The sequence below is a fragment of the Meleagris gallopavo genome, chromosome Z, assembly GCF_905368555.1.
Source record: "Meleagris gallopavo chromosome Z, MGAL_WU_HG_1.1, whole genome shotgun sequence".
Classification (NCBI taxonomy): Eukaryota; Metazoa; Chordata; class Aves; order Galliformes; family Phasianidae; genus Meleagris; species Meleagris gallopavo.
Genome location: NC_139435.1, coordinates 19,633,373 through 19,921,730, shown reverse-complemented (window position 1 = coordinate 19,921,730; position 288,358 = coordinate 19,633,373). Strand labels below are relative to the sequence as shown.

At 37.9% G+C, this 288,358-nt stretch overlaps 4 protein-coding genes, 1 long non-coding RNA gene and 1 other non-coding gene across 15 annotated transcripts; 2 read left to right on the top strand and 4 right to left on the bottom strand.

Moving 5' to 3' along the window:
- Positions 1 to 125,273: 125,273 nt before the first annotated feature.
- IPO11 (importin 11) lies at positions 125,274 to 200,256 on the bottom strand. Of its 5 annotated transcripts, XM_085213971.1 has the most exons (33): positions 199,956 to 200,101; positions 199,331 to 199,534; positions 195,664 to 195,833; positions 193,174 to 193,248; positions 192,741 to 192,884; positions 190,387 to 190,487; positions 187,318 to 187,390; positions 186,108 to 186,311; positions 183,176 to 183,308; positions 182,188 to 182,246; positions 180,080 to 180,128; positions 178,501 to 178,571; positions 177,806 to 177,998; positions 176,151 to 176,303; positions 175,798 to 175,841; positions 174,873 to 174,963; positions 173,405 to 173,452; positions 172,828 to 172,933; positions 169,463 to 169,589; positions 168,336 to 168,369; positions 168,102 to 168,142; positions 167,167 to 167,283; positions 166,251 to 166,364; positions 163,211 to 163,326; positions 161,452 to 161,528; positions 158,748 to 158,827; positions 158,276 to 158,356; positions 155,920 to 156,015; positions 154,363 to 154,476; positions 153,477 to 153,598; positions 135,202 to 135,297; positions 131,801 to 131,885; positions 125,274 to 125,627 (listed from the first exon to the last, which is right to left on the bottom strand). In XM_085213971.1, the coding sequence occupies exons 3-33, from the start codon at positions 195,718 to 195,720 to the stop codon at positions 125,463 to 125,465; spliced, it is 3,066 nt and encodes a 1,021-aa protein (XP_085070097.1). In that variant the 5' UTR covers positions 195,721 to 195,833; positions 199,331 to 199,534; positions 199,956 to 200,101; the 3' UTR covers positions 125,274 to 125,462. The 5 variants fall into 5 exon arrangements, 3 of the variants coding, with proteins under 3 accessions (XP_085070097.1, XP_085070096.1, XP_085070098.1); XM_085213970.1 differs by lacking the exons at positions 195,664 to 195,833; positions 199,956 to 200,101 and adding an exon at positions 200,118 to 200,256; XM_085213972.1 differs by lacking the exon at positions 195,664 to 195,833.
- On the bottom strand, positions 140,772 to 144,203 carry LRRC70 (leucine rich repeat containing 70). The gene is made up of 2 exons (XM_010725462.4): positions 143,672 to 144,203; positions 140,772 to 143,160 (listed from the first exon to the last, which is right to left on the bottom strand). The coding sequence occupies exon 2, from the start codon at positions 143,147 to 143,149 to the stop codon at positions 141,221 to 141,223; it is 1,929 nt and encodes a 642-aa protein (XP_010723764.1). The 5' UTR covers positions 143,150 to 143,160; positions 143,672 to 144,203; the 3' UTR covers positions 140,772 to 141,220.
- Positions 170,993 to 171,094, bottom strand: LOC146542154 (U4atac minor spliceosomal RNA). Its single transcript, XR_014880703.1, has one exon. It is a non-coding gene; the product is annotated as a U4atac minor spliceosomal RNA (small nuclear RNA).
- A 119-nt stretch (positions 200,257 to 200,375) lies between the features above and the next one.
- DIMT1 (DIM1 rRNA methyltransferase and ribosome maturation factor) lies at positions 200,376 to 209,611 on the top strand. 2 transcript variants are annotated; one of them, XM_010725465.3, is made up of 12 exons: positions 200,376 to 200,817; positions 200,954 to 201,027; positions 201,840 to 201,926; positions 202,614 to 202,675; positions 202,785 to 202,878; positions 202,958 to 203,007; positions 203,729 to 203,852; positions 203,949 to 204,041; positions 205,415 to 205,479; positions 205,781 to 205,844; positions 206,334 to 206,440; positions 207,167 to 209,611. In XM_010725465.3, exons 1-12 carry the CDS (start codon positions 200,757 to 200,759, stop codon positions 207,207 to 207,209), a joined length of 924 nt encoding a protein of 307 aa, XP_010723767.1. In that variant the 5' UTR covers positions 200,376 to 200,756; the 3' UTR covers positions 207,210 to 209,611. The 2 variants fall into 2 exon arrangements, with proteins under 2 accessions (XP_010723767.1, XP_085070103.1); XM_085213977.1 differs by lacking the exon at positions 200,376 to 200,817 and adding an exon at positions 201,159 to 201,332.
- On the bottom strand, positions 209,555 to 263,100 carry KIF2A (kinesin family member 2A). Of its 3 annotated transcripts, XM_085213975.1 has the most exons (21): positions 262,958 to 263,100; positions 242,499 to 242,593; positions 241,140 to 241,259; positions 240,706 to 240,760; positions 238,388 to 238,510; positions 237,729 to 237,829; positions 235,671 to 235,766; positions 234,964 to 235,018; positions 231,720 to 231,882; positions 228,327 to 228,417; positions 228,041 to 228,104; positions 227,542 to 227,633; positions 227,208 to 227,350; positions 225,670 to 225,874; positions 223,220 to 223,330; positions 220,088 to 220,155; positions 218,297 to 218,410; positions 217,314 to 217,464; positions 215,697 to 215,798; positions 211,744 to 211,879; positions 209,555 to 211,384 (listed from the first exon to the last, which is right to left on the bottom strand). In XM_085213975.1, the coding sequence occupies exons 1-21, from the start codon at positions 263,019 to 263,021 to the stop codon at positions 211,299 to 211,301; spliced, it is 2,235 nt and encodes a 744-aa protein (XP_085070101.1). In that variant the 5' UTR covers positions 263,022 to 263,100; the 3' UTR covers positions 209,555 to 211,298. The 3 variants fall into 3 exon arrangements, with proteins under 3 accessions (XP_085070101.1, XP_085070099.1, XP_085070100.1); XM_085213973.1 differs by lacking the exon at positions 218,297 to 218,410; XM_085213974.1 differs by lacking the exon at positions 218,297 to 218,410 and having other exon boundaries at positions 238,445 to 238,510.
- A 256-nt stretch (positions 263,101 to 263,356) lies between these two features.
- LOC146542153 (uncharacterized) lies at positions 263,357 to 274,825 on the top strand. Of its 3 annotated transcripts, none has more exons than XR_014880615.1 (3): positions 263,357 to 264,787; positions 267,974 to 268,119; positions 274,198 to 274,825. It is a non-coding gene; the product is annotated as an uncharacterized LOC146542153 (long non-coding RNA). The 3 variants fall into 3 exon arrangements; XR_014880613.1 differs by having other exon boundaries at positions 267,970 to 268,119; XR_014880614.1 differs by having other exon boundaries at positions 267,239 to 268,119.
- Positions 274,826 to 288,358: the final 13,533 nt, after the last annotated feature.

The following is a 288,358-nucleotide window of genomic DNA, read 5'->3' as shown; positions in this document are numbered from 1 at the left end:
TTATTCTGTTTGCATGAAGATATCAATTATTTACTGCACACTAACAACATGGTTGGGGAGTATAAACCACAAAGGTTAAGCTATTTACATATCTTTGCTCAATAACAATACAATCAGCTCAGAGATCTAATGGCATGAACAAGGTTTCTTTATGGGGTTTCAGCTCTGCAGAGCAAGGTCTCTGGCCAAGGCATCTCAAGGGAGCTATGTGTGGCCTCCAAGCTCAGAAATGAGCTCACTCCAGTCAGCCACTGAAGCCCCAGCTTCATGGCAATGGCAGACAGAGTTTCATGGATGAGGTGTCCAGGAAACTGCAACAAAATAACAGTATAATAAAACCCATATTTTTTGGAAACTTCAGCATCATTTCTTGAAATTCACTTTCGTTTTCTGCATTCTTCTCTGTTAATCTTCAAACTCTTTTTGAGGTATCCTCACGTTAAGTGGAAAAAGTTAGTTTCCAGCATCAATAAAAGTCCCTCTCTTGCTAAAATAACTTGCTAAAACCTTTTAATTCAGTCTACCCAACCATGCTGTGTCCAATATCTCGGTCATTTTGTCCTCTGTTCAAACTCATTTTATAGCCTACTCTCATAACAGTGTTGTAATTTTGACAGAACTTATCTCACAGAATAGAAAATACCGAGGAACTTGAAGAGTTTTCCTGTCAATAATAAATAACACTTACAAAACATTTGTTTGGACAAAAAAAAAAAAAAAAAAAAAAAAAAGGTTTGTACAATCTGTCTGATAAAAAGCAGACTAATAAAGGATCTTTGTCCATTTTTGACAATTTTTATAAAGAATATGGCTTTATAGGACATTCAATATAATAATTCTTTTTCCATCATCTGCAGTTATCTACACATTTAGCTGTTTCTTCAACTACATTTAAAGAATTCAGTAGGAAATGTGCCCATAAGTTACAATCTGGCCAATATGATTTGATACATGTGTCTTCATCTCCCTGGTGGGATGCAGGAGTGGGAATGGAAGAGCTAAGGGAAGGTAAGAGCTGACGAGAAGGTCCTCTGTTCCTTCTACCCTCCACCTCCTCCCTCTGTTTTTTTTTCTAACACTAGACAATGTTTCATGATTGGAAATAGCAAGATTGTTTGAAAAAAAAAAAGGAAAAGCCTGGAAGTTATTTCAATCACAGAGTGCCCAACATATTTACGCAGTTGGTGGCAGGAGCTTGGGAGGCTTAGTCCATATTTAAATAGAACAGAGACTGTGGGACACAAAAGGAACATTGGTTTCTATTCTGCCTGTGCTTTTTAATTTAGTACAAAAGACACAAAGCTACTCAACCCTGCTATGCTGTCTTACAGCCCCACCAATACAGTGCTAATGGTGTCCCCTCCAGATGCTGCCTGAGACTCTAGACTGCTCACCCAGGCCACCAGCAGCTTCAGCTCTCTGCTGCTAGAACCATTCGTCCTTTCTTTGTAGAACGACAATGCTCCCCAGGGCCACAGAGGTTGTGTTTTTCCACCATGACTTGGAAAATTATAGCCCCAGTGAGTGAGTTTTATATTCCTTTAATATATTCTGGATTTCACAGTACTGTGCAATATTTATATCATTCTTGTGTGGAGGTGAGTGTAGAGGCTCTGCTGGGCATGCTGTCACAGCCTGCTTGTTTTCCGTATTTTCCTGACACTGGGTCTTTTATTTACACCCTTCATTCATCTGGGATGGAATAAAGCAATATTGAATATCCAGTCTAAAACACAACGAAAACAGTACAAGTGCAGCATAAATAGTAAGGATTTACATGAACAGCATAAATGCGTAGCAGGTGAGGAAGGGAATAAACCAGTCTAGACCCGTGTTTAGCGGTGCTGTGAGCATAGCATTATCTTCCCTTTGGTAGACAAAGGGGGAGGCTGTCATCAATGTCTCTTTAGCAAATAGTGTAAGCAGAACACTGCATAATGTAGGACGTGTGAGGATTGGACTGAAATATCCTCTAGTGCCCTAGAATAAAATTTAATTTTGTCTTAATGTAGATCCTAAATAATGAAATCTAATGGTTCTTTTGTGGAAGGGAGACCCTAAGTGTCTATTATTGTGGCAGACCAGCTTGGCTTACTATCACACCTGTCCCTTTCCATGGTAAAGTTCATCTTCAGAATGCAAAAGTCACAACTGGTCTTAAACACTAGTTGCATCTTTTCAGTCAACTATTTTGCTTTTAATCAGTAGGTTTTACATCCTTCCTGCAAGCAGTGAGAGGATTCCAGAATGTACCTATAAAGCAAATTTATGATCCCATTATTTTTGGTGCCTTGAGGTTCCCTATTAAATAACACTTACTTGAGGACTTATTAATTTAAGAATTGAGCTACTTGCTACTCTTTTAATGTATATTATATGATTAGTGACATTGCAGACCTGTCACTCTCCTTGGGCTTACAGCGCAGCTTCAACTTTCAGTGACACTGGCATATCAGCTGTACTACAACTGGATGCATTCAAAGGGGAATTAAAACCTCCTAATGATGTCTTAATGCATGGATCTCCCATGGAATTTGTATGTGACCTTGGGCATAGTAAAAATCAAAGCTTACTGATGGAATCAGCAGTATCTGATGCAACGTTGCAAAGGTGTTCTGTGAGCAAATTAACCATATTAGGAAATCATTCAAATTAATATATTTTTTAAGCACAGATAATGTCTTACGTAGCCTTCAGTACAAACAACAATCAGTCAGCAAGAACTACTGATCATGATACTTCTGATAGTACTTAATATGTAGTCTTAGGGTGACAAAATTTTAAAAATTAAAAATTAAAAAAATTAAAAATAACTTCTAGTGCTCGTTCTTGAATGGAATGTGCTAAGGAGTATCACATATGAAGTTTATTGTTTAGTTACATAGATTTGTAGGCTTCATAAGTTTTGAACATATTCTTTTCATTTCCAATATCTTTGGATATTGGAAAAATGTTTATGTGGATATATTCTATTTCCAAGGGGACAATGTGCATACATGCATTAGAAAAACCTCATGTCTCTGGTGTAGGGTTGATTCTTATTTGGAACTGTACAATATTCTCATGCAATTTATTTTTAATATTTTCAAATTTAGAAATAACCAGCGTTCTTTTTATTATTTTTCCCTGAGCAAATCAGATATGTAATTTTCGTATAAATCATTCACTGCATATGAAAACATTTACACCTTTCACGTTTCCTCATTCATGAGACAGTGTACTTTAATTGGAAGTATTACATATAGGTTGCCATGGTGTGTGCAATTGAAAGGAAGATTTAAAAAGAAAATATCACACAAAGTTGTCTCATCTGAATTTCTGTCTCCAAGTGTATTTCCAACAACTCCTCCTAGACTAATAAGCTCAGAACTCCCATTCTGACAAACTCTTTGTTCTAACTGGCAATACCCTGCAAGATACTTTCCAGTTAAACTTCATTTTCATGTTGCAAAAGAAAATGAAGTGAGACCCAGCAGAAACTGGGACAAGTTACTCTTTATTGAAAAGGCCAGAACCTTCTTGGAAGTGAATAAAACGAAGAAATTCAGACATTTAAATAGATAGAAAGTATAATAATTGACGCTGGTAAGATTGGTCTGTCAAGATGACTCACTGAGTCTCCTGCTGAACAATCCCACTATCTCTCCTTGTCATGTCTCAGATCTGCCTTTTTTATTCCTCTTCAAGTGGAGCTCTGCATTTGACCCTGCCTTCTGTCTGGCTCATCAAACTTCTGACCAGAGCTTGGACAACCATGTTCCCCAGTCTGGCTGTGGCAGATTTCCTGCACTCATAGACCTCTCAGGAACTATGAACATTGTGAAGGTATAGAGACACCAAAGGTGGATCTTTATGCAGTTACATAGAAATGTTGCTATGATACACCCTGCCATGCTGTAAAAAGTTAATGATTTTTACTCATCCACATACTTTCTCCTGACCTCTGTCTCCTAGAGAACAAGCTTTTCCATTTCTTTTCTATTTTGATTTTCTCCCACTGCTGCACAGTGATCCACTAGCCAGATGGGCAGGGCAACAGGAAAAATTAAATGGATGATCTGTTAGTTCTGTGTCTTGCCAAGAGCTGAGTACTGTTCTAGCTACAATCATCAGCTCCAGTTATGGCAGATCAACAAAAAGAAACCGGGGCTGAACTTACTAACCACTTCCATAGCAACAATATGACATTAACTACTCAGGCAGGGGTATATATAGTATTTACATAATATTAGCTACAAAAGAATTGGTGTTCTTTTAGTGTTATTTTCCATTTTTCCTCATCTTTGGCATGGGAAAACTTGCAAGAATACTTGGATTCTAATTTGCAACTTGTCAGTGGCACTCTTCTGTGTCATTTTCAGTGGCACTTTTCTGCTGTTTTTCTTTTTGTCTCTCTCAAAAAATCTTGGTATATTTTATACATAAATTAGTCATAAACCTATTGTCACAGTTGCTGCTGTCATCTTTTAATAGCACATAGATGCTGGTATCAGTCTGATCCCAAAGATCTCGAAGGTGGCACATCTGCTCTGCAGAACTTCCAGTGCTGAGGTTTTCTCATAGAGCATGTCTCTTTGATGACAATCTCTGATGTGTAAGGCAGACACAAACAGATTTATTTAAACAGTGTATTAATAGGCCAGTGCTCATGAAGAACCTTTGTCCAAAATTCATGTTACTTTTACACGCACTGAGTTGACATAGGTTTTGATATCCCTACTACACCTATATTTACATAAAGATGTTTGTATTCCATCCCTATCAGAGACCAACAGATCACCCTGTATTCATGAAACAGATCTTCTTCACTCCGTTTCTGCAGGATTTTTTTATTTCTTACTATTTTCTCAAATTGACTAACACATTCTCATACAGAGTGTACATGAAACCTTCTTTACTTAATGCTTTCAGAAGTCTCTTGCATGATTATATCCACTAATCAACTCCATCAAATCCCACAGTACCCAATGGATGAAATACATATAGAGAGCTATAAAAAGATATTGTTGATAATATTTGAATAAGCCCAACCACCCCCCCAAAAAAACAAAAACAAAACAAAACAAACAAACAAACAAAAAAAAAACAGGCAGGTGTCCTGCCCACAGTTAGCACAGCTGCAGCACTTTATTAAAACAGTGGATCATGTGTTCAGAATGCTGCTGAGCTCTGGGTAGGATCCAGCCCTCAAGTGAACTCAATTGTAGCACTGCTGAACTTTAGATCGGCTTCTTGCTGAGTACTAGACCAATCCAATGAGTCTGATGGAAATTGCGAATGTTTAGTGCCTGAGAGAATTTGGCCCAAAGGAAATAAAATGAGACAGAAAACAAGACATGAATGAATGAATGAAAGAAATGGAGAGGAACAACCTACTGCTGAAAAACAAGCATATAAAGCAATTGAAATGAATAAAAATATTTTCTTAGCTTCTTCTTTTAATATTGTTGCAGTGAGCAAGGTGTTCAGAAGAGATTAGAAATTAATCTTTATTTCTGATTTAGCTTGTCTTATATTTTCCCTGCCAATGCATTTTTTGTTCTCTTTAAGTTTTTACAAAATTTCTTTCATTTTGATTTGGGCCCCTCACTACAAGAAAGACATTAAGGCCATGGAGCATGTCCAGAGAAGATCAGCGAAGCTGGTGAAGGTTCTGGAACACGAGTCTTATGAGGAGTGGATGGAGGAACTGGGATTGTTTAATCTGGAGGAGCAGAGGCTCAGGGAAGACCTTACATTACATTTCCATGAAAGGAGGTTGTGGACAGCCTCCGGTTGTGGAGGTTGTAGTCAGCCTCTTCTCCTGCATAACTAGCAATAGGATGAGAGAGAATGGCCTCAAGTTACTGCAGGAGAGGTTCAGGTTGAATATTAAGGAAAAGTTATTTTCTGAAAGAATGGTCAGGCACTGAAACAGGCTGCCCGGAGAGTCACCATCTGTGAAGGTGTTCAAGAAACATTTAGATGCTGCAAGGGACATGGTTTAGTGAGGAAATATTGGTTGTATGTGGACAGCTTAACTGGATGATGTTAGAGGTCTCTTCCAACCTTGGTGATTCTGTGATTCTATGATTTTCTTATTTCAAAACTGATTTCCTACTAACTTTTCACAGGCCTGTCTCCCTTGATTACCAGGAAGAATCTCTGAGCCCAAAGCCAATACGTTAGAAATTCTCCTTGTCTTTTATAATATTTCAATATTCCTAAACTGATTTTAAAGTATTTGTGACTGACCTAAAAACAAAGCAGGAATATAAAGGAGTGAGAAAAAGGAGTGATGCTTTCAGCACAGGAGGTATCAGCATCCCTCATTCAAGAAATGTCATCGCTTAACTTCACCACTTGTTCAGCTGATCTATGAAGTTTTATGATTCACAACTGAGTGTCTGGCATAAACGACAGCTGTAACAGAGATCCAATGTGACTGGCAGGACTGATCCTCAGGCCTTGCTCAGCAAGAGCAATTTGACGTATGAGTTTCTTGAAAAAGTCTTTGATTCGTATTATTAACTCTCCATCTGACGCTACTTGGAAAAGAGACTTTCCTCTATCTTCTGGGGCAATGGTATCAGTGGGAGGGGGGGAAGAAGGAAACGAGGTAAGCAGTGCAAAGCAAGCACAGAACCAGAATGATTAAAAAAAAGATGCCAGCAGCTGGGCTTGAAGTCATCTGCTCAGCTTGTTTCAAGTGAAATGAGGAACTTCTGTCTTTGACTCAGTTTATTTCTGTGTAGAATAAAACTATTGCAATCTGCAGCAGGTGCCAGGCACAGTATGAGGTAACAGTATTGCAGAACCTTTTATGTCTCAGCATAACAAAAACAAGGAATTTATACCAAATGGTGGTGGACTGTTAAAGACATTAAAAGCTTCTCTTGGAAGACAGGCATTGAGTTTGCAACTGTGAATCAAATCCACTTCTCAGCTGCTAACAAAGGAATTCTCTTAGACAGAACTTTCATTTATTTTATAGTGATGTGCACAAATTTGCTCTATATCACATACTGCTGGTAGATTACTGTGGGACAGTGATGGTCCTCACTAATGAGCTGAAATCTGGCTTCTACCACATCATTGGCTTAATGGCATTTTGTATCACATCTCTGAAATTTTTTATTATCTTTTTTTCACAATGTGTGATACAACCCATCGTGCCTTTATTGTACAGTCACAGTACTAAAGTCCCAGTACTAATTGCTGGGATTTATTTTGAAAATTAGGTAAATAACTGAGGAAGTAAAGCAAAGAAGCATAGAAGGAATTCAAGTTGTACTAAACACTGAACATTCACAGCAGTAAGGACTGAGATTGGTTAATTTTGTAATACACTGGCCTTATAGTCACAACTATATTTTATCTATTTAAATATATTTTATATATTTTAAACTACCTGTTTATTATGTGGATATTGACTTCAGATATGGGATTAACATTTATTCAGAGTTAATAGTGAGCATCAGCAGATGGTATAGTTTGCATATACACACTCTTCTTCCCTGACATATGAACAGACCTGCAACTTATAGATGGAATTCATCCATAACAAACATTATAGACCAGTTTTCTGCAGTGCTCTTCTGGCAGAACCAGGTGAACCTATGAAAAAAAAGCAGCTGTGGTTGGCTCATCTCCTACCCCTAAGTGCAAAGACATATCAATGTGAGCTATACCTACACAGTCAAGTTTAATACTTTCCTTTTAGGAGGTCCTCACAAGTAACAGAACAGCTGCAAATAAAACAGTTCTTTCCACTTGCTTTAAAACTTAGTGATTTATGACACATATGTTGTCTTTAAACCAGTATTAACATATCTTGATGATTCCCTTTTATGATAAGAAAAACAAAAATTATAAAGGTAGTAAAAAGTAAGTGAAACTGTTTAATGGGAACACTACATAGCAGCTACAGGCAATTTGCCCTGGATCCCACCAGCTCCCCCGAGTATGGTTGGAGGAGCAGGACATGGGTGCACTTCCAGAAGTGCAGCAAGAAGTAATTCCCAGCTTCTAGATGGTGCTAATTCCAGGTTACTGCTAATATTGATTTATGAGTTAGCAAGATTTCTGTTCCTTTTTTTTTTTTTTTTTTTTTAATTAATTTCTGTGAAAAGGAAAAGATAGAAAAGAGTTCCTCTCACCATTTGCCTCAAATATGAGTCATAAGAAAGCAGCAATTATTTAAAGCAAAAACCTTTACTGTTATGGCAAGTATCCCTCAATTTTTATTCTTATGTTTTTACTTTTTGACAAATTTAATGAAAATAGACTGATGATTCTTTAAAATATGGGCACGAAAGTGCTGCTGCTTTGGGGAGGCAGCTACACAAAAAAGAAGCTGATACCATTTTGGCCTGAAAATGAAGAAGATGAGGGTAGAGCCCAAAATAGTATCTTCAATCTTACTTTTCACTGTTAAAATATATACGTACTTGGGGTCTCAGATGTAATCTTTTTCTTTAATTACAAGATGTTCTAAAACACTTTAGAACCTTAACAAGCCATATGACATTCATAAATATGCACAGAATTGCATAAAAACAAAATTTTCAGAGCTCTGAGATTCAAAAGTCTTTGTTTTGTTCTTTATATGTCGATACGAAGGATAAGTGTACTTCAGAAAAGTAAAAGTTTATTTAAATTTGTCTTCCCCCTGAATACATACCTTGGAAAATATTCAGTAATATTCTCTGATCTTTGATGGGTTTCTGAGAGGCAAGAACAAGCAAAAGATATTAGGGTTTAAAGCCAAGCAAAGGACAGGAGCAGTGAACACAGAAGATCTTTACAATGAAGGACAGAACCAGTTATTGGCGTCTGCTTTTCTCAGATCCCCTTGTATCACATTATAATTCAAGTGATAAAGGTTTTTTTCCCATTTGTCACCCTTCCAAGCCTACAGAAAGAGTGAAATATGATTTCTATGCTCAGATTTGTATAAATTTCCTATTAATAAAGAGTCAGGTATTCCACATTGTTACATTATAAATATTCAAATTTTTAGGAAAATATGTAATCAGCATTAGAAAAAGCAGTCTGAATCACACATAAATCATGTAAAAACATGCTCTCCTTTTCTACTACAGATCTCCATCATTCTCCGCTTAAGAATGGAAACTTCCGATATAAAATGTAAGATAAAGCTGTAGAGTGCAAAATAACTACAGAATAAGTATACAAAAAGTTACTCTACAGAGTAAATTTACAAAAAGATACTGCAAAGAGGATTAAATTTCTTGAGCCTGATTTATTGAATCAGCTGAATTCTGTCTTTTGGATATGAAGAATATCTTGACAGATTTCCAACTTTATTTTCCTAGAATTCAAACTTCTAAACTTCTAATCTATACAGTATTCGTATTTATTGTAGTATCTCATCTTCAAATACAACCTAAATGTGAAAAATGGCACAACAGAATAGCATATATGTCTGAGTACTTCCAACTGTCCTAATAATCATCATAGATTTTTTTCTCTAAAATTTTATTACCAGAGCAATTTGAATGAATAACTGCTAATTGGGTGTTTGAAGATTCTATGTTCACTTTACATGTCTTCAGTGCTACAAAGTGAGCATCTTTAAACCCTAAACTTGATAACTCTGCATGAGTTTTTTGTTTGTTTGTTTGTTTTTTTCTCCTCAGTACAACTATTGAGCCAGTACAACCAACTTGTCAGTAGTTCTTAAAAGGAGGTCTCTGGATTTGGAATCCTCTTTCCCCAGTGGCCCACGATGGCAGTTGATTATCTCCAAGAAAAGCTGCAGCACACAAAGCCTTAATCCTGGCAACTGGCCTCAAATGTTATTACTTGTTACTAACCTTATGCTTGGCTGCGATAGTTTAGTTAACTGGTATAATCTCATTCCCTGACAGCAACAGATATATTTGACTATTCAGTGGATTTTGTATTCAAGGTAATTTATAGTTCATTTAACTGGAAAATCAGCTTCCTAAACTCATATTGCTTTTGAGATCTCAACAAATTCTACTAAAGGAGAAAATCAGAAGTAGTTGAAGTGATTTTCTCCAGCTCTGGTAGTTGACTTTGATTGTGATGAGATATTTTCATGTCCAAAGCACGCTGAAAGTTTGTCAAAACTAAGTTTATTTTCATTCTTGAGTGCTGTATTATTAACGGAAAATAACCTTGTTAATTTTAAATGGAACTACCAAGACAGAAATTATGTGGGTGGAGGAATGGAAGAATTTATCTGGAAAGGCATGTTACAATAAAGCAAAACAGTAGTTAGCTTGGACTGGAGTTATGATGGTAATTAATACCCAGTGACTATATTCTTTAGTAATTGCTGCACCCTACGTCTGATCAAAAGCTTTCCATGATAACTTTGCAATCAAAATACTTTTTTTTTTCTCAGTACAGAATTTTTATTTTGCAAAACATTTAGAAGAATATATTTTAGGAAGAAAATATGGCAAGTTTTCTGTTTTGTGTAATTCTGAAGGATTTTGACCTATCTGCGAAAATGAAATGCTGAAGCTTCTTGTAATGGACCCCTCCAAATTCTCTTACTCATGCTGCTCTGACATTTCAGGTTCAGAGAATAAGACAGACATAATGGCCCAATGGAATTAAAAAGAGAGGATAAATGAAATCAGAACTGAATTTATATTTTCCACATAACCCACTTCACTTACACTTTTTAATGAAATCTATCACCTGTGGAGACAAAAAGAATTCCCATAAAGTACAATTTCAAAGAAGTTCTACTGATAGAAATGTTATTACCTGTGCTTGTTTCTGTGGCTGTGACTGTTTCACTCTGATGGACAAGATGGTTTCCTATAATACAGTAGGATCCATCAGTGAACAAAAAAGAGAGTCATAGAATGGCCTAGGTTGGAAGAAACCTTAAAGATCATCCAGCTCTAATTCCCTGTCATGGGAAGGGCTGCTACCCATTAGATGAGGCTGCTCAGGGCCCCATTCAACCTGGTCTTGAACATCTCCAGGGATGGGTCATCCACAGCTTCTCTGGGTAGCCTGTGCCAGTGCCTCAGCACACTGAAAAAATTTCCCCTAACTTCTAATCTGAATCTCTTTTCTTTTAGTTTAAAGCCATTCCCCTTTGTTCTGTCAGTATAAGATCATGTAAAATGTTGGTCTCCCTCCTGACTATAGCTTCTTTTAAGTACTGGAAGTCCATCATGTTGTCTCTTTGTAGTATCCTCTTCTGAACTGGGCTGAAGAAGCCCAGCTCCCTATTCCTTTCTTTATATGAGATGTGCTCCTGTTTTCTGATCACCTTCTTGGCCCTCACCTGGACCTGCTTCAACAGCTCCATATATTTCTCATGCCTGGGGCCCAGGCTTGGATGCAGTACTGAAGATGAGACCTGATGAGTGCAGAGTAAAGGGGGACGGACAATCACCTCCCCCACCCTGCTGGCCATCCCTCTTTTGGTGTATCCCAGAATATAGTTGACTTTCTGGTCTGCAAGCTCATACTGCTGGCTCATGTCCTGTTGTTCCCCGCAGGGCTGCTCTCAATTTGTTCTCTGATCCTGTGCCACAGGTCTGGGATTGCTTTGACTCAGGTGCAACATCTTGCACTTGGCATTGTTGAACCTGATTATGTTTTTGTGAGCCCGCTTCTCAAGCTATCCAGGTCTCTCTGGATAGCATCCCTTCCTTTTATTGTATCAGCTGTACCACTGAGCAAATTTTGACTGCAAACTTACTGAGGGTGCAGTCAGTATCATGGTCTTTGGTATTAATAAAGAGTCTGAAGAGCACAGGTCCCAAGACAGAACCCTAGGATACACCATTCATCATCAACCTCCAACTGGACATAAAACCATTGGCCACAACACTTTGTCTGTGATCATCCAAACATTTCTTTGTCCACCCTTTAAATCCAACTCTCTACAATTTAGAGATAAGGATGTGATGTCGGATCACGCCAAAGGCTTTGAAGAATTCCAGATACGTGACATCAGTTGCCCTTTTTTTACCCACCAATCCAGTCTTCTGCTTCATTACAGAAGGCCACCAGATTAGTGAGGCATGATTTGACCTGGGTGAAGCTGTGAAGGCTGTCATGGATTACCTCCTTGTCTTGCATGTGCCTTAATGTATCTTCCAGGTGGATCTGCTTCATCATCTTCCAAGGCACAGACATGAGGCTCACCGGCATGTAGTTCCCCAGGTGCTCCTTTCTCCCTTTCTTTCAAACAGGAGTGATGTTTTCCTTTCTCCAATTAGAAGGGACTTTGCCTGACATCCATTACTTTTCAAATATGACAGAAAGTGGCTTGGCAACCACATCAGCCAGTTTCTTAAGGACCCTGAGGATTTACGTCATCCAGTCCCTTAGATTTGTACATATTCAGTCTCATGTAGCAGTCCTGAACTTGCTCTTTTCTCATAATGAGAGGAAATTTTTCTCCTCCAACACCTCTCCAGAGATGTGGAAGCTGTGGGAAGCTTGACTGGGGCAGACTGAGGCTAAGAACTTGCTGAGTATCTCAGCTTTCTCTATGTCTGTTACAGCCTGTTCTCCCTTCTCATTTATAACAAGGGGGGTACATTCTCCTTTATCTATCTCCTCTGATCAATATACCTGTAGAATCTTCCTTGTTATTTTTCATATCCCTCACCAAGTTCAGTTCCCGGTACGCCTTAGCTTTCCTGATCCCACCACTGCACATCTGCATAGAATCCCTGTTTTCTTTCCAGGCAACACACCTCTGCTCTACTGCCTGTATACATCACTCTTTTTCTTAGTTTGACCTGCAGGTCAAACTACGCTGGCATCCCATATCCTTGACTTTTTTTTTCCTATGCTTTTCATCACACAGTCATGCCTCCAGGGAACAAGTAACCTCCTCAAGTGATACTCCAAAATATCTGCCCTCTGCCCAGTACACCTTCTCTTCTAGGGTTTCTGGTAGTTTGATTTCCTCATCTGAGTAGTTGCATAACTAACACTACTAACTTAATCAACTTAGGATTGGTTGCATGATGTGTAGAGTGGGTTATTTCTTTGAACATCCAGTGTAGCACATATAGTCATGGTGCCAAAAGAAGTTGTGTTTCTGTGCCAACAACTTCTGAAGTGTTTCAAATCCCATAATATGCCGTTAATATCCCTTTTTCAGTCAGGGTGTAGTGGGCTTCTAATCCGCAGTATCTCTGGCTCCAGGACCCCAGAGGTGAACTCCGGGTTTCCCCTGGAGATTTCTTCCAAAAGCTACAGGTGATGTCATGCACCATAGCTGCAATGTAAAACACATTCTGCACATCTACTCCTTTATGTATGGGATCAATGGCTACTGCATGAGAGATATCCTGCTTAATTTAATCACTCTTCTTGTTGCTCAGGAGCCCACTCAAAATTTTTCTAATTTTGAGTCACTTGGTAGAGTGTCATAAGCAGACTATAGTCTGGAACATGCATTCTCCAGAATCCTACAAGATCTAGGCTTGTTTCTTTTTTTGTTAGTTGATGGGGAAATCATTGTTATCTTATTGATCATATCCATAGGGGTAGCTTTTGGGATCCCCTGCCACTCCAGAAATGCAGATGGTTTCTGCCCTTTGATAAGCTGATGGCATTAGGGTACACTGTATGCTGGTGTCCACTCAGCTTTTGTACTCGTGGGTCTAATGTGCCAGGCAATCAGATCCATATAGTCTAGTAGACCAGCTGTCATTTTCTTCTGCCTGACGGAAGCAGAGCCTCTCTAGCCCTAATCAGAGTATGGATCACTTGATTCTGCCAAAAGCAAAGCAAAAGTTTCTTCATTCAAGTCAGAAGTAAAATCAGCCCTTTTGATCCGTGTAGGGGAGAACTCTACAGAAGCTGGAGCAGTAATTTTTCTGGAACATTTATTGGCTATTATTTTTCCTTGTAGTTCATATGCTCAATCTTCTAGTGTCAAGGTAGGCTTGTCATCCACCTTCCTCATGTCCTCCCTATGCTTATTCAGATAAAGCCATTGGGTGCTATGTACGGTGTGTCCAGAATGCTCTCTTGAGCAGAAAAATGCTGACATTTAATAGCTGATGAGCTGGTTTGTATGGGTGAGGAGGCAGATGTAGTTTCATCAGGCTACTGGGCCTGTTGGGACTGCTCTCTACAGACAAGATACAGGCCTGTAAGAGGAGAGAGGTATTTTCTTTGTATTACCGGAGTAAACCAGCAATTAAATCCTCTGTGGTTTCTCTCCATCACCCTAGTTTGTTTCTACTGGCACACTGACATACAACAAGGGTGTCCTTCCACAACCTGGACCACGTGCACCAGACTTCATCAGGATCTTTGGGTACCTGCTCATTTTCCATATCACTATACACCATCCCCAGCAGAGCTGGAGACCTTTTCCATGGTATTCCACTTTCCTGGTTGATATATAATATCCTCCTTGAGAGCATACCTTTCCTTCACTCCTGATAAGAGTTTCCTCTAGAGGCTGAGGATTTGTGTTTCTTTCCCAATCACTTTGTCAGTGTGTCTTCCCCTAGAGAGGAATTCCTGCTGCTTGGCTTCTTTGCCTCCTAATTCCTGCTATCATGGCATCAGAGCAGTCAAATAAGAATGTGCTCTCCTAGGTGAATGCTGAAATCATGTCTTTGACTATGTATATGGCATTAACCTAGTAATCAATTGCAATATCACAACAGAGAACTGTCAGTGTTTAAAATTATTTGTAATGCTTTATTTTCTCACAAGAAGCTGTCTTAAGAGGATTGTGTGAGATACCAAATAGCCCACAGTTTGGCACCTGACAACAGAGATGTGCTTGAAATCTTCAAACATTTTACTTTAAAAAAAGAAAAGCAGCCATCAGGCAATCCACAGTAAAGAGGAGCATAGAACTGGGCACAGAAATGAATTAGCACTCTCCAATATTAAAATATCCATTAGCAAATATCAAGTTGTCAGTATATCTTTTCTTATGTTATGAATAGATGTTGCTGAGCTAGCCCTAACCTGTTCCTCCTGGAATTGAAATAGGATAGGAGTCTGATTATGAATTTTGTAAAGAAGCTGCATTTTATTTCACTTCATGCCAATAAAAGCTCAAGTCAAATGTCAGACACTTAAATCAACACAATGCTGCACTAATTATTTAATTTGTTCCTCCTGGTTAGTAATCAATATATTACAATGTACAAAGGATGTAATGTATTCTATCACTCCAAGGTCCAGAAAAATTTAAAAGCGCTTTATTTCTGCAAATAAAGAATGCAACTTTTTTTTAACTACAAGGAGAAAAATAATTCTATCAAAGTTATAAAGTATATATTATGAATATATTACTATAGTCTTCATAGTGCATAGTTTCCCATAAACCATATCCACACATAGAGTTCTGGATATAAGAAATCCCAGTGGATTTTTCTTAATCATCTTAATTACTTCTGTAAATAAGAATGCCCTCTACAATGAAACCTTCCCTTCTCCCTCTAAAGTAGTAAGGAATAAAACATTAATTTCATGTTTATAGAGAAGATTCATGAATATGACACTGAAGTTAACGGTAGGTCAACTAGAAAAAGGATTTTCTTAAAATAATAATATTCCAGTTTACGTATTGTGCTGCTAACTAACGCAGAAAAACTCTGGTATAAACTGAAATCAATTTTACAGATTTGAACAAACTATAAGATTTATGCTCTGTTGAGGATTTAGGGAAAAAAGAAAAACAGACAACTTCAGAATTGGTGCGGAAAGATTCAGCCAGAAAGTGAAATTGTACTCATTAAAGACATTGGTGTATCAAACATTCACTTTGCCTTGTTTTCAGACTGCAGTTTTCCATTCAAAAAAAAGAACAGTACAAGGCCAGCCATTGAAAGACTGCAAAACACTATGGTAGGAATTTTTAAGTCTCATTCTGCAGTCATATAAATCACAACAAAGTTCCATAGATCAAGGTGAATTGCTCAGGACATGCAGCATTTACTGTTAAAATCTTGAAGTAAATTAGATACCTGAACAGTAACTGAGAATTTGGCATGAGGCATTTTTGAAGTGCTATACGTATTGTTAAGACATGGAATGCTTGGGGTGTGACATCCTTTTGCACACATTGTGCATAGAGGTGTTCTGGCTAGCAGCTATACTCCATCACTTGGTATGCAGGCTCTCTTCTTCTCTGTCAAAGGCTCCTGGTACTACTGTCTGCCTCCATCATATGAGGGAGTAAGGGAAGAGCTGAGATTGCTTTATAAGATCCCTCAGAACTTCAGGTCAGCTTGTGGGAAAGGTACAAGGTCTTCTTCCAAATACCTTGGACAGAGAGGCTTGGGCCTCTTCTAAGTATTGCACTGTTGGGACTGTAGTGTTTCTGAGTCGAATCTGGAGCAAAGTCTCTGTGTGACGGGAGGGGATGGAAGAGCATTCAGCCACATGAGATGTGAGAAGGATTGTCACTGTCACAGAACTGAATCCCAAGGCAATCAAAGAGCTCACACAAGTAGAGTGCACTTTTTTTTTTTTGGAAGGGAGAAACTACCCCATGCAAAGTTGGGGAATTTGGCACGACTCTTGCATAAGTATCACTTTCCTACTCCAAGTAGATCAGATCTCACCGCAGTGCTCCTCCAAATGTTGCAAAAGCATTTCACCTTCAAGAGGAGGTCTGAGAGGCAGAAAACTTTAGCATTACCATATTTGGAGAGATCCCGTTGAACACTAGCATGTGAACTAGGGCTAAATGAGTTTCTTGCTCATCTCCCATAAGTGTAGGCAACCAAAGAGACTCCTATTTGACATCATGTGTGTTTGAAGGAGCAGTATTCATAAACCAGAAAGGAAGACTGGATGGTGTCACCATGGCAAATGGTATCCACAGTGCTTAATGTTTTACTGAGTGCTCTGTACAAGTCTATAGGGCCAGATGAGATCCACCTGAGAGTGCTGAGGGAACTGGCGGAGGTGATAGCGGAGCTGCTTTCCATCATCTATCAGCGCTCCTTGTTGACTGGTGAGGTCCCAGAAGACTGGAGGCTTGCCAACGTGACTCCCATTTACAAGAAAGGTCATAAGGAGGATCCGGGGAACTACAGGCCTATTAGTCTGACCTCGGTGCCAGGGAAGGTTATGGAGCAGATTGTCTTGAGGGAGATCATGCGGCATGTGCGGGATGACTGGGGGATCAGGCCTAGCCAGCATGGGTTCATGAAGGGCAGGTTTTGACCAACAGGATCCTTCTATGATCTAGTGACCCATCTGGTGGATGAGGGAAAGGCTGTTGATGTGGTCTACCTAGACTTCAGCAAAGCCTTTGACACTGTCTCCCACAGTATTCTCCTGCAGAAGCTGGCAGCCCGAGGCTTGGATGGGTACACTCTTGGCTGGGTAAGGAGCTGGCTGGAGGGCCGGGCTCAGAGAGTGGTGGTGAATGGAGATAAGTCCAGCTTGCGACCAATCATGAGTGGTGTTCCCCATGGGTCGGTGCTAGAGCCTGTCCTCTTCAATATCTTTATTGATGACCTGGATGAGGGCATCGAGTGCACCCTCAGTAAATTCACAGATGACACCAAATTGGCTAGAAGAGTGGATCTGCCTGGGGGTAGTGAGGCCCTACAGAGGGATCTGGACAGGCTGGAGAGCTGGGCTGAAGCCAGCGGGATGAGGTTCAACAAGACCAAATGCCGGGTCCTGCACTTTGGCCACAACAACCCCAGGTGACGCTACAGGCTTGGGGCGGTGTGGCTGCAAGACTGCATAGAGGAAATGGACCTGGGGGTATTGATTGATGCTCGGCTGAACATGAGCCGACAGTGTGCCCAGGTGGCCAAGAAGGCCAATGGCATCCTAGCTTGCATCAGAAACAGTGTTGCCAGCAGGAGCAGAGAGGTGATTGTTCCCCTGTACTCAATGCTAGTGAGGCCGCACCTCGAGTACTGTGTCCAGTTTTGGGCCCCTCGCTGCAAGAAAGACATTGAGGCCCTGGAACGTGTTCAAAGGAGGGCAACAAAACTGGTGAGGGGTCTGGAACACAGGCCATATGAGGAGAGGCTGAAGGAGCTGGGAATGTTCAGCCTGGAGAAGAGGAGGCTCAGGGGAGACCTCATTGCCCTCTATAACTTCCTGAAGGGAGGTTGTAGTGAGCTGGGGGTCGGCCTCTTCTCTCTTGTCATTAGTGATAGGACCAGAGGGAATGGTTTCAAGCTACGGTAGGGGAGATTCAAGCTGGACATTAGGAAGTATTACTTTTCAGAAAGGGTGGTCAGGCACTGGAATGGACTGCCCAAGGAGGTGGTGGAGTCGCCAGCCCTGGGGGTGTTCAAGGAAAGACTGGATGTTGTGTTGAGGGACATGGTTTAGTGGGAGCTATTGGTAATAGGTGAATGGTTGGACTGGATGATCTTTTAGGTCTTTTCCAACCTTGGTGATTCTATGATTCTATGATTCTGTGTACCGACTTTCTGTGCCTAATGTCACATACAGACATTGTAAAGCAAGACGCCCTTCATTTATTTTCTGTTCTTTTTCTTATACTTCATGCCATCTTCCAAGATTCTGAAAGCACGACAGACAGAGCTTGCTACTGTTATCCATACCACCACCACACCATTTAAAACCATACCCCTCCAGGCCGCATTTCCATGTTTCTTGAACACCTCCACAGATGGTGACTCTACCACCTCCTTCGGGAGCCTGTTGCAATGCTTGACTACTTCTTTAGAAGAAACATTTCCTAATATCCAAACTGAATCACTCCTGGCACAACTTATGGCCATTATCACTAACACTATCACTGTTGCCTAGGGGAAGAAGTAGACACCCACCTCACCACACCCTCTTCTCCGGAGTATGTATCACATTTAAGATAGTTTTATTGTAGTTTTATTGTAATTGCTGATAGCTTTACTGTAATTATTATGATTATTTTAAAACATTGTTTCAAGTTATTTTGACTGATCTCTAATATGCTCCTGCAGAAAAATATTCAAGAAGAAAAAATGTCAATATTCTAAAAAGCGAATATTCCATTTCTCATTTTTTTCAACTCAGTTGAAAACAGTGATGATTCAAAATCCCAGTAAATACTGGCTCGAGTAAGTATTTAATTATTATTTGTAACTTTATTGTTACAAAAAAAAGTTAGATTTCGTATAAATTGAGTATTTAACTTGAAATCAACTTTATCAAAATCAATCACCAGTAAGCAAATTTTGTTAGCAAATAAGGAAATATTAATGTTGCTAATGTAAATCAAAGATTGACAAAACCATTTTGGCAGCATTATACAGCAAACACTCATGGAATTCCCAGTACATTTTGCTGTAAGTTGAGACACAAGGCACTGAATTATACTGATTCTCAGCCATCTCTTCAGAAGGTGCCAAAGAGAGCAGAAATTGCTTCTGCAGTTGTTTCCATCACGGACTTTCAAACTGATCATAATGGACGAAGTGTTCTCAATGAAAGATTTGTTTCTCTACTCAATTCCTCTGCCTACAGATCACATCACTGGGAAGTTTAACAGTCTCGTGAGCAGTCAAAGTCCAGATACCTCCAGTACAAAATATTTCCAGCACGAGAGATGAAGCATGTCTACCAGGTGGTGGTAATGGAGCTTAAGTACCTGCAATTGGCAGCAAATCTTCTGGGAACCCCTCACTCCCAGATGCATCTCAATGCTAAAATTTTGCGATGTGTAAATGTACATATTCAGGACATAATTGGCCATTGCAATGACAGCTGTCCTTATTTCAATACTAGCTAATTAGAGGGCTGGAGCACCTCTCCTATGAAGAATAGTTGAGAGAGTTGAGCTTGTTCAGCTTGGAGAAGAAAAGGCTTCAGGGAGACAACTTTGCATCCTTTCAATACTTAAAGGAAACTTATTAAAAAGATAAAGTGTGACATTTTACACGTCTGATAATGATAGGAGAAGGGGAACAGTTTTAAGCTAAAAGATGGGAAATTTAGGTTAGATGTTAGAAGGAATTTCTATGATTCCATGATCCCTCACCTCCTCTCCTTGATACAAGCACATAATTAACCCCTGTTTTCCTTGCCAGAAAATACATTTACTTTTCACATGGACTCCCATGGCCTTTCTTCTCTTTGTCTTATACATGACTTGGCAACTTCATTTTTCTCCAAAACTTGCACAGAAGAACAAAGAGCTTCTTTCAGCATGGGAGATCCTGGAGTTCCTGGGCTGCATTACTAAATCTTGTGGTTGTGAGAAACTTCTTTAAGTAGTAGAGAGTCTTTGCTATCCATAGTTATCCTGGAATAGGAATTCTGGCTTAACATAAAATACTCCACAGGATAGTAGGCATATTTGATTAGGCCTTTTTTTTCCTTTTAGGGAGAGGGTTTTCTTAAGAATCTGCTTTAAATCTTCATTACCCTCAGCATACACAAAACTTAATTACAAAGCTTTCATTAAGTCTGTGTCATCTGACACAAGCATGCTACAATCAGTATCTCAGCAGAGGCTCTTCAAGACAAGACCACATTTTTATAGGTAGCTCTACACAAAGCAGTATGCAAACTCCCATAACACTAAAACCAAAGTGCAGTTTCTGACAGCCAGGGAGCCTCCAGTCCACATCGTGAAGTGGAAAAAGGGAGGCTGAGGTTGAAGCAAAGGTGGGCTGCCCAAACAAAGTCCCAAGGAAATCCAGAGAAAAACACTAGGATACAGGCAGTGCACACTGTATTTCAAGAGAGGAAGATATACTGCAGTCATATTTCAGAGAATCTTATCTTTTATCCAAACTAAAGAGAATAAATTTAGCTATCATTTGATAAAGATATTTTTATTGTGTGTCTCTGATCTATCCTGCCTCACCGTATGGGCTTCTGAGTTATTCCTCCTAAATGCCAGGAACATTCTGATAATTAATTACTTAGCAATTACAGACTTTTTCACCACCATTTTTGTATCATTTAGAACAGAATTGCATGTGTATCTGAGAATGGTATGATACTTGCAAATTCTCATGCGTTCTCTGATTTTATCATGCTGAATTACCCAACATCCTGTCCTCCTGCAGCTATCTTAACCGCAGTTTTCTGAAGCAGGATTGCAGTTGCACTGCTACTCCTGGAGCAAGTATGCTCTTCTCCTTTAAGCCGACTCTTTTTTCAGGTTTTCAGCATCTGGCATTTATGATAGCATTTAAACACTTGTTAACCATACTATCCTTTACAGTTTTCAGTAGACACATTTTTGGTAAGCAAACTCAACAAGGCAACAAGCAAACTCAGTAGACCTCTAAGCAAGAGAGATGTGTGGCTTTATGTTGCAGTGCCAGGATGTTCATCTTGCATGTGCTTCTTCCTCTCATTTAAATATATCCTGTTCAGGTTGAGGTCCTCAGCAGTAACAACTCTGGAGTGTTATGCTGCATTTCATCAAGTGATCTGGCTTCTAAACTCTTTAAATGCTCTGCCAGTGTGTGAGAGACAGGGACAGTCTCTCAGCATAGCCAATTTTCCGAGCGTCAGCTTCCAAAAGAGGCACATTTTCACTTACAGAATTGTTCCAGCTTACCTCTGCTGCTTACAGATAGCACCGAGGAATGAAGATAACACAAGAATATTGAAGAATATATATATATATATACATGTATATATATATACATATGTATGTATATATATATATATATAAATATACATATATATATAAATATACATGTATGTATATATATATATGTATGTATGTATGTATGTATGTATATAAAAGATCATCAGATACTTAACACATAGTTAATATTAATTAATAAAGGTTTTTATCACTGTAACAAAGAGAAGCCTATTTCAGAAACAGCTGTTCATTACAGTAATTACTGTACCAATGAAGTCGGGTTGGAAGAAGCTTCAATTTAAATGGAGGTTGAAATGCTGATATGAAAAAGTCAATTTGGTGTTTGAAAAAGTGAAATACATAGAATACAGACTCATATGCAAACAATATCTGTCACTGCAAACCAGACACATATTTCTGTGGTTACCTTCCACCAGAAGTCATTAGAGTCAGAATTTAGAAAGGAAATTTCAATTGCTATTTTCTTTCTTGTTTTCTAATTTACTTCTCAGCACATTTTTAATAGACCAGAATGCATTTACAGTATGCAGTAATAAATACTTCTCAAAAAAAAAAAAAAGAAAAGAAAGACATTTTGGCATTTTTTTTTGCATCATTCAGTTTGGTTGTAAATCCCAGCTTGACAATGCTCAGCTGTTTCCAGTTGTGTAATAACAATTTCCATTTTCCTTGACAAGGCTATGTTTTTATTTGTCAGGTAAATGATTTGAAAATATGGAAAACGACTCAAAATAAGAAATTACTTTTTTCTTTTAAGACTTTTGACTATACAGTGCTAAGTCACTGCCTTCCCTCACTCCTTCATGAACCCTACTGGACATTAGTTTTTCAGCAGTTGTTGTCACTGAAGTAAGATTTAATATTACTGGCAGCTTCTGGAAATGACAGTGTTCACTGTTTCTCATAAAGACATAGAAAAAGCATTCCAGAAGAAGAATAGTACCCAGACGAAAGTTCTTGAAAAAAAATAGGTGATCTTCCTGGGGCTGAAGGGACCAAATACATACTTTTCATTTTTCTGGTAATCATGAAAAGAAGCAGAATTTAATTTCATGATACTAAACAAAGAGAAGGATGGTCAGAAGAACCATCCAACATGTCACTCTCTCACTTCTCAGAAGGACAGAGGAAGAAATTAAAATGGAGGGGGAAAAAAACCACAATAATTTGTGTATTGAAATAAGGAAAAGAAAATAATTACTAACGAGAAAGTGAGAGAAAAAGAAGGAGTGAGGGAAGGAAGGAAGGAAGGAAGGAAGGAAGGAAGGAAGGAAGGAAGGAAGGAAGGAAGGAAGGAAGGAAGGCAAGGCAAAAAAAAAAAGGGAGGGGGAGGGGAGGGGAGGGGAGGGGAGGGGAGGGGAGGAGGGAGGGAGGAAAAATCAGTGTGGAAATAAAAGGCAAGAACAGTTATTCCCTGCTTGTCATCAGCAATTGATTTCCAGTAAGCTTTTGGGAAGTGCCTTAATATGGTAGCTGATATTCAGAAAAGCCAGCACTTTCATAATGATAGTACATCCTTCCACTTCGCCTTCCTCAGCATTTATTGCTGAGTGTGTTATTGCACAGTATAGAATATCTCCTTGATTGGTTTAGCTCAGCTGCTCTGGCAATAACCTCTCCTCACCAGCTTAACTAGAACAGCATTGATATCTCACCAAAGTTTTGGCTGAACAGTGTTGTCACATCACCCAGATTCTCTCCAGTTCTCCACACAAAAGCAGTAGGCTGGGGCTGCACAAGAAGTTGGCAACGGACAGAACCAGAACAGCTTGTAATTGCATAATATATGCATATATTATTATTATTTTTCCTTCCTTCTCTGTGGTATTAAACTATCACAATCCACAAGTTCTACCTTTTTTCCGACCCTCTCTCCCATCCCACTGGGGAGGGCATGGATAAGCAAATGGTGGTGTTGTGCCTAGCTCTCTGCTGGAATAAATTACATGAAGATACTATCATTCCATTCTATAAGCTCTCCCAAAATGTCCATAGGAACCTATAGTCACTTAGGCCCCATCTAACATCTTCTCTCAGGCCAGAAGAAGCAGTATATATGATTCTTGGGTACCAACACCAGCTTAGATTGAGTCACTGCTACACTCACTCAGTTCCTCGCAAAGTTGGCCTGTTGTTAGTTCTCCATTGTCTTCCCAAAATAGATAACACAGATTACAATTTACGTTCTCCCAAGGTTAAATCTCATTGAAGCACACAACTGATGTGTGCTTCACCCACCTTATACACTCAGGTCCTTAAGAAAAAAAAATCCATAGGTGTGTTTGACTTTTCCCAAGATAGGAGCAACCCATGCAGCATTTCCTTGCTAGCTTCTTACATATACTTCATGTATTTTATCTCCTGAACAAAGTCCCTATGTTAATCCACCATTCTATGGCATTTGGTATCTTGATGGTAGTATAGATTTACATTAACTGGAGCTGAACCCCACATCTTTCATTGCCACCCTGCAATGCTGTGAGCACAGAAAGGCTGGCACTGAGACAAGGAATTTAAACATGTCAAATGCCTAGTTCACAAATCTGAGGCATAATGTTCTTGATTTGTCATATGACTTCATATCTAGTGACTTGCTTCCCTTTTTAATGTCCTATAAAATTCAAACTAAATTAAAAAACATATATAAATTATTTTTCAATAGTGAAGTGATAATGACTTGGGAAGGGTAAAAAGTCATTATTGTGTCATTAAAACTGAGATATGAAGCCTATGGGAAACCAAACATTTAATAGAATTTCACACTAGTCAGCTCTTACCCAGGTCTATCCAGGTTGTGGATGCATAACTGGAGCAGAGATATCAGAGTCAGGCAAATTGGGGCCAGGAGGGACATCAGTTCAAATACAGTGCAAAAGCTGGCTTCCAAAGCCTCTGAAGTCATAGAAGGAAAAGAGAAGGATGGAAGCTTTGCAGATAGGAACTGGGGAGGGAGGATGGAGCATGCTTGCTGTTTGCGTGGTCAAGCTCCAGGTCTAGAGGGGACCTTGCATAAGTGAGCATGGAGAGAAGGGATGGCTGATCACAGACTGGTAAAGATGAGAGCAGACAGAGTCATATCCAGCTGGGAAAAGAAATCCAATGCAATGCAAGTACTGCAGCGTACTAGACCAGAAATGACCCAGCTTGAGGCTTGTATTTCAGTATCTATACTGAGCCATAGTATTGTGACTGCTATGTTGGAGTGCTGAAGATAGCAAGTGTCTGAGACCATCCACCCTGGTGTCTACAGCCTTTCACACTTAACCCATTCAGTCTGAACATGCCAGTACCCTTGCTGAAAGACTGAAAACCAACAGCTGCATGAAAAGCAATTGGCAACTCTTATGAAGGAAAAAGTAGGCTAAGATGCAGGGGGCAAAAAAATCACAAGTAGTCACTGACAGAAGTAAAATAGCAGGACAGGAAAAAAAAAATTAAAAAAAGCTGGTACTGGCTCCCCTTCTAACAGGCAAAAAAAAAAAAAAAACAAAAACAAAAAAACCCTAAAATAACAGCATAAAAGAAAACGCTCATAAACTCTTATTTGATGTAAGCCTGATCTCATATTTATTACTAACTCTTTTTACACCGGTATTCAGACTTTTCTGAAAGACTGTTTAAAAGAAAGGAGATCTTTAGTCTTCAACTCTGCAATCATTTCTGCTTATGTAATTTATAGTCGGAGATCCAATATAATCATTTGCTGCTTCTTTTGTTGTGAAATATTGCTTCTCCAGAAAGAAAATTATGAGAGAAACAGTAAGAAACAGGAGAAAGAAGTGAAGTGACACAATCATAAGGAAAATTGATTGGGGTGAGTAATTGGAACTGCATAAAAAGAAAACAACCATCAACAAGACCACACAATTGCTTTTTGTTTAAAAAATGTTTTAAAACATAACATAATTAAATGTATCTTATTTTCCTCTCATCCAGATCAAACAAAGTTGTGATCTGCTGAGTACAGCTGTTACAGACAAAACAGCCTCAATCTTTGCTCACTAACAACAACAGACATTATCTCTCAGTGAGGAAACACCTTTTGGATATTATCAGTTAAACCACAGAACTCCTGAATGTGAAGTTAATAGTTCAGTCCCCCCTACAAAACTAAAAAACTTATTTTTCTGCAGAAACTGATACTTCCCTTGTAGTTTTTCACTGCAAAGTCATCTCAAACTTAGAGGAAAGTCGTGACAGAAGAGTAATCATTCAGCAGCAGTTATGCCCACTCTTTCTGCGCAGAAGAAAGCCCATTTAAATGCCTAATGATGTGCTATGTAATGGAATTCCTTCTTTTTTTCCAACCAAACTTTCTCCTGAGGGAAGTATCAAGCAAAAGATGTCACATTGCTTTCCTGAGATGACTGCCTCTGTGAGATCAGGATCAGAGCATCACTTGCAAATGTGTCAGAAGATTGAAGAGAAATGAAAGACCTTTGAGAGGGGTCAGATGTGTTCAGGGCTGTACGAATAATTTGGACTGTTTTATTGAAGCAGAGCCTGGAAGTACTATACTCTGTGCAAGCAGGACAAAAAGTATATTTTTTCTCTTGTTCTAAAGAGGCACTCCAGGTATCAGGTGGATATCACAGAAAATAATTTCAGAAAAAAAAAAAAAAAGCTATTTGACTTTGGAAAGTTTCCTCTTGTTTAATCTCAAATTTAATGATTACCTAGATATCTCTAGGTGTATTGGAGCTAGAGATCACAGGAAATAGCAAAGTACTATATATATTCACTGGGCAGAAACTAAGCAGAGATTTTTTCACTTCATTCATCATTTATAACTTGCTTCAGAGATTCTACAAAGGAACGTGCCTGCACTGTCCACGTTGATATTCAGAAGAAAAGATTCAGCATGCAAGACACTGACTCTGTCATTGACTTTGCAACCCATTATCACAAGCTGCAATGACTTTTGGCCTTAGCAGAAAATAAGAAATGGCAGCTTAGATCTGAGTAGTTGGGTGCAACTTCTTCACAAACTGCAGGCGTATTTTATTCAATTTCATCACATCTGTCAACAACTTTGTCCTCTCATCACTCTTCAAATCATTCAGTGAAGCTAAATGTCCCTCTACAGCAGGAGCTGCTGCCATGACTCAAATTGTGTCAGAGTTCAAGGGTCAGAAAAGGAATGAATGCTATTAATCTGAAAAAAAAGCCTCTTCCAGAACAGAAGAGGCAAAACTTGGTTCCTTCTGTGGTGTTCAGCCCTGGAGGCTTGGTAGCCCTGAAAGAGCTGTTCAGCTTCAGGAACTGAAGCTGAAAAACCACCAGGTCTTCCATCTAAACAATGCCAAAGTGTCACCTACTGATCTTTTCTATAGCCCTTTCTATCAGGGCAGAGCCGCAGGAATTGTATTGGCTCATTATTTTTAATTTTAGTTGAAAATCGGACTCCGACTTATATAAAAGAAAGGATCCTATCTATAAACACTTGGCTTCACGGCTGCTGCCACCACCAAAACTTTGTTTTTTATGCTATCAGATTGGTCTACATGGCACCAGGCTTGCAGGCATCAGCTGGGTTTCACCTTTCTCAAAGGAGGAAGAAGGTCCTTGGGGAAAAGCTAGCAGGACTCATTGGCAGGGCTTTAAACTAGGTTCAAAAGGGGGAAGGGCCTGATAGCAAGCCTGCCCATGATAAAATGTGAGGAAAGTTAATGAGATTAGAGAGACAGGTTGCTAGCAGGGGCTGTCAACTTCTTGTCCTGATGTCTTCTAGCAATACAGCATACTTGAAATCTTATGACAATGAGCCAGGGACCACTGAGGCAACAGGAGAAAGCAGCAGGGAAACTCAAGGACAACATTTCAAAGGTAACACTTCAAAGCTGAAATGCCTCTACATCAATTTGTTTGTGAAACAAACAGGAGGAGCTGAAAGCCACCGTGCTACTGGAAAATCATGATGCAGTTGCTGTCACTGAAACCTGGAGGGATTCCCACAACTAGAGTGTGGCTATCAACTACTAAACCTGTTCAGAAGGAACAGATGAGGTAGGAGGGGAGGGGTGTTGTACTGTACATCAAGGAAGGAATAGAGTGTGAAGAGTTGTCTTCAGTTGACTGCAGTGATAATACAGTGGTGGAATTGACACTTCTGAGAGATAACAGGACAGAAAAAAAATAAAATCAGGATGCTAGTTTTTAAGAAAGACAAATTCCAGATCATCAGGGAATTAGTCAATTAAACATATCGGAAATCTGTCATCAAAGACAAGGGAGCAGTAGGTCTTTAAGGAAGCTTTCCTTGGTGCACAAGAGCTCTCCATCTCCAAGGCATAGAAAGTGAGGAATAGAAGGCAAGAAACTGGCATGGGTGTACCAGGACTTGCTGGTCAAACTGGGAAGCAAGAAGAAAATGCACAGGCAGTGGAAGCAGGGACAGGGACAGTGGGAGGGGTGTAAGGATGCTTATAGGCTGTGTAGGAATGGGATCAGAAAGGTACAACTGAAAATGGACTTGGCAAGGGGTGCAAAGAAAAAGAAAGATTTTTATAAGAGCATCAGCTGGAAAAGGAAATTCCAGGAGGGCATACTTTCCCTAGTGAAAAATACAAGCAGGCTGGTAACCACAAATGAAGAGAAGGCTGAGGTACTCAACAGTTTTTTTTTGCCTCAAGTTTCAGTGGCAACTGCTCTTCACACAGCTCTCAAGCAGGATTGGAAGATGGAGCCTGAGGAAGCAATGCTCCTCACATTGTACGCAAAGATCAGCTTTGTAACCACCTGAGGAACTTGAACATCCATAGGCCTATGGGTCCCAATAAGATGCATCCCAGAGTCCTGAGGGAATTCACTGATGTAGTTGCCGACCACCCTCAACGACATTTGAAAAGTCATGGCAGTCAGGTGAAATCCCTGGTGGAAAAGAGGTAATGACACCCATTTTTAAGAAGAGTAGGAAGGACAACCCAGGGAATTACTAACCTTTGAACCTCCGTTCTGTGCTGGGGAAGATCATGGAGCAGATCCTCCCAGAAGCCATACTAAGGCACATGAAAGAGAAAGAGATGACACAACCAAGATATCTTCACCAAGGGCAGGTGTCTTGCCTGACCAACCTAGAGAACTATGATAGTAACTGCATCAATGAACAAGGGAAGAGCCACCGATGTTATCTGTCTGGAATTCAGTAAGTGACACAGTCCCCCATAATATCCTTCTCTCTACAATGGAAGTACATGGATTTGATGAGTGGACAGTTTAATCATTACAAGATCATACCCAGAGAGTGATTGTCAATAAATCAGTGTTCCAATAGGTATCAGTGATGAGTAGTATCTCTCAGTAATCCCTCAGTACTGGGATTGACACTCTTTAATATTTTCATCAATGAAATGATTGAGAGCACTCTTGGCAAGTTTGTGGATAACACATTAAGCTGTGTGGTGCAGTCAACATACCAGAGGGATGGAATGCCATTCAGAGAAACCTAGGCAGCTTTGATCAGTTGGAACCTCATGAGATTCAACAAATCCAAATGCAAGATCTTGCATCTGGTTTGAAGCACCCCTCACTACCAATATAAACTGGGCTATGAAAGGATTGAATGCAGCCCTGCTGAAGAGAACTTGGGGGTACTGATGGATTGCAAACTGGACATGAGCCAGCACTGTGCCCTTGCAGCCCAGAAAGCCAAATGGATCCTGGGCTGCATCAAAAGAGGCATGGCCAGCAGGTCAAGTGAGGTGATCCTGCCCCTCTGCTCTGAACTGGTGAGGCCTCACCTGGAGTATTGCGTCCAGATGTAGACTCTTCAGTACAGGAGAGACATGGACGTGTTGGAGCATGTTCAGAGGAGGGCCCCAAAAATTATTGAAGAGACAGAACACCTCTCATATAAGGAGAGACTGAGAGAGCTGGGGCTGTTCAGTTTGCAGAAGAGAAGGCTCTGGGGAGATCTAATAGGGGCCTTTCAGTATCTAAAAGGGAGCTACAGGAAAGAAGGGAGCAGACTCTTTAGAAGAGTCTGTTGTGATTGATAGGGCAAGGGAAAATGGTTTCAAACTTAAAGAGGGGAGATTTAGATTGGATATAAGGAAGACATAAGGGTGGTGAGGTCTACACATTTTTTTCCTGAGCCTTCTTCAGGTTTAAAGAAAAGAATATTCCAAGACCTGAAGAAATAATACCTATCGAACTCAAATAAACATATAATGAAAAACATCCTCTGGCAGTTTGAAGAATCTATGCACAAACTGTGATTCAGATTTGAGATTTTAAAATGTACATTTAAAAAGGCCATGCAGTGACACACATGGCACATCTGCTATGTAGAAGCTAACCAAAAACTGTCAACAAAAAAGTTTCTAATTTCTTTGAATCAGCATAGCCAGTTAAGTTTTAGGAGGAGTCACATTCAATTCAGTGGAAAGGAATTTCCTTCATACAGAGCAACAAATCATTAAAAATTAGCAGTAGCATTAAAAAAAAAAAGGGATTGAGAGACAAAGAGAGGTAGACATCAGAATAGAAAAAAAACGTAGATAATTCAGTGTTGAATAATGTTAGCGGTAATAAAACTTTCTAAAATAAGCAAAAATAACATTGGAGATTTGTGGGTTTATTCTTTTTGATAGAAGAGTCTGGGGTTTTTGGCTGAGGCAAGGATGGCCAAGGTTATGACATCTGACTTTTGATGCACTTCCTTAATTTTTGTATAATCTATTCATATCACAGCAACTAACTGATCAGATCCAGTTTAATCTGTTCTCTGATGGGATGTTTGTCTTTTTCAAAGCAATACTAAACTCATACATCAGCCACATTTCATCCTATCACCTACAACCTTGAGAAAGACATGCTGAAATCTGGGGAAAGCAGTTGAAGAAGCAAGTTCTAGTTCTGGTCCTGCAGTTCAGCTCAGCCCTGCTAAAAGACAATATGAGAAAGCTTGTGCTGAAGCTGCACACAGACCTAGGAGTCTTTTCATTTGGCAGAGGAATTAAGAGAGAGACTTTTCCAGATGATAATGTTTTAAAGGTCTTACTTTATTTGTATTTTCCCAGCTGAAAGAAGTAAAAACTGAACTTGACAATATTGACCCACCTCCTGCTCTTAAGCTGAAATAGGGTCAGGTTTTTTTCCTTTCCTCCTCTCCAAAGTGACAGCTGAGCAGGGGCTTGGGGGACCACAACCACCAGAAAGAAAGAACATTAGGAGCATAATTGTGTTGCTTCAAAGCTGCAAACTCTGTAAACGACCCAGTGAGGAATTTGGAGGGCAGTCTTGACTGCAACCCACAGGAATCTACAGTAGCTGCAAACACTGAAAAAAAAAGCATCAGGAAAAGAAAAAGTATGAAGAAGTACATGAAGAAAAATGCAGAGTCAAGCAAGAATTACTCCTTTCTCTTTTTAGCTTTGGAAGCCAGAGCGTATATTAGCATACGAGCAAGGTTCTGTATCTCTGTGTTATTACTGCAAAATTCTGTATAGTTCTGAGCCTTTCTCTGGAAGAAGAAAGAAGAAAAGAAGAAAGTGAAATTAATGCTTTACTTATTAGTTTGGCTGTCTGCAAAAAGGACTCACAGCAATTCTGGAGGCTGTGAGCATTTACCACAGTGAGATCAATTCCATATTGCCTAAAAAGGCAATAAAAACTGATTCTAGGCGATTGATCCACTGCTTCCAACTGCCAGAAACCTAGCCAGAGCAGCCTATCTGTGATGCTGTGAGTAGTCTTGCTGTGCAGAATAATCTGTTGATCAGCTGCTAATTTCTGTGTGAGCATTCTCCCCTCTCATCTCTGCAGAGATTTAATTTAATTAAAGCTGTTTTAGAAAAAATGGCACATTTTATGGGAAAATTATAATTCTTCAGCAATTTAACTTGCTATGGTGATCACACAGAATGAGAGAAATTATTTTCAAACAAAAACACTGCTGAAGTATTGAAGATTTCAATATGTGAAATGTAATATATTTATTCCAATCTGATAGCAAAACGTTTGATCTCGTTGGTTTGAATATGATTATATCTCAGTTAAAAACATCTTTTTGTACTAGATTTATCTCTGGAAGATTAAAAAGATTTCATTGAGGTTTTTTTGCAAAAATCATGACTTTTTTTCTTTTCTTACTGATATTAGTATGCTCTGCATTGGGCGTATCTATATGTTGAAACACTCCAAGCTGTGTTTTCTGTTTATTTGCATCCAAGTTTAAGAGAGAAAACTTAACTCTTGCTCTGCCAATGTCACAATCTACTAGATGTCAGAGATAGAGTACAAAATGCTAATAGAACTCTTTCAGGCAAATTTTCCTGTATCACTTCCGCAAAAGATTTGGTTTCCATCCTTTCATTTAGGAGCCACCAATGCACCAACCAACATGTTAATGCTGATTTTAGTCCTGTTTGGAGCATGAGTTTGACTAAGTTCCTTCAACCGGACTTTTTCCATGAGTTCATGATTCCCCATGCAGATTTCATGCTGTTAGTAGTGTCGGCCTTATTCTTAAAGGGATGCATTATTCCATGACTTCTTTCCAGTCTGCAAAGACCTGTCACTTGATGTGATCCTCCAAAAGGCCTCATTCTTCCCAGAAGCAGTAGTCTTTCAGCAATGGCATCTTAGTTTTATTTGTGCTCCTGAAATCCAAAATAGGTGAACTGGCCTCTCATATCTGCCAGCTACCTGCTGATATTCACTGCAATCTCCCAGAAGAGTAGAAAGTTTTGTATTACAGTTAATACACATGCAGTGAGAATGTGAAGCAATGCAAATGTGAGAATTTGGCAGTGCAACTAAAGGGAAGGGAAGGGGAAGGGGAAGAAGGGGAAGAAGGGGAAGGGGAAGGGGAAGGGGAAGGGAAGGGGAAGGGGAAGGGAAGGGGAAGGGGAAGGGGAAGGGGAAGGGGAAGGGAAGGGGAAGGGGAGGGGAAGGGGAAGGGGAAGGGGGAAGGGGAAGGGGAAGGGGAGGGGAGGGAGGGGAGGGGAGGGGAGGGGGAGGGGAGGGGAGGGGAGGGGAGGGGAGGGGAGGGGAGGGGAGGGGAGGGGAGGGAGGGAGGGGAGGGGAGGGGAGGGGAGGGGAGGGGAGGGGAGGGGAGGAGGGGAGGGGAGGGGAGGGAGGGGAGGGGAGGAGGGAGGGGAGGGGAGGGGAGGGGAGGGGAGGGGAGGGGAGGGAAGGGAAGGGAGGGAAGGGAAGGAAGGGAAGGGAAGGGAAGGGAAGGGAAGGGAAGGGAAGGGAAGGGAAGGGAAGGGAAGGGAAGGGAAGGGAAGGGAAGGGAAGGGAAGGGAAGGGAAGGGAAGGGAAGGGAAGGGAAGGGAAGGGAAGGGAAGGGAAGGGAAAGGCAAGGCGAAAAAAAAAAAGGCTTTCTGCCAGGAAATATCTCAAAACACTATTGAACCTTTCATGACATTTTACTGAATTCGATTTTACATATTTCCTTTCACTCTTAATCTTGTTATTATAGATTTTTCTCTCAACTCTGTATATTGCTACCTGGACCTGGAGCTACTCATTCACAGGGCTCCCAGGGCTGAACTGGCACTCTAAGGCTGTTAAAAGTATTTAGCAAAGGAATGACTTGTAACAGGATGCTGCCTGTAAATCTTGAAAGAGTTATTAATACGCATGAGATAACTGTCCCTCAGTAAATGAAAATATATTATCTTCATTTCTTTTTTGCCTTTTCTTTTGATACTGATCACATTTTGTTTACCTGAATTGTTGGTTACTAAAGGAGAATATGAAAGGCTACTTTCTATAAATAACAAATCATACTACTAATATTATTAATAATAATAATAATAAATCACTTTATCTCTTTTCAAAATAAATTTACTCGAACAGTACCTGTACATCAATTTGATACCACCTTTTATCAGACAGACATATTACAGGAGATGCAGTAAAACAGAAAATGAGAAACACACTGTTAGATGTCTTTTTAGACGCTACAATGACATACTTGAAGGCATTCATGTGGCAGACAGAAGGTGAAGGACAAAGTCTGAACAAAAAGTGTGTGCATCTTACTCAGTGATAGGACAGTCTGCTTGTCCGCATGGAAATGTCCACCAGAGAACAGCAGTCCTGGCAATGGCTTTATCTACTTCAGGGACAGAAAGGACACATGGAATTTCATTTTGCAAGGCTCCAGTTTTTACTGTCTGTTCTGAAGCACTGGTGGATATAACATACACAGCACAAGCCATCAGCTTTCATTGGTTATCTTTGCAATACTTGCACAAGATCTCTTCCATAAATATGACACCATGAAAGAGTTTTGCAGCTTCCTTTCGTTGTACAGCAGCTGGGCAGACAGTAGCTCCCTCAACGATTAACAGAGCACTCCTTGATATTTGTCAGGCTGATACCTGCTCTGCCCTACATCCCTTGCTTCTCTCAGTGCTACTTTCTAATGATAAGTACTTCCATTCTGCTCCTGTGTATTAGCCACCTCTCCCTTTCAACTCATATTGGTTTAATGCTTCCTTTGCTACTTTTCAGAAGACATCTAAACGCAAACATCTTGAAAAAAACATCTTATGTTTATTGCCGATATCTCATTCCAGAGATTAAATCTGTTCATATTATCATGTATCAGCAGTTCAGGTAGCTACTTTCCATTTGCTTGGGAGTACCCAAGATTTCACCTCTTTGAATACCTCATATCAGCCAATCTCTAACCACTGCTGCAAATACCCAGAGGAGCTATCAGGCTCCTGTCACACAAATATGACCCCACTGAAGTTAATGGCTAATGGCAGCTCTTTTGGCATGTTGCACACACACTGCCTTTCACCCATGCCACAGACTAAGCCCACCAGTGAACTCACAGAGGAATGGCCAGCCAGTCACCTAGGAGACAAAGACATCAGCTATTCTACAAACTTCAGTTAGGAGCTAGGCTCCTTGGTTGCTGAATTTAGTGATTTTCATCCCTCCTCCTTCCTTTATCTTGCCCAGTAACTAACTCCTTATGGCAACACTTGTTGATGTCCTGATATCAACTGCTCTGCAAGTGTTGACCATCTGGCTTGATCGAAGGGTGCCCGCACAACTTGAATAGCCTTAATGACACCGTTTTTGCTATCATCACTGATATGTAGTTCTCTGGTTACCTCCTTTTACTATGAACAAAATGAAATAAAAAAGATTTGTTAAGGAGGAATTGCACAGTGCAGTGAACAACACTTTATTATGCCTAGGAACACAGTAATGAGATCTCTTGACTCCTTTTGTGAGCCTTCTGTCTCAAGATATTGGACTCATGACAATAGCAGGTCATCTACCCAGACCAAAAAAATCCCTTCCATCTGGCTGGAAAGGTTTCTGGACTGAGAAGGATCAGTAACAAGAAATAAAGAATGGGAGAATTAGCAAGGTTATTGTTGACTTTTATATCTCATTTGCTCTTTCAAAGGTGCACACTTAGATTTCCTTGCCCTTTACAGCAATACACAAAACATACATGCACTTCTCTTTGAAACCCAGTACAGGCAACAGCTTTATACCCTGCATAGTTTTCAAATGTTCCATAGCATTGTCTTCCTTCTAGAAAGCCATTAACCTTCCATATAGAGGCTTTGGGGAACACATTTGTTGTATAATTTTAATTCCTGCATTCAAATAACTAATCTTTTCTTGACATACTTGATGTATGACTCTTCAAAAATATTTCATCTCATCCATTAAAACAAGTTTCCTATAGGATTTATTACTATGGCCTTCTCTTTTCACAGTCCCCAAATGTGATGGAAATCCAAGTGTTACACAGGACTTTTCCATTTTATTAGTCTACACAGGAAGAAAGACATTCCTCAGACTCCCCAGAATTGAGTGGAAAAAGAACAAAGTAATGACTCATTCATTTGGGTTAAGTCTTCTGAGTCAAACAGAAGCTAGCTGAAGTACGAGTGAATGAATCACCAAAGGATTGACAAAAATGTTGCATTAAAAGGAAACAACAGAAAAGCAGAAAGGGAGGTAGAAGAGGCAGAAGGAAGATCTGTACTAGTAGAGGATACTGAACAGCTCAAATCATGTGAAAGAATTGAAGCAGAGTTGCTTTTCTGAAATTCTTAGTTCTCTTTTTCAGAAGACTCAGTAGGATAAATTAATGTATTTTCCTCTTTTTCTATCCTTTGTAGTACTGTTGAAAAGACTGTAAAAGTAAGCCTATCTGGATCTTGGAAGACATTGCCTTTGGCCTGATTTGGCTTTCACAGGGTCTCTGCTGCTATTTATATTAGCATTGGAAAGAGATAGATAAAAGCAAAGGGTATAGAGAATCCATGCAGGATTCCTATCAGGAATCTCACTAGGTGCCTATGTAAAAACTGGAGAAATAGAATTTAGGATTATGTTTCTATCAATACACCTACAGAGCTCCTGATGTGACTCTCAAGCTCATTAAGTTAATAAAATTTTATCCTGATATGACAAAAGTCAGTCTAAATGCTCAAAAGTAAAACAAAGAGACATATCCCTTACTTGGCAGATCTTTGTTATGTTGAACTTTTCACTCAGGAAATCAAACTTCCTTTCAGTGTTTTATTTTCAGCCAAATATTTGTGCCTAAGATAAGACAAAGATGTCAAATGCTTATGTCATTTTGTTCTATTGTTGAGAAGTACAAAACAATATATTTGAAGGGTAGAAGCTATTAGATTTACTAAAGCAAGACGGTGAGCCATTTAAGCAGAAGAACGGTCTTTGAAACTTATACTCCATTGCTCAGTTTATTCTTGAACTTTTAATTATCAGTAGTAAAAGTCCAAATTTCTGGAGCAAGTGGTGGGAATCCACTTACTGTTAATAAAAATTACAAGTTCTTGAATGCATATAGCATCTTTCACAGAGTAACAATGCTGGCTAGCTTGGGAAAAAAGAGTTGCCCTTTATGAAGTCACTCGATGAAGATTAATCTGCAATAACAATTACATTAATGTCAGAGGTGAAACTAGTAATCAAACATTCATATTCCAGATACTGTAATCTGAAAAACAAGGGATGAAATTCTACCAAATCACCACCATACTTTTAACCCTCTTTGCAGCTTCGTAGAGTTGAAGAGAATAACACACACACTATACACACAATAATGTAAAATACACCTGCAGCAGGGCATAAAGTGCTACTTTAATCTTGTGTCATAGTAAGGTCCTTTCCTATCTGCATAGACTACTAAGAAACACCAGAATCGTCCATGTTATTAAACAATCACACTGCTGCTAAAGTAGTATATTTTGTTTCAGACCAAATGGGTCACTACACATTAATCACAAATGTTTAATTTATCTCTCTGCATTGCTGACCATTGTTCATAAGGACATTTTATCTGGAGTTGTTTCTCTGAATATCTCCTAAACCTTGATAATTTTGTTCAGTTATGTAATGGCAGCCTCTGTATATATGATATTTCTTGCATTAAGACACCATCCTGCAGTGCATTTCTTTCAAATCAGAACTTCTACTTCTTGATAGATATGACAGGAAAATCACAGGTGAAATTCTTAAACTACATTAAGTATCAGATACTTTTTGCGAATTTCTGACCGAATAAACAACTTAATGTGAAAAATAACCTTTCTCCATCCTTAGAAACTCTAGAAAAATACAGAATACTCAGTTTGCAGTGCACAAGATTCACAGGTTTTCAAATGATCCATGTTATTAAAAAGCCAAAACGGAGGAGTAGGCCAGTTAAGAAGGCATTTTTGCAATTAGCAACACAATGCACTACGTTATTTTTTGAAATGCTTTATTGTAGAGATACTGTATCAAGAAGTAATGATGAGATTAAAGTAAAGAAAAGGTTCACTGATGTCAACTAGCATTATATAACACCCTTCCCACATTATAAAACAGGAGTCTGGTAAGAAAATAAAGTTATTTTGACATATGAAAAAACAAGATCAAATGACAGAAGGAGTATCAAAAGATCTCAATACATGTAAATCTGTATTTGCTTTCTGACTGAAAAACAGACTTTGTGAGAATTAAATTTGTTTCCCATTTCTCTAATTACTCCCACGTTGCTTTATAAATGAAACAAAATTGAGCTTCGTTCAAACATTCTGCTCTTAAGTGTGAAAGATACATCTATTTTCTGCCCATTTTCTTATCAATGGCTTTGAACTGCCTGAAGTTGAGTGATAACTTCTTCTGAACATCTCATTCTATCTCAGTGTTCCCTTCTTCTTTGAATACCTGCAGAGCAAACTATCCCAATTTAAGTGTAGAGACCTATGGACAATATGGTGAAAGGTACCACGTTTCAGTGCTGCTGTCCCTTAAATTGCTGCCAGAAATCATCTGCACTGGAGCACATTCTGCCATTATCATTATGCTAAGAGTATTTCAATTATAATTAAACTACCGTCTAGAAAGTAAAACATCATTTATAGAGTAATTTCCAAACCATTTCAAACCTCTCATTAAACACTATTAGCTCCCCCTTTTGTTCACCCTCAGCTCAGTGCCTCCTGTTTCATTTCAATCAGAGCCGGGGTGATACATTTCATTTCTCTGTAATATTTCTCTCTTCACATTTTGATGTATTCATTTTGAAATGCCATTTCTCTGCATCTCTGTGCTTCACTTGAACAAGTCTTTGTTACATCTGAGCAGCTCAGGCTGAATACTAAGCTGCAGGCTACCACCATCACTCTTCAGCATTAAATAAGACTTTAATTGTTACATATGATGACAGTTAAAAAAAACACAAAACAGAAATACTAGATTTTTTATTCATCTTTGAAGAGTATGTAAACGTATTTATCACAGATATGATTTTTTTGTTGTTGTTGGATGCACCTGTATTACTCTTAAGTTACATACCAAAAGCAGTGACAAGTCAGCTTCCAAAGGGCACAGGACCAATCAATCAGGAGAGTTAAATACATCATGTGGTAAATATATGAACATGTGCACTGATACATTTACAATACTGGAACATAAATAATAACATTAATACCTGTCTGATGTTAGTAACAATTCTATATATCCAGGCTTTCTCTTTGTTGTAATTTTTGGAAGAAATGCACATGTATAGAAGCAATAGCCATTTACTTCAAGTCATATAATATCAGCAGAATTACAGCTTTGTGTATCTCATACACACTACTGAAGCTGACAAAAAATAATATGTGTACTACCCCCATGAAGTTGAGAACAAGCACTATCTTCAATCCACAGCTGCCCCATCCTACCTCTCTCTCTGCAAGAGCCCTCTGTTTCCATCTGGAAAGGGACAAAGATCTGCATAGAGGCTGAGTTCCCACTCCATTTGGACAAACAAAGGAGCTGAAAGTGAAGGTGGAGGTGAAGATGGTGGAGGAGGTACAAGAGGAGGAGGAGAAAGGACAATATAGGAAGAACTACAAACCATCACTATCCCTCACAGATCCCTGAAGGCCCGGGGATGGCTAGTGCAGTTCAGTGGTGAGGCAGGATAACTCTGATCTTTACTGGAGACACTGGTAGGAGCTGATGGACGAGTTTTCAAAGAGCTAGTGCTGAGAGATACTGGGATAACTGAGAAACTGGGCAGCAGCAACACATCCCGTGAGTATAATACACAGAAAAGTGATTAAATGCTACTTTTATGCAGAATTCTTAACAGGTCTAAGTTAGCATCTTAACAGATTGAAAAAGAATTGAAATGCAGCCCCTCTACCTACACTTTGTGGGGCAAAACATGTTGCAGTTTCAGAGAAAAACTGAGTCTTTGTTGTGTCAATTGTCTTAAAAAGCTGATTCTTCAAAAATGTACAATGACACAACTGAATACCACAGCCATTTTCCTGTGGTAAAATTTCAGAGTGAGGACTGAGCAGCTTCAGAAAAATACTCTTGCTCACGCTGCGCTTTAGGCAGAATATAGGAGGCCTGATTTTTTCAAGTGAATTTTAATGTATGTGTTTTGCCTTGATTAAAGACGTTTCAGACTAAAATGTGCACTACATTCATTTCACTTCCTTCATCATCTCCAATTTCCAGTATAGAAATAAGTGATTTTCTGAGATTCTTGTGTTATTTCTATCAATTCTATCAATTCTCCTAGGCACCTAGTATAGCCTTGATCTAAGATAAATTCACCCAGCTTCCAGTCCTGTAATGGAAAGTCCATGTTCTCTTCTCCTTGCTAAATGCAAAAAAAGGTTTCTTATAAGATCATTATAAAGCTTTCAACAATGCTGCCTAGTATTGTGACAGTTATGTAAAAGTATGCAGGATGGATATTGATTACCTGCTGAATTCATCTGTGCCACAGTTAGGCTGATTATTTGAATATTTACTTGAAGTGGATTATCAAGTGATTATTTGTTAGAGAGGACTCTTACTCTACTTATAACATTTTTCTGGTAGATACATTATGGTAACAGAATACTGACTTGACACAACATTTTAATGTACATTGATTTAATATATATTGGACTCACCTGTTTACCTACTACGCAAAGAAATCAAGTCAGTGTGATAAACAGAAAAGTCCCAAGTGAAACAGTGCATCACCTCACAAATGGAAGATGCATTCATATACATTTCCTGACAAATATGTCTTGTGCAGTGTTTGGAAAGAGCTTTTCCCTTTGTGGAGAAGCAGTGTTTGCAGAGAAGGTAACAGGATCTTGAATCTTTCAGAGCAGTACAGGCCCAGTGCTCGTGACCTACTAGATAGAAGGGAATGAAAGGAGATTATAAGCACTGAGAGCCGCTTTGCCACTTCAAAGGGGATTTCAGCATTTTGCCGAGATACTTTGAAGAACTGTCAGTAAGTGAGAATTCTTTCTGTAGAAGCTTGAGCTCTTCTGCTTGCTACCTCTGCAAGTGCTGATGCCTGCAGGTACCTATCAGATTTTAATTACTCTTCTTTTCATCCCGCAAGATGTGTTCCAGCTTAAACCCATGAGGAGCAAGGATGTGACTCCCATCTACTTGGAAACCAGAGTAACAACAGCCAGCTACATCAAAGTGTGTGACCTAAAACAAGAGCCAAAGAAAAAAGGAGATAGTAGAACTGTTGAATTGTTATGATCAATTCAGTATTTTTTAGTTGGGCTCAGGTTATCATAGAAGTCAATTTGAGTTTTTCACCAGTCATTCACTGCAAATTACTTAGAACACAAGGTGCAACATTGCAAGTACTTTGTTTTGTTCTGCCAGTGGCTTTTGGAATGATGGTTGAAAGCAACAATATTGTGGAGTGAGTACACTTATACAGAGAGCACCATACACATCAGAAGACATAGTGAAGCAGTGTTTGCAATGTATTAGTTTATTGAAGAACAATCTCATGATCAGACCAGCATGGAGGCAACTGAGCAGGTTGGCGTTGCTAAGGCATCCTGGGGATGATCACTTGCCAACATCATCTGCCATGAAAGTCCACAGTGAGACTCAAATTCAGGGAATTCTAGTTCTGTAGCAGAAGAGTACATCCTGTCCCTTAAGGCTGTGATCTCAAGTAAGTAGAAAGGGTCATAGAATTCATAGAATGGCTTGGGTATTCAAAAGAACCACTATGATAGAATAGTTCCAATCCCCTGCCATGGTCAGGGCTTCCCTCCACCAGCTGCCCAGCACCCCATCCAACCTGGCCCTGGACGCTTCCAGGAATGGGGCATCCATAGCTTCTCTGGGCAGCTATGCCAGTGCCTCACTGCCCTGTGAGTAAAGAATTTTCCTCTATCATCTAATCTACATCTCTACTCTTTTAGTTCAAAATCATTCTCTGTTGTCCTATCATTATTAGATTGTGTAAAAAGGCAATCTCTCTCCTACTTACAAACTTCTTTCAAGTACTGGAAGACCACAGGTTTATCAATTAAGTGACTACTTGTATTTTCCTTTTGGTTTAAAAACAAATATTTCAGTTCATTTGCTCCCATAGATGTGGTCAACAGCAAAGAATTATTTAAGTTGAAAAGAAAGCTAAGCTTTAACAAGATATCTTGTAAGTTTAATTCAGTCTGTTCCTCTTTCAAATTCAGCAGTGTTCCAGAGAAATTTTTTCACATCCCTCTCTGTTTCAGCCGCTAAAATAATTCACTTTCTACCTCATTTCTATTTTCTTCACATACCACTGCTGAATGCATTTATTTGATCACTAATGAAGTAGAAATGTGCATGCCAACAGAAAAAGGAAACATGACATTTGACAATATGAATTATGTGTGAAGAATCAGGTACTGAAAAAAAATGATACTCGAATGTAAAAGTAATGATGCATTCTTACTGTTGCACTGTACTTCTATTTACTATTCACTTTTTTAGCCAACAAAGAGTAAAAACAGAAAAGCTCAAGGGAAACCTGACACACCCCATTTTCAAAAGAACCTAAGTGACATATGGACCGAAATTCAATTTAGACTTGTCAGTTGGATACTGGACTACTTCAGTGTAATTCAGTGCAGAAGTTTAATTGCACTTACACATGAACCTGATTGGTCTTAGTTATTTTCAAGAACATTGTTCTCAAACCTATTTTAAAACACAGCCTGGTCTCCTAAATTATTCAATTTCAACAGTACCACATAAAATCCACTTCTGGTTTTGAAATCATTTTCTATTCTGAGAAATATAAAAGATTTTTTGAATTTTGAATGTACTTGGGAGAATGGAAACAGATTAAGTGATACAAGGTAAAGTCATGGAGTTATGAATTCATCAGTGTTTCACGTGAAAATATGAAAATGTCTGAAATTGCTAGAAATGCAGCAAACAACATGCATAAATGAAATTTCATAACCTCCTCCTAAAGGATGCACATTCACTCATTATTATATTCACAGTCTATGGGGTATGGAAAAGTATGCTCATTTACTTGCCACATAAATTAGCACAAACCTGTGGAGGTGGCTTTACATGGAATTGCAGAAAACCCTTTCTTGCTATTGGAGCTTTGTTTTCTCATTTGAGAAGAATGCAATATGAAGACTTCTGGAGATGATAGCAAAGACACGTAATAAATATTTCAAAAGAAAGGGAAAAAAAAAAAAATCAACCCAACCTGCAATGATATGCTAGTTCTCTTGCTGCTGAAGTATATTTCTCATAAAAATCCTTAGAAAAGGCTTACATCAGGTAAAGTAATCTGAGGTGAGCATCAAAATTTATGCTGCCACTACATTTTATAATGATAGGTCACAAAATTCCATAGGAATCAAAGAAAAAAGCTATGTCACAGTGACACTTATTGGCATCAAAAAGGACAAAACTGGTCTGCCAAAAGCATATTGAAAGATAAGCTCCAAAAATGCTGTATTTTTGCCCATGTATAAAAAACAAACTTCAAACTGTGTTGCAAAAATCTCTTCTTACCCCAAGGTTTGACTTTTCTTTATTCTTTTCTTATTTTTTTTTCATTTTTTATTTTTCTTTTTTGATAGTTTTATAGTGGCAACTGGCCTCCAGTCAGTAAGTCAGTCACTACTGTATTGACAAAAGATATTGACAGCATGCATAATTTAGTCAAAATCTAGTACTTTTTATCACTTCAGAGCTTTGTAAAGAAGCAAAAAAAAACACATCAGAATTCATAATTCTTGCCCCTTGCAGAAAAATCAGGACCAGACCAAGAGCTTGCAGAAGCAATTAAAATGTGTCTTTTCACAATAAAAAGTAAATAAAAATTCAATTCCTGAAAAATTAGTTTACATAGAACAAAAACTAAGTGTACTTAAAGAGTTAAAAAGTAAACAGCCTTAGGGATAGCTGGAACACACTAAATACTTTCACAGCTTTCTTCTTGTCTTTTTACAGCAAATCAATATCTATTTGGGAAAGTTTGGGGTATCTCTTTTTTTTCAGGCATGATCAACAGGAACTTCTATACCCTGAAGTTCTGAATTCTCAGATCATCTGCAACTTCAATTAACTTAGCTGCACCTACCAACTTTCTCTAGAGGTATTCAATAGTTATAAAATATTAGGCCCAGAACAAATACAAACAGTGGGTGCCTTCAGCCTGTGATTGTAACTTTCAATGGTATCATCAATTTCTCCTCATACTTTTCTTCTTTATAGACTTTTAGGAATTTCTTGATATTATTATTATTTCCAAGAAGGACAGATTGTTCTTAGAAATTTACTGTTCTTTGTATGCTGTATTTTTATATTTTTAAATAGTGAAAATGTATTCCGTAACACTTCTCCTTCCCCTCATTCCCTGCTGCACCTTCAGGGTACACTTGTAAAGTAATAATTTACTAGATGTTACCAAGATTATTTTTGCCTTTAGACAGAAATGTGTAGGAATACATCTTAGAATTTAAAACTGATCAGAATCAGCTCACACAGGCATGTCTGCATATGTGTTAATGTTTGTGTAATACTTATTTCTGAACTCTTCAGAAGGATATTCTTCCATAAAGATACAGTGAACTTCTCTAGTGGGAATGCCAAGCGTAAAGTCATTCAAAAATTTTTCTGTTTTTTTTTTTTCAATTTTTATGTTTTTCTTTCAGAAGCAATACAAAGATTAACTTTTTTTTTTTTATAGTTTTTACTAATTAGTTGCTTTGCTGCTCTTTTTTTTCATCCAGAGGGTAGTGACACACTGGAACAGGGTGCCCAAGGAGGTTGTGGATGCTCCATTTTTGGAGGCATTCAAGGCCAGGCTGGATGTGGCTCTGGGCAGCCTGGTCTAGTGGTTGGCGACCCTGCACGTAGCAGGGATGTTGAAACTAGATTGTGCTCCTTTTCAACCAAGGCCATTCTATGATTCTATGATTTTTGTAGTTTTAAATTTGCTCTGCAGTAGAATTTCCATTAAGGTTTGTTTCAGGTAATTGTCTGTATATGGTTTCAGGTTTAGATCTGAACTTGAAACAAGGCTGTGGCCTTGCTGCTTCCTACAGAGGTAAAACTGGATTATATTTTTGCACATCCTAGCATGCTGTAGTGTGCTCTTCCCAGCTGTGGTTGAGGAAAACATACTGACTGATTGGCCTCTATGATACCATCCAGCAGGAAAAAAGCAGATCTATTCTGAGTTTTTGTACAATTGTAGTGAGTTTTTCTGTAGTGTTCTGTTTTTAAGATTGTTTTCATCTACTGCAGACCCTATGATTTTGCCTGTGAAAGCAAAATTTGAACAAGAATTTAACTGAATTAATATTCCAGTTATATTGCTATACCTAAGCATATACACTATTTTCACTAAAAGCTCTCTAAAAATCTCTGTAACACTTGAATCCAGCTTTACAAACTTGTTTCACTGCCACTTTCTGATGTTACCTGGATGTGGGCATGGCCTCCAGCTGTTCTTTTTTCTCCAGGGCCATTCTTTGTAGGATTTCTTCAGATTCTAGACTCTTATCCCATGTCATTTGGCACACTGAAGTTTTGGAAAAGGAAGTGAGGTAGTCTGAGCCATCAGCTTACAGATGGCTTCAGCAGTGGAACAGGAGCAGCTGGCTCCTGAACCTGAGTAAAAGAAATCTACTAATGGCAGAAAAGGAAAAAGAGGCAAAAAAACACCAAATACCTTACTAGGGAATGTCCTTCAGTGGGGAATAATGAAAAATCTTCATCAGAGATTATAACTGGGGGGAGAATTATTATGAAAACAGGAAAACAAATACACATTTTAGGAAAGAGAGGGGAGAAAGAGAAAGGAAACTGCATGTATTTTACACCAGGAAAACTCATCCAGTTGGAGTACTCCAGAGATAGAACATTTCTTCCTGAAACTTAAATGACCAAATATCCTTACAGGGTTCCACAATAAACCCTCATGTTGTTAAGTCAGCCTATATAGCTTGGAAATGCTAAGGTGTATATTAGAGATATACAGATACAACTTTAGATATAGATGTGTGTGCTGGATTTATGTGGGGAAGTTTTTTTTTCCTTGATAACTAAGAAGGACAGTGGATGAAAACCTGGAAACCATACAGTCTGGCTGGGCTAATGAACCTTGTTAGCAATCAGGCACGATGTATGACTGTTCTGGAATATGGGTAGAATATCAAAATACACTATATCTCAAGTGATGGCATTTCTTACAGCTGGAAATCATAGGACAAGTAGTTAAATGACTGCTGTTGTGATTTCCAAACTGGATGACTAAGAACTATAGCACCTAGTTGCTCTCTATCAAAAACTCTCTCTATAACATAGTTAACTATCCAACAATTCAACTCTGTTTTTGTTCTCTATTTTGAACTCTCTATCCAGAAACCTGTGTTTATGCTCTCTTCTGTAGAGAAGAGATACTGCTTCGCTGTACCCATGGCAACCATCATCAGTCAGCAGGCTGAGATTTGTGTTTCAAAGTAAATGCATAGTCTCTGCCTTGGTCTACCATCAACAAAGTTCCGAGGAGCAATGAAAGTGATTGAATATACAAGCTGCTTAGGAAAAAAAAAAAATAGTACTATAAAGAAGTAAAATTTTCCCCTAGAGCCAGGTATTTTGGAGAATGACCCTGGGATTTGATGATGTCTTGGAAATACGGGCAACAAGCACTTTCGATCCTTATGAGGAACAGTCTCAATCCTGATGACTTTCAAGTGGAGGATTTAAAATTATTCTTTAGGCAATAGATTATGTTAATATTTCTCTTTCATCTTGTCTAAGTATCATTTACTTATTGCTCTATGTTGCAATGACATTTTGGAAGATAGGTTCACATGCATTTGTGAAATCCTTTATTTCATAACTATATTAAAAATATTTGCAATGTAAAGTAGAAATTTATTCATCTGCACTCTCGAGTCCATATGCGAATTTCCTATTCATCTCCTCTTTGTACAGTATTGAATCAGCAGTGTTGTTTCAGCATTAGAGGAATTTCTCTCTTTTCCTGATTGTTAAGGTGAATGGCTGTACTGCATTCTGCCTTTGAAATGTATATTATTTTTATAAGTGGTTATTTCTTGTTATGGGAATTGCATAGTACTTTATAGACAAAAGACAAATTGCAGTGTTCATAGAAAATAGTAGGATATGTAAACAATTCTGTCCTGTGTTTCTGAAGACACACGTCCAGACAAGAAATCTAGATGGCAATTTACCTTTACTTGCCCTCAAACTTTTAATAAGAACAGGTTCCATTTTCCCAGAGCTTTTACAGGGATTTATCTAGTTCTTGCTAAGAATGTACATGGACAAATGCATAACTATATATTGAAGGCTCTTAAAGCTTTTTACAAAGTCTTTCTGAAGTTCCATCAAGATTCACAGTTCCAAGCAAAGCAAAATAACTTAAAACCCATAAAATCTACATTACTTGTTGGAAACATTTGTAAGTAACTACTATCTGACTGAGCCTAGAGCTGTTTGGTTTACATGACCAAAAATATGGGGGAAAGAAGGTGAAAGGAAAATGCAACAAAAACTCTTTGGCTGACTGGGATGGTGGTAACAGAAGGCAACTCATGACCTATAGCTAGAAATATGTACAAGACCCAGTAATACACACTCTTAGCTGTTAAAGTGAGATTTTGGTTTAATTCTTGTTTTAGTTCCTCTGAAAATTTCAAGCCACTCTGTCCTGCAAAAATTCTCTCAGCTTAAACTTCAGCAGAGGCTACTGCAGAACAGAGAATGCATTATCTTTGTCTGGTTTCCACCAGAGTGAATTAAAAAGTCAAGTCTGCAGAAAAGAAAGGACTAATCTGTGCAAGGTCACAGACCAGCAGCGCTGCCCTAGGCAGGTTCTGGATGCATTTGTCTTATTTGTGAATATACAAAATGATTCATTCTTATCTTTCTGTACAGAATTTCTTGATGGTAGCAATTTTACATTTCTTTATATATTTTTGGAAAAAACGATGACTGACTCACAGATGAAAGGTATTTTACATTTTATTCCTCTATCAAAATCATGCAGAGGATGGTTTCATGAGCACAGCCACTGTATAAAACACTGCTGTATTTATGCTCTCTAGTTTCTTTCTTGGTGATGATGGTTGTTTTCAAGATTGGCTTTTTGTGTGTCTATGTGTATGTAGTTGCTGTTGCTTTTTTGTTTGTTTGTCTGTTTGTTTTAAAATGAAATTTATTATTATAATAACAAAGTACCTACCCTGCACAGAGACATCTTCATAATCAAAAGATTGGGGATCCCAGATTTCCAAGAGTTACACAGAGCCACTGCCTAAACTGGGATTGGCACTGCCAGCACTTTTCTGCACAGGACAGGGCTGAAACACTGAATGCAGTGTTATAAATCCTCTTCCTATTTTAAAACAATTGGTGGGAGTTACTGAACATAGACTCCCACTTTTTTTCAGAGTTGACATTTCTTAGAAAAGAAAGTGCAGAAAAGCAAAAGGCAGAGAGACTGATAAAGTACTTAGAGCAAGGTCTCCTACAAACTCTCTTCTTTCTCCATACTTCTCAAAAAACAAGCAAGCTTCTTACAAGTCCTTTCTTTTGGGATCTTGGCACCTGTTTAAATGAGCGCTGAGGTTTCTGGGCAAACACTAATTTCACTGCAATTTATGTATTACTACCCACCAGTATTATCTGAAAATATTTCTACAGAATTGAGGATAATAGGAGTGCTGAGAAAATATTTCTTTTAAGTTTTTCTGCTAAAGAAATGGCAGTGTTTACTCAAATAAATTACAGCCAATCAGCTTTTAATTGTTATATTGTTATTTCCATAATTTGGTGTTGTACAAAAATACCTGCCCACCACAGCACTTCTTTCCCAGGCCAGGCTGAAGATTTCAGGCTCCAAATGCATTGCTGGCATCGCTTGTTAAACTCCTGCCAGCACCACCTTCATGGTAGAAGGCCTATTTCCTACCTGTAATGAGAACAAATGAACAATTTGGTCTCAGAATTGTTTTGTTCTCTTTCTTTTGTCCTCCAATGTGTGAAAAAAATAAATTTTCACTGAAATGAAAAAAAAAAAAAAAAAAAAAAAAAGATCTGCTGCTCCAGATCCAGATTTGCTGGAGAGGAGCTCTGCAGAGAGGGACCTGGGCATCCTGGTGGACGACAGGTTGGCCATGAGCCAACAGTGTGCCCTCGTGGCCAAAAAGGCCAATGGCATTCTGGGGTGCATTAAAAAGAGCGTGGCCAGCAGGTCGAGGGAGGTGATCCTCCCCCTTTACTCTGCCCTCATCTGGAGTACTGTGTCCAGTTCTGGGCTCCCCTGTACAAAAAAGACAGGGATCTCTTGGAAAGAGTCCAGCGGAGGGCCACAAAGATGGGAAGGGCCTGGAGCATCTCCCCTGTGAAGAAAGGCTGAGTGAACTGGGTCTGTTTAGCCTTGAGAAAAGACGACTGAGAGGGGACCTGATCCAGGTTTATAAATATCTGAGGTGTGGCGGCCGTAGTGGTGAGGCCAGTCTCTTTTCAGTGGTACGTGGAGACAGGACGAGGGGAAACAGACATAAGCTGCAGCACAGGAAGTTTCACACGAATGTGCGTAAGAACTTCTTCACGGTGAGGGTGACGGAGCACTGGAACAGGCTGCCCAGGGAGGTTGTGGAGTCTCCTTCTCTGGAGATATTCAAGTCTCGCCTGGACGCCTACCTGTGCGGCCTGGTGTAGGGAACCTGCTTTGGCAGGGGGGTTGGTCTCGATGATCTCTAGAGGTCCCTTCCAACCCCTACAATTCTGTGATTCTTTGATTCTGTGATCCCTGGAGACATGAAGTAATTTACAATTTAGATGCAACTTTTTCAAAAGGGTTACTTTATTTTGTTGCAATAAGTCAGACACCTACTTTCAGCTCCAACCCATCTACATTTGTTAGAATTACATGCTCACCTAGAAAATAAAATACAACCCAACCTATGTCTCGTTTCCATATACCCATTATGAGAATTTTTCTCTTTCCCCTACCATTTTCATCCTCTCAAATCCACAAAAACTTGTGCCTGTAGCTTTTAAATTGCTGGAAGGATCAAAAATAAAAGACGGGAGGAGGATAGTCCAAAGAAAGGGATAGATAACATCCCAAAAGCACAGCAGCAGATTCAGATTGATTTTCTCCAGACTTCAGCTGTTCTCATCTTGTACAGAAGAAGAATTTCTGTGCAATAAGCTCCAGGGATGTAGAGCAAGAAATCCCACACAAACTTTGACTACCAATACAACACTTAGAATAAGAATTAAAAAAAAAAAAAAAAACCACAGTAAAATTACATGGAAAATCCAATTTCTAATAAAGCAGGAACCTAGATAAGTTAAACTCAGTCTCTATTCCATTACTCTTTTCTGAAGTAAAGATGAAGCCCATTATGGTTAAGTTTTCCTCAGATGGACCATTGCGCACCATTACTACATTACTAAAGGCATTTTCTGTTTCGTAGTGCTGAGGCAAGACAAGCCATTATTTATTGGTGCTTATGGCAGAAACAGTAGCTAAACCATACAATAGCTGAATTTCTGATTCTCCTTCCAGCTCTTTCCTGAATAGGAAATAGCATATATTTTCCCTATTCATATAAAATTTGATGATGCAAATAAGTTAGTGTTGAGATCTTTTTTATAAAATGTTTTTAAGCAACTTATCTAAAAGGGTCTTGGTTTACAAAATTGCCAATCTTTATCTTGAATACTTCAATATTATTTACTTTTTTATGTATTATTACAGCATCAAAGAAGTTGGATACCACCCTAGAATCCTATCCCACTAACAAATATGGGAAATCTTAAAGCAGCCATCCAGGTTGTTATGAGTATGGTACTCATTACTGTTATCCCTTAAATATGTTGTTTTCTGCATAACTCTGAATAGCCTAAAACCCGGATCCTGTAGTAACCAAGCTGATTCTATGAGACATTGAAACTGAGAGATTCATTGAAACAGAACAACGGAGACATCCAATGGACCCTCTTGTTTATTACAGCTGATTATTTCTTCCTCTTAACACTTTTGTGCATTTCATATTACATTTAACTACACCTCCTGATCACCTGCTACATCTGCTGTTACCTCACACTGTACCTGAAGGCAATGCTGCCTTCATCAGAAGCCACCAGCATCCCTGCCACACTGTCATCTGCTTTTCTCCTGTCAGTGTACCTTGGACTTTTCACATTTAGTTGTGTACAATGGATACATTTCTATTAGAAAAAATCTTAGTTCCATCAGTTACATCTGCTACACCATAGCTTATTAGTTTTTTTTCTAAGAATCTCCCACTATAGTCTTTCTAAATTGCTATGATTTTTTTTTTAGCTGACCTGAAAATTATAGTTGCTTCTCTAAACAACTCCCCTTCTCATTATGAATGTAAGTATTGCATAAATACAATACATAGAACTTAAAAACAGTTTTTCCATTTCCAAATTCCTCTGGAGAAGCACAAAAAAAGAGTGCAGTAAAAATACATTCTGTGTTGCTGTTTGTCTTATTTAAAGCATAACTGCTCGAGAAATCTCTTTTGGTCTTTGTCGAAGTAGTGCTCTCAATTGTTTTATAGAATGTGGATGTGTGGTTTCTGCTGTGGAGAGGCATGAACTCTCATCAGGTATCTTACTCCAAAAAGGTCTGAGCATCTCACTGGTTGAAACACAGAAAAAGATTGCAGAATATGATCAAAAATTAGCCATCTGAGGATTGCAGATATGCTCAAATGAGAAACAAATGCAGCACAATAGGCAACAAAATATATGCAGAGCAAAGCAATGGCTTAAGTTGAACCTGACACACAAGACAGTGGAGTATTTCAGTATGTAGGTTGCTCTTTGTTCCTATCATGCTATTGTTTAAATTTCACTGCTCTGCCATTAAACTTAGAGAAAATTAACCTTCACCAAATATATATGTATAAAATTATTGTGCTGTTGACCCAAAATAATTGTTCCATTACTGTATAACTGCACTATATTGCAATTGCAATAAGAAGAATTTCACTCAGATTCTGCTCAATCAATACTCAAGCAACAGTTCATAGTAACTTAAGTGGAAAGGTTTACCTTTTTGAAGATATGTAGAAAACAGATATCTAGATGTGGATTTTAATGCTTTCTAATTCACTGCTCTAAAATGTGGATAGGTCCCTGCGGGCAAATTATTCCCGTAACTTTTCTGAAAAGTCAGCCAGTGATTCAAATAATTTCTAAAAATACAGATACAGAGCATATGAAAACCCACAGGGCAAAATACATCATAAACATAGAAATCCAAAAGGGAAAACCCATTTCTAGTGAGTTACATCTCTGACTGATAAGCCAGACTTGCCTCTTCTTGATCAATGTATATAACACATAGGTTGCTGGACACATACTCAAACTAAAAACAAACTCCCTCCCCCCCCCAGAAAAAACAAATGTCACCTCTAGAAAACTTCTACAAGTAGGAAAATGTGCTTATTGAGTAATATTTGTTCTTTGTCATGATACTGAGATAACGACTGAAAATTTTGGAAATCCACATTGGCACATAAAACCAGCTGCCAAAAGAGTGGCTAGGGTCTACAAATAAATGAAAGCACGCTGTAAGAATGATCTACTACAACAGAGAGTTGTCAGTGATACAAAGCAATGGTTGCTTGGTTTGGAATAAGATGCTAGATTCAGGTCAAGCTTCCATGCTAAAGGGTAAAGCTCATTCACTTTCCCTGTGCTGTGGAAACAGGTTTGGTGAGGGAAACTATCAACCTTGCTTTTTCCCCTCACGCTACATGACAGGAAGTTTACAAGAAAGGTAGTGATTTATAGCAACTGTTTGTACCACATGCCAGGGTGAGCACAGTAAATTCACAGGCACCTACAGATATTTTCATTTTTTATCATAAATTCTCTTTGAAATAAGAGCATCTTTTCAACTTTATTGACATTTTACATGGCACTATAGGTATTTAATACAAATATCCAATAAAATCTAAGCAAACAGAAGAGGAAAGAACACTCAACTAGAATGTCTTACTGTTCTCACTTTTTGTACTGAAGTAACCAAAAGGTGACTTACAGAGCTAGCAAATCCCGAAGCATTTATACCTAGTTTAGCAGAGAGAGAAGAATTCCCTTATACTCATCAGTAACCAAGGGCTCTCATTTAATTCTTCCTTTGTGATGAGAAATGTGACAGTGCTTTTTGTAGGTACAAATTCTTCTACTCTTATTCTTCTTCTCAAATATCACCACATTGTAATCCTCCTCAGTGACAAACAGCTTCAGCAAGTCAACACACCTCTTCTGAACATGATAGTGCTCAACTCTTTTTGATGCTAAAGGACAGAAAAAATGAGAAGATAAGGCTCTCAAGCATGAGATGTAGGCCGATTTCATAGAAACATAACTTTGTTAATAGCAAGACTTAAAAAAAAAAAGACAACAACAACAACAACAAAACAGTTACAAACCTAGAGTTTATCTGAATATGCTGCTGATCTGCAATAAATAAAGGAATGAAAAGTGATGACCAAGAAGTGATGACCAAGAAGGTAATATGCACAGCTGGCACCTCAGCAGTTTGCAAATATTCCATTCCAAACAATGCTACTTCATCTCTCCCTCCTTTCTGCTGCCATGATCTTCCTTTTTCTTCCTCCATCCTTTTTAGATTTTTTTATTGCTTCATTTTTAAGCTCACAAGAAATGTGTGATTTTTCATAACTGAACTCCTCATTTGGATCTTGAGTTTATTAGTGGAATAAGGATATACAAAGAAACAATATATAGACACTAAATTGTCAGTAATTTCTGTCATTTTGGCAAGCAAATACTCTTAAAAAGAGCAGAATTTCTTCCTGGGACCATTCCTTTGTTCTGGAGAATACCCACTGGTGTTACATCCTTTGGATTCACATAAGGATTTGTGATCCCTTCCCATATTTGATGAGATGTGAGCAGTTCAGAAAATTCATCACTTCTCCACATTCTCTTTGCTCCCCTGCTTTTCTCTTTACCCCGCAGCTGATTCTTCAGCTGACTTTCTTCTTATGTTTAGTTTTTGGCCTCTAGAAACTGTGGTCAAAAAAAAATGAAGAATGGGAATGTGCATATATAGGAGATATTAATATAGCTGCCTCAAGGAGCCATAGGCATCAACTGAAACAAAAACTGAAGTGCAAGAAAAATAATGTAGGGGGAGTGAGTAAAATTTGGCTAGAATACAAAATCTTCCCCAGAAGGTGCCTTCAGTGAAATATGTTTAATACCCTCTGCTCTTGGTTTATTGATGGCATTCAGGTTTAGCATATGTATCAATCTCTAATCCAATAAGAGAAAAAATCATTAAAGGCTTTCTTTCTTTCTCAAAGTGGCTAGAAGTCATGAAGATTTTTTACATTCAAGATGCTTATATCACCAGCAGCATTTAAAGTGGATTTGCATAAATATTATTTATCTTAAATGATCCTTCAGGTATGCAAGTGTTTTTCATTTCAAATACAAATGGAACATTTCCATGACATAAACATATTCTTTGTGTGAGTTGTGAAGTTACTCAGTTTAACAAGTAGCCTTTTACTGCTTTCAGCCCTACAGTATACATACTGACATTAGAAAAATGAATCACACCATTTCTGCTTCATGCCTCTTTCCCAGCAGATCAGTCTGGCATCTGTACCTGCTCTCATCTTCCTATTGTGAGGTATTCAAATAAGAGTGTGAGAGGTAATGGCAGATATGGAAACTAGTTCCTTAACTCCAAGAGCAGTGTGCAAGTAGACGCTAGTAAATGATGTTTTCCCTGTTGGGGGAAGAAAACTAAGGAAACAGACTTTAAAATTTGTTTTCTTACTCTGAATTATTTGCTTTTTGTATAATGGGTACTAAAAAGAGAAAGCTCACAGTTGCATAATATTGTCATGGCTGTCATCATTCCAAAGAGCTTAAGCTTCAGCTGAAGGTGGGTCTATGATTGCTTGTCCTACCCTGACTTCACTGAACTCAAATAGGTCTGCTATCTATCTGTCCATATTAACTACCCAATACCAACCACGAAGAACTAGCAACTGAATGAGTAAGCAACTAAGTGCAATATTGGTAGTTGATTTAAAACGGTGGGAAACCAAGTTCATAACCAACAGCTTTAACTTGGAGGGAAAAATCAATTTAAATAGCAATATAGAAAAACTTTAGCATCTGTAAATTTAAATCAGCAAGGAAGGAGACCTAGAAAAAGCAAATTAAAAAAAAAAAAATTACTCCTTTCCGCAGAAATGTGATGAATGTAACCATACCATCAGAAAAATCCTTCTTTCCAAGAAATTGCAGGGACAATATTTCACAAAAGAACACCACAAAACTGGATTTCCTCACATGTGCAGGCAAGTCAGGAATGTCAGCATTCTTTGTATGGACGTTATAAAAAATAGAGGTTAGGAAGAAATCTTCCAGTAACATCTTCAGGAAGAAACATTATAAGAAAGAAACACTGAGTCTATTGAGATATTTCCTTGAAAAAGGATAATTAACATTCTTTCAGAATGGTCAGAATACTTTTCTGTCTAGTTCATTTTAATGAAGATGACACTCATCAACCTGTATAGTACTTGAGTGTCCCACTGTCTCGCTCCAATTTATAGGAGGAAGCTGAGATTCTTTTAATATCTGTATACCTGGCGTGAGATTAAGAAACAACGGTTCAAATGTTGGTCCAACCAGTTTATTATAAATCCTAATCAAGGAGACGGGGAAGGGAAGGAGGGCGATAGAAAAGATAGGAAAGAAGCAAGAATCGCATAAAGCAGGGATAGTCACCACCAGGATCCAGCAGTGGTCCCTTTGCATGACGTTTCGAAAGTCCGAGACAAAAGCACAGGGAGAAAGCAGTAGCAGCATGGCCAGCCTTGGGCAGAAAACAGGTAGCAGGAAGAAGTCACAGAGCCTACCCGGGAGGAAGCAGCAGGACTCAGGCAGCAGGCCCAGGGGAGTCCGTCAGCATGTAGGAATTCTGTAGTGAGGTATCTGATGGCAGACACCTTTGTTCTTCTTCAGCATGCAAGTAGAGCACAGAGCGAGTCCAGGAGGGAGAGGCAGGTTGTGAGGATTCTCATGGCAGAAACCTCTTCTTCTTCATGAGGAATCTGTTGCCAGAAAACCTAAACCTCATGATTGTAGGTCCCCATTTTATCCCTCTTCTTTTTCTGCCTACGTGACATCCCTGGGTGCTTGAGCAAGAGTCATGTGAGTACCCCCTGAGATGGCCATCTTTCTCGAGATAAGTCCACACAAAAGACAGCTTCACAGCCATTAAGTTGCGGCTTATCTCTCTATCGTTGCCCCTGGCCCTGTCCATCTATATCCCTCAGACAAAGGATATCTCAACCCTTGCCCAGGACTTGCTTGGGCTTGTTCATTTGTGTCCCCAGCAAGCTTTGAGACAATTATAATAATCTCTTACACCCACGCACTAGTTTATTTGCACATTGCCTTAGAAATGTTTCAGCAACAGATGGAAAATGAAATCAATATCACGGTGAACTTTCATCTGTCTGGAATTATTTTCAGTATATTTAATAGTTTTAATTCTTTAGTGCTTTAGGGAGCCAGATTGTTAACAGAGCAGTTAAGAGGGAAATAATAATGATAATAATAATAATAAATTACTGCAAGCTGTACTCTCCTTCAATTACATTTTCATACCGTTTAAATCATATCTGTCCAACACTTTAGCTTGCTTTAGCTGCATTGAGTGAACAGGAATTTCTGTGGGCTGCATATAAAATATATAATAAACTTAATGTATATACATAACGAAATAGGGAGCAAGAGAAACATAAAACCAGTGGGATATTTTACCTTGTTTTTGTAAAATTAATGCATCAGGCTGATTCAATGTCAGTAGTTGCCATTTCTCATGAGTTCTCAAAGTGTTCGTCAGACATTTTTGATGACATATTTCACTGCCTGTGCTTCATCCTTGACAATAATTGTTCACAAATGTACGTACTGTCAAGAAGTAGCAACATGAATAAGGTATGACTGTGAAGTGAGGGATATTTTTCTCTGGTAAGAGGGCTTATAAATGTCTAGTAAAGAGATACAACCAACTTTTGTTTGAATTAAATATTTGGTTGCAACTCCATGTATTTGCATGTAAGGTAATTGTGTCTACTGAAAATGTAGTGGCAAATACATAAAAATAATGATTTTTTTTTGAAGTCTTGAAGCCTGTTCTCAATTCTTTTTATCAAAATGGAAAGCACAGCCGCATATTTTTCACTGTTCCCAAGACTGCTTAGCCAGTGTATCAAATTGCATGAATTTATTTACAATAATTTGAGCTTGCCAAAATTTAAATTTCATTTCAAACGGTTATTTTCTGAAACATAGCACAGATAAGACAATATTCACGTTGAAGACACATGTTTAAATGAGTGGTCAAATCCACAAAAATGCTAAATCTGTGAGCTATTTTTAATCTTCATGCTCTGATGCAAATTTTCCTTTTGATTCCATAGAGGACTTGATTTCTCTTTTCAAAGTGCTTTTAGCATGTTACCCAAAATTAGTCACCTTCCTTCAGAAAAGTAAGTGATGATCCTAAAATCAGCATCCATACTTTCAAGGAACTCCTAGAACTGGCTAATGACTCATTCAGTCCCTTGGACTTCACGAAATTCACAGCTTTGATGACGATTCGCATGACATTATCCATTTTTAAAGCTTTTGCACATACATTTTTTTATGGCTGATGCATTGATTTTTCATCAAACATGAATTACCGTTGTTAATTGTATCATCTTCTATTAATTTTATAAGTCCCTCTCTTTTACTAACCATAACAAGGGCACCATCAGTAGCCATACCACATACGTTGATAAAGGTTAAAGTAAATTACTTTAATGTATTGTTTTACTGCTTCATAAAAATCAAGAGATTTAATTGTGCCTTTGTGTTATGTGGTTAAATCTTAAAATCACAGAACAGTTAGGTTGGAAGAGACCTCTGGAGCTCAGCTCAACCCATGTCAAGCAGGAACACTCAGATCATGGCATCCAAGACATGTCCAGGCAGCTTTTAGAGATGAACTCTTTCTAGCGCTTTTAGGAGAAGAATCTGGGAAACCAGTTTCCAGGTGTTTGTATACTCTAAGAGTAAAAAAGTATTTCCAGACATTCAGATAGAACCTCCTGCACTTTAGTTTGTGCCCACTGCCTCTTCTCCTGGCACTGGGTACCAGTGACAAGAACTTGGCTCTTTTCTCTGCCCATCTCCTTCAGGTATGCCCAGATTTGTCCATGTATCTCAAAGAAGTGTGTCTAATGCTGGAAAATAATCCGCAACCTCAGCAGAGTCAGTCAGCCCACTTAGATTTACAGAACTTAAAGTATACATCTCGCATATCCCTGAGAAATAAACCTTTCTTTCAGTAAAAAAGATACAGATGAAATAAAACAGATATACTCTTCAAGGTATCAGGTTCAAATACTGTTTATTTCTAAATCTTCTAAAGAAACTTATGAACATATTTCTGTGGTGGGTGGCTGGAGAAATCTTTGTAAATTGTCTGAAAAACATCTCTGTCGCATATATTAGCCAGCCTTTGTTCATAGTTTTCTGGCTGGATTCAATTCTAGTTAGACTTTCCTGCTTATTTCATCTGTGAGAAAGTTTGACAAGTTTTCGAAATGCTCTGCAGTGAATGAACAAGGTACAGACTACATCCACAGATGATTTTAAAATGTATCATATATTCAGGCTGAGCATCCAGCAATGTCCAAATGATGGCAATCCACAGAAGTTTCTCAATAAGCACATAAACAATATTTCTCAACCCAGAAAAAAAGGAAGTAAACTATAGATCGTTACAGCTACTTTTGCTTACTTGTAAATTATTTCTGGCAATTAGTCCTCGGCTTGGTGACCTCAGTGTTCACAGAGTGAACAGGCACATAATTTCCATGTTCGCTCCACAATAATTCCTTATGGTTTTTGTTTATTTTGTTTACTGTTGCTTGTTTGTTTTCTTCTGATTTTTTTTTTGTTTGTTTGTTCATTTTTTAACTATTTCCACAGTGTCTTCCAGCAATAGAAATGCTGCTTTTTAGAGAGAAGAATTACTCATCGGTTTTAAGCTAGAGTTACAGTTCTGCTACCACAGGACATAATTTCCCTCTGCACTGACCCAGTGCTGTTTTTATTGTGGATCTGCTTCCCCCTACTATAAAGAGAAGAAAAAACATAGAGCATTAAAATAATAATGGGGGATAAATACTTGTTTAATGTTTCCCCCCGAAGACTTGTATCCTACTATGAAGACACTTCATAAAAATTTTAATTAGCCACCTATGAAAAAGAAAACCACACATATTATTACTGTGTAGAAATGTTCACATACCATGTAGTTCCTGACATACTTCTACCTGATACTAAGGCTGCTGAAAAACTCCAGAGCTCTTCAGCATGCAGCCCTATGCATTTTTCAGCATAGTACACCAAAAAGATTTGATATACACTTGCCAGGGGCATAGCCTCTCATTAGCCCTACCTTACACAGTACCCCAATCAGTTTCAGGATCTTTTACTCACCAACTGAAAATATTTTGTATTTTGAATGGACATTACAAAAACACTCCAATTGTATCCTTCATGGAAAACCTACAGGAAGTGTTTTATATAGAATTCCACTGTATACCTAATGGACTTGGAATATATCTCCATATAATATTTTAAGAACATGTTTCACCACTCACACAGAACAAGAATAATTAATCTACCAGGCCATTGCTCATTGGTCTAAACTCTAAAATGCCACTTAAATACCTCGAAATATTTGATAGGTACTTCTGTAGCTAAAGTAATCAGTTTTTCATAAAATTGAACAAAATAACTATAGCCTAGTCCTGTTCTTAAACTTAAATAAAATTATATACTCCTTAAAATCTAATGCAGCCTTTAATTTCCCATTAGAATTGCTCATCAGGGCTGTCAGTAACTGTTTTCTCTGAATATTCATTGTAAAATTACAAGACTACTTTGAAGTCTTTCAAAGATTACTCATTAAATCTGAAATTGCATTTTAGTTGATAGAAAAGCTTTTTTCATATAATAAAACTTCTTACAAATAAGTTCACCTGAGATTCCCTCTTACGCTTCTTCCTCTTTCATCCCAATATATGAACAGATGCAGCGTAGAGCACAGAAGAGTATTTATTTAATTTTTCCACTCATCAGGCACTTATTTTATAGAAACACATTAATGCAATCTGTTTCAACATGTATGAAAACCACCTGTAGAACTACTCAGTAGGTAACTTCATAGTTTTGACTCCTGTTACACACAAAGTCACTGACAGAACCAAAAATAAAAAGGTTGAAATAGTACATCACAGAGACTAAATAACTAAAAGATTATATAATTTTTAAAAGTGTTTGAATGTCATTGTATAGATCCAAAGTTGAAGAAAATTCTTCATGATACCTCCTGTTTATTCATAACCAGCAAAAGAAAGTCTCCAATTTTTGGAATCAGTAAAAATCAGTTACTTCCTGCAGAATAACCTTCCTTTTACTATACAAATTCAGCTTTGTGGCACAGCTCTGCATCTTTCTTGTGTTGGGGGCCCCAGGTCTGGATACAATATTCCAAATGAGAGTATGAGAAGAGGGTAAAGGGACAGAATCGTTTCCCTCACACTTTTCAGTCCAGAGTATGGTTGGCTCTCTGGACTGCAAGTGTATGCTTCCTGCTCAAATGCAAGTTTTCATCCACCAGAATCATTCTCTGCTGAGCACTATCTATCTACTCATCACTTAGCCAGTATTAATGCTTGGGATTGCTCTGATGCAGGTTTAGAACTCTGCACTTGATCCTGTTGGACTACATATTTTTCTCACAGGCCAACCTCTCAAACCTTGATGTTGTCCACAAACTAGTGAATTAAAGCATTCTAATGTAATAAATTTAAACTTACAAGTATCCAGCAAAGTAGGTATTTTAATATATTTTTATCCTGGATTAAAGAGGGAAAAATCATACTTCTTCAAAGAAGCTGATTATTTTTTCAGATATTTATGTGCATCCACTGCATAGATGGTTAATGGAAATCTGTTGCTAAGCTTAAATTGTGACAGACAATTCCACACCTTTCTGAGCTTAAAAGAGAAATGATAAGTTGGACTGTTTAAATTACATTCCCTCTGAATATATTAACAATCCAAAATCAGAGTAATAGTGCAGTGTTAGGAAAAAAAAAATATCCTGAGGATTTGACTACTTCCAGGTGAAGTCAAAGTTTTCATTACTCTGAAGCTAATGAGGTATCTTTCTTACCTCGTTCTTTCATCATAAATATAAGAACTTACAGAAGTTGAACTAAAGATAATACTGAGCTCTTAGTGGCCTTCTTAGCTAAATGATCTGTACATGCTTTCTGCCATAATGTTGCTAAAGAAGACTATTCAATAAATGTAGCCAACCAACAAATATTTCCTTTCCTTATGTACCTTTCCATACTCTCTTCCAAGCAATTTCCTCTTTTAGAAACCCAGTCTGCCATCTTCTATCCTCAGCTCTTTTAAATCCCCCTTCAAAATGGTCTTACTTCATCAAATCTGAAAATGCCATTTGCCCTCTTGATTCCTATTTCTGGTAAACACATAATTTATAAATATGATTCATATATGCTGCAACCTGAGGTTTATCATTTTTCTCACTTCCTAGAAGATTTTTAGTTAATTTAATTCTCCCAGTTTTCAATTGGATTTTATCATGGAATGCAGTACTGTAAATTCTACTTATATGAAAGAGGGTTTGCTAGCAGCAAGCCTCCGCAGCAAGTCATTCCTTCTACCTTCCCCAAACAGCTGAATAAATAAACAAATCTACGCTTTATTAATCTCTGAGCCGTACCTGAACAGAACTTCTACAGAGGCTAGCTCAGAGGAGGGTGCTGGCTCAACAGCACATGAATGCAGCAGTAGATACATTCATATTCAAGAATTCATGCATAATAAAAGCACAAGTGTTATTTAGGTTATTATCTAATAAGCTGCAACACATGGTTTTGTTGGAAATCATTTTCTTGGTTTACAATGAAGTAATTGTCCCTTTTTGCAAGAAAAATGACGTGTTTGAGATACAAATTTTTCATAATACTGCATGTTCATCATAGGCACAAGGGCACCCCAGCCTTGGTTTCCAGCTTTCCCTGCTGTAAAGGACATGTTTAGGGAGGATTTAAATGTATATAATTTCATCAGATTTTTAAGATCTTTATGTAATAGAGATGACTTCTAACAAAAAAAAAAAAAAAAAAAAACACAGACAAAGCAGTTCAAATGGTTGTTAACAAAAATTTCCTCTTGTTTTCATCCAAATAACAAAACTATTTTCCCATGTTAAAACTTTAATCGCTTTCCTTACAATCATAAGCAAACAATGCTCAGGAGCCATACTTTTAAATAAAATACCTTTGTTCTGAAAAGTTGTGATTGGAGAAAAGACATAGGTAGGGCCCTTCTAGAGCAATGTATTGCTTAACATGTCTACCTGAAGACCTCCACTGTACTACAATGGAACACAATGTGCCAAAATGTGCCAGCAATCCTCTTACAATGCCCTTTCAAGTCCTTCATTTATTGCATATCCTTATGTTCCATAAGATATAACCATTTACAAGAGAGAATATTAAACTGTAATCTGTTCTGTCCCACAGCACTGCTGATTTATCACAGTCTACAGCAATAATCGAGTTCAGTTCCTCCATGGCTCAGTCCTTGTCCAAGTTCTTCTTATATGCCAATGTGTAGAACTCATGAATGATTCTTGTCCTGCTATGTTAGCTTTGTTGTCCCTAAGAAACCCCCAGATTTTTAAATTTATTTTGATTGAAGTACAACTGTTAAAGATATGAATTTTGAGATATGCATGGAGATTGACTTGCTGTGCTTCATAGCGTACGAATGAGAATCATAACTCATTTTAAAAAGATAGAATCCAGCACACACAGAACAATAACAGCTACTAACAGAAGCTAGTGCTTAGACTTGCATCAGCAATGTTTCCAATGGCTATTTTAAACTTGAGAATAATGTATCTACTGTGATGTTATAAACTAAAACATATTAGCATAGTGCAAACATATCTACACTAAAAATTATTTAAAAATTACATCATTCACCCATTTTCCTCTCACATGATGGTTATTTCAACGCAGATACGCAAAACTGTGTACAGCTGCACCATCCAGTCTTTTACTCAAGGCATGTTCACTTGACAAGTAATCCTCTGTAGCTGTATTACTGGTCAATTTCTAAGTTCTCTAACTGGTCAACTTCTGCAACATTAGGTAAAGACTTGACCAGCAAAACAGGACAAGTTTCCAGTGTTATTATCCCAGTTGTCTCAGTTTATTCGTTCTGAGGTATTTCTGGCTGAGTTAATACAAAATAACTCCTCCTCGTTCCTTGTTAGGTTGTTTTAAGTCAATTTTCATATTACATCCTCAGGGATCATCGGCAACAAAGGGATGTATCAATCACTAGATACACTGCAAAGTTAATAATGTGAATGTCTTTCTGGTCCTGAATGTTCTCAGAAGATTTGCATAATAGTGCAATAAAAATGAATGATGAGTTGCCATTAATTATCAGATATATCATTCTGAATAGTGCAATTGGTAGGACAGAAGGGAGGAATGCCATCCAGGGGGACTTGGACAAGCTTGAATAATGGGTCTACATGAATTGAATGAGGTTTAATAAGGCCGAGTGAAAGGTTTTGTGCTTGAGTCAGGGCAATAACAGACATCATACAGACTGGGAGAAGAATTCATTAAAAGTAGCCCTGTGGAGAAGGGCTTGAGGGTCCCAGTGGGCAAAAAGCTTGACATGAGCCAGCAGTGTGCACTTGCAGCTCAGAAGACCAATTGTATCCTGGGCTGCATCAGCAGAGGAGTCAGGAGGGAGAGAGAGAATCGTTCCCCTCTGCTATGCCCTCATGAGGCCCCATCTGCAGGTCTGCATCCAGGGCTGCAGCCCCCAACAAAAGAAAGATGAGGAGCTGTTAAAGGGGGTCCACAGGAGAGCTGGAGCACCTCTCTTAAAAGACAGGATGAGGGAGCTGGGCTTGTTCAGCTTGGAGAGAAATTCAGTTAGGCCTCATTGCAGCCTTCCAAGGTATCTTATGATCAGGAGGGACACCTGCTTTATACATAGCTAAATAGTGATAGGACAATGGCAAATGGTTTTAAACTAAAAGAGTAGAAATATAGATTAGATATTAGGGGAAAATTTCTTATCGAGAATGGGTGTTGAAGCACAGGCAAAGGCTGCCCAGAGAAGCTATGGGTGTCCCATTCTTGGAGGTGCTCAAGGCCAGACTGGATAGGGCTCTGGGCAGCCTGAGCTGGTAGGTGGCAGGCCTGTGCATGGCAGGGGATTAGAAGTAGGTGATCTTTGTGGAAATGAAAAGAAAATCTTCCCATCCCGAGCCAATAAAAGGGAGGGCCAAGAGAAGCAGAGATTTTTTATTCTCAGCACAAAGTATGAGAAACAGTGTGAACTGCACTTCTTCAGTATTTTACATTGTCATTTCTCCTTCAGTAGTTTCACATAGTGAGCATCAGAAACTGGACAGTGATTATTTTCTTCTACAGTGTAGTAACAGAAAATGTATTGCTTGGGGAAAGAAAAAAAAAAAAAAAAAGAGAGAGAACATTCAAAGAGCTCCAGTCCCTCAAGCTGCAATAGAGAATAGAAAAAAAAAAACCTTCTTCATGTAGCTTCAGTGCTGTTGACATCTCAATAGTGGGCATTTACTAAAATTTGTTCTTCCTTCTGATTAAACAGGAAACATGTACATATGCATGGCTGGTGACCTGTTCCCGTACCTTTTTCTTATAGGCAAGTATAAAAGTTGCAAACTGCAAACAAACAGGTATAAGCAGATCTTGCTTTTACTGAGCATGGAGGGCAGTAGGTTTCGCCAAGCAGATGCTCCCCAGGATCTGGTATTTATAGTGCCACAGAATCCTGTGCCGTACTGTCCCTTGTTACGTGTTGTATTCATTGATACAAAAATGCTTTTTAAGTGGACTAATTTATTAAATACCTGTTTTTATTGAAAGGAAGATAGAATTAGTATTTTTTTTCTCAGTAGTAATGCAAAAGGAAGTTACAGAAGAGTCCCCTAACAGTTAAAAATTACAGATTGAGGAAATTCATTATGGTACTTTTCTAAATGTGACAACAAATAAATCTATAAATACTTCTACTAATGCTTTATGATTTGTATTCTTGCAGAAGAGCAGCTTTGCAGAAATTTTGCAAATGTGGCTTATCTCATCTAGGAAATCAAATTACCCTGATCAAGAGTAAAAAAGCCACAGAGTAACAGGGAAAGCAGAAAATTGATGAAATAAGCTTATATGCAGGGAAATGGTGGACCATGAGCTGGTTGTTAACTCTCAATATTTCTTCACATATTCGTGTAGAGACTGTTGCAAAGAACAGCTGCTCCTAGTTCCACAACAATCAAAATAATTGATTTATCTATTTAGGATTTTTAGAATAGGAATAGGGAACAAAAACACAAAATGTAATTGTGTCTGTACAAATTCATTACTTGAATAAAATACCTTGAATAGTTTGAGCTGTCTTTATTCCCTGCTTTCAAAGGAAATGTAATAGGACTTGCAAGTTTTTAAATGCAAACTTCAAAGACACTCAAAATTGTGACAATGCCTTCATGAGAGGAATGGTTAAACAGGCTGAATTCGAACAGTCTTGAAAAATGAATACTCTTGAGCAAATTGTCAGGGCCTTATGAGATCACAGACACCAAAAAGGGAATGGCCAGAGACAGACTATTCCTTCTGGTAATGCAAATGAAATGAGACCATAAAAGAAAGATGGTTGGAGCACGGTTCAGAGCCAGCAAAAGGTGTCTGCTCAGAAAGCAGACCCTAAATAGAATCGTAGAATCATCAGGAAGGGCACCAGTTCCAAGAGAGCCCCTGAGGGACACCACTTGTTGCTGGCATCCACCTCGATTGGCCAAGCTACACCTTGAGTACTGTGCTCAGTACTTCCTATATGGGAGATCTTGTAAGAAAGACATCAAGGCCCTGAAGCATGTTCAGAGAAGGGCAATGAAGCTGTGAGGGGTCTGGAGCGCAGATCTTATAAGAGTGGCTGAGGGAACTGGGATTGTTCATTCTGGGGAAGAGCAGGCTCAGGGGAGACATTATCGCTCTCTAGAGTGACATGAAAACAGGTTGTAGTGAAGCGGGAGTTGGCTTCTTTTCCCAGGTAACTAGTGATAGGATGAGAAGTTGTCTTAAGTTGTCCCAGGCAAAGTTAAGGTTGGATATTAGGAAAAACTTGTTCTCAGAATGTGGTATTGCCTTGGAACAATCTGTCCAGGAATATGGTAGAGTCAGCACTCTTGGAGGTGTTCAAGAAATGTGTAGATGTAGCACATATGGACATCATTTAGTGGGCATGATGGTGATGGGTCAGTGGTTGGACTAGATGATCTTAGTGATCTTTTCCAACATTCTTGGTTCTATGATTCTACGATTCTATGTACACAGAGCTATTGGAGATCTTTGCCAGAGGATGCTGTGAATGCAGGAATATTAGGTGGCTTCAAGGAGTACCTGAACAATCATCATCATATATGTTGCCTCCTACATAAACATAACATTCAGAGGAGATCCCTTGAATACAATGATAGAAGCTAGAATTGTGTAATGAGAAAGCATAAAGTACCTGTACTGTTCTCACATTTTCTCAAGCATCCTTCATCTTTGGTGGACAAAGACAGAAGGTTGTATCTGTAGACAATGGAGGAAAAATATAAATTGAAAGCTGTAGATAAGAATATTGGAAAGAAGATTAAGTACTAAACTGAAAGCTGCTTTTTTATTTTTGCAAAGTGCCTCTGAGTAGGAAAAACAGTAATAGGGCCACTACAACCAAATTCCTCCTGGTAGCTGCTGAATCCCAGCCACTAACAAGAAAAAAATATTTTAAAAACCCACATTCCTCTATCATCTCTGAAATTGGGGAAATGCATGTCTGAAATTGGGGAAAAGGAGGCTGAGGGGAGACCTTATTGCTCTCTTGCAATATCTGAAAGGTGCTTACAGCAAGAGCAGGGTTGGCCTCTTCTTGCTTGTGACAGGTGACAGAATGAAGGGAAATGGCCTCAAGTTGCATGAGGGTAAGCTTAGGTTGCATATCAGGAAAAAACTTCTTTACAGAAAGGGTTCTTAAGCTCTGGAATGGGCTCCCAGGTAGGTGGTTGAGTCACCATTCCTGGATGTGTTTAAAATCTGTTTGGATGTGGTGCTCATGATTAAGGACATGATTAAGCAGAGGGTTGTTAGTTAAGGTAATATGGTTAGGTCATTGTTGGACTCATTGATCTTTAAGGTCTTTTCCAACCTGAGTGATTCTATGATTCTATTGTTCTATGTATTCATCCATCTTGTTGCAGTCTCTAAATTGTGTGTCTGACCAAGTATTTAAAACCTTTAAAATATCTGAAAGGGCTTTTTTAATAATAATATGGCTTAGTGGGTAGATATTGGTATCAGACAGCCAAGCTCCTCCTCAAGTTTGTTGGACTGGCTCATACTTGTCCCTCTCTCTTTTCCATGTGCTATGAGGACTGCAGATATCCAGATATGCTCTAAAAATTTAAGTTCAGTTCTCAAATTCAATATTTCTTCCTCAGTAGCTCAGTGTGATAACAGTAGCTACCAGAGATTGAAAACTTGCTGAAAGTTCAGCTTTGTATCTTTGAAAGGCATCCTCAAAGATGGAAACGAGGAGTAAGTAGAGTAAGTAGAACACTGAACAAGGGACGACTTCAGGAAGTCAGAAGGAAAGAACCTGAGGACATTGTATATGCAAAAAAAATGCAAAGAGGTCTCAGAAGAACACAAACCAGTAACTCGATGTTAAGATTAGTCTGGCAAGTGCCATGTAAGGAATAAGATTTGCCATGTGACTCCTGATGTGACAAACCTCAAATGCTGCATTCACTCAACTATTTGTCAGGTACTTTTGCAGAGAACTGCTATGATGTGCTGTTGTCCGCAGTGTTATCTACAGTACTTCACTTCTCTTGTCTACTGAATCCATCGTTCAAATTATCTCTTGTACCTTCCATATGCATAATATGAGGAAGAGAACAGACCAAATTAAAAAAGCAGTCAGTTCCTCCTTACCATTTTTGAATAAATGACAGTTCTGCCTGGCAATATCAGAACCAAAATCTATATTAAAGTTTCACCAATATCTCTTGGAGTAGCGGTTTCATATACTGAACAAAAAGGAGAGGAAATCAAAGGATAAAATTGTTATACAGGTTATGAGATTTGCTTTCTCACTGCACGAGACTGTCCTCTCAAAACAACACACCCAAAATTACAGAAAAACCACAGGACTTGCAAGCTACTTTGTGGACGAAGAACACGTCAGGAATACATGCAGTGTGGGATGCGATAACGGACTTGGTCAGACAGCAGTGCTAACTGAATAGCATAAATCTGAGGTTGAAGAGGGAAAAGAATGATTTATCAATTTTGAATATCATATTACTGACGACTCGAAAAATTAACACCATGTAATGTGAAATTGATTAAATGCCCTCATAATTATTTTTAATACATCAAAACATGATTATTCACCTTGTCAGCTCTTCGGCAGATACACTACTGCAGTATAGCTAGGCAGCAAGGAGTGAGTTTCCACAAATCTTTTAGAATCAATTGTTAGGAAAAAATGTCAATTTAAACTGGTACTATTTCAATTTATTTATTTTTTTTTATTGACAATGTTAGCATTTAAAATAACAAATAATGGCATTAAATGGAAAACAAATTATCTACAATTCTAATGACACAGAACTCTTTGCATTGATTTGAAAAGACTATGGTTGGAACATTCAAAATTTTACACCAAAATAGACTTTTTAGAAATTAAATTCAAAATTTTTTGAGGGGATCTACATTGTTACATCTTTATATATTTTTACATCATACCATAACCATTTTAACAAAATATTGTATCAATTTTTTTTCTGAGTATTATTTACTTTAAAGTTCATCTCTTTAAAAACGTCAAGACAAGAGCGTACAAGGAAAGTATGTTCATCCAGAAGAGAGAATGTATCATTATTAAGCAGCAGGAGCTTTTGGAGATATTTACAAAAATAAATTAGAGCATGTAATCATTAGATGTCAGAAGTGGCGAGAATATGAAATAAGGCTTTTTAAAACTTAAGTCGCAGCCAAGAACAAATATTAACACTTTTTGCTATTTACAACAATCAAAAATTCCATTCAAAAGAAGCTTTTTCCTAATATCCAACCTGAGAAAGATTCTTCTAGTGTATCAGAATGAGGCTAGCTTATAAAGTACATCTACTTTTTATTTAAAAAAAAAAAAAAAAATCAGTTCTAACTGGAAAGTAAGAATGCTTTCTTACTTTCTTAGTTAATGAGATGTCATAGATGATACTCGATACACCTACTTATCTGTATCACTTAAATTCATGACATCTGTCAACTAGAATCTATTTCAAGGACTTAGTTGAAAATAAGGAGGTTTATTTTAGCAACCTACCTTCAGGTAAGCTTAAGAGAGTGGAAATAATAACCATGACCTGTATAAGAAACAGTGGGAATTTTCCTCAAGTGACAGGATTTAACAAAATGATTTGTAAGACAGCACATGAAATTGGACACCTTGAATTAATTGGAGGGGTCTTCCTCTTGACTAAAAATGCAAGACTCTGCTTCCTCTATCATAATTTCTCTACTAATCCTGATATCACAAATCCACTTCTTTTTCCTCCTTATTATTCTCATAATAAGGGAAATTCATGCTTACTTAGTCAACTTCTGACACACACCAAGTTTAAATCTCTATTTTTGGCTTTATACATTGCAACTTCATTAGCAACAAGAATAGATTTTGTCTGCATCTTTGCTGGATCACTCTACTATTAAATAACAGAATGGTTTAAATTGAAAGGGCCTTAAAGATCATTTAGTTCCAGATTCCCTCCCATGTGCATCTCCCACCAGCTCAGGCAGCCCAGGACGCCATCCAGCCTGGCCCTGAGCACCTCCAGGCATGGGGCACCTACAGCTTCTCTGAGCAGCGTGTGCCAGTCCTCACTACTCTCTGGACAAAGAATTCTTTCCTAAAATGCGTTTCTCCTTAAGATGCAGGGTTCTCCCTACAATACGTATTTGTCATTTTTAAGATTTTTATGTTAGGTGGACTAGTTTTGCTTCTGCTTTTGTGTTGTGTTTGGTTTTCTTATTGATCACGTGAGGAAGGACATGATCTGAGATACTTGGCTGGCTGACTGCACTCTGCCCTTAAGCTGAAACAACAGCAGGCATGAGTAAACTTATCATTACTGACACAATAATATTATGTAACCTGACCAAAATTACGTGCTTGAAGAAAGCGTGAAAAACTCTATTCTGCATTAAAATTCTGCTGACTTCTAATCAGCCAGTGTAAGACATGACATGCTGTAGAGAGAGAAAAGAAAAACACCCTCAGAGAAGCATATTTTTTCTAGTTTTTTCCTCTCGGCATTACAATTTGTGTAATCATGAGATAAGTTTTTAGACTGACTGTTTATCAGCCCTTATTTAAAAATTTCATTTTCAATTTTATATAAGATGAATTTTTCCTTACATCAGACTTAAAAAAAGAAAAGATGATTAAATATCTGCTCAGTTACAGTTTCTAACCCTTATCTCTAATCACTTTTTGACAATGCTTTTACACAGTAAACGGATATATTTTATATGCAAAGCTCTAAAATAATCCTGTCCTTTCCAAGCGAATGACAAAAATAGATTTCCCAGAACTTTTTTTTTCTTGAATTAAACTGAATTTTTTCCTATTTGTGACTTCAATCTAACTATCCCAAAACCTTTATTGGATGAAAAAACTGTGAAAAGGCTCCCCATTTATCAGAATATACTGGAGTACAGTTGAAAAAATAACATTCTGCATAAAAACACATCAGGGAGTCAGTTGAAGGCATCTTGGTAGCAACTTAAATTGAAGAGAAGGAGAGAATTCAAGTCAGAAGGAAATGAGAAGAACCCTCTTGGCTGGAGAGGAAGTACAATAAGGAGAAACCCTTCCTGCCTTATCACAAAATATGAGGCACACCACACGTTTTCCTTCCTGCTACCAACCACGACTCACATAAATCACCTGCTCTACTGGCATTTGCTTATCCTGAGCCTCTGGTGCGCCACCCTCACACCAGTCATCTCACACTGTTTTATCTTGAAACAAAGGTTTCAGAGTCCCATCATAGGAACCTTAAGTGTTGATTACTGAGAAATGAAAAGCATACCCAAGTTCAAATCTTCTTGGAAGAAAGATTTCAATCTTTATCTTTGCTTCTGAGAGAGAAGCCGCCTAGGTAGGATATAAAAGAGGTGGCAGCTGAGCTCTTGGTGGGGGGCATGGTGTGTGCACTCTTAACATGTCGCTTTGGAAGTCGGAATTTGATACTAAGGAGAGGTTGTCTTCTTCCTAGAAGCCACAGCTCCTTCCCAGCTTTAGTTCCCTTCAGAGTGGGAAGTATCAGTCAGCCCCATCAACCCTCTCCAAAGCCTTGCCATTTCAGTTTTCCCATGTTTCCTAATGTATACTTGCACAGCCTTTCTGAGCAGCTTGAAGTTTTGCAGTCATTTCAGCAGCTGTTATGGGCAATGGTTTTGGAAATCACATCTGGCAAAGCATGGAAAAGCAATAGCCTCATTCAAGGAATATTGTTTACTATGAGGCTGAATCAATCTTCTGGTTCCTCTTAAAGTCGAATTGACTAGTAGTGCTGTTCACTAGCATGTTTGTGCTGCCAGTTAAGACCTCCTGGACAGTCCTTGTTAAGGTCTAGAGACAGCTGACATCTGATCAGTCACATGGCTGTACAGCACCAAACTGCTATAAAAGCAAGAGCTGCTGGATATGAGATGGGAGAGATACTGAATGCCTTCTTTACTTCGATCTTCAGTGAAAAGGCTCTCCCTCAGGATTCCCACACCGTGGAGGTTAGTGAGAGGGTCTGGGGAATGGGAGACTTCCCTTGAGTCAGGAAAGAGGACGTGCGTGAGCGCCTAGGCAGTACTAAGGTCCACAAGTCCATGGGACCTGATGGGGTGCATCCACGTGTGCTGAGGGAGCTGGCAGAAGTCATTGCCGAACCGCTCTCCATCATTTTTGAGTGGTCTTGGATAACAGGGGAGGTCCCTGAAGACTGGAGGATAGCCAGTGTCACTCCGGTCTTCAAAAAGGGCAAGAAGGAAGATCCGGGTAATTATAGGCCTGTCAGCCTCACCTCTGTCCCTGGAAAGGTGATGGAACAGCTTGTGCTGGATACCATCTCCAGACAACTGGGAGAAAAGGAGGTTATCAGGAGTGGGCAGCATGAGTTCACCAAGGGGAGGTCATGCTCAACCAACCTGGTGGCCTTCTATGATGCTGTCACATGTTGGGTGGATGGGGGAAGAGCGGTAGATGTAATCTACCTTGATTTTAGAAAGGCATTTGATACTGTCTCCCACGACATCCTTATAACAAAGCTGAGGAAGTGTGGGATAGACGAGTGGACAGTGAGGTGGATTGAGAACTGGCTGACTGGCAGAGCACAGAGGGTCGTCGTTGGTGGTGCAGAGTCTGGCTGGAGACCTGTAACCAGTGGTGTCCCCCAGGGGTCTGTGCTGGGTCCGGTCTTGTTCAACATCTCCATCAATAACCTTGATGAGGGGATAGTGGCCACCCTCAGCAAGTTTGCTGATGATACGAAGTTGGGAGGATTGGCTGACACGCCTGAAGGCTGTGCTGCCATTCAGCGAGACCTGGACAGGCTGGAAAGCTGGACATTAAGAAACTGGATGAGGTTCAACAAAAGCAAGTGTAGGGTCTTACACCTAGGGAGGAATAATTGCATGTACCAATACAGGCTGGGGGATGAGCTGCTGGAGAGGAGCTCTGCAGAGAGGGACCTGGGCGTTCTGGTGGACGACAGGTTGGCCATGAGCCAGCAGTGTGCCCTCGTGGCCAAAAAGGCCAATGGCATTCTGGGGTGCATTAAAAAGAGCGTGTCCAGCAGGTCGAGGGAGGTGATCCTCCCCCTCTACTCTGCCCTGGTAAGGCCTCATCTGGAGTACTGTGTCCAGTTCTGGGCTCCCCTGTACAAAAAAGACAGGGATCTCTTGGAAAGAGTCCAGCGGAGGGCCACAAGGATGGTGAAGTGCCTGGAGCATTTCCCCTATGAAGAAAGGCTAAGTGAACTGGGTCTATTTAGCCTTGAGAAAAGAAGACTGAGAGGGGACCTGATCCAGGTTTATAAATATCTGAGGTGTGGCGGCCATAGTGGTGAGGCCAGTCTCTTTTCAGTGGTACGTGGAGACAGGACGAGGGGAAACGGACATAAGCTGCAGCATAGGAAGTTTCGCACGAATGTGCGTAAGAACTTCTTCACGGTGAGGGTGACGGAGCACTGGAACAGGCTGCCCAGGGAGGTTGTGGAGTCTCCTTCTCTGGAGATATTCAAGTCTCGCCTGGATGCCCACCTGTGCGGCCTGGTGTAGGGAACCTGCTTTGGCAGGGGGGTTGGTCTCGATGATCTCTAGAGGTCCCTTCCAACCCCTACAATTCTGTGATTCTGTGACAGTAGGCCGTACCTGTTTCTTTCCAATTCCTTCAGAAATACAGTTGAAGGAACAACAACACACTTGACTGGGGAGAGCAGTAGGAACCGTGTAATTACCTTCTGTGCTGAACATATTTCAGGGAAGAAAAATGATGTGTTTCACATACACAGCAATTCTGTGGTGAAATTATTTGGTAAAGTAGCAATTCAGTGATCAGCTGGCAATCAATTTATTTGAATACTATTATAAAAACAAGTTATTAATTAATTTAGCAGTTCCTTCATTAGTTCATTCTCTAAGAACTCCCTTGTAAACTAGCACTGGGCAAAGGATGTGTAAAGTATTTTGTGTAAAGAATGTGTACAAGCCTGCAGACCCATTGTTAAGCCTGCAGACCCATTGTTAAGATACAAAACAAATAAGGAACAGTTATGTCTAATTTTAGCAAAACTTCATTTTCTTTTTTCTTATTTATTGTTTCAAATCTGCTTATTCTCCATTGGTCCTGTTTGTTTTCACTAGAAAGTAAAACTATGCAGCTTTTCTAATTAAGTCATTGGACAATCTTTCAACAACTACAGAAGTTTGCTATGAAAACAAGGCCAGATGGCATCATATCCCATGATCATGCAGATGTTTGGCACATCCAGTTAGTATTCATTCTCGCTGTTCCTGCTTGTTGAGCACTATCATGCACAGCCACAGAAATTAAGCTGACTGAACACAAAGATGAACATGCTATTGATGGAATCTATAGTATTTTAACTCTGTTTCATTGGACAGCCTGCACACATTGATGTTTCTTAAGGATTACCATTTTAAAATCCAATTGAACTTCTACGTTACAATTCTCCTTAGAAAACCAACTCTACATTTGAATTTATTAAAGTAAATTAATCACCTTCTGTAGGGTCTTCTTTTGTAACTCATGGAAAATGACCACTTTTTATTTCTTTAACTGGCAAACTGTTAAAAAATGACAGTGGTTATTTTGTGCCTACGATCAATAATCTATAAACTCCAACAAAATACACATTGTTACCTCCTATAGCATTAAGGACTGTGTCTGCTTTGAATCTTTTATTAAATTTTGTCTGAATTGCCAATATTCATCAGACGAGGACAATTGAAAATTTTCCATGGACACGAATTTTTTACATTGTTTAGCTGTAGGCTCTTCAATGTTTTTGAAGCTGAAATTTAGCTGGAGCTGAATTTAGAAAGTTGTGCAGCTTGTAAGTGGCTAAATGCTTTATTTGAATCTGATAGCGCCTTCCTTTCACTGTTCTGCTTTATTTTAATTCTGAAAAGCATATATCAATCATGAATAAGTTGAAGCAGATTAGTATCTTGAACTTAAAGCAATTAAGTATCTTGAACTTAAGTGTGATACAGAATCCTAGGAGGCAAACATGTCTGTCATCTTCAGCCCTAGAAAGCACAGCATTTATGGCTAGTACATACGGGATAACTTCTACACAAATTCTGATTTTCTTTCACTTGAAGGGCACTCACATGATTATATGACACCTCCTACAACACTGCACATCTCTGCAGCAATGAAGTTCAGTAAAGAGAAGGCTATGCTCATGATGATGCTTTCCTTTAAAGTGGGAGAAACAAGTCTGAGTTTCAAGATATAATCTACAACACAATCTGTATGCTTTGGAAAGTTTGCTATGGAATAGCAGATGAAAACCACAAGAACTGTTGTTTTTTTCCTTTTTTTTTTTTTTTTTTTGCCTCCTAGGATTCAACTTATTCAAGATTGATATATGCTTTTCAGAATTAAAATAAATCCGTAGGAATATGACAAAAGAAGCTGGACCTAACACCTCTTCAATGAAGTGAGGATCCCAGGGAGAATATCTCCTGCCAATAAAAAAAAATACAATGATCAAGGATAAACGCTAATTTTGAAAAAAAAAAACAACAAACAGTTCAAGAATAAAAAAAAATCTTGAAAATTATATAAAACTTTAATGTCCCTGACATTCTAGGTATTAAAAACTTCCACACAGAGCACATCTTCAGATGAAATAAGTCCTCCTGGGAATTCCAAAATTCAGACAAAGTCTGTTTCTTGAAGAATTAGCTTGAAAAGTATTTATATGGAAGTTATTTACGATGTATTCATTGGACTCTGAAACTGGAAAAGTCTTTAAAATTGTGCTGTGGTTCAACCTGGCAGCAGCTCAGAGTAACACAGCTATTTGCTCACTCCCCCTCAGATGGAATGAGTGAGAAAACTGAACACAAAATAGAATTTGTGGGTTGGGATAAAATCTGTTTATTAACACAGAAAAGGAAATTAAAACAGAAATGCAGTAATAATCAGACATATATGTATATATCCACAATACAATTACTCACTATTCATTGACCAAGACCTTGGTCATGCTACAGCCGCATTGATTGATATCCCACCAGCAACACAGAAACACAAGGTATCACCACTTTCTAACCCTAACCATAACAACCCCAACCACCAGAAACCCCACAGCCAGTTCTGACCAACTCCTCACAGCTTTATGGCCTTCCTCATGATATCACGTGGAATAACCCCAGCCTAAATCAGGCACCTATCCTAGCTCTCCCCTGCCCCACACTGTCATAGCAGCAACTCCTCCCTGCTGTGCAACATGACACCACTCCTGCTGACTCTCATCACTCAGCAACATTTATAATATCTGTGCTGTTTACACTGTCACAGCTGAAACCAGGACGAGATGAAACTTTTCAGCTGTCCTTCATTAATACCATGAAATATAAGAATTAACAAGCAATAGAAGTTTCAAGATATCAAATAAAATTTCCTCAAATTTTGATCAAACCAGTTCCTTCCCTCTTTCAGAAACATTTAACGTGAAGTCAAAAGTCAGATTTTCTACTTTAAATAATTATCAGCCCTATTTCTTGCCTGATGAATTTCAGAAAATGAAATGTTTTGGAATTACATTATCATATTGTGAAGAAAGCACAAGATTTAAATAACTGCTCTCACAATTTTTAGAACTTGCCTCTCCTATTGTGGATCCTTTTCCCATTTCTTTCTTTGAAGATCTTTTCGTTTTCTGGTTTGCATTCATACAGATCAACACAGTCCTAGTGGGTACTGGTTGCATCTATGCAATAACGTGCCTTGTAAGCAAGGCACAGAGGTAGCTGAAGACAGTTCTGTGATGATAAATCCCAAGCATTATAAAAGAGGATGCCAATGAGTTCAAACAATTTGCATGACACAATATCAAGATCTCTCTGAGCTAGACTCAGCCAATAATGAGAGCTGCTGTGAAAGTAATGACTCCTGTTTGAAGATGTTGGCCCACAATATCAGAGGAGGAAGCAGAGGTTGAACCTTCCAGTTCAATATACTGTTACAGAGGGGCAGTCTGACAAAATGGTGTCTGACATGGAAGAGCATATGAAGCAAAGGTGTGTCATCGAATTCCTCCATGAGGAATAAATGGTATTCCCTGACTTTCAGTGATTCTTGCTCAGCATTTGAAGAGACCAAACAGTAGATGAGAGTGCAGTGAGGCAGTGAGTGGTTACAACTCAGCAGTGACAATACTGATGTGAAAGACGATGGCCATGCAGAGCTGGCCATACCCCAAAACGAAAAGCATCTCCATCAATTCATCCATGCAAATCAAAAGATATGAAAACTGCATATGAAGCTCAAAATTGGCAACAGTGTTGGAATACTGCGAAGTTTGCACCAGGTGGATCCTATCAATACCAACATAGCAACAGAAAGAACATCATATGGAAGTTTGTCAGGACCAGTTGAACAAAAGTGAGGCTGAAGGTTACAGTTTACTGGATCTCATTTTTCCTAGTCACGAAATGTGGAATTAACACTGAATCAAAGTCAAAATGTCATCAAGCTGTTACATGAATTCCCCATTGAAGAAAAAGCTCAAGATCCAGCCCTCAGAAGTTGAACTGATATGCACTGTCTTTTGGGATAGGAAAAGGGTGATCCTTCTGGATTGCCAAAAACCTGGATAAACAAATGACTCAGACCATTACATCGTGACACTAAGCTGAAGTCTCAAACTTCTAGAGTCAGGTCAGAGAAGAAGACAATCTTTCTCTTGAAACACAGTAATACCAGGCTCTACACCAGTATGAAGACCATGGAGTGCATTGCCAACCTTGGCTGGACTGTCCAATCATACTCATGTACAGTACAGATTTGTCACCTTCTGACTTTTATCTGCTTGGGCCAATGAAAGATGGACTGCATGGGCAACATTTTCTTGGCAACAACACTATCTACCTGTGAAACAGTGGGTCAACTCTACTAGTGCAGGTTTTTATTAGAGAGGCGTGCATTGTACAAGAGGTTCTTGTACATTGCTGGCAAAAATATATAGTTAATGACAATGACTGTGTTGAAAAGTAGTGTTCTGCAGCTCAGAATTTGCTCAAATAGCATCACTGTGCTCCTTATATCTGTTGTAGTTTCCTTGGAAACAAACAGAACATATTACCTTCAGAGGTATATATACAAAACATATATATAACAAGTATATAACAAGTCCTTTGCATTTGTGATCATGGGTCTTTTATTAATTTGTCTTCTTAGAAGGACTATCCTAAAAGTTAAACTTCTATTAAATTTTCATTGTCTGTTGTCTTGTTTTACTTCCAGCCATTGACCCTAAGCAATCATTAGTGCTGAGTTGCTACTGATTCATATATTTTTTCACATATTTCTGAACAGGAAATATGACACGTTCTGCTTTGAAGAGATCATATTTCATAAATTAGTTAATATCTTCATCATCTGCATTAGTTGGTTGTGCATTCTTATAAGTATTTCCAATATCTGTAGCAAAATTTGTTCTAATAATTGCTGCCTACAAAATCCTGATACACAAAAATGTCCTGAGATTTCCCATGGAGAAGTGAACATGGCTGGAATGAATTACATAACTACAAAAATATTCACAGAAATTCAGTTTCATTATTCAGGCTATGGTCAGCATCTCTGCACAAATAACTTCTAAAATCCAAGGAGATCACACTAATCAAGAAAGAGGGAGTTGAATATATTTTTTTAAGCTCTATGTTTCTGAATTCAGTGTTGACTTTTCTGTTCTGAAATTTAAAATCCTAGCTGTCAAAAATGTTATTCCTCAATACTAATTCCATATTTCCCTTCAAGAGTGGAGTTATGAGCCCCTCAAATGCACACATCAATAGATTATATGCCACAAAATGCAGTGGAATTACGTCAACATGCTTGTCCATTTTTCTAAATTCTTATTTAAGTTTCTATACTTTATAGATTTGTGTATGGTCCATATTAAGATCCAGAATCTGATAATTCTTTGCTTTACTTGCATTACTGTGCACATATCATACTACAGCAACCAAAAAAACTGAGAAATACAGGCATATCATTTTTATTTGGTTTTCTGGACAGCTTGCAATTTCTGAGGGGCTCCTGAAGGGATCTCAAGAAATGAGTAACACAACTGGCGCACTTCTGTGCATTTCTGCTACTTTAACAAAGGACACAGATTGTTACAGCGCAGCTTGGCAATCCTTGCTTAGCATTATTGAAATAACAGTTACTGAGCTGTGAAAAACTATCATAAAGCTAAAGCCAGGCAAGAAAAGAAATGTGAAAACGAAGTAAATAACAGAAGAGAAGAGAAAATTACCAAAATGAAAAGTATGAAAAATTGAACAGTAGTGGAGAAAAAAATGTCAACAGTATATGACAGTTATGCAGGGCAGAGGATCAGCCTATAGCAGGGTTGATAAAACTATAGCCAATCAGACAAAAAAGAATCACTGAATTCTTTGTTTTGATGCTTACTATAAAGAGATTTGATGTCTTATGTCCCAGCTGGATCAAGTTCTATCCACACATATAAATATACATATTTGCATATAATTATATATATGGTGGGGAGCTTCTGGATATTTTAACAAGATCTCTATCAGAAATGACAGTTGTTTTTTTTTGTTTTTTTTTCCCTTACTGGCTGAAAATTCTTAGCTACGTACCTTTCTTTCAATATTTCACTTATGATTAAGTGCCATGAAGACAGTCAGGTTTTGGATGATGAGCTGCAGGCTAGTTGTAGAAGACTTGATCAATATAATGTCTCCACATTAGGTGATGGTAGGAGCCCTACACATCAGCATAATACAAAACCCCCCAAAAATGCTGGAGTCCTCCTTAAATTGGAAACAGTAGTATCAGTTTCAAAGTATTTGTAATTTTCTCTTGTTCAATGATTTTATTTGTTCAAGACTTTTGTTGCCCTCCTCTCAGCTGGGGACTCTGACTTCCCAATTCTTCAATGGGCTGCCATGACTTGGCATCCCTGAAGACAAACACAGAGATGACACAGGCATTTTAACATCTAGAATCAGATGTGGCTGATTGACTTCCTTGTGACAGCCTACTGTGCCCACTGCAAACTTGTTCCTGTGTATCTCCCAAGATCTGTTTTGCTGCCATCAAAAGGTTTTAGCTCTCATTTTTATTGCTACTAATTGATGAAGTCCACGGAATACAAGTCCATTTTTGCTATATGAAACACTGCAGGAGCCACATTCTCCTGTAACAAAAAAAAGATAAGAGAACTCAGACTAAATCACACTATACTGAAAATAAATAAAAGCAGATTGCTTCATTTCGGCTGATGGTGACCTATAAAACTCTGCAGGAGAATCAGTCAACAATAAAATTTTTCATCATTTGTTTTTAAAAGAAATGATTCCATCTTTATTAGGAGCTTAGGCAAGGCCTAGATTCTATGTCAATATGCAAGATCAAACCACATGAAAATGATCTTTTCTAAATTTATGTTTTATGGAACAGAGCAAAAAAAAAAATTCTCAGTATGTTAGGCTTCTGATTTCAACAAAATTTTAAAATTTTAGCATTTTCAGCAAATATTTCAGGAATGGTTTCCTACCAGTAGTCTCATTCCCTTGTCCAAATGGTGTGCTAAGTTCTCTGATACAAAGAGGGCAATTATAGTTCAGATTTATTTGATGTTTCATCACCACTGTTAATTAAATACATAAATACACAGAGGAGAAATATCAACTTGCTCCTTTCACATGCTTATTCCTACTGCTGCTGGGATTGACAGAAATGATCTTTTCCTGGAATCCTCCTTTAAGATACACATAATCAGGAGGAGGAGACAACCAAGAAGATTTCAGTATTATGAATTTCCAAATGAGAAAAAAAAAAAAAAAAAGGAAAAAAGATAAAATGCTAAGAAATCCTCAGAATCTATTGTACACTGTATGTAATTCCAAATTCTTTGAAAAGAATCCTGCAACAGACACAGGGTTAGTTTTTCAGTCTAAATCCATACCATGCTGTCTCTCTCAAACACTATCAAAAAGACTTACTATTTTGTGAATAAATAATTAAAATTTTCTGAAGATACCTTCAGTGGTGATTTCATTTCTGAAGAAGAGGTTTGCAGCAAAAAAACCCCTAGAATTTATATTTTTGTCAGTGAGGATTAATATGTACGGGAATAGACCTTGGATTACTTCTTTTCAGCTGATGCAGAGCTGTTTACACTGAGAAAAATCCTACAAGATGAGAAGAAGTGACGATCTGTAGTGAAAAAAAGAAACAAACTGTGGAGGACAGTCTGGTGTTCTACAGAATATTCTCTTAAAGTTTCTCCATAACAATTTGATGGTTTTGTTACTTTCATTAACTTAATACTTCTTTCTATCTATGAAGGCATAATAAATGCAGCAATATTAAAAGTGAACTGTTTAGAAAAAAGATTGCATCTGAACAACAAAACATTTCTAACGACAAATATAGCTCTGTGATGGCCTTGGCATAAACACAGGGCTGTGTTCTGTGCAGCCTTCTGTTGTGCCTCTTTATCTTCACATCTGAAAACCATGCATATTTTCATATTCAGTCTTCCCTTCCTCTAAATAGATTATAAGAAAAATAAAGAATTCCTACAATATCTATAACTTTTTTACTCAGTGTATTAACAAAGAATCAGAATTAATGTTCTACTTGGCTGATATTTGAAAAACAATGTGTGTCTCATAGAAATTTATTACACAAATTATTAGAATAATCTCTGTTTCAGAAAGCTTCATGATGTGTTGCCCACAAGTTCATCATTACCAGTAGTTTAATCAGTTACCAATTTGCCACATGAAACAGTTAGAAATGAGCCTTTTCAGAACGTTTTGTTCAATTTGTTTCATTGCATCAGGTTTTACAGATGTGCAAGTAACTCTAATTTGTTCAGCCAATTTTTCCCCAATGCTAAGACAAATCCTATTATCTACAAAAAATAAGAAAAACAATACTTCAGAAAACATCAAGAAATTCTTATAAAATTATTATAAGCGAAAATGAGGATCACTTATGATTAAAAAGGAGTCCCTGGAGCTCTGATTTCATGGATCTGCCTTGACAAGGTCATCAATCCTTTTTCCAAGAGAATATTTGTATTTGAAAAGGTATGATCAATTCATTATCTGACACAGATAAGGGCTTATGAATTGAACACAGAAATGCACTTAAAACTTTGACAATTGCCTTCATCAGGACTAGTACAACATATTGCCTTATCATTAGCATGTAGCAAGGAGTGACCAATCTTTGAGACTGAAGAAAATTAAAGACACAACATATATCTCCTCCTTAGCATAGAAGTTCAAACATGTGAAGTGCTTTCCATTAATATTACAGCAATTTCCCCTGCCCCAAGACCTGAGAGGACTGAGTGCCAGGGTGTCACGGGATGACAGATGGAACAGGATGGACACTGACAGAAGGCAATATCTCTATAGAAGATACTGCAACATGAACAGAAGTAGCCCAGAATTGTTGGCCACTGCTTATCAGGGTTTTGCCTTCGTGCTTTTCTCTTGCCTTAGGATCTTTAGACATAAAGCATAGATCCAGGAATGATGAGACCCACTGAAAAATGTTTTCTGAGCCTTGGTGATCTTTCTTCCAGCCACCTCATTTCACTACTTCAATCGTGTTCTCTCAGACTGATACAGAGCAGAAACAAAAATAACAAGAAAAGCTTTCTTCCCAGCAGGACATATTCATGCCAACATTTGAGAGAGGAAAAAAAAAAAAAAATGAAGAACTTTCAGAGATAAGAGTAGGACAAAGCTTTGTTAACAAAACAGGATGAACAAATTGGGAAGTGATGCTTTAAGAAGGCATTTCATTCATCTATCATCCATTCTTTTCATTCATTAAATAGGTTTTACTTTTTCTTAAATAACATCGCATAATTTCTGCATTAAAATGGAAAACACAGATCAAGCTCCCAAGTGATTATTCTCAAAACTTCAATCTTTTAATCATTGATCAAATTTATGCTGATTTCTTTTCTCAGCTATAAATCAGCTGAGCCCTGCCTAAGTCAAAATCTCAGTAGCTCAATTTCATGGAAATTGTTTTATTAGAGCAATACAACGAAGACATGGTCTTGAGATAAAGGATCTAGATAAATCTCTGATCTGGAATTACTCCTGCTTGGTACTTCAGACTAACATCAAAAAAGACTTGATACATTGTAGAAAACAGTACAAAAGTTCTGGACTTGATGATCAGCGTGCTGGAGCAATTCCCCTATGAGGACAGACTGCAAGAGCTGGGGCTCTTCAACCTGGAGAAGGCTCTGAGGAGACCTTAAAGTGGCCTTCCAGTACATGAAGGGGGCCTACAGGAAAGCTGGGGAGACTTTTTGTAAAGGTATGTAGTGACAAGATGAGGAGAAAAAAATTTAAACTGGAAGATGGTAGATTTAGATTGGATATTAGGAAAAAATTCTTTTCTGTGAGGATGGTGAGACACTGGAACAGGTTGCCCAGAGAGACTGGATGCCCCCTCTCTGGGAGCATTCAAGGTGAGAAGGGGCTTTCAGCAACCTGGTCTAGAGGGAAGTGTCCCTGCCTTTAGCAGAGAGGCTGGAACTAGTTGATCTTATATGTCCCTTCCAACCCAAACCATTCTATGATTCCATGAATTGGACTTAATCACTTTAAGGCCTTCCTTCAAAATAAAAAGGCAAAAGTCCTTTCATGTTCTGCTGCTAGATACTACCTCAGTATTGACTGTCAACCCAGTATAAGGCATGCTTTTAGTGTGACTAGCTTTTACTGGTCATCTGCTTTACTAAGATAATATGACAAATATTGTTACATAAGATAAAGATAATATATAATATAAAATATTGAACCTCAAAGTCAAAAAAAAAAAAAACTGAAACAAATTATGACTGTTCAGAACATTGCTTTGTTTTACGATAGACTTGAGAACCATCAACATCTATCGGCTTTTTAGGAAGACAAAGAAGTCAGCACTGTCATACTGATCTGCAGTATAGTGATAGGTTTCAACCTTTGAATCCCCTTAAGAACTAAGAAATTTAGAACAGACATCATAAAATATGTTGACTAATTAAAAAAAAAAAAATTTTCTCAAACTCAGTACTATCAGTTGTCTCCTATATCCAACTTTCTGCAAAGAAGGACTTTATAACATGCCCTTGAAAATTATTCTTCTAATACCTTGAAATAAATGAGCCATACTGACAGGACAGTGAAGCAGAAACTGCACCTCCTCCTCCTGTACTTCACTGTATTTATAAATAAAGTTTCATTACCACTACTGCATACTTACTCATTTTTATCTAGTATGAAGTGAGCAGTAAGTTATCATGTACCATGAAGACAGTTTAGAAGACAACAGAACCTCCCATTTGACTTGCTGCAAGCTGGTGTTTTGTAATGCAGTTTCATTTCTATTCACCCCATGTGCCCTTTGAAGTCACTGGCCTCTATCCCAAGGGTTCTTTTAGTAGGGCAAGACTATTGCTGGTAGCTGAGGGATTTAATGTTGACTACTCAAAGATTGTAATACCTGTATATAGGGATTTAAAAAGCTTAGCAGCAAGGTAAGTTTAGCAACACCCACAATGTCTACCTACCATGAGAATTTCTACAAATTAAAAGATCATTATGATAACCTGGGATGAAATTGGACATGAAGTCCAGAAGCAATACTGTGTACAAAGTGTAACCTACCCTAGCTTTATCTTCTAAAATCCTGCAGGTTACATTGTATAAGCCTGTTTCTTTATAGAGGACTCCCTGACCTCCTATGCGTTTTATCAAACATGATTGTATTTTTCTTCTGAGAAATTTCACTGAGAGCTAAGCAAACACAGAGATTCATTCTGCACTTCCCAGTTCAGAAAAAGACAGAGAGGGAGGGAGTCCAGCAAAGGGCCACAAAGATAATAAAAGGCCTAGAGCATCACCATTATGAGGAAAGGCTGAGTAACCTGGATCCGTTCAGCCTGGGGAAAGGAAGTCTGAGGGAGAATGTAATTAATGTTTATAAATATCTAAAGGGAGGTGGTAGGTAAATGGATGAGGCCAAACTCTTCTTGGTGGTGTGTAGTGATAGGACAAAGAGTAATGGCCCAGAACCTGAACTCTGGAAGTTCCATACAAACATGTAAAAGAATTTCTTTGCAGTAAGGGTGACAGAGCACTGGAACAGGTTCCCATCGAGGTTGTGGAGTCTCCTTCCATGGAGATATTCAAGACCTAGCTGGCTGCCTATCTGTGCAAACTATTGTAGGGAACTTACTTTAGCAAAGACCAACCAACCATTTTGATGATTGTGGTTCCTTCCAACCCCAGTGATTCTGTGAAAAGTAGAGGCTTGTTTAGTATTTCTATATATTTGCATCACTTGAGATATGTTGAAAGGAATCTTGACTTTACAGTGCAAAAATGAAAGAGGCAGATGTCTTTCTGCAGAGTAAACCCACCCCTTGACTACTTCAGTTAGCAGCATCAAAGCTATATCACTGAAAAAGCCTGTAGGGCTCCCTCAGCAGACAGCTCATATCTTCCTCTGAGCTCTATATTTTTCCAAGCAACCAAATACAAAATGGAGTTAAAGGAATTTCATCCCTCATTTTATTGGAAATTGACTCCCTACACAAGATAAAGGCTTGTTAATGACTGTTACTTTTATTTTTTTAGCACATGAATCAATGTCTGTGTTGAGATATCACCCCACAGTAATGACTAGGTATATATAATTTCCATCAGACCTTAGATTAGATCAAGTATAAAATTACCAAGGTGGAAAAATGAATTACAAGGCAAAATTTCTCAGTTTACTCACTTATCTCAGTTTTGCTCGTACCTGTTCCCTTCCAGCAGTTAGATAAGATTTGATCTGCTTTTTGATTGGATTCTGTAATGACATACTTACACCTGATTTGTAATACATTACAGGAAACCAAGTAATAATTTAACACTGACATGAATAGTATTTATTTTACTACTTTTAAGATCAATGCTTTTACAGACCTTTGAAACCAAAGTTGCTGGCTCAGCAAATACAAATGGATTTGAACTTTTTTTTCTCATAGAATCAGAATGGCAGCCCAGCCTATCTTGGCCCAGTGTAAATGTTAAGTAGCTTGGCTGTCTTGGAGGCTGTCTACTTTGTGAATAAAGAAGACAACCATCAAGGCCACAGAAGGATCAAGCAGTGTTGATTGAGAAATATCAGAGGGCAAGGAACTCATGAAGACTAATCCTCCCCAGCACGTAACTCACATCAGAGTTCCCATTAGCTGGGAATTCAACAATTTGACATCAGAAGGTGCAGATGAACTCTCAATTCCCTCAAATTCCCTCAAATGCTTTGCACTGAAAATGGATAAAATTGAGGACGTTCAGGACTTTAAGGATTCAATTACAAAGATTTCCAGGATGAAATGATCCCTTACCTATAAAATTCTGAAGTGAGGTTTTTATTTGCTACTTTAAGTTGTATTTTTTGTATTTATTTTTTATTTGTGATATATGTCAGTAATGGGTAAATTACTTATCTAAAAGTGCTTTTTCTACCAATAGGTCATGTACCAAATCCAGTTTTAAAGAGTTCCTGTTCTCTTTTGTGCCCCTTTATTAGCATAATCTTCTTTAAGCCAGTCGGATGCCATATATGCATGACCTTCATTAAGTGTACTAGCCCATGAAGAGACTTAAAGAGATTTGTATTCAGTATGTAGATCGTAAGACATTGAAATGTCAACAATCATTTTTCAAGTCAGACAAAGTATTTTATTATACAGCTAAACAATGTGCCATGGAATAATCTTCTCATTATCTTCGTACGAAGGACATTGACATGTTCTCATTTTTCTCACTGAGATGTATTTTCACACCAAAAAATCCTGAAAGCTTTCCTACGTACAGCCATCCTTTGATGAAGCACCTGCTTTGACACTTTATTCTGTGAGTGCTTTTGGTTTGCATTTAATGTTTTTTTAATTATTTTAATGTATTAAACACATGAGTAATATCAACAAGCCAACTCAGATGTTCTCTTTACTTGGGATTAAGCCTACAGTTCGGAAGAATGGGGTTGATTTTGCCCTCTTAAGGGAGAGAAAATTTGTGAAACTGAGACGAGAACCAATCCTCAAAATGCTCAGAATAATTTCATACCATGACTAAACAGCAGTAACAAGTTTTCTGTACTGCAAGCAAAAAGTGTATACTAATAAACTACTTTTTACTCTTCTGTTTTTCCCTAATAAAAATTGTAAATTGATGGTCAAGTTGTCCTTATCTCCATAAGAAGACATTTAAATGTTAAAATGATCCTTCAAAGAATTCTTTCAGTTACACCCATATGTCTTCTCCTGCACTGGTTTGCGCCTTGGTCTAATGTCTTCAATACAGGACTGGATTTGAGAAGCCTTCCCAGAATGTTTCCTCCCACTGACAGTTAGGTTTGAGAGGAACTCGTACATAATTTTGGAATCTATTAGGTTGTATTTCTGTGTGGATGTTTTTAAATCTTTCTTTCTTTTTTATATTTCTCAGATGTGATTATAAAAGTTGCACTTGTGAAGATAGTCCTAGATCCCTTTCCTATAAAATATTCTTTTTTTTTTTATTTCCCACAATAATTCTAGTAATTCTTCAAGTACCTGCATCTTTTATCCAAGCAGAATCTGAATTTCAAAATAAGCAGATTCTTCTTATTAAAAAAATTTATTTTCCTTTGCAAATAAAAAGGATCTGCAAATAATATCACTCCAGTTACTTGTTTCTTTTTATCACACTTAGAATGGAAGAGAGTCAAAGAACAGCATGAGTCGAAAGGGACCCTAAAGTCCATTGAGCTCGAATCCCTTGACACGGGTTGGGCTGCCCCCTGCTAGCTTGGGCTGCCCAGGGCCCCATCCAACCTGGCGTCTCCAAGGATGGGGAACCCACAGCTTCTCTGATAAGCCTGTGCCAGGGCCTCAGCACCTTCTTAGTAGAGAAGGAAAGAACATGATGCAGGAAGATAAGGTAAACAAAAGTCCAAAATAATTGCATTTTATTCTACAGCTATATATATTGAAAAGCAATGAGAATTCATCAGGGAGTGATAAACTTCCACAGGCTTATCAGTTTCCTGCTAACAGCTTTTGTAGTGCAACAGTGAGAAGGTAACTGCATTGATATCCATATGAGATATGGAGGACCATTTGTATGCAAAAAAATAATTAAACAGAAATGAAGAAATATTCATTTTAAAAATTGATATTTGCTGGATGTATTATCATCATTAGCTGTAACTGCTGTAATTGCTAGATATAAATTTACTATCATATTTCAGAATTACCTTTAAACTGCAACATTATGTACCTAGCTTTATACATTGTCATACAGTCTGTAATAACTTTTAGCAGCCATTCTCATTGCAAAGGCTATTCTTGTGTTTTTAAATTACATGGGATCTACTGAAAAGTAACAAAACGATTTGATTACATACTGGAGGTGGTAAGTGGTATTTCAATACCTCAAGATCCAAACTTGCTCTGTAACACAGACAATAATAGTTCGCAAATAAGATACATAAAATAAGATCATCTGCGAGTTATTTGAGATTTTCTTAACCTCTGGCAACTTTTCAATTTTTATGTTTAACTAACCATGAAAGCTGAAACCTGGGCATTTATGAAAATATAGTTTGAAATAATTTCCAGTAGAGTAAAATAAAGACAAAGAAATCCAAATCAAATATTTGTATAGGAAAGCGAACAAAAATTTCCAGGATCATATAAAGAAAAAGAGTAGTATTTTTCATGTAGCTACCATGAAAATGATTCTCCACTCCTTCAGCATGTGAATGAGGGTGGAAAGTCAATGAAGAATTTTATACTCCCTTAAGGATAGTAAACAAGTTAATGTCACTTAGCAAGAAAGGACTTCACTGGCCTATATTTAAATGGATACTTCTTTGGAAGAAGGCTGTCCCATTTTAAGAACTACTTCTGGACATCCCACTGTGGGGATTTTGCCATCCTCAGACACACTGTATTTCTCAGATGTTTCCCTTAGCTGCATTACGTTCACGATGGGTCAGAACTGTTAAAAGACAACATCCAACAATTCAACTTCACTGTGAGATTCAAGTGTTATTGCCTTCTCACCTCATCCAGAGTAGTTCACACATTAAGCCTTTGCTTCTACAGAAACAAGAAATGTACATTTCCAAAATCTACTTGCATATATACTTTTTTAGACATTTGCAAACTATGCGATACCAAGAATATCTACTCAGTTTTCTACAAATAAAAAAAGCTGCTAACATTATTGAGAAACTGCTTCAGAATTCTGCAATACAGTGTGAAATTTAAATTTGGTGGGTTTTTCTTTTAAGTTATTATTGAACACGTCTATACAGAGCAGACACAATCTGATTTCTTTACACCCCCAGCAAAAAACAATATATATAAGGTATTTAGAAATTAATTCCTGTTTTACCAAAGGAAAAGTTTTTAAACAGTTATTTGTTTTTTTGTTTGTTTTCTGCTGTCTTCATTATGCATAGTATGAATGAATGAGGTAAAAACTACATTTGTAATGTGTTTAATGCAAATCTATCAGCCATAAATACTGATATAGTCCAGAATTGTCTTCATCATAATTCATATTTAGCATTCTGGACAACTTCTGCATTTCAAGTTGACTTCTTTCAATTGCATAGGATCTCTCCATACTATAGCATGAGGATTATATCAACAAGAAAAAGTTCTTACTAAATGCATCTTACTTACATCAAGATCTAACAAAACGGAAATACGCTCTGATCTGCGGTATGTGCATTAGAAATGCATGCCTGTATACTTCATACAAGAGTCCACACAGGCAGTTTGAGCACGGAGGTCAGACTATCTCTCTCCACTCAGAAGTCCTGCTCAACTTCTGGCTGCCTCCCAGACTACAAGTCTAGCCATGGTCTCCACTAGGCAAAAATCACTTGCTAAAAGAAATGTAATGACCCAGATTTAGTGTCTGCTCCAGAATGTTCAGGTCTCTGGATGCTGGGAGTGTCTGAGTCTGTTGCTGCCAGTGAAGAGCAGTAGGGATACCACCTGAGGGAAGTGTGAGCAACTGGATGATCTGTTCAGTCTGCTGGGAAAGCTCAAGGAGGAGATGGAGAGGTTATGGAGCACCAAAGAGCATCAGCAGCAGGTAGATTTGTGGAGTAACCTCCTGCCACACCTTAGAAAAAGGCACTGGAGTTATATACCCCTAACAGTGGATTTCCTGCCCAAGGCAGAGGAGGGGACCTAAGAGATGGAGAGAAATGGAAACAGGTCCCCCCTTGGTGTCATAGGCAAACTCTCTCCTCGTCTATCTTGATTACCCACGTACTCCTCCAATATAGATTTGAGGCTCCAGATTTGAGGATCAGTGAGGATGTGGTGGAAGGTCCACCCAGGATGTTGTCTAAGACAAGGCAGTTGACTCCATGCCTCAAGACTGTCTCCTGCAAGAAGAAAGAAGGGTAATGATCATAGATCACTCTATTCTGAGGAGAATGGAGGATCCCTTCTGCTGCCTCCCTGGAGCCTGGGTTAGGGACTAAAAAACTTCCTGTTTTTTTTAGTAGAACTTTGTCTGGTTCGACCCACTTATTATTACCTTTACTGATAGTTCAGGCTAGCAGCAATGAAGTCACTGAGTGAAGTCTGAGGACTATAATAAGAGTTTTCTGGGAATTGGAGTAGTTAGTTAATCAAGGGGAGCACAGGTAGTGTTTTCCATCATTCCTTCAGTGTCAGCAGGGGATACTGAGAGGACCAGAACACATCTCATAAATACATGATTAAGAGTCTGCTGCCATCACAGCAATTTTGTCTTTTTTGACTGTGGGGTGGTTTACTCGGCCTCTGGCCTGATATCTGCTGATGGATCTCACTTGTATCAAAGAAGGAAGCAGATTCTAGCACAGGTGCTGGCAGGACTCATTGAGGGGGCTTTAAATTGGTACGAAGGGGGAAGGCAATAAGACAAAGCTCAGTAGAGATAAGTCTGGAGGAATAATGCTGGTTTAGGGGGTGAAGCAGATGGCTCATGTGAAGTGCATCTATACCAATGCATACCGCTTGGGCAATAAACAGGAGGAGATGGAAGCCATCATGCAGCAGGCAAACTATGACTTAGTTGCTGTTACTGAAAAATTGTGGGGTCACTCCCATGAGTGGAATGCTGCAATGCACAGCTATAAACTCTTCAGAAGGGATAGGCAAAAAAAAGAGGGGCAGTGGCATGGATCTCTGTTAGAGAGCATTTCAGCATTGGAGGTCGGGGCTGGGAATGACAAGGTTGAATCTCTATGGGTAAGGGTTAGGGGGAGTGCCAACAAGGCAGACATCCCGGTGGGGCTCTGTTATATGATGAAGAGATTAATCAGGCTGTCTACAAGTAGCTGGCAGATGTTGTGGAATCACCAGCCTTTCTTCTCATTGGAGACTTCAATTTCTGTGATACATGCTGGAAATACAATACAGTGCAGTCTAGGAGGTTTCTAGAGTGTATGGAAGATAACTTCCTGGCACAGTTGGAAATGGATCCTACCTGCGGAAGTGCTCCACTAGACTTGCTGTTCAGAAACAGAGAAAGATTAGTGGGAAATGTGGATGATTGGAACATATGGAGGAATAAATCTCCATGATTAAGTTAGAAACATTTAGATACCTGCTACTCCACCTGGTCTGACACAAGGGCGTGTGGCCAGAGGGAATCCACCTGAGGTTACTAGGGAGCTGATGGAGGTGATTGCCAAGCCACTTTCCACCATCTGTCATCACTCCTGGTCAACAGAGGTCCCAGAGGAAATGGGTGGGAGAGCCAGGGGATCAATCCCAGCCATCATGGGTTCATGAAAGGCAGGTCCTGCTTTACCAACCTCCTCTCCTCCTATTATTGAGTAACTCACCTGGTAGATGAACAAAAGGCTGTTGATTTAGTCTACCTTGACATCGGCAAAGCCTTTGACACTGTCTTCCACACTATTGTCCACAAGAAGCTGACAGCCTGTGCCTTAGACAGATGTACGCTTTACTGGGTGAAAATCTGTCAAGAGGGCCAGGCTCAGGGAGTGATGGTGAATGGAGCTAAATCCAGCTGGTGACCAGTCTTGAGTGGTGCTCCCCTGAGGTCAATAGTAGAGCTGGTCTTGTTTAATGTCTTTACTGATGACCCAAGTGAGGGCACTGAATGCATCCTCAGTAAGTCTATGGGTGACACCATGCTGGGAAGAAGTGTTGATCTGCCTAGAAGTGGAAAGGTCCTGCAGAGGGATTTGGACAGGCTGATAGCTGGGCTGATGCCAATAGGATGAAGTTCAACAAAACCAAGTGTCAGGCCCTGCACTTTGGTCAAAACAACCCCAAGCAATGATATGGGCTTGAGGCACAGTGGCAGGAAGAATGTGCAGAAGAAAAAAAATTGCAAGGTGTTGGTTGAACATGAGCCAGCAATGTGCTCACATGGCCAAGAAGGCCGATGAGATCTTGGCTTGTATTAGATCTAGTGCTGCCAGCAGGGGCAGGGAGGTGATCTTCCTCCTGTACTCAGCTCTGGTGAGCCCACACTTTGAGAACTGTGTTTGGTTTCAGGGCCCTCACTACAAGAAAGAGATCGAGGCCCTGGAATAGAAGGGCAGAGAAGCTGATGAGTGGTCTTGAGCACAGGTCTTATGAGAAGCAGCTGAGGGAACTGGGATTGTTTAGGCTGCAGAAGAGGAGCTCAGGGGAGACCTGTTTGAGCTCTACAGCTATCTGAAAGGAGGTTATGGTGAGGTGGAGGTCAGCATCTTCTCTTGCATAACTAGCAATAGGACCAGAGGGAACCGCCTCAAGTTGCACTAGAGAAGATTCTGTTTGGATACTAGGAAAATCTTCTTCCACAAAAGAGAGGTCAGCCCAGGCTTGAAGAGGCTGCCCAGGGATGTGACGAAGTCCCCATCCCTGGAGGTGTCCAGGAATGTAGATGCATAACTAAGAAATATGACTTAGTGGGCAACATTGATGGCAGCTGGACAGCTGGTCTAGTTGATCTTAGAGGTCTTTTCCAACCTTAATGATTCTATGGTTCAAAGAATAAGAAATTCAAGAACAATACTGAATAAGCTATGGGGAAGAAACAATTCCAAAACAGTGAAAGCTTGTATTAATTTGTTATCCACATCTTATATACAAATGAATAATGGAAAGACTGAGACACTTGAAATTGCATGATTGCACAGGACACAGCAGCATGGCAGTTACTGTTCACTGTATGTTTTTCAAAGGTTTCTGCAGACCCTTCATGGGCCAGACTTCACGCAGAAATGTAACACTTATAACCAGACTATGTACTTAAATTCAATTTTCACATTTTATTTGGTACTCTTTGGAATGAACAGCTTTCACTTCTTAAAAACACTACCATTTAAATAAATGGAATAACTGCCTGGGTTATAGGCTCTTCAGTGAATTGAAACCTTGCATATCTGGAGAAATACATAGTAAATATCCATAAATGTCCATATCTCTTTCAAAGACTTGATATCAAGGAAAAGAATGAAATGCTCACTTCCTATCCATCTGCTCTGAAGAAATCATTAAATATTCATCATGCTGTAAAGAAGTTAAATAAATGCAAATAAATCAGCAATTCTATTTTTCAAAACACATGAGAATCTAATCTCTAACCTGAAAGTTCAAAAATCTGGCCAATTATTTCTATTTTAAATATTTTTCATATTGCAGCCCCTCTGAATGGTATGGCATTCTATTGGTACATGGATGTCTGAGGTAAACACAAATTATAAGGAACATAAACCTTAGAGCCATCAAAAACTCTTATGTTTCTGAGAAAGTAGATTAACATTAATGCAAATATTTTCTGCCATTTGTCAGTACATCATGTTATCCTCCATTAATCATGCTAGATAATTTCCAGGTAGGTTTACATATCACAATGAGATTTGGTCTTCCACTGACACCTGCAGTCAAATTAAGTCAAATTTATTTAGCCCAAGATAGGAAACATGGTAAAGACTATCAAAAAGACAGTTCAAAGCATCATTGTGTGTTACAGCACTGTTGATACATCCACTCTGTAAGACTGAAATGTGGTGTGAAGATTATACAGGCACTGAAATGTTCTTCTGGACACTGGCCAATGTCTTTATTGTGGAGTATTGGAGGTGATTTATTGAGAAGCCCACTCCTAAGAGAAAGTACAATATTGAGAAAATCTCTTGGGCAGAACACTGAATTTGCAAGGAGCCTCTGACATGGTAATTCCCTAAGCAACACAAACTGCAACCTTACATGTTCGTAGTCCATTTTAGTTAGGAAAGCATGTTATGATGACTCTAAGAGTCATGGCAAAGAGGCAGAACTTAAACACCACAGCCAGGCTTTGTGATATCACTAAGAATAGGAACTTGTTTCTGCTGAACTGTTGAACTGCATAGTTGTCATTTTCTGTCACACGAATTGCAATATAGATGTGTTTTAGAATCACTCAAGTTCCAGTCAAAAATAATTAAATATTATAAAAATAGCCTAAGAAGGGGAGGAATTCTGGGGAAGATAACATAGACAAGTCAGGAGGACATCGCAGACTTCTGGGACCAGTCAATGAGATAAGCCTCTCTTCCCTGCACAGTGACACCTATTGAGTGATAGTCGCAGATTTGCCATAGCAAGTGCTTCCCTGAGAACTTAGACATCTGCACAGTTATTCCATGTTTTAACACATTCACCATTGGCTGTATTATTCACACTTGGTACACACATATTCTCTGAAGACAGTATATTTATCAGTGGCAATCCAAGATAGTCTATAATCTACTGCTTCAATGAAAAGCACTGTTCATAAATCAGTTAATGAGAGTTGAACATAACCAAACTCTATGAGGGTGGCTGCATCAGCTCATTCAAAAGCAACCAGACTTATAGAAATAGGCATCACTCAATCTCAGAAGGGCCTCCAGGCTCTCTGATGTCTGGGGACAAGCTGGAATGCAAGGCAATGTATTTCCTGCCCAACTTCTTTACTCTTTAATATATATTTCTCTAATATTAGAAGGACAGCTCCCACTTACTTCAAAGAGCCTGTGTCACTATCAGAGGCCAAGAGCTACAATTAGATGTAAATTGTGTTTCATGTCTAGTCTTGCAGGCTAAAGCATCTTTAGAGAAGAGATAAAGCCACATAGATATTTCAGTACACAGCAAGAACTTCTGTTTTCACTGACAGATCTAGTTGCTCAAGTCATCTTACCAGAAAGAAAAGTCATATACAAGCAAGAAGGTTGATAATTGCCAAACACTCTGGTCACAGGACATCAGATTAAGCTTTACTGCTTATCATGAATCATATTTCCCTTTAAAACATACTTCTTGGAAACTTAAACAACACACACTTACTGTCAGAGTCATAAGTACACACTGGATCACTATTAAGCTTCTGGAAATCTTAACACCTTAAAAAATTTTATCACTTCTTTATTAGTGGTGATCCACTGTTTTAGGCATCTTGATAAAATACATCATCCTTCATCTACAAATAAGGTATCTTAAACAACAAGGAAATGTAAAATTCTGAATAGACACAATGTAACCATTTAAGAGAAGAAAATTTCATCTCACCTTTTTCCTAAGTAATCAGTCCTTTATTTTAACTAATTATATACTTGTGAAAAAGAAAACTCATTCAAAGGTAGAATAAGACAAAAACATTGCTACTCTACCACAAGAAACAAATCCCAAAATCTCTGATAATAAAATGCTATCACAATAAATTATTCTGCACATTGTAGTCTGATATAGTCGAGAAGGAGCATAGCAGTTAAAGTCTTGCCTTCTGACAAAAAAAAAAAAAAAAAAAAAAAAAAAAAAAAAAAAACCAAAGCAGAACAAGAATCAAAATGGTAATATGAGAGAATGTGAAGAACTGGAAGAAAAAGAGCCCAACTGGGACCTACTTTGGTATGAATCACTGTTTACTGATTAAGAGGATTTATAATCTGGAGATTAAACAATGATGAAAGCATTTCAGCTTTAACTAAATGCCATAACATTGACATAATTCATTAATCCTGAATTCTTAAGATACTTATTGCACCATTCTTCAAGAAACCTTTTCTTTTCCCCCAATAAAACTTGAATTGCATAGCTCAGTTCTTCAGGACTCTTATGTTTTCATTCACACTTCCTCTATATTTTCTTTAAATTCAAAAGGATCAGATATTTAGAAAAATAACATTGTGGAAATTGTTTCTGTGTTTCCGGCAAACACAAAACCAGAAGTAATAAAACTATCTTTGTTCACAATCTCAGCAGTTATCAACCTCTGATTACTATAGGAAAGACCTGTATTCCTTCTGAACAGTAACTATCAAGACCAAACATTTAGATGCCTGCGCGACTTAGTACAGCTGGGTAATTTAGTTCATTTTGAGTAAGAAACTCCACACTTTGTCATCTCTGCAGATATACAGTATACAGCCACTTGCAGTAAGACCAGTTTTCTGTATTACCATGACTGGAATGGTGAGCTTGAAGCTGGCAATGAATCTTTAATTGGAAATATACTATTTGGTAGCCAATAACCAAAATCAGATTGGTGCAATACAGCCCTCCCCTGGCAATGAGAAAAATATTTTTGAGCAAGAAGGCCTTGGGACAACAGTAAGTGGAAATCAGGTGTTGAATCTGCATTCCTCTCTGTGATAGCAACATTTGACTCCACAGACTTTGCCTCCACAGTAGCACTAAGTCACACTTCAAGGAGTATAGATTTAAATACGTGTATTTAAATGTAATTTTAAATATAGATTTAGCCTTACAAATAAGATAATCAGAATTCCCTCACATTTCTCATATTGGAAACTACAAGTCCTACATCAAAGACACAGTAAATGTTAATCTCCCCTGTAACCTTATCATTTCAACAAAGTTATATATTCTTCATATTTCTTTGTAACTTTTATGTAACTGTTATATAAGGAAGTTATAATTCTGTAAAAAATTTATGCAAGTCTCCATAAATGAAGAAGTTGTGGTAGGAAAGTAAGTTTTGTGGCACAGAAATCAAAGCAGAAAGAGAATGAGCAATATTTGAGAACACCCTGGGCTTACTGGTGTAAGTAATTACTGCCAGTAATGCAAATGCAACAAATCAGGAAAAGAGACTTCAAGAAATTGAGAAAATAAATTAAATGATACATCCAAATTTTTCTAGTGACACAGTAACTTTCTGACTGAAGAACTTCCTGCTTTTTGTTCTGCTTGTAAAATTGCATGTATTTAATCTGTCAAAGTCCAGAATATCTCTTCTAAAATTTAGAAATCAAGCCATTGGTGTGAGACTACTTATCTCTGGACACAGCTCAGACTTTTTTTTTTTTTTTAAAAAAAAACTATTCCTTTTCTTTTTTTTTTTTTTTTTTTTTTTTGAGAATAAACCAGATTACTTTATGAAGCCTACATTAAGAATTCTAATGAGAATTCTCTACTCCTTAATTTTTTCTTCCAACTTCTTTGCCTTTGTAAAATATGTCATATTGGGTTTTTCAATGAGGTTCTTCAGATCCAGGATTCCTCTGGATAAAGGCTGCCTTTATTGTTCCTCAACAAGCTGCGCTTGTGTAACCATTATTCTCCTTGCCTGCCATTTGTCCTTCTGTTGCTGGAACGACATGGTGCAAAGTGGGCACAAAGAGCTTGTACCAACAGTCACCTTTTCAGTAAAAAATGAACAACAATGTGAAATTGTGAAGTGAGCAAAAAAAACTGAGAAAGTTTTTTTTAGAAGACGATTTCCTGAAAACAACCAGCAACATCTTATGTCCACTTCTCATCTTACATTAAAATGAAAATTCATTAGATATTTGAAAAATACAAGCCTGTAGAAACTGGCATCTGTTTACTGAGCTCCTCTGCAGAAAGGAGAGTTGTTTTATGTTTAAAAATATTAATAGATGGAGTAACATAATAGGGATAACCATATAAGAACATAATAAATTTATATAATCATTTTAAAGTGGTTCCTGATGTGATGAACGCTTAAAACACCAGGCATAAAAGTTCAGATAAGTCAATGTTCCTTAAGATTTCCTTCCCATCCATATTCCCCCCACTCTGAGAAAGTAAAAAAATTTCAGCTAACAGAAATTCATGCAATTGGTCGTTTGTAATTCCAAAAGATAATTGGAAAATACTTGTTCCTTCAAACTGTTCTTCATTCAGGTTTCTAACTTTTTAGTAGCTTCCACCCAGAAGCAAAATAATAGTATTCTCCTTCAGCTCACTTTGAAGAAGCAGCCACGCCCATCAAAATTTCTGCTTTGTCAAAAAATTTATACACCTAATTCTCTTTCCAAGTAACTGTTTTGTTTGCAGCACCCAATTTGAATTTTCTGTCAAAACAAATTGTTATTCAGTCAATATCTGCTTGAAATACAGGATGTGTAGGGTGTTTTGTAAAGTCCTAAATCACACATGTTAAGTATACACTCTTAAAAGTCTAGTAATAAAAGATAACAGCAGTACACATGTAGCAATCCGACAGATCAATACAATGTGAAAGACATTACAACAAAGGTGTGATGATGGAAGGATTAGCACAATAGAGAGGTGCTATAAAGGAAGGAAAGAAGATTTCTCATTCGCATCAGAAGATCCCAGGTTCACAGTGGAAAACTCCAACAAGGAAGAACCTCCAGAAAGAAATCTTTCCCTGTGGCAGTCAACCCTTAAATGGGGTCTAAGAGAGGTGCAGCCAGGCTCCACCCCTTCTAGTCACACAACTGAATTGCCTTCACCTATGCTCCCAGGTGCTTTCCCCAGTTCTTTCCCCAGGTGCTCAATCAGGGATTCAGGCCGTGACTCAACAGTTACCATAGAACATGGCTGCTCTAAAAGTAATGCCTCCTATTTTACTACATTGGGCCACAGTGTCAAAAGTGGATGTTGGTGGTATGGCAGTGGAGGTTGATCCTTCTCGCCAATATTCCATATGACAGATGACAGCAGAGTGGCACTGTGACAAGGCAGTGTCTGACATGGTAGTAAGGATGAAGAAAAGATATGTCATTAAATTCCTCTATGCAGAAAATAATGGCACACATTTACATTAATTGATGCTTGCTGAACAGCAACGTGGAAGACAAGACGTGTTTCAAATGGCCATGCAGTTTTTCACAGTCTCTTACTCATCGTGGTAAAAAAATACATCACTAATGATGCTGACTGTTGAAAAACAGTGTTTTACAGCTGAGAATTTGCTCCATCAAATAGTGTTATTATGCTCTTTGTATCTGTAGCAATTTCCATGGAAATAAATAAGTGTTACTTTCAGAGCTACCTGCATAGAAACATAAAAATCCATAACTGAATGAAAATTATCTGGGAATAAATAATTACTTTCTAACTCTCTGGAACACCAACCTTTGGGCCATCACCAAGGAGAGCTAAATCTCTTATCTTTGGCATTTTAATCTCTGATTAAATGGTAGACACGGAGAATAATATAGTAGTATATTTCTGTACCTTTTTTAATATGACATGCATTTTCTCTGTATCTGGCATAATAACATCCAAGAAACATGTTGAAGAACAACAAATAAAGGAAACAAAGCATTGTTAGAGGGAAGACAGCTGTTTTCACAACTTCAGAGAAGTCAGAAAATTCTGGCTAGGAAAAATACTATATTCCAGATGCCAAAGACAGTGACAGACTGATTTACTACACTTGATAGCCTGAGCAAAAAAAAAAAAAAAAACTATCAATATGTAAGAGATGATACTGGTTCATGAAAGGAGAAACACATTGACAGAAACTATAAATTGGAAAAGTACTAGCTGATGTTTGTCAAGACACGGAAGTTTATCAAGTCCTATCAAAGTAGGAAAATCAAGTTGAATTCCCAAGGTGTGTAAAAAGTACATTTATAAGCTATTTAATATCTACTATCCCCATGATATTTCAATGTGTGCACCACATACTATAGATGTAAGAATAAAACATGTCAGTATATGGGCTCCCCTTACCTGCAAAGAAACCCATGGTCTGTATGACAGAAAGTGGCTGCTGTCTCCACGACTCTTCAGTCTCACAAAGGAAAACTAAAGCAAGACATACGCAGTTATCATGATGAAGTGTGAGGGCGCTACAACATCTGTTGAAAGGACAGCAGTAGTTGGATAGTTGGTGACTTTCCTCCTACAGCAAGTGGGAACAAACAAGGAAGCACATGAAGGTTTCTGTGCAGTCTGCTATTTCTCAGCTCATTTCCATAAGCAGAGGATGGGGCAAAGCTGAAGTGTGAAATGACTGTTTCAGAAACTCACTACAGCTTGTCAATCTCACAAAATACTGCCGGCAGGAACTTCAGGACCATCCCACCAGCGATGTTCTGTCCAAGGCAGAACTTGAGGCTGAAGAGCTAGTAACACTCATTGGCCTGACTGTTTTGTCAGACAGCAAAGGGAAATCCTATGTATTGTAACATAATAACAGCCCTGTTTGCTTGGGCACCTCCAACAAGCATTCTGCATGTGAAATGAACATTATGGAAACAGCTAGGTTCAGGCTGTGCAAACTATTAAAACAAGACAATGAAATCCTTCAGTTTCCACATAGGCACTTTCTTGGTCATAGTAAAGTGATTGAGTGGCATCCTTATGATTTAATTTTTATTTCAAGGTTTCATTGACATTTATTTTTAGTAGTTGCTTTCTTCTCAAGTGCCGCTGCTGCCATATAAAAGTAAAGCACAGAACATCCTTCACACGACCACCTCAGACAATTCTACATGCATACACAAATTTATCTGATTTCTTTTTGCTTAGGGACCTGGAGGTGGAGACACAAAACATGGATCATTTACTTAGCTTGTTTTGCCAGCTCATTTGTCACCTTGCTTATCCTAAGCTGAGATGAACTGATTACATGATTATGAGGAGTGCTTAAATTCCTGTGAAAAAAAAGCAACAGCTTTCTGCTGAAGGCTTGCAAATGTGTGAAGAGGGGGAGGGAAACTGAATTGTTGTACATGCATGATCCAGGGGCAATTTACATGCAATATTAAAATATATATATATATATAAGTGATCTATGTGCCAATTCCTTTTTCAGAATCCTCCAGTGCAAAACATTTCTTAGGCCAACAGAACCTTACAATATGCTTATTTCTGAGTGTATTATGTCTTTCCTGGAGCAAGAATCAGAAAAAGGGTATTCTGACACTGAATTCCTCTTTATGCATTTCTGGACAGTAAAAGGCAGCACTGAGATTCAGAGCACTATTCCTATGAGTTTTTAATGCTGCTTTTACCTAATCTGTACCTACTAATGATATCAGCCTTGAGGTTTTGCTTTCACCAATAGCTTGAGATGGTATTGGTTGTTAAGACAATTAATCAGGTAAAATTTATTTGGCAGATATACAAATAACAAATAAACATTCAGCAGAGCTGTCCCACTGGACCAGGTCTGATTTTTTTTTACAGAAAAACAGTAAGCTGAAGATAGGCACAAAATGCAGATGGTCTTGCAAGCTCTGCCAAGTCTTACTAATAACGCATCAATGACAGAAGTTATGAAAATTAATTTACCTACTGATAATTTTATCTCTTTGAAGACTCAACAACTGCTAATAAATCTTCTCACACCAAAGACTGGCTGACTGATGCAAAGTTCAGAACCAGAAATACAAGTGCTGCATTTTGAAAATTCAGTATATAATGGAGGTCTGGTGTCATCAGCAAGAACTTCAAGTGAAATAAACAAAGCACTGATATTTCTAATCAGTTTCCACACAGCAAAGTTTTGATGAAGTTAGAAAAATGAAAAGGCTGTTCTATTTGTGTTAGAGGGATTTTCAATGTGCGAGAATGACTCAAGTTAAATGAACATGTAAAATTCTTCAATTCCTTCAAAATTCCAAGCACAATCAAAAACTACAATTAGCATCCTGGATAACCATGGGTAGGTTATGCATGCCAAAGTCTTCAGTTACTCTGCCTCATTAATACTGCTTGTTGCTTGCTGGTTAGCTGTACAGTTGTGGCAGCAGATGTACAAAACAACTATTCGTCATTACAATTTATCTATCAGAGAGTGCTGAGGGTGCTGGAGGAATTGACTACCAGGTCTTTCTATCACTGTTTCTGGTCAACCATAGAGGTCCCAGAGGATTGGAGGCTTGCCAATGTGACTCTCATCTGTAAGAAGGGTCATAAAGAGGAACTCATGAACGACAAGCCTGTCATCTGACTTCAGTGGCAGGAAAGATGTGGAACAGTTCATCGTGAGGGAGATCACATGGCATATGAGGGACAGCTGAGAGATCAGGCCTAGTTAGCATGAGTTCTTGAAAGGAAGGTCCTGCTTTACTAACTTGATCTCCTTCTATGATCAAAAAACCCATCTAGTGGATGAGAAAAAGGCTGTTGACGTAGGTGCCTTGATTTCAGCAGAGCCTTTGAACTGTCTCTCCACAGCGTTCTCCTGCAGCAGCTGGCAGCCCATGGTCTGAACAGGTGTACTCTTTGCTGGCTGTAGGGCCAGGCCCATGGAGTTAAATTCAACTGTTAACAATCACAAGTGCTTTTCCCCAGAAGTCAGTACTGGGGCCCATACTGTTCAGTGTCTTTACTGATGACCTACATGAGGGCACTGAGCACACTCTCAGTAAATTTGTAGATGACAGCAAGGTAGGAGTAAGTGTCAATCTGCTTGGGGGTAGGAACATCCTTCAGAGGGATCTGGATAGCTGGGCTGCAGACAGTGGGATTAAGTTCAACAAGACCAAGAGCCAGATCCTGAGGGAAGGATAATGAAAGAAGCAGGAAAATCAATCCTATAAATACATGGCTGAGAGGCTGGTGCAAATGCAAGAATTTTGACTTCTTTGACCATGGGGCGGTTTACTTGGCACTTTGTCTGGTGGCTGTGGGTGGGACTCACCTATCTCAAAGGGGGAAATGGATCTACCCCAGGAACTGGCAGGGCTAGTTAAAAGGGATTTAAATTAGGTATGAAGCAGGAAGAAAACAAAGCTAGGCCTTCTAGGGATGAGCCTAGAGGAATGATGATGGGACTGGGAGTAATGCAAGTGGCTCAGCTGAAGTGCATCTATACCAATGCACACAGTATGGGCAACAAACAGGAAGATCTGGAAGCCATTGTGTGGCAGGCAAACTATGACTTTCTTGCCATTATGAAAACTTAGTCGGATTGGTCCAACAACTGGAGTGCTGCGATTGATGACTACACGCTCTTCAAAAGGGACGGGCAAGGAAGGAGAAGCTGAAGGATCTGGGATTGTTCAATCTGGAGAAAAGAAGGCTCAGGGGTGACCTTATTGCTTTCTACAATTACCAGAAGGGACACTGGGGTGAGGTGAGAGTCAGCCTCTTCTCTCATGTGAATAGCAATAGGACTAGAGGGAATGGTCACAAATTGTGCCAGGAGAGATTCAGGTTGGATGTTAGGAAATACTTTTGAGAGAGAGTGGTCAGGTGCTGGAATGGCTGCCCAGGGAGGTGGTAAAGTCACCATTCCTTGGAGGACTTTAAGAAACATTTAGATGCTGTACTGAGCAACATGGTTTAGTGGGAAATAGCAGTGATATGTGGATAGTTGGACTGGATGATCTTTGAGGCCTTTTCCAATCCTGGTGGTTCTATGAATATAACCATAAAAAAACTAACATGAGAGCAAGTGATTACTTCCATGTTTGACTGTTGTCTTCATCACATGATGGTAGGAGAATGGTAATGATCTGTTTGAAGGAGAAACACTGGATTACAACTTGTTAAATTTTGTACAAAATATGTAAGTTTTTATTTCCCAGAGCTTCTTCAGTATAGCATTTTGAGTCACATCTAACAGGTATAAGTACTGAACAGAAAGAAGGGATGGTGTTGCTGAGAAAATGATAGGCACAGACCAGGAAGAAATAGGAAAGCACTAATGCACTGTGTATTCCATAATCCTGTTAAACTTCATTTATTGTAGAAAAACATTATTGATCTCAGCCTTCAAGAAGACCACCAGTTCTACAAAGAACTAGTCCAAAGCACAGTAAAATATCTGACCCAGAACTAAAAAAAAAAAAAAAAAAAGCATTTCCAAAGGAGTGTATAAGCCATCAGGATTACAGTAAATCTGCAATTCTGTCAGTGACAGTGGAAGAAATTTATAAGGTAAAACTTGGTAGATGGAAAATGAGAAGAGTAAAAGGAAAAGAGTGGCACAATTATCTTTTGATTTGGAAGCATCGTATTTTCCATTCTGGCTTTCACTACTGTAAGCTACTTATGCTACAAGTTGCCATACACTGAGTTTTCTCTAAACCTTATTTCTGTAAATAGGAAGACTAAGGCATAGTACGTTTGACATTCAAATAGAATAGAAAACTGCTGACTTCCCTTTACAGGAACCATAGATGGTGCAATATGCAGAATATGATAAAATAGGCAGCTCTGAATCTAAGAAGTTAACAGCATTAAAAATCCTCCAAATCTACAAAGCTTGTTCTATGAATCTATGTAAAGAATGCTATTGAAATGAGTTTAATGTCTTTCAGCTGAATAATTCCTGGCTGTATCATGTTAGACATCTGAGGATGGAACAGAAAAAAAATAGAGATAAGCTTGCTCAGTTCATGGATATATCACAGCCTTTGGATACAAAATCCCAAAGAAAAACACAGGAGATGTAAATTCACTTATCTTCTGATGGTACCAAGGATTTACAGTGTGAAATACATCATTGTTCATTTAAGGGTAAAGCATCAAAATCTTGCAGAGCAGATAATTAAGAATTTGCTTTAGCACACTCCATTAACCCCAGCATGAAAGAAAATCACTTTAAAATATCGCATGAATAGTCCACAGCCCCAGGGGATAGACACAGGACTTCAAGAACATCAGCAGTCAGCGTGGAGCAACACTGTTTCCTCCAGCTACGGGCTCTCTCCTATGCCTCTCCCACTGCCTCCTCCCTAAAGGCAGCTGGTTAGTCCCAGGAAACATGGGCTCCTCATCACTGAGGCACATTCTTCAGGAAGGTTCCTTAGAGGCGTTCAGAATTTAAGAACACTATCGAAAGTGCAAATTAACAAGTCAAAATTTTTCGTCATATCATATAATGTGCATTAATGGAAAGAAAAGCCTGATGTCAGGGTAGAATCAGTGGAATTAAAAAAAAAAAAAAAGCTACCCTTACAAGGAAAAAAATCATGAGGCTATCACTAGTACAAAGCATACATTGCAGACTTCTGAATTGACCCCAAGTCACTCTTTCATAAGTATGGAGTAATTCCTCACATCTGCAAAATGTATGCTTCTATTGGCAGGATGTACCTGTCTTTTCTCCATAAGCTGCTCCAGGGAAGCCAGCAGGAACACAGAAGCTGTGCAGCAAGTGTAGACAGTCCCTAGGGCAATGCTTACCTGACACATGTGAGCACTGCTTTTCCTGTTGCAGCAGAACAAGAGCAAGGTGCCAAGGACCTGCTCTGCCCAGTGATGATAGCTGATAGCAACACTACTTCAGTACTTCAGTACTATCTTGTGCATCTAAAGATGCACCAGGAAGGGCACAAGCCAGGATTTTGTTCCTTCAGCTGAATAAAGCTGCACTGCTTCTCACATACTGTGCAAGGCAGAGAACACACTTCAGATGAGCAATACTATAGCAGCACTTTCTCCATGACTTCATACGCAACCAATGGGAACATAAGAAATATCTCCTACTGCAGATTGAATAACTGAGTGTCCACATGAACATGGAAAGCAGAATGCAGACTTAAAACTGAGGAACCGTTAACTTTGGAAGTAAATGAAGCTGAACACTAATCACACCCATTTGATTTTTTAATTCAGTGCTCTATTTCTGAAGTTTGTTGTAAAAATATTTTTTTTAAGATCTACAGACTGAGAGAAAAAGTCAGTTGAAAGACAGGATTCGAAACTGTTACCCAGAGATATTTCAGGCTGCTGGGAAATGAAAACAAACCAATCTCACACCTCTACTTCACTTTGCCAGGAAAGAAGCTGAACATTGACTACACATGCCACAAGTGTTATGAGCATGATGAAAACAACACTGGCTAAAAGTAAGAAATTTCAAGGAAATCTGAGATAGTTGTGTGTGTATGTGTGCATGCAAGGTGACAATGCAAACATATGTATATTTATATACGTATATATAGTCAACAGAAATGATCAAAGTTCAAATTGGTTCCAGTTAGTTCTTGCACGGTTAGATACTAACATGATCAGATCATGCTGGACTAAACATAGATTTAATTTGGACTAGCTCTAACAAATGAAAACTGATCATTGCAAAGCAAACAACAATCTCATCAGCATATTTGAAAGCAGTGTACAAAATTAGAATTTGATCTTCATAGCTGAGTAGCTCACAAGTTTCACTGCAGGCATACCTTCCAATTATATTGATTTTCCAAGCACACTGTGTACTGTAGTGTTTGCAGTCAGTTATTCAAGCTACTCTTATTGATCCTGCCAGTATGGTTGGGTAAAGAACATGCCCGTGAGCAACGGAGGGTCAGGAAGGGCTGGAACTCTGAACCAAACATCTGATCCAGAGCCTGCTAGGAGAACAGCAGCCAGAAGCTCAGAATGAAAGAGACTGGAGCTATAACACAGTATTCATCCTTCTCAGATAATTCCCCTAAACCTCAATATCCTTTCTTGTGCTTTACACAATCCTCTCTTGCTGTTTTGTTGTTGTTGTTGTTGTTGCTCCTGCTGCTGCTCCTTCCTTTGCCTTAAGGGTCAGTAAAGCACAGAGGAGAAACAGCTTGGAACAATAAAGTCCATTTGTGTCCTTATCTGCAAAGAACTATCCATTTCCTCTTGTAATTCCAATGTATCAGAAAAAAAAGTAACTTTCTTATTGTTTAGAATGATGGCTGCAGCTTACGTTTCTGACGAGAAGTAAAAGAAAAGGCAAAGGAATGAATTTGGATTTTTTTGTGCTGATACCTTCTATCTGGAGGAAACGGGACCACAGTATGACTGCTGACTCCTTTTAGTCCTCACTGGTCTAATGCTAAAGGAGAAGAGGTCAGATCTGGCTAGTCTGAGGCCAGCTAAGGAGGCCAAGTGGTGGAACAGAGCAAAAAGACATAAGTTTATTAGACATGACTGAGTTTTGTGTAAAGTTATGGACAAACAGTCCCCAGATGTGATTTCAGCATCAAAGAAACTCTTGCACCACTTGCATGCTGCAGTCCCTGAGCACAGATCATGCTCTTTGCTGCTTTGGGTTCGCTGCTACAAAGTCATTCATCACCGCTCCCTGCAACTCCATCATGGCACCTGAACAGTGAGCTGACTCTTTACCTCCTGGTTTCAGGTCCACAATTTGAGCCATGTGGATTCAGATTTAGAAAGAACGTTGAAAACAGGAGGTGTAACAAAATGCTAGCTGGCATCTGTCCCCACATCTTCACATTCATTCCCTTGTACTGGCACCACCTCAGAAGCAAAGCCTTTCAAACAAAGTGAGATCAAAGAGCAACCAAATGAGCTTTCAGCTAAATCAGGCTGATGACACAGAGGCACAAAATGTATGGCAAGATCAGCCTGGCTTTTGTCTTACAGTCTTTACCTTGCACACATCTGCATCTCTACTCTCACACTTTGTACATCCACCCACTAAGCATAGCTTCCTTTTCAATGTATTAAGCCAAGTCAAAACATTCACAGTGAGGAGCACCATCTGCAGTGCTTATTTCTGCAGCATCTACATTTATCTGGCAGTCTCACACCTACCAGTGCTTTGCCAGATGTGATGAGGAGTGGGTTTTACAGATTATGACCAGAGCTAAGCACAAATGAGTACAGTGAAACATAGGTGTTTAACTCTGAATTCTGTTCCTCCCATATGGTGGTCTGACATCAAATTAACCCAGGCAATGGAAAATCTTTTGAACTCTTTTACTTCCTTTTTATACCATTGACTCAAGCAATTTTGCTTTTAAAATCAAGAATAAAAGATACATCAAACAATGGAAATACTAATTACTCTGGACCTGCAAAACTGAAAATACTCAAACCCAATTTCTTACAGCTTTAAGCTTCAAATATGAGTTCATATGAGACTGTGTTGTAAGGAAATCAAATCTGATAAAGGTGAAAGTATCACAGATAGTGGTAGTAATTATGAATATAATTGCACAATAAGAGGCTGTGGAAGTGGTTCCAGCTTCAGAAAAAAATATATTATTAAAAAAAAAAAAAAAGAGTGGAAAGAAAGACAAAGAGAGAGAGGGAGAGAAAAGCACATGTTCATCCTTTATGGCTTTACCCGAAATTTCTGGTTCAAAATCCCAAGTCTTGCTAATGTAAGCTGATCTATCAAAACAAACAAACCCCAACATACCAGATGTTCATCACTTTGTGTTCAGATTGCAAAAAAAGCACAAGATTTTATTTAGTGAGATTTACATGGTTTAGAAAATGTAAACAAAGATCTCAAATTTTGGACATTATCTGAAATTCAACAGAATCAAGCTGGCTTGAGAAATTGAACTGAATTCTAACCAGAATTCACTCTAATGAGTCTTTTTCTTTCCACTCTAACTCAGAATCTACATGTATTTCTGCCTTTTCCTATCCCACATTAACAGAACCAAAGAAGAAAAGTTTCACTTCTGTTTAGAATAAAACACTGCATGACCCTTGTACCTTCATGCGCACTTACTTTGATTTTTCATCTTTACAAAACCTTCTCTCATACTATCATATTCTCACTAAAAGCCTATCAAGAAAAACAACTGCTGTGTCCGAACATCAGCTTTTGTTCTCTGAAGATGAAAATCCTGCTACGTATCCAATTCCAAATCCTTAGCCCTGCCATCATTCTGTAGATTATTCTAGCTGTTGTACAACAAAAGCCTCACAGAGAAAAATTTCAAAGCAATCAAAAAAAGAAAAAAAAAATTAACGTGAAGCAGTCACAGGTGTTGCTGAAGTCTCTCAATTCTAACAGAGGTTTTGTTTGAGCCTTGTGTTTGGCTCAGAGGCTGAACACCATTCTTCAGCACAAGTGCATATTTTCACTGTGTTGGCCTCCCAAAGACTTTCCATGTTCAGAAGTGGGGGGTCTCAAGAAATCCCAGTTTCTGCGTAATAAGGACTGCAAGCCAACTGCACAGATGACTGGGCAGGTTTCAGGATATGATACAACTATAGAGAAAAAGACTGAGATTCACAAAAAGCAAGGGAGAGTTTAGCGGAAGTATTGTAGGAGAATTACATGGATCAACCTGGTTATCAGTTTCTCATTATTGACAAATTTTTGGAAGTGTAATTTTCTTTTTTAGGCTTGGTAGACACACATGAATGCAAGTTTTATTTCTGCCCAAACAACAACAGGTTTAAAATGTAGAACAGGCATTAACATTCAATGGGAATGAAGGACTGCATCCATAAACTTTAAGAACCAGAGCACAGATCAGTGGAATCAGTTCCTGTTATCACTGTGGACTGAGGTTCAGCTGACTTCATCCTTCCTTCCAAAGTTCACCAGCCACAGGGAAACATGAAAAGCTGTCTGAGCATCTTCAGGAGAAATACGTTTCATCTAACTACTTTCTGTCCCTTTTCAAGGACTGAAGATGAGAGAAAACTTTCACGAATACACACCTGCTCTCCTCTCACTCTGTGTATGCATGTTAATAGTCATGAAGATTCTCAGGTATCTGTATATTGAAAAATGTTCACATATCTCAAAAGGCTGGCCACAAACCAAGTAAACTAAGAAAATTCTTGTCTGAACACTGCGTACGGTTAAGCTTGTGACAGAAAAAAACATTATGCTAAGTATAACTATTTTCAGATATGCCACACACTGGTTCCAAAGCTATACCCAAAGCTATAAATGTAGTTCTCAGGTTTCTGAGCAATGACTTTCTAAAAATGCCCAACAACTCACTCTTCATTGTGACAACCTGCTCTTCTCCTCAGTCAAACTCTGGAGTGGAAAGAAGAAAAAGAAAAAAAAAAAAAGCATTAGCTATTTGGTTTAGAATATTTTACTTGATAAACATTATATTTTTGATCTCTGATAGTAGACTTAACAGACTTGCAGCCTTCATCTAGGCCTTAACAATCTAGCCACACAGAACAGATTTCTCCTGGGTACTGTAGAGGCTGATAACATGCATGACATATCCCATGACATATATGGGACACTATTTTCTGTTTTCCTGCTATTGTTTTTAAGTACAATCCTCAGAAGTACATATAACTGGAGAAAAAAGTAGTTCGCACCTTTTTTGACACAAATAATTTCCCTGAGGAACAAATCTACTCATCATGGCCTTCACATTTACCTCAAAGACATCTCCAGCATTATCTGAAGGATTCTCATGCCACTTTTTGCCTCATTAATGCTCAGAAGACTGACTTCTTCCTGGCATTTACAATCTTGCCCGTTTGTGTATTGCAGGGCCATGTTTTCACCACCCCAGCTGCTAGAAGAAACAACCCAGCTTTTTTAATATGATTTTCATAGCTTTTTCTCTCACCATATAAAGGGCAACTCAGTGGGAAAGGATATCTCTGATGACAAGAACAAAAGATGAAAAAGAGGATTTATAGATATGCCAAGAATGTCCGGAGTCCGGAGTCACTATTAAAAATTGTATATTCTTTGTATATTCTAACAAAAGCTCTGTGATCCATGGTGATCCTGCAATGAATCAGGATTTACTTCAGGCATTGGTGGAGGGCAGTGTTAAAATTAGGAAGTTATGTTGCATTTGGGGTTTATCTAATTACATGGTTCACCGTACTTCGGATGTTGCAAGCATAGGGATTGTAGCTACCTAGCTCTGAGCGATTCCTTCCTCTTTCCTTACAGCAGATGCTTATTATTCAGTACAACTGGTTAAAGGCTCTTTGTGGAACTCGCTGAAAGAGAGAAAACTTTGAAATTCCATTCCTTGTGATTGTTTGTAACTGAGTGATCTTTAGTTTGGGTTCTTCTGTGGAGAACACAGAGCCTTCTTTTGGTCCTGAAGTCATTACATTGCTATAGAGAGAAAAGGAATAAAAAGCTGCTTGCAGAAACTTTAAAAAATGTCTTATAAATTCAGTATAGCTAGAGAAATTAATACCAAAGTACAGTGTGAGTTGAAAGTTCTCACAAAGATCACAAAGGTCACAAAGTCAGACTCTTGTCTGACTACCCAGAATTCAAACCCTGTGCCTAAGAACACTATTCAAACACTCCTTGAATTCCAGCACTTGAGGCTGTGATCAGTGCTGTGGGGACCCTTTTCCATGCCCTTTGGTGCAGACCCTGTCCCCCACCCCCAGCTGCCCCTCCCCTCCCACAGCTCCATGCCGTTCCCTCGGGCCCTATCGCTGTCACACAGAACAGAGCTCAGCACTGCCCTCGCTCTGCTTCTGAGAGAAATTGCAGCTGCCATCAGACCTCCTCTCAATCCTCTGCTCTGGGCCCAACACATCCAGGCCATTTCTCACACACCTCGGCCCCCCAGACCCTCCACCAGTTTTGTAGCCCTCCTTTGGATGCTCTCCAATGAGATACCTGGCCTTCTGTGTAGAAGTTGAGAATCTTGTTTACGTATAGGCTGCATACTACTAGCCTGTTTCAAAAAATCATTCTTAAGAAAGCAGTTGCTTTCTTGCTCATAAATAACACAGCCATTGTCAAGAGACAATTTGCCATCAGAGACTTTTCCCACAGATGAAAAAGTGCTATTTTATAAATAGTGTTTCAGTGGAGGGTAGGTGTAAGTTTCTGCATTGCTGTTCCCAGCGCTGGTTGTTTAATTAGCAGAACTGCTAGCAGCCTCTGTATTGTTACAGAAGCACTGCAGCCACGAACCACGTAATATGATGGATTGGCAGTACCTGGGGTTAATGGCATTGCCCATATTCATCTGTAGACTTGAAAAAAGAGCTGTGGTAATGGCTGCTAAGGTAAGCAAGTCCATTCAATTTATCCCCTTTCCTCCCTCCTGCACATCAAAAGCAATAAACTCTCAGGTATAATTGCCTTTCTGTATTTGGGAACATTTCACCCCAGAAGAAAGTTATTAGTTCTGTCTTCCCATTCATCTCTTACAGGGACAGAAAACAGTATCACGCTGTTAGGACTCACTATCATCTGCTAAAAGTAATTGTACAGGATTATTCTTCCTCCTTCCATGCATTGCTCTTAGATTTTGCCATTATCCCATTTGTGACGCTTTTGTCCTTCCTTTCTTCAAGCCTTAAATTGGTAGGTTTGCTCATCTGAGGCTCTGCTGCAGCATAGTGACAGTAAGCATACATTTGCTTTTGGCAAATTTTACAGCAACTAGCTAAAGCTGGGGCCAATGTGCATGCCACATTACAACTCAGAAAAAAACTCAGATGCCACAATATTCTACAAGTTATAGCAATGCAACCAGCTGAGGAATTTGCCTTGATACACCAGGTATTTTTAGAGGATCATAAAGTAACTCTTGAATTACCATAAACTTTTTTGGTTTTGCTTTTCAAACAGAAGAGTCTTACAGTGTTATCTAGGCTATTTCAGCAGTAGCAATCACTACTTGTGAAGAGAGGCACAGTGGAACACAGCATCCCACACCTTGGAGCAATAACCAGGGGCAAGGAGAATGTGGAACAAAAAATGATATTAACAAGAGCAGTATTAGTCTGCAGTACCTTAACCACTGCCCCTGCACAGCACTGAAAGTGCATCATGAGATGCCAGGAGCCCTAGCAGGAGCCTGCAATGCCCAACATCTGCCTATCTTGAAGGCAGAAGTAATGGCAAAATGGCCAGAGCACACCTATGTGAAAACAGCAGTCTCATACGTATAATACAGACAGAGCTCCACACAGAGCACATAGGAGGGAACATGAAGCAGTTTCCTAATTCTTTCACCGATCTACTGATTTGGTTGCCTTTGTTGCTCCAGTAATAGTGTCTTGCCTCAGGAGCAGAGCTATTCATGCAGCAATTCACACAGCAATGGCAGGAAGATGGACTTTGATGTTTCAGCAGTGTTTATTTCCCCTACTCATGTTTTCAGAATATTGGGTGAAGGGACTACATATAAAAGTATTTTTTGTGTATTCTTCAAGCATTTATGTTGTCTAAATCCATTTCCTTGGCACTTCTAAAAGTACATACCAAACCCAGCACTGTATTTTTAACTGGCTTTAGCTTTGGTGAGACACAGCTTGCACATATGAACTGTATTAACCAGGCTGTGGATTAAGAATGTAGCAGGTATAGAAACACCCAAATTGTTGTGCTGCTGAATTTGATCAATTTAAGAGTGTTTGTTTCTTAGCATTTACTTAGACATGAAGCAATTCAAGCAGAGCTAATAAATTCAGGATAATTTTGGCAGATAAGCATTAACGCTGCATCAGTACAATGAGGGGTAGGTCTTATTTGACCTACCCCGATGCTGTGCAGACTCACCTAGATGCAGTGTTTCTGGGCCTGGCTGTGGGTACTCTGTTAGTATCTGTGCAGTAAACTGTAAAATTATTCTGCTCTATTGGTCCTAAACAGCTGAAGAGGGGGGAAAAAAAAATCTTTCCATCCCTTACTCCAAGCACAAATAATTGAGCTATTTCCAAGCTACATTTTTGCCATTCCACATGACAAAGAACAGAGGACAGGAGGGGTGCCTTGGACGATGTATCAATTACCTTAGTCACAGTTGCCAGCACTTTATTAGAGTGACAGTGTTGGTTTATTATTGTGGCATAGCTGCTGCACTCTAAATTGTACCTCCAGATACAGGGGGAAGAACTCTGATTGTAATCTGTACTATTCATGGACTCAAAGCTTGTGTTATTTTACCTCAATTTACTGCAAAATGAAGATGAGTGAGAACTTGTATTTAACCAAGAACTTGCACACAGAAAGTACCTTCTTTTATTACTGTTTTTGTTGACTTTTTAAAATGCAGCTATAACCGTGGGCAAGTGGAAACAATACAGACTGCAGATTATATCGCTTCTACTGCAAGAGGTGTTAAAGTAACCCTGAGTGGATTTAGAGTCAGTAAACTGACAGCTCCAGAGATCAGATCCCACAGGACAATCTCTGCCTGAAGGGGAAGGCAAGCATCCCACTGTTTTGTAGGATCACACCGATGTTTCAATGCCAGTTTTTTTACTGGTAGTACTTGACATCCCTACTTGAGCCATGTGGAAATAACCAAAAGAATTCGTGTTACTGTAACTCAGTGACTACCACTGATATGTTATGCTCGGAACCCCTGCAGTCTTGTGCATCTTCACTGTGAGTTCATAGTGGACTAAGCAAATACAGCATAATTCCTACTTAAAACAGGTAGACATCGTACACAAATAGTGAGCCAGGTGGTAACTTCATATGAAATCACAGAATCATGGAAAATTCCAAGTTGGGAGGGACCTACAAGGATCATTGAATCCAACTCCTAGCTACATACAGAACCACCCAAATAAAAGAGTATAGGTGGTATTTGTGAGAGCAGGACATGTTCTGCCTTTAAATGTTGCTTCTCAGATCCTCTTTTAAGACCTCTAAATGCACTCCTAACCGCATGGGATATGTCATAGTTTCCATTGCTATGGTATGAACGGGGCTTCAAGCAATCCAACACCGTTGTTTTTCCTGTTTTACATCCATTTGTATTTATCATTTTCATAGCTCACCACCATACATTTCTTACTTTTGTCTTCACATCAGCTCTCATCATTTTGTTCTTCCTTTGTCTTTCCCACTCTCTCCCCCATAGCTCACTTGTTCTATCCTCTCCCTCCATAGGGCAGTCTATTGCTCTTTCTGAGGGCATCCTCTGACTACTGCATTTGCCTTTTCGAAGCAGGCAGTTGAGACTATTCCATTCTAAGCCATGGCTCAGTGAAACCACACAGCAGAGAACATAACTGTCCAGACAGCTGAGCGTCATAGGCTGTAACGTGCAATTGGAATAAAATTAACCTGCAGGAGTGATTCTATGAGGGTTGTGCTGCCATCTCAATCTTCAGATGAGAGAGAACTGATTTAAAAATGCAGTAAACGAGAAGATGCATCTGCAGTCATTCCAAACCGCAAATAAAAGGAAATATGGGAAATTTTTGGAAGCCTGAGGAAATTTCCACCTTAATTTCCAACTACCTGCCTATCAAACTCACGAGATCTTGAATGAACAAGGTAATCTAATGCCACTGATGATCATCTAGTTATAGTTCTTGGCTAATTTGCTTATTCTATATATCTGTAATTGCAATAAAGCTTATTAATGATGGCCTGACAAATAGGTGTTATTAGCCAAACAAATAAGAAACAACAAAACCAACACCAAAACAACTAAGCACTTGTTTCTCTTTTTTTATTTCATAAATAGGGAAATGCCATTCTAACACAGTTTTCAACAAAGAACAACACCATGGAATTCTTTAAAACAACTTATAAAAGAAGTTCAAAAAATATAAAAATAGAACACCCTCTGACATGCTCTACTAGGTTTAAATGTCCTGTATAGTTTTAATGTTGCATAGAAGTAATGAGAAAGGGACAGAACAGAACAACAGCAGCTTCTAAATCTGTATTGTGTCATTATTTCACTGTTCACAAACACATTTCACATAAAATGCAAATTAAATCAAGTTATTTTACTCAAGAACCTGTGGATAATAAGGCAGTACATATTTCAGTGTGTCTTTGGTGCTAAACCCACACCCACACATCCCGAAATATTAAAGCAATGACCTTGAACTCCAGAGACTGACATCCACTGGGTTTCTCATACTGTAATGAAAAAATTACTACTGGCTTTGTGTCAGTTGCAACATAAGTGTGCACACAGCTGTGTGCATATAAGACAGTGAATGATGTGCTTCAATACGTGGCCAGAGCCTTCAAACAAGAGAAGTTCCAATGTTCACCTGTCTTCGAGCAAGATAATTTATGAACCAAGTCAAAATAATACTTCTTACATCTTACACCATTCAACCTCAACTCAGACCTTGTGAACAAATTCAACCTTATGTGATCTTGTGATCAAATCACAAAATTAACTTGCTTTAATGATGCAGTTCACCAGTCAAAAGCCTCAAGGCAAAAGCTCTTCTCCTATCCTCATTCTTTCTTTCACCAAATCAGAACTCATCCCTTTGCCATAAAACAAATAGATCTGTACATTTTACAAAGAGGACCTTTCTTCTTCTTGCCCTTGCTCCTGAAATACTGTTTTTAACAAGGTTTAGGTTACTTCTTCATTAGAGATTTTTTTTTTGCAACAACCCTTCAGACTGTGGGAATCCTTACACTCTTTTTAGTTTGGGTCCAGCCCTTGGATCCTAAAGCTGAGAAGTTCTCTATTCAACCCCAGAATGCTCTTGTTTCTTTTCCACAACAAGCAGTATTTAGGTCAAGATCTTCCTCCAAAGGGTTTTACTCATATTGCTCTCCTTAGAGGGAGGACATTTCCAGTCCATTATTTACACTTATTTTTCTCCCTAAACCTCTCAACAATAAGTGCCTTTTGATTTGAATATGACTGGGAGTCTTTTGCAAGTGTGTAAGTGCCTGATGAGAGGGGTTAAATAAGAGGGACCAGACTCTTCCCAGTGGTGTCCTCTGACAGGACAGAAGGCTATAGACACAAACCTAAACCCATGATATTCCACCTGAACTTCAGGAAAAACTTTTTCACTGTGAGGGTGGTCAAGCATGTTGCTCAGAGGGGTTGTCAAGTCTCCAGAAGTGAAAACAGTCAAATTCAGCTGGACATGGTCATGCACAACCTGTCGTAGCAAACCTTGAGGAGTGTGTTTGGTGGTCTCAACACATCCCTTCTAACAAAAAGCAATTGTATAAAAGCCCTTTTTCTCCATAATTCAGTGAACTTGTTCAAACTCTCTCTCCTCCACTCAGTAGCTGGATTTCCTTTTAACCAGCCATACATAGGGGGTGAGTCTGGACATCTCTTGCAAGGCTCATTACTCTTTCCCAGTTCATCTGCCTTTATACTGCTAGACTACCCTGCTCAATTAGATAGCTCACAGTTCTTACTTCACTGGCATTTTTTTGCCAATTAACTGTTCATCAGCACTTCCAAACCATCAATAAAATTTAACAAGAACAAGCTCTAATCAAAAACATTGTGCCATCTTGCTATAAGCCTTATACCAGATTGATAACTGCCTATTCCCCATCTGCTTTCCACCTCTAATTATTGAGATGTTAGGATCTCACCTGTGCAACAGCCCAGTCCCCTCACCAGCATAAGTGATATGACATTCTCAAAGTCCACCTCCTTTCATTCAGCTATACTTTTGTCAACAATCTCCAGGAAGCTCAAGAAAGAGGCCCACAGACACTTGTTGATTTTAGGTAGAGGTATTTTTGGAAGGACAGGAGGGAAGAGAAATGCTGTGGAGCAGAACAATTCCGTTTCAGGCTGATTTCAAAAGGAAGACAGTACAACAAAATGCTTCAATAACTGAGCAAAGCTAGGAATAAAAAGCCAGAAGAAGACTCCTGGGATTCAGGAACTATTGATACGTTCTGCATTACAGTAGCACTAAATAAAATGGGTAAGAAGCACCAACAGTAAGTAAGACAACACAGGATTCTTACTGCTTCCTAACCTAAAGCTATTGGATTAATCCATCTTCTTGTCCTTGACTGTAGTGCTCAGGGCCTTATATTCAAGTTTTCATTTATATAAAATAAATAAATATAATATAAAATAAATAAAATGTATATATATAAAAAAAAACAAAAAACAAACAAATTAAAAAAAACAAAAAAGAACAAAACAAAAAATACGAGTGCTACTGAACTGCCATGCATTTTTTATACATATAAAAAAGATGAAGTTCTCTCTCTGTGCTAAAAGTGAAAAAATGCATAACAGAGCATTTCATGAGTCAAATGAGATCAAGATCTCTGTTTCCTTTGCAAAGTTTTTAAGTTCTACATACACGTACAAAACCTCACATTCCTGTTATATGTGGATTTCCAATTTTCCTCAGCAACCTGCAAAAACACCTGGAAGATACATCTGTCAAATTTTACTTAACCAAAAAAATCAAATAACAGCTGGAATAAAGAGAGTACCCAAGTAAAACAATATTTGTTTTCAAATACTTCAGGGACTACTTCAGAAATGACTCATGTACTTCTGAAGCATGGTCATGCAGCAAAATATCTGTTATTATTGTTCTACAGATTTGGACACCCTCTGAGAATTTGCTTATCAGAAATTCCAGATTTCTTAGGCTAGTATTATAGTTGTCTACAGCATATGGTTGATTCGGTTGTTTTTCCTGAATAACTGGGAAACACATTCTCAGCTTAAAACACAAATACTGAGCAACATACATTCTCTTATTCTCCCCAGGTAACACCAAAGATGTTTCTAGCACGAATACTGGAAAAAATCAGCTTTCAGTTCAGTCACATCATGTAAGCATCTTATCTCTATTTCAAAACACTGCTTCTATGATCTTTCTTGTTAGGAAGCAGTTAAAACTCAATGAAGAAAGTGATAACAACTCACAGTCACAGTCAAAATGACTAATTATTTACTTGTTTTTGCTGTTGTTTCAAGTACTGATGTGCCACCATCTCTGAAGAGTTATACTGATATGAAATTCCATAATAGAATTGAGTAAGCTTTCTGGAGGTTAATGAAATGCAGAAACTGAAAACTAGTTTTAGTTAGTGAGAAAACATGCAGGTTCAGCAAGTTGTCTCACATAAGAATATTTATTTTAAATCTTCTAGAATTTTGACATGCTCAAAGGTGGCAGCTTTATTTCAAAAGCTGCTGCCATTTTATTAAAAGCTGGTTAAGAAATCTAAAAAAGGAATACAGCATTAAATCTTGGGTCACCTATTAGATATATGTATATAGGTATATGTGCCTGTGTACACACACACACACACACACACACACATATATTTATTTTTGCAAAGCCATCATTTTTTTCCTTTCTCTGCAAAGAAAGTGAAAAAGCCAATTACTTGTACTGCTCCAGCCCAGGGGACAAGTTTACCACCTGCTGACAGCCACTGCTGAAGGGAAATGTCCCTTGACGTGGAATGTTATTTTAAAAGCCATACTTTAGTTACACCTGCACATTGGTGGCAGAATTGCCTCATTTGCAGCAAATTCATTTTTGCTCCTTTACAATTATTTTAGTGCCTTCTTTGAAAACTGATGTAAATCACTCATTTTGTGTAAATCTGAGAGAAAATTCCTTCGTGATCAACATCCAAGTAGTACTTGATAATCTAAGCAATAGTCAGGGCAGAAGTATGTGTTTAGCCTAACAAGTGTAGCATATAGAGAATACAATTATTTTAAACATTTGACCCTCCCCAGTAATTTTTTAGGGGCTCAGCTCAATTTTGTTTTCATCTGAACAAAATATAAAAGGAAAAAGCAGTTGTACCTTAAGCAAAGTTTCTAGAGAGCCAGTCAGATCTGATTGTCTCATGATTAGTCATCATTATTAACTACGGCTAGCAGAAAGATGGCAATCACGAACATTTTAAAATTAGTAATTAATCATTTATTTTTTGAAGCTGTAGCAATTAAGCAAGACAAGCAAATGCATTCGGAAAAACCTTCAAAATGCATGCCTTAATTGCAAAGGTGCTGCATTGGATAAGTGAAGATAAAGCATGTGTCGTTGTTCAAAGAACACCATGAACTGTAATTTATGAGAATCGCAGGAGTTGGGAACTATGCTAAAATGAAAAACAATCGAGTATAGTAAAAGTTACTGAACACTGTTGACTGTAGATCTGGTAGTGTGTCTGTGACATGGCCTATAGAAGTAATATTTATCATTACTGAGCCACCAAAGAAATGAATCCATCTGGTAAGGATCACTGTTAGGAGCTGTGCCTCCATTTAGGATCTTGATCAACATTCCTGGTCCTGAGAGAACATACTTGTGGAGACCAAAAAAGAAGAAAAACAGATTTTCATCAACAGTTTTGCTAAGGTGATCACACTCTGAGACGGAGACTAAGTCCATTTTAAAAGAAAAATTGTGGTCTAACCCTTGGAAAACAGACAACACGGGTTTGTAGCAGGAAGGAAAACATCTCAGCACTCTGACATCCTTTCCTTTGTAGCCTGAATAATGTGCTTGCAGAGTAACTTCAACAACCCAGAGAGGCACAGCCCTTCTTTCCTCCTCTGCTGTCTCCAGAGTGCACTGTTGGAGCCAGGCTTTGCTTCCAGGCAAATTCTTCCTGTTGCATCCTACCAATCAGAAAGCTTTACTTCACCTACCTAACACCTAAGAGAGCTTTCTCAAATATCTTTTCCCAGAGCTCCTGGGAGCACCTGGAGTTTTGCAGCACCTCCTCATGCCTCGTACCCCTCCCCTTGCCCACCATCACACACAGACACTGAGCTCTTATCAGACAGAGGAGGCATGTCTTCAGCTTCACAGCTACTGCTTCTTCTGAAAGGTGAGGTGATAAAATCTGTAAACCCAGGAGTTTAATTATGCTGTAGGAAAAAAAAAAAAAATCTCAATTTACTGTTTTCTTTGACAAACAAAGCTGAAAAGGCAGCAGGAGCAAAGATCGTTCCAGGGAGATTTTCAGAAACTATTTCATGCCTAGTGTTTCACGGAGTTTGTTGCAGTACTCAGTCTATCCATTGTTTTAGTGTTGAAATGGTACCATGTGCAGGCAGACACTTGTTTGCATTGTGCTGATAACTGTTTTCAGATAAGTAGTAAAATGATGACAGTTATTTTAATTTGCAGTCCAGGTCCTGGAGTAAAATCTTCCAATAATAAAGGCTGAACATCAAATTTAACTTGTGCCTGTCTCGCCCCAATTTATAGAAGGGAGAGGAAGTTCTTTGATATCCATATACCTGGCGAGAGATTAAGAAACAATAGTTCAAATATTGGTCCAACCAGTTTATTCTAAATCCTAATCAGGGAGACAGGGAAGGGAAGGATGGCAACTATTATGAATTACAGTGATGGGGAAGGAAAGGAGGGCGATAGAAAAGATAGGAAAGAAGCAAGAATTGAGTGAAGCAGGCTGGTCAATGCCAGGATCCAGCAGTGGTCCTGTTGCATGCCATTCTGATGGCCCAAGGCAAAAGCGCAGGGGGAGAGCAGCAGCAGCAGTGTGGCCGGTCTTGGGCAGCAAGCAGGTAGCAGAAAGAAATCACAGAGCCAGGCTGGCAGGAAGCAGCAGGACTCAGGCAGCAGGCCCAGGGGAGTCCATCAGCATGCAGGCATTCCGTAATGAGGAATCTGATGGCAGACACCTTTGTTCTTCTTTAGCATGCAAGTAGAGCGCAGAGCGAGTCCAGGAGGGAGAGGGCAGGTTGTGAGGCTTCTCATGTCAGAAACCTCTTCTTCTTGATGAATTTGTTGCCAGAAAACCTAACCTCATGGTTGTAGGTCCCCTTTTTACCCTTCTCCTTCTACCAGCGTGGCATTCCTGGGCATTTGGGAAAGAGTCATGTGCAGCACCTCCTGAAATGGCCATTTTCCTCGAGATAAGCTCACACAAAAGACTGCTTCCTGGCCATTAATCTGTGGTTATCTCTTTCTCGTTGCCCCTGGCCTTGTCCATCTGTGTCACAACCCTTGCCCAGGACTTGTCCATCAGTATTCTCCAGACAAAGGATTTCTCAACCCTTACCCAGGACTTGCTTGGACTTGTTCATCTGTGTCCCCAGCAAACTTTGAGACAACGATGCAAAAGAATAATCTCTTAGAGTGTCCTAATGCATACAAAAGTAAATTAACATGCTGAGTCAGAAATATTACTCAGAAAGCTAATAACAACATTATTATGTGGTTATTAGCCAAAAGTCCCTCACACCTGACAGCACCTGTGCTGACATCCGTTGCATACACCAAAAGAATCTGCTATTAGCACTTCACCACATGGGTGATGTGAGCTTTGAGTGCTGCGGAGAACAGAACAGGTCCAGTTCAGCTCCACGCAGCAGTGCTGACAGGTCCCTCATCGTACAGGCGCTGCATATGGTCCTAACACCAGACTGTCCTTCTGCCCAAGGCTAGAGAAAGTAGGTAGGACCTTCCTCGGCCCCCTGAGATGCCCAGGAGCACCACGTGGAGACGGATAAGAGATGGTAGTGAAATGTGCTGAAAGATAACAGGTAGTGCTGTGTGACCTGAGATTGCTCTGCATGCTGTGCAGTGATGCCATGCAGTGTTAGCACCACGAGGGCCCAGCAGCTCAGTGTGAAGTAGGCATTACCAGCGCAGTGTCACCACCTCCGTAATCCCTTTCACCTTGCAAGTCCTGAATCATCCAGAAATCTACACTGGGTACACTGATGTCTGTAAGATGAACGAGGACATGCAGATAATGTGCAGACAAATTGCAGCAATTTTTCTAAAATCTCACTGGTCCCAGATAGGAAGTTGGAAATAATGTGTTACGAAACACCTTTTGCAGACAGATACGGCCAGTTGCCTCTGCCACTGAAAGTAGGGAATGGTCTCTGCAGAAAGGTTATCAAAACTGTTCCTCACCAGAAGGGCAGTACAGAAAAAAACTCATATAGTTACGAATATATGAACAAGAATACGGTTATCAAGATTTTTAAAAGTGTGAAGTATCTCTACTATTAAACAGCTGATCATCTCTAGAAACAATAAAAAAAAAAAAAAAGAAAGCATGTCAAAGTGGTTGAATTCTCTTAAAGTCAGGCAAGTAAAGTCCACTTCAGCATTGGAGGTGGAAGACTAGAATTTAAAAGGAAACCCTCAAAACACAGAAGAGACTTCTCCCCTCTGCAACCTGATAGAAAAGACCAAGGTACACAGAAAGAAGTATTACCCTGCCATTCCTGCAGTTGTCTAGGTAACTAATAAATAATTAATGCAATCCAAGTCTCAGATCTGTAGGTAATTATTTGAATTGCAGCCATCTGACCTTAGACTTTCCAATAACAATTACTAAGTACTCTGGTGATATGTCTTTGATTAAAAAGAAAAGGATTGAGGCTCTGGATGAGAGCATTTTAAGTACAAGTACAACCCAGACTTGACTGAAATTAGTTACTCAATAACCTCTAGAGAGCTTCTTTACTTTGTGAAGGAGAGAGAGAAAGAACTCAGGGCAGAAAGAAAGAAAGCTTTCACAATAATGAAATTGGTGGCAAAAAAGAAAACTTTCTTCTGTGCATAGTTATATACCGGCATTTTCTAGAACCTCAGGAAATACAGTTTAGTGCTACAATCCAAGTCTCTTTTTCTCTGAAACAAATCAAATGGAAATTAATCTCTCTCCTGAAGGAATTTTTCTACTCACAGCTTCACAGCATCCTTCAGCTTGCATAGCTGAATGTGGAAATGGTAGGAAGACAAGGAGACGGTTTTAAAGTGACAGAACAGCCAGCTGCTGATACTGAATTATACTGCTGGATTAGAGGGTACTACTCTTGGTATACATTATCAGGCTCCTTCCTATCTCCCAGTTTATGATATAGCTTTGTGAAACAAAAAACCAGGAATGGTACTAAATTCAGCACTACCTGGTACTGCTACAGCACATAACATGCATGCAGGCATGGAAGCATTGCTTTGATGAAATCCTAAGAACATTAGTGAAAAATAATGCTACAGTGTCACCAAAGTTAGTTCCATGGCATCAACAAATTTGGAATGGGCAACAATTTTTCTTTTACTTCAGCATTAGAAGCTGATGTAGAAGATGTTAACCAAGTGACTAGAATAAGCAAAACTAGTTGTAAAGCTACCTGAAACTGTGGTATTTTAGTAACTACTCAGTTTCATTATTTAACACTGAAAATCCATCTGGAAAGGTAGACATTTGGTGAGTACTTCCACCTTCAAGTCTATTTAAGCATTGCTATCTCATTAAAGGTAGAAAGTAAGCCACTAAATCCATTAAATAGATTCTATTTAAATGTGTTTTGGAACTAGCAATAGAGATACTAGCTGTATGAATGTTAATTAATGTAAAGAAGTTTTTAGTCAATCTTAGAGGAAAGAGAAAAATTCAAGACCACATGAGCTGTAGTGACTAAATGACAGGAATATCACTCCTTATAAATCCAATAACGTCAGTGCAGGAAGGCTTCATTCTCTAATTTACAAATAGTGCTTTATAGAATCACAGAATTCTTTAAGTTGGAAGGGACCTTAGTGATCACTTAGTCCAACTCTCCTGAAAGGAGAGAATTGCTCAGAGTCCCATCCACCCTGATCCTGAGTTTCTCCAGGGGTTGGAGCATCCACCACCTCTCTTGGCAGCCTGTGCCAGTGCCCCACCAAACTTACTGTAATATAACCAGTCTAAATCTGTCCTCTTCTAGGTTGAGACCATTTCCCCTTGTTCTGTCACCACAGACTCTACTAAAGAGCCTGGCCCCTTCCTTCTTAGAGATGCTCATTAGATACTGAAAGGCCATTCTCAGATCTCCCCAGAGCCTTCTCTGAGCTGAACAGCCCCAGCTCTCATCCTGTTCTTGCAGGAGAGGTGTTCCTCCCCTTGGATCATTTTTGTGGCCCTTCTCTGCATGTGCTCCAACAGGTCCATGTCTCTCCTGTACTGAGGGCTCCTCACGTGGATGCAGTACTTCAGGTCAGGTCTCAGCAGCACAGAGCAGAGGAGCAGGATCACGTCCCTTGCCCTGCTGGCCACACTTCTTTTGATGCAGCCCAGGATCTGAATGGCTTTTGGGGCTTTGAGGGCACACTGCTGGCTCATGTCCAGCTTGCCATCCAAGCACCCGTAGGTCATTTTCAGCAGCGCTGCACTCAAATCCTTTCATTCCCCAGCTTACACTGATAGAAAGGGTTGCTGCAACCCTGGTGCAAGACCTTGCACTTGGATTTATTGAACCTCACGAAGTTCACCTGGGCCTACCGCCCAAGCCTGTCCAGGTGTCAAAGCATTCATATAAACCAAGTCAGAAGGGCGGCATCCTCCTGAAGTCTGACACTTCCATGTTTACCTCTTTGAAAGTATCATAATTTGCACTGCAGTTGTATAACTAACATGGAACTAACAAGGAACAGTTATGTGCTGTGCCAAGTTCACTTACTGGGAAACAACTGTCCCTTTTGACACCCCACCTAAGACGTCAATCACTGCAGGAGAACTAGAATAAAATAGGCTTCTCCTTGTTCCCCTTCCCCTCACTTCATTCTGTTGGGAAATGGACAAGAATGAAGGAAGAACTCTGCCTTTGAATCACCAACAATCCTCGAGATTTCTCTATCATCTTTCTTGAGCTTAATATCCTCATTACATCTATAGGGCTTGCTCTAAAGATCAAATGGACTCCATAGATTTGGAATATCATTACTCTTATGAAGAGGACACTACTCAGCGCTGAGTAGAACACATTCACACTAACAATGATAGCTTAAATTCCTACAGTACAGGTAAACCCTCTCAGTTTGTGAGAGCATTCACATTTGGCAGCTTTTTATTTTGAAAGGAAAAAGCAGTATTCAGTTTTTATTAAGTCTGGGTCCTTAGACAGAGGCAAGTCTATCTGAGCACATAACATTTAACGAACCCCAATTAAAAACTGAATATTTCCTGCTGAAACAGTTCCCTACTTAAGCAGCTGCAGAAAAATGCTGTCACTAGCAATTCTGTATAAGGCACAGAACTCAGGGTAACACTTGATCAGAAATCACATTCTTCTCCTCTGTGAAATCAAACACTTTTTTGTGTTTGTGTGTTTGTTTCTTTCTACCACCAACAGAACAGAAAACAAATATTATTACACGTGTCTTCATACAATTCATCTTTCTTCATATACATAAAAATAACACACAGAACACTTGGCAAACTGTAGTCAGAAGCCAACTTACATTTATTCTATCAATCTTACAGTGGAGAATCAAAAGAATTTTTTCTTTTTTAAACAAACTATTTTCAGTTTTCAGTAGGCTCTTTCATACAAGAGATGGCTGGAATATTTTTCTATTTTTTGGAAGTTGAATTGAACATACAAAACCTTGGTTTTTATTTTATTTTATTTAGAAGCCTTGTAAAAATTCTTGCAGCTGTGCAACTACTTCTGTATCCACGGTTTCCATAAGTGCATGGAAGCCTTGCTCACCCAGCAATTCCTGTTGTGCCTTTAGCTTCTCATAGACAAACTGTTGCAACGACACAGTGTGTACAGGGTCCCTTAGGGCAAGCTGTAGAAAAAGAGAAAAAAAAAAAATGTAATGAACTTTAAAAATACTCTTCAAATACTCATCTCTTCAGTAAGCTGAGCCCAGGAGAAAAATACTTTCTCTGTAGTTAATTGAGAAGCAAAAGAAAAAATGTCAATTTAAAGCTATTGGAAACAAGACTCAAACCATGAACCCAGTCTGCTGCAAGATCACACCCTTTTGTATGACAAAACAATTTCAAAGCTGCTTTGTTGACAGAGGAGCTACTCATGATTTAAAGTCAGAAGAGAGGGACACGGATGTCCCTCAGCCCACAAGTCTTGAAGAAGAGCAGGTAAGGGCACCTGGAATCACAAAAAAGTAGGATATTGAAATAAATACAAAGCTACTGCAGACAGATGAACACCTGCTTGCCTCAGTATCAAGCATTATTAACGCTGCAAAATCAGAAAGCACAATGTAATGCTAAAACTCAGAGCCTGCTGAGAAAGGAAACTTCCTGAGCTCCGATTCCCTGCAGAAATGGGCACATGCAGCTTGCACAACTACACTTTATTCCTTTTCAGTCTTTTTTCACAACATCTATGGCACAAGTCACAAGAAGTTACAACATTACCTTAGCAACCACCCCATAAAAACTTAGAGTGAAAAGCACAGAGGATTTTTTCTATACAAAAGGATACATTGAAATCCATTATATTTCAGTAATGTACTTTTTTTTTTTTTTTTTTTTTTTTTCAAATTTCCTTGCAGGGTTGAATCAGAGATAGGAAATAAGGCATTTAATTCTTCTCTTAATAGAAGCTATGGGATGTCATTAGCATCAGAGAGTTTATATCAAATGGGAATGCAATATAGAAAGCACTCCTTAGTTAATAAGCTATATGGCCTGACAAATATGGTTGAACATCAACACATCATCAGTAAGAGCAGAGATGCCTACAGAATGAAACCGAATCTTCACTTTTCCTTAACAGCAGCAATCATAGGTCACTCTCACCAAATGAGATGTGTCATTTTTTACTAACAATAACGGATTAATTCTGTAAAAAAACCTTAAAGAAAATTATTATACTGTGCTTTCATAAGTAATTCATACATGCCACTGTGCTGCATACTTGAGATAAAAAAAGCTGCAGTAGAACATAAAGAAAATACTTTCTGTTTTGGCATGATAGGAAAAAAGGAATATTTAAACAGGGAGTGGGAGACATTAAACTTCCAAGACTTACTTATTTACTAAATAATGCCATAGCCAAAACTAGTGAAAATGCTGACTGAAACAAGCACATGAACGTAACGCTTACTGTAGTATAAATAACTGTGTTTGCCTATTAGTGATTTCTTACGAAAATAAAAATGAAGTACAACACCTCAAAACATTATTCTTATCACAAAAGATAAGCACATTTTTATTATGGTTAACTTTCATATTGTAAACCTCATCCTTCCCTCTGTATTGCTAATAACACTCTCGTCTTAGCCTTTGATCCCTCACTGAATTCATGCTATTTAGTTATTTTACATTTCAAAGGTAAGATACAATCTTTTCAGCACGAGAAAGTGACCCTTCCTTTACTTTTAAAAACGATTTAAGAATACAAAGTGGACACAGACAATATCAGAGTTCTTCACAGATTTCAATGGGCCTTGGATTAATCTACAAATTAGTCACAGATCTAAGTATACAGAAAAAAAAGCCACACCCCAAACACAGCAGTAAATATTTTGCAAGTTTTACCACACAAAACTTGCTCATTTCACTTAAGACAATACCACTTATCTGTTTACTTTCCTCAAAGTACGAAGTCCTGAATTAACCAGTCTCTTTCTACACTGGGGTAAAGTAAAAAAGTGATCTGTGATTCAGTGATACTGAGCTCATAAAAACATATATTAGAGGCGTACTAAAAACACTGTAGGTCTATATGCTATATGCAATGCAAGGTCATGAATCACTCTTCATCTGTTCACATTTTCCTCGACATAATCACAATTAAAATAAGCTATACTATTATTTGGTAAATGTAGATTACATGAAATCATCATAAACTTCTAAAGCACTAAAACGACCTTTAGTAATTATTAGCTATGCAAAATAGTGAAGTGGGGTAGCAGTGGCAGGATAAAGAGATCGAAGAAAAGAATCCAGACCCTGTGCAAACACCAGGAAGTGATACTTCACACGGACCAAGATACTTTTTCCTCACATTTATGGCCTTGCAAAATCTTATTATCTTCACAGGGATTCCCATTTATCTTTTCAATATTGTCTTACTGGGTTTAAACTTTTGAGCCCTGCCACACAAGCTGCTGATTCAGCATTAGAACATGTAAGAGGGTACAAATCTATGCAGGAAGGGCAGAAACAGGACAGAAGACAGAAAGCTTTCTTAAAACAACTGCAGATTCTCTTTAGGTGGTTCCTCGTCTTCCTCTTTTCACTTCAACTATTTGTTCCCACCTTTGTTTCAGCAGAGGTATCTGCTACTGATTGTTGTGTGTGCTGGTACTGATACAGAGTGAAAGAAGATTCCAGTGCAGGTGGATGGAAGTGGTCTCAGGTATTTTATTTTTAATCCAGTTTTTCAAATCAAATCCTAGTGTGCTTTTAAAACCCAGTGTCAAACAATAACCACTGACAGTAACCTACCCAAATGATCTGTATAATCTGTGCTGCTGAAACCAGGACAATTCAAACTAAGTAGAAGTTTTCACAAACGTGAAGTTATCCAGAAAAATGTATACTGAGTGATATGATCTGGGATTCAGAATGAATTTCCAGATTATCATACCAACCAGCTTCTACTGCAGAGAACAGAGTAAGAACAGAATAAACATTCATAGTAGCTGAGAAAATGACAGAGAAAAGTCAAGCCTGAAATATATCAGGAGTAATCAGCTACTTCAGGCAACAAGGTAAGATGAACCCCTTATAACAGAGGCTTGAAAGGAGCAAGGATTTTCTAATGCTTAGGAACCTAGAAAACACATACATAGATACGTCTAGATTATGACATTAGTGCAGCTTCCTCTGCATTTGTTTTTATCTATGACAGCATGTTCTACATAAAATATACAAGGAACAAAGGCTGACAGCATGTTCAAGTTGCATATTAAAGATCAGCAGGTGGAAAGTCACAAGCAATTCCTTCAAGAGAAAAGGAAAGTAAGTGGCAATCCTCAAGAAAAACGTATTTTGTATGTAAAACATAGCATGAGTCATATCATTACAGGTTCTGGACCCTCACTGCCAAAGCACAGCCACTTCTCTTTAATTGCTGACAAAAACAATTACCCAAATGGCCAGTGACCTCACATTAAATGCAATCCCACAATATCACCTTCACTGGGACACTATCCTGCTGCACTGTATAATTTAGGATGAAAGAATGACACTAGCCACAGAATAACATGCTCTTCATTCTTCCCATATATTTACATTCATGGTAGCCCATATTAAAGCTAATGTGTCAAAACTACCAAATACATGCCCAAACTATTAAAGCCTACCTGTAAATATCAAATCAAGAGAAACTTATTAAAAGTGTTAGCCAAAAGAATATACTTCATTTCAGTATTTTCAACGAACACTAAGAACACAAAAGGAATGTAAATTTAAATTCACTTCATTTCTTTAAAATCTGATTACCAAATCCAATGCATGCACATCTATTTAAATCTATATTCGTAGATATCAACAAAGAGATCCTAGAGATCTCTCAATAAACACCTCTCTTCCCATGTATATTATTTTGACATGTGACACATATAACGTCTATTTCATATATACCTGTAGAGACATGGTATCTGTAGCTAAGTAGGAAACTCTCCAAATAAGATGGATGTGTACCTCAAGAAACTCAAAATCCCTAAGAATGAATACGTCATTTTGAAACAAGCACACAAATTCACTTAAACCTGTCAGTTGGAAGAATATCAAATTTAATTGAGTCCAGAGATGCTTTCAAGAGTAACTGAATTATGGAAATACATAATACATTTTCTTTAAGGCATTACAAGCCACCAGGAATTTCTCTTAAAGCATCACTATTAGCCAAAGTATATGCAAGACTTTCTGCAATTTGTTACAAAAGGATCTGTTTATTGATCACTCTGTAAAAACAAAACAAAACAAAACAAAGGCAGACAGCAGTTTAACAAAATGAGGTAGGTCAGTAAGAGCAACTGTGCACAACAGGGCTACACACATCTACTCTATCAATCAGTTCAACATTTTGCAATTACCCAACACCAGACCAGCTTATTCTACAGCATTTTTGTGCACTGCAGTTTTCTGTGCAAGTGAGGAACCAGTTTCCCTGAACTCTTACAAAACTGCTTCTGTTGTGAAACAGCCTTAGGTTACTAGAATTATAGAATCACAAAGTTGGAAACAACCTGTAAGATCATCTAGTCCAACCGTCTTCTCATTACCACTGCTACCACAAGCTACTAAACCATATCTCGTAGCTCCTCATCCAGATGCCTCTTGAACACTGCCAGGGACGGCGACTTCACCACCTCCCTGGGCAGGCCATTCCAGTGCCTGACACTCTCTGAGAGAAAAAGTTTTTCTTCATGTCTAACCTAAACCTCCTCTGATATAACTTGCAGCCATTTCCCCGGGTCCTGTTCGTTGCCTGGGAGAAGAGGCCAAACCCCTCTTCACCACAACCTCCCTTCAGGAAGCTGTAGAGTGCAACGAGGTCTCCCCTGAGCCTCCTCTTCTCCAGACTGAACAATCCCAGCTCCCTCAGTCGCTTCTCATAAGACTTGTGCTCCAGACTCCTCACCAGTTTTGTTGCCCTTCTCTGGACACGCTCCAGGGCCTCAACATCTTTCCTGTAGTGAGGGGCCCAAAACTGAACACAATACTCGAGGTCAGCCTCACCAGTGCTGAGTAGAGGGGGATGATCACCTCCCTGCTCCTGCTGGCCTCACTATTTCTAATGCAGGCCAGGATGCCGTTGGCCCTCTTGGCCACCTGGGCACACTGTTGGCTCATGTTCAGCCCAGCATCAACCAACACCCCCAGGTCTCTTTCTTCTTCACAGTCATCCAGCCACTCATCCCCAAGCCTATAGCGCTGCATGGGGTTGTTGCGGCCAAAGTCCGCAAAGTCCGCAGGACCCAGCACTTGGCCTTGTTGAACCTCATCCCATTCATCTCAGCCCAGCGATCCAGCTTATCTGGATCTCTTTGAAGGACTTCCCTACCCTCATGCAGATCCACACCACCTCCCAACTTGGTGTCATCTGCAAACTTACTGAGGGTGCACTCAGTCCCCTCATCTAGGTCGTCAAACAAATATATTAAACAAGATGGGCGCCAATACCGACCCCTAGGGGACACCACTTGTAACAGGTTGCCAGCTGGACTTAACTCCATTAACCACTACCCGTTGGGCACAGCCCTCTAGCCAGTTCCTTATCCAAAGTTACCCAAAGAAGTGTATACTTGTCCAGACCACGGGTAGCCAGTTTCCCCAGAAGAATACTGTGAGAGACCATGTCAAAGGCTTTGCTGAAGTCTAGGTACACTACATCAACAGCTCTTCCGTCATCTACCAGTCTGGTCACCCAGTCATAGAAGGAGATGAGGTTGGTCAAGTACGACCTGCCCTTCATGAACCCATGCTGGCTGGGCCTGATCCCCTGGGCACCATGCATGTGCCGTTTGATCTAACCCAAGATGATTTGCTCCATTACCTTCCCCGGTATCTACATCAGGCTAACAGGCCTATAGTTCCCTGGATAATTGGGTCAGCTGCGCAATCTATGGGAAGTCCACAGAGAGTTCTCTACAGTAGAAAAAGGTTTTATGCAGGCATACAGTTCTTCAAGCAAAGGACACAATTCAGTATAATAAGAGTCTGTTTTAAATTTGGAAAACTTGATCAGCCACAACATTTTGATAAGATTTATCCTCCTGCATTTTTCAAAAAACCTTCTTCGCAATGTTCAGATTCTATGAGTAGATTATATTTACTTTGGCAACATTTTCTAAGACTCAAAAGGAATGCAGAAGCATAGATGTTCTGGCTGCAAACTTTGTCATCAGAGCCTTTTCTTTCTTTTGATTCAAGAGATGAATTCAAAAAGAAAAAATGAACCAAGTCTAAAGGCAAAGAATTTTGTCTGGGATGAGTGAATTACCTAATTAGTTATAACTGAGTAACATCTAAAGCTTACCAATTTTTTCCTTTTGTCTTGTTCTGTGGGAGGTTCCTCATCTTCTGTAACTTTGGGCTCTTCAAAATGAGACAGCAGCAGGCAGCTAAGAGTGGGAATAAAAATAGCTTGAGTACACACTGCCATTAAAAGTTACTTTAAAACATTACTAAAAACACAGGATGCAATCAATTATATATACTTTGTTCTTAATTGAAAATAGGAGCTACACTTCATGGGGAAATAGCTATCCTGAAATGATGACACGGGTATATTAAAACTAATAGAATTGCTCAGGTTGGAAAAGATCTTCAAGATCATTGAGTCCAACCACATCCTAACCGTACTACCCTAACAACCCTCCACTAAATCATGTCCCTGAGCACCATATCCAAGTGGTTTTTAAACACATCCAGGGATGGTGACTCAACCACCTCCCTGGGGAGCCTACTGCTCTTATAACTTCAGAGATTAATGCAGGCTGAAAAGTTCTCCAGCAAAGCCATGTACCAGAAATGCAGCAGTCAGAATTCCAAATAAATCTGCAGAAATCAGATTGTTGTGAATGTTTGTAATGTTGTTTGAACATCAGAAATTTTGACCTAATAATCTCAGTCTGATATTTTAGTTTGCAGCAGTGCAAGAAAAGAGGCTTTTGAAAGGGTTGCTTTCAAAAACCACCGTCCAACTGAATAAACCTCAAAGGAATCTTGCTTTTTACCATAGAACACAATGATCTCCTAAGGATATCTTCACTAGCACAGAAAAATATTAGTTTTCAGTTTTACAGAGAGATGCTAAAAATAAACTTTTTTTTTCCTGTATCTGATGCTGACCAGAGGAAGAGAATGCATATGTTTAGTGAGTCTAAGTGACATTTATCATTTTTGCAACTTAATTGAGATGTCCATACTTGATAGAAAAGCGAGATGCTCTGGCAGAACTCTCAGTGACGACCATTTCTAAAGTGTCACTCCCATAATTAAACTGAATTTCTATTTCCTTAGTATAGGAGAGTGAACAATTTTCATATCCCAAGCAAAATTTTTTAGTATTGTGTACATTAAAATGTTAATGGGTAGAATTTTGCTTTCTTATTCAAGTAACAGGGCAAGAGATTGCACGCTGGAGAATAAAGAAAAATAGGTAGGTTGTGTTAAATATCATATACGTTATTTTAGCTTACCTTCAGACATGCAACAATTTTCCAAACAAATAAATACCCTTAAGTACAAGTGCTTTACAATATACTACCTATTTTATATTCCAATAATAAAATGAGAATTAAAAGAAAAACTTGCCATTTTTGGCTGGGTGTATCAATTCAGAAATCTTTTCAACAACTTCAAGACTCAGGTATAGAAAGTATGCAAATACGTGGGCTGCTCCGAAAGCAATGCCTCCTTTCTAATTACTTCAGCCCATGGCTTCCATAGGGTTCCTAAGGTTGAATCTTCCCACCAATATTCTGTTACTTTAAAAATGGATGTAAAACCATTCAAGTGGCAGTAACTTGCAACCATAGGTAGTTACGTGGCAGGAAGAACAAACAATCCACATTTACAGACATACATTATTAATCCATCTTGGCCCTACACTCCTGTACTATATATTCTACTAGCAGGGGAAAAGTTTCTGCAGCTATAGTCAAATTATTTGTTTTTGTTGTAAGGGATAACTGTTACTAGAATAAAATGAAAAAATAAAAAAAAAAGTTGATTCTTCATGAAAAGTTAAGACTTGCATTGTTTATATATTCAGTTCTCTATTAACATATGCTTAGAACTCTATGAGAGCCTTTCTAAACAATACAGCAGAACAGTCAAATGGTAACATAGAAGCAAAGGAATTACATATTAAGAAAAAAAAAAAAACAGCAAATCTTGTCTCTTCTTTCCTACAAATAGCATGGGACTCTGCAACTCAGCATTAAGAACAAACAAAAATATAAAAATGTCAAAATATACAAAATAATATTATCTCTGAGGTCTGAAAAAAAGCCATAACCACAAAGAATAACTGTAAGAATTAAATAAGGAAGCAATAAAATTTTTAAAAGTGCAAGATCATGACACTGACAAACATGCATTTTTATTTAGAATTGTTGAGACAATATTAAAACAACAGAAACTTCCCCTTCCAGAAGACCTGAAGTCCATAAAACTTTCTTGCAATTGGCATTGTAATGATAACTAGAGCTTCTAGAAACTCCATCTCAGTTTAAGTCAGGACACTAAAATCATCTTTGTGTCCTGATCAAAATCCCATCCATAAACCAGGGAGATCTTTATCTCTGTCTTTGTGTTTGAAGAGGCTTTTCCACAGCCTCACTGCACCAATACAACAATTTCATTAAGTTTCTAGTGCAAATGTGTTTGGGATCTGCTTATACTCAAGCCAATGCTATCACTTCATTTGTACAGTTTTCCTTGTGCATGCTTACTCTTACTTCATCCTTCACAGACTGTAGCTCTAGCTTGCTTCTGTCTTAACTTTCCTGTGCTAAACATATATGTTCTTTTAATCTTCCACCTAAAGAAGCTGAGTATTATGATGATCAGTGGGATCCACTGTCAAATTTTTTTCTGTCCTTGCTCAAGCTTAAATACAATCTTCAATGTGGAGACACACAATAGCACACATTGCTCCAGATACTTTATTTATTTTCAGATTACTTTAAAATTTTTAACACAAATGCCAAAGCCTTTTGTACATGTACACTGGCATCCGTCCACATAAACATGTCCCTAGTTCAGTGAGTCAGTAAAAAAAAAAAAAAAAGCAGTGTCCAGAGGTTGGAATGAATAATAAGAAGTTCTACAGGTATTCAAGCTTAATATACAAAACTAACCCTGACAAAGTTTTATTACTTTCCAGTACTGACAGAAAGCAACACATTTAGAAACAGAAGGGATTTTACTGCATTGACTCTGATAGTAATTAAAGCACAGCATCAAAGAATATTCTCAGGCTTTGCAGTTAAATATTCTACACTGATAAATAGAGAAAAATGCCTAGCATGGGTCAGCCAGCATTCTGCAAGAAATTCAAGAGCGTAGTTCAGGTTTAGTGTGTGTAGACCATTCAGACACTTGCAAGAAACCAATTTCTTTTAAGGGGAGGTGAAATTAAAGCATGCGTAAGGACTGTATCAGCTGGCTTGAGGGCCAGAAATTATCTCCTTAAGCATTTAGCACATTTAGCACAATGTGCTCTATCACCAGGGAATTATCTGAAAATCAGAAAATGTTTGATTTTTAGCACATAGTAAATACTGTTCTTAGAATATATTATGTCTATAGGGATATCCCGCAGAGCAGACTCCTATAAGCACATTCAACCACCTATGGATATTTTTTGTCAAAACATTACATATTTAAAACTCTTACTATTGTAAAACCCAAAAATCATTTTTCACTTACTCTTTATAAGTTCCTGTTTCAGGATCTTCAGTCATAACATCATACAGACTTTCCAATGTAACGTGGATGATACCACAAAATTTATCTTGGATAACACTGGAAAAGAAAAGGAAAGTGACTTCGCTAAAGTAACTGGACAGGGAATTTGTTCAGTAACCATAAGGCACATTTACCAAGCAGTGTTTTAATTGCTCACCACTCAGACAAGCATGCTATCAAGCAGCTAATTCCAATTTTTTTTTTTTTATTACATAAGGGAACCAAAGTTGCAAACTCATGATAGAAGCATTTTATTAGAAAGAAGTGCCATGTGTTGTTGAAAATTTAGAAAGGTCAGTGTCCTTGCTTCTGCTTCTAATACATCTGCATATTTTCTAACATCACTATCTGTTGCAAAAGGAACAGCATATAACACTAGTACATTCTTTCTTGCATTCTCTATTCAGCCTTATGAGCGTTTCTTTAACCTCCTGGACAGGTTAATGACATTCCATAATCAGGTGAAAGGTATTTCCACCTACGAAAGCAAATTTTCTTAATTAGAAAGGTGGAAGCACGTTTCAGCTCTTCTTAAGCGCAGCTAACTCCTGTCATTTGAATTACCAGACCAAAGAGCTGGTAGATAGCACCAAGGACTGAAAAAAATAAGGAAATAAAGATGAGCACCTTCCTTTCTCCAACAGAAGCTGAAGGCCAGGTTGGATACTCCAAGCATCCCCAAATTACACCAATCTCCTAAATCATTTAGACACACATTCCTGCCTTGCGAATTCGCATGCCTGTAGTGTGAGAAGGGCATGAAACCATGACCTCCCAGACTCCCAGATGAAAAAGCAGGTACCAGCATCTTCTAGTTAAGGGAAAGCTGCTCTTGATTGCTGTCACTTCTGCTGAATTCCCTGCTGTTCTGAGTTTGGCTATCAATGTACAGATTCTTAGTACGTAAGCTACAGAAGGATTCAGGCACTCTGCAAGTGAACAACAGTTTCAGCTATTGGCAAAGAAATGGAAAAGTCTGATCAGTGATGGTAAATAACTCTTTTATGTGTCACTGCTATTAATGATTTCAATTAGCACAATTTCAGGGTTCATTTTTCCCAGAGATGGTTGCTGCAGACATACAAAATCTTAAATACGTAACATTGCAAAACAGATGCATTGGGGAAAAAAAAAGCCTATCAAGTTTTGAATATTAAGTCTATTAAAATATTTATTTAAACTTTGTTTTTATAAGATTATGATTCAGCTCATGATCATTTTGTTTTCAAATGAAAATTTTTCATAAATTTTATTCAGCTATGGTCAATTGCCAGGAATAGAACTATATTTGAACGCTGAAAGCTGAAACTCCAACACTTTCAGGGATGAAAACTGATGGAATTTTCTCCAGTCTGGCCTCTTATTGTTGCCATTACATTTTAGAAAAGACTTTGCCCCTTGCCAAACAGCTTCCCTATCTCATCCAAAGCAGAAAGCAAACAATCTAAAGAAAATGAGCACTGCCTGTTTAGCAGACTGCAGAATAAGCCCTCAGAGTTAAGAATTTCTTCAGTTGAGTTAGATTCCTACAAAGCACACTAAAGCTTTTTTCCTCATACTTCATCTCTTTTCCTTTAACAATATACATCTAGGAAAATCCCCATTAGAGTGGCTAGTATTTTCCATTGTAAGAAAGGAAACAGCTGTCCTCACATTCCTTTCAAAAGAGGATGTGGGGAATTCAACCAAGAACACTCCACCTCGGAGGAGTACGCTGCGCTCTGTAAGTATGCACCGTTTTAATTAATAGCGTAGTTCTATCAGCTACCTGGTAGCTGAATTTGTTCCTTTCAAGCCACATGAAGAACATCTAATTGCCAGAGGAACTGCATAATTTTACTTGGAGGGGAGAGAAGAGAGAAAAATGTTTAATCCAAAGTAGGCACAGCCTTTTCATCTGTTGCAAGTGCTAATTATGGTCAATCTATACAAGGGGGGTTATGTTAATTAACCAAAATATAAAAAAGTAAGCACAGTGCTCATTAATTAATTTATTTTTCTTCTTTTTCCTCTCCACCAGGCTTGCAGACTAATAGGAAAAGTAGAAAGGGAGGGAGGCCTTTCAGTTAACTCGTGTATCCAGTGATCTGTGATATATCCAGAAGAAACTGAAGAAGGTGGCTAAAAATTCAAAATACAGCTCCTGATAATTAACTGCAAAGCATGCTGAGAAATCAGAGTTTTCTTTACTTGAAAATGCTATTTTTATCTTATAGCATAAAATAGAGATGTTCTTTTACTTCTTTTTGAAGTGAGTAATAGAAATGTAATGGTAATTTTCCTGAGGAAAGCAGTGCCACAGAATACAGAAGGCCTTTCAAAATAACCTAACAGCTACCTGCAGTTTTCAGTGAAGATAAAACCATCCTTTTTCCCTTCCTCTCCTTTTTCTCTTGAAAGGAGACAGTTTCTTCCTATCAGACATTCCCTGAAACGTTTATCAAGCCCAAAATCATTAAACAATAGAACTATTTTTAGAATGTAAGACATATGCTGGGGGGAAATAAAGGCAGCATATGTTTACTGTGATTTGAAAAAAACAAAACCACAACCAAAAAAAACTTGGGCTAAAGTTCAGCGGCAACACAATGAGATATCAGGTGTCATTTTCATGGAAGAAAGGGAAAGAGCCTTGCAAATAAAGGAAATCTCTTTTTAGAAGTCTAAAATTAGACTGGTTGTTTTAAGAAACATGCTGGAAAGTTCTTAAGAGCGGCTTCAGAAACGAAACGGACAACATATTTTGCTGAACTTTCATTGCAAAACCAAACAGTTAGTACTATCCATACAAAAAATCTCAGCTCAGGATGAAGGCAGCATTTAAGCAGTTCCACCTTTCAGTTGCATCTAATCAAGGTCAGCAGCATAACAAGTAACAGCATAAAGTTATAACTGATTTTCTAACTACCCCAAGGTCCTTAAGTTATCGGGACAAAGCCTAGTTCGGTACACATCAAGAATTATCAAGAGACAGGCCTGGAATTAGAGGTTTACAGCTTGCATGAAGTTGCTAGTCAGGATTTAAACCAGTACAGGATCCAGTTCCAAAGATACAGTTAAGACCTTATTTTTGTAATCACAAAAGGGATCTTTCATGTTACCTACTTAAAAAAATAATAATAATAATAATCACCTTGTCTATAATAAAAAAATGCACCAAACCTATTTATGACAGCTTGAACATGAATGTTTTTCATTTCAAAATTTGCATAGTCTGTGAGATAAAAGAAAGTTCTGCCATGTCCAGCTCATTAAAGCTATCTATTCAAAATTTTTACCCAGTGTTTTCTGCGACAACTACCACTACAACAACTTTGGATTTCAGTTAAATAGCATAGATGATAACAAATTGCTAGTAGTATGTAAATAAATAGTCCTCCTGTCTCCTATACATTTTTCTTGGTCTACCAGAAAGGGACAAAACATTCTTATTGGCAAGCATACCTGCTTGCAGATATACCTTTCTCTTCTAGACATTAAAAGGAAGCAGTAGAAAAGCAGAGATTTTCTCTTTTGCCAGGATGAAGCAGCAAGAATAGAGAACGGGACTAGCTTCATATCTTTACTGGTGTTAATTCAAGATTATTTATTCTTATTTCATTAGCAATGGGAAGAGATTGAAGGCGACAAGTGGAATTTACTTTACATGTGCTATGAGTAATGTAAATGATTATTTTTTTTCTCCTCTAGATGCTGTGCAGTGCTATGGAGCTCCTAAAAAGATAACGACATCTAAGATAGCATTTCCAGGGGAATCCTATGGCTGACTGTAAACTTGATAATGAGCTTTACAAATGAGAATCTAATAAGAGACTGTGACTAAGTGGAAGTCTAGAGACCATTTTGCTTCATGTGGGCAGGCACTACTGAGACTTCTGAATTCTCTATTCTCCAGTGATTTAAACAGACATACGAACCACACACAGCCACAATATTCCTGTTTCCTAGTGTGAACATTTAACTTGGCAGTTACTAACTGCCAAACAAGAACTCCACTTTCCTACGATTACACCCCTCAATTTCTTTGTACAGCAAAGGTGGAAATTTTTCACAAGTTGCTTATTGGAGGATGACTCCTTTCCATAAGATGGCTTCGATTGTCCCAGCAACACTTACAAAGATGATGCTGGCAGTATCAATTTCATTTAGACTGCACCACTGGAAATGATAGGACACACATCTGGAAGATGATTCCTACAGAAGCCTGTCAGTGAAAAGGAAACACCTTCAGAGGGAACTGTGGTCTTTTGCTGAGAACAGCTAAGGAGCATGCAGTCTCCCAGGTTTGAGAATTTTTTGTCTTGTTCTGTCTCAGCCCTCACCCACTCCCTATGAAATCCTCTCTCACATGGGCACATCAGCATTACTACTTAAGAAAACCTAGTTAATTAGTTTTGGCTAGAATGATCATCACTCAGGTGCTAATAAAGTCCGTTACTTCTGAAGACAGCCAAATAGAACTGAAAGTTTACAGATAAAGAACTTAAGACTACCAAACTTACTACTGTAGAATTACACACAGTGTAGCTGTTACTAAATGAAAACAAAAACAAACCGAAAACACAAAAAAGCCCAAAAAACTTAACACTTGCCACAACCAATTACGTAGGAAGCTTAGGGGTTAAGGAGTAAAGCACTGTATCGGAGCTAAAAATTAAGCATGAATTTGAGAGTAATTAGCATTTTCTCCCCTTAAAAAACAAACAAACAAAAAAAACACACTACACTTAATATTTATGTCTATAAAGGTATATATAAAACAAAGTTTCTAGTCACAAAACTCAAAACAGTTTAAGCTTTTGCCCAACTAGCAGAATTAAGTGTTTCATAAGATAGGAATAGTTCACCTATTAAACATTAAATTACAGTAAAATACAGCACTACAATACAATGAAAGTAAATCTCAACAAAAGTTAGATTTTGTTACATCCAATAGAAAGACATAGCAAGCAACAACAGAGGCACACAGTGTAGACTTCCACATTCACCACTGTAATAGTATAGGCAAGGTCTACATTCATACTGCCAACAGAAAATATCTTGTCATTCCTGGAAATGCACTGGAAACAGACAAACGGGGTGATAAGGAATGCAACAACATGGCCATGCACATTAGCTATGCTGGCAGAAGTCTGGCTAGAGCCAGAAACCCTAAAGCATCCCACACATCCATATTCTAAATAAAAATGAAAAAGTTTAAACACATGCAAACTACATGGTTTGCATAATACCCATCATTTCAAGCACAATCCTAGAATGTAGTCTTCTCTTAGAAAACATATTTTGACCTAACACTTCAAAATACACAAATACTTAAGTATCCTCAATAGATTTCTCCAGTTTATACCCCTCATCTAGCCAAAGACTCCCTCAAACTTCACTATGTAGATGACATTATCTTTTTACAGACAATAATTAACCATTTCCATTATCAGAGATATTACAAATGTTATCAATTTCTGAATCCAGTATTTACCTTCCATATCAACTCCTAATAAGTTATGACCACAAAATGATACAAACACAGACTATTAAAAATCACATTTTAATATATCCGTTATACAGACTGAGTACAGGAAACTGTGTACGCAACAAATACATTAAGCATTGCTCTCTTTTCATTCTCCAGGTTTCTTGGCTTTACTAGTTACCTTTAATTCAAGTTAGCTATGTAATTACTACAGAAACTTAATACTCATAAGTACTGCAAAATAAATAATATGAACATTCTCTCTACTGAACACATACTTGCACTACAGGTGAAAGAATCCTACAACAGGAACATAGGTAATCCATATCAGGTTTAAATGACATTTAATAAAAATCAATGAACTTTAGAAAATTGAGAAAGCAAATAAACCCAAATTACACTATTTTCCACAATTCTATCAATCAGCTGATTTTTTTTAGAAAAATCAAATTCTTGACTTCTTGACATTTCAGATTGGAGTAAAATTAACATCAAATCAACGGAAGTAAATTACAATGATGAATGCTCAAACAATATGACCTGTGCCTGACTTTCAGATGCTGTTCGCTTGAGTAGCCTAATTTGGTCCAATTCTGAATCTCCTACTGAATTATCAGTTAGAGACTGCACCGCGTCATTTATGTTGTATCTGCCAGGTTGATAAAACCCATAATATTCTATTCGCTTCTCCCCTGAGTTTTCCAGCACTTTTAGTTTCTGTCTAAAGTGAACGATTTTGTAGGTTAGGAACAAGATCACAGCACAAGCCAGAACGAAAAAGGCTAGCAAAACATCAAAGGCCTGATTCAGCTTTTCAACCTGCTGTGTACAAAGTACGGATGTCTGTAAGGATACAGGAGCAGCATCTGTTGGAAACAAACTTCTTACTTCTGTGGTTCCGGTAACAGTTATAATCTGTGCTGGTATTTGTACTGGTAAAACTGATAGTATTGTAGGTGCCTGTGAAGGAGTTTCAGCAGCAGTGTTTTCTCCATAAGGCAAAGGGCTAGCAGATGTAACTGCAGTTCCTTCCCAGAGAGTAATGTACTTCGTATCTGCCTTAAAAAACTGCTCAAATGGACTGCGCCTGTTTCCCTTATGCCATGCCATCAGCAAAGTGGTAGGGCTGTGATGGGTATCTGCAGATTCTAGATTCCAGGCTGCTTCTGGGCTGGCAGTGAGGCTACTGCAGTTTGCAAACAGAGTCCACTTGAAGTAACTCAAAGGCCTGCCACGCATGCTGAGGGGATTCTGACAAAGAATTTTAACAGAAATGGGAGATGATGCCAGCCACTTAAGTAACCCAAGCATTTTGCAGCTACAGTTCCAAGGATTATAATTTACCTGTAGATGAGTTAAAGACACTAAGGGTTTAAGCACTTTAGGTTGCAATTCTGTAAGATTATTAAAAGCTAAATTGAGAATGTTAAGTGACTGCCCCATTTTTTCAAAGACACTGTCACCAATATTTGTTATTTTATTTCGGTCTAACTGCAGATACTTTAAACTGTTCAAAGAAGTAAAAGTGCTAGAATTTATATTTTCTAAATCGTTATAACTTAAGATTAACTGACTAAGGTTGCTTAATCCAAAAAATCCGTTTACAGCAATATGTTTTAGCTTTACACTTTTTAAAGACAGATATCTAAGCTTGTTAAGCCCTTTAAATGCAAAACGCTGTATTGATCTAATAGGATTGTGAGATAAAGAAAGTCTTTCAAGATTTCTGAGCCTTCCAATGGCATTTGATGGCACAAGTGTTAAGTTGTTACCTTCAAGGAACAAGTATACAAGGTTTTCAAGATGACAAAATGCTGCATCTGATATCCGTGAAATCTTATTATTGGCTAGGTTAAGTGTTTGAAGATTTCTCATTCCCAAGAAAGTTCCACTTCCAAGGATACTGAGACGATTTCTTTGAAGTGTTAAATATCTAACAGAAAGGAGATCGCTAAATAATCCTCGGGAAACAAAAGCTATTTGATTATTCTGAAGGTATAAATAATGAAGATTGGAAAGACCTTCAAAAATTCCTGGATCCAGGCGTTTAATATTATTGTTATTTAGATGCAAGTAGCAAAGTTTAGGAAGATCCACAAAAGCTTTTGGGTGTACATACGAAATACTGGAATTATCCATGTAAAGTGCAGCAAGTCTCTGAAGGCCTGTTAATTCATTTGGAATGACATGTGATATATTATTCCCACTGAAGTATACAAGAACTGTAGTTTTAGGGAAGTTCCGAGGGATGCTTGAAAGACCCAAGTTACGACAGGTAACTTGCCTCCCTGTGCAGAGCTGGCACACAGCTGGACAGCCAAGAACCTCCTTCTGGAGCAGCAACAAAAGAAAGCCACTAAGGAGATGCAGGAATGCTCCTGTGCAGGGTGAAAAACTTTGTAGTCCACACATATCCCTGTCTTTGGCCTTCTCACTCATTTCTGACTTTGCTAGTAGAGATAAAAAAAGTTTATGAACATTATTCATGTGAAATTGTAGGATTCTTTAAAAAAAAAAAAAAAAAATTATACAAGTTTTACTTTCAAGATTGGTACTTTAAATATATTATCTTATGAGGCCAAATAAGCAATTTCAAAGTAAAACTTAAGTTTATCGTGAGTTTGAACTATATGGAAAAAAAAAAAATTCAACATAAATGAAAAGTGAAACAAATCACTGCCAAAACAGCAGATGATTCTACGATATGATCATAACATTCTATGAGACAGCCAAAATAGCTGGAAAATACTTAATTGATTAAAGAATAAAAGCTGCCAAAATAATGACTTCTAGTAAATTCACAATACCGTGTATTAACTATTTTAAGTAGTTAAAAATAACAAGGAACTTTTTCAATAACTTTCAAGTAGGAGTGCCAGCAAGTTTCCTTTCATTTACAGCTTGAATTTTGCCTTTTACAAAGTTGAATTACATTCAAAAAAAGCAGAAACAACTCCTTACCCTAAATCTGAAGTTCATTATTTCTGTTCTTTCATTGTTTTGCAGTTTGTTAGGCTGTTACAGCTGACAATACCCATCTGCGAAACGCTTGGAAAAGTGATATTGCTGTGTAACACACCTCTCACATTTTGCCCCTGGATTTGCAACTGTTCATTCAGGAAACTAAGTAAGAAGTAGTTAAAGTGAGGTTGCCATGGATACAGGAAACTGTCAGACAGGAAGCCATTTTATCTGTGCTTCAGAAGTATTGTTGGAAAGGAAATCTCAACTAGCAGTTTCTAGAAAACCAAGAATTATCTTAATCTTCAACTGCTGCCTTAAAAAAAAAAAACTTTTTTTTTTTTTTTTAAGTAGGAGAGCTCTAGAAAGGTTTGTCAAGATAGTTAGATATTTACAATACAGCATATCTATTTGTAACAGTACTGCTGCGTTATCTGTAAATTCTTGTATTTTCCAGACAGAAAATAAAATATTTTATTATATAAACAGCAACTTATACTGTTCCATCTGCGTGCATAACAAAACTGCTCTTCGTTTAAGTGCAGTACTGCAAAACGGAGAACCTTGATGTTTGGAAGGCAAGGCCTAGAGAACCACTGCCATGGCATCTCAGCCATGCCAGCCAGGCAAACCCCCTCAGCCGAGCCAGGAAGCCTCAAAAATCTTGGATGTGAGAATTTCGTGATTGTCACTGCATGGAACATATACATTACATACATAATTTAAATATACATTTACGCACATGCATATTATGTATTTATAATATATTTCTAAGCTGCACCTCAGACTTGATCCAGGCACACAGCTATGTTTCGTTTTAGGCCATGTTTTTTAAGCTAACTTGTCTGCGCAGCTCGAGGTATACTATAAAAGCCACAGCCCAGATTCATGGCTTCAGTTCCCTTCAGTGTCCCTTGTGCAGATGAGGACTTAGTGCACGTGTATACTGTAAATAGTCCCTTTACTTATGGACCAGACATTACATCCTCAGCTTATCTGTCACAGGACTGAGCACTAACAAAGTTCAGTGACATAATCTAAAGAGGAAAGGGGGAAATAATAAAAATAGATGCAAAATTAGAGGTGAACCCTAAAAACAGCACTGTAACTAAAAAAACAAAAAAAAAACAAAAAAAAAAATTTGTACTGACATGAGACAATTAGTTTGGCAAAATGGTGATGCTAAAGTACATTTACAGCCATAGTCAAACAAAAGACACTACAGTAGTATCAAAGAATAAGTTCACATAAGGGGCAAATGTCATTCAACATCTTTGACTACAATAATCCAAGCCTAAATACAGGAAGCACACAAGCAAGTGAAACAGAATAGATGGACAAGTCAAACTTTAGAAGCAGAAGTCTGAAATTCTGTCAAAAGAAACTTACATTTCAAAAACTTGACAAAAAAATATTCTAACCATAAACGGTAGCATTTTTTTAAATGTTTGAAATGTAAAATACAAAACAATGTCAACCAAAATTCTCCTGTGTTTTTCAATTAGAGCTGGCCAAAAGTCCCTAGAATTGAGATGGAGAGTAAAGTTTAAAAAAATAACCATTTAATGATCTTTAATTCTAGCAGTGTTAATTTCCTTTAAAATATGTAATAAAAACCAAAATCAGTAGAACCAGTAAGACTGATCAGTGGTCCAATTTAAGCACAGCCTGTATCAAACAAAACTCATAATTTGCATAGCATTTAGTTCTTTACTCTGAGACCATTAAACCAATAGCAAAACACTGTTCTTTGGAATTAACTATTCATTTTCAAATTTGACTTTTCTTTTGGTATGTTTTACATAGTCAATTATGTAAAGTAAAATAGATAGGCATATTATCCTTAAAACATTGAATAATGAAATAGCTATCTACAGCCTCTGTGATGGTAAGGGAAATATTCAAAATATGGGAAAGATACTTTCAAGCGTTGCTGCCTAATCGGTGGAGGGAGGAGGTGGGGAGGGGAAGGAAGTCTTCATTTGCTGCTTCAATAACTGAAAATTCCTGTTTTCCACTGAGCACTGTTGGACTCTCATATAATAGCAACTGTAACTGTTATGAAGGGGAGACACAGAAGCAGACACAGAAGCAAACATTTCTGCTTAATAAACTCACAATACAAAACATTTATACATGCAAATGTACCACAAAAAGGTTAGAAACAATCTTTGTAATTTAATTTCCTTTTTATCCTTGGCAGTTTTACTATTAAATAGAAAGGCAGAATCAAAGAGGACTTGCAACATACTGAGAAAAAAGGAGAAAACTACTGAATTACTTTTCCATTGAGGATAAGAAAATACATATGTCTCCCTTTCATAAATTTTACTTCCCTTTAGAATCTAGGAAAATGACAGAAAGGGCTTATGAAACTGTAAGTTCACTTGGAAAGAAAGTTTCTCACCTTTCAGTAAACGGTTATTATAGCAATTAAAAACATTAGTTATGCCAATCAACAAGAAAAGACAAAGTATCCAAAGAGTAAGCCTGTGAATAAAATACTAACATAAAAAAGACCAGCCATCAATGAGATGGATGTGATATGCTGAAAAAAACTGTATGTGTGGCTCTAGCCTCCACTATTCACTACAATATTTAGTACACTGTTCAAACCAGGTAAGAATTATAAATACAGATGCAATTAAACATCAAAGATATAAAAAAAAAATGGATTAAATAATTCCCAAATTTCAATCACTGTAACTAACTTTCTGGAACCTGATGTGGCTCAACAAGTGCAACTTAGGATCACAGAATCATAGAATGGCCTGGGTTGAAAAGGACCTCAAAGATGATCTAGTTTCAACCCCCCTGCTACGTGCAGGGTCGCCAACCACCAGACCAGGCTGCCCAGAGCCACATCCAGCCTGGCCTTGAATGCCTCCAGGGATGGGGCATCCACAACCTCCTTGGGCAACCTGTGCCAGTGCATCACCACCTGCTGAGTGAAAAACTTCCTCCTAATATCTAATCTAAACCACCCCTGTCTCAGTTTAAAACCATTCCCCCTTGTCCTTGTTGAAGGACAAGGAGAGTCCTGCACCTGGGGAGGAATAACCACATGCGCATCAGAACAGGTGAAGGGATGACCTGCTGGAGAAGTGCTCTGCAGAGAAGAACCTCAGTGTCCTGGTGGACAACAGGTTGGCCATGAGCCAGCAGTGTGCCAAGAAGGCCAATGAGATCATGCAGTGCCATTGGCAGCACGGCCAGCAGGTCGAGAGAGGTGTTTACGTATGAGTGAGCACACATTCAACTTGATAAATAGAAAGAGGAGTGGGAGACAGAACATTAGCTTCAAAAGTAGGCCCGTCTTTCTTCATTGGGATGATATAAACAGTTAAGTAACAAATTTTGACTTTACAAAGGAATACATAACAGCTCTGAAGGAGTGTATCATAATAGGCATGTTCTTGCCATTTCCTAAATTCCATATCGACAGCTTCATGAAAGTTTTTCTAACAAGTAACTTTAATGAATGACAAAGAAAAATTAGCTTCTGTAATAACCTAACGAAGATTTATAATTGCACGCTATAAGTACTTGTACTCGCAGAACATCAATTATAACTGCCAGAAATCATACTGGGTGACATATCAGATTTGATACACAGCAAGAAAATGCAGACATCCATTTACATGAAGATTAGATAAGAGCTGAACAAACCTCAAAAACACCTTTGGCTTTTAACCTTTTCCTCGCAACAGTTTTGAATCAATAGAAGTATGAACACTGGAATACTATTCAAGCTACTCAAGTGCCAAAAATGACAAAGAAAAAATATAAGAAATTCATAGGCTCAATATATCAAAAGTTGCCTCTATTTTGGAGCTATACTACTCATTCTACATGGTAAGCCCAGTGAGAATGATCTTTAAAATTAGCCAACTGTTTTGGAAGGCACTTCCAAGAATTCACAGCACAAAGAAATTAAGAGCAGAATAAATGTACAGGCAAATTCTTAAAAGAATAATCTTCAGAAACATTACATCACTGGAAGAAGCTTATTAAGAAACTACTACCTTTTTACTTAAATCTTTGAGTCACTGCCTTTGAAGTCTTTAATATTTTGACTTAGCCATTTGTTCTTTTTCTTTTCCATTAACCGCCACTAACAGTATCATCTGGAATCAACACATCTTACCCCAAACAGTATCACAAAAATTTTTAACAAGAAATTCAGATGTATTAACAGGCTACCACAGCCTAAATTGACAGAGTAATCAAAACAATTGGCAATAGAAATCATCAAACTACTCTCCATTTGAAAGTATCCACCAGGAATGAATATTAACAAATAATGAGCTACAAATGTCAATATCCAGATTTGGAAAACTTACGTAGATAGTGAGTCCATTTTATATGGCCACCTCTTCATGTATATCACAATGCATGTTCTATCTTAAAGATTTCATTGACCTTCTGTTACGGTTATAACTTATATGAAACTCCTCCACTTACGATGGAAATTTCATAGGCCAAAAAGAGAAAAAAAAAAAAATCAAGTCTTGAAGTTTCATTCATTGCTAACTCTTTTTTTTTAATCCTTAAATAAAAATCACAGCCTTTCACTGGTCAGACTTTGGCTAGACTTCAATAGAAATCAGTTGAAGGACACAGACATCAGAACCCAACAAAAACCTTGAAGGCCTTACAACTTTATGAAACAAGAAAAAAAAAAAAAAATCACAATGCCATTCTACTCTGATATGGTCTAAAACTGCTAAGAAGAGCTGGCAATAGAATAGTATGTTGCATCACATTTCTTGTGCTTTCCCTTTTCTAATGAAAGCAGAGCAAATAGAGATGGGATATCTTAGAAATCCAGCTTGGACTACAAATCCCAGATATGAACAAGGATATTGCTCAGTGTAAACAGCATTACAGCTATCAGCACAATCCACAACAACCTCTTTTCAACAGACAGTCTAATACTGTAATGAGAATTCTTTTCTAATCCAGCATTGCTCTGAAACCAGAGAGATCTTGCAAATGCCTAGGATGTAATGAAAAATGCTGCTGTTGGACAAGTAGCAGACACCGAAGAAGCCTTATCCAGCAGATATCTAAGAGACTTGAAAGAAACTCTGCAAGAATTTCTAACAATTGAAACTAGACTGAAACATAGATGTAAAGTTATGACCTAGGTTTCAACAGCTTTCAGTAAAAGCAATGGTGGTAATTCTCTTTTCAAGAACAAAAAGCATGGTATTAATGACACCAGCAAAAGAACACTGCTTATCTTTCAACATTGTGCAACAAATGCAAACCATGACTACAGGTAGGGAACTCACCAAGCTAACCTGATCACTGTTGCCCTATTTTTCCAATCTGCTGCTTATGTTTCCTCAAAGCAGCTAAAACATCCCATTTGCTTTCTAATACCTTCCAGTGTCAGTTGGGTTCCACCAAGATATTCAGATAGTAACTGGAAGAATTAAAACAACCTCTAATTTGCAAAATAGATTATAAACTATTTGGAATCACAATGTTCCAAAATGTTGTAAGAGAGCTGCTCTGAAAGTAATGCCTCCTATTTTATTATTCTGCCTCACAATGTCAGAGGCATGGTGGTAGATGTTGGTGGCATGGCAGCAGAGGCTGAAACTTCTCATCAATATCCAGTCACATGTTGCTGCTGTGTGACAGATAGCAACAGAGGGTTACTCTGACAGAATGGCATCTAACATGGAAGTAAGTATGAAGCAAGGGTGTGGAACTGAATTCCTCCATGTGGAAAAAAGTATCACCCACTGACACTCAGCAACACTTGCTTAATATGGATGGAGACTGAACAGTGGATATGAGCACAGGGAAATAGTGGATGGTGTGTTTTGGCACTGGTGACAGCAACATGAAAGATGAGCCACATCCCGGATGCCAGGCACAGCTGTAATGTGACCAAATGAGGACTGTCTCAATCAGCTCAATGATGCTAATCAGCAGATCATGACCAGGGAACTGTGTATGGTGCTTAATATTGGTTTCAATGTGGCAATGTTGGAATATCAAAGTTTGTGGCAGCTGAGTCCCATGAATGCTCATACAGCAAGAGAAAGGACACCATATGCAAGTTTGTCAAGACCTACTTATTTAATGCAAGGCTGAGGGTAACAGTTTCCTGGATTGCATCATTACTGGAGATAAAATGAGGTATCACCTCTCTGCAAAATGAGTCCACAGAATGGCAACACATGAATTCTCCATCAAAGAAAAAGTTCAAGGCGTAGCCCTCAATGGGCAAAGTGACAAGCACTATCTTTTGGGATAGGAAAGGAAAGATCATTCTAGATTTCTTGGAACTCAGACAAATCGACAACTTTGACTGCAGCATCTCAATGCTGACTAAGTTGAAGGCTGAAATTTCCAGAGTCAGGCCAGAGAAGGCAACACAACAGTAACAGGCCCCATACCAGTCTTAAGACAACAAAGCACATTACCAATCTTGGCTGGACTGTCCTAGCACATCCACTGTCCAGATTTGGTGCCTTCTGACTTTCATTTGCTCAGGCAACATTTTCCTAAGAATGACGCCATCACAGCAGCTGTGAAACAGTGGGTTCCTCCGCTGGTGCAATTTTTACAAATGCAGCACGAAAGCTCTCATTCACTGCTGCCAAAAGTGCACAGCTAATGGCGGTGGCTATGCTGAAAAATAGTGTTTTGAAGCTGACAATTTGTTCTACCAAGTAGTGTTACTGTGCTTTTAACATCTGTTGTAGTTAGCATAGAAATAAATACAAAGCATTACTTTTGGAGGGACCTTTGCAATGCTGATGCTACACAAAGGGACAAAAACAAAGTTTGCATATTGATTATACTCCTGGGTTTATAGGTATGAGGGACAATTTATGCCACTTTAAACTTCAGAAATAGAACACTTAAGAAATTTATCTTAAAATGTAGCCCCAGCTACAGTGGTAATTTACATCACTACTCCCAACCATGTTCAGTAGGCAGTGTTTTAGGGACCAAGGGCATATCTAATCTAACTCAACTACATGTACACTATTAAAAGAACACTCTTGAAGCTCTGGGATAACAAACAAACAATTAAGATTTTAGACAACCAGAATTCGACCAAATCTGAGTAAGAATTAATGACATTTGAGAATGTGCTCATCCTCAGGTCTACTGGTTGTTGCAGCTTCTCACTTCTCACATCCTAGCTCTGACAGGATTCTCCCCCATCAGTCTTTCTGTGCTTTTTGAAATAGAAAGTACGCATCAATGTTTGAGCTATTGTTTGCCTCCATGTATTTCCCCCTCAGGTATTGCACACAGAGAGAACATTACTCTTTAAGTGTAACACTACTGCCTAAATCTTGTTGCTAGACACTACAGTTATTCAAATCAGAAATCAGATAAAATTCTTTTTAAAAAAGAAGCCAGACAAATGAACGTGGGGAATGGCTCAAAAGATTCTAACAATTTGAGTGGACAGATTCAGACAGCAAAAGCAAATAATTAGGTAGCATTTGGTTTATGCAAGAAACAAATATGTAAAACTAAGAAATTACTGCTAAGTGAAAAGGTGCTGCAACACAGAACTCAGGAAAGAAACACATCACGAGTTCTCTCTTTTTTTTTTTTTAATTTGAACTCCTAAAACCTACCACAATGTGCAGCTGTGAGCAGGAAGATAAACAGGATGCTGGACTGATGGACTGTACACATACATGATAAATGAAAGGGGTCATTGCTTACAACTGAATGATACTGCCTACAGAAGAAAGGTATAGTTTAGCTAATAAACTGTCACTTTATAACCTGCTTAAGCCAACTAATGGCCCTAAGAACCACTGTGAACTGCAATTGCACTGCAGCTATTTCCTATCATATCCACTGTTTTAAATCCTTCATTCTAAGTTCTACTGTTAAAGGAGCAATATACTTAAAAAAGCAATTGATTTTTGCCATATTGTTTCAATTGAATAACAAAGGAAGCTTTCACTTCACCAAAAATGCAAAAAGTCACAAGTCTGTCCATATATGTACATTTGTGAAATTGACCACTAACTAGAAAACTACCTAAATACAATGAATGAACACTATGTAGTTTAGAAGTACAATACCAGCCAGCCTTGCTATAATACTCAGGACGCAAAACCTGTTTCACTTCTGCAGCCGAGAAATCTTGAACTTGCTTGGGATATTTTAAGAAATACCTAGTCAGGAAGCCAGTTAATAAGGTATTTCTAAAGGAAAAAATAATCATCTTCTCTTGAGAAGGTTGAATATCCTGATTAAATGCTGTAGTTCAATATATTTTTGCTTAAGCAGTGCGAACTGGCTTGCAAAAGAAGTGTAATTTTGTAAAATTTTATTTTAACAGAAGTTTCAGGTGTGAGATGCAGCAAGCATATGTAATGTAACTTCTATGAAATGCCCGGAACAATGACTCACATTGTTCAGTAGAAAGAACAAGCACTTGACAAAATCAATTTCACATACTTTGTCTGAATTTATGTTTGTCTCCGGCAGCCTATTACTTGTCCAGTAAAATTTTTGTAGCCTCTGCAGAAATATGTAAATGAAGCTGCTTTTACTGGAGAATAAGTATTCTTAAGTAATTTGAATACCAGAAAAATAAAACTGCCATTTGCAGAGGTTTTATTATGTTGAAAACTGCCAGAAATAATTGGCTCTTGCAGCAGGAAATTCAGAGCAGCTTAAGGTAGTACAGAATAACAACGTTATCCAAACAAATTCTTTTTTCCTTCCTCTCCATGAAAAGCGCTTTATTGAAAGATAGGTATGTATTTCAGCAAATTAAATTTTAGCTGACATCTCATAAAGAGTGTTTCAAATATGTGATAACATTTACGTTTACTGAAAAACAAAAGAGCTTTCTGAAAGCAGTTGCTTGGTTCACTTTTGGCTAGATGTCTATCTTGGTGATCTGGGAGAAAAATGAAAGCTCCATGTGCACGCTAAAAGCAGTGAAACAAATCTTTAAGTTATACACATATAAAAGTTCCTCGATTTTCAGGTACTGACTACATATTCTATAGCTTTACAAATATTAGTACAACTTCATGATTTGTAAGCAACACCTAAGTTATCATTGGAAAATACTTCATATTTTTCAGGGAATTTGTCAGACTAAACAAACTCACACAATATTCTATTTCTGACTTTGAAAGCAGACAAGGATTATCCGAAAATAATCACAAACAGAACTCTTATCTAAACGAGAATTACACAGGAATCCCATTAGTGACAATATAAGGTCCGAGCAACACTATTCAGAATTTTCACTGAAGAAATTCTATGTGCCTTTATCCACTGATGACCAAGTCAAAGGACAACAGTATCAGTTACTTGCTATACAGCGCAAAAGCTCTATTAGCTTTTCACAGCAACTCTTCCACTCAGCGTCATAAAGTGGAAAAACAGGATGAATACTAAGATCTGCCCTCAACTTGAAGCACGACTGAACAAATATTGTTCCCTGGAAAGGACACCAAGGGACAAATCAGCCAACTAAAACAACCACAGATGATAGAAGTAGCTAGTCAAATATTAACATGAGAATGTACAATAAGACACAGTGCTGTTTCCTCACCTTTACTAAATGACACATTCAAAGAACCAGAAGAAAGTTTATAGGTATATTGCCATGAGGCTCTATAGAGGGTATGTAGCATGAAAATTCTGTATTTTAAGCTTCTTTAGCCCAAATAAGGATGTAATAAAATTACTTATAATTAAATATGAATTTGTGGAATTGTAAAAGGTCTTACAAAACATCTTAAGCAGCTTCAAAATATTCTTTTTATAGCATTTCAAATTCTCTCACCTATTCAATGAAGGTAGAAGTGAAATCAGTGCCAAAGCAGAAAGTTTTCTTCTCTCTGGCTGAGTGATGTTATCCATCCGATCAACCCACATTTCAATCATGTTACCAAGAATTTGGTCCAACTGCAATGAGAAATAGTTATATATACCTGAGAGAAGCTGCAGCAACAGATGTATTTGGTTTTGCTTCCTATTCTTTTATTATTTACGCTTGTGCTCACAGCCTGAACCCCCTTATAATTAACCTCAAAATTAATTCCCAGACCAGAACATAGATTCAGAACATTGAATCACTCATTTCTCATATCAGAATCTCAGAATACATAAATTGACTTTTTTTTTTTTTCCTCTTTTTAAAACCTTCACTGGTAGTAATTAAAAACGAGTCTTTACTTCAAATGTTTGAAACACTAGGGTAAGAAAACTAGTAAATTTTTCTTCAAAACATAGCAAAACACTTTGGGAAAGGAACTCCAGTGAAAACTGAGCATGCTGAACAAACTGTTCCTAGGAGCTATCAGAAAAGGATGACAAATCAACCATTATCTCTGGTGCAAAACTCTTCAAGATAGGACAAAAAAAAATTCTCACCCTACAATATCACGCAAACTGAGACCTTATTGGGTCTACTGTGTGATGCACAGTAGATGCACAGGAAGAAAATTTAGAGACTGCATAAAATTTCTTATGAGATGTTTTAAGCAAATTGCAGGAAAGTGTAAAACTTGTTACAGGATGTCCAGGAGAAGGAACAAAGTAGGAGAAAGGGAACGTGCTTGGACCAGGTAAGAAACAAACATGGAAAGCGCAAGAAAAAGTTCTTTCATGTTTAAAGAATGTGACTTCCATATGCAATCCAGCTGAAACACCAAGACAAACATCCTTACCTCCTGGCCTGATTCACATGCCATCTGGTTCAAAAGTAATGAAAAAAAACTTGTATTTTGTAGAAGAACTCTACCTATGACCCCCAGATAAGTAGACATCAGCATTGGGTATCTCTGAAACGAAAATAAACCAGAACAAAGAACATTTAGTTCAATTAAATATTAAAAAAAAATTACAGCATAGAGCACAAAAATTTATGGAAAATAGTCATAGGCATCCTTTTTGTAATTTAAATTATAAATTACAATTTCAAATTATCTGAAAACACAGTATTGAACAATCATTACCAGAAAATTTTCTGACACAGTATGAAAACTATAGCAAACCAGGATCTGCTTATTCCAAAATAGCTACCACAACAAGCAAGGTGATATTACTTTATGTTAAAAAAAACCCACGTCTTAAAAATGAGCAACATACTATATTGTTAGAAGATTACATTTCAAACTGACTGCAGTTTAAAAATACTGTTTACAATTTTAGTAATATTAGGAAAGGCTTGAAATTCTGATGTTACTTATTTCTGAAAGAGCCTACAAAAATCTGTTAAAAACAACTTTGAAATAGTTGCAATCTAAAATGCATAGAGAACAAACATTTGTTTATCTTCGTTGTCATTTTTCATTTTACAAGAAGATATGAATAAATCCAGCATTTAATAACAAAGCAGTAACACTTTTGCAGAATTTGCTACTTGAAAAACAAAATGCCAGCATTTACCTGAAAATGTTTACACAAAGGATTGTTCAGACAGTCCTTTTTTGTGTGTGTTTTGCACAGCAAGAAGTAAAATATTAAGTAGTATTACTTGGTGTGATCTTGAAAACAACTTAAAAATAGTCAAATACTATTATGATATGAGAAGATCTTCAATTTAAAAGCAAAAAAGTGGTATTTTTGATCAAAAGTAGCGCAGAAAATTTTAGACAACAGAATATTTTTTTCTCCTGTTTGCACTGCAAGTTTGAAGCATACAGGATTCTACTGTCTTCTGCACAACATGCAAATTTGCTGAAAGCAGAGAAAAAGAAGAAGGACATGTATGTAAACAAAATCTGAAAGCTGCTTCCATCTCAAAAAGCCTTCTCACATTCTTCCACACAACTAACATATTAGTGATGCTGATTAGAAAAAGAAGGTCAAGTAAATCTCTCTCCTACCTTATTTTTGTCTGGGGCAAATGCACTTAAAAAGTAGTATATCTTTTTTTTAAAAAAGCACAACAAAATGCCTTAACATCTACAAAGAATCTGACTAAATACTACCAGCAGAATCATAGCACCTTTTTAGTGTTAATAATGAAGGAAAAACAAAATAAAACTTGTGGCATTTTATTAAAACAAACACTGAATCAGAAAACAGGTGGTGAGTACTCTTCTTCAATTTTTCTACAACTACTTTACTATGTACAAACTTTAAAAATAGCTGTCAGAAATCGATCAGATGGACTTAAACTAGAGAAAAAGAGAAATTTAATCATGGGAAAACTGAACTGGACAAAGGAAGGTACTTCCCTGTTCAACAGGAAAAGTGAAGTTACAAAGAGCAACTCTTACCTCTCCATCTATAATCCCCCTGAATACTGATGGTAGAAGAGGCTGAAACATTTGAGGACCCAAAACAGGATTTACTTTTAGGACATTTTCCACAACCTTAAGAACAAAAATAAGTTAGACAAAAAGTGCACATAAAAACTGTAATTGAAGGTTTAAAAACACATATACTACAAAGCTGTGATAGGAAGTTCACTGTGGAGTACCAACAAAATACAAAACTGCTGAAAGTATATTTGAGTACACTAAAAACATGACCTGCTTTCATCCTCATACAGAAATGATGGAAACTCAAATGTGAAACCAAATCAAGGGTCCACCTAGCCAAGTATGTCCTCCTTAGCTGCCTCTCAGCCTGGTAAAGCTGGCAAATCCAGGCCCCAAGAAAAGCAGCTTGAAGTACGTTGGAAGGGAGGAGTCTTAGCAGTTTAAGGCTTATTTCCATACTTATGTTCTATTGCTTTTTTTAGAGATCCACTGATTAGGAGCTATCAGCTCTTTGCGTGTGGTAACCAACAGTAAGAGATCTCAGATACGCTATTCTAAGTACCTGGCATCCCAGTTTTTACATTCCTAACCCTTTGCTTCTCAGCTCTCTCTTCTCCCATGAGTTGTGAAATAATTTTCTTCTATGCTTTTTTGGCCTTTCCCCAGTTGTTTGGGCTCCTTCCATGTATCAAGATGGAGAGCAAAGAGACTGTAGGAACAACGAGCTGCTACCTATCCTCTTCTATGCCGAATGGAGACCATACATCCATATACAGACATAAAAGAGTATGAAGCAGGCAATATAAATGTATTTCCCTACATTGTTCATCTCAGTCCTCACCTCCCTTCAGTTCGGGGAGACTTTTCCAGGGACTCCTCCTGCCCAGTCTGTCCTGAATCTAAGTGTACGTAAAAACGGTGGGTTTTTTGTTTGTTTTTCTCCCTCTAGAACCTTGTTCACACTAGTTTCATTTAATAGTCCCTGTCTCTTGCCTTGAAAGATATTTTCTCTCAATTCTGACCTTTAACATACTGTTATAATGAGGGAGAAATATAACTTCTCCACCAATTCACCTCTTTAGGAGCCTAAAGTTTTGGCCAAACAATTTGTTCCTTGTACAGAATCTTTTCAAATCTTTGTAAATACTACTTGCTCCTATCTGAGCTTTGCCGAGTTCTATCTGGAAGCTCTTTGAGATGAAGAGACCAGAGCTTTAAATAGTATAGGATCTAAGCAAAATCATTAATTTTTCCAGGTGCATAAAAAGATTGTTTTGTTCCCTATTTCTCCAAATGTTGTTTGTATGACCAAAGGGGTCAATAATGACTTACAGGGTACAGAAGAACTAAATACAGCAATTAGGCAATTATCTACCTTTTCATATGAAGATTAGAAATACTCTAAATGAATTTAGGTTACTAATACACAAGGACAATTCTGAAATTTTTTGAGGGTTGAATCACTTCGTAATGTTTCATTTTGACCAAGTAATGGTAAATTTTTTTTTTGTGAATTCTAAAACTAGCTAAAAAACAATTGTGACAACTTATATAACGAATCAGTCAGATAAATTTTGCCGTTTTATTTTCTAATTATAAGTATGAATACCTTTTATGTTATGCTTTGGTAGTCCTCTCTATTTTACAATTCAACCAGAACAGAACAACCTAGATTTGCTTTTTCCACCTTCATAAATTCAGTGACATTCACAATCAAGTTACTTGAATCCAAATACAGTTCTTGTTTTGTGGCTCCAGTGTCCTCCAGGTTTTGTAAAGATAGCATAATATTTGCCATAGAGGGATTGATCATATGGCTGTTGAAATGTGCTGCTACCATTCTCTAGAAAAACCTACTTTCATAGGAATACAAGTCCTCACTAACCTCCTTTCCTTAGTGATCTACATATAGTGGGAAAGATTTCATGGACTCTTAATCTAAACTCATCCATAAAGAGGACTCAAATTACTTTAGAATTATATTAAGAAAAATACCTTGGAACCATATGACTTAAAGAAAGCCTTACAAAGATGGTACAGGAACTGCATATCAGATGATTGATTTTTATTTCTTTACAGTGCTATATTTGGGATCACACTATCCTTCTATGGGTAAAAATTATGCATGTAGGGTTTTTTTTTGTTGTTGTTGTTGTTGTTTTTTAATATATGTGTATTTGGCTCCCAGTATACACATTTTATATGTAGTTTAAAAAACTCCAGTAATACTAAGCATTAAATAAACTGTTTTCTTCCCATGTTCTATATTCATCATATTTAAAAATATTACATAATCCTGAGAAAAGTCTTGCAAGAATACAGATGCTTGGAGCTGAAGATCTAAGTATTTAACATTTTCTCTGTACTCTACCTTCAAAGCTTGAACTTGACCTTCTGTAGTTATGTCTTTTAGGAGTTCACAAAATGATCGACACAAGTCGATGGCATATGTCTGAAATGAGAAGATAAATGAGTTATATTTTATATTTACATATAAATTTTGAAACAATCTCAGTGAATTTTCTAACAGACAAGGATTGAAGACATGACATAATGCCTCTTGCTCATTTCTTGATAGAATTTATGATCGTAACTTTAATCTGTTACACTCAACAGAGTGACAATTACTACTCTGCAAAGGACCTTTTCAGGCAGGAAACTACTTAATTAGTCACAGTAATTCTATTCTTTCTGACATTTGATTTTATTGGGTGTTCACCATGTGCCATAAAGATGAATCCAAATAGCATGCTTATAAATACATAAATGAACAGATGTATAAATGTTGGTATATGTCTGATGCCAGTAAGCCTACATGACATACGTATAAAATGGCAATATACCTGTAAAAACTCTGTTGATGATAAGAAAACATAGGCGTTGATGATCTTAAAGCAATTTTTGAGGTTTTCTGAACTCAGCTCTGGAAAATTAAAAAAAAAAAAACGAAACAAACAAACAAAAAAAAACAATTCAGAAACTGATTGTCAAACTGAAATACCATTAAAATAGTTAATTTCTAAAAATTAGAAAAAAAAGAAAGTTGTTAGACTAAGCACCATTCATGTTTTGTCTTCCTGCCAGGAAAATCACAAAAAAGATTATCAAGTTCAGCTATCACAATCTCAGATGGAAGCACAAGAAATCCTATAACTTCCAAACCTAATTCTAATCAAGAAAAAAAACAAAAATGAAGTTTTGGTTGTGATAATTGGCTACAGAAACATAGAACAAATGAAACATATATTCAAGAAACCTGCAATTACTTAAAAATCATCTATCCTATTTGCATCCATATATTTGAATCAGTAAATGCTGAGTAGAATGAGTGAAGTAATGATTGCAGGTCTGATCTTCTCACCCAGATACCGAATCAAGTGGCACTGAGCTTTTAGCCTAAACCACACTGAGCATTAGACCATATCTTGAGTACTTCAGTAAGGAAAGCACATAGATTTAAGAGATGGTATACAGCAACAGTTTTTAAGAAAGAGGAAAAAACAAATATCCTCAGGCAGCATCTGAAACACTGCTAAAAAAAGAAAAAAAATCACTCCAGAACAATAACACAATTCATAGCAAAACTAAAAAGTTTCAAATCTTCACAAGAAGTTTGATGCTAGTGCCAATAGACAACAGTCTTCACTGTCTGAGAACAAAACAGAACACCAAAACACTTTCAACAGCTTGCTACATTTACTTAAAAACAGTCTGAGAGAGATTTTTCTTGGTGAATTAAGCAGAGTCCTATTCTGCAACCTTAATAAATATTCTAGTTTAAAAAAAAAAAAAATCAGGGAGAACAGGAAAAGATTTTAATAGAAATTTTTGTCAGAATTCCTTATAGATTAAACAAGCACCAGCAGCTGGCTAAGACCTGATGTGTGTTTCACTGCTTGAACGCGTGCAGCCAACATGAAACCATGGCTTACACCTGCTTACGTATATAAAGGAATAATTTCCAAAAAAATACTCTATGACAGAAACTATTGGTTGCTTTTCCATTATAACACTGGAAAAGTTCTAGGGAGTTTTAACAGTTAATTCTCTTTATAATCAGAAAGAAAAGAAGAAAATCTTTAGTTATCTGACATGGCCCCTAGAGAACTCTGAATGCATAATTATTTTAATACTTCAGCATTTCCATAGGTTATGCTTAGTCATCACTCACTTTGAATATTTAAGTATCCTGACTCGAAGAGAGATGAATTTTTAAGAAATCCATCCAACGCTTTCTCAAAAGATTCCAATATATCAGACTTAGTGGTACTTTTAGTAGTCGTCGTATACTCTGCTCCCATGAGATCCCACCTGCACTAAGTTCAGCTCTCAACTGAACGTGAAAAGCTCTTTCAGATATATCTGGAAAACGAAATAAACCTTCCCAATTAAACTACCTTGCTCTAACAGTTACATCACTGAGGTGGGAAGGATGAGGATGGAGAGATTTTTCTTACATGCTTTAAGTTTCAGCTACTTGTATAGTGGAGAAGCTACTAAATAACTACTTAGTCTAGGTTCTATAACACGCAGAGTCATCAGTGATCAAGATATTTTCAGAAAGGACAGGAATGAGGAATACTAGAAATAATGTAGGTTTTATAACTACAAAGTTTTATAAAAGTATCATCTCAACACTACATTGTCATATTTGTAATATGTGGAAGTAGTTCAGTCAGATTCCCCTGTTGTAAACAACAGAGAATTGCAGGTCAGTATGTACCAGAATTGTTTTTGTTTTCCAGCCAATGCATCCATTGTTTTGGCCCATGGAAATCAAAATTTTTGCTGGAAGGACACTCAGAAAACAGAAGTTTCTCAGAAAAACCATCAAGAAATAAAATAGTTCAGAAGAAAATTGGTTTATAACTACACATTGCAAGGGCTGTTGTGCATTCACCACTCAACTGCATCTCTGATTAAAAAAATATTGACAAACACCTTTATAAAACTTCACCTGAAAGAAAACTGGCCCAACTTAACTGTATTATTTATGCAATCGCATAATACAGCAACTTTTAGTAATGAGAACAAGGAACAAGGCAAAACAACAATTTAATTTCAGTGCTGTTTGCCAATCACAATTTCAAAAATTTATGGAGTTTAAAATTTCCTACATTGTTATTGGCTGAATTATGGAAAACATAATTCAAACTTTAATTCTTCAGACTGGAAATCACTGTGGTTTTAAATAGAGCAGACAAAATATTCCATTGACCCATGTCAGTAAACTCAAAATTTTTTGTTAAAATTTTTAGGAGTTCTTTAAAAATCTCAGAAATGACAAACTGAAATTTGTCTCTTCAGCACAAAGAAGCTTCAAGCTATTTAAAAACAAAAACAAAAAACAACCCACAACTCCTGCAAGTACATAAAAATATTAAAGAAGATATGAAAGACAAACAAAAACCTTATTCTTCCTTTCTAAATAGTTAAAATTTTGCTAACTCCTTAGCTTTTGCTGCCACAGTGGCATTATTTAATGCACGAATACTCCTGACAGTAGGAAAGAAAAAAACTCAGAAATTTTATTAGTAAAAGACTCACCAAGAAGGGCAGACATGTTCTGAAATATTCTCAGGAGCTCAGGTGTAAGACATGGGCTATTCTCCAATGTCACTAACCTAAGAATTGATTAAATGAAATACTTCATACAACTTATGAAAAACATTAAGTAATTGCTTTGACAGATGTAATGTATTGTACTTTCTAGGAACCACAAATAACTATAACAATTGCTTGAAGCATATTTCAAATCTAGTATCAGTTCTTTACAGTGTATGTATTGGTTGAGGCTTGGCTCATGCCAAGAGAAGGAACACTGTTCTGATGTGTTTTGCTATTGTAAGGACAACATGTGCAGTGCTACACACTTCCAAGGAACAGGTGATGTGGCAAATAGTTCAAATCTTTAATTTTTTCCCCTGCATTTTTTTTAGGTCTAAAATAATACGCTGATTATCATAAATGACACACATTTATCATAAAATGACAACTATATGGTCCCACAATTTATATAAACTTAAAATTCCTCACACTTGAGAAGAATAACTATGTATGAAATTCATGCTTAAAGCCACAGCAACGTATTCTAGCTTGGGTTCAGATCTAGGTGTGGGATTATTGTATTTATACAGAATGACCAAGGTTGGAAGGGACCAAAGGATCATGATTATCCAACCCCCTCACCACATGAAGGCCCACCAACCTCCACATTTAATTGTAGACCAGGCTGCCCAAGGCCCCATCCAACCAGGCCTGCATTATGTAATTATCTTAGCTGGCCTCCTGCTCTTCCTTTAAGAAGCAGTTAGAATCCCACCAATGTCTGCCAGCTCCATCCATATCACTCTGATGCTCTAGAACATGGGCCTATATTTTGGTTGCTGCTAAGTGATGGGTTCCTGTCTTGGTCCAGGCCGCTTGGTAGGGAAGAGTCTCTATTATGGTGCAGCAACAGGAAACAGGGCTAATTTCTACTTGTCCAGGGTCACCTATGGGCACAGGTTGGACATGCCTGCTCTGGAACATCTTAAAATACCACGTATACAATCTCCAGCATAGGCATTGGAATAATCATCTCAAGATCAATATTAGTAACATGAACATCCTGATCTGCTATCTTAAACCTTGTGTTAAGTATTTTGAACATAATGCACTTCAAATTTGTTTCCCTCTCACGGACAGTAATATAAACCTTAGTTTTGCCATACATAAAACAGATCTTTTAGGGGTTTGGCATTTGAACTACAAATGTTTATCTACAATTCTGATCTCAGGAATCCCTTGCTATTTCAAGACAAACTCAATATATTCTTATTCAACTGGAAAATTATATTGTGCTGAATTTGGACTAGAAAACAGTTTCCTTCCTTCAGAGGGTCAGCTGCAGCAGAAACATCAGCAATTAGCCCTATGGCAAGCAGATCGTAGTACCACCTTTAATCTTCAGCCACCAGAGAGCATGAAGCCTTTTAAAGTAGCTTCTGCGTTTTATCCATGTGAACTCCATTATCTCTTCCATCAATCAGTTCTGATAATCAGTGGGTTACTGTGCTCAAGTCAAGTGTGTCAAATTGTTAGTTTAGTATGCACATTAGAGCGTCAGCTTTGTCTTGTTTATTATCAATATAAAACCATAGCTTGCTATGAACTATCTGAAAATGAATCTCCTACTGAACTAGTCAGTTTTAATCATGTTTCTTTTACTAACTTCAACTTTTTTTTAAGAGTTATGTTCCTTCTTTTCTTCTGGGGATACAAAAAAAGGATTAAACACTTAGAACTTGGAAAAAAACATTCTTACCACAACTCTAAGCCATCTTCCAGAAGATAGACATGCGGAGGCTGGGAAACATCAGTACTTAGCTGAATAATTGGAAGTAGAAAAGGATAGAGATTTTTGCTTTCTGCTCCCAGGCCCTATAAAAGTAAACAACATTTTTTTTAAAAGGTGAAACGCTTCAAAAACCTTAACTTAAGCATTTTCAGACTAGAACTGAAAAAGATCCGTGATACAGTTCTATTCACATGTGTAAACATCCACTTAAGAAGTCAGACACTGAACTTCATTTCCTACATGAAAATGCTTGAGCTTTCTCTCAACAAATCTTCAGTTGTTGTTTGCTTGTTTTTTTTGCTGTTTTTTTTTTTGAGAACAAGCAGCTTATCAACAGTCTGCAAGAAAAAAGTTCTAAACAAAACACTTCCCTAAATAAGATTCACTTGTCCTACGCTTTCTCAGAAAAGCCATAGCTCTCACAAGTAGTGAATGAGTAAATGCCTAAATTACATTAAAGATCAAAAAAAAAATTAATCTTTGGACCTAGGCACAGTTTAAAACTTATTATATAATCTGAGAATCAGGAGGAGGAGTTATCTTTCTCTTATTATCAAAGATTGACAGATTGGTTACAGGTTTCTGGTTGTTTTTATTGTTGTTTTTTGGTTGGATGATTTTCTGGGGGGAGGCGGGGAGTTCAAGGTAACCACTCATAAATTGAAACTCATTTAATGGAGATTTGAATTCTTAAATTGGACACTACCACTGTTTTGCAGAGTCACTACCTAAGAAAACTGAGCCTAGCTGAACGCTACTTTTGTGCAGATACTAATAGTTTTATCAGATATTTGTAAAACTGTTCTTTTTCAGTTGAGGCTTTTGTAGAATAATTTATTATTATTGCTGTTGTTCCAAAAAACTACCATTTTTAGAAAAAAAAGAAAAAAAAAGAAGTAAAAGAATCTTCCATAAATATGTTCAACCACTTTTGGCTTCCTCACAGGCCAGTCACAAAATACTTCTCAAGTTATGTAACACATAAAAACACATACTATGTTTGAACTAACTTGACTTTTAAGAGAACACTATTTTTTTCCTTCATTTGTAATGTATAATGACTTTTGCTACTCTGCAACTGTTTTTTTTAGACTGCTAATAATATCCCTTCAGTCAAACCTTTCCCCCTGTTAAACACTGTCTATACATTCTACATCTTCCTGTATTGATACTGGTCTACATTCCACAATCCCTTTTCAATCTTTGCTAGTTCTACTACATCTTTTTTGCAATATAGTCTGGAGGGACTTAGGATGGCATGCAATTCATATTAAGGAAGTTCTTAACAGTATGGATTCTGTAGGCAAAATAGCCACATACTGTTTTAGATAGAATGTTGCATAGTATAGTCATTATTAATTACCTGGCAGACTCTGGGTCTAAAAGTTACCCAGATTTCTTGCATTTTAATAGACTTGAAAAGCAAGTCTATAGGCAACTATAGGCAACTGTAAACAACAATAGGTAAAACTACGGGGTGGTGAGGTGCTGGAACGGGTTGCCCAGGAGCTTGTGGATCTCCTGTCTCTGGCGATGCTCAAGACCAAAAAGGAAGGCATCCTGGGCAACATGATCTAGTACTTGATCTAGCAGTTAGCAATTCTGCCTGTGCTGGGGTTGCTGGAACTTGATGATTCTTAAGAGCCCTTCTGATCCAAGCCATTCTGATTCTATGAAATTTAATGTTGTTATATAGCAACAACATATTCTGGCAATATTAAGTTTAATACTAGTGCTGAAAAAGAGATCATCAAAAAACTGCAGGAGGAAAAAAAAAAAAAAAAAAAAAGGTCTGAGAATCACTATATTCACTTTTCTTCCCAGCATTATTACTTTTTTATTATTGCATCTAGATGTACTTGTTAACAAAGGCAAGGTGATAGTAGCTCCTGCTGAAAGACATTCTGATAGGTCTGACTATTCCATTTTAAAACATATTGAAAAAGAGGAGATATTCAAGTATGCTCAAAAATGAAGCTTATGAGCATAGATGAATTCTCAAAAAAAGAAAAAAAAAGTCTGAAACAGAAATACAATTGTGTAATACAAATCTACTATATAACAAAGTAAGTTCAAAGCTGCTAATTATCTCTATTCCATATAACACAAGCACAAAGCATAAGAGAACATAAAAGCTGGGAAATTTATGAAGAGATGGAGGTGTTTTTTCCCACATGCTACATAAAAATAAAAAAGTATATGGAAGTTGTACAGTAAAAAGTCAATGGAAAAAACAAATAGTTAAAAATAGAAGGGCTATAATGCTAAATATACAAGTTGACCCATAATTAGTTAATGCCAAAGGAAACTCATAAAGACATTAAGACAAAATGTTAGAACTTAAACAAACATTTGATGATAAGCTGAATTAAAACCCAAATTTTAAAAAGCCACACTATCTGTGTGGCTCATGTGTTGACCTGTGATTTAGAAACTGCTTATTTTCTGCGTAAAGTGTGCAAAAAAAAAATGTTGAATGCCCAAGAGCTGAATGGAACACAATGGGAAAAAGAGATGCACCTCCACTATAGAATCAAGTCTGAACCACATACTCTGTTTAAGAAGAGATTGACATTCCTAACACCTTACAGGAAACAAAGGAAGACAGAACTAGCTGTTTGATGGACAATAAAAGAGGTTCAATTGCAAGATTACAAAAAGCAAAATTTCAATCCTCCAGAACGCAAGCAGATTTGATTACAGAACTGCATTTCCTGAACAAGCCTCAAGAAGCAAAACAGTTGAATGCTTAACATTAACCATGATTATCTCCATTATCACAGCACCATGTTTCTATTTTAAGAAAATAACATGCAGCATTTATGAACAACAGCAATATGAACAGCATTTAGAAACAGTCTTTAAAACCAAAGTGTAGCTAAACATTACATATTTATCTATATAAATGCAGATGTAAAAAAACTTGATACACAAGAACCATAGGCAACTCTCCTTCAGGAATACTGAAGGAGACATAAGCAATTTTTGTGTGCTTTTGACACCTTACCTGAACAAGATGGATTAAGGTAGTTAGAATGGCACACCGTAACATATTGTGCTCCTCACTCTGTTTCCAAAGGAGAGGTAAATACTGAACCAAACATCCTACATACGGTCGTATCTGAAATTCAATACACAAACGTGTTTCTTAATGTGTCAAATAAGGTCATTAATTTATCCCCAACATTGTTTCTGATATTTAAGAGCTACTTTTCTCACAGTAAAAAATACAACTGCTTTAATTTACTTCTCTTTCCTCTTTCTAAAACACTGTATTTTTTACTGCACAATTGAGCTGATTTCTGACTGAACACTGGTTTAAATACAGCATCTGATCTATAGCTATTGATGACAATAATGCTTATGTAGAAAATAGGAAACAAACTATAACTTAAATTGTTAACTGACGATGTTTTCTTTTCATTACTATACACATCTTTATCACAACACAGTTACCAACCAGAAGCAATCTCAGGAAAAAAACAATCCTTTTCGATCTAAATGTGGGAATGTAAAGCTTTCTGTCCCTCAAAATGTCTCCTAATATGCAAAGTTCAATAAAACTATAGATCAGACATAAGACTAGATGATTAGAATAGAAAATAGAAACTTCTTCAAAATTGCAATAACTATGTTATATAAGCAGTAGAATTCATGTACTCCAAAAAGTGAGTCAATGCCAAACATAAAGTTTTAAAAGATTAGTAGTAATTGAAAAAAAAAAAAAAAAAACAATATTAGACAAAAGGAACTAAAAATTAGAAGATGACTAATATTATAGGCACCTACCATAACTAAAACCTGTCTAGTAACCAGTGATACTTTTTACTAATTTTGTGCAAGCTGAAAACTTTTAAAAAAAGTTCTCTGTGGTATTAGTACAAAGCTAGTGCTGTTTGAAGTCTGGAAAAAAAATAAAATACCTGTATACTGACTCTTTCATTCACACAAGACAAAACATGAAGAACATGCATTTTCGTGTCACATTCTGTTACTTCCTGAAGAAGTTGGAAGAGCAGTGTAAACATGGATTCCAAATACTATAAGAAAAAGAAATAATAAAGCATTAGATAATAAAAAATGCAACTGATGATGTGAATTGGTAGTATTTCAGTGTGCTTATAATACCAAGACATTTATGAACTATGAAAGAATTATAAAGTGTGCAAAATGCTATTTTTTCAAAAATGCACAATTAACATTCACAGTTTAAAGAAGATAAAGAAATCAGGTACACTGTTATTTAACAGTTCAAATATGTAATCATTGTGAACATACATCATTTTGGTGTTTCAGTAAGTATAACCACAACATCATAAATAAAATCCTATTAGGCCAAAGACCATCTCTGCAGAAGAAACACAGTTTTGATCAGAGCAAAGGTATGGTCATCCAGTTTTGGGGGTCAACAGGTGAAATTCACTAAATGTATTCACTAAAGACAGCATTCATATCAACTCTGTATGAAAAACCTCAGCACCCGATAACATATGAGATAGATGGATATAGATAGAGAGAGAGAGATAGATATATACACACACACATATATATTTACATATATATCAGTATACACAACAACAGGAAATTCTAATCATCACTCAGTAGAGAAGTTCAGAATTGTCTGGCTGCATACTGCACATAAAAAATATTCAGAGCAAAAGTATGAATCTGTACATGTTTTGCCCTATGCAAAGTACAAGTAAATGCACACACGTACACGCAAATGAAATGGGAAATTACACTGTTTTTCCTGCTTTCCTCCAGAAATCATATCGTCACCAAGTTTGGAAAGGGCCTCTGAGATCATCAACCATAAATCTACCAGTGCATGAGATTACATTCATATAAATGATCTTACCGGTAAGAACTGGTCTGTTCTGAACTCGAAGTCATCTACGGGTACATAGCCATTAAGGAAAGTAATACACATTACACATAGACACAACACTCCAATAAGCAAGCATTTAATGGATATATGACAATAACAAAGTAAAAAAAAAAAAATGGCAGTAAGTTTAAAGCTCCTTATTTTTCAGCAACTCTGTATACCTCTCTTAATGTCTAACCAGCATCTTTGTTAATAAAAGGATATTTAACTTCAGCGTTGTAGCTGTTTCAATACGGACCTGAAAGACAAAAGTCAAGACACATCATCTTTATGTCCATTAAAATTACTGATTCTAGGCATAGTATCTGAAAACCTGTTGTTTTGATAACTCAATTGTCGTGCTTGTTCTACAGTCCTGTAAAAGAGATGTTTAGGTCACTCTGACACATTTGTTTGTTTTTGTTTTAGGATCCTCTACAGTTTATTTTGCAGCACCCAAAGATACTACCTGGATAAATTGCTCAAGCAGAACCATTGAGGTCAAGAAAAAAAACAAACCAAATTTCTAGCCTGTGACAAAAACTCATATAAAGGGGAAGGAATTTAACTTGGGATTACACACACAAAAAGCAAATAGATAAATTCCACAAGTGGCGTGTTCTTTCTTAGTGGATATCTAGAAAGCTCTTGCTTTAAAGTCACATACTTGACAAGGAAATCCATGCTGCTCTGTTGAAGCTGTATGGAATCAAAGAGCTGCTGGATTGCCAATTAGTAATAATTAAATAACAAGCTAGCTCTGCTTTTCATTTATGATTGTTCTCATGGGATTTTTGGTCTTCTTTGCTGGGTAAACATTAGCTGTGTTTAAAACAAAGAAATAGGAATGCAGATTCTCAACTTAACTTTACATGATGGTAAATGGAAATTGCTGCTTGAAATTCTAGCTTTATTCAACTGGCTTAGCAATCAATGCTGCATTTGGCCAGCATAGAGCAGCTACATCAATGCTTTAAAAGTACTGTATTTCTACATCGACAGTATCACAGAACAACTCTGTTTTATCTACACAAAGTATCTGCAAGTTAATAAATGACTTCTCACAAGATATTTCACACCTTTGTTTAACAACACCACAGATTTGCTTTTGACAACATTTTTGCACAATTATCACCTAGAGAGCATCTTAACATTTGGTTTCACGACTGCTGCCAAAATTCCAGAAATGGACTCTCCCAGAACTTCCCAACATACTGTTTTCCACAAGATGTAATAGACTTTGAAAAATAGTGATAAGGAGTTTTTAATAACCTTTACAAAAGCATGGAATTTACATATCACCAGTGTTTAGATAACAGATGAAGCAGAAAACATCACTTAGTTACACTTACCACTAAGTCTTGATCTTGAAGCAAGTTACAAATTGCCTCATATAACATAGGCCTCAAGTCTGATTTGAATTTTACTGAAATCCACTGTCCAATCAGCCAAATTACTCGTCGGCGTATTGGTTTATATCTCAAAGTAGAAGGAAAAAAAAAAAAAAAAAGTACTCATTAACTCACACTTGCTGTTCTAAAATAATTTGTTGAAAAAGAAATTTGATAAATAGTTTCCCCAAGACGATTATTAGAAGATTTAGTTTTTTAAGACCAATATTTAACTTGCAGACATAAAGAGTTAGGCAAGACAAATCCTACCAAAGGATTTTAAGTAACAATCTATTTTGCCTCATTACTTCAATGTATTTTTCATTTTATACAATTCTGGCTTTATAAGTCATCAAGACAGCAATTTAAACAACCTACTGATGCTTCCTTACATTGAATAAATCTAACTCATTTAAAATTCCTATAACTGTAAAATAATTGACAAAGCACACCTTCAGAGAGTATGGAAGTTGTGAAAGTAGCATATATGTAGCACTTCATCAGACTGGAACACAAAGCTAATGAGGAATAAGATTCTATTTTTGCTTGAGATTTACTGAGTGACAGTAAAACAGGAACAATCTCCCACCAAATGCTGCTGAAGCATGTCTTTCAGATGACACAACCTTCCTGACACCTGTCCTACTATTTATTTAAGCACCTGTGACAAAACAACTTTCTCCGTTCTTGGAATACTTATGCCTGATATGCAACATCATCAAATTCAGATCACTGAAAAAAGTATTACTTTTTTTTCTGGAAAACAGTCGTGGATAGTTTTTAAACCACTATCACTTGAAGAGAAGTTTTAAATGACATTTGAGAGGAGTACATAGCTGTCTGCCAATAGCAAGTGATCTCAACTCTGGTGATACTTGTAGCACACAGTCCATACCTCTAATCTGCATTCTTTATATACTCCCACTCCTTGCAGAATCATAGAATAATTCAGACTGGAAAAGATTTAGTTAGTTACTGACTGCTGTGGTCATATCACTATCACTCCCACAACAGCTGGAGATATTCAAAGAAAACAAAACACAGCAAATCCTCTGGTCATTGCTAGCAGCACCCAGGTTTTCATTCCAAAACTTAACCTAGATCGTGATTATCATGGTTGCATAAAATGTGACCATCTGTGGAAGAGCAGATCATACCCTCTATTCTCTTTTATCTAAAGTGCTCATCTACTGCTGAAGTTGTCATTAAAGCAGCACTTCTAACATGACCCCTTTTCATTACCTTAGAATCTTAGAATCATAAAATCCTTGGAGTTGGAAGGGACCTCTAAAGGCCATGTAGTCCAACTCCCCTGAAACAATCAGGGACACCACAGCTCAATGAGGTTGCCCAAGGCCTGATCCAGCCTCATCTGGAAAGTCTCCAGGGATGGGACATCAATCACCTCAATGAGCAACCTGTTCCAGTGCCATGTCACACTCACTGTAAAAGAATTTTTCCTTATACCTGACTTAAATCTATTATCTTTGGGCTTCAAAAAATTTTTGTGCTGCACGTGTTGCTCAGGCCTTAGCAGTGCTGCTCTCACCGTGCATTCATTGAGCAGCTGCACAACCCCAAGGTAAGAACTGCCTTGATGGTCTCCAGTTATAATAGCAGTAGAAGCTATTCAAGCAAGCAAGGCTTCAAAGTTATAGACTGACCTCTACTGTAAGTTCTTGTCCCCATAGGTATTTCATCCTGAGCTATCACAAATGGCACCCGAACAGTATGATGAGTGATGAGGTGTCTTTCCTACTATAAATATAACTAAATCAACCATTGAGGATTTCTGCCAGTTTTCATTTATGCTGGGATATATGGGTAGATGCCATAAATATGCCAAAGCCAGCATGAGCTACAAATACAATTGGCAGCTTTATTCAGAGATAAGTGCTGCTCGAGCACAGCAGCAAAGGATTAAGCATATGCACATTATCTGAATTTTTTCCTGTTCTGAAGCATTATGAAGCACTGTAACGCTTGACCACTGGTGGGCAGCAGAATGAAGCTGCAATTGTGTTTTATTAAAATAAGTAAGACTAATGAGAAAAGAAGGAAAATACCAGGAGACACTGAGTAAACAACTGTGGTAGTTATTCTACAATTCTAAATCAAGTTTATACAGCCAAATGTAAGTAATTAGAAAAAACTATAATGACAAGTATTTTAATTTTCTTGAGTTTAGCAGCATCTTTCACTGCACATGAAATTCATCTGTGTTTGCCTAGAGTATGCTTAAATCTGCCATTTAAAAATAAAAAAGCCAACTAGTAACTTTTATTCCTCGCAGAAAATGACTTAAAATTTATAGTAGCTCCTATAGGCATTAGCATATAAATTAGTTCAATATTTCATTTTACCAGACTTAATAGTTATCTGAATTATCAAATACAGATGAAAAATAGAAAGGTTTTCAAAGGACATTAGGGTCACTTTCAATGACTAATGAGAAAAATGAAACCTAATTAATCAGAGTCAAAGGGTAACTTGGAACCCACCTGATAAGACCACACGTATTAGCATTTACTGTCCTACCTGGCAGAAGGGTGACAGCTTGAGGAAAAGGGAGGAAGACTGTTCTTCTAAACAGTTGTTGAGACAGACAGCAATGTCTTTCTATCTCTGCTCTGAGATGCCAAAAATTATCTTTCAAAATACCATAAGATAGATACTAAAATAAAGAGGTGCTCATACGAAGGTCATATAGTTGAAGAGGAACTTAGTAGGAAGCAAAACCCCTAGTAGGCAGTCTATATAATACTCTTTACATAGAATCAGCTTTAATTATTCACACTTGTCCAATACAAATCTGCCCCCACTTCCCTACTTTATTTCTGGCAGAATGAACCAAAGAGTGCTACAGATAGTTTATGCTTGAAGAAAACAGAGAGCAACAAAAGAACAGACTACCTTAGCTAAGATATTCATAGAAAAATCACTTCCACAGACTTCAGTGAGACTTAGCTGCTTAAAAGCCTATGGGAACTTAGGAAGCCTGAGTAAGCACTTTTTAAATAAGCAAAATCTGATTGTCCTGAGAAAGCTTAATCAAGTTAAATAGCTGAAAGTGGAAGGCTTATAATATCTTAATAGAACATGGAAAGTGGATCTGATAACAGCTTAAATATTATTAACAAAAGGCAAGCTTCATAATCACATCAGTGGCTGTTTACCTATTCATATTTCATACTCCGGTCATTTCAATAGGTACGTTTCAATAATGATCATTTTTCAGGTCTACAATAATGAGACATTGTATCTTACCGATTTGTATCAAGAATCCATGTTTAAATGAGGAATATATAACAGTCCAAAATATTTACCTGTTATGAGAAACCTGAAGTTCTGCTAGCAGCTGATTTTTAAACCAGTGATCGAAATCCACACTGTCAAATAGTTCATAAGCAGCCAGTCCAACCGCATTATACACTGGAAAAAATCAATAGAATAGTTATGCTTATTGTTTGCTCAAACGTTTCATTTTTCATTATAAATAATGAGGCAAATTTAATAATAATTATAAAAAAGATAACCTGACTGAAAAAATGAAAATAAAACCAACGAATATACTCACAAGAATGCTATCAAGAACATGGATATTTTAGTAAAAGGTATGACAGAAGAAAACTTACAGACGGCTGAAAGCAGTTAAAAGTTGTATGGACAATGAAGAATTCATTCTATTAAGAATGGTTCTGTTATAGCGCTCAGACAATTCTTTTGACATAAAGTACTTCAATTTCTAAAATAGTTAGAATATCTTCAGGAATGTGTTGCAGTTCATATAACTCGTATAATTACTTCTATTATATGAATAGATCTTCATATAATCTTTAAGAAGTCAAGCACATACACAATAGCAACTCCGTTCCTTCAAAGGTAAAGCAAAATTTAATTTACCAGCATCTTTAATCAGTATAGCACTGATATCTTCCAAGTTGGTAGTTCCTACAAGACAAAAGTTAAAGAAAAATATATAACTAAAACAATGCCAGAAAACTGTTTGTTTAAGAGTTTATAATTGAACTAAACATGCTGTAAATTAAGACAGCTTCACTAATTTTAGTTACAATTCAGTATTTCAGTTTTGACATCTTCTTCAGTGAATGTACTGAAATCAAATCTGTTTTCATACTATACTTCTGACTCATTTTCTCAGAGCTGATAAATTTTAATAGCAAGAAAAAGTCAGAAGGTTGTATTTTAATGAGCAGACTCTCAATCCACAAACAACAAAAGACTGTGTCTACCATGTACTACTGCCAGCTGTCACTACCTAGACTTACCTCCCAAATACTATATATGCATGAGGACATCTGCTTAGTAAAGTAAACATAAGTAAACATTTTCCAAAGTCTTGAGAATTAATATATTCTAAATACCATCCAGTACTTTAAGTCTCAAATAAAAAATATCTGGGAAATACTACTAGGGGCAACAGGAGTAAGAAATGCATGCATGAGTACATCTCTTAGCATAAAAGCAGTATCTTTAATTCTTGGAAAACAAATTAACTGCCAAACCTTTTGTAATGAGCCATATACCATTTCCAGCATAGCAAATCATCCAGAAACTTATAGATATAAAATACATAAGGAGAGATTCTGGATGTGAGGTCAGAAATTCTTATTTTCTGAGTGTGGTGTCTATGTAATAGTAGGTACTGATCCACTCTGTAAAGTTCAAATGCAAAACAATATAGTAAATAAAATACAATGCAACCTTACAAAACCTAGTACAAAATGACTGGAGAAAAAGTGATAGCTATGACTTATAATTTTCCATGGCTACTATAAATGGTATCATAAAAAAAAAAATCTGAATCATTTCTTAGCAATGAAGACTTCAGATTTTGTACAAAAAAGGCTGAGCTTTTAGAGTAAATTCTTCAAAACTAGAAAGTACTCTTGACTCTCCAAAAACAAGCATAATTTGAGCTTTCATTTTAAAAGGTTTATTTTTCCCTAACTTCTGCATAAACACAGCAGAACTAACATAAGTTAACATAAAGCCCCGCAAGACTGAAAAGTTTCCTGTTAAAAACAACTTAGACTTCATTAAACTTGTTGATTGATCATTTCCAAGAAAGTCTGAAAGCTCACAGAAATAGAAATGCTCCAAATTTTGTCAGCCGTCTAGAATTACCTCTACCTATACACGCATTGCATTTTCCTTACACCAAGTTTAGCAATCTTAAAATACTAACATGCTTTCAAAAATACCACATGAATGCAGTCACATTCACTCACCACATCAGATATCAGAAGGTAAAACTATTTCACATTTCACAGACATTTCAGTTCATAAACTGTTTATAAAAGGCAAACAATGCTACATTTTTTGTTCCTGTATGTTTTAAACAACTTACCTTGCAGACTGTGAACCATTTCTAAAAGTACAGGAGTAAGAGTCTGATTATATTCATGGAAAATATCAATAAAAAGAACTTCCGTACATGGCTGAAAAATTGAAAGAATCTGTTTCAGAATCAAATGAGGGCAATTAAAATGTATTTTAGGCTAAATTAGGTAAATATCTTACACCAAAGGTCATAATTTAAAATGTAATATACCTCAGGAAAATCAGTTTTATATGAAATACCATTTCATATTATACAGTATATAAGATTTTGATGAAAGTGTCTATATTAGCAAGCTCTGTGGTACAAGAGTGGATTGGTGGAGTGAAACAGCAAAAATTGAAAAGCCAACAACTGTAGATATTTCAGTTTTTCACTAGTTTGTTTTTTTTTTTTTTTTTTTTTTTAATTAATTCTGGTCCAGTCAATTGATATGATTGCATACTTGCATTTTGGAAGACACTAGATGTGCAGGGCTCTTTTTTCTAGTTTTAATCTGAAAGTAACCCAGCAAACAAGCTGAGTTCTCTTTGCAAAGCAAAGCATAGCACAGATAACAGAGATTCACTCCAAAAGCACACTAGAATCTGAAAGAAAAGATACAGATGCATCTGAAACATTCTTCATTCATCACATCCGACAAAGCCAGTTTAAAGAAGAGAAAACTTCTACTGGATTTAATAACCACCACATAGTGCACAATGCAAATGCTGAAGCAAATTCCATGTTCAAAAATGGGAAAAAAGTCCATAGTTTCCAGTACATTTTAGAATGTTTCAATACTGGTAAGCACACGAAGTTAATTTACACTAATTAAAAAAAAAATTCAAATTTCATTTGAAGTATGAGCTTATCTGTCCACCAAGTATCATCTCTCATAGGTAAAAGTGCACGCATAGATGTCGAATGTTTTATTTCAAATTGAAACACTCACTCTGAGACTGTACTTCCAAGAATCTCCTCCTGTCTCTTCCACAGCTATTATTTCACAAAGAAAAGAAGAAAGCGTTATTTCAATTCAATTGTGGTTCAATTAAAGTTTAGTATTTAGATATGTAAATGTCTAATATGTCACCAACAACTGAGAAATCTCATGTTATGGAAACATTGCAGATGAAGCATTTGTTTATATAAGACAGCAAAAAAAAAAAAAAAAAAAACACAAAACAAAACAAAAAAAAACCCTAGCAAATATTCTAGGAGGTAATTTCCAGAGGCAATGTGCATATGAAACTCTTACACCAGTATCCAAATAAACTACAGCCAACAACACGACATGTTTCTTACTGAAGCCTTCTGGGTCTTCTTCCCACATTGTTAATTCTTCCTCTGTCAGCAGAAAATAGTGAGTGACTAGTCTCCTACATATCTCCATTAGTGTTGGATATGTGAAAAACGCAGTCTTTATCTTATGTGCTTCAAGAGTTTCAGGACTGCTATCTGAAATGAAATGTATAAAACTCCAGATTACAATTAAATGGCTTACTGATCAAACAGTACTAGAAAGAAAATAACAGATAAGAAATTCTGATTTTAAAAAAAGGCTATTTTCATGGCAGACCTTCATTAACAGGTTTTTGATGTGGTTTTCTTTCATAGCAAGTTAAAAGCCTAAATTCATTTAAAGAGTTCTCAAGCAGAACTATCAGACTGAATAGCGTTACAACGCTTTTCGGCTACTACTTCTAAGATAAACAGTTTTGCTGTTGCTTTAGTATTATTCTTTCACATATAGCACTACTGAAGAAATCAATTAAGACACACAGATTTAAAATAGTTTCATTTATAGCTATTTAGAAAGCATATCCAAATATAATCTTAAAAATCTACAGTGGTGTTTTTTGGGGGGTATTTTGTGCTTTTTTTTGTTGCTTTTTTCTTTAGTGTATATTTTTTGGTAAGGAGTTAATTCTGCTTATAGCAAGTAGCAATAAATACAAATACTGCATGCAGCACAGCCAACACAGTTACAGAAAGTAGCAGTAAAAATATTGCATACTATACAACCAGCATATACACTATATGTCAGTCAGAACTTAAGACAAATGATTTTTTTGTATTGTATTTTTTTTTTAAATCACAGAGTTGTCAAAATGTCAAGTGCTACAGCTTTTATTAGAATATACTATGTTCTTTTTGCCTCAAGTGACTACACTTCTATTTCAAAAATTCAAATGCAACTTGGATTATTAACAGAAATTTCTACTTGCAGAAACTGGATTTTAGAACACTTGTGTGAATTACGGAATAATACTGAAGTACACAAGTAGTTAAATACATCGACATTTTGATGTTTGGCATGCATCGTCCTTCTGACAATACAACTCTCATGAAACCTTCTACAATTAGAAAGAGAATGCTAAATGCTTTTTAATTTTGGGCAAATGTCAAACTATATGAAATTTTTAAAAAATAAGAATATTGTTCAATGCTATTGAATAGAGAACTATTTTTCATTATCAATTTACAAAGGTATGTATGTAGAGCCAAGGTGTGACAGTCCTACAGAAACAGAACACAAACTTTTGTTTTCCCCTGCACCCCATAAATTCAATGTGTTCCTGTATTTCAGAGTTTCAGTATTAGTTAAATGCAACACCAAATAATTTCATTAAACTTTTTCAAGTTAAAGATACATTAAACTATTTGATGAAAATTGCCAAATTCCATGCCTTCATACTTTTAAAAATGAATTCCGTAAAAACTAAGACAATTAAAGGAAAGACGTTAGCATTCCTCGTAATTTGAAATGACTTCTGCAAGTCGATGCCCATGTACTTCAACTATCAAAATACAAATTACCAATACAGAGACAGAAGCACTAACTGCTAAGTACTGAAGCATCATATCCTTCAAAAGAATGCCTCAAAGGAAATTAAGAGCTGGCAACTACCAGCAAAATATTCAAGATAAAAAATGGTTTTTGCAAATAGCAGGAATACCTTCAATATATTTGGATGGTTTGTAAGCATAGTTTTTTACAATCATCTTGATGAGATTCATACACTGTACAATAAAGCGCTCAAATACAACTCCTTCACCAGCCTCTGTGAAAACATAGCTCACAGCAAACTCCAATGACCTCTGAATTAAAGGTGTAAACGAAAAAGGATGTTGATCCAGGAAGTCCAAAAGCTGAAATTAAGCAAGTAGAGGAGCAAAAAGATAAATCAAATGACTTTTTTGCAAGTTCCATAATAAATGTTTCATACACTACCAAAAGACAAGGTGGGTTTTTCTCGCTTATTTATATGAAATTATAGAAAATCTAAATTAGTACAGATCAATATTTATGGTTAATGAAGAGTTAATTTCTCCATGAAATTCTTGTTTCATATTCAAGATGATCATTTTGTTTAAGAAAAACAATACTTGTTATCAACTAGACCAGCTTGGGAGCAACGCAGTTTATAAAAAATATCTGACACATTTAAAACCCATTCATTAAATACAACAGATTCAAGACTTGCAGATACATTTCTGAAAAAAATAAAGGGAAGGGTGCTTTATAACAAAGAATTTGCAGTACCCTCCCTTTCTTTAAGAGATCAGTGACCTACTGGTTTTAAGAAACAGACATAACTGGAAAGGGACTTCTACTACTGAAAACCATCCAGCAATCAGAAAATTTACTTACCACTTTGGTGAACAGAATTATAGTCTTCTCTAGACGATCTCTGCATACATTTCCTGTCCGTATATTTCTACCTGATAAATCAGATATTTAACAACAATCATTTTTTCAGGCTCATTTATTTCTGGGTAACTACATTTCAAGATATTAATAATGGAGAACAACTTGTTTTATTTGTAGTTCAGGGATTATAGAAGCCAGAGAAAAGTCTATAGAGGAATAAACTCAAAGTTATAAATTGAAAGTCATGAGTATGAAAAAAAGAGTTATTTAATCATTTCTCTCAGTTGCAGTGAAATTCACTGTAACTGATATGAACAAAACATAGTTCACAGTAAAAGCTCAAAGATAAAATAAAATACAAGCAAAATGCTAGCACAGACAAGGAGTAAAAAAAACATACAAAAGATTAAAATGTCAAAGAATACAAGAATACAAAGAATATACTATATCCTTATTAGTTTTGCACATATACACAGAAGACACAGCTTTTATAAAAAATAGTAAAGAGCCATTCAGAGGGCACACAAGCAAAAAAAGGAGATATAATAAACTCTAATTTAATTTGGATAGTTCTGCTTGCTTTTGCAAAGCAGTTTACTGATAAGGAAGTGGAAATAATAAACTTCAGTTTACTTTGGACACTTGAATACGATCTAAGGAACTACGACAATCATCAACCTTCAGGATGGGGTGGCCTTAAAGTCGTTTAATACTGGAGACTAGCCAAAAATCAAAGGGCCAGAAAGAATATGACTATCGTACAGCAGAACAAGCAAATAGCTGAATGCAAAAACACTTCTATTTTAGAAGAACGAACAGAAATTTTACTCTGGCATCAAACACAGTGGCAGTTTCCATAAGCTTTCCTAGAAACAAAGCTCAGAATTCATACCAGCACCTCTTAACTAAGTACAGGTTCCTGAGCCAAGTACTTTCATTTGAATAAAAAAACCTATTTGTATTCAATCTCTGAAAATAAATTTGCTGAATCCTAAAAGAATGTACTAACAAGTTTCACATGAATTAAAAGCTTACACTGTGGATGAATGGTGCTGAATGCTGCTAGCTTAAACCACAACTTCATGCATCTGGTAATTTCCTGACAGAAGAAGTAACACTAGCCAGCTATGCTTATGCTTCTGTTGACTGTGTTAACCTGGGTTGTCTGCTCTGTCAGGTATAAAGTGCACATTGCTAAACGTGGTCATTATTTCCCATGTGCTAATTGCCAAAATACATGGCAGATGCCAGGAAATATGAAAAGTATAAAACTCTCCCAAACAACAAGAGAATTCAAGATTACCCGAATTTTAGCAGCATCTGTGCATTTTAACATTTATATCTTGTCATTCCATCACTTACAATACTTTCTTTTTTCTCTCCAAAATAGGCATTACAACGGGTATAGTTTTGGTAGAACTAGAGCAAAATTTATACTGACATCTTTCCAGTGTCATTTCAGAACCATTTAAAGTATTAGATCAGCAGTTACAAAAATATGTTTTTGATATAACTGCACTACTCTTATATCCATATTCCAGTACTTAACTAATAGAGGCACAAACATTAAGACACTTACTGCACTCCAGAAACTGTTTTAGCCGTTCAAACAGTGCATGTAGGAAACCCTGAAAAATATAAAAACATATGATTAAAGATTAAGCTTATTTTGTAGTATAGTATGAGAAGAAAGTTAGTAAAACTGAAGTCAGTTCAGACATGTTACCAGCTCAGACATCTCTGATCACTTTTAATTAAGTAATTAATTACAGTGGACAAGTAATTTCCCCATGAAACACATAATTAGGTAGCTATCAAACTGCATCTAAACTGACCTTGCTAGTACCACATAAGCAGCAAAAATGTGTATGCAAAACTACAGATCTATGTTTTACAATCTTTCCTCTTGAATACAGCATCTAATTGGATGCATACAACTGCCCTCAACTCCAGTCTTTCAGCAATGCAGAAAGAGTTTGTGGATAAGGGAGAAGTTTGGGTTTCTTCTCTCTCTCTTTTTTTTTTTTTTTTTTCCCTTTCCATAGATGGGCTGCATACCACAGGCATTCATCTTGTAAGCAGAAAATACCAATCATGGACAAATATGACATTACATTCATCATCAAGTGAGAACATTCTTTAAACCAGACATGCCCAACCCCTGAGCCACCACAGCCTGGCCCAGCTGGCACTGCAGCCCAGCCTCTCCCCCCCACATCAGGTCCCCCCACTGACTGGCCCAGCCCCAGGCACATACCCACACTACTCCCCAGCAGCCAAACAGCGGCATATAATGAGTGCTGTATGAGCTGCAGCCAGAACATGGGGAGTGCGCAGTGCAGTGCTAGCTCAAGTTATAGCAAATCAATGTGTGCATTTCAATTCACTGGCTGAACACAGTCCTGTGAGCAGCAAAAAAATACGCGGCTGCATTTTCTGTTTTGATAAAGGAATTTAAAGGAACAGATTTCAAGAATGTAAAAAAAAAAAAAAAAAAAAACAACTTTTTTTTTGGCAATTTGCAACTATTTTCAGACGACATAAATACACAAACTGGGTATTTTCAAATGGAGCGTACAAGATTGTAACCAGACATTCACCTCAAAAATCTGACTGTCTCTCTCTCCTTTCATAAGCCCACTCTTACAGGGAAAAAAAAAAAAAAAACAACAAAAAAAACATTCCTCACTTCACAGTCAGCCTTACTCATATCATCACTTTTCGGCAGCACATTCACTTGTGAACAACCATTTTCAAGGTTGAAGTACAGGAGTAACATTTTACCAAAAATCTCTGACAAATACCTTGAGAACTCACTAAGAAGTGCAGCCACTGCCAAACCAGTGACTGATGCGTTAATTTCACAAGAACAAGGCCACGAGTCCCACTAGTTCTGGGTTTCTGTTGTGCATTTTTTGTTTTAATAAAAAGTATTAAAGATTAAGATAAATTTTGTTACTAATACACATGACTGATATTATAGGATGGCTGCTCGAAAGTAATGCCTGCTATTTTGTTATACTGGCCCAGGATATAGAAGGTGGATGCTGGTGGTATGACAGTTGAGGATGAACCTTCCTGCCAATATTCCATTATAATCTGAAGCTATGAAACAGATGGCAGCAGAGGGGCAGTCCAACAAAATGGTGTCTGGTGTGTAAGTGTAGAAGAAAAAGAAGTGTGTCACTGGATTCCATCAAGTGGAAAAAATGGCAGCCACTGACATTCACTGACACTTACTGAACACTGATTGAGACTACACAGTGGACGTGAGCACAGTGAGGCACTGGGTGGTGTGTTTCAGCAGCAGCAGCAAGAGTGGGTCACCTTCACTGGTGCAGACTGTTACAAGCACACCATGTAAGTTCTTGTTCATCACAGGAAACAATGCATAGCTGATAGAGATGACAAGATTGAAAACTAACGTTTTACAGCTGAGATTTTGCTCTACCAAATAGTGTTACTGTATTCTACCTGTTGTAATTTCCATGCAAATAAATAGGAGGCATTACTTTCAGAGCAAACCTGGTGTTATGCATCCCAAGACAATTTCTGTTTGCTCAGCACAGCCCAGGCAGCCAGAAGGCTGCACAGGCATGCTTAAAATAACTTTAAACGCGCTCTAAGAGCTGAAACAGTAACTGAAGATTTCTAATGTAAGTATAGAAACAGATGAATGTTCCTTACCATCACCTCTACACTTCGATGAGGTTCTACAAATCCATGGACTGTTAGTTTACGAAGCACTAGGAAAAAAGAAGTAACCGGGTAGAAATTTCTCAGCCCTTGCTCCAAGAGATTTCATAACATGCCTAGTTGCTGTGCATTTCTTCCAATTCTCCAAATAAAAGATTAATTTTAGGTTTTCAGATGGTCCTACCATACATATCACGATGATAATCTTATTGAATTATTTTAAAATTCAATATATGATGTGAAAACTAATTAAGAAAACACTAAGTTACTGAATCATCAAAAAGAATTCTGCAAAAGTTTTACATATTCACCTATTAAGGAGCCGGTTTTATAACAGGAACAAGTCAGATACGGCCCATATACCACCTTATTAATTTTTTCAGGCTTTTTACTGCCAGAAACCCAAAGCAGCCCTATGCCACAACTTCTGAAATGTCTAAAAACTGTTATCAACCACATTGCAGGTATGCACACAAATATTTTTATTTCCTCAGTGTGACACAGTACAGTACAAACACACATTCATTTCACTGATAAATTCTTGAGCATCAGTCTAAACTGATCTAAAAATCTAAACTGACTGATATGGCTATATCTCTTCACTGATCATAAGATGAACTTAACATAAACTTATTGATCAGTTTCCTCAGGTATGTGTTTAAAATAAGACAGACAGATGCAAACTTGCATTATAACACACACAAAAACGCTTCTTGTCATGCCCCCCCCCACTTTCTCATCTCCTAAACTTTGACTTCCTCCCACAAGTATGTCAGAACAGTGCATACAGGGGAACAAAGGTATTTTGTTCTTTTTCCAATGCACCATCCTCACCTGCCTTGCTAAAGGCATGCCAAAAGAGGCCTGTTTTCTCAATAGGCATGGACTTGTTACTTCTTGTTAAGACTCTTTACCAGAGAAGTCTTGATCATTTGAAGAAGAGAATTGTAACATATTTAACACAATTTGATATTATTACCTTTCAATGACAACAAAGTTCTTTCTAATGAATTTGAGGCAGCAGCTTCATTCCCTGTGCAAGCCTGTTGTAGGAATGTGTCTGTATGATGATTCCACAAGGAACATGCAAAGCTATAGATTCCAGATGCAAGCTGGAAAAGAAAGATCAACAATGTATTAAATTTCCCAAATCTGACTACTATGATAAATTTGTAATTTTTTAAAGGCCAGTTTAGTCTTAAATTACTTACTCTACCTTCTTGTATAATACAGACGAAAGCGTTTCACTCACTGCTTTGTTGCACCGAGTTGTACAGAAGATATTTTCCAAACTTCTTTGGAAAAAACTTATCTCAAATATGTTACAACAGATTCAGCTGCTTCCCAGGCTACCTATTCTGTGACTCTACCACTTCAACTATACCACTTCAACTATATAAGCCCCCTTTCTTACTTGATTTTCACTGATTCTAGCTATAGAATAGGCTTCAAAAACTCAAAGCTCTCCTGATTGTCTCCTCTCACTAGATTTAAGCAATTTGTCTCACAGCATAGCTAACATCTGAATCAGCTTACTCTGGGAATACAGGTAGGAGTAACATGTATGTATCTAATCAAATTGTATTGAATGATGCCTCCACAAACTAATTTTTATGATAGCTACGAACTCTGACTTCACCTCACCTCATAAAATTTAAAATATAGCGTGACTGACAGTATTTAAAACAATAACTGCTTTATTAACAATAACTAGGGAAAGAGAACCACAGATACCTGCACTACCCAGTAGGAGGACCCATCACATTTTTTTTAAAATTTGAAATCATTTAAATAACAATTAGATATTGCAATAAAGCAAATTACATATTGCAGTAAAGGGGAAGTTCTAGTCACAGAGCTGGACTGCCTTAAATTTCCTTAGTCAATGATGTAGGTAAAGATTGATGGTGGTAGTAAAGAAAGAAGAACAAACATCAAGTATTATCATACGTGAAAAATGCTCAAGATGAAAAGTAATGGTAAAATCAAAGATGGAAGACTTGTTCAGTGTTAGATCTCATAGGCTACCAATGACCATGAAGATTCATATTGAATCTATTCTGGACCATACTTCAAATAGTTGTCAATCTCTAAAAGCATCAAAGAAGTAAGATAGAAGTTGTGCAGAACTCCGCACTTCCATTATTAAAAAAAAAAGTAATTTCTGGGCAAGCATAGGAGTATCTGGTATCAAATTTATTTCCTGTTAGTTTATTCAAATATATAGCATCAAGCTGCTGTTTCTACAATTTTTTTTGTTTTGTTTTGTTTTACAAAGAATCATAATAGCGGGTAGAAAATATAAATATTTTTAAAGCAAAAAAAATAAATTGTAAGGAATGATATTGCTGATGTGTCTTTAGGAAATAATACTGCAGCTTTGACTACTTCAGCTCTTCATGTACTACTGTTCCATACTGTTCTCAAAATACAAAAGATCAGATGTGGCAAACAGTACATGTTATGTTCACTGAAGACTGCTTTTTAGAAATTAAAAAAAAAATTGTTGCATAGAAGAAAATTATCATATGGTTTCAGCTATTGAACAAACTCATCAAAGAAGACATGATCACAAATACAAGAGCTCTGTTAACATCATCACTCCTCCTCTACTTCTGAAGTTTAAGGGGTTCAAGAAATTTGAAACAGAAAATAAAATATGTGTGAAGAATTGTCAAAAATACCCAAACTAGCAGTACTAGAAGTAAGATAGTCTTTGAAAGCCTGTTCCTTTCCTAGGACAAAAAAACAAAAAAACAAAAAAAAACAACCTCAACAAAACAATAAGCAAAATGTGACAATTTTGTTATTTTTCTTTAAAAGTTCAGAGAAATATTAGAAAGGTAAAATGCCCTCTCAAGATTATGAATATTTGAAAGTAAGAATTAGGATGAAAAGCACTGTTTTCTTTCTACTACACATATTCTGAAGTGCAGTCACTAAAAAATTGGAAAAATGCTTAAAAACTCTGTTATTTGTTATGAGAAAAGCTCCGCTGTCCAAGAGAAGTCACATGCCACTTAAGAGATGTGAATTCCCTTTACCAGGAGGCAGAAGAAGCAAACCTCAAAGTCTGCTGTTTCTAAAAGAAATTTTAAAAAACCTTAAATATCAATAATATCATAGTATCACATGCTTAAAAAATTTTCTTTTTCCACCTGAAGTTCATAAAGCTGTGGACGTACACAGTTCAGATTAAGGTGGTTTGTTTTTTTTTTCCTCCATTGTGTACAACACAGTAAAACTGATGTTTAATTTGCTACATCCAGTTAATTATATCATATCACTGGCTAACTACAGATTGGACTGCAAACACAGCCAAAGACAAATCTGCATTCTAAACAGCAGACTCTTACAATGGAAAAGGCAAACTCCATGAGACAAGATTTGGCGTTTTCATTCAAATCCTATTTTCCAATTAACCTGGAGAAAGAAGTTGATGTGATGAAAGCCAAATCATCACAATCACATTTCAATGGACAATAAAGGAAAAAATACTGTGGTAACGGAATCTAAAATCCAGCATTTCTTAAAGACCATTGAGATATGGATACAGAACACTCTTCCAAAAACAATGCTATTTTATATATTGTAAGATCTGCTTTACAATATGTTAACAAACACTTGATTTACACAGATTAAACTCTGCTTCTTAATACAAAATGTAATAAAAACACTCAAATTAGATAAAAAGTTGAATAAAAGTTTGAAATACCTTTATTTCACACAGAAATTGACTTTCAAGCACTTCATATTGTACATACACCCAAAGTAAGCACATTTGTTTCAAGGGCAGATGTAAAAGTCCACATAATTGCCATTATTTCATTTTCAGCTAACCAGAGGGAAGTGACAAGCATATAAGACAAACTGTTTGCTTATGCTGTGCAATACTGTATCATGTTACTTACATCATAGAAAAGTTTCCTGTCTGCAGCAAGTCGCTTGGATGCCAGGGTCTTCGTAACATGATAAAATGTAAGTAATGCTCTGTGCTGTCGAAGATCATCTTGGACTTTCACAGATTCTAGAAGTGTAGGTATAAGTTCCGGCCATTGCCTTGGGCAGTCCACCCTGGCAACTTTAGCTATCAGTACAGAGATCTGAGTTGCTATCTGAAAACAAACAAACAAACAAAAACCACAAAAAACAATCAAAACAATACATAGGTACCATAAAGTCAAAGATCATTCAGGAGACAAACACTGCAGAATTTAACAGCCAAATAAAACTTGAATTTAAAAAAAGCTATGGACTTATCAAGTTTTTGCATCTTTTTTTTTTTTTTCCTGAAGCTATTTTAAAGTGCACAGAAAAACAATTCCTTCAACTTTCTGATTAAATATTAAGTAAAATGCTAAACTGGCAGTAATGTTTATATTTTGCATAAAGATTACTAAAGAGATCAAAGTTCTTTAGGAACTAGCTTAAAATATTAGCTAATAATTCCTTCCAGAATCTCATATTTGTATAAGCAAGAATCCTTTAGCAGAAGGAAGGCTGATTAATCTAGCATATGAATACTTAGAGCTAACATTAATGGCCCAAAACTCAACTCCTTATTCTAATCAAAACAGCAGCTTAAACAAAACAGCACTTTAAATTATATATGACTAGACAGTATCCTACTAAATCTTTATTATGTTTATGTAAGTTCATTTAAGCAGTGATTAGACACAGGGCAGCAATACTGCTTAGGTGGGTCTATGCTGCAGCATTCTCAACAGTTCATTCCTGCTACACCACTGCCACCATCCTTCCTATACTGAGCGACAGATCAGTGTACAGACAAATCTGAAAAAGAAAGTCACTGAGGAGGGGGAGTGGAGAAAGTCATTTTTGGGTTACATCCATTCCCCACGTGTCTGTATAAACATCAAAGGGTAACAAACTGTCACTGCAACCAGCAACAGAAGAACAAAAACCAAAACTAAGCAACAACAACGAAAGACATATCATAATTCAGTGTTCTTTATATTATGAGACAGGATCTCACTTCAACATAAAGATGTGTACAAAAGGCAACATATAAATTGAAACTTGTAAATTTTATTATTATTTTAAAATATTTTGTAAAGAAAGAAAACCAATTCAAGTATTAATCAGTTACTCATCACTGACCTGATTCACTGGTTCATTAAAGTTGGCAATAAGTCCAGCACGCAACGTTGTTTTTTCTTCTTCAGAAAGAGCACTGTCAGGATACATTTATTAGAATATAATTTCATTTCCAACAAAACTCAGTAATCCTTACTTAGAGTTGTCACTACTCTTAGACAATTACTACAATTTGTGCATTGTAGTGACTGGGTGAAGATTATCAAACTGAAATATATATTTCAAGAAAATGGCGTGCAAATGTGAATTATGAAGAGGTCATCCCTTGCTTTTCAACTATCTCAAGGATAGAAAAAGTGAAACGCTCAAGTATTACAAGGTCTTTTGGCATTAGGTTTTACCGTGACCTACATAAACCCAACTGGCAAAAAAGAAAGTTCACGTACAGATTAGATGCAGCCATATTGAGACAAGAAAAACTATACAAAGTAAAAACTGACTGTAATTAAGGATTTAGTGTACAATTATTACTGTAATAATTGTGATTCAAGCACTTTCATTTACTGACAGAAGAAGAATTTCCACTGTGCCTGTATTTTTGTTGTTGTGTTTGTAAATACACAAATGCAGCATAAAATTTCCAGATACAAAGGCATAATCTGAATGGTTTCTACAACATGAAAGGTACTATTGATGTACCTAAGAAATCTAATCTCAATTAATTACAGCCTGCACATTTCAGTGATTGCAGAGATCTGTCGCTTTGAAGAATAGCAAACAAAGAAAGTGTTTAATTGTTCAACTTTATGATTTCCTTTATTTTGTGAGCTCATGAGAGCCCTTGCCTGAACTGTCTTTTGTGTCAAGCATACTAAATGGACATTTCAAAACCCGTAAACCTACAATTCATTACTACAAGTAAAAATATTATAAGTTACTTTGACATTTACAAGCAAAGCAAAAGAAGAAACCCCTTAAATACAAAAGTTTATGATAAACAAAGTGGACAGAAAGTTAAAGAATTTAAGATTTCAATCAGGATCCAAGCGGTATAGTGTTTTTGCGACATACATATACAACAAGTCTCCAACCGCTCAGAGGAGTTCCGGAGAATTTACCATCCAGATAGTCCAACACTGACATCTGCTGGACACCTAGAATTCCAGCTACTTATTTACACACCGCGGAGTTCACAGGCATAACCACAGGAAACAGCCTCTCCATTTTCCTTTAATAAAATGCAATAAATGCCTACAACTCCAGACAAACTAGAAGTTATGAAGAGTGCTTATTATTTAATAAGTAATCTTACCTCTGTGCTAAATTACACCAGAGGAAAAATCGCTAAGCCTCAAAATTCTTGAAGTTGTAGTCTTCCACAATTTGCAGTTTTTAAGCTTTTTCATATTTTTCTGTGTTTGTAGCATGGGAAAATGCTTACCCACAGATTTAAAAAGTTCCTCTGGAGCTTTTGTTTATTTATACATATTTTTAGGATGTATTAGTTCATAAACTAGAAGTCTAAATCTGACACTATTTGAAATTAGCATTCAAATGAAAATACGATGAAAGATATAATGAAGGTTGCTAATATAGTTATCAAATTAAAGAACAAAGTCCACAAAAGATGGGAATTCATAGTAATAAGTTAGACGTGAAATCAACAATATTTTCAGGAAAAGAAATTGATAGTACCGAGACTCAAGAGAAGTTATTTTTGAAAAAACCAAGAATGTACAAAATTATAAAATAAGACTATAATCAGATAACGCTTCCAAAAGATAGATCACATAGTGCCTGAAAACAGGCTATCACAAACCTAGAATCTACTCAGAGAAAGTTGCCTGAGAAAACAGGATAAAGAACATTCAAAGGCCTATCTCTAAAACTACTTGTTGAAAAATGCTGCTTTAAGTCTAACACAGGCAAAGAATAAGTAGCTTGAGTGTGACGGACAGCAAAGGCAAACATGTGCAGAAAGCAATATATTTCAGAAGGATCATTTTCTCTTTAAAGAAGTTGTTATGACTTTTGTCTAATTCTGTAACTATGTATTGTCTAATTCTGTAACTATGAATTTTATTAGAACGAAACACTCAACTATTCTACTTTCCAAATAATTAATGATTTCAATATAATATGTATCTTCCCACCACGTAGAAACAGCAGTTGTAAAGCCACAATCACTCAGCAGAAATAGGGTAAAGTTAGTCCTGCTAGACTCAAGGAAAACTTGAACACAGTGAAAGAAAGGCATTTAATATACTGTAACTGTTCCTGGAGATGGAATGTTCTCCACATGCGTGTAAGTATTCAAGAATTACTGCTTTAAAAGAAACTTTAGCTCTGATTTACAAATGAATTAAAGCTACATTAGTAGGTTATATGAATAGGTTATCTGTCAGAAGGCAGTGAGGCCTTGGCACAGGCTGCCAGAGAAGGCTAGGGGCCCCATCCTGGAAGCATTCAAGGCCAGGTTGGATAAGGCCCTGGGCAGCTTGATATGGTGGCTGCCAACCTGCCCATAGTAGGTGGTTGAAAATACATGGTTTTTAAACCAAGCCATTCAGTGATTCTATGAATTACACAATTCTGTATTTGCAACAAATTATAATGACACTGTAACTTTCAAGTAAAATATTCAGTGCTTAATACCGACTACACTTGTAACTTCTTTGGAGAGCTTTTTGTCATGTATTATCAGAACAGATACAACAGGAGAAGAAAAGGAAGATCAGAATTTCCTATTGTGTTAGCTACTGCCTCTTTCCCATGCATATAATTCAATGAGAATTCTGAATTACATGAAATTCGCACAGGTAACCTTTCCAGGAGTCTTCACACCTACCATATCTGCCAGTATCAGAAAACCTAGATAATAATTATAAACCTCATAACGTTATTTCAAAACTTGGTGACTACAAAACACACTTGTAGCTCAGTTTTTTAAAGCAAAACATGAAGAAAGTTGTGAAAAATAATATGTGAGCAGACAGAGCCCCAAGATTGTAAAGTTTTAACTTCAACATCAACTCCAAAGAAGCTGCTATCTACAAAGGAGTTAGCTGATTATCAGTTGGGGAAGTGTACCAAAACCTACTGTAGGTTAAGTGGAAGGGAGTCAGAACTTACTGTGGTGCAACTCGTCTCCAGTAGCGATCAATTCCATTTTTAAAATACAACACAGCTAACCATCTGACATTCACATCCAGGGCATGATTTGTAAAAATGTTCTGTTTTTAAAAAAAAAAAAGAGAAAAAAAGTTAAAAGTGATCCAATATGCCACAGAAAGAAAAGAAGCTGTATAAAAACATGCACTGGCACATGTATAAACACACCCTTCTGTGTATAAGAGCGTATAGAAACAAATTGCATCAATCAGCATTTGACAGACAAGTAAAATAATATGTTAAAACTAATTTTAAGAGCTTACAAAAATGCTCAGCCTTAAAATTTAATTTGAAAAATATAAGTCTAATGAAGAATGTAAATAAAATTCTAATCTCATCAGGTAGAGCAGGGAATTACAGGGTAATTACCAGCACCAATGAATTATTACAACAAAATTATTTCAACAAAACAGACAGATTCTGACTGAAGTAAGAAATTACTCTGCATTGTGCAGACTTCCAAGGTCCTTGAGGAGATTTCCTCATTATTCTTGACCCATGCCAAGAACCTCCCTGACTACCAATATCAACGAGAAAATAGTGAACTGACAGGATAGCAACTGTCAATTTGCCTATGCTTTATATTTGAACATTAGCTTCAGCTGCTAAATACATACATACACATTCATTCATACACACACTGCTACACACATGTATGTACAAGTACACACAAATGCACATAAATGCATACAGGAATTCTCCTATACAGTGCTTCTAAAAATTAACTAAACAGGAAGAGCTGAAATAAAGGTAAGCCATGGAAACTTAAAACAGGTACCACAGTGGACAGCAGCTTTTCTGCCGTGTCCACTGTCACCTTAGGAAAAAGATGACAGTATCAGATAGATATTTCTTGAGGGCATGAGACCTTACTGCCTTCTCTGAGTGAGTAAACACACATGAAGTCAGTGGTTTTATTCTATACTCCACTTAAATCAGTTCACTTCAGAAGCCCACAAAAACATGAAAACCATAGGGACTCAGGTCAGTAGAGTGTTATAACTGCATATCATGTTTGAAGAAACTGTAAATACAGCTTTCAAAGAGCTCAGGAAAATGTTTGTCAAGCATTTTCACTATAAATTCAGATCTTAATTGCACTTCTCTCAAATTCAATTTCTATAATAATTCAAACTTTCTAGATATAATGCTCAAAACAACAACAAAAAAGCCACAAAGCTCCATCACTACAAAGCAAACACAAGCCAACAAAGATATCGATTCAAAACTAGCAACCATTAGATAAACATCAAGGGTTGTAGCCACAATGTTGCCACAGAAATTACAGGAACAAAGCTAAACAACTGAAACTCATACAACTGGCAACACAAAACAAACAAGCAGTTCTAACTGCCTTTCCATCTCTATTCATCAAGAGGTATATAACATCTTCAAAAGAAGTATAAAAATGCATAGTAACATCACTGCTAAATAGTACAATAGAATCTACTACTGTAGATTCAAAGATACATATTTCATCACACACTATAGTTTTCCCTATTCTCTTTATCCCAGAAGAGATACTGACATTAGTAATTACATCATTCACCTTTCCCATAGGGATTGACTGTCTTAACAATTCTCCATTTACAACCACCTGCTTAACCCCTTGCTCCATCAAGAAGGTACCAACTACTTTTTCTTCCAGACAGTCTGAGTGCCTTAATGAAGTTAAACAAAGAAGTAGAGATTCTCTGGTTCTTCGAGAATACGTACTTCATCACCTTGCATCATATTTACAGATCTGTTTCATCAACAACAGCAGTAAAATAAGATTCTCATCTTTCCTATTCTTGGAACTTTACTACCAGTCAAGTCATCTAGTCTCCCTAGAAAACCCTCTTTTGCTGACAAGAAGGAAATCAATACTACCTGAGTATCAAACTGAATGCATGAAGGAGTTTTTATTGTATGAAAACTGTCACCATGTACATCAACTCCACAACAAAGGTGGTACTGCCTTGGTACACACAAATATTATTACCTCATGAGGGTGGTAAAGGCAATTCCTTCAGCAAGGGTCCTCTTGGCCTTCTATTATCTTCTATTATCTCACAACAGGTTTAACACTAGAGACTCAGCAACTCATTCTGCTAGAAGTTCTATTTTCTCCCTTACCTAAGTGCCTGGGAATCAAATCTCCTCAGAGACAGTGAGGACAATGCCAACCACAGCTTGTGTAAGGTCATCAGCAAGCTGGACTATGACAACTCAATGCCACCCTTAGCCAGAGGTCACTATCCAACACTGTTCTAAAAAGCCACCTTCAACTTGCTGATAATTTAAGAAACAACACTTTTTCCAGTGTATCTTACCAACAAAACAGAGTAAAAGCCTGGCTGTGTCTCCCACTGTTTCAGTTGTTCTTCAGCTGGCTTCAGCACTGCAGTATCTTGACTAGTAGCTTGGGTCAAGACTTGCAAAACAATACTGCTTGCACTGTTGAGATCCATGAAAGTCTGAAAGCATTTAAAAAAAGAAGAAAAACATTTACGAATAAAAGACAGCAAATACAGACAGGTAATTTCCATGCACATTATCTAAACACTCTGTACTAATTTTTCATTAGACTACATTGTGTAGGATAACATTACACCCACTCATAAGCACTGTCAAGGTACAGAGAGATTAAACTAAGTTACTTTCAGAAAATTCTTCACAGTATAAGCAAGCATTAAGTCTATAACTACAAGCATGTTTAATAGATTTGAAGGATTACAGAAAATATTTTGATATTAAATTGGTTACCTTGTGTGAAGCACAGCAGACAGAGCAAACTGCAAATACAACTTCAGCAGCAAGCAGGTAAAACCATGAGGTTACCTGAAACAAGCAAGATGCATAGTATTGAAAACTATTTTCTGAGTAATTTTGCCCCTAAAGAAAAGCTGATATATTTCAGGTAGTTAATTTCTATAATTCATAACATCATTAAGGTTGTCAACAACCTCTAAGACCAGCTGGTCCAACTGCCCATCTAACATCTAGACATATTTTATCTACTGAGTTTTTCTCAACATACATGTATTTATTATCTATTTAGCATACAATAGACCAATTAGAAAAACTGGAAATGACAACTGCTTAATTTCAAATATAAACACATACTTACACCATGTAAAGAAAAACAAAGTCATTACTCTCTGGTTGACACAAGGCAGACATTACATTTATTATGACTGTAGAATAAGGATTACAATGAACTAAAGAGGAACATATACAAAAACAGTGATATCTGACAGTTAACATAGCTGATTTTCTGTCTATTAAAATTTTCATTTATAACCTATGTAAACTTATTGCAATACAGATCCCAGTTAAAATATTTCTATATTTAAGTTTCTTAAATAAACAACCAAGCACAGATTATTTCTATGAAAAGGCTTGAGAATTTGCTTTTGTTCAATACTAAAAAGCAAAGTTTATCATTCCAACATTCACACAAAAAATAAGGTAGAAACTTGCCAGGGTGATATTCAGAAAGTCACAAATCAAGCCTTATTCTGAAACAGGTCTGAAATTTTGATTTTTGAGAAAAGCATCACCCTAACATAAAAAAAAAACAAACAAGATCAAAGACCTCACAGTGTATGTCCTCCTTAATGAAAACAGGCAAAAAATTGAAGATTTCAGGTTAAAAACATATAGATAAAAAAAGAAAAGAACAGCACAAAAACAAACAAACAAAAAAACAACAACAAAAAAACTGGTCATACTTTCAAAACTAATAGCCACTAAATAATCTCTTAGTAGAAATAACTAAAGAGAACATACAGGTAATCTTCTGTTTCATACCCTACATACAATACATCTTTGTATGTCTCTGCTTTAACAGTGCTGCAAAACCAAACTACTTTCTATTTCTCCTTAACTACTTGTATCAATAATTTTTACCTTTATTACCCTACAAATTCCCTAAAAACTTCCTACAATTATGAGACCACAAGAAATTTAAACACTTAAATTCTCAGCTTGCTTCTTAAGAGACCATCAATTTCCACAGAACCAGGACCTTGACTTGCACTGTAAAATCTAACTAGAACTTTCCCTTTGTGGAACAGTGCCCAGAACAAAGAATCCATGTCAAGGTAAAGCTCTAACTTATACTAGAAGTCCTGATAGGCTCATTGTTCCATTTAAGATAATCACTAAGGATAAACCTGTAAATAACGTTGTTGACAACACAGGGAGTATGAAAAGGTATTCAGGTGAATTAACACAATGCTTTCATTTTCTGCAGATATTTTATGTCTTGAACACCTCAGACTGTCTGCCCCGTTGAACTGCCAAAATTCACCCGAAAGCAGGAACACAATGGCAACACAGAAAAACACAGGATTAACTTAAATGGAAGGATCACAATAGGATCTCTATTGCAAAGCATTAAGAACTTCAGTAAAATAAGCTCTCACAAACAAAGCATCAATAAAATGTATATTCAGATTCTTCTGGTATAAACACTGCATAAAGAAAGTTTGTCTAGTCTAACTTACAGAGCTTTGGAGAACCTAAAAAAGGCAGCAACGGAAAGGAAAGGAGGAAAAGAAATAACTGGGAGAAAAGCTAGAAGAAGCAGGCATAGAGCTTGCACTGCGGAGGAAATCACAGCTCAATTCCTGCAAGACCAAATTTATACTTTGTCTTTGAAATGACTTCATTTATTTCTATTTAGAAGTCAAATTATTTTCGTTCTGAAAGAAATACGTTCTTATCCCACAGTCCTACGCCACTGAACAAGACCTGATGAAGTATAATGATGGAGCACCTAATCAATTAAAAAAAAAAAAAAAGCATTGTGAAATGAAAACCCACAATTCTAAAAGTTACAAAGTTTGCAGTATGTGCATCTGTCTAAACAAAACATTAAGTAACTTCTTCAACTTCAAACAAATTTCACTAAAACTTCACACGCTTCACCAAGAACAGGTGTCATCAGATGACTAACACTGAAGTTAGTACAACATTAACAAAAACCCATGAGGATTTCACCATTTTCTTGTTTCAAAATTATTACCTAACAGTTCTAGATAACAAAACAAAAACCAACAACAACAACAACAACAACAACAACAATCAAAGAAGCATTTACAAAGCTTCACAAATTCTTAAAAAAGTTTATATTAAAAAAAAAAAAAAAAAGTCATTAAAAAATGGGCAGGTATTGCTAGAGGAATGACCTTAAAAGGTCAGAATAAAAATTCACTTAACTAATTATTTTGTCTCTGAGAAAGACCATACCGGATGCCCAAGAAAGATCATCAGAAGAGGACAATCCTTCAGTGATATTTCCTCCATAAGACCCTGGTTTGAGGATGTACTAGAGGTAAGGCATCTGAACTGAACAGCCCCCAAGATGTCTAGTCCTCCACAAATGGGCACTGTTGACTGACTCCTCACAGTGGATGAGACTGACATGAGCAACAGAACAAAATGAAGTTAGTAATTTTGCTGAAGATGGGGCAATCTTTGGTTACAGTTTATAAATAAAATCTATGCTTGCCCTCACACTCTTTAAATGCCTGAAGCTGAAGGAAGGTGAGTATTCAGGTTCTTTCTCGTACTGAAATACATTCAAATTCTAGAATCACATTATGAAAACAAACCAAGAACAGCTATATATCTGCAGACAAAAGATTTTATGAGAAAATACCTAAAACCTTAGCTTCTTCCATTCTCCAAACAATCAGCATAACAGCTCATACATATCTAACCAGCTAATTTGTACAATTGTTATCTTTTGTTAATTCAATGAAATGTTTTACACTGTAATGAAGTACAGATTCAGTTATGATCTTCTGAACTTGATAACAGTATTTCACAAAATACAGTGTTCTCACTGAAAATAATGTTAACTACATACTGGACAACTTTAGAAGGAACACGGCAAGTGGCTCCAGGCATGTTACCACCTTCCTCTACACAGCAGTATCTAGGAGGACACTGCACATAACATACTGCTCCTAACACATAGTCTTCAGTTTTGTCATCATTTTCCCCTCCCCCGGGTCAAGGAAAAAAATGCAGAAACTGGAAAGAGTCCAGAGTTACCAATGAAACCGGAGTCACGCAAAGGATTTATGAATAGAGATTGAGTACTTGTTTAACCTGGTAAAGTGGGAGCTACAGAATGGCTGAAAAGATACCTAAAAATGACCACATGAGAGGCACGTACAAAGAGGGTGAGAATGGCTCTTAAGGTTGACATTAAGGGGCTAAAGCTACCAGCCACAGATTGGGAGATTCAACTAGAAACTTAAGACTTCTTTTCAGCACATTTGTCTTGAGGAAAATAGGAAAAACAAGATTTCTATTCTGAACAGACACAAGAACCAGCAACGGCTCATCTTCTGAAAAAATAATTCAGATGAAAGTTAGCATTGGTGTCGATGTTCACAAGCCATCAGCAGTGCCTGTAAGCATTTCAATTTCAGGAACAGCTGGCAGTTCCTGAAATTCCAACCTCTCTCCATCATTCTCCTATGAGCCTCTTTTCTTGAGGTTATAGTACCTATATCAGTAATATCAGATGTTTGTATTTCTACTGAGCAGTAAAAACAAACAAAAAAACTACAAGTATGGTGGCTGTTCAATGTTCCACAAAAATTATTAGCAACTACACTAGTGACCAGAATTACTACAACAACTGCATGTTAGTCCTTAGGAAGATCTGTAAGAACAGCTCATTATTTCTTTGTGTAAATAGGAAACATCGTCTACATTTTGCCCAATTATATTTGTAACATAGAAGAAAAAAAAACACATCTCTGTTAGGATGAATTTTGGTGCTTTCGTCCCTTTGCTGCTAATGACACAAACAGTAAACCAGAACTATAACAGAATTTATATAGAAACTTATTAGTACAGTGAAACAAAAACCCAGATCTGAAATCAGCTGACAGGAGGGAAAAAGGAGCAAAGAAAGAAGGTGGAACACAGGAATAAGGGACGGTTGGTGAGAAAGGCTGGCATTAGTATTTACAGTAGTAACTAAAATTTAAATGAAAAAGATAAAAATGAAAAATTCTTTGAGGTTAAATGGAAAGCAAACTGACCAAAAACTCCTTACAGAAAGTAAAGGAAGTAAGAAATGATAGTGGAACTATTCAAAGGAGTATGCTTGGATACAGCTCAGGAAAAACCATGTCACAGGGCTCAGCAGCAACAACACAGAAAAAGGAGAAAGGAGTGCACAAAGACAAGGAAGGAATATTTTCATTCTTTATCAGTAAGGTTGGAAGTGACCTTTACTATCATTTAATTCCAACTTCTTGCCATAGCCAAGGATACCTCCCTCTAGACCAGGCTGCTCAAAGCCCTATGTAGCCTGGCCTTAACAAACCCAGGGAGGCGGTGCTTACAACTTCTCTGGGCAATCCGTTCCACTGTCTCACCACCTTCACAGTAAAGAATTTCTTCCTAATACCTAGTTTAAACCTACCCTCTTCAACTTTAAAGCCATTTCTCCTCATCCTGTTGCTATATGCCCTTACAAAAAGTCCCTTCGCAGCTTTCCTGTAGGCTCCCATCAGGTACTGGAAGGCCACTGTAATGTCCCCTCAGAACCTTCTCTTCTCCAGGCTGAAGCCACAGCCTGTCCTTGTAAGGGAGGTGCACCAGCCCTCAGATCATTTTCATGGCCTTCGTTCAGATCTGCTCCAATGGCTCCATATGCTTCCTGTGTTAGGGGCACAAGAACTGGGTGCAGTGTTCAGAGTATCATGGGGCACAATCACCTCCCTTGACTGCTGGCCATTCTTCTCTTGATGCGACCCAGGATGCGGTTGGCCTTCTGGGTTGCAAGCGCTCTTTCCTGTCTCGTGTTGTCTTTCATCAACTGACACTTCCAAATCCTTCTCCTCAGGGCTTCTCTCAAGCCATTCTCACCCAACCTCTCTGCTTAGGATTGCCTTGACCCAGGTGCAGGACCTTGCACTTGGCCTCGCTGAACATCAAGAGGTTGGCAAGGGCCCATCTCTCAGGCCTGTCCAGGTCCCTCTGGACCTAGATACCCTCTGGGTGTCCCTTTCCTCTAGTATGTTAATCACACCACCCAGCTTGGTATCATCTGCCAACTTGCTGAGAGTACACTCAATCCCCAGTGTCCATGTTGCCTAGAAAGATGTTAAACAGCACTGGGCTGAGAGGAACACTACTTGTCACCACTTTCCATCTGGACACTGAGCTGTTGACCACAACTCTCTGAGTACAACCATCCTGCCAGTTCCTTATCCAGTAAGTGGTCCATCTGTCAAATTCATTTTTCTCCATTTTAGTGACCAGGACATCACATGAGACAAAGTCAAACACTTTGCACAAAGCCAGGTAAATGAAATCAGCTGCTCATCTTTCACTGATGGTGTAACTCCACTGTAAAAGGCCACCAAGTTTGCCAGGCATGACTTACCCTTGGTGAAGCCATGCTGGTTACCACCAATCACTTAATTTTCCATGTGTGTTAATAGGGCCTTCAGGAGGATCTCCTCCATGGTCTTGCCAGTCTCAGAGGTGAGAACAACTGGCATGTAGTTCCTTGCTTTTTTCCCTTCTTGAAAATGAGGGTTATGTTTCCCCTTTTCCAGCCATTGGAAACTTCTCATGATGACTTAAGTCACACAGCCCATCTTATTCATCTAACTTCTTCCAAACTCAGCTCACCTTTGCCATTTCATAAACAAGACTGAATGCTTCACAGCAAACTAGCATGCAACAGCAGACATAAAAATCCTAGTTTCCACCTGCTCTCATGCAGAGGCATTAAACTAATTATTAGTTGGTTAATTAATTAATCAAGTTAATTCACGTGAAGCCATTCCAGCAGACAGTTAAAGCCTACATCTGAAGACATGCTTTCCAAAGTTTACACCTCCGGTTTGGGCAATAAAAGCCTATAATATGGCATACATACAGATTTACAGCACGCAGCAATCTCCTGCAGAACGGCAAAACGATGGAGCGGGACTGGCAATGACAGGACAGGAGGGCGCCGGAGCTCCAGGAAGTGGAAGCCCCGGGGTGCGCGCAGCTCGGGAGGCGCTCCCACGCACTGCCGGCGCCTTCGAGGACGGGGACACTCGAAGGCAGCGGCGGCACTCAGAACACCCCGCACGTGCTGCAAGACAACAGAAAGGAGAGACGGAACTCACTGCAGCCCTCCGTGCGACTCGGAGAAGCTGCTTTGCCGTCGGCTGTCAGCCTGCGGGAAGAAAACAGCCGTAAACCGCGGCCGCCCTGCCCCGTCCCGCAGGACGCGGGTCTCCCTGCAGCGCGCCGCCCCGTCCCCTCGGCGCTGCTCGCTCGGACCCGTTCCGCGCCGAGCCGGCGGCGGCGCCGAGGGCCGGGCGGACGGCGCGACGGCAGCGCGGAGTCCTCGTCCCGGCGTCCCGCCGCAACGATAGCGGCACCGGCACCTGCCCGACGGCACGGCGCACCGGAGAGCCCCGCACGACGCCGCGCAACTTCGCGGCTCGCCCCCACCCGGCGCAGGCCGCTCCCACTGATCGTCCCGCCCGCAGGACGCCGCCGGCCCCTACCGCCTCCACACAGCAGTGCGCCGGGCCCAGCACCGACCAGCCCCGCTCAGCGCCGCACCCCCTCCCTGCCCGCCACACCACGCCACGCCGCGGGTCGCGGAAGGCCGCCCCGCTCCACCCCGCGCCCCGCCCACCAGCAGCCCGCTCCCCCACCCTGCGTACCGGAGAAGCACCCGCGGGACGGCGGTGGCGCGGGAGTGGGCACGGCTCACCGCGGCGGGGCGGGGCGGGGCGGGGAGGGGCGTGCGCGCGGCACCCGCCTATTCTGAAGCTCGCGCCACACGCCGGCACCCGCCGCCGGAGCTGCGGCACCCCGCCTCTCCGGCGCGCCGCGTATACGTCATCTCCGCGCGACGTCGACGGGCTTTGCCCGCCGCAACGTCGGGCAGGTGCCGTTTTGCTGCGCATGCGCGGGGTGGGCGTGAGCTGGCCTGCGCGGGGTCGCGGCCCGCCTCGCGGGGACGGCGGGCGTTGTGCTGCCGTTCGGCGTGATTCGAGGAGGCTTACGCTTTGCGCGGAGCTGTGTTTGTGATGTGGGGCAGAGTGGTTACGGCAGAAATTCATGCTTTGCCTCGGCTCCGAGTTATTTCGTGAGCCGACGGGAAAGCCCTGACGGGACGGACAGCGCTCTGAACGCGGCCGCTCGCACAAGGCGGCACGCAATCGCGGCGCGAAAGCGCTCCCCTCCCCGCCCCCGCGCGGCCGCCGTAGCGCCGCGGTGACGCGCTCCTGCCGCGCTGCCCGACGGGAGCTGCCGTCCCGCGGCGGCTGCACGTGTGCGCGGTGCGGAGCGGCGCCGCCATGCCTAAAGTAAAGGGAAAGAAGCGGCCGCGGCAGCAGCTCCAGGAGGGCCGCGCCAATGGTGAGTGCGGGCCGGGCTGTCGACGCGGGGACGCGTCGGAGGGTTTGTGGGCTTAATGGAGAAAACGCCCGCGTTTTGCCGCGGCTCCTGGTCGGGCTGGCGCGGGGCGCGAGCTGTCGGTCTGGCTTTGCCGCAGGTATCTTGTTCAACACCGGCGCCGGGCAGCACATCCTGAAGAACCCCCTCGTCGTCAACAGCATCATCGAAAAGGTGCGTGCCCCAGGGCGTTGTCCGTGTGCTCGCGGCGCCGCTGGGCAGTCGGGTGTTTGCGCGGAACCCGAACAGTTCTGCCATCCCGAGGTGTTCAGCTCACAGCGTCTCAGCGGTGCCTTCCCTCTTAGGAGAGGGTGAGAGTGCTGGGACTGATCAGCCTGCAGATGAGGAGGCAGATCCCCTTCTTACAGATCTCCAGAAGCGGCCTGGAAGTGGGCCTGGGCACTCTGCTCAGGTTGAACCAGATGGACCCACAGAGCTTTGCCAGCCTCAGCCCATCTGGGGTTCTGTGAAAGTAAATGGTGAGGCTGTGCTGGTGTGGGTGCGTGTGACAGGGGAAGTGAGTGCCCACCGTGCCTGCTGCACCTAACAGCTGTCTGTCGGAGAGCTGAGAAGTTCTTTCAGCATGCTGTTAGGGCATCATCTGAGGGAAGTGATCAACTTCAGAGTTGGGCTCAGGAGCAGAAGGAATTTTTGCTTTAAAAGCACACTTCGATACATTTTTATTTTCTACGTCCTTTTTATGGTTGCGGAGATGCCTTTCTGTACTGTATTTCTTAAATTTTACTGTATTTCTTAAAAATGGTGGCTGCGTGCTTACTTTTCTGTATTCATCTATGCACCACTTAATTAAATTGTAGGACATTCTTGTTTTCACTGTTTACCTCCCTTCTCTTTCTAGAGTACATTTATATTTCTCTGTTAGTTCAGTTCATGCTTTTACTGAGCTGCACATACCTTCCATTTTAAAATTGAATGACTGCTAGAAGTTTGTTTTAGAAAAATACTGAGATGCTATTTATTCTTAGGCTGCATTGCGGCGTACAGATATTGTTCTGGAAGTAGGCCCTGGAACCGGTAACCTGACCGTAAAGATGTTAGAGAAAGTGAAAAAAGTAAGTGTGGATTTCCTACTGTACTTAAATCATGTTATGGCTTAGACTATGGCAAACAGAAGGGTCCTTTGCTGTCTCATCCAGGTAAGTAGAACTACCTGATTTATATTTTTCTCAACACTCATAATTCCAGTGAATTTTTGTCTGTGTAATTCATGTATGTTTTTGTCAAACTATATTGCTATTATCAATTTATTTTGTATCTCTTGCATGTCAAAGTGTAATGCAGGTGTCCTAAAAACGAGCTCAGCGATGCCAGAAACCTGTGGAGCAGAAGGACAAAAGCTCACTTGATCTTGATTTTCAGTAAGAATACAGACTGTGAAAGCGGAGCTTCACAATCCTTCTGACTTTCTGGGTTTTAAACAGGGATACCTGGGTTACCACAGGGATAACTGTCTTGTGACGTTCATAGCGACGTCGCTTTTTGATCCTTCGATGTCTGCTCTTCCTATCATTGTGAAGCAGAATTCACCAAGCGTTGGATTGTTCACCCACTAATAGGGAATGTCAGCTGGGATTAGGCCATCGTGCGACAGGCAGGGAAAAAAAACACATAGCCTGATGGAAATGTTGAAGAGCTGCTTAATCCTGTAGCAACGCTTGCTTCCACCTGTTTTACAATTGTAATTTTAGACCCAATCGGAAGTTCATATGAAGCTTTGCAAATATATACATTATTTTCAGGTTATTGCTTGTGAAATTGATCCCAGACTTGTGGGTGAACTTCAGAAAAGAGTCCAAGGCACGTAAGTATCAATTGTGGAAATTACGTGAACTTAAAAGCAGTGGAGCTGCTTTGGCAAACACTCTAGCAGCATGCTTATTTGAAGGTAACCCCAGTGTACTTTTCTTTAGGTGTCTGGCAAACAAACTTGAAATCAAGGTTGGAGATGTCTTGAAAACAGACTTACCATTCTTTGATGCGTGTGTAGCCAACTTGCCTTACCAGGTATAGACTAAACAACGTGACAGATTTTTTTTTCATGATTGCTGGGAAGTTGTACTGATGTTACTACTCTTTTCCTCAGATTTCTTCACCGTTTGTTTTCAAGTTATTGCTTCATAGACCCTTTTTCAGGTATGTGAAAAAGCAGTGCTCTAGATTGCCTGATAGAAGAAAAAGCCTCCTACTTTCTTTGTTTTTTGTATTGTGGAAACTACTACTGCCTGTAGATCAGTTAATGTCAATATGTTGTACACAAGGAGGTGATTTAGTCTTGGGGTAGGTAGGTGTCCAACTGACGAAAACAAGAATTTCTCCTGTTTGCACTAGAATTGCCACTGATTGTTATTCCAGGGATAAGCAGCGCATAGTAAGATTTCAAATGCTTTCCTACATTAGGCAGTAAGGTTGATAAGGGTAGAATTGAAGCCATGACATTTCCAATTGTCCGTAAGGTGTAAAAATGTAGCTGACCAGGTACTTCTGTGTGTTGTTCAGTATGTCGTTGACAAACTAGTTTTAGTGATGTTTACTGGTCGGTTTTTGGAGTTAGAGAACTTGGCTTTGAAAGATTTGTCATAGAAATACTCAGAGTTATTTGTTAGTCAAACACAAAACTCTGAGATTAGTTTCTGTCTCTTTGATCTTCATCCACTTGAAATAATCAAACTCTGTAGTAGCTCTGAAAGAATTTGACTGATTTCACTGAGTTTTTTTTGAACAGTTCAAGCTAATTAAGCAAGTGTGTGCACTGCTTTAAGTGCTGAGGGGGAAAAAGATGTGTTTTCTAACTGCTAGTTGACTTTTGACTTAAAAGTTGATAAAAGTTAGAATTTGTCATTTTTGTTTCTCCTAGGTGTGCAATACTTATGTTCCAAAGAGAATTTGCACTTCGTTTGGTTGCAAAACCAGGAAGTAAGCTGTACTGCAGACTTTCTATTAATACTCAGTTATTAGCTCGAGTGGACCATCTGATGAAGGTATGCATTACATAACAAAGCTGTTGAAGAGAAAACTATGTTTCTATGAATGTGAAGATGTGCAGATTAATCATGCAGCTGCTTAACTTCTACCAGGTTGGAAAAAATAACTTCAAGCCACCTCCTAAAGTTGAATCCAGTGTTGTCAGAATAGAGCCAAAGAACCCACCACCGCCCATCAACTTCCAGGTGAGCATCATATGCTCTACTAACAATCTAACATACTACTTATTATCTTGCATGCAAGACGAGGTGATCCAAGACAGCCAGCATAACTTGTCCAAGGGCTAGTTGAGTGGAATTCTAGGAAGGAGTGACAGCATCAATGGACAAAGGAAGGGGAATGATGTCATCTTCCTGAACTTCTGCAAGGCCTTTGACGTGCTATCACACCACATTCTTATGTATAGATTGGGAAGATGTAGATTTGAAAGGTGACCTATTCAGTGAAAAAATTGGTTGTATAGTTGCAGACAGAAGGTTGTGGTCAGCAGGTCTGTGTTCAGATAGAGGCTGGTGATGAGTGGTCTTCCCCCAGGATCTTGGGATGAGTGTTCTTCAACATCTTTATCAACGATCTAGAAAGTAGGTTTCAGTGTACCCTCAAACAGATTTGCAGATGACTGAGCTGAGTGGTGCAGTTGATACAACAGAAGGAAGGGATGCCATCCAGGGGGGCCTGGAGAGGCTTGAAAAGTGGACCTTTGTGAACCTAAAGAAGTTCAACAAGGCCAAGTTCAAGGTGTTTCACTTGGGTTATGGCAATTGCAGATATGTGTATATAATGAGAACTCTTTGAGAACAGCCCTGCAGAGAGGAGGAAATTTAGGTTAGATGTTAAGAAATTCTTTACTCAGAGGGCAGTGAGGCACTGGTACAGGCTTCCTGGAGAAGCTGTGTGTGTCGCATCTAAGGAGATGTTACAGACCATGTTGGCTGGGGCCTTTAGGTAACCAATGTCATGGAAGTTGTCCTTGCTTATGGCAGGTGAGTCGGAACTATGTGATCTTTAATGTCCATTTCAACGTAAGTCATTCTATGATTCTGTTTCTAACAAGACTGAGATAATAACTCCGTATCACCTGGGGAGTTGCAACTCATAATGTACCTTTCATAGTGCTTCAACAGAAATTCTTCTGGCTGATGACTTCGTTGTTTATGATAAGAAGAGTGTCTTCAGATCACTCTTCACAGTCGCAGAAGATAGATGCTACAAGATAGTATTTTTGGAGTTGATTTTTGAAATACTTTGATCTTAAAGACTTTTTCAGCCTTGTCCAGCGCTATCCAAATATTCTTGGAAGTGTCTTGCATCTTCAGCACTTAAAAATTTGTCTGGAAGTCCTGGCCACAGGAAAGAGCAAGTGGTTTTATTGGGTGAAGTGTTTTTTTTTAATCCTCAGCTTGTATTACTTTGTCCAAGATTGTATGAGTTTTCATGAAATTCCTAAGAAAGATACTCTCCTGAAAGATCATTTAGTATTGCAAAATTATCAAGTGTTTGTTTCTGATTGTAGCAGCTGTATTTTCCTTTCAGTAAATATTGTACACTTCAATTTCAGGAGTGGGATGGTCTGGTAAGGATAGCCTTTGTTAGGAAAAACAAGACACTCTCTGCAGCCTTCAAGTAAGTAACTTCTGTTCGAGAAAAATTTTTCGAAGTTTGAGAGTTCATCTAATTCACCATTCACTTTGTGAAAATGCCTGGCAGTGTTAAATGCATGCCATCAGAGTCTGGGATAAATTTTGAAGGAGGGTTTATACTGAGGTCACAAACTCTTACAAAATGAAACTTTTAGGAGAAAACTCTTTAACAGGCATCTGTTTAAAAAGAACAACTCTATGTAATCATTAGTTTATTTTTATAGTAAAGTCTAACAGGCAAAAAACTAAAGATCAGCTTTCATTCTAGATTTACATTTCTTTAGGTCAAGTGCTGTAGAGCAGTTGCTGGATCACAATTACCGAATTCATTGTTCCTTACATAATGCAGTAAGTTCCTTTTTAATATATTAAATTTTAAGCATGTGTGTTGTGACCTAAATTCTAGTATTGTAAGAATAAAAAAATCACAGTGGAAAGGCTCAACATGCAAAAGCATGTCTGAGATGGTCTTGGGAAGGGAGGAATTTAACTTTTTTCTTAAAGAAAAATCCGAAACTGTTACTAAGTTGCAGTGAAAAAAAAAATAAATAAATCTGAGGACATTGTTAATACAGTGGCTGTGCATGTCTCAAGGGCTGACCTCACAGCCTGCTAAGAAAACTTTGTGTCAGATTAGCAATACTGTTAGTGATTCATTTATAGCAAATGAGCTAAAGTATAATTTCAGACACAAGAATACAGTAATCCATAGGAAAAAAAATATACAGCTTACATTGCTTAAAAGAAGTCTTTTAGAAGCAGGGAAATAATAAGATAATTAATATTTTTCTGTGTTTTGACTAGAAAAGTAATTTGAATCCTATTTTCCATTGACAGGAAATACCTGAAAATTTCAAAATATCAGAGAAAATACAGACAGTCCTAAAAGATACAGGTTACTCTGAAAAACGAGCCCGCTCCATGGATATAGATGATTTCATTCGGTAATTCTTTTATGTCTTCCTTTTAAGCTTCTTCAAATTCCACCTGCTTCTATACCTATGCCGAACAGATTACTATTGGGTCACATAGGAAAAGTAGTATCCCTGCATTCCACTGAATGCCAGACACTCTTTTCTTTCCAATCTGAACATGAAGCACTTAAACTCTATATGTATATTAACTGCTGTTTACAGTATTCGTAAGCAACTAGATAAAGATCCCTACTCCTGTAATGTCTGTACTAAGCTCTTCTACATCTCTTCTAAAAATGTCTCTAGTAGCATAATTGCCTAATGTCAAGGCTTGCACAGCCCTTACTTATTTTTCAGGATTGGGCCTTAATCCATACAATCATTTGGAAATATTTGTCATTTCCTGCTATATTGTGCTCTATCTGCTGACTATTAACTTTAAGTTGGAACAAGAATCATCTAAAATTCCTGCTTGTTTGTCAGTGTAACAGTCAATGCTGTTACTGCTCTTTACAGAGATGTAGAAAACCTGGTAGGATGCAACGTAAATAACTGCACTGGAAATGTACCTGTATCTCTAAAGTGGCAAACTTAGTAGTAACTTCCAGTATAAGCTGTGTAACAATTCTTTCTTGTATTTAATTATGGATGCTTTCGTGCTGTCTTGAATGTTTGCCACTAAGCATGTCTTAGAAATGACTTAATCTGCCACATATATCAGTAGAAATTGTGACATGAATATTTCACTTTTTTCAGACTTTTGCATGGCTTCAACTCAGAAGGCATCCATTTCTCATAGGCTTTACCTGAAGACTGAAAGATCTCCTGTGCTTGCTTCTGTAAGCCTTATCTAATCCCACGTGACTGAAAAGGGAGAAGCTCCTCTCAAGTAACAGAGTACAGCGTTCACATTTTGGTTCCTAGTAAGATGTGCTATTTTATCACAGACAGCAGAAGAGAAGATACTACTCCATATTTTAAAAGCATTCAGTTCGTTCATGGCTGAAGCGCTGGACTTCCACACAAAACTGTATTTTTCAATATACTCAGTGACACGGGGATTGATACTGCCATAACTGAAATCTGTATTTCTGATCATGAACTTCATTTCAGTATCTTTCTACAATATGGTATAATCTGATTTGGCAACAAAAACAGATTTGTAGGAATTCCTGTTAAATGTTTCCTTTTGATTTGAAATGACCACCATTTGTCCTCCAGGAGCCAATGGCATTTCAAGTCCATTAGCAACTTAGTACTGTTAAGGAAATCCCATTAAGTGTTTTTCAGCTTTTATGGGCATTGTATGAGTTATCATCACTGAGGCACCTAATGCCGATGTTGTTTCCTTTACCACCTATCTTAGTGCTTTTGAATCTTTGTGGGAATTGGCAGAAAATTACCAGCTGACCGGCAGTCTTAATGCATGGCCAGAATCTACAGATTTTTGTTTTAGTCTACCGTCTTGTGGGATAGATGAGTGCACAATGAGGTGGGTTGAGAACTGGCTGACTGGTAGAGCACAGGGAGTCATCGTTTGCGGTGCAGAGTCCGGTTGGAGACCAGTAACTAGCCCTGTTCCTCAGGGGTCTGTGCTGGGTCCGGTCTTGTTCAACATCTTCATCGATGACCTTTATGAGGGGACAGTGGCCACCCTCAGCAAGTTTGCTGATGATATGAAGTTGGGAGGATTGGCTGACACGCCTGAAGGCTGTGCTGCCATTCAGCGAGACCTGGACAGGCTGGAGAGCTGGGCAGTAAGAAACCAGATGAGGTTTAACAAAAGCAAGTGTAGAGTCTTGCATCTAGGGAGGAATAATTGCATGCACCTGTACAGGCTGGGGGATGAGCTGCTGGAGAGGAGCTCTGCAGAGAGGAGCCTGGGTGTCCTGGTGGACGACAGGTTGGCCATGAGCCAGCAGTGTGCCCTCGTGGCCAAAAAGGCCAACGGCATTCTAGGATGCATTAAAAAGCGTGTCCAGCAAGCTGAGGGAGGTGATCCTCCCCCTCTACTCTGCCCTGGTAAGGCCTCATCTGGAGTACTGTGTCCAGTTCTGGGCTCCCCAGTACAAAAAAGACAGGCATCTCTTGGAAAGAGTCCAGTGGAGGGCCACAAAGATGGTGAAGGGCCTGGAGCATCTCCCCTATGAAGAAAGGCTAAGTGAACTGGGTCTGTTTAGCCCTGAGAAAAGAAGACTGAGAGGGGACCTGATCCAGGTTTATAAATATCTAAGGTGTGGGGGGCAGTGTGACGAGGCCAGACTCTTTTCAGCAGTGTGTGGAGACAGGACAAGGGAAACAGCCAGAAACTGCAGCATAGGAAGTTCTGCACAAATGTGCAGAAGAACTTCTTTACGGTGAGGGTGACAGAGCACTGGAACAGGCTGCCTAGGGAGGTGGTGGAGTCTCCTTCTCTGGAGATATTCAAGACCCACCTGGACACCTACTTGTGCGACCTGGTGTAGGGAACCTGCTTTGGCAGGGCATTAATTTGCAAGTAATGCCTTGAAAATAGAGTCACAAGACATTAATTTTTTTCAAAAGCCTTGAAGCCTATTCTCCAATTCTTGTCTCAAAACAGAAAGCGTGGCTGCTTATTTTTTGCTGTTGACAGTATTGCATTCAGCCAATGTACCAAAATGCACGACATTACTTGCTGTTGTGCACCAACTTTAGTTGCTTCTGCACTGCACCCCGAGCCCTGGCTTCAGCCCAGACAGTGCTGACTGCAAACCACTGTTTGGTTGTTGTGGGAGATAGGGCCACTTGGCAGGACAGACCTGCTGCCACAGTAGCACTGCGCAGGGGCTGGGCCAGAGGTTGAACATACCTGCAGTAACCTGTTCTTCCACCCACTAACAAAAGCTACCTGCCTTATTTTTTTTCCACTATTCTTTTATCTGTGATGAATGATGTTCTCAACAAAATTCTCAAAAAATGTGTGATGTGTCTTTAAGGCCTATTGCAGGATGAAAATTGCTGGAGTGCTCTGGGGACTTTCTTCCCATGTTATAAATTTGCATAGAATGTTACTTTCTAGAATTTAAAATCCACTCAAAAATCAAGAGGCCTTTTCAAAAGTACAGCAACTCACATGTTTACAAAGTATCACTCTCCCCAAAACAGAACAGGACTTTGATAGAATTCTCATTTGTAGTTCATTTAATAGCTTAATTTATTAAACACATTATGTAAAATCTACATTGTTTTTTTCTGTTTTCATGTTTACACACAAGAGGTTTTTTTGATTCTTTTAACCATGATGCGACAAGAGCTTCCCATAGCCTACCTTCCTATGGGAGATACAAACATTAAACACTACAAGAATTCCTGGCTCATTTAACTCTCTTTTCATTGCCTTCCCTTTACTTCCCTCTAGGCCTTACATACGCAGACAGGCTTGTATTCCAAAAGTAACGTTTCAGCAGTTCCCAGGAAAAGTCTGCTGATAGAAACTCCTGGAAACAGGGAGAACTCCTAGAGAGGTCTACAACTCTTCATTTGATGAGAAGTTCTTACATGAAAGGTCAATCTCTTGGATACACAAAAGTAACTTGAGTGCCACCAACCAAGAAGTGCTGATACACATGGCGCCATTTGTGAGAATTTAGTTACTTGAGGAATTCCTGTTAGCACTAGGTAGAGGTATTGTGCAAATCCTTAAATGATGCAATTTCACACCACTTTTCAGCTGCTGGCACTGCATACAAAGGGAAAAATAGGTATTAGCTACTATTTTTAAAGCAACAGAGCTACTCAAACTACCTGCAAACTACAGTTAATGTACATGTAAATCTGTCATGCATCAAAAGCCAATTTAACAGTATGTGAAAGGCCAGTATATTTAGCTAGATCCCCAAAATGTATTTATTTAGCTAGATCCCCAAACTGTGACAGTTATCCTAGCCATACACAGAGGTAAGATTGTACCTTTATTCTGACAGCATTATCACACCATACCACATGCTGCATATCTGCATTATCCTAAGATACAACTCTCCTCGGTACTTAGACATTACCCTTTATTATACATCAACTAATTTATATTTTGCTTTTTTTTTTTTTTTTTTGCTTTTTGCTTTTTTTTTTTTTTTTTTTAACTGAGAAGTGTTATATGACCATTCTTTATGGTTTTCAAATAAATCTAGAATCCATATTTTTACAAGGAGGATGGAATGTCCAGCTGTTTGTCCACTCTAACAGCTCTTGCAGTTCCTGTTCAAATGATATGGCACATTCTGTGAAATGAATGAACTACTCACCAAAAAAAAGTTTCAAAAGACATTAAAAATGTACATACGATAAAAGTAATTCATATTGACAAAATTAGGAATGTTGCTTAAAGCTGTGCTTCAGAAGGAGGATGTTTAGGGTTAAGTAGCCTTCATCAAGGCACAGAACAGGAAGTGGTAAGCACAGCTATCTGTAGAAGAGAAGTTATGTACAACCACTAGTGAGGTGAGCATGCAAGCAAACACAATTTAAAACTGCACAGCTGATCTCTGTAACAAACCCAAACACAGTAATATGGAAATACTGTGATTTTTTTAATAGCCACAGTTTTACTTCATTGTTAAAAACATGGCAAATATTTCCAAACATAAAATTCACAATTTGAATAAATGAAATATTTTAAACAAAGTGCTTCACAGATCTAAACCCTGCATGGTTGTGCTGTCTGGTCTAGAAGCATTTTGTAGACATCATAGGAGCATTTCACACAAAATCGAAAATGTCACTCAGGCGAATAAGAAACAGGACATTTCCACAGACATTTCTAACGTTTTTACACTTTCAAGTAGTTGAGTTCTTAGGGCCACTGGGTTTTGTAACAAATGTGTGCTACAGCAGTACGGGTTCGTGGTTCCTTTAGCAGCAAAGGCCCCTTTCAAACGGCACGTGGTCTTTTTGGGTTGATCTGTTTACTGGCCTGTTCCTCTTCTTGGAGAGCTGCTCGGAAAGATTTCACTTTATCTATAATGAAAAAGAGAGAATGAGTACCGATATGCCTATGCCCAACACAGATACTGAAACTACTTTTTTTTTTGTGTGTGTGTGTGCATCTTCTTTGCATTTTCTTTTTCTTCCCTTTAACATTTTGGAATAAAGGAAAAGGAAATGGAAGTTGCAGAAACAAGTTCATACTTCCTGGAGGTGTAACAGAGACTCTTCTTTCAAACTAGAATGACTAGAATATAGATGTGAGCTTTTTCCTAGGCAACAGAACAATCATTTCTTCTACATTACATGACAGCATAAGAGGAAAAATATCCCAAAATATAAGCCCGCACTACACATTGCTAATAAAGCAAAAGTGATTAAAAGCGATCTACCTCTAAGTTCAGTCAGAATATCAATCTTTTGATCCAGAATTGCCTCAAGTTGGGTAGCATAAGAATCCACATCATAGTCTACTTCTTCCGTCATCTCAAGAAGTGCTTTTTCATCTTCCAGCCATCTAATAGATTCCTAGATAACAGTTATAAAAAAACAATCAAGATAGCAAAACAAAAAAACATTAGCAAAGGTACAGGTTTTAAGATAAAGAGATTGAGAATTACTACTTTTACTCAAGATGACTGTATTTCCTAATGCTTAATTATCTCATTCCAACAAATTTCTGTCTTTAAATGAATCCAGATTTTCAGTTCAGAAAAACTACGTGTGCTCTACATGCAATTTCTTAGTTCCAACAGCCATATCATCAACCATGTTACATGGTTCTACATTCACGCTTCAGTTTCAATTATGGGCTATTTGCCCACTGTTAGAATCATAGAATCGTTAGAGATGGAAAAGATCATTAAAGGTCATCTAAAAGTCACCTAGTCCAACTCCCCTGCAATGAACAGGGACAATCCACAGCTTGATCAGGTTGCCCAGGGCCCAATCCAGCTTCACCCTGAAAGTCTCAAGGGAATGGGCATCCACTACATTTCTGGGCAACCTGTCACCACCCTCACTGTACTGATTTTTTCCTTGTATCCAACCTAAATTTTCCCCTTTTTAAGCTTGAAACCATTTCCCCTTGTTCTATCACCACAGACTCAGCTAAAGAGTCTGTCCCCTTCTTTCCTGTAGCTCCCGTTCAGATACTGAAAAGCTTCTAATAACTAACTGCTATGAGGTCAGCTCAGAGGCTTCTCTTCTGTCTGAACAGTCTGAACAGCCCCAGTTCTGTCAGTCTCTCCTTACAGGAGAGGTTCCATCCCTTGGATCATTTTTGTGGCCCTCTTCTGGACACACTCCAACAGGTCCATGTCTCTCATGTACTGAGGACTCCATATCTGGATGCAGTACACCAGAGCAGAGGGGCAGGATCAACTCCCTCAACCTGCTGGCCATGCTTCTTTTATCCAGCTCATGATTGGCTTTCTAGGCTGTGAGAGCACATTGCTGGCTCATGTACAGCTTGCTGTCCACCAGTATTCCCAGGTCTTTTCTGGCAGGGCTGCGCTCAATCCTTTCATCCCTCAGCTTGTACTGATAGTAGAGGTTAATTCCACTCCTTGCACTTGGCTTTGCTGAACCTCGTAACACTGACCTGGGCCCACTGCTCAAGCCTGTCATGGCATCCCATCTCTCTGGTGTGTTGACTGCACTCCACACTTTGGTGTCATCAGCAAACTTGCTGAGGGTACACTCAACCCCACTGTCAATGTCATTAATGAAGATATTAAAGAGTATGAGTACCAGCACTGACCCCTGGGGGACACCACTTGACAGTGATCTCCATTCAGACATGGAGCTACTGACTCGATCCTGCAGCCAGTTCTTCATCCACTGAACAGTCCACCCTCAAATCCGTATCTTTCCAATTTAAGAGAGAAGAATGTTGTGGGAACATGTCGAAGTTCAGACAGATGACATCAGTGGCTCTTCCCTTGTCCACTAATGCAGTGATACCAACATAAACGGCCACTAATTGCATCAATCAGGACTTGCCCTTCGTGAAGCCACGCTAGTTCAACTAATCAACTATATCAACTAATTCACTCAGGTTTCTGGAATGCATCTCATTGGCACCCATAGACTTGTGGATATTCAAGTTCCTCAGGAAGTCACAAACTTGATCTACATTTACTGGGAGGGACGTTGCTTCCCCAGTCCGCTCTTACCAAATCAAACATTTGAGAGCAGTATGACGAGCAGTTAATTAGAGAAGACTGAGGCAAAAAAATTTAGCCTCCTTTTGCCTGCCTTACTAGATTGTCTACGTCACTCACTAGTCCCTCTTGGAACTTTCCTTGCTACAGTCAAGGAGCCAAGACAATTATATCCATACTCAAAACCAAATTTGACAGAAGCTGTAAAAGAGAAGAGATATTTCAAGGTCTATATTGCATATGATAACTCCTCACTCAGATACGAGTACTGAAAATGGAACGCGCCTTTGCATTTCAATAAAAAAGAGTAGCTTAAAAAGTCATGCAGGAAAGATTGCAATCAGGAGCTTGAAGTTCACAGAACCATGCAAACTTACTGATTAAAAATGCTTTGATTTAAAAAAGAGGAAGTTTTTGACAGTTCTAGGCATGCTGGGACCGAAATACTAAAATTAAGTATTTCCCTCTGCGCTCAGCAGCCAAGTAATATCAAAAGCATAGTCTAAACACCATGCATGTTTTAAGGACAAATGGAACTCACACTGGGATAGGACTCATCTCATCTAAAGTAAACATATATATCCAAGAATCTAAGAAAAACTGACACATCTAGAGCACAATTCATTCCATTGATGACTTTTTTTTTTTTTTTTAATCAGGATAGAGTAGTTTGTATCCCAGAATCATCAGCTTCCCAGAGAAAGCTGGTAACAGACAACCTCTGCTTGGTACAACCCACAGATTTCATACTGGTGCAATACACTTCCACCCATGCCATAAACCATCAAGTGAGGCTGTAAATATGAGAGCTAAGGCTTGAACACATTTCCTTCTACTGACTGTGATTAGAAGTAATCTCCAACAGAAGGCCAGATGGACATACAGGGGCAGTAACATCTTAAACTAACACAGTCTCTCCAAGCATTAGAATAAGCAAGTTCCAAGTATTAGGGTTCAGCTATGGCATATGGAGTATGACTTTCACACCTCTGCATGTTTTACTTCAGGGCTAGTGTTTCAAAACTAAATGTATGAAATGTGTTATTTACCATCCTAATGTATTACATGCGCACATATCAATGTTCCATAAAGTCTGATGCCTACATTGAGGAGGTGTGTATCCTACAGGTTTCATGTCCTGTATTCTCCTGCAGCACACATGCCAAATGGAAAGCATGCATTAAGATTCTTAGGTTAAGAACAGAAGGAACTCGCATTTCTTGCTGAAAAATAGCTATTTGTACTTACTATTACAATTCATTTTCAGACTGTAAAAGGATTTATGACCACTGTGTTGGAGTATTCCTTCCAAAGACCCTGACTATTTGCAAGTGAAAATTTTATGTATTTGTAAACAGGAAGCAAAGAGGCAGTTAAAAAAATACTGGTCTGTTCTGGATCTCAGCATCTAAAGGGAGATATCAACAGAAGGATACTTGAAGGCAGTACTCTATGAGGGCTGCTCCAAAAGAAACACCTGCTATTTTATTATGTTGGCCCATAATGTCAGAGGTGGATGTTGGTGGCATGACAGTTGAGGCTGAATCTTCCACCAGTATTTGTTGGCAGCATGAGGGGCAGTCTGACAGAATGACATCATCATAGCAACATAAAATGTCTTATGTTGGAGGAGACCTTAAGAATCAATCAGTTCCAACCCTCCCTACCATGGGCAGGATTTAAGTGTGAATAAAGCAGAAGTGTGTGCCACTGAATTCCTCTGACTATGGAAAAAATGGCACTCCCTGCCATTCACTGATGTTTGCTGAACATTGCTGGAGACAAGCAGTGGTGACAGCAATGTTGCAAAGCCGTGCTCCAGGCAGCTATGCAGATGCCAAATGCAGACAAGCATAGCATGCAGGCTCTTGCTCACTGCTGGCACAAATGTGCAGCTAATGGTGGTGACTATGTTGAAAAATAATGTTACATAGTCTACTTAAGAATGCTTCTTTCATCCCAGGAAATATATTAAAATTTTGCTTCTGAGACACATTCCTAAGTAGACTGTCCTACCTGCTCACTACAATGGGCTTCATGTAATAAAAAAAAATTACAAAATCCCTGGTGCAGAGTAATGACTAGACTATATCTTGCATTATACATGGGGTATTCTCTTTTGACTGGTGAAACCCAAATTCTTAGATTAGGATAAAATGAAACACAGCTCTGTGCTTTACCTGGAAGACAGTCCTGTGGTCTTCTACTACTTGCTCTTCCATTTCCACCATTTGTGACACAGCTTCATGGAAAGTAAACAACTGTGGAGAAACTTCCTCTTCCTAAAAACAATTAAAATCATCAGCCTGAAAAGAAGTTGGCTACAGAAAATACACTGAGTATGTTCCATTACATCATGCAGAGTGAAAAGAAATATGCAAAAAGCAGAGCTTATCAGATAGAATTTTATACTTTTTACATGAGATTCTCTAAAAATGAGGGGAGATGGTAATAAAAATTGAAATGTAAACTGATTTACATTTGATTCATATTCATTAAACATTTCCAGTCACTTATCCTTGTGAGTATTGGAAAACATGCTAGAAGAACAAGGTAAATAGTGGGAAAATGGTAATTTCTAGTAGGTTTCAATACCTAATGAAAACCACATTTTCTATCAAGGCCTTTGCCACAGATACCACAATAGACAGGAATAATTAGGGAAAAAAAAGAAAAAAGAAAAAAAAAGAGAACAAATCCAATACATTTCAGGTAACTGGGATTAAGTTCATTCTTAGAGTGAAAAAAAAGGAATAAACACGAAGAAAAAAAAAATCTATAAAATAAAAAGCAGTTAATACATTAGAAGAATGCACAGCATAGATTTATAAACTAGGGCAGACAGGACTTCTGCAGACAGTAGTAGTTAACAATCAAAGGCAAAAATACTAGGTAGGTTGCAATTAATTTTTTATCAAGACAGTATGGTTTCTTATACCATGCCTTTGAAGTCTGTATAAAAATACACTGCAAATCTTAACTGAATTCCACGTGAACAATCAAAAAGTATGAGATGAAACAATATCTGTCAGTTCAGTGGTAGATTTCAGAAATCACTGAGTATGTTCTAGAGACAGTTAATAAAATGAGAGAAATATGCCAAAGATTGCAGAGCAAGTGTCTCAGAAACACTGATTTTTTTCTCTATCTTTCAGCAGTAATTTAAAAAATTGAGTTTTAATCTCTGTTGAACATTTAGGGAATCCAGACAAGAGATGAAAATCAGCAGTGAAAGAAAAACGTCCTTCGGAAGACAGCGCATTCAGCCCAGGAAGACATTTTGGGAACATGGTACAGCTTTCCGACGCTGGAAACTGGGGTTTTTCACCATGAAAATCAAGTTCTTTAGAACAGGAATGATGATTTCTACATGCAAAGAAAGGCATACTAACTTAAAATAGGTGCTGCATGCCTGAAAAATAATGCTCAAAACCACAAGTGTTTTAAATAAAATGGATTAGTTTCCCAGGATACTGTTAATTGGCAAATATGAGGTGTAGCTACAGTGGAAAAAATGCACACCAAATAAATGTCAGAACCTAGAGCAGGCAATGCAAACACATTCAAAGTTCTAATCATCAAAGAAGGTAAAGAAAAGTAAAGCATTCTCCCTTCACTCAGCCTTTCAGAAAACTTTTCTTTTTAAATTCTCTATGGGAATGAACTATAAAGGGAGAAGATAAACATGTATGCTAGCAACTTAATTGCTAGCAAGCTACAAATACATATTACTCTGGATTTGTATGTGGATTGTATTTATGATCTTCTCTTTACACATAATGCTATAAACCACTTACATTTTGTTCACAAAGCAGTTTAAGATCATCTCTCTGAGGAGAGCTCCCCACTCCCCACTGTGTGTCCAAGTCATCAATCTGACTGGGAGCATGGTGTATAATGGGACGAATATCCCCTGCAGCACTTGGATCAATGGTGAGCTCTTTCACCCTACAATTAGAGAATATTTCATTTTCAAGTTAGTAACTTAACGTGCAAAGTGGCCATCACCACTAAAAATAAAGCTTTATGGGTTTATATGTAATTTAATTCATTTAATATGGATGACGATGTCACCTTCACAAATTTAATGTACCATTAATGTATTACTACCAAAAAAAGAGTGTAATTCAGTTTCAGTTACATGTAGATTAAAGTTCATGTTTCAGCAAAAGTCATTTTTTCACTGAAATATTACTCTCCATCAAAATGCTTGGAGGGCATAAATTTTCAAACTCTCAACATCAACTTCTTAACAATAAAAACATGATAGAAAAGTTCATTTGACACTCAAAGCCTGACATGTTTCTTTTTCTGTGCATATAAATATGCTTTAAAAAAACTAGTCTTTCAGTACTCACGAGCTGTTATAAGCAAATCCACCAAAATTCTGAAGAAAATCAATATTTGCAACGAAATCCCAAAGAATGAATATATCCTCTGATTAAAATAACTTCAGAAATATATTAATTATTCTATAAAAAGACTTGTTAGATTTGGTCCACTAAATATACAAAGGTGACATCACCATTTTATTTTATTTTTTTTAAATGCATGAAGGAAAATAGCAAGCCTGGATAAAAAGGGTGGATGTTTAAGGAGGATGAACAGAATACTGGGAAGATGATTGCAGATCATGCAGAACCATCACCTGCCAAACAAAATAAAAATGAAAAGTATATGTGACTCAAGGCAAGGGGACGAATGAAAATTTGGTCTGTAAAATTACACAGTCAAAACGAAAACTTAAAAATAAAGATTCCATGTATAGAATGAAGTAGACCTGGTGATTGAAGGAGAAAAGTCGTCATACTCATAGGAAGGAGAGAGATCAGAGCGACTGCCACTACCCTGTGAGAAGGGAATGTCCGAAGGACTAATTCCAAATTCCTTTACTCTGCAGCAGCAAAATACAGCAGCAAATTAAGAGAAAATGTTCTTATAAACACAGTTAAAATAACAACTCTTTGTTTAATATTCTTCAATAGCTTAACAGCATAAAAAATAAGTTTTAAATTAGAACACTTCTGCTAGTCTGCAGGAGACTACAAATGCAGTGTTTTCGAAAGAATAACTCTGGATTTCAGTCCATGCTGTTAATAAAATTTCCTCTACATTCAATATTCTATCAAATTGCTCTGTTTAAAGTATCAAACCAGTATGGCTACAACACTTTCTGGCCTGCCCACTTTCTTACACTGCATACTCACTGGTGTTCAGCACTTATAAATTACTTGTATTATGAAACTGATACATTGCTAGAAGAAAAAAAGCTTAAAAAAACAGAAAATGAGGCAAATTTACGGTGATAAGCATTTACCCTCCCTCAACATACAAATGTGACACCAAGAGGAAGAAAAAGTTTCATTGCAATTACTTCATATACTAGAAATTGGTGTGTGTTTTTGTAATATTGTGTTTTTTTTTTTCCCCCCCCATTATCAATTCAACAACACATATGTTATATGGGACAGGAAAATCCAATGAGTCTTGATCAACATGGAATTCCCTCCTTTACATAACTGCAAGAGACTTCACAAGGAATGAAATCAAACATGAATTTGAGCCAGACAGATTTGCTACTAATTCCCTTGCTCCAGGCACTAACTCAGATTATAAGAGGAGTCTGTGGTAAGCTTCTACAGCACTCTTTTTGCTCATCAGTGGCCAGCCAGGGCTGCACAGGAAGACCCAGATATGGTTCTGCTCTTATCTTTTCATTCAGGGAAGAAAAGCTAATTCCAGGCCACTAGGTGGTAGCCTGTTCTGGAAAAATGAACAGAAATTCTAACAGCCCATACGTGGTTTGCCTCCTTTGTTCTTGGCAATCTCTGGGTCTGGCTGGAAAACTCTAGCAGATCCGAATGCAACACACACGGGATATAAGTAAATAAAGAGAACTACAGATGGGAAAGGCTCCTTTTAAAACTACTGAAGAGAAGCTAATGTTTTCAAGAGCAGCAGCAGCAGCAAATCAAGAGGTGCTGACAGTCTCTGGAGGTGATAATTTCTCTACACTGACGATATAATCGCTGTAGGATTAACCAGCTCTTTCCCTATTTATCTCAGATATTTGCCTACACTTCAGAAGTACAAAATCACAACAAGAGCAAAAGTGGAATTTTTAAATGAGTAATCTAGCTAACAGATACATCAAATAGGCTTGTAACACCTCAAAATTACAAGGGGATGGAAAAAACATAGTTCAGAAATGTATCCCTGCCGGAACTCCAGAGAATCATGAATAACAAGTACACAACAATCCCCTAAAGCAAGAGGAGGTGTCTTCATAAGAGGGGCAAAAATAGCAGCATCTTCTATACTCCTTGCATTCCACGCTACACTTATCTCTGGAAAATTGCTTAAATGCAGTTTCTACTGGTTCTTCTGTTACAGTTGCAAAAAGTGACTAATTGAATTAAATGTGAGCCTGAAACATTATTTTGTTTTTAATCTTATTATCAAATGCAAACACGCATAAATATTCAGGGAGCTAAAACAGTTCTACATCACGGAACAACAGAATTCCAAACTTCAGTGATCAATAGCATATATTTAATAACATTTTCCATACCTATTTGCGTATCTCAAAGTATTAAGAGTGTTTTCACATGATGCCATCCCTGGAGAAATTGTAGCAATCTGCAGAAAACATGCCAAATGTTAACAGGTTGTTTTGCACAGATGAAAGGGTAGATGAATTCAAATTAACTTTCGTTTTCCCCCTAGAGTCCCCAATTTCATGTGAGGTCCTCTACAAGAACAAACGTCACTGTATTAAGGCAGCTATACACAGTAGACATCTCAAGAACAGATACATCTGTTGATGATGAAGTTTTTGTATAACTGTAACCTGACATATTAAGAATCCATGCAAACTTCAATTTCCCTCATCTGGCAGCCTTTACACAACTTGTAAATGCAAAACACGAACTGAAAAAGTAAGACTTCTCAAAAAGAGAAATATACCATTCAGTAAAAAATAAGTCTAATGTATCCTCCATACTACCACTATCATTTTGTTTGTTTTTGTTGTTTTGTTTGTTGTTTTTTTCTTTTGTAGACTGTTCTACATTCAACAGACAGTATACTGATTTGGGAGATGTTTTGGCTATTGTCCAAAATGGTACTTAAACACATGTTTAATATCTTCAAATATTTTCCTAAAGAATTTTGTTTTTCTAAACTGAAAATTATCTGTAAATAATACTTGATATCTAACTTATCACATATATTTGGAACCTCTAGGATTTTCCTTTTCTGGTTAAATAACACACCCAGGATATCTCACCTTCTTTTCAGCACTTAGCAAAAGTAACAATCAGACAACAGTGGCATCACTATTTGTCCTAGCTTCTCTCAGCACTCCAATTTTTTTTTTTTTTATTTCTGTTCCTTTCAGGATAGCCATCAAGGCACTAACCAGGAAAAACACCTCTATGATCCTACAAACTAAATTTTCCACTGGCATCACAGCATTTTAAGACTAAAACTGTTGAAAAATAGATAATCCTGGTCTTCTGCTTTATCCTGCTGCTGACATTACTGTGCAAATAATTCCTGAGAGGAATTTCTCCTACTGGGGAGAAAGGAAAGTTATGCAGTGGGAGGAAGCTAGAAAGTCTGAAGAGCTATACACACACTAAGTTTAAGTCTCTAATGCTGATAAACATAGGAAAGCATCATGGGTGCTAATTAATAAAATCTCAAAGATTTTAAATCCCTCCAAAATCATATTACGAGAAAGGCACATGCATCACTTCTATCAGTTCAATGTTCAGAGTACACCACACATGGCAACTACTGCAATGCCAGGAGACTGCTCCACCTCTTCAAGCACATACGAACAGCTGCTATAGGCAAGTGCCACTGCAAGTGCTGACATAACTTTCAGAGAGCAAGACACAGTCTGTTGAACAGAAACGTTCACTAAATCACATGCTCTTATGCCCCAACAAGTCTAATCTAGGAAGGACAGGATGGCTCTGACCCCTCCACCACTCACTTCCTCATTCATAATTCCAGCCAAGGAGGGTGGAAAAGGCTGCACTATATACATATATATATATGCATATTTATACACAGGAATATCTTTAAGACGGAAACATGATTCTTCGTACCTTTAATCTACACTACTTATAAGCCATCATAGAAGAATCAATGTCCCTTCTGGAACACTGAAGTACCCAAGTTCCTACTCCCAGCCTGAAGGACTAAGGGGTCTTAATCTTCAGCAATGACTGCAGCACATCCAGAATGCAGAACTGGCTGGAAGGACTATTCTATGCAGCTACCTTGTGAATTTCAGACAATAATACAATATCCTACAGTGTAACTGCAGCAATAATAACATTCAAGATAAAATATTTATGCTGACTTCATGTTTTTGATAGTTTGAGATACAACTGTAGTTGTACAATTAATAAAAACAACTCATATTTCCACTTATTTTCCATGGGGGAGTCTTTTCCCTAATGCAGAATGTATCAAACATAAAATAAAGGAATATGATCGGGTACATCAAGTGTTAAAAACCCTTAGATCATGGATTATTTTTGATGATTATTGATTGTTGTGTATTTAAACAGGAAAAAAAAAGTTATGGTACCTTTAACAAAAGCATAATAAATAAAAAGGCTACAGCAAAATGGAGACATCTTGTAAGCACTTCTAGGAACATTAAGGGTCTTGGTGAGAACTTCATGAAATACCCGTAACTGTTAATCCTTCTGTGTATAGAGAGTAGTTCCTAGCAGCCTAACTTTCCACATCTTCCGTGTTGCAGATACATTAGCTAGCAATGCATTGTTTTGCTTTTGTTTTCTGATTCTGAATAGGATTTGTGAAGTCATGTGACAGTGGAAAGAAAATAAACCCATATTCTCATTAGAAAACTGAAGGAGAGTAAAAGAATTTAAAAAGTGCTATCTTATCACCATTTTCAGACTAGAGCCATACTAAAAAGCTGAAGAAAAGACAAAGCTGCGCTAACACTGTGGTTTTCATGCTGTGGTCTGCAGACTTCTGTGGCATTTAAATTGATTTCAAGAAGTCTGAAAAGTGGCCATCACAAACAAGCCTAATAGCCACTGTTTGTTGCAGAGAGCTTGCATTTCCATCAGGGTAGAACGTTATGGAGGCACAAATAAAACCAGTGAACATTAATGCCTTCATCTGTCCTTTCCACTTCCCAACAGAATTCTGTTCTTCTGTCCAATGCAAATACACACAAAATATACAACTACTCATCCCACATAGCCCAATTATACCCCCCTCCAACAGCCTAGAGCATACTCTGATGCCTGTGATAGCAACTCTAAATTTACCTTCATCATTTAAAGGCCATAACTCATCAGAATACTTACAGCTTACATTACCTTTTCAACATTCTGATTCAACAAACAATACTCTTAAACAGTTAAGACATTATTTAAAAAAAACCTCCACCAACAGAAACACCACTCTACCTAGGTCCCTAGCTAGAAAAGAAGAACAAGCAATAAGAGGGGGGAACGAGTTACGTGAAATATCTCTGCTGAAAGTGTCCCTCCAAATATAATAGTTTATGTTCTTTATTTCTTAGGCATTATAAGATTAAATGCAACAGACTGCCAGCAGCAAATGACAAATTCTAAACGCAATATCCTGCAGTAGTAGCTTTTCTCAATGAAATCATTAATACATACAGTTAACTAAGCAAACTTACCATACAGGTACGGGAGTTTTCTCCAATGAACGAATCTCTTAGCACCTGAGTAAGTTTACTTGCTCTGAATGGCGTATGAGGTTTATTTCGGCCTAAGGCTCTAATACACTCCTGAAGGAACAAAGAGGTTTGTATTTATTCAACCCATTCTAAGAAAAACACATAATAAAAATTCAATTCAAAAAAATCAGATAATATATGATATAGTAACTTGCTGTTTTCTAAGATATCATTAAAGTTCAGTCATAATGTTTTCTCTCTTGCTTAGAAGGGTATGAGACTAAACAAGTATCTGCAACTTTTTGGAGAGTTCTAGTGAGAAATATGGTGCAGAAGCAAATATTAAGAAATTACTATAAAAGCCATAGCAGCAACTATGTACAACAGTGCAAGCCACCGCTGTTATAATCTAATCATTATTTCTGTCCAATCAGAGTTCAAACACCTGCTAATAAATTTCTCCTTATATAAGAAGTCTGAACTTCTTCCAAAACCCATACTAGAAACCATGGGATAACAGTCCAAGAAAGCATTGCAACTGTGAAACAGCAAACAACAGAACTAAAAAAAAAGGATTCAGTCTAGTACTACCATGATATAGAACAGACACAATGGCAAGTTGGCTTTAACAAATAATTTAAAAAAAAAAAAACAAACTCACGAGTATAATTTTATAGAATGGACACAGCTCAGGTAAGCAGAAAGACTGAAGCTCACATGTAAATGCTTAAAAAGGTTTCAGTAATAAAGGCAATGCAACCATTGAAATCTTTTAATTATTTTGTATGTTACTACTATATTTAGATAAGGAAAGAACAGATCAGAAAGTAACAAATATGTATGCTGAATTACTGGTACAGCAACTCACAAGTGAATTAAGCTATTGTAATTAATTACAGTGATTTTCATTTAGCTTAGTATTGAAAGAAAAAAAAAAAAAAACATAGAACTGTATTGTCTCCTTAATTATGTAAGAATTATAGCAGGACTTCCCCAGCTTTTAAACTTCAATACACAATAAATATTTATATAAATAGTTCTTAGATTGTTTTTCTTTCCATCATAGCTCAGAAAACCAAACAAAGAAATGACAACACTACTTCTACATAGAGACATTCAAGAAATAACCTTTTGTATCAACTCTGAACATGCTAAGACTGGATGATCACACACGTGAATAGCAAATCTTGGATCAGCACCAAAGTTTATTCCTCAGAACACACCAGTTTAATATGAACTTGAAAATAAGTTCAAGAGTGTTGAAAAAGAATGAAACAAACTATGCAATGTTTTTTGAGACAGATGAAAAATGGAAAATTGTAATATCAATGTTAAACTGTTGTATCTTACTGTACCACTGTTAAGACTTGTGCAAGACTTTCACTTATTTTTTATTTTCCCTTCTGCATATAAACTAGATTTCAATCAGCAGTACAGCAGCAGCATAATTTTTCACATAAATAAACAGACGAATTGTATGAAGAATATCTATTTTGGATGGGTATGCTAACTAAAGTTAACTGCTTATTTTATGATTTTCCTAAGTAAAAAGAAAACAAAACAATTTTATTCAATCGCATTTGGAAAAAAAAGTGATAAAAATCAACACAGTGCTGCCTGCATTATTTATTTTGATGCTACATGAAGACAGGCCACAGTTTTGGGATTGCTGCTTCCAGTTTTTCAACATGTCACACATTCCATGTTTTGTAATGACATATTACAGTTCTGTTTTGTAAAATTTGTTTAGAAGCAGAAAAAATATTTTTTTTTATTTAGACTGAATCTCTTCAGAAGATTGTGAAGCAGAAGAAAAAAACATATTTGAGTATTTAAACAATATCAGTTCTGGATTAACGTATGAAAATCTGTAATTGTATCACACAGTTTGCTATGGAGAATAGCCAAAAAATAGGTCTCACTGTTAAAGAATTAACTTAATCAATTTGTTAGTTCTTTCTGCATATACTGCTGCTGTGGTGTTTTCCTCCTTAGTGAATTAATTAACAGCAGTGAACAAATGTCATTTTATCCTTTTATTTAAAAAATATACATACATACGCACACACAAATACTGAGACAAGTAGGAATATTTCCAGTAAATATTTCAGGACTTAAGTGGCAAAGTAAGTTAACCCCCCTCACATCTTCTTCCATTTTAGACATACATTGGAGAAGTCTTCAAAATTTAAGGCAGTTTTGGTTGCTTGTTTTTGTTTTAAACTACACGAAAAGCAATAGTACAAGTCTCTGCAATGCTTCTATTTGGTAATGAACAGGTGCTCCTTCAGGCATTCAGAGGAAAAAAAAAATCAATGCATTATTTTACCTGCCACATCAGTAGATAGCGCAGACAAGCAAAGTCTGAAAAAACACTTGTTTTAATGGTCATTTCTATTTTATGTAGAAAACTTCCATCTACTCAAATGCAATGGAAACATTTCAGTTACCTTGAGTGCTAAAAGGCTCTTGTTAATTTCAGCTCCTTCCAGCCGCGTCTGCCTGTCTGCACTGGAAGTATCAGCTCCTCTTTCATTTCCAGCCAAATCTATCAAAGAAAATTTACCATGCAATTTCCCTTTCCTTCGGAGAATAATCTGAAACACTGCATGGCTTCGAGATGAGTGTGCATTTGCAGATGTCTGACCAGATGTCCTTTGAACAAAAGAAGAGAAGAAGGGAACTTATGAAGATGTGAAGGACCATACACGTTAAACATATACGTAATACATATATGAGGGCTGTTCTGAAAACAACGCCTCCTGTTTTATTCTGTTGGCCCACAACATCAAGGGCGGATGTTGGTGGTATGGCAGTAGAGGTTGAACCTTTCACCAATACTCCATTAGACTTTGTTGCCATGTTACAGATAGCAGCACAGGGGTAGTCTGACAAAATGTCATACAACATGGAAGTGCAGATGAAGCAAAGGTGTGTCACCAATTTCCTCCACGTGGAATAAAAAGGTTGACATTCACTGACCCTTGCTGAATGTTGCTGGAGATCAGACAGTGGATGTGAGCACACTGAGATGGTGGGTGGTACGTTTCAGCAGCGGCAACAGCAACATGAAAGACCAGCCATGTTCCAGATGGCCATGCAGATTTTTATGAGTGCAGCCTTTAGGCTCTTGTTCATCACTGGCAAAGAATGCATAACTAGTGGTGGTGATTATGCTGGAAAACAGTGTTTTGTAGCTGAGAATTTGCTCTGTCAAGTAGCATTACTGGGCTCTCTGTATCTGTTGTAGTTTCCATGGAAATAAGAGGTGTTACTTTCAGAATAACCTATATGCTTTCAATGCAGAGTCCTGTTTCTTCTTACCTACACTGGCAGCATGTCTAACATGCTCATAGACACTAGAGATATAATCCTAATAATCTGGCGCACATGGTACTGCTACATCTCTCTCTCCAGCTTTATAAAGAAATTGAAGATTTTTAGTATTTTACCTTCATCTTAAAAGCAAGAACAAATGAGTTATTTATTCCAGACAACAAGAGAGCTTACATGTAAAACTGCCGATGGCATTTTTTATCTCATCAAGCAGCAGTCCATGTGAAAGACAAATTTTAAAAACAATGAAGTTACATTTTAACAAAGAAAAAAAACTTTATGCTTAACCTCTGTCAGTACATATAAAGGCCTTTTAGATCTGAATAATCTGGCAGTATTCCAGATTTCAAACAACGTGAATTTAAGTCAATAAGCTGGTTACATAAATGCAAGCAGTTCATATACTGTAGAAAAGTCTGTTCTTCCATGTCTCTAAAAGGCAGAGAAACTCTATCTTCATACAAAAGGCAGGTAGACTTCAAAATATTAAAAAAAAAAAAAAAAAAAAATTCTTTCTTTCTCCTTGGAGTCAGTATTTTCAGAAAACAACCTGCCTATTAAAAAGCCATCAGTATGCAGAGACAGAAAATAATAAGAGGTATTCTAATTCATTAATTTACAATGAAAAATTAGTGGAAGCTATGGAAGATACCTGCAGCTGTTGCCTATTTCAATAAGCTTAAGAACATCTTCAACACATTTGACTTCTCGTTCCTGTAATCCCACCACCTGGACTTGCTGTTTACCATCTTCTAACACTCTTAATTTTGTCTTCCTGTTCAACAAGTCAAAAACCTTATGGAAAGGGGGAGAAAAATAGAACAGTAGAAGAGGAATTAATTTTAGAAGACATTTGTTTCAAATCCTGTAGCATAACGTTTGGAAGAGAAGTGTAAATAATTATTTGAAATAAAGCATTCAGATGATAAAATCCCAATAAGTACATAACAATCTCACAATCTTGCTATGAAGAAGTACTTCCTTACCTTACCACTGTAGATCTCAAAAAATGTTGCATATACTTGAAGTTCTAACTTCTTATAGTTTGGTTTCTTTAGCATTAAAAAGACATCTCGAGCTGCAAATATATTCCCCAAATAAACCAAAATTTAGTTACACATTTTCACTTAACACTCATTATTACATAATACCCAGCATTTCTAATAATTTGAAAATAAAACAGATATGATAAATCAACCAAGTTTAAGTCACTACAATTTATACTGCCAGATTACAATGGAAAATGCTGAAGGCCCCAAGTAGTAAACTCAACCATAATCTTTGTTTTATTTTTGAAACACTCTATTTATACACTTATCTGACCATGTAAAGACTATAGATCTAGGAACAAATTCCGACTTTACCGAAATCTCACTGCAATACAAAACACACACTCTAATGCTTGTACAAAAAAATGTACAAAATATAAGACAACACATTGATCTCAACATGCTTGTGAAAAGCCAATAGACCATAAAATCTCACCTGCAAGTGCATATATTCCTTTTGAACAATCTTGGTTCTTTCCTGAAAAGTCACCACCCATAGTCTATATTAAATAAAAAGATAAGACAATCAAACACCAAAACATGATAAAAATCACAGAACATAGATCTCTATTATTCATAGAATTCAGTGAAGTGCATTGTAGTGCACTTTACATAAAAAGTGCACTGTAAAAAAAAAATTCTTTATAAAAGTGAAGTGCACTGTAGTGCACTGTACATAAAAAAAAAACAGATTATTGCTTACATGTAGAAGAAATACTTACATGGGTTTTTCCACTGCCTGTTTGCCCATAAGCAAAACAAGTGGCCATTCCTCTTTCAAATATGGTCTCTACTAATGGTCGAGCTGTAAACCTAGAATGAAAAAAAATAATAAGAAAAAAATAAGCAAATAAATAAAACAAACAAACAAACAAAAAAACAACCAGAAAGAACCAAAGAAACAGAAATAGAAACAGAAATACTTTAAGATTCCACTACCACAGGGATAATATACACTTTAAGGCAAGAAGTGACAAAACTGGTTCTGTATCTTTAGAGGCCAAAGAATATCTCCAAATTAATTCTTGAACTAAAGAGGCTAACAGAGTTCTAACATATTAAAAAATCCTTAAGAAATTACACAATAGCTAAAGAGCATCTCCTATTTTTTCTACAACGTTATCCTCCTTTAAATCCTCAGGAAAAAAAAAACACCTTGTTTCAATAACGCAGCACAGCAAAGCTTACTATATGGAGTTTGTAGCTCCCTAAAATTTCTGACAGAGACAGTATTAGAAGATACGTAAGTAGAACAGTAAAACAGAAAAATACTTAGGTTTTGCCAATATAAAAAATGTTCAATTTTTTTTTCTTTTTCCAAGATTTACTTATTAAGGTATGTGGTGAAAACAACATTGCGATTCTTACCATCTTGAGAAGTTACATACGCTGAAAAAAGGCTTAAGAAGAGATGTAACTAAGTTCAAAATAGAAATAGAACATACACTGTTACTGCCTCTAGCTGCTTAACACAGTTACTTCAAGAAAATCTTGAAAGAGCAAAGGGTAACCTAATAGAGCGTTACTTCTACTAAAAAAATAGTGATAAGAGTGTTTACAATACACTCTAAACTTCTTCAAGGTGTTTACACTAAGTTTAGTGACAGAAACAGGAATGATTGCTTATAGAAACACTCAGGTTTCAGGAGCTCCTTTCATTCTACTTTGGAATAAACAAATAAATTACTATGAGTAAACAGGTAACATCAACCTGTTCAGTAGACAAGAATCACAGAATCACTAATTTTCATCAAAAACACACCTAACGATACCTTATTAGCCTCAGTCTTATTTCATCCAAGCATGTACTTCCTATGTCCTCAACCAGATATTTTCTTATCTGTTTGCTCTTTACATACTCTAAATACAAATTTCAAGAAACCTATGGTTGAGTCACCATCTCCAAGTGCGTTTAAAATCCGTTTGGATCTGGTGCTCAGGAACATGATTTAACTGAGGGTTGTCAGAATTAAGGTAGTTTGGTTAGGTTGTGGTTGGACTTGATGATCCTTAAGTCTTTTCCAACCTGAGCAATTCTATGATTCTATCCTTTCAAGAAGGATACTCCATTATGTCCATTTAGTTGAATTTTAAATTTTTATTTTTATTTATAAAAAAGGGAGTAAATATTTTTAAATAAGGCAAAACACAATCATGCCTAGAAAAGATTTCATAAAGCATTATACAACCTAAATTACTGCCAAGCCAAAAACTTTCCCTCGCCTAGAATCTTAACTTGCAATATTGATCTTACAAAAATACAAACTCTGATTCTCCTTTAAATATTCAAAATGCATACCATGCAAACCAGTAAGCATTTCTTTTAACGTTAAAGAAAAACTGCAACTCAGTTTTGTAGCTTAAGGCGTCAAAAACACTTCAAATACAGCTTACAAAAAAATACTAAAAAAAGAGTAGGAGATTTCTCCCTGACAAACTGAAAAATGTTTTTCAGTATAGAAATAAAGTAATTTTAGCACCAAAGAAAACTGGAGTAACCACACTGCTTTTCCTCCCCACTGTGGGAGTACACTATGACATTTTGCTCTTAAATTATGCTAGAGACCTGGAAGAAAGCTATTCTTCAAGTAATAATCAATACCATGCTGTCTAAAAGAAAAGAAAAAAGCCTTCCTACTACCAAGGCAGAGTTATACCATTTCAGTATTAATACAAACATCTTTGAATATTTTCTCATTGTAACACTATTATGTAACTAATGAAAATTACTCAGAAGAAATTAGATACAAAAATATGATGTTGCTATATGCCAAAAGCGTCTTTCACAACTGAAAAGTATGCTCTCAAAGATACATGAGGAATAACAAGAAGTATGGAAATTAAAGAACTGTTGTTAAGCAGGAGAAATACTGCTGCAAGAAGCACGTTACAAACTAGACTGCACTCCCACAGGCCTTCTGTGTCAAGAAAAGATGTCACCAAAAGACAAACATTAGCGAGAAATATCCACACTGTGCTAATGCTACACTAACATCCAAAAGAGGCTTGCCTTTTGCTATCCTCCTCCCCCTATCAAAAATAAAACAAATTTTCATTTTCAACACGTTTCAACAAATCTTTTGCTATGTACTTTCTCCTTTCCCACAGCACCGATCAGGATATCATGCTAACTTTCACTTCCTGGCTGTTGGATTAAAAATAAGCACTAAAACTTCACTTTGAGATAATGTGAAGCACTCTGCAAACATTCAGAAAGTTATCTTCACAAACGCCTTTTTAATATCAATATTCCTCACAAAAAGATCCAAAATATTCAAACTGCATACCAAAATTATCACCTACCATGCCATCAAACCTTGCTTACTACTGTATCTAATCCATTCACTGAATGGTACAATGCAAGTAGCAACCTCTGATAAGATTTTTCAAAGCATTCTGAGCATTATTCTGTGCCAACTGGGAAACTAAAACAGAAGACCAAATGAAAAGAAAAAAGGAGATCCAAATATCTTGGGGCTGCACACGCATTTGTCTTTGTTGCTGCTGTTTTTTTTAAATCAGAAAGTTACGACATTTTCAGCAAGATGAATTAGCTCCCAAAGAGATCTGTGTTACATCAGCTGAATTTCTTCCAACAGACAAACTAGCTCAGAATTCTCAGCAGTATGAAAAAAATCTAGCAATGCTCTTTTTTTTTTTTTAAATTCACCCTCTTCTGATTTGTGTCCGTAAGTTAGTTATCATATATTCTATAGCAAGCCATTTGGGTCTGGTGCTACACTTCTGTTCCAAGTTTCTGTAGCAATGACTTGCGCATCAGTTGCTGCACACATACTAATTAATAAGAAAATAATGCTTAGACAGATGGATAGCAATGCAATTGTTGAAAACATTCACTGGCTGAGAAGGCAGGCAGTACAGGCTAGAGTTTAGCAAGGTAGGGCTTGGAGAAGGACTGAAAGCAGAAGCAAGGTCAGAGGTGGAGATGACACTGAAGATGAAAACTTCAGCATTGGAAGAATTATATTCTAATTATATAGGTAAAAGAAGTTGGAATAAAGAGAATAGGAGTCAAGGGTTAAAGTAAGCCCACAGTTACTGACATAGTAAATAAAAGAGGAAGAAAAGATTCATAAAACAAGCATATGACATACCTGTAAACCATTTCATTCGGAGCCGTTTCATCAAAGGCATAATCAAAACGAAAAGTTTGGTTTTCTAGGTACCTTGTTAAATCCACCTTTTGTTTTGGCTCATGTACCATCACAACATCCTTGCTAGGAATTGTTATTACATCAAGGTCTTTCATTAAAGTTTCTATAAAATAAGTGAAATACAGATTTTTATCTACTAACACTCTTCCTCCCTGGTGTTTACACTTATATAAAATCTCATATAACACAGCTACTCTAAGTAACAACAGTGCAAACAACTGTTACCTGGATAGCAACCTGCTAAGTAAGATTTCATTTTGGAAACCTAATCATCCTATCGGTGGAGAGAAATTCAAAAGAAGTGTTAAAAACTTGAGAAGAAAAAGAAAGATCAGTTATGGTTCGTAGTGTATTCTATAATAATGTTTTCTACGGATTTGTGTTCTTTTACCAAGGTTTATTTACTCTTCTGCAGTTTACTGCCATATACTGTGAGTTTTTATAAATAACTTCTCTGGAGAAACCAGACACTGCAGCTACTAATTGGACTGTCCAACATACAAAAAAGAAATTAACATCTTTAGAAGAACCATCTTTATTTTTACGTTTTGCAATTTCATTTTCTCTAAATCCAAATGTTATAGTAAGTAAACATTTTAAAAAGTATGTTATAGTAAATTATCTTGTGAACAGAAACCAAAAATGCTAATGATGCTTTCTGTCAATGGGAACGAACAAAAGCCATCTAGACGCGATTTCAACAGTGAGTTCCCAGGTTATAATTACTAAGCAGAACTGCAATTTACGGCCAATTGTTGTGGGAAATAAGAGTCAGCAAAATATAGAGAACCCAGTGGTCCACAAAAATCAAGATCCTCTGCATACAGTCAGGATCACTAACGTCTCCTACCTGCGATTCTACATAAAATTTCTAACGACATGTAGTTCAAAAATTAGATGCAGCTTTATGCAATCAGATAGAAATCTTTTCATCAGTTAACAACATTCATCAAACAGTACAATGGTTACCACTTCATGACATTTCATGCCAATACAAGAATGCATTTAAGTCATAATGTAATCAAGATTTCAATTGCAGTGCAATAAAATAATATGCAATTATTCTCCAGTAATCAGAGACAAGAAAAATAGCACACAAGTAAAAATGAATGTATGAAGGTCAATTATTTACAGAAACAGCTTTTCCACTATAGCAGTCAAAAGCAGTTACTTCCTTAAGAATTGTCTGCAATTAGACATTTACCTCCCCCCCAGCTCTAACAACCCGTATTCCATGCTGATGAAAATTTGGAATACTGTCTATGAAACTCACAATACATTTCTCAATTGTAAATATACCTCACTAAAATAAAGTATGAACCTGAAGATTTACTTCCTGAAAGGTCAATTCACAAAATGATTTGCGCTGTGAATACCTGAAGACTGTTGTGATAATTTTACCTGCATGAGGCTGACAGAGTGATTGGCGGACCTGATTTGAACATCTTACAGACTTCCAAAATAAGAACATGGGAAGGGAAAGGTAGTATGTTTGACATGTTCTTCATGAAATAAGGATACAAACTTTTTTTCCCCTCATCAGTGGATCGTACGTTACTATCTTCGATTTTTTCATACTCTTTAATTAAAAACATGGCATAATAAATACTGCTTCTTATGAACTCTCAAAAATAGAATACATGTTTTCAGAAGATTGTATCATGGGAGTACTAGATTACCTCTCTGCTTTCTCCTTTGCATAATTATCTCATTAATGCCTTTTTCTTTTTTTTTTTTTAAAGAAATAAAAACTTATTTTTAAAAATATAAAATAACTTCAATGCCAACTCCCCTTTTGCTTCGCTGCTTATCTTCCTAAAATCTCCTCAGCAATATTTTCTTAATAGCTTATAATTACTCATAGCTTAAGTATGCAACTTATACCATTTTCAATCCAACTTCTGAATCCTAGCTTATTCCTCATAACAATTTGCTGTCATTTACTATAATTTCATTTTGTGCAACCTGAGTGCAGATAAAAGGTGATGATTGTGTACTGAATACCTTTATTATATACTTTATGAAAAATAGTTTCAACTAAACAGTTTTTAGGATGATTAATTCCTTTCAGATCAATAAAAGAAAAAAAATTGAAAATAAAATAAACTATATACTGATATCAGCATACGTTTTCACTTTGCTATAATTCTCTATGCCTCTGGAAGTGCTGGCTCCAGATAATCCTTGAATTATAGTTCTGAGAGTACAAAAACACTAAATACACCCCATGCTGTTTCAAATAGAGAGGTGCTCTTTGAATCCTTTAGCTAAAGGAAAAGAGAAAGAAATATCTTTCAAGATGAAAATCAGTACCAATCCAGAAACATCTGTGATTCTGAATTTCCCAATGACAGCGAAGAACTTGATGGGAACACTGGGATTTAACTAGAGTTGAAACAGTTTTGGGAATTTTGACTACAGCCTAATGAGTAAGAAGTAAGAAGTAATACTCTACGTATTTATCTATAAATACATTGCTGTACATTAATCACAGTACTTAATACCAGGTATTTAGTAACATTTCATGTACCTTAGAACATTTGCTCAGACCTGAGCAGCAACTACAGGAGCTGTGGATCTCCAGTTTGTCCATAATCCATTAGCTCTATGAAAATTTACTGGATACCCTTGGGTGTCCAACATATCATGGAACATCAACATTAGGCACCACCTGAATAATTCCCTCAATGTTTTATTCAAGACCACTTGAAAGTGTTTAAAAAAATACATGTATATATATACATATATACATGTACATGTACATACACATATATACATATATATAAAAAAACGGGCAAAAAAAAAAACTTCCACGGAGTAGCTCACTGATTAAGAGATTACTTATAGGGTAACTTAAAAGAAAAGTGATCCCAATACAATGTAAGAATGCTAAAGAAAGCAGAATTAATTTCCAGACCAACTAAACACACCATAGATAACCATGTAAAAAAAAAATGCAATTTCTGTGACTACTCCCAGCCCATAAAATGGGGACAGTTAAATTACTTTTGTCCCTCTCCATATCCACGCTCTGACAGATCTATGAATTGTCTGGGCTCCTCAAACATTTTTTCTAGTATAGCAGTTTCATTATCAGTGTTTTAGATCTCTTCACTACAAAGGACACTACAATCAGAGGAAGCTTTTCAGGGAAAGAATTTTGCAAAATCTTGAAAGGTCATACCTTTTCTGTTGAGTGGTCGTTTTCGCACACAGACACATATCCTGTGTTCATCAATCTATAAAGGAAAGAATCTTTCAGTGAACTATATCTATGTTCCAGTTATAGATTATTTTACTTCTATTTATGAATTAATTAACCAATTTTTAAATGAAGATACTTTACAAAGACTGTGAGTCGTGTGAACAGCAAAAGCCAATTGTATCTGCAAGAAACTAAAAGGGAGAGCCATGCATTAAAAATAACCAAATTGCTTGCAGATAGTGATATAATGTTGTAGAGTACCTGGTACATACCACACCACAGTAAGCAAATCCAGCTGTAATAGGCTGGATAAACTATTGGTGGAAATTGTTACAATCACTGATTTGGATCACAAACCACAAAAATCTGATTATGCAATTTTGCAAATCAAAGGCTCTTATCAGCTTGAAAGAAAATGAAACATTATCAAATATTTCAGCTGTATATAAAATAATCAAAAATCTTCACATTCAGTGAGATTTTCCTGGGAATCTAAAGGGTATTGTCTGTGCATCCCTTAGTATCCCAGGAAAATCTAGAAAAAACAAACACATGCTATAAAGAATACTAATACTAAGCTACTTGTTTTTCATGTTTACAGACAGAAGTACATTCATATCCTGAAAACATTAAAAAGACACAGAAAAAATAAATATAAAGCATCTCCACATTGCCTGGGTACTTACAGGATCAGCAGTTGTCAGTGGTCTATAATCCAAATTTCCCCTGAAATCTCTTATCATACACATAATTTCATAGTTGGGGTTTGTAGCATCAACATCCTATGAAAGTAAGCAAGAGAATTTCTTACATTTTTTACCAAAATTGACAAATTTCAATACCTTCTGTATTTAATGATAAAGCAAAATGCACATTAACTGATGTAGCTAATTTACTGAACATAAAAGAAAATAGTTACACTGTTTCTATTAATTTAGTATCTATAGTCAATCCGAGACATAAGACTATACAGTGAACAAGTGAGTAAACTATTATTCATGTTATTACGCTTCACAATACAGTGCAGGTATTCTGGCTGCTCCAAACAGATCTGAGTGAGTTGAAGTTTGATTCTACTACTGGTCCTGAATTAACTCCTACAGTAATTTGGATGCACTGTCAACTCTTCCAACATTCCTGGAAGCTCGGAGAAGTAAAAGCAATCCCAAGGTTATGGAACATGCTACATCCAGACACACAACGCCTCCCATCCCTAAACCTGGAACCATGAATAGCACAGCAGAAAGACATGCAAGAACTTGTGCATGGAGCCTAAGCCTTGTTCAGCCCGAGCATCTAAGCTGAGAAGGCTGCAGAATTCCTTATATACCCCTTCCTGTCAATTTTTACAGTTTCAGGACATACTACTGATGCCATACTCAGCTAGTTCTGGTCACATACTTTACTGAGCTTTGCATGGCTCATCACACATAAGTGAAGTAGCATAGGCACTTTCAGAAAGCACTGCGCTGGGGTTAACAAGATGAAATAGAGCCAACTGATGTCTATGCATGTGTGAAACAGTTGATCCCCATCCCAGACAAAACTATGTCCTGGTAATCAGAAGATAACTATGCTTTTATGTTCTTAACCCTAAATACAGATTAAGTCTATATATAAAATGTATTATAGCTTAAATAATTCCCGCTATAATTCTGAAAAGGCTATTAGGCTATTACATATTGCAGAAAAAAAGTAATTATTCTTCTAACTCCACTTAAAAATCATACCCACTGGAAGACAGTGGTTACCTAATTATCACTGTACTTCACAACAGAATGCACAAAAGATACAGTCAGGTCAACAAGACAACCAGATCTTCCTCATCTAGAAGTCAAAGACTTCAGCAGAATAGTGTCTTCACAGAATAAAGAACTCAGGCTTAGTACCACGTCAAAGAATTTTTAAGTTATAAAAATTATTTGTTCCTCACATATATAGTTAAGTTTTGTATTTGTTTAAGCGAAGGAAACCAAGAAAACATGAATTCAACATCAGTCCTTTTAGTTCAGCTTAAAAACATTATTAAAGCATGAAGTAAGCTAGGTGAATTACTTACTCAGTGGTGGTACTTATGTCAGCAGCAGATCAGTACTGTTCTTTAGAAAGACTAACACATACTCACAAGCCTGCCAACAGGATTACACTACTACTTTTGCTGAACCTTTTACACTGCTGTGACAGAAATTAATTCATTATTAGGAGATCTTTTTCCTGATAGGATTAGCAACTTCATCTCTTTCACACAAGTTTCTAAAAATTTATTCCCAACCTGCCTGCATGATGCAAAGCTAAACTTTAAAGCCATAGACAAGTTTAAAGAAGTAAAAAAAATAAATAAAAATAAAAATAAACAAAAATCAAATTGAGCCTCAAATGGTTATCTGACAAAGCGTCAAAGATCAGAAAGAACAATTTATTGTAACATTGAAATATCTCAAGCCAAAGCTTGATGGTTTTTAATCAATATACTATCCTTAAGGTATAGGTATCATCAGCACTTGATTATGAAACAACATATGAAAAAGTAAGTAACTGCACATAATTATTTGTGTAGGAAGAAAAAGAGCGGAAAACTGTCTAAATATTAAGTTATTGGAACAATGCAAATATGCACAATATGCAGTGCAAAATGATGTATCAAATTTGTATGTAGGAGAAAAAATATTTAGTTTCAGGATTACCACAGTTCATAAAAATTATGTAAGAATGAAAAAAGTATGATCTAGGTTAAAAATACTAACCTGAGCTCTTTTTTCTCTAAGTTCTTGCTGCTGTAACCTTCTTTTTTCACGTTTCTCTTGCAATTTTTCAACCTCTTTTACACAATTAGATTTTCTACGTGCTTGGAGAAAATGATATGATTTAAAATATTTTCAGTGTGTTGCATGAATTCAGTAATTACACTACTACTTCAATTATATTAATTAATCAATAATCGGTACACATTTATTTATATCTACTATCTTTTCAAGTAATTCAGGATTAGTACAAGATAATTACAGGAATTCAGTGTCTAAAATTTATCAAATAAATGAAGGGAAATGGAACGGTAATTAAAAAAAACAAAAACATAAGGAAAGTGATCCTTAGAAAACATTTGGACAGGTACATGTGATCTCTTGGTTTGAATTAAAAAAAGTCTAGACAAATGTAAAACAAAAACAAAAAACAACAATAAAAAACCCACAAATTCATGATGTGAAGATAAAAGATAACAAAAGATAAAAGAAAAATAAATTCCAATTATGGCAAAACTGAACATTTGTTTAGCCACTGTGCTCTGAAAAAGCTTCATAAGGAAGCCTACAGATCATTTGTCCTTTATGAATAGCAACATAATCCAAGAGAATCTACATGTAATGTCCAGGATGAAAGAATCCTTGAGATACGGTTTACATACAAGGGGGTCCAAATTCCTTTTTTGCAGCTTGAACTGGAGATATATCTGAAACAGTACCATTCTGTTGTGAGGAAGATGACTGTTCAGGAAGCTGAGTGGGCCGTGCACGTGCAGAACCAGCCACTGCAAAAGAAAAGAACAAAGCTGATCCAGATGTTAAATAATAATAATGTATCAACCCAATTTTGAAATATCTTATTATGATAAGATAAAACTAGGCCTCTTTTGACATATAATTTACTGAGAATTGGAGGGAAGTGAGATATGCACACATACATACATGGAAAGTTCATTATTAAAGACAGTATGCAGGTTTTTTTTATTCTAATGCATACAGAATCACAGAATCATTAACATGGAAAAAATCCTCTCAGATCACCTAGTCCAACCATTCACCAGTATTTCCCACTAACCCATGTCCTCAGTGCCATATCTACACACTTCTTGAATACTTCTGGGGAAGGTGATGTGTAACTGTTTTGCCTCATTTCCATAACAATCAAAGAGATGTAAGCTGACTATTTGCTTCACCTTTAACTTTTAATCATTTTTTCTCCCTTCTATTTGCACTTGTGCTTTTCTGAGACCTTACAATTCCTACTCAGTTTTTATTTCCCCTCACATGACAGGAAAATTTTTCTCTGATCAGAGAAATGTACTATGACATACCTATGCTGCCTGTGCAATTATTACACATTCTATTACAGAACTAGTACAACCTATTATGTACATAGAATGAAGAATATACTTGGAGATATATGGTCCTTTAGTGCTGTAATTTTATTTATATTACAAGAAAATGGACCCACGGTTTCACACTCTTAAGAAATTAAACAATAGTCTCACCTCACTGAACCTACAGTATTTGAAGGAGTAAAGGGATACAAGTGAAAGGCAGCCAAGCGCAGCTCAATTTACAAGTGGAAGAAATAAACTTTTTTGAGATCTAGTTGAAAGGGGTACATCTACCTAAATTCCTGCATTGATCCCATATGTGATAAGAATGCCACTTTTCTAAAGACACAATGTTATCTCTTCCCAGTGAATGCAGTGTGAGGAGTGAGCATGCAAGCCTCTCCGGTTGAGTTGAATATTTTGTTTGTTGAAAAGGTGCTTCAAGTGCTTCTGCTTCAGCTCGGCAGTTTCTTGTACATGCTAGTAATGAGCTCTGCCAGAGGAGCATGAAATTGAAGGTAACAGTTTTGATTAATAGCTTAGAGATGACATTCCAAAAGCCAAAATACTGTACAACATAGAGAAAACTGTGGAACAGACAAAAACTCCCAGATCACTTCCAAATATGATAGATCTACTTTACAGCATGAATTTATTCCACTAAACAAGAAAGTATGCCAAGAAAAGCTTAATTACAAAACAAAAGAACTAATCCTTAGGTACACTGCAAATAGTAAGATGCACAATACCTACTGAAATGCAAGTTGCAGAGTTATTCCATACCAAAGAAGAGCATTTACTACAAATAACAATTTGTATAGATGCGAGTAGAGCCCATCAACTAAATGTCACAAATATAGACTATATTACCTTGAAAATAATAACTGAAAAGCTATTTTCTCCTTACGATATTTCTGATTTGGTTTGCACACCTGAAGACAAAAGGCAGTAGGCAGGAAGTGGTTTCTATTGTCCACCTGAAAAGAGTCTGAACTCTTGGAAAGATATGCAAGCCCACTTAAAAAGTAAGTTTAAACAGATGAAATGGAGTCAAGTTTGAATCAATGATACAAAAGTAATGTTTGGAAGAGTGATCACTATCACTAGATCAAGTAAGTTATGCTTAAAAAGACATGAAAATGAAAAAAATATAGGCAATAACTACTCCTTTCCATATTATGAATGTGTTGTATCTGTACTTATCTAATACTTTATTTCATCTATCCTCCTGCTGTATTTTTGTGGATTTTATAGATTTTTCACTACTAACTGTTAGAAAACTGAGCTAAAAACCTGAAAGAATTTTAAGTGCACTACTTGTAGTATATGGAAAAAAATCAAGCTGAAGCAAACTGATGTTTTCATTTGTAAAAGTCCATGTATCATTTAACGTAGCACAGCTAATGAACTTCAAATTTCTGCACCTTCATTTTATTCACCTTAACTTCCTCCATGCTATGTTGCTTCAACTTGCACATAAATATAGTTCATAGAGCATTCATTCCTAAATACACACAGGATTAATTCTAGGAATTATATACCACATTTTCTACATCATCACTATTAAAGAATCTTAGAAAAGCTCTAAGTTAGAATATTTCCATATTGTTTGTTTCCCTGAAATGGAAAGATACAATATTTACCTCTATTATCTCTGGCAGGGGCGTCATTCTTAACAGGTGCCACAGTCCGTCGACCCTATATAAAGACAGAAACCTCTGATATTTGACTACCTCATAATTTAAAATATAAACTGAAGTCTCACCTAGGCTTCCAGCAGAACATCAGCACAGAGAGGTGATTATTGTCAAATCCATCTCTGAAGAGATTGCTTGAACTACACAAACTGTTTTAAAACAATCTCCTTTTATGTATCTTTTCCTTGAGCTATATCTAGCTGTAAGTATTAGTTCCTAACTCTCTCTCTGCCAAACGGGTTCTTAGAAAACCTCCTTCACCATGGGAAAAAAATGAAACATTCAACAAGTAGATCCACAGACAGAAGTCAAATGTAAAAATTCAAGCATAACAACATGTTTATGAGTTCTGTACTACAGTATGAATAGATTTTACCAACCTTAACTATTTTGTTCACTTTGGCTGATGGAGCAGGTAGTGGTTGTGTCTCTGTGCTAGGTTCAATATCTTCATCAGGTGCAAGATCTGGATTAAGTGAAAATATGCTCTCCAAGTCAATCTATTTAAAGTAATAGAAAGAATATTAATGAGTTCAAGAACAAATTCATCTTGTTCATTTCTGTTACGTTTGAGAATAAACAAAACATACCCCATAATATATCCCCAAATAAATAAAAATATTCCTCAACAGGTCTTATCCCACAGTAATCCACAATTCTATAACTGGAAATGTCTCATTTCAAATTTGCTAAAAAAAAAATCAGAAGTATTAATTGTCATATTAGTTAAAATGTACAGCTTTTAGAAAACAAATGTATTAATAATGGTGAAAAGATATTCAGAATTCAACAGTGCGATAAAATTAAAACAGAAGTATCTAGCATTATTGTAGAAAATAGAGTATTCTATGCTGCACAGTATTTTATAGCATAAAAAAAAAATCTTAGATATTTGAAATTTCTCAGACAGTGCAAAAGAAACAGACAAATTACAACTACCCCAAAAGTAAAAGGCGACTTGAAAGTATACTAAATACATTACTCTGTTATTTTCATCAAAGAGTTCTTCATTCAGAATCCATTGAGACTTAGCTTCCTAAAAGCTTTAAAATAGTTTTGTTTCTAGACTGTCACTTCCCCAGGCTGGAACTTTCAAAGATCTAATTGCTGTATGGATTCTTTGTGTCCAAAAGGATGAGCTCAGATAATGAAGTCACAGAACATTCTCCTGTTTTTTTGTTTTGGTAAGGTGTAATTTCAACTGGTAAGATGCTTCTCCAAATCTCACCCTGAACAGGCTAAGCAGGTTCAAAACTTCCAGGAAGGAACAACAAAATATAACTGAGACACAGAAAGACATCATTTCATAAAGCATGAAAGTCTGAAAAATTATTGCCAAAAATAAGTTACGAAAATAAATTTTGTAGCAGTTAAATTCCTCAATAAAACAAGCAAACGCAATTCTAATCTACTTCTCCTTGTCTGAACTGCAAGTCATTCTCCTTCTCAAAAAATCTGATTTTTCTACTTGTAAAAAGGGGTTAACAAGTTTGGCCTTTGTTGCTGGGTTCAAAATCAATAAATAAAAAGCACTATTTGAATGAGATCAGGAAGTGAAATTCAATACAACAGAAGACAGTGTTTGCCCAAAAGTTCCCATTCAAAAGTCTGTAGCCAAAAATCATTGAATAAATGAAGTTTTGTATTTTATTTTCCTTTCCACTGCAAATTCCAAAGCAACGTTCATGCAGACTACGCAATTTTTAAAAACAGTGAGGTTCTAAAATAATTAAGTTTACCTCTTTGCCCTTAGTATCCCCATTTTCAATCCACTCAACAGTTACACTTTCATTATCTTCATTCAGGGACGTTACCATAGCTTGATGAATTCGGCCTAGAAAAGAAACATGATCACTTATTAGTAGGTGAAAAAAAAAATCCCAGAATTTATTTGAATCCCTGCATGCTGAGAAGCAGGAAGAGAAGGGTTAAAACAGAAAGGGGCGTAAGTAAAAATGATTGCTGGTCAAATAATGAAAGTTGGCTGAGATACAAGCTGCTAGCAGAATGGGACAATGAAAAAATTCAAGGAGCAGAAAACACTGATAAGTAAACCAAATACTGTTTGAAAGCCACACCGCCTAAAATCTTTTTTCTATGATGAGTTTTGTTAAAATTTTAAACAACACAGCACAGAATTTACTGTGGTGCACTTCACAAAAACTTTCCGCCTCCTTTCTAGGTTGATGTAAGATTAAAAATGCTGACATAGCAGTAAAGTGCCGTAAGATTATATTCCGACACCCATCCAATCAGTCTGTAATCCAGCTAAAATTAAGTTGCTCGTAACAATAATAGAAATCCTTGTTTTATAAACAACTGCTAATGTACCACCAATATAACTTACACAGTAAAAGATCTCAAGCCAGTAAGACCCCATAAAGAAGAATAAAAAGTAAGGTTTCAGTTGATAAAGATTTTCCTTCTTAAACATGTATATATATTTTATTTCATTTTTAAACTAACTTCTGTCATATTTTATCCTTTCTTCTAGATATGCTAGCAAGGAGTAATTGCAAAAGCAGAGGAGCCATGCACTGACACAAAAGGATCAAGATCCAAGTGTCACATTGATTTCACATCCACGCTTTGCCCTAAAAACCAAGAACTGAGCTTTCTAAAGAATGAAAGTCCAGTGCAAACTGCTTCTCTGACACCCTTCTTTAACAAGCCACTGCACAAAAAAGCAAGCCTTTACTCTGCTGAATTGAGAAGGAAATGCAAATGATTGAGTAAAAAACAAATTCTAAGTAATATTTCCCCCCAAAATGCAAAGATTTACACATCCAGCAAGATGCATCTTAAACCTTCCATGAATTCCCTCAAAACTGTACAATTTTAAATTATTCATGGCTTACAGCCTATGCACTCCCGCATTTGGTGAACTCCACAGATGCCCTTACTAGGCCACGTTCAGACTGGTTGAAGACCAACCAAGCTGATACATATACACAGCCATAACACAGCCTCCCAGTCAACTATCCAAGGCCAACAGCAGCCTAGTAATTCTCACAAAAACAGCTCACACTGCTCACATTCTCATACTGTAGCAACTTGTGTGCATCCACTGTTTCAAGTCTGTCACAGTCAAATGGCTTCAGTGACCTATCCGCACCCAATCATAAGCCAGCCTCCAAACACCAAAGAACCATGTGCCACTCCCAAAACAAGCTGTTAAATATGAAACCCACCTTGGCCCCTAGCTATCTGTCACTGCTTAGGTCTCCTCCACTTGGCATATTCTTGATAAACTGATATTAATGACTTGGACAGATTACTGTTTACTGGATAAATAATAGGTTGGGAAGCCAGTCTTAAAGAGTCTTAGTGAAAAGAGCTGAATCCAGTTGGCAGGCCATCAATGATGTTACCTAGGACTCAGTACTAGGTCTAATTCTGTTTAATATTTTTATCAATAACTTGATGAGGGATAGAATGAACCCTCAGTAAGCCTGCAGAGAATGCCTATTTGGGCACAAGTTTTCATGTGCTGGAGTGTAGGAAGGAGCTGTTTAGGCTGCACCAAGGGCTGCGCCCAGCTATGGCATTCAACTGGCTAAAAAGCCAGGCACTACTCTTGGGTCGTAACAGCCCCATGCAGTGATGCAGGCTTGGGGAAGATCAATTTGAAAGTTGCCCAGCAGAAAATAATGGGCAAGACAGTCATCTAAACACAAGCCAGCTGAGTGCCAAGGTAGCCAAGAGGGCAATGCTTTCCTAAACTGGAACAGAAATCATACGGCCAGCAGGTCTAGGGAAGTGATTGTCCCTCTGTACTCAGCCTGGTGTAACAGAACACACCAGAAGTGCTGTAGTCAGTTTTGGGAGGTTCTAGAACTCACTCAGAGAAAAGTAACAAATCTGCTGAAAGAACTGGAAAACAAAACCTACAAGAGGCAGCTGAGGGAACTGGGGTTGTCTTTTCTGTAGAAAAGGAAGGAAGACCTCATTGCTCTCTGCAACCCTGAGAAACGAAGCTGCAGTGAGGTGAGTACCAGATTCTTCTCTGAAGTGAAAAGTGATTATTACACAAGGAAGTGGTCTCAAGTTGCAGCAGAGGTGGCTGAGATTGGATATTGGGAAGATTTTCTTCAAGGAAAGGGTGGCCAAGCACTGGAACAGGCTGCGTAGGGAAGCAGTAGTCTTCATCCTTGGCGATAGTTAAGAGACCTGTATATGTGGCACTAAGGACACATTTAGTAAGGGCACTTCATGGGTCAGGTTAACAGTTGAAGGTCTTTGTCAACATAAACAATTCTGTAGTTTTCCTTTACTAAAACTCCCAGCCCCCAAATCCACCCATGTTTTCTCCTCCACATATTGCTTAAAATTCTGGTTTAGCTATCCCAGGCACAATTTGGTACTCTTTCAAAGTTAATTTTTTATATATACTCCAAGCCTTTTAGGAACCGCTGAGGGACAGAAAGGAAGAAAAATCTTAAATAGTATCTCAAGTTATCTCACCTAATAGCACAAGTAACAGATGTATGTTTTTAGCACTTCTTTTGTTGTAAAGAGCTGCCTAATCATTCACATCCAGGTACACCTAGGCAAAAAAGAAATACTGCGAGTGTCAGAAGTTACCAGCAGACCTTTGCAGTCTGATGTAGCATTCAGAGGAATGGACTGAATACAACTCAGACAAAAGCAAAGCAAATGGAGGGATGCATGCAGCAGCTGGCACTCCAGGCAGCAGTGCTTTCACATTCGCAGCATTTACCTCACAGTGAACATTACATTACATAACCATTTTTAACCTCTGCACTTGTACTTGCCCCAAGCATAAGCATAAGATTCAATTCTCCACTTAAGGATGTTGAGTAGTAGTTAATTTATTATTTAAAAAAAGTCTCCTCCTTTGGTTCCTTTCCTTTAGTGTTTGCTAGTTTTTATGTCTCTGAACCATATATAATTTATTTATTTATTAACAAACACTGCTGTTTGTGTTTCTTGAGCAGCACTCCCATGCATGTCCCAGCACTCACATGCACACTGAAGTCAAGGTCTAGATTCTTACACAGCAATCAGTATTGCTGTGCTTAAGTTGTTCACAGAGAGGAAGTAAATGGTAACACACACACTGCCATGTATACACCATGCTCATTCAACACAACAAGCAATATGCATGAAGAGCACAGTCTTCACTTTCCTCTGCGCACATCAGCATGGATTTTGAAAAAGTAGGCACATAGCAGGAACCGCAGCCATGCCGTCCTTGCCACACATTGATGTTCCTCCTTTTTTCTACACCCAAACAATGTTGTGCAAGTACATCCCGCCCTCAAGACCACATCCTAATTCTGCTGGTGGCCGTGCTGAAGCACACTCACTCAGCAGAGAATTCCTGCACTTCTTTGTAAATGCTCCTTGGATGAACATTTCTGTGCAAATTTCCTTCGTGCAACATTCTCAGTATACTTGTCTGTTAATTTTTCTGCAGCTAGTAAATAACCCTTAGTGACTTAATTTTCTTCAAGAACACTGTTGTAGAACTGTTTTAATGAATTCTCTGATTTGCTAGCAAAATAGAAAGACAGCCCACTTCTTTTCCTGTACTGCTTTCACTTCTGCTGTTGCTACAAACAGCTTGCTGCAAAGGACACAAAAAACTTCTCATCACCAAGGGAAATGGCAAGACCTAACAAGTCTTTTTGTCTTAAGGCACGGCCCAGCTATCAAAGGAAAACCGATTTGTGAAAGACATAACGTTAGTGAAACATATACTATCAAATATTATAATATTCATTAGCATGTCACCAGGTTTTATAAATTTTGTTCACAGGTGAAACCTGTGACACTGCAATAATTACAAAGACATCACGTTGCCTGTTCCCTGTCTTATTATTTTCGATACAGAACAAATAATAATTAAGACCTTTTTTAAAGGTTTAATCTTTGCCATAGCAAGTGAAAAGAGATCAAAGTAGGCTGATGAATGAATAGAAAATACTAAATCCCCTCACAAGCACAATAAGCCAACATGCCATAACAAAAGAATCACAATAACTCTTCCATCCCTATGCCAGACTTCATCCCTCCCTGGCCAAGACAGTCAGGATAGAACTAAAACAAACAAACAAAAAAGTTATGTCCAACTTCCAAATATTCTTGGCTTAAGCAGAAAACCTATATACTACAATGTTCAAACTGGCATTGTAGCCATAAAATTTGTTCTTTGAGATTCTTAATATGTTATTAAAAGTTTACATGTTACTGAACCGCCAGAAAGCACATTTACATCTTTACAATTGCCTCTTGCTCTCTGCAAACAGTATTTCCATTATATTTTTCTAGTACACAGCTGAATACAGCAGCTGTGAAATTCAGGAATGCAAGCAACCAATTAGGCTGGCATAAACCTCGCCTAGCATATAAAGCAAGACTAAGCTGCAAATGCTAGAAGCACAGGAGCCAAATCAATCTGCAGAGTGTGGCTGAAGACAACATCTCCCATTTTTGGTGTATTTTCTACAGCTGATATGAAAATCTGAAATGTAAGCATGTTCATGCAAACATGAATGCATGTTGTGATTAACTAAAAAGCACATTATTACAGAAAGTCTATCTTCGCAGACATCTCAAAAACAAAAGAAGAAAGTCCAGGGATAGAGGTGATGCATTGATTCTTCATTTGATTTCCACTTCTTCCTGTACACATGCATTTGGCAGATCATGACTTAGATAGGTACACTCTTCACTGAGTAAAAAACTAGCTGCATGGCCAGGACATATAGAGTGGTGGTGGACTAAATTAAATCCAGCTGGCAATTCGTCATCACTGGTGTTCCTAGGGAGTCAGTACTGAGGCCAACACTGGTTATCATCTTTACTGATGATCTGGATGGATACATTTGAGTAAATTCTTGGCAAGTTTGCAGATGACACTGAGCTGGGAGGAAGTGTTGATCAGCTTTTGAGAGTAGAAAGGCCCTTCAAAGGGATCTGGATAGGCTCAATCACTTGGGCTGAGATCAACTGTATGAGCTTCAACAGGACTAATTGCCAAGTCCTGCACTTTGGCCACAACAACCCCATGCATTCCAACAGTCGTGGGTTAGAGTGGTTCCCAAGCTGCAAGAAGGAAAAAGATCTAAGAGTGCTGCTCAACACTAGGCTGAACATGAGCCAGCAGTGTATCCAGGTGGCCAAGAAGGCCAGTAGCATCCTGGCTTGTATCAAAACCAGTGTAATTAGCAGGACCAGGAGGTAATTGTCACCTTGTACTCAGCACTGGTGTGTCCCCAACTCCACTACTTATGTACAATAGTTTTTGGGCCCTTCACTACAGCAAAGACATGAAGGCCCTGGTGCATGCCCAGAGAAGGGCAGCAAAGCTGTTGAGGGGTCTGGCGCACAGATCTTATGAGGAATGGCTGAGGGAGACAGAATTACTTAGTCTGGAGAAGAAAAGGCTCAGGGAAGACTTGATTGCTCTCTACAGTTATCTGAAGGGAGGTTTTGGTGCGGTGGGAGTTAGGCTCTTCTCCCAGATAACTAGGAATAGGATGAGAGGGAACGATCCTAAGTTTTGCCAGGGAGGTTTAGGTTTCTTCTATGAAAGAGTGGTAATGCATTCAAACAGGCTGCCCAGAGATGTGGTGGAGTCACCATCTCCTGAAGTGTTCAAGAAAAAAACATCTGTGGCACTGAGGGAATGGCCATGATGGTGATGGGTTGACAGCTGGATGAGATAGTCCTAGAGATCTTCTCCAAATCTTAATGATTCTGCGATTAGAATTCACATTACAGGCAGAACATTTTTGCGGGACACAGTTACACCGCTACTGATTTCAAAACTGTAAATTATTTGAAAAGGGTGTTATCTGTGTAAATAAGTTGTGTCAGACTGTAAAACCAGAGCACGCAGAATACAACACTGCAAAAGTAAGACTAAACATATATGAAGCCACAAAATACACATTACAATATTCTCACCCTTATCAATGCAACTGAAAAACATCAACTCTCCACTCAGAAGAAGTAAAGGAAGCAAAAAATATCTGCAGAAATAACGAAACACTCATATTGCAATAATCACTGATGCAGAAAAATGTTTTAGGTAAATCAAACATTTTAACAAATCCTCATTATAGGTAGCAATATCAGCTATTGCTTTGTAGCAAACCCCAAGCTATATTTAGATCTTTACCTCTGAGAAGACTCAGTATTTTCCATCTGCAAAACTTCCTGAAACTGCCACAACTCTGAAGTAGTGATCAATTACAACACTAAATTCATACCCTTTTCATATTCTTGTTACTTTTCAGAAACTCAAGTTACCAGCTGTAAACATGAACTGGCATTTTCTAAATTACAGCCTGTGCTAAGGCATTGGTCAGTACACAAACCATTCTTTGCTCTCTCAAGTAACTTAAGAAATAAGGCTGGAGAAAGGCCACAGCCTTCCCCACCCTCTCAAATAATTAGAATGAACTGGCCTAAAATGAAACTGCATTTGTACTTCTTAAGCAGAAGTTTAGAAAGCTTTAGAAATCTTAAGAGATCTAAAAGTTACAACTAAGTACACACTCTCAATCAGGCTACAGAAAGGAAGACATCATAATTACTAGAGATTTCTCACTGCTCCCTCCCAAAACAGCCTACCATTATAGAACAATTGTTTAAGATTTGTCAGCTCAAAACCAGGCAATTATTTTTAGCTTGCTCAAGCTATGGTCATGTCAAGGGATCCAATGCTCTTTAAAGGAAACTCAGAGCTTATGTTACATCCTCTGTAACTGCCACTTTTTTGAAACACAAATGTGTTACATTAGCTCAGACAGTGATCTGGTCAGCTAAGTAAAGTTTCTTATGTGCATCAGTAGTAAGTGTTTGACACAAAGGTACAGTACAACTTAATGACCACTGCTACCCATTACTTCAGGGACTATTGTGGCCATTTGTGAAACAGCCATGATTTTCCTAATCATGTTCACAAAGGACTAGCATGGTGTTATCACACTTAGAGACATCTGGACGTGTTTTACTGAAACTATCTGCCACTTGATATTCAAAAATTAAAATTGCCAAAAATAGAGTTTCTTTCACTCTTTTCTAAAAAGAATATACATCCAAATTACAAGGAAGAATAGAATTCCAGTTGAGATGTCTCCAGTGGTATCAACTGTGGCAGAGTACCTGTTAGTTTTGTCAGTGCTTACCATGTCTCTCCCTGCACTAGATGGTCACGGATCTTACTGACAATTTTCAAACAAATGAGGAGGGAAAAATAAAAAAACCCACAAAGCTCACATGCCACTGAAGTTTAGCTTCAAAATACAAAGAGCACAACAAAACACAAGCATTTTTTAGCCCTCCTTGCATTCAAGATCAATAACTCCTTCCATTCCAACCAACTCAACTGTAATTCTACTTGCTCAGTCTAGCTGTGTTTGTTAATTGCTGTCATGACCACACCTCCTCCATATGCACTTCCAAGGGCTGCATCCTTCAACTGCTGTCTCAATACTTTGTGTTACTCCAATAGCTCTTTCTTCTTCAGTCTTTTCACACTGTAATTCACTATTGTTTTTTCTGCTTCCACGATGATCTCTAAGATTTCCCTTTAGACTGAAAGCAAGTTTGTGGTTTTCCCAGTCAGCAAAGCATTGTGTTTTTCATTTCTCTTCAATACAGGTCCAGGTCAGGTGTGGAGTCAGCACTCTTGTAGGTTCATTTCAAAGTACATTATTTCACATTAGTGAGCTTCTCACATCCTGCTTTTATTTACTTTCAGAAGCTTTCATTGCCAGTGAAATCAATGGCTGTCATGACATTAGCTTTACAAAAGACTGAAAAAGGAACTCACTGCTGTAGAACTTGGAAACTACAGATCCATATTGCTTCCATATGTGTCAGTGTCAGGAGTCAGAAGACTTGTTCCTCACGCTGCTTGATTCATAAGGAAACATCACATCAAAATAGCTAACAGATGCACTCATATCTAGATATTTATCAGGCAGTTATTTCTACTGTACCATGCCAGTCAACCTATTACCTTTGAGAACAGCCAAGTTTACCACATAACTTAGCCACAAAAACAAAACTTGGAAGGAAGCACCAGTCCAATCATATCTAATGCATATTATCATAACTCCCTTATAAAACCCTTTAGTAATAAGAACACATTTCACTTTTACATTATTAGGCAATGTGCCTCTGCTGTTCATCCCAGAAAGTTGGACTAACATCTCACTGTCAACATACATAAATTTTTTTCTAGATTCCACATGGCCACGGTAGTTTACTACTCTTTCTTTCATAACTAGTACATAGACACCTGTACTGGAATAGCATAAAAGACACCTGCATTTCTTTCAATCCAAGTATCTCCTTTTTCAACACTGGCAACTGAGATGACATGCAACATACAACCCCACACTGCAACACTCACTGCTAAATTACAGCAATTCTGAAATTCCATTCACTTCTTTGCCACTTCACACTGGTGGTCCCATTGTTTGTTGATTAACTAGATCCTGTTGTTTATGAACTCCTACTTTATAGTAAACGCATGTTTACTTTGTGCCATTATGTTCTACCCCAGTGTATTTCATATTTCATATTCTTCCCACAACATAAATCTCCACAGAGTTGATGCTTTCATTCTAGCATAGTAATGAAGTTTTCCAAGAACAATGTTACTTTTTGTGTTATAACTAGGAATGAACAATTACGATGGATGGAAGAAAATCCAGCCAGACAGTTCCAAAACGGACCCAAAAGGTACACTGCTAAGTAGAAATCATTAAGTTCACCATCAACATCTTTCTTAAACACACTACAGCTTTAGTACTAAACTTTCTCTTAATCATTCTTAAGCTTTATGAAACATTCTATTGAAATACAGAAGAAAATGATGGACAAGTTTCAATCTCGATATGAACTGAAATGCTCGTATAGGTACATCTCATCAGTCTGTGCAGCATGCTTAAGTACCCTACATCTACTTAATTTTTTATTGCAGGTCACTCTGACCTGTACAAAAATAGAGAAAATACTGCAGTGTAGCCTCCCACTAAAATGCTTTTAGAAAATGAGCATATGCCAGTTGTCCTGGGATACTGAAGAAAAGATAGAAGTTTGATGCCTACTGAAACAAAGAAGGGCTCTTCAGGCAGCAGTAGCCAAAATGATACAGTTCAGGTCTTTTCTCAGCCTACGTGTCGTAGTTCTGGAAAGCCAGAGAAGGTGTCACTTTCCTTTATAATACAGGTGTTCTAAAAACCTTAGCTAAAAACTTACATATTATCTTCCAGCCTGACTCCAAATTACACTATGCCTGACGTATTACCATTTGGAAAGACAGATTTTTGGTTAGTCAGACGCCACAACAGTGAGGAACTCTCAAAAACAAAAACAAAACAAAAAAAACCTGCACAAAAAGGTGGCAGAGGTGCTTCAAAACTGAAGAAAGCATCAAGAAAAAAATCTAATTTTAGGGTAAACAGTGCTGAAACCATCAGTAGAAGTTACAACTCAAGCAAGAGATCCCTTCAGATATTAACAATTTTCTAAAATCACTGATTCAACAAAAGCCAGTAACACAGACCACCTTCAAGAACCTAGAGAATAAAACAAAGTGTCACTGTGAAACTACAAATAAATGCTGGCTGTCTCCACATTTTAACTACTGTTTGCACTAGTCTTCACAACTCAAAAAAATCACGCAGAATTAGAGAGAGATAAAAAGATGAAGAGAACAAAGAAAGCAGAAGTCAAAGCACCTGAGGCTGCTCACCTGTGAGAAAAAGGCCACAAGTAGATTTGGCTAAGCTTTATGACCAGAGAAGATAAAATAAGTGCAAACAGTTACTCGCCAAATCACAGACTCACCAAAACACTAGAATTAGGAGCACTCTATTCAAGTTTCAGGCAGATGAAAGCAGTAATGCATTTGTGAATTTGTGAAAAAGCAGCAAATTTCCAGATCTCGCTTCCACAAGAGATTTATGAGTCAGGCAGTATAAGTTGCTTCAGAAGGGTATTCGATAAGCCCACAAACAGTAGGCCCAGAAGCAAGCATTTAGCAAGACTGTACAGAGCTGTACTTCTAACATACCAAATATAAAAGTCTCCATACAAGGGAAAGATGACCAGAGGGCTGGAGCACCTCCCATACAAAGACAGGCTGAGGGAACGGGGCATGTTCATCCTGAAGAAGAGATGGCTGTGAGGAGACCTCATTGCAACCTTCCAATATTTAAAAAGGGATTATAAACAGGAACGGAATCAACTTTTTACAAGGGTAGACAGTGACAGGACAAGGGGGAATGGTTTGAAACTCAAGATTGGATGACAGGGGTAAAGTTTTAATGAGAGTGGTGAGGAGATCTGTCTGGAACAGGCTGCCCAGAGAGGCTGTGGACACTGCATCCCTGGAGGCATTCAAGGCCAGGTTGGATGGAGCCCCTGGCAACAAGGTCTAGTACCAGACCTGGAGGTTAGTGGCCTGGCCTGTGGCAGGGGGTTGGAACTGGCTGCTCTTTTGCGTCCTTTCAATCCAAGCCATTCTATGATTCTATGAAAGACCAAGGCACCAGAGTGCAGTCAGCGGCAATGCTGGCCTGATTTCCATGAATAACCTCACCTGCTGCCAGCACGCTAGATGAACCACCAGTTGCTCCACTGGGACATTTGTTACAACACTGGTTAGCTTAGTTAAAGGTGAGAAACAACATTCCAAAAAGATGGAAACATTTAATGAGCTTCTAAAAAAATAAACATCCAACTCTCCAATTTCACTAAAATGTTGTTTAAAAGAAAAGTTATCCTTTACTTTCCATAGAGCAATCTTCCTAATTTTCACAAAGCAATCTCCTTTCCAAACTGTAAGAAAAGCCCAAACCAAAACAAACAAATAGAACCACTAATTTCCAATATTCACACAAGGTTTTACAACTCCCATTGGTTATCCGCCTGGCCTATTTGAGCCCTCTGCAATTCTGTTTTGAGGAAGTAATTAGAGTTGCAGATATCATTCAAAAGATAAATAAGACATTAACATATTCCTGTATTTTCTCTCCTGTAACTCATTTTTCTTCTTCTGTGTAAGTGAAGGTGTTCCTTCAGTTACTGGTAATGACATTTGCATCTTTTCTGTCAGAACAACAAACTGTAGTTGTAAGAATAATTCAATGTCTTCTTATAATTCAATGTCTTGTGTTTTTATTTTTTTTAAGATAATTTTTAACATAATTTGACATCTTCTTGCATATTTAGTCAGCATTTCCTTGGAGTTATTCGAAACAACTTTGCAGACACCTTTCTTGAAGTCTTTTAAAACTGCTTCTGAAACCACCACTCCAGTCTTCAATTGTGTATTTTTATAGGTCAAAGTCCTTTTTGTTTCAATACAGTTATAGTATGTAGGAACAAAGGCAGATTCAGTCAAGTCTCTCTTTAGAACAGCACTGAGTTTTAGTGGTTGCAGAAGTTTTCCAGCTTTTCTACAACAGAATTTAAGATCGTGGTAAATTAAAACAGAGCGGTGAATACTCTGCCAAAAGACTGAGATGACTTGGCCCTTTTCTCCCTCCCTTCCCCCCTTCTTCATTTTGTTTGTTGCTTAAATGAACGGCAGAGACCTCCTCTTCATGAGTTTGTTTTCTCTGAAGCTGACAATAGCTGCATAGAAACAATAGCTTGTTGCATCACATTTCTAGCAACACCCCTTACAGATGCTTTCGCTCAGTACTATTTTCCTTTTTTGATCTAGCCAATCAAATAAAGCTTTTTTTCCTCCTATTATTTTGCAGAATTACACCAAGTATGAATATTTATTATTACTTAGTTTATTTCAGAGCTGTCAAATTGCCCCCAATTAAAAGGCAGAAGCCTTACATTTCATACACATTTAAAGTCTGCATTTTGTCTTACCTTAGAATGGTTATAGGATTTCAATATCAGACCATTAAGGGATCTTTGAGTAATATTTTAATCCTTCTGAGTGGTTTGATGAAAGCTTATTGTGTCTTAAAAATCATCTGGTTGGGATTTACATTCACCCCCTTCATCATCACTTGAATTCCTTATTCCATTAAACTATCAAGATAAACTTGGAAATTTAATTCACGCATATGGTACAGAGAGCATGCAAATAAAACAAAAACTTTATCACTAACTTGTAGTATTGTAGAAATCAAAGCGTGCATCTGCTTTTCAGACTAAATTAATTTCTGTTTACCTCGTCCAGAACCAGAAATAGGGCCTAAAGACAAAGCTTTATACAAAGCTCTCACTCTACCTCCCTCTACTTACATACTTGGTGGGTTCTACCACTGAAGGCAATTCTTAACTTACTAGGAATTGCTAATTAGTAGCTGGTCAGGAAAAGAAGACAATGACAATACTCACATATGGGATCGCAAAGAGCTTTCAATGCCTGACAGAAGCCATGACAAATTCAAATCTGCACTTAACTACAAAGTGTCTATGAAATTAATGATAACTTGAAAGCAAAATAGTATCCTTCTAAATGAAAGGCATGATGATCCCACTGCCAATAATGTAGCCAAGGCCAAAGATTTACTGCTACATGCAATACGTTACATACTTGACGTTATTTTCTTTCTGTTTGGGATTTCACAATCGCATTTTACAGTGTCCTGGGATTATCAGTGTTGCAAGTACAACATGAGTGGCAAAGAACAAGCAGACTTTTCCCTTTATGAATATGGGAAACCTGAAATTTGCCTGAATATACCTGATGCAGCCAACACACCACTGTGTAAAAACAATAAGCTACACTGAAAGCAGTATTATTTGAATAAAGAACAAAAAGTTTCCTGATTATATTCAAGCCTTTAAGTACTAATTTCCCTCACTCCTTTAAAGACTCAAATATAAGATCAGACTCCGAGCCTCTTCAAACAAAGAAAACAGAAAAAACAAACATCCCTGAAAAGAAACAGCTTAATTACAATTTACCTGTTTGAAAATATCAGTTAAAGTTCTGGTTAGAAGCACAGTTATGCAAAGTTATTTCTAATAACTCTACTTACTCCTATACTCTAAGCAATTCTAAAATTAACTTGGGTTCATAGCAACGTAAAAGAAGAACCAAATTTAAACTGTAATAGTAATCAAAAGTCTTCTAGGGATGCTCTGCTCATGTAAACAATTCCTGTCACCACAGACATAAATAAATAAAAGCATGTATCTGATAAATTAATTCCCTTTCCTAGGAAACATAATTCCAATGCAATTCTTTACTTGCATTATCACTATTTGTCTATGCATTATCACTATTTGTCTAATGGATATAAAAAACTAGCTTTAAATATTTAGCAATAATTAAATTCAAAGACATCAAAACTAATTCTGCGTAACACTCTCCACCAGAGAAATGGCAATTTAGTCTTCCTTACATCCTCCCTATCCAAGTCAGCTGTTTTTCCCCAAGGAGATTAACAAGGCACAGAAAAGAGTAGCAAAGTGCAAGAACCACTAGTCCCATTTTCTGCCTTCAACAGTGGTTTTACTTTAGAAAAGTATTTACCAGAAAAGATGTTCTTCACCAGCTTCTATTAAATTAATGGCTTATGGATTTTCTAAGCCAACAACTGACTTGTTTATCATGATACTTTCAGGAACAAGAACAAAACACATTGCCAGGGTATCAGACACAGTCAGTACCATTTCATAGCTACATACTTACTACAGAATTCAAAGCATCCCTTTGCAGAGGTCATAGTTGTAGGAAAATCATCTCAACCATCTGTCTATCTCTATATTTGGAACACCATAATAAGCTATAGTCTTTTTAATTCTTGGAGTGAAAATTAAAAAAAATTGAAACAAGAGTATAGCAACTGTGAATGTTCTACGGAAGGGAACAAGGACAGAAAAAGAAGAAATAGCACACATCAGAACAAACACAGTATGAACAGGTTCACAGATACAACCAATAGCAGTTTATGACAACTTACATCTGGACTGACACAGTTTTATTTCCCTATCCTCCCTCCACCCCATACATTTAATGAAAAACTAACACTGATGCAGTGGGCAGACAAAAGCCCAGAATCAACCAGCTGAAACAGATGTGGAATCACATCCATAGTCAAAATCACTGCAACAAGCTTAATTTAGATAAGTATCTAAAAGTCTTAAGCTTTATTACAAAAAATTCCAGTTCACCCTAAATCTGAAAATGTATACTGAAAGCACCCGTGTGTCCAGACAACATTAGCTATAACACAGTAACATGATGAGAAATTATATGATTAGATGATGAGAAATATCAAAAGCAGACATCTTCCCAAAAACTATATTAAATTTCAAATCTCATCATGATTGACCATACAGCCTGCTTACTGCACCTTCTCACTACTGAATAAAATTCAGATTGCTCGGGAACCCTTGCTGCAAACTTCTGTATCTTAACTTTGCATTAAATAGGAAATTTAACTTAACTCTGAAAACCTAACCCTAAACCTTACATTTATCTAAAAGGGACTGGATTCTTTTACTCTGTAACATACATTTACAGTGAACACTATTTTAGTGCTGACAGTGGGCTGGCAACACAATGCTACCCATGATCTCAAGATCCCAGAGATACAGTCTGGAGAAGAGGAGGCTGATGGGAGGCCTTATTGCACTCTACAGCTTCCTGAAGGGAGGTTGGAGTGAAGAGGGGTTTGGCCTCTTCTCCCAGGCAACAAACAGGACCCAGGGAAATGGCCGCAAGTTGTATCAGAGAAGTTTAGGTTAGACACGAGGAAAAACTTTTTTTCTCAGAGAGTGGTCAGGCACTGGAATGGTTGCCCAGAGAGGTGGTGGAGTCGCCATCCCTGGCAGTGTTCAAGAGGCGTATGGATGAGGAGCTGCGAGATAGGGTTTAGTAGCTTGTGGTAGCAGTAGTAGTGAGAAGACGGTTGGACTAGATGATCTTAGAGGTCGTTTCCAACCTTGTGATTCTATGATTCCACAGGTCAATCCAACAAAAACACTGTTAAATTTTGTGCTTCAGGAAAGGAGCTCCCCTAATAAATACTTCACACTGTTCAACTTTTTTTTACAGTCTTTGAATAACTAGGTACATTAGAAGAACTCAAAGGGTAATTCATCTTTTATAACACCTACAAATACTTTGGCAACAGCAATAGTTCTCACTCGGGCATGACCTCTTTCCAATGATTCATCATCTCTTCCCACCTCATCAAGGTGTAAAGCCATGCTTGATGCCATGCTGTCATGAGTCCATATAATAACAAAGACTTCAGTTCATAACGCTGTAAGAAGAAAATAGGAGTAAAACTGGGACCCTGCAACAAGCTACTACAGGAAGTGGGGGGGAAAGCACAACACTACTGAACAGAAATGAAAGACAGGACTCCCCCATAGCATAATGGGAGGGAGGAAAAAAATCGTGCAGTATAAGCTGTGTAATCCAAGCAGCCATATACAGCTCTGTATTAAACAGAGAACAAAAAGACGAGAGGATTTCAACTTCTGTCATTCAAGAGCTATTTATACAAAACATAGAAGACCTACATAAATACGTGAAAATCTTCAAGTTACAAAGGATATCCACTTACTGCATATTAAGAGCCAAATGCTTAGAGTGATTTTACAAAGGACATGGCAAACTTAACACATCCTCCTGGTAAACTCTTTGGTAGCAACCATCCCCAGAAAGTCTGGGTGCAATAAAATGAGAAGCTGAACAGGATAAGGAAGTCTGAAGGTCAGACCCTCTAACCCTACCAACAATAGCAACCTTGAAGCCCTATGTGTGATCTGACCACTAGGGAAGGACAATAAGACACTGTGTCAGCATGGCTTATATGGGGATTAGGTAATTGAGTCAAACGATTTAAATGTGGTAACAAAAAAGACTTAATCACAATGAAATAACTAATACATGTCACCAAAGGAAAGAGTAAAAAGCACATTACCACTTAAACCTAGATTTCGGAAACTGTAAAATAGGGTGACTACCGAAGCCTGAACAGAATTTTTATAGCAGTATTATACCTCCTATAAAATTGTTGTTGCTACTGGGAGCTGCACATAAATGTCAAGATCATCATATCAGATTACCCAAAACACAGAGGATGGTGTAGACACTGACAAACCTATGTAATGGAAATTGGGCTTTAAAATAACAACAAAAATCACAACTCTTACCCTTATTAGTAGCTTTTGTGTCTAAAGGCTAAACAGTTGCCATGTTTTGGCAAGCTTAAGGACAGAGTAGTTGCCAGTAACTTTTTCAACTAAATGGATTTTCTTTGACCATGATCATCAGTGTCAGGTACCTCAGAGACACATGACAGAAAATCCAAAGCAGATGATTATAAAATAACAGTCATCAAGACAAGATTTCTTCCTGCCTCCCATCTATTAGAGGTTATTTAAACTACAGATAGGTAGAACATAAACTACCCTTTATGTCTGCCTGTAATTTTGGTGTTTCTTTAGGCTTTAGTACAGAACTGGATATTCCCACCATCCATACCAACATCCTCCTTAAAATTACACTATTCTTCCAGCGTTCATGTATTCTGGTAATAAGTTCCACATGATAACTGTTCCTCATTCCTGCTCTTTTCCCAGTTTCAAGTTTTCTCTTTCAAACACTGATAGTTTTCCTGGTGCTTTTATTAAGGAAGGAGGAAAAAAAAAAAAAAACAAGCTCATGAGCTTTCTTTCTTACAGCATCTTCCTTTTCCTAGAGGTTCTATCCAGTCTTCAGTTACTCTTCCCTTACAAGAAGGTCCTTTCTCTTCTCTGTTACATTATTTCCGACACTGTGAGAACACTACTGTATCCTCCCCCCTTTTCAAATGAGCAATTACATAATTCATTCCTCTGTTCTTCTAGGTAGTATTTCAGATTTGCAGAGACAAGAGAGAATAGGAACAGCCTGAGGAAGAAACAGACAGAACACAATTGGACTGGAAAAGTAAATGAAAAATACCAATCAGTTTTCCAAAGGTCTGCAAGGCATAAAACAGATTTATCCTACTTCATCAAAGGCTGAGCTTCAGGAAAAAAAATAAATGCAAGTTATTCTTCCTCCACATAATTGTATAGATCTTCGCACAAGATAATGTGGATAATGCGCAAGAAGTGAGGATACATGGGTATAAGTTCACTTTCGAAGCAGTGGGTTATTATTTTTACTAAGGAAATTCATCACCAGACAAATGTCTGTTTTTAGACCTCAAAAAGAAGCACCTCTGGAAAAACATCCACACAACCCACACTCTAGCTCTTCAGTGTATAAGCACATTTTTCATGACTGGATCCACAGTTACTGCTGGCAGTTCACAAGCTAAAATGAGCAAGCTCTCTCCCATTTCCAAAGCAGATTATCAAAGCATATTTCAAGTAACACCCATAAATTATACTGAAATATGTAATAAATTTCAGTATCAGAAGTGATTATAAAAAGCTCAAATAGCTGACGACTTGATTTGTCTTACATTACGTGAACGTGAAAAGTAACCCCATAAAATAGTAACTGGAAATATTACCTGTAACTTCAGACAATATTTTATACCAATGTTTATCCAACTGAGAAAAAACAGATACACAGCAAGCAGTTCTGTAGCATCAGTTCTTGAAAATACTGAGTTTTATCCAAATACTGGTTTTCATGCATTTTTGGCCATAAGTTCCAACAATGCCTTCCATTTGTACATCTATTTTCTATTGAGACATAAGAAGTCTCCTGTGAAACACTTAAACCTAATTAGAGCTTATCAAAATGACAATATGTAACTTTCTTTCTGGTCTCATTCTCACACTTATTGTGTTTTATATGTTCACATATTCTTTGCAATATTGTTGTAGTGAAGAAGAATAAGTTTTAACTGCGATGTTTTTACAAAAAGAAAAAAAATAATAAGAGCTAAGAGAATAGCTTGATTTATTTAGAGAAAAATAATAGAATTAATAAAGCATTATCTGGATTCTAAAAACCATTCAGTGTAACTGATGGAAAGATGGGAAAAAAATATACACTTTTCAAAACAAGCCCATTACCAAAAAACAAACAAATAAACAAAAAAACCCAACACTTTTATTCAGTAAATAAACATAAAAGAAATTTTTAAAAATTATACTTATTTCTCAAAATGTAGATTTAGTTTTAAGGAAATGGAGTTCTTTAAGATAAGATGGATTGGAAAAAAATGTGCAGACTGACCAACGTAATGCTTCCTCAGAAAATTTCTTTAAGAATTTTAACTGTGCCTTCAGCCTTGGGTAGCTCATATGATATCACGCCCTGATGCCACATGGAACACAGTTCTGGGTTTTGCAGATCCAGATAATTCACTGTTAATGAGGAGTATCATACTGCACACCTTCTCTTTGTCCCAGTCATGCATTTTCTGATACTTTTGAGGTCACAGATTATCCAATAGTCATTTGAATTTCCCAATCCTGTAGAAAACTATCATATTCAAAAATCTGCTAAATTAATGCAATTAATACATTATATCAGGAAAAAAGGATATTGGCGACAATGAATGAGACAGTGGTAAGAACAACAGAACTGGCAGAGGCACACTCTCTTTGTCAGAAGCAGCTAGATCAATCTTGATTGCCTGTGCAACCACAGCCCAGCTTGCTAATAGCCTACCTTCTGAACACCAAAGCCATCTACATGCAATCTAGTGTGATCTGTTCTTCAGTATTTGTCTCTACGTTCCTCTGTATGCCCCTGACATCTCTACTGTCAGTCCCAACGGAAAACAAGCAAACACTGCAACAACCAGGATCTGCTAACCCTGGTACAACTCTGCAGTGTGGCTGCTCACACAAGGAGCACACTAATGCAAATACTCAAAACCCTACAATGCTATGATGAAATAACTGCTGAGATGCTGTCCCCCTGCTCTGCTACTGACGGGTAATATTTAACACATTGCATCTCATATTTAAGAGATACAGCAAAACACGTGATTTGTTAATAGGAATGAAAATTAAGCATTGTTACGTTCAAGAGTGTTCACACTTCTGGCTTCATAAGTGAGCAGAAATCTGAAGAGTATGAAAAAAAAAGAAAAAACACTGGAGCACTGCCATGCCTTATTTTCAAGAAGACATCCAAAACGGCCAGTAACATGTAAGAAAAATGGACACAGGGCTTGAAAAACAGTCATACAAGTTGCTACAATGGAGTTTACTGAAGCCTCCTAAACTCTGAAGGCGTTATGCAAATAACTGTTGGAATTATCAGATTCTTCACTGAAGCACAAGCCATCGAGCACAAATTGAGAGTTTGGTGCAATACCACATCCAGCTAACAGTGAGCATTTCATTTTTTTGGTAGGGTACTAAGGGAGATGGGAAAGACAAGCCGCACAAAGACTTGCTGCTCATTTCTGCCTCATGAAACCACACTGACCACCTCCGAATCTTCTCCTCTTCAAAACACCAGGCTGTTATCAAGCGCCCCAACATCGGAGAAAATAAAACATCTTCCAGAAGAAGCCAGCAGAACCCCACCCTGTGCTAGGAGGTCTCAGACCTCAGGAGGCTGGGAATGGATGACACACTCCCACTCACACCACAGAGCCCAAGGCATGAGCGACGTCCCTCCCCATTCTGGCGGAGGCCACGACCCAGCACCTCAGCGCAGCACAGCACCCTTCATTCACACGGGCTTCCAGCCGGCCCCACGCAGGCTGCGGCCAAAGGAGCACCGGGTCCCAGGAGAGAAGCAGCCACCCACGGGCACAAAGAGCAGGCACTTCCCTTATATCTTAATTATATCCGAAATAATACCGCCAGGCCTTCCATCAGGAGACGGCAGAGTCCAAAGGCATTTATTCCAGCGCACGCCGCGCTGTCATTTTCTGAGCCCACAGCCACCACGACAGAGCGAACGCGAAGTTCTCCCTGCGCGCGACGCGCCTCCATCACCGAGCCCCCTCCCCGAAGCGCCCCCCCCCCCCGAACCTTCCTCCTCTCCTCCCACCCCCGCCCCCTCCCCCCGGACCCCCACACCGCTCCCCCCCTCCGCGCGCCCCCCGCCCGCCGCCCCTCCCCGCGCTGCCGCAGCCTCCCCGTGCCCGGCGGCCGCCGCTCCCCTGACAACCGCAGCGACGGGCCCGGCCCCTCCCCGGCCCCGCGCACACAATGGGCCCGGCGCGAGGCCCCCTCCCCGCCCAGCCTCGCGGCGGCGGACGCTCCGCCGGCCCGGCCCGGCCCCTCCCGGCCCCCCCGCCGCGCTGACCATCGCTGCGTTTGATCTCCACGTAGATCCCGATCTGGATCTTGCCGAAGTTGGCCGCTGCCATCGCTTCATGGGGTAGCCGAGGAGAGCGGAGACGCTGCCGAGCGAGCGCGCGGGAAAGGCGCGCACAGCAGCGGCGGGAGAGCGACCGCGGCGGCTCTGGGAGAGCGGCAAGGGAGAAGGGAGGGAGGGAGGGAGGGTCGGGGAGGGGGAGGAGAGGGGAAGAGAGAGAAAAGGCGCCGGCCGGATACAACAGGCGCCGACCACCGCCGCGCCTGCGCGCTTCGCCGCGGCGTCACAGCGGGACCGGGCTGACGGGGAGGCGGGGGCAGAGCCGCTGCGGCCTTCGTTAGTCGCCCGTCCCCGCCTCGGCAGAAGGCGGTGCTGGGGCCGCGTGCACGGGGGCGCCCGAGGCGGGGCCGAGGGGCTACCCGGCGGCGCCCGATTCGTTTGTCGGCGGCCGCGGGGCCGCGCGCGTAGGGCGTCGCGTTGCGCCGGGCCGGTGCGGCCGGCGGGCTGCACCTCCCGCGCCTGTCCCCGTCTGCGCGGCTCCAGATGGTGGCTGAGATGCTCTGAAGTTCTAGCCTAATAGCTTTATCCGCCTGCTGTCTGCTCGCAGGGTCGCTGCTGGCAGGTGGAGCAGTTTACAGGATGCTGCGGAGCAGCTCCCCCACCTGCATGCAGCTCTCGAAGCCGAGCAAGGCCGCGCTGACAGCAGCATCCTTCTGTACCCGCCCCACCGCTGCCCCGTGCTCCGTCTCGGTGTAGAACAAAGCGCAATGCTGATCCTGGTGCCAAACGAAGTAGAGACGCTGTCTCCTGGGTTTCTCCTTGTGGTTGCAATTGCCACAAAGCCACAGTGGATTAACGTTGCCTTTCTCGCACAGCTCTCTGGTCACCTTGGGCAGCATCACAATAAATACCTCTTAGCACATAGCCTCTTCTTTCCCCAGCAAAGCCTGTCTATTGAAAATAATCCCCCAATCCCCACTCCAGCCAGTAATGCCTAACGAGGGCTGACACCTTACTGAGGGCCGCCTCACTGAGGCCACAGCCCCTCAGCCTCTGAGCCCCACGGCTTTCCCGCCTCCACTTTCAGATCCGCACTGAAACCAGAGCAACCCACTTGGCATTCATGACTTTTGGCCCCTGCAGGCCTTCAGAATGTATACAAATGCGCACAGAACAGAGCCAGAGAGGTACTGGCAAAAGGTTAAACAGCAGCAACTGTCTTGCACAGCTTGGTTGCTTGGTTGCAATTTGTGTTGGCATCTGTGCTGGTGCTGGTATAAAACACCCCTTTGGTGAACTGCTAAGGAAAGAAAAAAAAAAACAGGATGAATGAAAGTATAGCACTTTTTTTTTTTTAATGCATTATGAGTTTTAAAAACTTACTCTTGCCCTTCATTTTTTATATGAGAAATTTAAGTCTTGAATCAGGTTCACGTTTATGCTGGAATTATGATACTAAAGACAGTTAAGAACTTATTTTGACTTTCAGATTGTTCAGTGTCTACTTAATTTACGAAGTTATACTGCGTTGAAAAACAGTGATGCTAAGCTGAGTGGTGCAGTCAATACAGTAGAAGAAAGGGTTGTCTTGGACACAGTGTATGGGAACTGCTGAATCACGGCCTGAACCTCTGATTGATCACCTGAGGCAAGCAATGAGTCAGCCACGGGAGCACAGGTGAAGGAAATTCACCTGTGCTGCCGAAAGGGGTGGAGCCTGACTCCACCTCCCCTAGACCCATTTAAGAGCTGACTGCAAGTGGGGAAGGATCTCTTCTGGAGACCCCTCTGGAGTTGTGCAGTGAACCCAGGATGTGGGTAAGTATTCTATCTGTTCTCTTTTTGTTATTATAATCTGCTTTGCCAAGCTCTCTTGTTTATTTCATAATTATAACATCTTTATATTCACTGATTATACACACCCCTGAGAACCTAATGAGTTTCAATAAAGCTAGTGGGTTAGGGAAATCCTAGGTATGAATATGGACTGGAGGATGATCTCTTTGTGAGCAGCCCTGCTAAGGACTTAGGGGTCCTAATGGGTGAAAAGCAGGCTGTGAGTCAGCAGTATACACTTGCAAACCAGAATGCTAATGATATCCTGGGCTGCATCAACAGAGAGGTGGACAGCAGGGAGAGGGAGGGGATTATCCCACTCTACTCGGCTCTTGTGAGGCCCCATCTGGAGTACTGCATCTAGGCCTGGGGCCCCCAGAACAAGAAGGATATGGAGCTGTTGGAGTAGCTCCAGAAAAGGGGTGGAGAGACTATCAGGGTACCTCTGGAGTACCTCTCCTATTATGAAAGGTTGAGGGATTTGGGATTATTTAATTTGGAGAATAGAAGGTTCTGAGGAGACCTCATTGTAATCTTCCAGTACCTGAAAGAAGCTTAGAGACAGGAGGGGGACTGATTTTTCATGCAAGTTGATAGTGATAGGACAAGGGGAAATAATCTCAGAAGAGGTTTAAGCTATATGTTAGGAAGAAATTCTTCACTGAGAGAGCAATAGGGCATAGGCTGCCCAGAGAAGCTGTAGATGTCACATTCCTGGAGGCATTCAAGACCAAGCTGGATGGGTTCCTTGGCAGTCTGATCTGGTGAGGGCAGCCCTGCTCATGGCAGGGGGGTGGGAATCAAGTGATTTTTGAGGTCCCTTGCAACCCAAGTAATTCTATAGAAATGATCTGATACAAGAAATATGATACATTTGAGAAGACCTCTTCTAATTACAACAGAGCTAAGGATGTGCATGTTCTTTTTGACCTGTAGGTGTTTTTAAAATTAAATGAAAATGCAACATGTTTTAGACCTTAAAAATTAGACACAGGCTGACACTGAATTAAAAACTATTTTTTTTCTATTCACCATATTCCATGGTACATCAGGCATTTGCACTGAAGTTTTATGCTGTTGGTTTTATGCAGTTTTTAGTACATGGAGTGTGGCATTATTTAAAACTCCCTTCATGCTAGACACAAGACTTCATGAATAAGAGCACTGTACAATACAATCAGAAAGTGATTTAAAAAAAGAAAATTGCCATATTTATTGAGATAAAATATTTTAATCCATTTTCCATTTGATATATATCATGGTTTTGTGATTTTTGGTTATCAGTATTCCACATCATAACAACATGTAGTGCTCTGGGAGTTAAACTATTAATGCTCCAGTTCTGGGCACCTGTCCAAAAGAGAAAAAGAACTACATACCCCAGGAGGCTTTGTGGTCAGAGAGGAGATATAACCCCTGGCAAGGTCACCTGATGCACCCTTCTTCATCAGGCTCTCTTCCCTGCTGTTCAACCAAACTGCACATCTCACCTCAGTGTTATGGTGAGGTCTTTCCACCTTTCAGACACTCTCTCACATTGTATTTGATTGATTGGCTTCAATTCTAATTGTACTGTATTATGGTGTGTTATCTTGCATTCTGATACTATATTTAGTAAATTAGTTTGTTTCTCCTCAGATTGTTGCTGTTGTTTTTAATTATTTTGGGGTCCCCTGTTTCCCTTTTCTGGATGCACAGATTTGTGAAATCCCTCTGCCCTGCTAGTCATGGAACTGGGCCGAACCAGCCCGTAGACCGATGACAATATACAATGAAATATAAAAATCTCATTTTCATGTAGCAACATCTGATAATAAACTTTGCTATATTCAAAACTTTACGTAGCCTTACCTGAGAGTTCAAGTGTTCAAAAAAAAATCACTCAAAATCTTCATAACTGTTCTTATGTTTTCCTCAACTGCTCTTTAACTTCCTGCTGTGAAATTCTGCTAGTTATCTTCCCAAATAAAGCTGATGTATTATTTGAATGATAATACTTATTGTTTACTAATTAAATATTAGAAAAAAAAATTGATGTTAGCTTTTTTGCTTTCACCTTAGCATAATAGTAGTATATCTGTAGTGGAAAATCCTGGTGCTGAAGCTGTAGTTATAAAACTCAAACACTTGTTGTATGTCACTCGCACACCTTAAATACAGCTGTTGGTGAGATACAGACATTCATACCATTGTGACAAAATGTTCTTCAGCAGTGTTTTGCAAACAAAGCAGATTTAAGCAAAAATTTGTAATTCCTCCATTGGTCACTGGTATAATCCCACAGCACTCTGCTAATTCCTGATGTGGCTTTTCTTGTTCCTTCTCTATATGCTCCTCAAGAAAGATTTCCCAAAAGTCTCTCATCTGCAAATGGCCTGTTTGCATGTTTTCAATTTTTTGTTTTTCTTATTTATTTCCATGTGGTTTCTCAAGGTAATTCTAGATCTTGCCTTAGAAGAATCATAAGGCTGCCATATGGGTGCATGATCAGACCAAAGAAAACATGGAAATGTGAGGCTCACAGACCTCTAATGTTATCAAGAACATCACTTTGCATATGGAAGCTCTGGTACATTTCAATCAGTTTGGAAGGTCAGCCGTGGAGAAGATAAATTGTTGATTACGTTTACCCTAAAACAAATGCATAGATTAAACTAATTAACCTAGATTAAACTAATTTCATTTTCTGCTTTATTACTGCAATATGAGCTGCACATCTGAAAATCATGTTGCATGCAGAAAAATAGAGCATCGCTAGATACCAGATTAAGAATCAAAAAGTGAAGAAGGGTAAGAATGTATGCTGGGCTCTCCAAAGAAGAAGGCATGAGAAAAACATTGTTCGTTTGGGAAAAGCTCAGCTTGCTCTATGGCAATGACCTTCGCTTTTGCTCTGCATCTGCAAATTCAGTGACAACACTTTTTCTTTTTTTATGTTTGTACTACTTGTGTACATTGGCCAAATTAATCATAGTATGTAACATTTTATAGCAGTCTCAAAAAGCTCACTAGTTCAAAAGTCACAAACTGATAGAAGTGCTGAGAAATAACCAAGGTCAACATGCTTATTGCAGTAGATAGTGATGTGATCATTGTGGCTCTGATTCATGCATTACATCTTCTCTTTTTCATTCCATATGTTGCTGCTAAATATCTGGCCCAAGGAAGCTATGTGTCTGGTCATTTTTAATTATGCTTTTCTACTGATTGTATGGAACAAGCAAAATTTCTGCAAGATAGCAAACTACTTCAGAAAAATCATGAGTGAAGGCAGATGAACCTATATCTCCTCCCAGGCCTTCTGCTGCCAACAGGTTAGTCAAGAACAGCTACACTATGGATATTTAGCTCTCATCCTCCTCTTTTATCCAGTCTCTCCGTTCTCCAGAACTTTAACAGAAATCTCAGATGCTTTGTAGTAAAACAGCTGGACTTTTCATCTGAATGAAAAAAATGCACTACTTACAACTTTCTGCAATCCAATGCAACATTTTGATCAGAAGGAAATCTACTGTGCCATATTGCTTTTGAAAATGAGTTTTGCATGAAAGTATCTGCCTTGTAGGTTATTCTAATGATTAGATCCCATCTTCACACCTATCCTGCCTTGTAAAAATAGGATGGTTTCTTTATCTGTTCTTAGAACTTACCCTTGAACTTTCTATATATTTCTGCATCATTAGCGCACAGTATTGGCAATAACAGATATTTATACCTGTGGTATTTTTGCCTTAACACAAAATATTTTAGAACGTTCTTGTGTTGGAATTTTAATGCAGGTTGATAGTGATTGACAATCTAATTGTCAATTTCCCCTTGTTCTATGTGCTTGTTTATGTTTTTACCATTTTATAATGTTCTTTCATAAATGCAAAACAACTTTTATGTAATTATCTAGAAGTACTTATGTAATCCTCTGGCAATACCCAGAAGGCATTGGGCATGGTGATGTATACGGAGAACATGAAATTAAATCCTGAGCGTACCCATTCAAACTGGAATAGAGAGGTTAAAAGAAAAAAAAAAAAAGAAAAAAAGAAAAGAGCTTTCTGAAGACTTTTTTGTCACGAGGCAGTGAGGACCTAAATTCAAGCTACAAAGATAATTTAAAGGCAGATAGTTCGCAAGTCAGTGGGTTTTATTCCACATATCCTGTAAGAAAGCATATGAAATAAGTATACTACAGTAATCCCAAGCTTGCTTCTACGTTCTCACATAGGCCACTGACAATAAAAATGCTGCTGCTAGTTCCTTGGCTGTGCAAATGAAGCACAGAAGGGCATGCTTTTTAATTATAATGATGCATAATTTTATAAAGTAAAAATATTACAGCTTTTTTTTTTAATTGAAGTCATTTAAACTGCCCAGGGCCCCATCAAACCTGGCCTTGAATGCCTCAAGGATTGAGGCATCCACAGTTTCTCTGGGTAGCCTCTGCCAGTATCTCACCACCCTCTGAGTAATAACTTCCCCCTAACATGTAGTCTGTATATCCTGTTTTAGTTTAAAAGCACTCCTCCTTGTCTTATCAACTGTTAGGCCATGTAAGAAGTCAGTTTCTGTCTTGTTTATAAGTGCTCTTTAAATACTGAACTACTGTGCTTGGCATACATATTCCATGCTTGTGCTAAATACTACAGATATAGTGAACATATACTGGGGAAAAAACTGTTTTTTATATTTTGTTCTCAAAGTGTGTAGACAGTGTTTGGAGTTTGTCCTCTTTTTTTTCACTAAAAGAAATGAATTTATATAAATTTCTAGTTCCTAAACATATGGATCTGTATCATTAGAGTGCTATAGAGTATCCTCTGAATCCCAGAACAATACCTAAGTAAGAACATATCTTCCTTTTCTTCTGGCAAATATATAATAGACTTTCCCTTTTTAATGAGGAGTTGATGAAAATTCAGTATGATGAAGAAAAGTCTTGTGAAATTTTAGCACCTTTGGACTTGCTCATAACAATATGCTGTAGAATACTTTACAATAGTCCATCCACAAGATGTATCTTTTCCCAAATTTGATTATGTTCAAAAATTACATTCTTCCTTTCTTTCTTTATAACATGAGTGTATTTTGCACTGCTCCTTCTTTTTTAACATCAAGTGTATATAGTATTCTGATTACTTCCAGAATTCCTCCTAAGAGAAGTTTTGTCTGCATTTGAGAAACTTTGCCCCGTCCTGCTTCTCACAGTAGACTGAAAGAGCATCTGGCACAAGCAGCCAGTTGCTGAATTGAGCATGTGAAATAAAGTAATAATTTTCAAGATTTAATACATCAAGAAGATTAAATATGATAACAACAATATTAGACTTACAAATGAGAAATCAGGTATTCAAATCTTGTACTCCAGGATGCAACACTAGTGCTTTGAAAATTCTCCTGGTTTATTCTCTGAGGAAGATTAATACAATCCAGTGAATACAATCCAGTGTCATGCTCTTGCAAAAGCAGCACAATAGATGTTAAATGTGTTCGTAAAGAGTAGCATGTGGAAGAACAGAAGGTAACAGCTTTGGTTTTCACAGCAGCATCAAGGCCTTGCCTGGAACAACAAGTTTCAACAATTCAAGTTACAGACAGCAGGAATTATGAAAATATAGAGGGAAATAGAGTTCATAGGAGAGGCATGTAGTGTATCAGTTACTTGAAAAATGGTGATTTCAGAGAGAAGGCATGGAAAAACTGGTCCTGTTTATTCCAGAAAGTCTGGAATGAGAAGGAATAGGAGGTAGTGGCTACTTATTGCTCTATGTGTCCTAGAAGATCTGGATTAGTAATTTACAGAATCACAGCATGATTGATGACCTCTGGATGTCATGTAGTTCAACTCCTTCCACATCTAGAGCAGGGTTCTCAGCATCACCTGCAGGTGGCTATTGAAGGCGTCCAAAGAGGAAACTTCACAGCCTCTCTGGGTAACCTCTGCCAGTGCTCTATCTCACACACCACAGCAGTGCTACCTGTTGTTCAGAGGGACTCAGTGATACAGTGTGATCTCAGCAGACTGAATGAAGGGAAATGATCACCTCTCTTGACCTATGGATGATGCTTTGCTTAGTGCAGCCAAGAGTACCACTAACCTTCATACGGTTAACCTTCTGGCTGGTGTTGAACTTGGTGCCCTCCAGAACTCCTCTACAAGACCCTTTTCTGCAGCGCTCCTTTCCACTCACCCAGTGTCCTGATGCCTGGGATTGTTCTTCCCCTGGATTCTGCTATTCTACTTGTCAGTCTGCATGATGTCCCCCTCATACTACCTCCCTGGATTGTTGAAGTTCCTCTGAATGGCTGCACAGCCCTCTAGTGAGTTAGCCACTCATCACAGTTTTGTGTCACCCATGAGTTTAGTAGGAGAATACTCTGCCCCATCGTCTATGTTGTTAATGAAGATGTTTAGCAAGACTGAATGTAGTATTGACCTCTGAGCATTACTGACCTCCAGCTAACTAGATTTTGCACTAGTGACAACTATCCAGCTGTTCAGCCAGTTTTTAATCAATCTTACTGACAGTTCCTCCAGTACATAATTCAAAAGCTTCTTTATAAGAGTCTTATGTGAGACTGAGTCAAAGGCCTCCCTAGGTTACAGGAAGACAATATGCACTGTTATCTCCTCAGTTCTCCCACTAGTCATTTCATTATAGAAGCTTCCCCTTGGTGATCCCATGCTAACTACTACTCATGATGACTGCCTTCTCCTGGAAATGCCTGGAAATAATTTCCAGTACATTATAGGAAAAGTAAACACCTTTCTGTTTAAGCACAACTTAAGAGCAGTAAGCACTTGGTTTGATGATGCAGGGAGTTTGGCATAATCCTCGGGTGAAAGTGATTCAAGAAAAGATTAAATAACAGTGTCTAAGCAGGTGGATGGAATAGATGACCTATCTCACATCCTTGCAGACTTACATTTCTGTTATATTCATGTCAAATTCTTTTCCTCAAGTGTAAAGCCTTTACTCTGCCTAGGTTAACAGGTTACCCTTGAACTTCATGGCTGTTGTAATCTTAGCAATGCAATTTAATACTGTGTGTCCAACCACCACCCATGCAATTTACCAGATAACTTGGGCGTGCCTGCACTAAGACATCTAAAGAAAGAATCTCTCCCTTTCAATATCTTAGCAGAAGAGGTGGAGGCCTTTCTTTTTTTCCAAATAATTAGGTACAAAACCACTGAAGTGCCCTTCAGGGGCATTAAAATGAAGTTACTTAGTAATTACTGAGGTTGTTAGAGTTACTATCATTTTTCAGTTCTAATTCTGAGGTTGCAATCTGAACCATGTAAACAAGAAATAGACAAAACAAGACTAAGCCAAGCTATTCCAGAATGTGCAGTATATGTAAAACTAAACCTAAACAATGGAAACTTTCCCATCAAGTTCTTTTCTGTGGCTCGTGGGGCAGCACCATCTGATACAAGGAAAATAGGAAAATAACAGTTCTAAATTAGAGAAAGAACAAAATTCTGTCCTGCAACTTTCCTCCATTCATAACTTAGAGACTGTTATATTCACTCTCACATAAAAGAGAATTACACAAATAAGTGACTTTCTTTTTTTTTTTTTTTTTTTTTTGACAAATTGGTCATCCATAGAGAAGAAAGAATTGCTGAAAAGTAAGTAATGCACTGAGAAATGAGGAAATAATGGACTGATGTGCTTTGACCCTATAGACTGCAACTCAAGAAGTTGTCACATATGTCAGAGAATGGTGTATAATTTCCAGGCATTAAATTACAGGACTGTTGCCTTTTGTTCTCAGCTTTGATTACCTATTAAAAATCCTTCTTAAAAATGAAAATAAAAATAAAAAAGGATTAATAAATCTTTGAAGTAATAATTCATGGAGATCTGACAGACAACAGTGGATATTCAAATCTCTGAAAATGACAGGTTACAGTTAAGTTTTTTGCATTCTGGAGTTAAAAAATCATCTCAGAACTTCACTGTCATGGTCTTATAGATTGTCACATTTTCATTAAACCATCCTTTCACCATGTCCCAATATTCACCAAACATGAGGCAAACAGAACACCTCTGAATGATGATGCCAGTGAGCAGATCAGTAATAAACAATGTGCTGTGTATGTAAATAAATAAAAAACTGAAATTTCAGTGCATTCACACAACTCTATTTTATTTGTAATGATTTCTTCTAATGACTTGTCACTGCGGATATGAGCATAAACTGCTGAAATCAGACCATTTTTTTAAGACAGCTTGGGTCACTGCACATTATCTGCCACACTAGAGGCCTATGGTAGTGCAGAACTATGGGAAAAGCTCATTTTGAATGAGTCACAAAATGGCAGGTTGAAGTAAGCTGCATCAAAGAGATGGCTCAGCACCACCAGATGCAGGAGGTTGCTTGGTTGGTAAGCCTAGTTAAATAGAAAGCTTTGAAGAGATAGGGAATATAATGCCCATTGGGCCTGTATGAATCATAAAACTAAAACATATCCCTGAAGTTGATCTTTACTTAGACTAAATCCTCTGGGAACAGTGATCCTAACTGATTTTAGGATATCTACACTGTGCAGAGTTATGACCCTCCATCTGGAAGATCAGAATTCAGTAGACCTCCATGGATTGAAGCAACTCAAGTGTGATCTCTTCTGCCTCTCTCTGCTAGGAGAAACTTGCCTTTCGAATCTGTAGTGGCACCTGGAAAATGAAGGCAATGAACAATTTTATTTCTATGGTCCAAATCTGTTTCTTGGATCCCAGGTAAACTGAGGCATAAGGATTCCTCCAATCTAAATACAATTAATGAGAAGAAAATTGAAGATCAACATTCCACATACTCCTTATATACTACATAAGTTTGTCCCTAGTACTGAGCATACACAGAATTCATCCATGAGTCCGTATGTCTGCATGAGTAGCATTGCTGTTACAAATAGATTTGTATTTTCAAGACTGATCATTCTAGTGACTGCATAACCTGCTCTTGTTGCCCAGTCAATAACAAAAATAATACAGCACAGCACTGCTCGCCAAGACAAATACTCACACAGCAAGATGTTGTATTTTACTAGCATGCTAATCTCAGCTGATCAACATGGTACCTCTTCTAGTTCAAGGCTATGCATTATTACCTAAGAGTTTGGGTTTTTTTTAGATTTTCTGTCTTATCAAAAGATTCCACTTCCAAAGCTCAGCAGTTCATACTGAATATTACAATTTTATTTCATTTTAGTTAAGATAGGAAGCTTCCTTTTAATTGGAATTGCATCAGTGTTTCAAAGATTTATCTGATAAAAGTGCATTTCTGCCAGACAAATTGTATATTCTTAAATTGCTTCTCAGTTTCTGTATCTATAAACTCTTAGCTTGATCTTCAACTGAGCTTTATTTATTTGGCTTTCATTGTTCTCACAGATACTACAGTGGATCTGGGAATTAATACACAAATGATGATGCTTTTCTATGGAAACAGTGAATTTCAACCATAGAAAAGAATATAGAAGAAGAATATAAAAGAAAGAACACAGGAATTGAAATCTTTCTAGTCCTGCTCTATGACTTTCTTATTTGCTCTATATCTGAGTTACAACAGGAGATATGAGGAAGACAGAAACTTACCTGAACTACTGACTCAAAAACAGATTTGTGAAAATGACTGGGGAAATCGCAAAGTACATAAGAAGGCTGTAGGGAAGACAACAAAAGGAACAATTGCTATGTGAAGAATAAATAATCACAAGCTTGTTTTTTTTTTTCCTCAAGGAAGAGGGAGGGGCTTTTCAAAATGATATTATATTTGCCACTACTCAATCTTCACATGTACTTGTTTTATTCCTGAAATACACCATATCTCTTCCTGAAAAGTCTTAAAGAAGCTGCTACTTCTCACATATTTCCCTGTTTTCTTCTGACACAACTTTTTTTTTTTTTAATTATTTTATTTTACCGTGACTGTCATTACACTTAGGTTTTTCCTTATAAACTAACTAAATTATGTAGTAAAGAAAAAATAATGTAAAAATAAAATGTGTTACACCTCTGACTTTATATTGATTCTCATACTTAGTATTTTTATAGCAAAATATGTATCCAAAGTACAGAGCAAACGTTTATCAGCTCTTACAAAGCCACTGACATTTGATAGGAGAATGACTGATCTGTCTACTGGGAGAAAAACTCATTGAGAAGAGTCCTATGGCGAAGGACTTGGGGATTCTGGTAAAAGAAGAGATAGGCATGAGTCAGCAGTGTGCACTTGCAGCCTGGCAGGCCAAGTGCATCCTGAACTGCATCAACAGAGGGGTATCCAGCAGGGATAGAGAGAGGATTGTCCCCCTCTGCTCTGCCCTCATGAGACACCATTTGGAGTACTGCTTCCAGGCCTGGGTCCCCAGTACAAGAAGCATGTGGAGGTGTTGGAGTAGGTCCAGAGGAGGGCTGCAAAGATGATCAAAATGCTGGAGTACCTCTCCTATGAAGAGAGGCTGAGAGAGTGAGGCTTGTCCAACCTGGAGAAAAGAAGGCTCCAGGGAAACCTCACTGAACCTTCCAGTACTTGAAGGAAGTTTATAAACAGGACCAACTTTTTGCGTACTTTGGATACATACTTAGCACCTTGATGGTGCTAAGACAAGGAAGAAATGGTTTTAAATAAAAGAGGGATGACTTCAAATGTTATGGGAAAATTCTTTACTCAGAAAGTGGTGAAGCACTACCACAGGCTGCCCAGAGAAGCTGTGGGTGCCCCATTCCTGGAGGCATTCAAGGACAGGTTGGATGGAGCCTTGCACAGCCTGAGCTGGTGAGGGGCGACTCTGCCTTTGTTGGGGGCTTGGCACTGGGTGATCTTTAAGGTCCTTCCAAACTAATCCATTCTGTGTTCTATCATTCTGTGATCATGTATCAGTAACAAAACTGACAAATGTACAAATTAACTATGTGATCCTAACAGATTAATGTAAACAGAGTTACAGCTCTTGACTATAGAGTGTATTCAGGTTGTATGCCTCCTCAGAGTTTACCACTACTGTCTCAGCTGAGCTGTGCTTTTCAGCAGTCACCAGGCTGATAGTTCTGGTCCCAGTTTGCTCAACTTGCACACAGTGCGTTGTGATCTGAAGCACTGTCTGCTCGCCTGTCTTCTATGATACAGCTCCAGACTCTGCCCAGACAAACTTCTTAGCAGACTTGTCAGCAATTCTTCTCAAAATCCATTGTAAATGCAATACATGCTTTCATAAATTCCCTGGCTTGTAGCATTCTTCAGTATGTTTATTTTTAAATTCTGGATCAATTATTTCCATTTTTTATCGTGTGATAAATTTTCAGTCCCAAATATAGCTCTCAAAATGAAACATCAAAGATGCACTTTCAGAATGGGTGTCTTCCTGGTTAACTACCAACCAGATTAGTAATACAAAGTGATGACATTAATGCATCAGTCAAGTGTCATTATCCTTTGAGATTTAAGTCCTTGAAATGATCAGAAGTCTCATGCAAAATGGAATTTACAGTCAGTTATAGAAGCCCAGTCCATAGGATCGTAATTCAAAACTTTTTAAAGATGATTTACCTTTTTACTGCATATTTCTGAAATTCCCTAAATTAATTCCTATAGGCTATATATGGAGAAATGTTTCTAGTTTTTCTCCTGTTTTCTCTGAAATTAGAGCTGAAAATGCTCATGGTGCAAGGGTACTGACTTTGTGACCAAATGTGGAATTTTACTGATAATATTTTAGAATCTGGGTTGCCTTTACGTGAAGTGTTAAATATTTATATTCAAACTTAATCCTTGACGTGCACTAATTCTGTCTTTTAAAGAATTTGATAGAACCTGCAGGGCTAAGTATAAATGCTATAAAGCAAAAGCCTATCTAAATCAAAAAAAGAAACCGTAACCCTAAACATAAAAATAGCCAGAATTTTGGCAAGCTGAATAGCATTTTTTAAACTCCAGTATGGAATTAAATGCAAACCATTGCAATAATTCTATTTTTAAAATCAAGTAATTTCCATTCTTGAGGAGAAATTGAGAATAAACTGGTACAGTTCTCCACATATCCAGTAAGAAACAGTAACATATTCACAATCAGCATTTCTTGTATCATTTTTAAAACTGACGTGTTTAGATTTGACTTCTGAATGGTATAATCTGTAATTGCTGTCATTAAGTGCAATTGATTTCTAAGTTCCTCTTCATTTTTTTTCCATTAACAGGCAAGACTAATGATAAAAAGATGGTAACATCTGGAAGAGGAATAAACACAACAAAATCACAGAATTGTAGGGGTTGGAAAGGACCTCTGGAGATTACCTGGGAGTCCAACCCCCTGCTAAAGCAGGTTTCCTGCAGTAAGCTGCATAGGAAAGTGTCCAGACAGATTTTGCTTATCTCCAGAGAAGGAGATTCCACAATGTCTGTGGGCAGCCTGTTCCAGAGCTCTGTCACACTCCACACAAGGGCACACAGTTCCTGGGAATATGGCTGAATCTGGTCCTTGTTCATACAATCTATGGCAAGAATTTTTCTTAGTGCAGTGGTGGTATAGAGATTGCTTTAATATTAAAAGCATAAATAGGGGGAAGGTATAAAATGTAAGTTTATAGAATGTATTTTTAAAAATAGCTTAATAAATTAAAAATCAGTTTAAAATATTTAAATTGCAGTATACTGGCTTGATCATATTTACCTGTACAGTGATGAATTTTGAGAGAATGCTGAGTGGGGATACCAGTTCCTTTAACGTGGAAAATAATGTTTGGAAACAGCATAACTGGAGAAGACAGTATCTCTCAAGAGATAGTTGGGACTACCTTAAGGCAATTCTTACCAGTTAACATTTTGGAGAAGGATTTGAGAGTTTTATTCTTTTTTGAGAAGAAAAAGCTGTTGAATTTTAAATGTGAGCAGTGCAATATCATCATGGATAAATGAAAAGAAATCAAAGAAATCCTCTTTCACAGATGAAGAGGAAACTGTCAGTGCTGTATAGCTTAAACTCATCTTGAATATTCTTATGGCCTAGATTTTTCCTGAACCCTCAGTACATGCTCTGAGTTGTTCTTTTCAATAAGCAGAAATAATGGTTGTAACTACAGTAACTTCATACAATGTAACTGCAGTATTATGGAACTCCAAACATCAAAAATAACAGGAAAAAATACCATGAATGGTAATGGGAAAGATTCCCATCATTTTATCTAATTTGATCACAGTACCAAAAAGATACATTGACTTTTAATCCACTGAAACTAGCACTTGCTATTCTTTCCCCCTTACATGGGAATTCTGTCTATTTTAAGTATTCTTGTGCTCAGTAATACCTAGAATGAATGAATTTTATTTATGTATCTTAATTTTAAAATGTTTTATAAAAATATAAAAAAAATACAAATGAAGTTGGCCGGCTCATGTTCATGAAATCAGCTTATATTTTATGTCACTGTCACAACTCATTAGTTATTACTTTTTTAACAAATTAGCAGAAAAAATACATAATACATAGTATTTTATTTCTATAAAAAACATGATTATCTAATCCACAAGACAATTGTGTTGCAGCAATAATTGAATTGCACAGAAATATGCATTAAAAAAAAAGATAATTCCTTCTTTTAAGTTCCGTTTTTACTGGCCTTTAGCATTTTTGTAGTACATCTTTGGAGTACAGATATCATTAATCTTAAAAGGCTTTTGATATACTATTATGCCAACGGTTTTTCTATTACTATGAAAACAACCTAATGATATTTAATTGTGTGCTGCTCTAAAAGTTCTTTATGTACGTAGTGGACCCTGATATCCTCTTGGTGTCCACAGAGAGGACACTTCACATCTTAGTCAATTATTTGCAAAGAGATCTTTCAACAGAGATATGATACTAGTTAAATTAGGTTTCTAATTGACTTATCTGGGAGCTGTGAGGACTGGGACTGCTGCTTAAATCAGGAATATCTGTACAATTGTTCTTCACTGAAGAGAAACTCAAGAAAGCTGTGATGCTTTCAGAAATTCTAAAAGTGGTGTTCTGCTGTGGGAAGTATTCTGTTCTCATCAGCATTAATCCTACTCTGGATCAATGAGGAATCAATGTCATAAATATTACCAGTGTAACCGAGTACAGAATATGACACAGAAGGAGCAGAGCCATTGCACTGTGAGGATCTATCAAAGATCCAGTCTACTCTGTGTAAAAATATAGGTAGACTGATTCTGATGTGTCTAACATTAAACTGTTCATGTTTGGTTCTCAAGACACTAAGACATTTGCCTATTTAGTTTCATATGAGCATAATGCAAAACTTCTTTACTTTGAGGGTGACAGAGCACTGGAATAGGCTGCCCGGAGAGGTTGTGGTGTCTTCTTCTCTGGGGATACTCAAAACCCATCTGGACACTTTCCTATGGAAACCTGCTTTAGCAGGGTGGTTGGACTAGGTGCTCTCCAGAGGTCCTTTTCAATCCCTACAGTTCTTCGATTTTGTGATTTGAAAGGCTAATTGATGTAGCTATAGTAGCAGTAGCAGAAGGGGCAAAGAAGAGTTTTGGAGCAAAGCAAAAGGAATTTCTTTGGGTCTCTTCTAGCATTTCCACAGGCAGTGTTTCTGCAGTTTGTTGTCCATAGAAAATAATTACCAGAAACAATCCATGCTGGAGCCTGACACATATTTTTATGGCAAGTCACAAAAGGCATCTTTGATGTTTTCAGTGGGAAGGAAGATCAGAGCTGATCAGACAGCTGCTGACAAACTTCCCTGAAAGCACAGCACATTGAGGTTGCTGCATTCAAGAGTCTATTTATGTTTCCATTAGAAAGAAGCAGATTTGTTTTGTATGGTATTAAGAAAAAAAATTTCAAAGTGAAGCATGGAAACTTCTATTTCCTGCTTGCTATCCTTGGTTAGCTGCCTTATAATAATTAACATGTGATTAATTTAACTTAACTTATGGTTTAAATAACTAGCTTCCTAATATCTCACGTATTCACATTCCATAAACTATGCTTCATTTAAACATATTAAATAATTTATTGGGAAGCCTGATTTTGTTATTGTCATCAGTTAGAGTGAAATAGAAAAAAGCCTTTGAAAGAGGAAGAACACTTTGAAAACTTTTCCATCCCTTTTTCCTAAATTCCTTTGTACACAACAACTTAATGGGCATATCAGTTTCATGACAAATAAGAAAATACCCAAGCCAAGTATCAGTCAAATAAAAATGTTATTGTGGTTGATTGTTTTCTGCAGGTTGAATAATAATAAAAACAAAATGTTTTTGTAGGATATGAAAACAAAAGAAGTAAAACTTACCCTTGTCAGAGCTAGTTAAGTGTTACAGGATGTTAGTTCACAGGCTGTAGTGTATCTGGGAATTAATGCCTGGAGAAAGAGAGACTCTTTTGGATACATTGCCATTATTCAGGAGTCTTTGGAGTAAGAGTATTTATTATCTTCACATCATGACATATGATCATATGATCATATTATCTGCACATCATCTTCAACTTCCCCAACATATGCTGGGAATACAACACAGCACAGAAGAAGCAGTCTAGGAGGCTTCTGAAGTATATGGAGGATAACTTTCTGATGCAGCTGGTGAGAGCCAGTAAGAGGAGCTGCTCCACTTGACCTGCTGTTAGCAAACAGAGAAGGACTGGTGGGAGGTGTGGAGGTTGAGGGCAGTTTTGGACAGAGTGACTATGAAATGGTAGAGTTTTTGATTCTTGGTGGAGCCAGGAGGGGGAACAGCAAAACTGCTACCTTGGACTTCCGGAGAGCAAACTTTGAATTATTCAGAAGGCTAGCAGGAGGAATCCCCTGGGTTTCACTCTTCGAGAGTAAAGGGGTCCAAGATGGCTGGTCGCTCTTCAAGAAGGAGGTCTTAATGACGCAGGAGCTGGCTGTCCCCCCGAGCCACAAAATGAGCCAGCAAGGAAGAAGAACAGTGTGAATGAATAGGGAGCTATTCTTGAGGCTCCGGGAGAAAAAGAGAATCTACTTTGTGTGGAAAAAGGGACGGACAACTCAGAAAGAGTACAGAGAAGTTGTTAAGATGTGTAGAGAGAAAATCAGAAAGGCAAAAGCCCAGCTTGAAGTCAATCTGGCCGCTGGGGTCAAAAGGAACAGAAAACTCTTTTACAAATACATCAATGGTAAGAGGAGGACAAAGGAGAATTTTCATTCTTTACTGGATGAGGCTGGGAATGTGACCGCTGAGGATAAGGAAAAGGCAGAGGTTCTGAATCCCTTCTTTACGTCTGTTTTTAAAGGGCAGACCAGTTATCCTCAGGGTACTCCACACTCTGACCTGGTAGTCTCGACTGGAGTGCAGACAGAACCACCCATGATTCGGGAGGACACACTCAGTGACCTACTACTCCAGCTGGACTATCATAAGTCCATGGGGCTGGATGAGATTCACCCAAGAGTGCTGAGGGAACTGGCGGAGGTGATAGCCGAGCTGCTTTCCATCATCTATCAGCGCTCCTTATTGATTGGTGAGGTCCCAGAAGACTGGAGGCTTGCTAATGTGACTCTCATCTACAAGAAGGGTTGTCAGACTGACCTTGGTGCCAGGGAAGGTTATGTAGCAGATTGTCTTGAGGGAGATCACGCAGCATGTGTGGGACAACCAGGGGATCAGGCCTAATGAGCATGGGTTCACCAAGGGCAGGTCCTGCTTGACCAACCTGATCTCCTTCTACGATCTAGTGACCCATCTGGTGGACGAGGGAAAGGCTGTTGATGTAGTCTACGTAGACTTCAGCAAAGCCTTTGACATTGTCTCCCACAGTATTCTCCTGCAGAAGCTGGCAGCCTGTGGCTTGGGCAGGTACATCTTGGCTGGATAAGGAACTGGCTGGAAGGCTGGGCCCACAGAGTGGTAGTGAATGGAGGTAAATCCAGCTGGTTACCGGTCATGGGGGGTGTTCCCCAGGGGTTGGTGCTGGGGCCTGTCCTCTTCAATATCTTTATTGATGACCTGGATGAGGGGATTGAGTGCACCCTCAGTAAGTTTGCAGATGGCACCAAGTTGGCTGGAAGTGTTGATCTGCCTGGGGGTAGCGAGGTCCTACAGAGGGATCTGGACAGGCTGGATAGCTGGTGGAAGCCAATGGGATGAGGTTCAACAAGGCCAAGTGCCGGGTCCTGCACTTTGGCCACAACAACCCCAGGCAACGCTACAGGCTTGGGACGGAGTGGCTGGAAGACTGCATAGGGGAAATGGACCTGGGGGTATTGATTGATGCTCGGCTGAACATGAGCCAGCAGTGTGCCCAGGTGGCCAAGAAGGCCAATGACATCCTGGCTTGCATCAGAAACAGAGTTGCCAGCAGGAACAGGGAAGTGATTGTCCCCTGTACTCAGCTCTGGTGAGGCCGCACCTCCAGTACTGTGTGTAGTTTTGGGCCCCTCACTGCAAGAAAGACACTGAGGCCCTGGAGTGGGTTCAAAGAAGGGCGACAGAGCTGGTGAGGGGTCTGGAACACAGGCCATATGAGGAAAGGCTGAAGGAGCTGGGATTGTTCAGTCTGGAGAAGAGGAGGCTCAGGGGAGACCTTATTGCTCTCTGTAACTACCTGAAGGGAGGCTGTAGTGAGCTGGGGGTCGGCCTCTTGTGTAACTGGTGATAGGACTAGAGGGAATGGCTTCAGGCTGCACCAGGGGAGACTCAGGCTGGATGTCAGGAAATACTGCTTTTCTGAAAGAGTGGTCAGGCAATGGAATGGGCTGCCCAGGGAGGTGGTGGAGTCACCATCACCGTTCAATGAACGTTTGGATTTTGTTTTGAAAGTCATGGTTTAGTGAGAATTATTGGTGATGAGTGGATGGTTGGACTGGATAATCTTGTAGGTCTTTTCCAACTTTGGTGATCCTGTGGATTCTGTGATTCTGTGATGACTGGAGCGGACTGGAGCCCATGACTGAGTTAGTCCAATGTGTTTTGCTGCAAATAGACGACAGAGAAGTATGAATAATATATAACATTTGATAAATCATTGTTCTTTAAAAAAATGCTACTGTATCACTTCCAGCTTTAGAATTGGTATTTTATTATTTAAGTTTCAAAACTCACACATGGTGGAAGTGGCGCCTCCTTTCACCTGCTGAAATAAATTTGAGACCGGAAATACTTGGAATTCACTTTCATGTTTTCCACACATGTGAGTTATGAATCACAGGTAAGAAAAAGAGTACTAGAAGAAACTACAAATGTTAGTATTCCATATCAGGAGTGGACACTCACTTATAAGTACAGGTTTGAACACATTAGTCTGCTTTTAAGCAGATGCATAAAAAGATGTTTTAACCTTTAGATGGATGAAGTACAGAATCCCCTCCAGTTGCCCAGAAAGATTTTTGCAGTGACCTTTCTGTTTTGTCTGTGCTCAGAATATTTTAATTTGGCAGGTATTACCCAAAAAATACTAGAACACTTGTTTTCTTATATCTCAGTAGATCTTTGTTGACAATGTATATTTTAACAACAAGCTATTCATTGTCTACAATAATGACTATTATGCATTTCATTTTTTCACTCAGGTATCAGGAGTGTTCTTGATTTTCCATGGGAATGAAGCTTGATGAAATCTGTGTAGATATAGCCATATGAACATTGAAGTAAATCTACTGAAAGGATTCTATTCATTTCTGTTGTTGTTTAACCTGGCAGCAGCTCAGCACCACACATCCCCTCCCAGTGGTATAGGGGAAAGAAGTGGGAAAAAAGGAAGAACTCATAGGTTGAGATATAAACTATCTATCTATCTATTCAGACAGAAAAGGAAGAGAGAAATAATACTAACAAGAACTATAACTATGTGTGGATATATATATAATATATATATAAATTATATATATATATATTTTTTTTTTTACAAAACAGATGTTGCACATTTAATTGCTTGCCACTCACTGGCTGATGACCAGCCAGTCCCTAAGCAGTGGCCACCCCTTCAGGTAACTCCCCCCAGTTTTATAAATTCTTCACATGATGCTGTATATTATGGAATATCCCTTTGGCCATCTTAGATCAGCTGTACTGGTTGTGTCCCCTCTCACCCCCTTGTGCAACCCCCTCACTGCCAGGACTGCATGAGGAGCTGAAAAACTGAAACATCCCTGGCTCTGTGCAGCACTGCTCAACCACACTGAAAGCCAATCCTCCTAGACACTATGAAGAAAAAATCAACTCTTTCCCAGCTGGATCCAGGACAATTTCAAATGCTTGATAACATTTTTTCTCACTGAATAGAGATACAGAAGATGTTTTGACAGCTGCCGCAATAGTTTTTGAAGCATCTTCATAATTAGTGTTATCTAAAGCTTATTTACTATTCAAATTCACTGAGATTTGCTGCCAAATTAACAGTCCTTGCTCTCTTAGGACTTTTTAACTAACATCATCCAGAACACATTTCTTGCTTGCTTTAGTTTTCTCTTTATTTTTAAATAAAGCTGATTAATTGCTTGTCTTTTTGTGAATGTGTGTGTGCTATTTTTTGTCTGATGAAGTTAAAGCAAACACTTACAGATTAATGTTTAATACTGAAAAACTCCACAATCATGAATAGGTGCATGAAGAAGAAATTTATCATGCAGTATCTGTATGATTATTAGTGTTGCTTTTTCTCCCAAGATATACTGGTAGCTGAGGTGCTCCTTTAGAAGGAGAAGGCCTTGAATCAGAAAACTCTATTCATTTCCACAAACAGAATCAGAGCTGTTTTTTTTCTAAATGGGAATGGAATGGTAACTAAAGCTCTGCTTGATTGGAATGGAATGAAGACTTAATTTCTGAAGAGGGGGCTAGAGGGTAGCAGTATGTATTTGGCAAATGTAAAAAAAAAAAAAAACATTTTAGCACAAAGGCGAAGGACCTTGAAAACAGAGGCTGGCAGACTGATTTTTTTTCTTGTTGTTTGCTTGCTGAAAGAACAGGAGTGCACTGGATTTTAAAAAAAAAATCTAGATGGAATGTCTGTCCCTAATCAGTTCTTTATGAGTTTCCTAGAATTTTATGAGAGATATTGATATGTTCAAGGTTGCCCTCATCTGCTGACTTTTTTGTACTGATTCAGAAAACTTCTGTGGGTTGTATAAATGTTTAATATTAATGGCAGTTGCATTTCTAAAGTTTTATTTACCACTGAGATGAAGATGACCTCTGTGGAAAAGAGTTACTCTGGTTCAATCTAATTCCAAAAAGAACTCTTTAGGACATAGGACCATCACAATCCTTATCATATTCAACTGTAAGAATAAGGCCTGTCTTCAACATTCCTTCCCATGTGTACATAAATTGCAGCCTTCTCCTATAATCACAATGACAACTTTAAGCACTTCATACAATATTAATAAAAACTACATCAATCTAAAACACTTGATTACTAATAATTTTCTTTCTAATACGCTTGACATGTATTAGAAGTTGTTCAAACATTGGGGGTGAAGGTGACCCTGTGCTCTATATTAAAAGAGATTTTATATGTTGGGAAAACACATAAAGAAATTCTATGTTAAAAGAAGAACATTAAGAAAAAAATTGAATTATAATTTTCATAGCTCCGTAGAGAAAGAATACACAAATTTCTACACCTGCCTGTGATTCATCACACACTGTGTTCAGTTTAAGTCTCCTCCCCACCTGAAACATTATTTAGATCAGGGAGGTCCCATCAGGAAAGTTCTGTCTGTCCAGTCATGTCTCCTTGCAAGAATTCAAAGCAGTAAGTGCTGAACAGCAGGATGGCATTCTTTAGAAGCACTCCTGCCTACTTCCTAATGAAGAACATTGTCATGCTTCACCACTCTTAGTCAGAACAGGAGTCCAGCAGCTGTAGGATTGGTGTCATGTGCTCTCCTTGAGTTGCCATCAGTGGAGAATGTCTGGGTGAGTGCAAGGCAACTCACAGATGTCTGCAACATCTCTCCTGAGTGCTGACTTCATACGAAAAGCCCTAACAAGGTACTCTGTTCTTCTGCACGTGATAAACTGTCAAACAAGAAGAGATAAGGCTTTAGGATGCACCAACAGACATCAGTCTCCTTTCATTCCTTCCTACTGCTGTCAGACCCTAGCCTTCCTGATATGCTATATAATACCAAGCCAGAGATGGCTCTTATCTTTCAGAGGGGTATAGTTATTTTATAAAAATTTAATCAACAGGTATTCTTTGGAAGCACAACATCAAAACATGTACTGTGACTCCCTGTGGATTGTGTCCGAATTTTTTACAATCTATGCAGAATATTTTTGAAGTTTTCTGAGATTTTCTCATGAAGCTTTATTTCTGTCTGCGTTTTGAAAATTTAGGTCTGTGAAATGCCTGCTTTTTTGTTCTTATTGTCATTTTTTAGCAAACAGAAAGAAACACTAAATATTTCATTTCTCTGTCTCTAATAAATCTATATTTTATAGCATTCTCAGAAGCATTTGTCAAAGGACTACCACAGTACTTAAAAAGGTAAAAAACATATGAAGATAATTGGGCAATATTTTTGGATAGTCCTATGACTGAAAAATGAGTGGGTATTCTGAATTCATTGCAAGATTCTACTCAAGTGACAATAAAGGACCAACAGTAATTCTTTTCCCTTTGTTCGTTTTCCCAGATGTGTAAGGAGAAAGGATAGAGGTGACTAAAGTGGTTTTACACTTACTCATGACCTGGCACTGCAGTGAAGCACTGAAATGAGTCCTTTGTTTCTGTGAGATCTCCTTCTACTATAGGCTGCACAGACACAAACAGAGGCCTGCAGAGCTCCTGATCAGTGGGGCTGGGGACAAGGAGGCAGCAGCTTTATATATGTAAAGTACGTACGTGATTTGAAAGTAACAACTCAGCTTTTATATAGTGATATAATCATTTATTAAGAAGGGACTTAAAAATTCCGACTAAAAAACATCTGTTTTGTACTTGCCCACTTTTATTGAAGAACATCATGACTGTCATTGGAATAGAAGCCCTTAAAGGAGTACAGAAGCTGTTTACAGCTCTGCTTATAAAACAGTGCACTCCAGTGATTGTCTGTGACTTCAGTTTGTCTGTTTTAGTCCACCAGATAGAGGGCAAGGCACGTTACCTGTTAATAAATTCAGTCTTTTCCTGTTCCATCCAGCCATGTTTCATTTTCTGAGCACTCCAGACATTCTGCCTCTTGCAGAAATCCATTTGCTCTGAAAGCTGAAAACTAAATGTTAACATAATAGCTAAACTAATGCAAAACCCGATATTTCTGGAAAACGACAGCTGGTAAGCAGCAACATTTATACGTATACTATTGCCTGGTAGGGATCAGGCATCCAGCAGTGAGCAAGCACCTGACCCCCCTTAAAATCAGTAACAAAAGCCCCATTGACTCATAGGGAACTGGAATTTAGGCACTTACATTTAGCAGCTCAGCTGCAGAGTCTGTGGCAAAAAGCAAAATATTTGTTTGTGATGCTGACCACCCAAGAGATGCTAGCCTTGTCAGCTAGCACAGAACAAAGGCGTGTTGAGAGGAGTCCACGTGCACTATACAATACACTGGCTGCGTTTGTGCAATTAGCCTGTCATGACATGAGACACGGATAATAAAGAGCTGTCTGTAATCCCATGCAAGTAACAGCAGGGCGCAAGGAGATGCAGCCATGGCTCTGCTTTCTTTAAAGAAATGCAATCAGGTCGCTTGACGCTAAACAAACAACGCAGCTGAATACCTGGAATCATCATAGGACTGCTGAAAACAGATGCATGACTAACAGAAATTCTACAAGCTCAGTTTCCCCTTGTTGCTTTTAAATTTGCTGATCATTTTTCTCTCTAGGCAATCTCTAGGGCACATATAGATACATATCACATTTTTTTGTTTGTTTACTATATCTATGATCTCACTGAGATGAATCCCAGATGTGTGTGGATTAACAAGAGTTTTTCCAGAAATTGCTTTCCCAGTTTATCATAATTCAGCCTCAGGCAGTATACTTGACCCTTTCATACATCTGTGAGAATGCCTTTACATTGTTTAGCTCATGCTTTGTTAATTTGTGAATCCTTATGAAGATAGATGATGTCTTGGCTAGGCTAAAAAAACAGTCAGTTCTTTACTTCCTGCCTCTTTTGCATTAGAAACCAAAGCTAAGAGTGATGCTTGCTGCAGGGTGACAGGCAGGATGACATCTAAAATGGTCTACAACTGGCCTCTGAAATCGGGCTAAGAAATTCAGTTTTCAGGTTCAGGAGGTTCCTGTTACTATCCCCAAATTTCGGAGAAGTTTTGGATCTTGGCCATGCTCCATAGCTTGAGAAAGATTGGAAATCACTGATCTGGATCTTTTTAAAAGAACAAAATCTAGAACCCAAGTCTTTCTGCTCGTCAGATCCAGATGTGGGTAGCCTGTTTAGCTCAAACTTGCAGTCGCTTCCATAAAAAGACCTTGAGAAGGAGATCATCATTCCTGCAGTAGCATCTGTTTTCAATTATGTGTTCAGGCTAACAGGTATTGGACAATTCTAATTCCAAGAAATAAATGACAACTATTACTAGATTTGCATTAATTCTCAGAAAAAAATATTAATAAGGT

What these genes read in the sequence shown, in the direction of transcription:
- LRRC70 (XM_010725462.4), bottom strand. Translation starts at nt 143,149, where the DNA reads ATGAGTGAGAAGGCCAAAGACAGGGATATGTGTGGACTACAAAGTTTT.
- IPO11 (XM_085213971.1), bottom strand. Translation starts at nt 195,720, where the DNA reads ATGGAGGAAATATCACTGAAGGATTGTCCTCTTCTGATGATCTTTCTT. An exon ending in TCTGCTGTGCTTCACACAAG is followed by an intron (nt 192,885 to 193,173) that starts GTAACCAATTTA and finishes AAATGCTTTCAG; the next exon opens with ACTTTCATGGATCTCAACAG. An exon ending in GAACATGTCTGCCCTTCTTG is followed by an intron (nt 158,828 to 161,451) that starts GTGAGTCTTTTA and finishes TTAATTTTCCAG; the next exon opens with AGCTGAGTTCAGAAAACCTC.
- DIMT1 (XM_010725465.3), top strand. Translation starts at nt 200,757, where the DNA reads ATGCCTAAAGTAAAGGGAAAGAAGCGGCCGCGGCAGCAGCTCCAGGAG. An exon ending in CAGAAAAGAGTCCAAGGCAC is followed by an intron (nt 202,676 to 202,784) that starts GTAAGTATCAAT and finishes ACTTTTCTTTAG; the next exon opens with GTGTCTGGCAAACAAACTTG. An exon ending in CACCGCCCATCAACTTCCAG is followed by an intron (nt 204,042 to 205,414) that starts GTGAGCATCATA and finishes CTTCAATTTCAG; the next exon opens with GAGTGGGATGGTCTGGTAAG.
- KIF2A (XM_085213975.1), bottom strand. Translation starts at nt 263,021, where the DNA reads ATGGCAGCGGCCAACTTCGGCAAGATCCAGATCGGGATCTACGTGGAG. An exon ending in TTGAGATCTACAGTGGTAAG is followed by an intron (nt 227,351 to 227,541) that starts GTAAGGAAGTAC and finishes CCTTTCCATAAG; the next exon opens with GTTTTTGACTTGTTGAACAG. An exon ending in ACCACAGGACTGTCTTCCAG is followed by an intron (nt 211,880 to 215,696) that starts GTAAAGCACAGA and finishes ACTGTTATCTAG; the next exon opens with GAATCTATTAGATGGCTGGA.